Source organism: Toxotes jaculatrix, chromosome 13 (genome assembly GCF_017976425.1).
Source record: "Toxotes jaculatrix isolate fToxJac2 chromosome 13, fToxJac2.pri, whole genome shotgun sequence".
In the NCBI taxonomy this organism is placed as follows: Eukaryota; Metazoa; Chordata; class Actinopteri; family Toxotidae; genus Toxotes; species Toxotes jaculatrix.
The window spans coordinates 3,741,237-4,018,961 of NC_054406.1; the positions used below are offsets into that span (position 1 = coordinate 3,741,237).

Consider the following 277,725-nt stretch of genomic DNA (forward strand, 5'->3'; position numbering starts at 1 on the left):
CAAATCATTGTTCTGCAGGTATCTCTAGAATCCAAAGACTCATCTGACTGTCTGCATGAAAAAAAAAGTTGATGAATGAAAAACAAAATACATGTGACTTTACTACAAAGAGACACAAACAAAGTCAGTTCATTGTCTGCCAGTTTTCTCTGGGATGTGAAACAAAGCTTGTCAGAGGATGGACATCCAGGGACAGAGAAGACAACCGATGGCGGCATAATGAAGCCTCAAAACAGTTCAGCCTACTGAACTGAAGTCTGGTAACTGGAATTATTGCAAACCATATATTTAATACAGACAGTATGGATCCATTATTTTTATTTCAATTAAAACTTTAACACACTTGTGTCTTTGTGAGGTGGTCATGCAGAACAACTATGAATGTTTACTCAGAAAGTGCTTTGTAAAGGCAGATTTATTACGCAGCTATTCTTGCCAGACCTATATAGCACAATGTTAAAGTTATAATTCAACAGAAACAGAATAGTGATGAAAATGTTTGTATATTAATGTAAATAATTCATGAAAATGCATTTATTTTCTACCAAATACATCTGAGAGAGTGAAATCTAACATAAATCCCCTTATTTTCAGGTTGGGAACTCTGAAAAAAGTTTTCTATTCACATATATACAGCTGTGGAGACATTCAATGATGAGAACATTGGTGAGGTCTGATACTGAAGTGGACTATGAGGCCCAGGTCCATGTCAGCTGCTAGCTGCTACCATAGGTATTGGATGGGCTTGATGTCAGGGACGGGGAAATTTTGGACCTTTCTTTGGACCTTGTTTGTGTTCAGATCATTGTCATGCTGAAACAGGACAGGATCTTCCACGAAGACAGAAGCACGTTATTTTCTCAAACATAATTTTTCTGCAGCATTGAGATTTCCCTTCATTTGAACAAAGGAATCCCAAATCATAAAAAGCCCCAGACCCAAAATACATGGACAGGGTTGTCCATATACTTTTGGCCATATAATGCAACAACGGGTGATCCGTTTTGCCTGTCAGTGGTATGTAACTGTCTTTGGCGCACCCTGCTGGAGCTTCAGAGAGGTTATCTTACTGTCCAGCTCATCCATGAAGCCTTCATCCACAGACTCACTGTCCACCTCTTCTCCCTCTGCCTCTGTGGGTAGAAACACATGAAGCTGAGTGCGAGCTGGACCGGCAGCAGCAGCTGGAGCAGGGCGTGGACTGCAGCTCAGAAGACACGGTTTCCCAATGACAGACAGAGGCTCTCCCGGACAGGAGGAGTTACGATACTGAAACCCTGAAGGTCGGAGGTCACCGATGTGTACGCTCAGGGCCGGGTTGTGTGAATGACGCCTCACTGGTCTTGGCCTGGAGCTGGGCTGGATGGCATGGGAGAAATGAATGTAGGCCGGTCTGCTGCAGCTTGGGACCTGCTGCTGATGAGTCTGGCTGCTGCCAGGTGGATGACAGGTGTTGCAAGGGAGCAGGGCTGATGACTTGGAAACTGGAGGAGGAGGTGGGAGCCGCTTTTGTAAAACACTGGGCCGCCGGTTGCTTGAGAATCCCGCAAACTGGGTGTTCTCATTTGTGGTGAGAAGAGATGGTTCACTGAGGCTGTGGACAAAGAGACGAAGATAGACTTAGTATTTAAAACATTTTAAGCAGCTCTGTGAGGCTGTACTTATGCACAGCAGTAAAAGAAATTCATCCTCTGGGGACCATGAATGCTTATATCCATCCAACAATTGCATATTGTGGTCTGGACCAAAGAGGTTGACATAGCATATCTAAAAACAAGACTACAACTATGTAAGCAGCTGTACTGAAGAACAGCAGTTAAAATTCATCAATTCATTGCAAATATTTGTACCAAGTTTCATTAAGCTCTTTTCCAGCCACAGGACCATAACGATCTGTAACCTGGAACATGCCGTCATTTTTATAAAAAGTTTAACAAGTCCTTGTTGATCTATACACAGAAGTGCAGTGGTGGTTACTGTTATACTGCTGTGGTCTGGACCAAAGAGGCTGACATAGCAGAGGTTGCTAGTCCGATCACAGCCCCACCCCCCTCATCCAGTACCTGAAACTGGATAACTGGTAAGTTCAGTTACAGATGGGTAAGTTCCCACAGTGGAAAAGAGCCAGCCAATAGTAACACATCAAATCGTTGTCAATACATGTAATTTAAATCCAAAGATGTCAACATGCTGGTTTCACCAGAGGAAACGTCAGGGAAGCGTCCGTCTGTCTGTGCAAAATCTCATGACTCCCACTTTATTTGATGGTTATTCAAAACCTGCTCCGCTTGGGTGGGAGGAGGTCATCAAATACTCTGCTGGACAGTGGAGGTGTGTTTGTGTGTGTGTGCGCCTCGCTCAGGTTTCTCCCTCCCGGAGTGTCACCGGTGGGTGCTGCATCAGGCGTCGGATCAGCTTCCACACCTGAGATTTATGACACACTGGTCCCTGGCCTTCTGTACTCAAAGGAGGGCCATGCTACGCTATCCCAATGGGGACAGACCACAGAGGAAACAATTACAGTGTAATTCCAGTCAAGTGTTCAACCTTCACTTTGACAGACACTTTTGCTGAAATGAATAGCAGAGACAGAGGAGATGGGACAGTACAGATGACATACAGCCGATTAATCACATTCAGAGCCGCAGCGACACAGCTGCATGATGGGTACTGTAGGACTCTTGTTTTGATGTTTTGAAATGTGTCAGTTCTAACTTATTTTTCAGTCTGTTAATGCACATTTATTATGACAAAAAGTGATTGTTCTCTTTTTAAGACACACACCAGCTGGGGGTCTCTCCCCATATTTCATGTCTACACTGTTGAACTATCCAATGAAGGCAATGATGCTAAAAAGAAAATGTTTAAAAAAAGGAATATGAAATTAAGCCCATTTAGTTTTATTCATTTAACCCAAAATCACGAAAACCTTCAAGAAAACAAACAAAAAGCCAAAGCCCAACAACAAAGAACCTCAGTGTGAATGAGAACAGGGAACAGAAAATACTTGAGATTTTATAAACTCCCAGTTAGAGCAACCGTGCAGTGACTTTGGCTTCATTTTCATTAGGAAACTTTATTTCAAAACCACGAGAAATGGATCCCAGAGACTCAAAAACCCAACTTAATATTAATCTTAATCTACTCAAGTTGCTTCTCTCTTTCCTTATCCAAACAAAGATTGAACACCGATGTGATATGTGTCCATGCTGAATTTGTACACATATAAAATAAAAAGTATAAAAAATTATTTGAAATAACATTTAACGTTTATATTTTTCTTGTGTCAGACAAAATGAATGAAATGATCTAAATGATCCGTCCCTCTGGCAACCTGAACAGAAAATTCTACACGATGCATTTTTGTGTACACGTAAGAGTGCTACACAGGCTTTAACATGAGTTGTAGACAGGCAACTAAAGTTTGACGTGTAGCTCACCTGAGACGAGCCATGCTGCTTCTCCTGCGAGGCCCTTTGGCCGTAGCCACGAGAGAAGGCAGCCTCAGGGGAGCTTTGGTGCCCCTGCTCCCTCCTCCTGCTGCGGGTGGAGGGTGTACAGAGCTGGTGAGCAGGTAGGTCTGGACCAGTGCCCTGCTCTTCTGGACGGCTCTCTGGTGCCAGGGTCCACCGATGTCCAAACCCAAGCCGAGTGTGGCTGTCGGGGGAGCAGCTCCAGCGGTGCCACTCATGGATGTCAGAGTATCTCTGTCACACCTGGAGAAGAATTTACCTGAGAAAGTCCTGTGATAGTTAAGGCAGAGTTAACCTACCATACATGCACAGCCCTGAGAGCGACAGCATAATAACATGAAGACCCGGATCTGTCGTCTGCCTATCGACAGGCCCTGGGGGGTGAATGGAGAGGGGAATGTACCGCTCCACCTGTGGGCAGCGGACGCCATCAATGATGCATGTCCATTAATGATGCATGGCCAATGCTGGTCAGGTGGACACCACCTACTTTACCTCCTCTCCCTCTCTCCCTTTCCCTCTTCCCCATGTCGGTTTACAGAAGGCGGGAACAGGTGGTGAACGGACAGGGCGAAGTGAGGGTTGGTTGAAAGTCCAGGAAACGTGGATGTGATGGAGCGAGCTTCAAATAGAGGACAGCATCACTCAGTGGTTTTATTGCTGGACTTCACTTCAGTTTTTTGTTTAAAGTAATTCTACTAGCAATATGTTCTGAAACTGCTTTTTATTCTGAGAAGAATTAAAGGAAACACCAACATAAAGAGTTACAATCAGGTTTTGTTCCATTACAACCAGCATTATTCCAGTTTTGATGATGGTTTAAAATGATGAATTCATGACTCACACTGAACATTTCTGCATAATGTTGTTTATCCCCTGCTTTTTCCTTTGACTTCTCACCCGTTGTGTATTTGGCCGCTAACAGCCTGTTTACAGCATCAGAGTGTTGTCGTGCCAGGGAGCAGCTCGGGTCAGACAACACAAACCTGACCCACATCCCTCGCTTGGCTTGTGGCCCCAGGCTCCTCCGGATCATCTTGCTCCCCGCGGGCTGGACCTTCTCCAGGGTTGACAGCCAACCCTCAGGATACAAGTGTGATCCAGCAGCGGAAACACTGCACCTTCACCCTTAATTGTAACTGGCCTCAGGCAGCTTCAGAGCAGAGGCACTGAGGCAAGTCAAAGGCAGGAAGGCTGTGGTGGTAGTTAAACATCTACTCTGAGAGAAGCTGGAGCATTTCTCATGGTTTTGATAAACTACTTGCTCTTTGTGGGTCTCTACACAATGAAATGTTAATTTTAGTAAATATATGAAAACTATAAATTCTTATAAAACCTTCTTTTCAAGTCTTTTCAATGTAACAGGTTTAAATTGCCTCTGAACTCATAAATACATGAATGGGTGATCATCAGCTTCATAAGAAATACAAAGAAAAGTCAAGTTTATTAAACTTCCTTTATTTATTATTAAAACTTCAAAGCAAGAGTAAACAGTGCATCCGTCCTCTGGCCTGCAGACTGTTTGTCCTCTGCTGGATACGTCCTGGTACTGCATCACCATCTGCAGCTCCGCAAGGGACAAGCAGGACAATTATTTCTATGGTCAAATCTCCCTGTGCAGTCTTACAACTCACATCACAGCTCAGGGAATTTTTGACTTCTAACACAATAACGATAAAATGCAGGGAAACTCACATGGAAGTCATCCTGACGTCACCACAGTGCAGTTGCTGAGTCTTCTGCAGCTCTGGTATTTTATCAGTCTTCATTTTACCTACAAAACAAGAACAAAGTTATTCAAATGTCACACAGACCCAACAAAAAAAGACCGGGCACTGGATACACCACAGGGATTTTTCAAAATAAAAAGCATTTACAAATAATATTATTAAAGTAATTTATTTTGAATCTTTGGAAATAGATACATTGCACATACTGCATTATGCTAACTGCTGTGGATCTTACCGTGGTTAACTGATGAGGATTCTCAGCCTCCTTCGACTGCTCGAGGCTCCTGTGGCGAGAAACAAACAATGAGAGCCTGGCAGTGAACTCATCAGCAAGTTTCAACCATTACTTTTTCTGGTTTGCTTTAAATAGAATTACTGTTTTGAGGCTTCCACCTTTAAAAGATGAAATGACAGCCTGGGCATCTATGTATGCGTGTGTGTGCATGTGTTTGTGTAGGCAGTGACTGGAGATTCATAAGGAAACCAAACACACTGTTTAAACTGTAAATACAGGTTATGATGTTAAAATGTGATCATGCATTACGAGTAAATGTGTATGTCAGCGTGAGGAGAGGTACAAATGTGTAGTATGACAAAGTTCATACACAGGTAGGGTTATAAAGAGGCATCTCAGCACACTGAAGTAGACTCATTTGTTCTGAAACTGCAGAGGGGGACGAGACAAATTCAGGACGACGACATTCAAATCTGTTGCAATCCTCAGGGAAGGTAATTCTGTTACCAAGCCACGTGAAGCTGGACTTCATACTGAAACACATGAGGTTTGTTACTGCAAAACCCCAAACAGAGCTGGGAGCTGCACATAACAGATGAGTAACCTTGTACTGAAGTTGGCTGTTTTCAGTGCAGACTCTGGGCAGTGCCCTCTGAGACGAGGCCGATAGAGGCCGAGTGGGGTCATTCTGGCATCACACTCTGAGACGGGACATAGGAAAGACTTCTGGCCAATCGGGACTGAGGACTTAAGTAAGAAAATGGATCACAGTGCAGAGACACATCGAGAGCCTCCAGGGCAGGATTCAGGGCACTGACTGAACACACTGAAGTTTCCTCTTGATCAAAGCTCATCATAGCTCGTGAGAACCATAAAGTTCAGGTTGCACCACGGTCCTTAGCAGCTACAACACAACTCCTACGTACAAGCAACAAAAGGAAACGGCCACAGTCGTCGTGTACGGTACCTTTTCAACATGGCTGGCTGGTCACTGGCATGACAGAACATTCGTGTAGCAGACAGAGTGATAAAATATGAGTAGTACTGTACTGAGAGGAGAGAAGGAAAGGAAGGAACAGAATCCAGCACTTCTGCAAAATTTTAATCTAAGAGGAAAAACTCACTTTTACTCTGACAAACCTTTGATTGTCAGTAGAATGAGAAATAATCAGTAAATCAAAGTTAATACGTTTTCTGTGCCTGGTATGTCGGTCTTACACTGTGTGTGAGATGTTAGTGTGTTCAGATTTGACTGAGCAATGATTCAGTTTTGGATGAGTGTATTTCCAAAACAAACTGTGAAGAGTTTTAAAGCATTTTAACATTTGACAAATGGGCCCAAAACAGCAGAACAGGCTACAGTAACTAACTCCAAGCTGTTTTCCAATCACTGGATGCCCCTTAACCCTTCACCTCTGATTTAGATGTTTGTTCTGTCTGGTCTGCTGATAAACAGTGAGAGGCAGAGGAGTTTCAGATGCAGTCAGTCACTCTGTGCCTGTTGGTGGACCAATGAATAAAATCCTGCATCTAACTAAACTCTTGTCTACTGTGAATAATGCAGTGAGGTAGCGGTCAGGCCAAACATTAAAAAAACTGGCAGGATAGTTTCCCATTATCTCCCATTATTATTCAATTATTAAACAGATGTGCAAAAAGAACTGAAAGTGAAGAAAAACATGAACTGAGTCATTATCAGTTTGAATTAAAATATTTCCATCCTTCAACAGAAAAAAATAAAATCCACACCAAACTCCATCTATACAAACGCACAAAGTCACAGAGGTTGTGGTGTGAGGGGTCAAAGTACAGCAAACTGCATCGAGCAGTGGATTAAAACATGGCTGACAGGGATTTTCATTTTCTACCATCCCACCCAGAATAACACAAGCAGCATGTGACACGTCTCACTTCAAAACTGCAGAGAGAGCCCAACCCAGTACCACAAATATTAATGACTGAATGTTTATATATGGACATTTTACAGGCAGAGACAGAGGGAGTCAGGAGTAGTGATAACAGTGTTGGTGAGGTACACAACTCAGAGATGATTGGAAAGTGCAGACTAACACACATTTTGAACAGTTTGTGTGATTCTGTTTTAATTTTGATGATGATTATACGGTGACCCACACTGGCACTGCTGCACACTTTATTTTGTTTATGAGAAACTAAGACTGGCTGCAGGCACATAAGCTGTTGTTTCTGAAGGGCAATAAGCCAAATGTAGTTACTGAAGGCACCAAACCAGAAACAGAAATACATTTCTGTACAGTGTTTTGATCTGACATAGAAATACTGGACTGTTTAAGATGTAAAACAGGTGCAGCACAAAGAGAGGAATCACCCACAGGGCTTTCTTATAGAATTACTGCTGGAAACGCCATCGCACATGTCGGCCTTTGTTCGCTGTTGCACACAACTGGTCAATTTCCAGCAAGTTCACTGGTCAGTTGGTTCTAATATCTGTAATGCCAAAAAATAAAAACAGGACTTCCAGAGTTTGCAAAATATGACAAGTGTGTCAGGTTTCAGCACCGTATTCCACACACGTGCGTTCTGAAACTGTGGTGTTGAACCAGTGACTCAGCCGTCCAGTCAGTTGTTTTCATGCATACATACAGAGAAGCCAAAGTACTGCAACCACACACACACACACACTGCACGGGCTATTATGCTTCGCCGCACCCACACACAAAAAGGTTGAAGAACAGAGATCTGCACTGTGATGCCATTCTTTTTAAGTGTGATGCCAGAAGCCCTGTAATGGTCACTCTGAGCAGTGACATGGGAAGAAAGAGTTAAGTTATAGGAGAACTATGCATCTTGTATTATAAACATGGATGGGACACTTACCTTACTTGTTCAGCTGATCTGTGTAAGCATACCTCTGGCTGCAGTGCAAACAAGTCCAGGCTTTACTGTCCACTGACTTCTGCAGAACTACTCATCGTCATTGTAACCCAACTGCAGAGAAGAGCCTCTACTGTGGACTGGGGCAGCCTGTCTCTGACAAGCTGGCTGACAGCAGCTAACGCACCTCACATTTACCCAAAGACATGAAACAAACACACACACTCACCCACACAGGCACAACACACCATACTCTCTTCAGCCATAAGGTGCATGGGGCTTCCTACCCCAGGTTGGTTGGTGAATAAAGGCGGTTGGTCAGGTGTACAACTGTAGTTTTTGCCAACAGCTTTAAGGTCGGGGCATTTTTCAGAAACGAGGAATAATATGGTTGGGTGGGGGTTAAAAGTGTCAGTGTCAAAGCTTTGGCTTTAATTTTTACTCCAAAGTCAACATGTAACAAGGGACATGCTTGTTACTGAGGAATCTGTTTAAACAGACCTTGACCTTGAGTTATGTTTAACAATGTGTGTGGTTTCAATTGTTTGCTACAGTGACACAAAGTCAAAATGTGTTGGCAACGGGACATCCCCATTCTCAAACTCTCTGACACACTTACTGAGCAGTCTGTTAGGTGTGTGTGATGCTGCCTTTAGAACTTAAATGTCAGCGCCAAAGTTCAGATTTATATTTTCACTTCAATAATGCCGTCAGAGTTTGTTGGAAATAGAGGACACCCCTTTACAGACCTCTGTATTAGTTACTGTATTGTCTGTTAAGTGGGCTTGATGATGCCTCTAAAAAAAACTTGACTAAGAACTTCTAAAAATGGCAGTTAGGGTTTTCCATATTTACTTCAATACCAAAGCTAAAATGTGTTTGCAACAGACATCCCTGTTCCAAACCTCTGTAATACATTATTGTGTAGTCTGTTAAATGTGCTTGGTGCCACCTTCAAACAAATCTTGACTATGAGCCTCTTATAAAAACTGTCCAAGCTTTCAGTATCACCCTTTTCAGACACTGAATAACTTTGTCTCATTCAGACATGGGTGACTTCCATGTTAATTTTCTTAACTACTTCATTTAGACGGGTCAGTTACAGAAAGAGTCACGGTTAGTGCGTGAAATCTGGCATCTACCACGTGAGACGAGACAATACAGGAAGCAGGGTATAACAGCAGCTTCCCTTAAAGTTCTGTCAAAGATCATGGTTATCTCGTGCTTGGTGCAAAGGAGAATAGATCTCTGATCTTGTGAATGGGGAAAAAAATCCAGGTAATTTTTGCTGAAATATTTTTGCTTGTTATCCAAAAAAAATAAAAAACAATTCTTCGTTTAAGTCAAATATACCACTTCAAAATGATGTCTGGGATTATGCTGCGACTGACTGGTATTCATAATGTACATGCTTATCCATCACTGTGACGGCATTCACTCAGATCTGGTCTGTGGTGAAAAGAATAAAGAAATGTTACTGGCTCCGACCTGGTAAGATTGCCATTGTTACTTTTACAGAACAGAGACCACAGTGCTCATTCAGACATGAGGCTGTCACGTTAAACTGCCGTCAGATTAACAGAATACGGCGCATGTAGAAAGGGGCTTATTTGTACTCCAGTAATGCAAAGTCACAATGTGATGGGATGTCTCTGTTGTGAACCTCTGTAATGGACCTCAGTTACATTTTCTTTTCTTGTGCAAGAGGAAAGGCCAAATGTTAAAATCCTCCAACTTTCCAAGCTGCAGACTAAGTCAAAGAGCGGCCGACTGTCGCAATCAGTAGTAAATGTAAATTTTTCAAGATAATTTTTCAAGCACAGGTGCTATCTGGTTCTCGAGAGTGACGGTTTGTCATGAACTTAACTGCTCTCTGGCTTCAGCTGAATGTATAAACTGCTAAATCTGTGGTTACCACTGACTTTGATTTTCTTGGTTTGGAAAGTTCCTTCTCATAGTCCAACACCTTTAAAGACGGTCAAACCTGTTAAAGAAAAACAAATGGTACACAACACCAACACACATACATAACATTCCAAGTTTTAAAATTTACACTTCAGTCCAATTATTTTACCAAATCCACCTGAGTATTTGTAGTCCTGTTTGTGGGAAGTTCAGATGCTGTGTGGAGGAGGAAACCTCTGATGAGATTATTCTTTAAACTGGCAAAAACCTAAACTGACCTGCTTTCATTTAGAAATATGGTATCTGGTGTAAAGTGCTTATTTGACACGAGCTTACTATAAACTGCATTACACAGTGTCTGTATACAGCATATTTTACACTTATGGTGCTAAATAAACATGTAGTTACCTTACCAACTTCAAAGTATCAAATATCATTTCCATCTTTTCCCTCTAAGTTTCCATTTGCTATGTGATCAAGAAAATTTATTTCAGGGGATGCATTTTAAGTAAATAGTCCACATACAAATGCTGTCGATAAAGTTAGCCACTGGACAGTCTCAAGTCCATGCAGTGGTGGGGCTAAAAATTTCATTGTCCATCCTAATAACATAAGAAATGACTCCTTAAGGAAATAAGCATCAAACACTAAATGTATTTATCATGTCATTTTATGATTTACATTATTTTCTGGACAAAAATCAGTGTCCTAGTAAATAAACATGTTTCTAGAAGATGCCTACAGAGGTTCGTGTCTGGAGCAACCCTCAAAGCCGATCTTGGCCAAGGTAAATAAAAATCCCCTGTAAGTGGTTATAGTTTTGCATGAATAGTTAGTTTTAGGTGGAGATCTGAAAAATAACAAAAACACCAGCTCTGGTCCACAAACATCTCAGCTGTAAAAAGGTGGCAGAAGAAATTTCACACCTGAAACTACAGAGACTGAGAGTCTATACCCATATGTTTTGTGAAAGTTATGACTCAAGTATGCAATCCCTAAAATCTAAAAACAACAGAATTACAAAGTGTTAGAATTTACTTATTCACATCATCTGATCATCGATGTAAATACTCACGTTTCAGCCACTAGAGCAAATAAAATTCAAAAAATTCTATGAACCAAATATATGTGATGACCTATCAAAATTTGAGAATATGATTTTACCAAAATCCTTTAAATTGTAATTTTAAGTCAACTGAAGATCAAATTGAAGGTTTACTTATGTAACTGTTCTATATACAGTTGTTACAGGAATTTGATATGCAATATGAATCCACATGAATAAATCTGCAATGTAACCTAACTTTCAGTCTGTATTACACAGACTCAAGGCTCAAAATGTGTGGAAGACAAATGGCTTCCTTGCTCCAAAGCTCTGTGCACAGTTCCAGCTGAACCTTGCTAACTCGGGTAATTTGCACAAGTCGAGCATTTAGGTTATTTTGTTCAGGTACTCATGATTCCATTCTACACAGCCACAAATTCCTCCACAGTCCACAATCTTTAAAGCTGGTCAAACCTGTTAAAGAAAAAATGTACATAACACAAACACACGTAATAGTTCAGGTGTACACTCCATGATATCCAGTAGTATTACCAAAACCATCCAAGGATCTGTAGTCCTCTGTTTTGCACTCTGCAGGGTTCTCATATGCTACATGAATTCAGATTTACTTTTTATAAGCAAGTAAAAAGGTTCTTGATGTCTCGGCAGTCTTTAGTTATTTGACAAACTACCATAGGATGCACTGGAGTCATTCCGTCACAGGTGTTGTCAGCCTCTAGACAGACACTTGCAAGTGACTCCATTGTTAGAGCAGAAAGCCACTTATTGTTCATCTTGAAAATGAGAAACAGAATGTCATGAGGAAAAATGTGACCAGGGTTCAAGCACTGAAGACAAGTGTAGCTAAAAACAGGAGCTATTATAAAGTAAAGTAACTGTCCACAAAATGGTAGAGCCACGTTCTGTGACTGGCCCTGCTAATCTCTCAGCACGTTTTCATCACAGAAAATTCACTTAAATGTAACAGATATTCTTGTCAAGGTTTAAGGAAGATAAATCAAAAGTTCTTGGTCTCAAAAGTTTACTTACGCTCACTGTTTCAGTCCAACCCCGCCTATTGTTTAACTATGAAAAATGCTTGCCGAGGCAACTCAGTGAATGGAGGCGCATGTCCATTTGATGCCAAAGCGATGTGGTAATACTTCGAAACAGGTACAGACATCACTGAATTTCAAATGCAAGGTGACATTAACACGGAGGGTTCAAACTTTTTTTCAGCCGTATATGTGCAGACACCAGAAAACTGTTTTCACACTCGTCAGCTGACCGGGGAAAATTTCTGAGTTTCTCTTAAATCTGGGGTAGGATTTTGTGACATCACAACGGGTTTGGAAACCAATAGTGGTCCAAAATACCACTTACACAGGAGTGATGTAGAAACTTCAAGTGTCCAGAGCACGTGACAATAGACAGACTTTTCAGAGAAGTAGGAGACACCTTGTGTCTAGTAATTAAACCTTTTGATTCTCATATTCTGGAGGCAACTGAAATTACCAGACAAACGTTTTTATGCAAAAGCAGAGAATTTTTAAATATGATAAAACATGCCTGAAGCAGATCTTTAACAGTATGACTGATAGGGCTTATTATGGAAAGCATTCTCTAGAGAAAGGTTAAAACAGTAAACATGTTAAACCGTGCGACTGTTACTTCCAAAGCTGATGCCTTGATGTCTGGTTAGAAGGCAGTCACTGCAGGTAAGTAATTGTGGGGTTACCCAGACTCTGAACGCCATTTGATATTTTTCCTTTGATTCAGTTTGTGAGCTCTCATGCAGAAAAAGTCTAGTCAATGAGAGACAAGGACATTTGTTGTCCAAAGCTGGCCCAACAGAGAAACTAGAGAAAAAAAAAAAACTAAATGAAAGTGCTGTATTCCTCAGATGTGCACAAGTAACATTCAAGGAGTTATCTATTACCAACAGTAAATACAAAGGTTGCTGAGAGAACTCTTTACTCATGCCGGGTTTATGCCACAGGCCATAAGAATATCTCAAAGGATCACAACATACATGAAACTGGAATTCACAGTGTTAAAGCTTATTTGATTATTTAAACCATGAAACTGATCAAACTTTTTTCCGTGGAGTGAGGATGTAAAAGGAGATTCACAAGCTGTACGTATATGAAACATCAGCATGTCTTGACAGAAACAAATGGAAAAGGTGCAGCAGAGACAGGCTGTAAGCTGAACGAGCAGAACGAGCCTTATCCATGCAGTTTACCCGGCTTATGATTCTGAAAGCTACTGTACAGGACTGAGACTAAAGGTCCAGCACAGTGGATATTCTGTCAGTGAAGTACTGCTTGAGCAAGTTTAGGATTTCTATTCATTTTCTGTGTCTGCTGACTTTCAGATATTAAATAAGTGTCTATAAAAGTGGAGCTAAAAAATAATTTGTCACTTTGACCACTGAAGGGATTAACCCTTTCGTACAAGTGAGGACAGACAGAACAATTGTAAAACGTTTTTGTTTTAATTTCTGGTGCTTATCACACTCTCAAAACTGACCGTTAAACACGATTAAGTCCAACTGATCTCCTTCCCAGTCGTGCAAAGGCAAACGGCGAAACTAAGGTACAAACTTTAGATCCAGATACGACTTTATGCCAGCTCCTTCAGAAAAGGCTTCCGTGTGTGTTCCTTTTACACACTAACTCTGTAGACCTCTGTTGTACCCAGAGGTCCACAGCTGAGGATGACTATGTTTACATGCAGGTTTGTAAAGGATAATCAGGCCAAACTCACTGGACATTAACTGTTCTCCAACTAACTTCCACACAGCTTTTAACATGTTCACATTACAGCCACTTAGAGGAACAAGATAATGGTCATTTTATTTACTTAACACAGCTCCCATTATGCTTTTTAATACTCGGCCAGCACATACAAACTGCAGCTCTTTAGTCTTTTACACCAAAAGTGAGTTTCAACGCTTCAGTGTGGCCAATAACACGATTAAGAAAGGTACAAACACTCACAGGGTCACAAAAAGCCTGATAGTCTCTCAGTAACTACCTGGTTGTCAACAGTCAATAAATAAGATCTTGTGACAATTTAAAAACATAACCCACCTTGTAAGAAGGTGGCAACAATAAGTGCAGTTTGAAGACTGTAGATTGCTGTGATCCTGCCATATATTGGACTGCATGTAAACATAGTCACCAACCCCAGGCTCAGAGAATGCACACGAGACACACACTAATGTGGACTGTGTGTCAGAGAAAGACTGATAATGTGATATGAGGAAACTGCGTTCGTAAGGAGACCAACGTCTGTCCACTTGGTAACCCACAACCACACACTACCACAGGTGTTTTTAAAGGTTCTATGTGTAGTATTTCTGCTTTCCTGAAGCACGACTGTAAAAGCAGAGTTACTGAATGGAACGTGGTAAAGAACTTAGTGCACACGCTTAAATATGAAAAACATTTTTTAAGTTTTCTGAGTTTCCACTGAGCATAGTGTTTGTGAAATGGAACTGTAAAGTTACACAATAAACTAACTGCTGAACACCTCAGTAATAATCCTATTGTTCCAGTTAACTCCAACATTGTTTATTGTGAATGCTGATTGTAATGGGTGTCAGCTAGGAAGAAAATAAAGAAGAAAGGGTGGGGTGGAGCATTTGCTTCACGCAGGGAAGGCTTGAGTTATACGCGTCACAGAACAAAAGAGGTCAGGATTGTGGCAGAGATAACACATAGACCCTTTAAGACCCAATGTGGCAGATGCATCCACATTATTTCACCTGTGCAAACAACCAGGTGGTTTGCTTTTGGAACGTACTGTACGTTTCAACTTTTAGGAATAAATGTTAAAGGTTTGTCCGGATAGAACCAATTTGTCTTTATTATAATACATGCTTTGACTCCAAATGTATGGCACAAAACACAGCCATAGAAAGTTGAGAAAAGTGTTACAATTATCACTTCACGACGACTCACAGAGCATAATACAGCTAGAAAAGAAAATTGTACATGGGTCAGAAAGAACTAACGGATCACACGAGGGTGACCTACCTTTCCATACTACTGACAATACAAAATAAAAAAATGAAAATATTGACTTTGTCATAAAATGAGCAAATTGTCAGGCTAAAATATAGCAACAATTTAAACTTAAATACAAGAAATGCGACTCAACATTGTTTGGAGAATCTATACAAATGTTGCTGCTGGGATCAAAGAGCAGCATTTAAAAACGGGCTTTCTTAGCAGGACCATCAAACTCCTCACGGACCCTGCCATACCCAGGGTTACCAGGACCCATTCCCCTAGGACCGCCCTGGGCAAAGCGCTCATTGCGCTGTGGGGGTCAATTTGCCGAGGGGAGGCAGATAAGGGAGGGGGGATAAGGCATGGGATAGGGTCAGTGCGCAAGCACACAGTTCATGTCCATGTGGAGGTGTATAAAAAGGTATGGCAATAGAGGTGGTTTGTTTTAAATTGTGAGCAGATTTACAACACAACCAGCAGGAGACACATCCGAAGAAACCGTTCGTTCCAATATGAAGGTCCACAGGTGCCACAGGTTACATACGGAAAAGGAAGAGAGGGTAATGCTTTCGTTAGTCAGTGCCTACCTAGTACGGCCTCTCCAGTGCATGCCAAGACTTGCCTATAGCCGTTACTGGTTATCAGGTCTAGCATTTTGAAAACACTGACCATTTCTACCCCTTCATCTTCATGATCATTAAATATGGCAACAGATGCTTGTCTAAACATCTTGAAAGAGATATTTACAACGTATGTATATGTAAAATATATAAATTATAGATGAATTATAAAACATTTTATATCCTTTTTTGCAGAGTGTTTCCTTAGAAATTTGGAAAAATAGATATGAAATTAAGTGCCACTGGGGCAAATTCTGAGGCAAGTCAGTTACAAAGAGAAATCAATGTGTTTTAATCTTCTGTCCAGAAAACACAGCACCTCTTATGGCACTGCATTGATAAAATACTTGACTAATGGCCAAACTAATTGACAAATGTGACCTGAATCTGAGGTACAGGGTCTGTACCAGAAACGCATGTGCAGAATATTGGGACTTGGGCACAGTAAAATGCCAACACTGGACAAGACATTCAGCTCAACCATTTTTCCAACAAGAAAGCAAATAAAAGAGAGAGAGGAGAAATGCTTCGATTTACCACAAGAGGCTACAATGGATCAATTAAAGTAAGAACAGAAGATGAAATGTAATGTAGTAAGACTGTAGAATATGAATGTGTTCAACTAGATCTACTCAACATTAATCTGCTGAGCTGAGCTTCACTTTCAGTTGCCACTATAAAATTACAGCGTGTCGAGATGCACACATCATGCGACTTAATGGTTTGTGACACTGTTGCACTGCCAATGTCAACATTGCTAACAAGCTGGAACCTAAAACCAATTCCTAAAATCACTTTAAAGGGAAATTGTGCGTTAAATCCAAAGCAAGACTAAAGAATTGGGTCAAACAAATATTACCTTGAGTAAACAAAGTCTGATGTGTCAAAAGCTACAAATGTGTAGCACATTATTTTTCAAATGCAAGCTTTCATATAGAAGAACAAAGCTTGTTAAAAAGTTAAGTATTCTGGAAACGCTATTCATTCTGTTTACACGCATTTAATCACTGTTCCAGTCAACTGTAATCCAGAAACAAACCTAACAATGGTACTGCAATCCTGCCAGAGGCATAGATCTCGGGCATGGTCCATTATTCACCAATATCATCCTAAACACAATGTCACAAGGCTGAGCCTGCCCCCATCAATCAATCCTGCTTTAATATACAATTTTGACTATTCTGCTCATGATGTAACGCCTTATACTGTCAGCCTGCACTAAAAGCTTTATTAATGCTCAGTTACCAAAAAAAATTAGAGGTTGGTGAGAAGGTAAAGATTGCTGTTGCAGAAGATGAACTACACCCCTACTGTAGGTCTCAAAAAGGCTTATAGCACAAAAGGAGCTTTACACAGGATTTCACAATGCCACCCAAAAAATACAAGTAGCCAGTTCTATACAACTTAATTACTTCTCATGACAGATAATACACAAAACTGCTGGCACAGTATGAAAAAGGTGATTTAAAACTGGATAAGCACAACATTCTACCTCCGGTCAAGAAAAAGTGCCTGTCCAGCTCACATGAGACAGGGCTTGCAATGTCAGTCCACTTCGCAAACAGTGTGAAGAGAGGGAGAGGAGCCACTGAAGTCTATCTACAGCTAACAGAGAGCACACTGGAGAGTAATTTCTTTTGATTTAGTGCAGGCTGACGGTTTCATGGCTGGAACGCAGTAAAGACTCAGGCGAAGATAACTGAGGGGGCTTGGCTTGCCACTGAAAGGAACACTTTTAGGCAGGCAGCATATCTGTCACATTCAACAACCAGCGAGCCACCCGAAAACAGCTGCGACACAAATCATTCATATTCTCCCATCCTGCTCCGCCAGCTGGCTTCCATATCTAGAACCAGTTGGGAGTCTTTCCAAACAAAAAGGAAAGCCGAGCACAAACTACATTAACTACTGATCTTCCCAAAAGTGGGATACGTTACCATGTCGTTGCCCATCAAGCCTCCTGAGGATGGTCCCATTCCTTGCTGTCCCTCAAAGCCCATTCCACCCATGGGGAACTTCTGGTTGGATGCACCAAATGGCATATCTAACACAAACATGACAACAAGTCAAGCACACATACTACATCTGAAATAAACAAATCAAACAAACTCCTAATGCAGCCTGTAGATGGCAAGGTTGATTTAATATAATTAGACAAAATATATTACATTTACATCGAGTGTCATTTCAAAGGGAAGAGAAAGATTTTAATTCAACTTAATAACCACGCTGCAAGCTGACCTTAGTGGTGCTGTTGAACTGCATTGTCTTATACCAAGAAGCGTGTATAAAATTTAGTTACTGATCATAGAGAATTATAGATATACATGGGATGGAGCCTGCTCTCAGTGCCTGTCTATCATGTGCTTGTCTGTCTTAATAATCTCAAGGAAATAATAGAGAAAATAGATAACTTACCACCCATGCCCAAAGATCCACTGGGATTCATTCTCATTTCCCTGTCCCTCTGTAATAAAAAGACAAAGACAGGAAATCAAAACATTAAACCAGGCAAAGACTAAGGAAGTATGTCACTTCATTACTCATATGTATATTTTTATGTACTCTAATGTTAAGCTTAACTCACATCCATGAAGTTGCCCATCCTGTAGTTCTCCTCACGCTGACGGCGCATCTGTTCTTCCATCTCTCTCTTACGAAGAATCTCTTCCTCCCGCCTGCGTCGCTCTTCCTCTTGTCTGGTGAGAAACAGAAAATGTTCAATCATGTGATCCACATTGAGAATCGGTGTTAACAGATCTGCTCTAATTTTGGACTCTTACTACAAGGGAGGATGCCTGGGTGACAACAATCAATCTCAGTTGATAACCAACCAATTCTAATCAACACAAGTACCTGAGCTGCATCTCCTTCCTCTTTTGCATCTCCTGACTGTGCAGTTCCTCCATACGCCGCAGCTCCTCCTGCCGCCTCAGCAGATCTGCAAGGATGCATAAAACAAACTGATTTAATTGTTGTGCTTTTCTGGTGGCTAGCGGCAAATAAATATAATCAAACAACTGGTCTTTCTTCGGGTTCTTGGTACTTTTTTCCCAGCCTGACCACATAACCACCACACTTACCTTGTCGGAGAAGATTGGCCTGGTGCTCGTGGTATGCTTCCTCCATTTCACTCTCAAGCTTCTCACGGGCCTCACGCATGTTCTTCTCCACCTGCTGCCTCTGCTGTTTCTCCATTTCATCAAGTGACTTCCAGCGCTTAGAGTACTCAAATTCAAAAGTGCCTGGACGAGCAAAGCGGGGAGGCTCTTCACGCTCTCTGCGGATACAAGACACAAAATATAAAGTTCTACTCTCTGCAGTGCTGTACTACAATAAAAATAAGATTTTATTTCCATGAGCATTAAAAGGCACAGAATGAGTGGATTTCAGAGCAGGAGATCGTTCCTTATAAATACTGCAACACTGGTCAACATTTTGATATCAGACCTTCACTAGTAGCCTGCTTCATACCATATAGGTATCACTGCTCATTGTCAGACATGATCATAACCCCTCCTGCTCTTGATTCATGAATATTAACATCTGCCACTCCACCCAGTAGATTGATTTTTAACAGATGCAACCCCTGACCCACCCTCCCCTCCCCCTATATCCACATCACACCATCTGCTGCTCACAAAACAATTACTTGGAAACGCACTGAACAGAGTGAAGTACATCTTAGTCTATTTAAAATCAAAGCAATTGTATTTATTCGTACAATACGTTGTGTGAACATGACGATTCGTGACATGCTTACGCTTGATATCTGGGGTTCTTCTGAGCCAATTTCTCTGGAAGACCATCTTCATCATCAAATTGCTCCAGAGGCTCAACAATAACAGGCCGGGGTGACCTGAATGGGGTGGAAAACAAAAAAAAAAAGAAAAATAAGCAAGAGGTTCGAGCATCTTTCATGGACATACACTGGATCATAATGCACAATGCCAACATGTGCCTTTTAACTTCACTTACGTGGTGAGAAGGAAGACGCCCTCATTGCACCGGTCCAGGGCCTTTCTGGCAGCCGGTTTGGACGCAAACTCAACAATGCCCCTGCCTATGGAGCGCCCGCGATCATCTACAATGACAACGGCCCTCTCAACCATTCCAAACTGTGAGAAAGCTTCTTCCAGAAGCTCGTTGGAAACAAACGGTGACAGATTCTTCACAGACAGGGCTGCAGAGTGTGTGGCAAATCGGACACGCAAAGGTCTGCCTTTCATCGGCGTGTCATCTAACTCTACCTTTGCTATCTCTGCAAGCGCACGGGACTCCTGCAAGAAAATGCAACAAATATTAGCAGATCTGTCCCAACCAATTCAACAATTTGTCACTATCTTTTGACAACTATTGTTGGCTGCAGGCCTTCGCTTTATTATTAATAATAATCTTTATTCCACACAAACACAACTCCTTTTTCGTATTAATCACTACAGTGAATACATTTTAGAGTTTAAGAGTGCTCACTTACCAGTCGAATGAAACCAAAGCCTTTGCTTTTGTTGATGAAGACCTCGCTGGGCTCTCCATATTTCGCAAACAACTTCTTGAATTGTTCCTCTGTGATGTCGCTGGGTAGGTTACCGATGAACAGACGACAGCGTTGTGTGTATGTCTTCTCACCGGGTTTCAGTAGCATGGACAGCGGTGCCTTGAAGCCCTGCTGATTGGCAACGGAAAAAACAAAAAAAAAAAAAACAAATAATACCGTTATACTCAGACAACTCACAGAAAGTATGAGTAAAAACAGGGCGATATAAATTCACTTAAAACTGATATGTCTAACTGTACCAAATACAATATTTATGTATTAACGTTAATGTCTTTTTTCCACCAAAGTCCAACCGCCCATCCCCCATACAGTGTGTGCTCAAAGAAGAAACAAACCTGACCTATTTTCTCGAGTTAATTATGAGTAGGCTAGCGTTCACGAGATGAGCGAAGTAATCGGGGGAAATACAGCGTAAATCAAACAGTGATTGAACATCAAGTCCTTTGTGTTTCCAGAGTAAATGCCGCTTTTTGGTGAATGCATAGGTTTCAGACAAGATGGCGGATAGCTACAGCGACTAAATTGTAGTGCGCGCGATTTAAATCACCGCTCCTACCGCCATTGAATGTACCAGGCGACTACGCTGAAACCAAATGGCTGTAGAAAATAAGCACGTTAACTCCGCCCGCCAAGGCGGGACAGTGTCACAAATCGAACGCACGGCTTAGCCGTACTAACTAAGCTAGCACTTGCTACCAACAATGGCCGTCGACGCCATCAACGGTAAACAAAAAAAAGAAACCGACCTGTGTCAGGTTCCGGCCTGACTCCGCTGCATCCGTGCTTGTGGACTTTTTCTCCGGCTCCACTCGGTCTTGCTTTGTCTCCAGTGGCCCTGTCCTTAGGCCTTGTTGCGGGCCTGTCCTCTGGCCTTGTTGCGGGCCTGTCTTCTGGCTCTGTTGCGGGCCTGTCTTCTGGCCCTGTTGCGGACCTGTTTTCTGGCCCTGTTGCGGGCCTGTCTTCTGGCCCTGCTGTGGCCCGGTCTTCGGGCTCGGGTGCGGAGGCTGCTTCTGCTGCTGTCCGTTAGCGTTTCCTATTGGTGACTTCAGCTGCTGGTTCTGGTTCTTGTTGGCCTGGTTAGCTTGAGGGGAGGTCAGGTTAGGTTTCGGCGGTGGGGACTGAATCTTCGGCTGAGGCGCAGGTGTTGCCGGTTTCCGTTGCTCCTGCTGTTGCTGTGCCGGTTTCTGCTGCTGCATCGGGCCTTTCATCGTAAGAGCCGGACCGGGACTCGGAGGAGGGATGATAGGCAATGACTGGTTCTGTTGTGGCTTCTGGGGAGTCATCTGTGGTCCCTGATTAGGCGGTCTGTTGAAGTTATTATTTGGTCCTCTTCGATTTTGGTTCTGATTTTGAAAGGGATGGTTCCTAAAATTTGGGTTTCCCATTAGTCCACCCCGCATCGGTCCGCCGGGCCCACCGCCTCTGCGTGGCTGGAAATGATTCATCCCTCCGCGATTATTGTTAAATCGAGACATTGATTCTAATGTCCGCGAAAACTATTATTAAAATATCAAAACGTTTTAGACCTACTGCGTAACAACCACCTCCTACCGGTCTTTGCAGGTCGAAATTCTTAAAATGGCGACTAACCGTTGTTCACAGGGGGGTCACTCTCTCTTCGCAACAGTGAGAGCCGCCCATCCGCGTTGATTGGTCCTCTGCTCGGAAGGAGGAGTCACCAGAGCCGGGAGCCAGTCTGATTTAGCTCGCTTTGGACTGTAGTTCTCACCAGCCCCTCAGGTTGTTTCATTATTTCCCCCGGCACCCAGAAACCAACCAGAACTCCAGAGCTGCAATGAGACGTTGATTAATCAATTTGCCATTTAAGAGAAAATTCATTAGTTTTGACAACTGGTTAACTGTTTAACTAGTTTCCCAGTTTCCTGTGATAGAAAATTCAACAATTAGTTTTGTTTTTTACAAAACAAGCAATCTCAATACAACTGACTAATCAATTATTTAAAAAAAAAACTTTGATAATTAAAGTAGTAAATAGTTAGTTGCAGCCTTTCAGTTCTCCTATGTTCAAATTATACTACACTCCCCAAGGTTTTCAGTGTGTTAATTACTTGACACAGGAAAAACTGTAAGACTGTGACAATGAATGACTAGTGACTCCAGTACCAGGATTTAAGACTTTTAAAAAAATGTATAAAATAATTACTTGTTCCCATCTTTCTCGTAAGACTTGACAATATTGGTTAAAGCCAGCTACAGAAAATGAAAGAGGCTCAACTCAGATGGACTTTTTTTGGTCATTTATTCCGCATACAGGTGTTTTGGAAACAAAATAATTGGAGAGACCATCAGTCTCACCTCAACATGTTTTCTTAATGCTCATCATTCAACAGACAAAAAAAAAAGGATGAGATGACAACAGTGACAAAACACAACAAACATAAGTCCATTAAACAAAAAACACATATGTAAAAAGTTTGACCAATGACAAAATACAACCCAAGAGAAAACACACACGAGACAGTGCGACATCGTCACACAAGGGGGAATTTTGGAACAATAAAAAACAGTGAAGGTGTCAAAAAGGATAAAAAATAAACTAAATAATGAGAAGCGAACAGAACGCGGGGCTGCATCAGAGACTTAGAGTGACAGGAAAATATAAAAGGACTCGAGGAGATAAAAGAGACATTCATTGATTTGTGAACAACAATCAAAACAGACGTCTTGTCCTTTTCCAATGTTTTTTTTGTTTTAAAAATCAGGTTTGAGAACAGCAATATAGAACAGGTAATCATGAGGAGAGTAAAATTAACATTCACAAAGGAAAATGCAGAACACCTGATATATATTTTTACGCACACACGACTCCTCAGAGTTACACTCCTATGTCCAAGGATCACAAGTTATTCAAGATTAACTTTTTTTTTTAATTTGTAAAATCACTCTTCAGTTATGTTGGAACAGCTTCTTGCCAAAGCCCTCCCAGTGTATAGCCATTTTTTTTAAAGAGGTGAACTATAATAGTTTTGGATTTACCTTTAAATCTGACCTTCAGTGTTTTATTAGTGGGTTACAGTAAGTTGCCAGAGGAGGGAGCTGGTAAGGGAATATTTCCTACATTTTCTTTTGAATAAATGGTCTGTGCTAGTTCTAAACTCCGGGCTGCTTTGGTGTTATGGAAGAAGATATGAAGGAAGCAGGTTTCCCAGAGTTTAAAACAACCAAACATCACTGAAAATCAGTTGGGACTAATGGATAGGAGGGTGTTCATGCGGTGGATGCTGCTGAAACGATAAAACCTCAATGGAGGAAATCTTTAAAGATGAAGTGTCGGTGGGAGGAACAGTGAAACGACTCGTGGTGTGCAGTCTGTGCGGGTCTGCAACCATCTGGAGTGATGCATTATTTCATGCAGCTCGTACTGATCACTCATTCACCTTTACGCCTACAATCATTAAAAAAAGGAAATCAACTGAGGTAATGAGGAAAGAATCACAGCCAAAGCAGAAAGACACTACAACCATGCAGATGTGGAAGTTTTGGGAAAAAAAACAAACAAAAAAAACAAAACACAGGGTGGCAAATGTATCGATTGATTAGTTTTCTTTTATTTCAATTGGATTCTCTTCATATAATTCAAGATGTTTTATCACAATCATTAAAAAAAAAAGTAATGTGAGGTCCCCATGGATGTTGGTACTTCAATAAAAGAGGCGTTCGTAGCTAAGTGATCAAGATTCAAGACCCGGACAGGATGCACTGTCTTGGGGTGGTAGGCAGTGGAATGGGTGGGTTGGTGGTAAGCCTGCTGCTCCAGCTTTAAAACCAGCACTTGCCACACCTGAGTCAGACTCTGGTGGACTCCAGCACTGGAGTGAAGCTGCCGTCAGACCGAATTTAGCCTGGTGAAACTTACTCGCTTAATGTAGCAAAAACCAGAAAGGGACAGGAAATAGTATGGGAAGGGTTGTAAACATAAACTGCGGGAGCTAGCATGGTTAGTAGGTTAACAACAGCAGTTGATAAAGTTGTGAATTACACAGCATTTTATTAAACATTTTACCGTCATTAACCCCCGTCACTGTCCTTGCACTCACTGCGGCCAACCAGCAGCCCTTCTTCTATAAAGAAACGATTTTCCTGAACAAAAGGTCAATCCCACCTTTTCTCTCAAACTGGTTGCACAATGAAAAGCCTCAAGATTTTGTGTCAAAGTTACATCAATTTGAACTTTGCGTAAAGCAAAGCATGTTTTGCCCCCTTTTCTACACAGAAACGCACTGGAAGCCAAAACTGGTCTGACTGTACCTTAGTATGGTCACGGACAGTATCAGAGAGGTGTTAACCTGCCTATCAGGCTCAGTCTTATTTTTGTTTTTTCCACTAAATGTCTAAACTGACACAACAATGCAAGAGGGAAAGGCGTGGCAGTGGAAGCAATGGAGAATGTGGCGGCTGAAAAATGGGTTAAGATGAAGCAAAATGAGGTAAAAGCAGAGAAAAACTGAGGTTGAGCTGGTGGCAAAAGACAGGTTGTTTAAATAAAACCAAAGGGAATGTATAGTGTGAGTCAGTGTTTCTCCCTCCGAAGGCTAAGACTTGTGAGTGAGAGCACTTGGTTATGTTACTGTCAAATCAGTGTGTTTGACAAATCTGTTTTCAGTATGAGTGTTATTGGATTGGACTGCATGAGAAGCACAGGTTTTGTTTACCAGTGTGGATCAAATCGTTAATATTACACGTGTGTATATGTGTGTGTGCGTGTTCATGCGTGTTGTCTTGTGGGTGTGCGTGGAAAGGGGGAGGGGTGCTCATGGCTGTTTCCTGTGGGAGAATGGCAGATCAGGGGTGAGAGGTCAGTGTCTCAGGGGGTCACAGTGGGGATGAGGTGAGGTCAGATTCGGGGCAAATGCATCTCGATAAATTCCTTTACAGCCGCCATCTCCTGCAAGGGAGAAAAACAGATGTTGGTACAGTGAACAAATCCAACTTATACAAAAATACTGAGCCTGCATTAGACACGAGGAATAAAAAAAACGGTATGTCTACAAAAGTATGGGGAAAAAAGTTTTCAAGACGGGCTTAATTTAGGCAAGCCTAGAAAATATTGAGTGGCAAAGTTGAAAGAATTATTTTAGCCATCCAGGTTTCTGGAAGTCCAGTTAATTTTCTGCAAAGGCCATATTAGGTCAGTGTAGAACAAATCAAAGTTAATGTGGATGTGAAACTCTCCTGCTGAATTCAGTGTAAAAAGGTGAGCAACTACATTAAAAAAAACAACTTTTGTTTTGTTTTTGGATAAAGTCAAAGATAAGTTGTGTGAATATAAAAAAATTAAAAGAAGTGATCTAAGACTCCCAGGGTGCATTTCAGTGAGAAAGCTCTACTCAGAAGCTTAAAATTCTATTGCATATACTCATAAGAGTGAAGAAAAGAAACTGTTTAAAGGCAAAATCTTCACAAACTGATTTAGCTTCACACAAGCAGGATAAATCCACACTTACATACACGTACCTGAGGAGAGGAGCTGTGAGAGAGCCCTGGGTAGGTTTTAAAGGTGATCATCTGAGGGTTAACTATGGATTTGAGTTTTTCTGCGGTCATGGCACCAAACTGCACAGGGATCATGGGGTCCACCTCACCGTGGCACTGCAGGATCGGGAGGCTCTTGTTGCCGCTTGACGCCTGCGGGTCAGACACAACAGAGGCCGACCACGTCCACACTGAAAATGCATGTTTTGCCTTTTGTTTCGGCCTTTGATTCATACATCATTAAACACCTGTGTGTTTATTCAAAGGTATCTACTGTGCATGGAAATATTCAATACCCAAAATGAAATCATTTTTTTAAAGTTTAAACTGAGGAGGCAGAGGAACCATAAAACTGTGACTGTACCGATGGGAAACTCCTGTGAAGCGGCAGCCAGCAACTGAGGGCTACAACACCAGCCAGCTGATGCTGGCAGGTCAGGGCGGTATACAAGGACAAGGCCCCACCCTGGGGAGGAATGGAGGAAGCAAACAGAGAGAGAGAGAGAAAGAAGAACAAACACAGTTTATTACATGCATTAACTAGCATTTCCAAACACTGCTTCCACAAATATGGTCTTACTGGAAATAAACCAAGATGTAAAATCCTACCTGAGAGAAGCCACCAAGCATTATACGGTTTGGGGGGATCCCATTTTTGGCCTCATGTTCGATTATGGCCTTGACTGGAGGAAAGAAAGAAAGATCGTGGGTTAATCAATGGAGAGACAACACATAATTCATATATGTTAAGGGGCAGGTAGCTTGGTACTAACTTAGCTCACTGTGCCGTCGATGCATGGTGCGGAAAATTTAGTACGATGAGCGCATACAAACAAAAAGTAGATCAGACATTAAACTGTTATATCGGTTCTTCATTTCTCTCCCTCTCACTTTTAGGAGGGATTTTAAATCTCACTCTCTGACCACTGGGTGGAGCCTCAGTATTTTAAATTGAACATTGTTTACATAAATGTTTACTAGCTTGCAGTTGTCTTCTTCCCTGCCTTTTATCGAAGCATTGCAGCATATCTCGGCTTGTTACTGCCACCTGCTGATGAGTGGAATAGTGTGCAGAGACCCTACAACTGAACAAACACAACAGAAACAGGGAACCTTTCAGTAAGACTATAACTGCACACGTCCGCACAAGGGCCAATTACTGCCCGACGTGGGAGTGAATGTCAGATTATTGGTTTTGGCAAGTTACTAATCTCATCCCGATGTCTAAAAGTATATGAGGAGGACATTTCCAACTGTGTTCACTGACACGCTCTGGATGTGAACCGTACAGACGCCTTAAGGTGCATATGTATATTTAAAAAGCATCTTCAAACCTGAGATTTTCCTGATTATATACAGTTCATTTGTATGGCTTAAATACTTTACTCTGCTCTTATATGTTGTCTTCTCAGTCTCATATCTCCATATTTCTCTGTTCATTTTCCTGTAGCGTCCTTTCTGTTGTCAAAATAACATTTGCTTGCATATTTATGTAGATCACACGTTCACAAGACCAATACATCAACATGTTTTGCCCGATCCCGCCGCAGCGGGGTCGGTCTGAATGCCCTCTTACTTTACTTGAAGCGAATTAAGTCAAAACTGATTGTATACAGTGGTGTTTCTCTGGTTAGCACTGTTAGCAGTACTGGTGAGATGAATGTCACCTCTGTGGTTTTTGAAAACATGAAACTCACTGTTTTCTGCTGCCTTCTTGATTCCAGATTCGTCCTCTGGGGAATCGGGGCTGAGACCCATGAGGTCAAACCTGCACACATACAGAGGCGAGCGTTTAAGGAAATCAACAGATACAATCACAGTATTGTCAAAGGAAATATGGGGGCCTATTGTGGTTTCCAGGGAAACAATGGCATCCAGTGTTGAGCTAAAAGGCTGTTTCTTTCATCACGCCAACTCACCATGCGGGCATCATCATCTTCATGTTGAGAGTGACGGGGATTTGGGGCCTGCAGGGGGGAAATGGAGGGAGGGAAATGAAAACATGACAACTGGAGATCACCAGCAGCTGAAAGTTGCTTAAAGCCGCTTTTGCATTTTGACGGATAAATTTGTTTTTTAAAAAAATCTATAAACCACAGATTTGTTTACAAGTTAGTTTTGTAATTCACTCCACACACAACCAAACAAAGAAAGAAAGAGATGTTGCGTTTTCCTCCGTGCTGACAAGTGACAGTCTTGGAGGCATAAAATGCAACAGAAGGATTAGAAATGAAAAGACTCACGCGTGGGGGCAGATGAACTTGACGTGAGGCAGCTGGATCCCCGTCAAAGTGTCAGCCCACCCATGCCTGACAGAAAACAGGGAGAAAGCAGCTCTTTGTTTCTAATCCAGTTGCAGCAAAATCACAAATGTACAGTGCATGCGACCCACAAATACAGAATTACAACTTAATACGGTGCATAATACAATGTGTGGTACACAATGTTGCTTATAAACACTGAAGTAATGCAATTTAAAAATGTTTCCTCTTGGGGTATAATTATGCCTTTAAGAGAACAATGTATGATCTCCACTATAGATTTTTTTCATTCATGGTGTTTTCAGTGGCGTATCATGAAATTAAACTGCATGAATGTGGGCATGAACTACTGTATTTACACTTTGCGACTTCATGTGTCTGTGGAGGACTGAAAAGCTATTTGATCTCAAAAAAGCCAAGTGTAACTGCAACCAGGGCTGTACCCAGGATTTAAAAAAATATTAAACAATTTTCATACTCATGCAGCTTGTCATGAAATGGGCAGGACACCTTTTTAAAAAGCTGGCGCTGATACGAGTTTCAGTTTTGACACCGGGCCTTCTTATTTCATTTGACATTTATCTGGTATTTTTTGGTATTTATTTCTTTGTAAAACACTTGTCTTTTTTTTTTTTTTTAAATCTGCCACAAAAATAAATAAAATTTTCTTCTTATCATTATTGTTGTTATTTGCTGCCAGATTTATGTACTTGACAGTTTTCCATACTCGGTGCTACACACACTTTGATCAGTCCCAAAACAAAAAGTTCCACGACCAGCCCGAGCCAGGAAAGGCCTTCTTTTGTAATATCTGAGGTGTGAAATTCTTTTTGCCAACACAGAGTACAAGTATAAAGTCATCCAAATTACATGGAAACCATTGGTGCACTTCTACACTGATATTGCTCACATGTACATAATGACAATAAATTGAACAGAAAACAGAAAAATCAGACTTATAAGTAAATAATCCCTCACCCTGAGTCTCCCAATCCATGAAGGAAGATCACCTGTAACAGATAAAACCAGTGGTTAGGTCTTTGTCTTTCCAGATTTTAAATCCCACCACACCCACATTACCTGACCATATTTTTTAACCAGATACAGAGACATGTAGACATTTCTGATAGAGATCTACCACACTGGAAACTAGTTGCCGAAAGGAAGAAACCTCTGACCTCGCCTTAGAACAGTACAGTATGTTAAATCCCAAGAAATAACAAAATCCCTCTTTGAACTTTGAGCCAGTTTATCACATTGCATCGGCCTTTGTGTACACAGTGTGCTACTGGTAAGTGTGTGTACTTGTTCCAAAACAGAGAAAAAACAGGTGCCAATCTCCCATTCTTGCCAAGATAAGCTCTCACCGCCAGTTTCCACACGCTACACCCCGCAGAGACACCATGAAAGGGAATAACAACAATTTTAAAAGCTGGCAATTCGTGCTTGTTGGCTGGGAATCAGAGATTCAGCTGTCTCTGCAGAGATCAAAACACTTTTCTTCCATGTAGGGATGGAGATGAGGTTCAGAGCTGGAACCAGTGACGGACAGCTTTGATCCTGGCGTTTAGCACATCCCTGCACTCTACCTGAACAAAGCTCGATGAAAGACGTGTTTAATTTTTACGCTCAGATCCAGCTGATCCCTGCTTCTACACAATGTGCCTGATTATCGCACCGTACTTGTTACACCTACTGCTACAGGTGCAGCTACAGGTGAGGCTTTTCCATAGGAAGGAACAGTGTTTATTAGGACTTGTGACATGGTAGAAATCATGATCACAACCATCATAAGGATTCCCTCTATACTGATCAAGTCTGAATGAAGGTCTGGAGAGGACGTCAAACTCAACCAACCAGACAATAGCGTGTCACCGGACATGTCCCTGAATTTAGACTTTGACACCCCTTCTCCACCCGTCCTCAACATGCTCTGGATAGGAGCATCAGTTTCGTTAAAGATAATGAAGCATGTCATGTTTTGTGCTTTCACTCACCGCCGCGGTCTCCTTCTCCATCCCGGACACCGTCACGGCTTCGGCGAGCAGCGGCACAGACATGTTGTTGCCACACATACACTGTAAGAGGTGCTGTAGTCAGAGGAGAGGACAGAGGTCAGCTGACTGCGAATCCCACAGAGAGAAACTGCATAAAATAAAATAAAATAAAATAAAATAAAATAAAATATGCTGTCATGTGCATCGAGGCCTGATAGAGAGTTTTATTTAACTATCGTACATTTTCTGACATTTTCTAGCATTTTGCAAAATGTTCCTTTTTGTTTTACACATGATTTTGAGAGTTTCCAAGCCTGACTATGAACCATGAGACCAATCACATGACAGATTTAACACAAAATATTTAAAAGCCACTTAAAGTTTCTATCTTTTATTCCTGTGGTTGTAGAGAAACTAGTGGAAACCCTCATGTTCTGGAGCATTTTGTGGATGACAAATACTACAAATACATACCAGTTTACAGAAATAATCAGTATACTTGCTGCTGATGTATCAGCCCTGGGCTCTGGAGTCACTGCATTACATCATATTAAATTAGGGAAGACTTATTTTCTCTGGTCTCTAGCTCTGCAGGATAAGTGAACTGTACAAGCTCAATAAAACAGACAAGGGCACAATGTCCACAGGGGGTGGTGGGGGACAAGTCACTCTCACTTTTTAAAATCAGATTTTCACTCCCTACTTTTACAGTTTCAGTTTGATTTACTCACTAAAATCTCCCTGAACAATGTCGTCAGACTGTCGAGTGGGATTTTTAGGCCCTTGGTTTTACCCCTCAGGCTGACCTGACTGGTCACAAACGTCAAAAGCTGTTCAAATCACCACGGCGTATTCAAATTCTAAAACCAGTAGAGCTTATTCAAAACACAGGACTTACAAACACGTCATGCAGTGTCGTATATAGTGGCACCATGTAGTTCAGCAGGACTACATGTTTTCAGCGATGACAATGAGCAGCTCCGTCTGACAGTTACAGCTCCGGCTGGTTGTCAGCGCAGCCATTCAACCCGCAAACAGGAGCAACAAAGCTCAACATAACACACACAAACACATAACGAAGCTGCTACTGAACCTAGAGCAGCAGTCATGAGGTATGTGTTTGTGTGTCCGTCAGGTTTCTGTAGTCAGCAGGTGACGGGACTCATTAACTAAATGAAACACACTCCCGCCCTCTCTCTACTGTACTCTGTAAATCAGCTGCAGGCATAAAACGCTGCTGCTGTACCGAGAGCCAGCCATCGATAACAAGAACGAGATCAGGTTGTTGTTTTACAGTAAAGTCGACCAGTAAAAGCCTTTGCTCATTAATGGCCTTTAACTTTCTGATGATGTGGGACAGGACGAGACAAGACAGGATGGGCGGGTCAGGCGGCGTGCCGTCTGATTGGTTAACAGGCGATGAGGAGATGGGGAAATGTCTGAAACACGGAGGTTAATGTGTAAACCTTGAAAGGGCATTAAAATTCCACTGCTGTTATTATTGCTGCTTTTTGGCACATGAGAAACTCCCATCTGAAGGTCACGTTCACACCCAAAATACATGGAAGTGGACGCTACCTGTGTGACTCAAGAGTCCAAAGAGTGGACAAAAGACAGTGTTTTTGCTCTGTCTGCATCCTGACCCTTGATAAATGAGTAATAGCTGAATAATAACTGGACAAGTCGAGTCAAGTACCAGGAAAAAGCCTCTTTCAATGCAGTGCTAATTTTTGGAAATTTGCTAAACTTTCACATGTATCGTCTTTTCACCGGTGAAATAGAATAAAGTACACTCACTTACTTTTTGTTTTCAAGTACAATTTTAAGTGCACGTATCATACATTTTATTTCAGAGAGAAATACTGCGGCTTTTAATCTGCTATGTTTATCTGACAGTTTGAGTAAATAATTACGTGTCAGATTAAGATTTTATTACAAAATATATGATAAACCTGTAAAATACAATGCATTGTTAATTATTAAACCAGCCAGCCCCAACCTTCCTGGCTTGTGAAAAAATCTGTCTAGTTGGTCCTCTTATTGCATTTCCGACTACAAGCTCTTATCCGTTCTCCTCTAAACGCACACAGTTTAATTTAAATAACTGACAATAAAAAAAATGAGGGTTGAAATGATTAGTTAAGTTAAAATAAGTGTGAGATGAAGATCTACATCAAATGGGTCAAATTGTCTATTATTCACAGAAAAGCAAAGATCAGATTTCTCTTATAACCCTTTGGAAGGGCCCAAAACCCGGGTCGGGAACCACCCCAATAAACTACCTAAGTGTATATAAAGTATTTAAACCATTATTAACAGTGTAATAGTGTCATATTTATTTTAACTTAAGTAAAGGATGTGAACACTTTCTCCACCACTGAATGTTTTCCACCCCACGTTTTAAGCTGAGAACGACCCCTCAGTATGAATCTATTTAAGCAAATGACATGAACAAAATGTGACCTGATTAAAATGTGCATCACAAGATGTGCGCTTGTTGTCAACAAATTCTAATTCAGTGCCAAAACCTTTTTTTAACAGATACAATTTAGCTGCTCTGAGGCATCTTAAAGGGAACAGACAGTACCTGACAGATACGGTGAGTGAAAGCAGTCAGCACGACGGAAGAAGTGAAACAAAAAAACATATAACAAGAAAAGATAAGCGGAGTCAGAGATGGAGGAGCACGGGAGCACAGAACAATCTGTTTGAACAAGTAGGACAAGCTCTCTAAAAGTGGTAGCATATGCAAAGGGGCAATTTATCACTTTTATACTCTGTTTTTGTTCAGTACATTCACAATGACCCAAGACCCCGAGTACCAGCAAAAAACACAGTGTGGGTTTTTCAACGCACGCTCTAAGAAACAATGGCTCACTCTCCACGCTTCTGGAGGCCGGTGGTTAAAAATAGTGTCATGCTGCGTATAAGCATCTAGTCCAATTCAGGTTGGGTCAAAAAAAAACCAACAACTGAAAACAGGGCTTGTTCCAGCATACCAACTGAATTCAATTTATTACTTGATGCAGTTTCTATTTGCATACATCTTCTGTCAGTGTCCTCCTTAAAACACTGAATGGATGCAGCTGCAGCCTGAATTCACATTTCTTTGGTTTTAAATGGTCATTTCCAGTAGCAGCAAACTCAGGAATCACTTCATAACTTAGGGGTAAATCTAACAGAGAAAATCAGCAAATCCTCACATCTGAGAAGCCAGACTACGGGTAAAAGTTTAGCATTTTTGTTTGAGAGACAACACAGTACAGTGGGAGCATATATTCCATCAATTTGAATACATCAAATGATTAATTAATGAATGAATATAGTCATTGGTTGCTTCCCTAACACTGACTACATGTTACAAAAATAACCTTTGGTTTTAAACTGCTAACAATGAAACACATCGTTGCTGGTTTGAGTCCATCTGGGGAGCTTTGTTGCAGTTGCCAAGCCTGCAAATATGTTGGCAGTCGATTAATCGTCTCGGTCAATTTTTAAAAAGCAAAAATTCCAAATGTTTGCTGGTTCCAGTTTCTCAGATGTGGTGATTTGTTGTTTTTCTTTGTCATATCTGACAGTCAACCAAACATCTATAGATCTGGGGTGACAGTCAAATAAATAAAGTAATATGAATACATCATCTTGGCCTGTGGGAAACTCTACCTCACATTTTCCACTATTTTCTGACATTTTATACAAATACAGATCGATCAATCAATAATAAAAGGTATTGTTAGTTGCATTTTGGTTATTGTAATGTCTTGATCTAGAGTATATGTTTTGCTTATGCGAAAGGCTGTGTTGCAGCTAAATAGACAGAGCAGTATTAAAGTACCAACAGGGATACCCCAAACATTATCATATTATTGACTAAAATCTATGTGTGTAGCAATTGCTCAGTGTTGCTTTTAAATGACACAAACCAAGAAAAGGGAAAAGGAAAAAAAATGCCTGTGTTGCGGCCAACTTAAAGCACATCACGAGTCTCCATCCTGCATGACTCCAATTACATTTAAGTCAAAAACAGAGGCGTGCTGCTGCCCCTGTGTGTGGACTTCAAACAGCTGAAAAGACACACAAACAGCAGGCTGCTGCACTCCGACAGCTCTCTGCTCAGTGGCTACGGATGGCTGGCAAACAACAGGATAATATGCGGCACTGAGTGACAGGCAACCCCCCACCCCCTCCTCCTCCTCCACCACCACCACCACCACCAAACCCTGCTCTGCGCCTGCTGATGCTCGGCCAGTTAGCTTATGTAGGAACACACTGCGGTCAAAAACCGGTGTTGATACCATATAAAATGAGTTAATGTCGGTAGCTGAAGCAGGGTGAGCGGGTGGTGGGGGTGGAAGAGGAAGGAAGGAGACCATGCAATGAATGGTTAGCTCTGTTATGCGACCCATCATCATCCTCATCCTCGGTAGTGATGGCATTCAGCGGTGCAAAGCCTCTGCTGCCCCCAAAAATCACAGACTGACTGACTGACTCCCAACCTTCGTAGCCGGGTTTAATCCCGGTTTAGCAACACACACACACACAATAACCGCGGCTAGTAGTGGTGGTACAGCTGCTGCTGCTACTAGCTAACGTCGCTCATACACACACATACACACACTAATCGCATTGTCTGCCGGTGTCTCCCTTCGCCTGCCTCAAGCTAAGGTTACAATTCAAATTCAGACCTCAAACACGGGCAGTTTTTTACAAGACCCCTTAACCACCAAAAGGCCCCGACACGGTTCAGTTCGGGTCGTGATAAAATGGTTAAAAATTAGACCCGCGGCCCGCTAGCCCGTACGAATTCATACACTCACCGCTTGCTGTCCCAGTTCACGACGGAACGGAACTTCCGCTACTGGCCGGACACCAGCAGGGGGCGGGGACAGAACGTGCAGACGTCATGGTACAGCAACCCGGTAGCGACGCCCCGCTGATGCGCCTGTCGTTTTTTTTTTCCACAAGAAAAAAGCAGATAAAATCAATATATAATCAATATACAGTGGTTAAAAGTGACCATAAGTGCATTTATTCAAGGACTCCGCTTTACTTTGCATATGTGCGCAGCTATGGAGAAGAAACCTGGATGTATTACGAGAACAGATTATAAATTAAAAACAAACCTAAGCTGTTCATGTAAATCACAGGCAGGTCTTCCCTGTGTTTAGGCCATGGGTACTCCCCCCTCACTACTACTCCCCTACTCTCCATCAATCATCGTGATCCAGTATGATCATATGACTGAAATGCAATCTGCATGATAAGAACTTTCACTTTTGATATCTTAGGAACATTTAGTTGATAGTACTACTTTAAATGTGAATGCAGGGACTTTACCTGGAATGGAGTAGTTGTTGCTTTTATATTTTGATCAGCAGAACAATTCAGGACAATTCTCCAGAACAGATGGAACTAAGGAAAGACAAATGGAGCATTTTTGTGCAATGAAAACCCATACCAGTTACTGCTCAGACAAGAGGACAGCACAGAATCCACTAGGTGGCAGCAAACACGGAACGTTTCTTCTTCCGGTCAGAAGACTAAGCATCAAAAGGCACTAGTACCGTTCAGTCTGGCACAGCACAGAATCCAATAGGTGGCAGAAAAACTCAGTAGTAACGCAGTAGTGATTAGTGGACAATGTGACGGCTTTACTCAAAGCAAATAATGTTGTTTTATAGGTGTTGAATTAATTTTTTGGCATTTAAAATGGTGCTCATGTATTCAGAGTGGTTCAAAATGTGTATTTGCTGAGTCTGTATAAGCAGTGTCTCCTTTTTCCTGCAGATATCTGTGGGAAACTTAAGTTTAAAAATTATTACAATTATGACCAAAGTCATTTAAAGAATCAAAAACTACCAATGTTTGGTTTCATTTCCAGCCTTCACTGTTTTATTTGAGAGTAGCTGTCACTTTATTGAAGTGATGAATATCTTGACATGAATCAGTGAATACAGATTAAACAGACTTTATCTGGGTGTCAAATGTTTCATGCATTTATTATTAAGCTTTTTGCCCACATTAAGCCTTCACTCGTTATTGCCATAGAAAACAGAGCGACAACTTGGCACTTCCAGACACATCTGAAGCCTCTGGTCTTCAGAATTCAGTGCTCAGTCCCGGTCGAGCTCGACCAACCTGCCAGTACGCAGCGTTGAACTCATCTTTGACTTTTTGACTTGTGTCAATGACAGTCAGCAGACGCCACTGAAACCTCTCCTCATCCTCCTCCTCTTCCACCTCACGGCTCTCCGAAGCTTTCAAGAAATGAAGTTGGTTTGAGGGATGATGCTCTCCACTTTATGATCTGCAGGGTTTGCTGCTGCCTCGTAGTTACAGATCGTCACTTCATGTCTGTGAGCCTTGAGAGTGCAAAGAGAAAGACAGGCCGAATTCAAGCAAGGACAAGCATTCATTCGGACATAGTGTGTCAACAGGATCTTACTCAAGCTGACCCAGCTGTATGGCTGCATGCCTGCAACATGCACCATCCTTGAAATTCTGAGCTGCGGGGCAAAGTGGCACGACGCACAAGTAACAATATCCAGTGCTGATTTAATCACACAAGAAGAAGCAGCAGAATTGATTTTTAAAGTAATGGAAGAAACGTCAGCATCGTAGTAACTGACAGACACAGAGACTCTAGTCAGAGAGGAAACTGAGCAACAGGGATAAAAGATGAGGTAAAATAACAGCTCCTTTCAGTATGTTTCTGATCTGAAGAATGCAACCAAACCAACCACAACACAGAAAACACGAAAAATAACAATGTTTATCTAAATAAATCCCTGGGGACTCATCTGAGGTCCTTGGGACAAAATTCTTGAACATGAGAAACATAAACAACGCATCACAAACATATATCTTTCAGCATCTGACTGAAAGATATACACTCACAACCAGTTTATTAGGTACACCTAGCAAACACTAACAGAATAAATCCTACTTTCTTGAAGGTTATAATGTTCAGTTTTTATTGAAACTGTTTTAGTGAGGTGTTGATTCAGTCGTGTCCATGGATACTGGTAATGTTTCAGACTGACCTCTGAATATTCGCCCCTCAGACCGATGTAGTAGACCCTGGTACTCTCTGCTCCAAAGTTCTTTGAGACGTGGATGGAGAGGTGCTGAACATTGGAAAACCGAGCGATCCTGGAAATGACGACACAACAAGAGGCGCTTTGATTTGAGACAGAGGCTTGGGGAATGTGTGAGGGTGAGAAATATAAAGTTTATTACTGAAAGCCAGAATGGAGCAGTGATACGTAAGAAGAGTTTGTGAAGGCTGACAGGGGGATGTGAACATGTTCATAATGAGCCACGGTTAAATGAGTGCATATAAGCACAAACAGGGATGGCATGTCAAGACCAGCAGAAAGAGAAACAGAGGACTGGCTTCACTTTTCTTTTAAACGCTTCTTTGACCAGGATTTCACAGCTTCATGTCACCGAGTGTCCGGAGCTGCTCCGAAAATGATCACAATGCTACATTACATCAACAATCCTCCATATGTGACTATAGAGTTTTCCAGTAAAGTCAGAAAAAATATTTTGGAGCAGGAACATCTGTTACATCAAGCTGAACTGTGCAACATCTGTCTGATTAAAAATGATGATTAAGACAGTGTATTAAATATTAGTAGTCGAGCTAGCTTTACTTCAACTGGGAGAGATTTTACCCCACTAAAATGACATTTTCAAAAATTATCTCACTTTGTCGGGTACTCCAGCTCAGCAGCAGGGTCTCTGTTGAGCCTGAAGGCTTGTTCAGGTTCTCTGCCGGTGGCATCAAAGGACATCTGAGGGATATTTTTGTACCTAGGAGAAAAATCATCACGTAATACGAGCGATATACTATTAGAAACATATTAAGTTGTTACATTTACATTTTTTTTGAAGGTTCAAATCAGTAAAAGACTCTTTACTATAATGCACACAATTAATTTACCAAACCATAAGTTTGGGGTGTCCTGGGGCCAAGGAGTTTATCCTGTGATACAGTAACTCCCTGACCCCTGATTAGAGAAGAAGAGACAGACACTCACAGTCGTATCTCAGCTGGATGAGAGTCGTCGTCTTCTCCGGAAATTATGATGCTTTTCAGCTTTACACTGCCTGTAAAACTGAAAGAGATTCAACATAAAAAAAATAATCACAGAGAGCAGATGCCATCAGAGCCAAAACAGGATACTGTGATGGTGAAAGACGAGACAAAGGCAGAAGCTGTCACGAGAAATAAACGGTGAACTGTTAAAGCAACAAATGGAATCAATCACTTTGGACTGAAATTACAAAATGCAAAAGGGGCTCATCTCGGTATTACTGCTGCAGAGCTTTATTAACATCATTAACATCAGATTATGATAATAATAAAATGTTGTTATTGCAAATGAGCTCTGTGTGTCCATCTATAAAATATACTTTAAATCTGTGTGTATGGGAAACAAAGCATAAAATATTCAGTGTTCATGGAGGAGAAAAGGTAAAAGCTCAGACTGATGATGATGATGATGACATGTCATTTCAGGACTTACGGGATGTTGAACAGCAGCTCCTCGTCTGCATCGCTCTCGACATACTAACAGAAGAAAAGTGAAACCTTTCTGAGTAATTACAGAGTGACAGCAACACATTTATTTTAATTATCAGTCTGTGTGACTGAGTTATGACTTCATTTTTAACACAAACTGCTGCAGATAATTACCAACATTCATTACCTTCATAAGCTGCAGGCCACTGCCTCTGCCGAGCCACAAGAGAAGCCCGGGAATATAGCCTGACTTTAAACAGCCCTAATGGTGCAAAACCAGCCCAATTCAGTTTTTACAAGCCCATTTAACCGCCCATTATGTCAGAACTGCAAACTGAAGGAGGCTGGTGTGTTTATAACTTTATCCAAAGCAGATTCAAATTACAACCTCTTGTGATTTATCAGAGTCACTGGTATAAATAAACTTTTGCTTGTTTTATTAAACTGCGCAGACCCACAGGGAGGCTCCCAGTGCAGCCAGCGGCTCCTCCCAGACAGAAGCCCCCCCGCAAACCTGCGCTCTCACCGGGAACACATGCAAGCAGCGCCGCGGCAGTTCGGCCGGTCTGTGCGTTTGTCCTCCGCGGACACAGGACGCAGGATAACTGACCGGGGGAAGAGGCTCGGTGAGACAGTTACCTTGTCCCGCTCGTTCCGCTGATCCCACGGTTTGAACACCAGCTTTCCGTCCCCGTCCCTGCTCTCGTTCAGACACTGCAGCTTGTCCAGGTCTATCCGCCGGTACAGTCCATACTCCAGGCCCCTCTCCGCGGGCTCGTGTTCACCCTCGCACCCGCAGCCGTGCCCGTGACCATGACCGTGACCGTGCCCGGACATCGTGGAGCTGAAAACGCTGCTCTCCGTCACAGACGGCTGGGAGAAGTGAAGCTGGGAACCACCGCTTCTCCGGCTGTTTTTATAAAGTGAAATGAGATCAGCAACTTTCACTTCGCAGCGTCAAGCGAACTGGCGCCTGCGTTAAGCGAAGAGAAGTTACACAGCTTTTTCCGGTTGAGGTTTTCAAAACAAAACATATTCCTTGGGCTCACGGGAAAAAAAAGTGCAAAGCAGAAACATTTTATTTTGAAGGAGATGCAAGACTCACCGGAGCCTTCCTCTGACGCATTTGTGGTAACTTTACCCACGTGACGAGCAAAACACCAAACACGCGATGCGCCCTCTGATTGGCTCGTATCTCTTAACACCAAATGTCAAAACTGTCGCAAAACGATCACAAGTAAAGTGATTGTTGTGATTAGACTCTGCTGTCGAAATTTTAACTTAGTTGTTTTCGAGGCCTACAGTTAAACATCCATTCACTGTACAACCTCCTCTGCAGATGCGTTTGTTTGTTTCATAATTAGAAGAGGAAATGAAGATATACTGGGTGATAGTCCTTTCACCTGGTGCTGCTTGTGTTCAAAGGAAGAGACAGCGACAGTTCCAAGGGCAGAAAGTCAATTTTAATAAAAATGACCATATCACATTTATTAAAATCTAATAAAATTACAGTTTTTAATCTACTTCCTTTCGGGCCCATGTTGTGGGGTGCCAGGTCCCAGTGTTGAAAATAAATACATCTCATGATCATAGTTATAGACTGAAGCTGCAGACGTCCTACCAACTTCTTTCCTTATTGTTGATTTTCCTCCTCACTCAAGTTATTTGTCACAGTGAAGCAGATATAAAGAGGGACACACACATTCGACAGCAGGAAAACATGGTTTGAAGCCACGGGAGGGTTAAAATAAGTCCACAATGTGTGTTGGTTCATAGATATCATTTTAGCCCTACACATTGAAAAATGCACCAGGCAAAACATGTTTAAATATGCATGTGTTTGTTTTTAAAAAGCGGAGTCGTTCACCAGCCAGTCGATGTCTCAGGTGGAATCTTAATGTTGCAGCTGACGTGCACCGTGCATGCGATTAAAAGACAAAACAAGAGTGTGTAAAGGTCTTCCTATTGTAGTGTATCATTTGGTCATAAAGAAAGGTAACAAATGACTTCAATCAATCTTTAAATTAAAAGAACTAATGTTTTTCTTTCCCGTGAAAGCAAAAGTTTGACATACTCCTATCTGCTTTCTTGTCGAGCGTTAGATGAGAAGATCAATGTCCGTCTGCGCTCTCATATGAAGCTACAAGCAGGAGCTGGTTAGCTTGTTGTTGAATAGATGTTACTTTATACTAGTGGCTGATGCCTCTTTAAAACGAGTGAAAGAAAAATAAAATACCTGACGATATTTAGATGCTACATACTTTTGCTCAATTTTCAGGCACAGAGGGGTAAAATAAAAAATCATTTCTTAAATAATCCTTTAAAGACTGAATAACACCAAAAGAAAATCTGTCAGGGTTCAACAGCAGTGCAGAAAAATGAAGATTTCTGACACAGTTCATCAGAAACTGTGACCCTGCTGTGTTTGGAAATTGGAAAAAAGGCAGCATCTAAATATTGTTAGAACTGAATTACGTTAATATCCTCGATCACTTAATTCATAACGTGTTAACTTCTGAGCCAGGCTGACTGTTTACCAGTTTCCAGTCTTTATGCTATGCTAAGCTAACTGGTTGCTGCTTGTCGTTTCATATTTATCGTACACACAAGAGACTGGTATCAGTCTTCGCATCTAAATCTCAGCAAGTGAATAAGGGTATTTCCCCAAATGCCAAACTATTTCTTTAAAAAACAAAAAAAAAGTAACAGACTTTGTGTTTGTGTCCTTTTACATCCTGTAAAAAGTTGGCGACTTAATTTTCTTAACACAGACGTCACACCCTTTCACCGTCATTTATGATTTAAATACTTATCTGAAGAGCCCCAAAACAGATGCCACCACTTAAATAAAAAAAAAAAAAAAAAATACATTTTTCCACCAATACTGTAAAGATCATATGATATGTGTGTGGGTGAAGATGACGGTGTGTGTGTGTATATATGTGTGTGTGCAGAGATGAAGGGGCCTCCAGTAAAATTTTGCTAAACTTAAATTAAAAACAGTTGGAATTCATAAAATACATTCAGTCTCTTTCACACTATCGGCGGGAGAATCTGTTCTTGAACGCTTTGATAGTTTTGGCCATCATGGGGGCGATTTCTGAGGGGAGGAAAGAACAGTAGATGATCCATTAGATTTAAAAGGAGCTGACATTCCAAAAATCTTTTTACGATCCTGAACATTAACACACACACTTACTTTTGACCTGTGGCTTGTCCCGGGCAGCGTGTCCTCCTCCTCCTCCTCCTCCTCCTCCTCCACTCGGTGCTGAGGAGCGGGACGAGCTGGCAAGAGGGTTGTGCTGGGAGGAAGAGGAGCGACTGGATTCCCCAGAGTAGTCCATGGAAGCTGGCCTTATTCTGAAAGACACAGGAAGGGGAATCAAACCAATGTGCCCAAATCAAAAACTACAGAAAGTAAGTGGTGGACTGGATGTAAATACTGACTTAATGGGAGCTGCAGCTGCACTGGAGGCGGCTGTGGACGAACCACTGGTGGTACCGAACTTCTCCTGTCGGCGGCGAACGTCACGTGGCGGCTTGGCGACAGAGTTTACATACGCCATCTTAACCTGCCGCCCTGCCAGGAGAAAGACAAACATTCAAAGACCTTTATTAATAAACATTCAGCCTTTTAAAATACAAGGTTTCATCCAACGTGCTACTACAGGTCTTATATCTCTGTTCTATGCAGCATAGAAATCCATTTTGTTCTCATGCACAGCGTTCATTACCTTTGGGTTTGTTGGCGTGTGCAGAGGTGATGTTCTGGGTGAGCATCCTCAGCCGCTCCTCGCGCTCGTCGTGCAGCCTCAGGTACATTTCCCTCCACGACTCGTACTCCTGAGGAGACTCACGCTTGAAGTCCCGGTTACAGTGACGCATCCACAGCTCATCAGAATCCTCCGTAAAACACTGAAAGAAGAGGAAAGCGGAGACATTTTTCACAAGTCAGGGGTTATTATGTAAAGGAAATAGAGAGCAGTCGACCCGATGAAGGTTCCACTGTGACTGATTAACTGGTCAGAGCATGCAAAGAGACAAAATCAGGGTTTACAGGCTGCCCGCACGCTTCCCCCATCTTAAATGGTGACACCTTGTGAGGACATTTTGGCCGATGTCAGTGATTGCATGTGCGTGTTACCTGGTTGCTCTGCTCGATACGGTACAGCTGCTCTGGCGTACATCGCTCCAGAACCGGTTCCAGGATGTCAAATGGCACTCCTCCCACCTCAGCGATGGCTGAAAGAGCACAGAGACAACAAACTGTCATACCTTGTGCAGCAGCTTTCATTTGTTTTTACCACTCTGGGATACCGCGTGGGTGAAGTGTTGGGTCGGGGAATGACCACAGAGAAGTACATATTGACTCTCAAACATTTGTCCAGTGTCCTTGTAGATTTTCTGTTTATCTTTTATCCGTTGCGGTGAGCCCTTCCCATCCACAGACCACACTGTGGACAGTTTCCCAACAGAAAGTTGTCCCAATGAGAAATGTCTGACATCGTGGTCTGCAGATGTGGATGGTCCAGAGTGAGACGGCTCTGGAAAAGACTCCATTCACCTCTGCTGCACTGATGAAATTTCAGGGACAAATCTCAAACTGAATCTAACTATATAAATGACTAGATATCACTAGAGAGAAGCAGGAAGATTATTTAATTCATTATAGTGTTTACATTATGGTATACAACCATGTGAGGACACTGAGGGTGTGTGTGAGCGCTCCACTGCCACCTGCTGGGAGATGTGTGACTGTTGTAGCTTTGTTGCTCATAGTCTGAACACAGCAAAATGCAGCAGCTCCACTCACAGTCAATGTTGTTCTGCAGCACACGGATGCACTGCTCGTACAGAGTCATCATCTTGGGCAAGTAAGAGGTCTTCGATCCTGAGTAGACCACCATCTTGGAGTTGAACCGCTTCCCTGTGAACCCGGCGTCCTCCTCATCGTTGTAGACGGGAACTGAAAGTAAAGACGGAAGGGAGTGAAAGTCAGACAGATTGACACAGAGCAGGGAGGAACAGTTACAGATATGCTGACAGTGACGAGGACATGATCCAGAACAACTTCATGAGGATTTGCATGAACGCAAAAATTCACTTGGTTGTACATGTAAAACCTAAATTTTGAACCCAAATTATATAAAGATAATCCGAGCATCTGTGCAGTGAGAAGATTACAAAAACAAATCACTGAAATGAGCAAAGACATTGGTGAACTTGTAGGAAAATTTACAGGAAAATTCAGGCGGTAGCGACTCATGTGCTCACCTCGCAGAATTTTCTGAAAGCAGAGAACTGAACTTAATATGCCCATTTAGTGCACACACACAGGGACTTAATGGCACAAAGAACACAATAAAACTTGGACTGGAAGTTACACTGGATTGCAGCTGGTTTAAAGAACAGTGTCTGCAGAGAGCCTTGTGACCTTTAGAGGAGATTCAACATGAATTTTCAGATTAAGGTGAGGGCATTACCTTTACGTCTCTGCGGGGACAGAGGCGTGACGTCGATGGAGGGCAGAGGTCTGTAATTGGGTTGAATTGCTGGCAGAGGGATTTCAGGAAGAGTTGGAACGGCCTCAACCACCTGCACACAACAATGCACTTACATCAACAAGCAGGATCTGCAGCTTTTCAAACTAAGGGTTATGAAGATAAGAAATGACATAACTGGGGGGGGGGGGGCACGAGGTGAAACCGGGCTAGCTGTTTGCCCTGTTTCTTTTCCCCTCGTCTTTATACTAAGCTAGGCTAAGCCATCTCCTGGCACCAGCTTCATGTTTAAAGGGACAGACACGAGGGTGGCACGTTATCAACCTCCTCATTAAACTCTCGGCAAGAAAGCAAATAATTTTATTTCCCAAAATGTCGAACCTTTAAAGTCAATGACAACTAATTTTGGACATGTTGTGATAGAAGTGGAAGAGAAATCACAAAAAGAGACTTGAGCCTCTAAGGTTGATGTGGCCTTTAAAATCTACAAGGTTACGGCTCATCTCTGAAGTACCTGCACCATGAGGTGAGCTGCTGTTGCTAGGAGACATGATTCTACAAAATAAAAGCACAGCTTCGGTTCCTGCAGAGAGACTGACAGGCTCAAGGCTAAATGATCTCATCAGATTTTCACTTTTTAAACAGACCGGGCTCAACTTTAGAGCTGCAACAACTAGTCAATTAATCAAGTCACTGATCAACAGAAAATGAATCGTCAACAACTTTAATAATCAGACATCAGACAATCCAAACTCTGCGTGTGTTCTTACCCTTTTGCGTTTTTCCGGCGCAGCAGCTGATGAACTGGAGCTTGAATGTGGCCTCTTGGTACTCTGAGTGCCGTTCGCCTTGCTCACTTTGGAGGAAGAGGAGGAGGAGGAGGAGGGGGTCGCAGGCAGCGGAGGGGTGCGTGTATGATGGGAAGACGACGTGGAGGAGGAGGAGTGAGACGGCCGACTGTGTGACGACGACGATGGCTTCTTCTTCTTCTTCACAGACGTTGGGGCATCGTATGTGAGGAAGGACTCGAAGGACATGGTGGGAGTCTCAAAGTCCTCTTCATCCTCCTTGGATGGAGAGTCCTTTGGTGCTCGTGATCGCCCTGGAAATAAAGAAGACGCAGTGCATCATGGGAGGTCAGGATCCCAGACTGGAACAACAGAAAACCTTCAAATTTAAGAAAGTTCAGGAAGCTTTTGAAGGAACATTTTTGCTTAAAATATTATTTTAAAATATTTAAAAATCAGCTACTGTAGCTAATGTTTCACATTTATGTCAAAGAATGTACACATACACAGAAGCAAACAGATGAAGCAAAACATTTCATGCTAATGTGACCAATATTCTCTGTTTTACGTCACGGTTTTATCATTTCCTGTCAACACAGTTACTCAACACTGAACCTACAGAGTCTCCGTTAACTAATACAGGATGTTTTTCTCTGCTGTGGCCACATTTGTGATCCAGGCTGATAAAACACATTGTTTCTGGTGCACGGAGCTGCACAACTAATTGTATCACAACCACATAATCAGTATTTTGGCTTCTGCAATTAATTAAAATTGATCAAATGCAATGATAAAGCTCTGGAGAATCAAGACAAGTGCAAAGTATTCACAGGGTTTTGAAATCTCTGCTATCTAAGCACAAACACTGTAGTTTTAAATCCTTTATATTTTGTTGTAGGCTGTGCTATAACAATCAATTATCTTTTGTTGAGCAAAAGCTCAGGCTGTTAAAATCATCTTACTCTACGTTTTATTTACTCTGAGTGAAATATTCAAATACAAAAGCTGCCGCTTTTGTGGCTTCACCATTCAACCATCAAAAGGAAATATTCTAAATTACACTGGGCTAAATATATTTGGTATCTTTGGAAACTCTGGGATCTCCACTAGAATGTCAACCAAAGTTCTGTGAGCTTGAAAAGTTTTTGGCTCCAAAGTGTGAGTTTGAAATTCAAATGGAAAATCTGCTGCTAATGAAGGAGCTAATAAAAGGTAACATGTCATTGAAATGAGAGTGAAGGACGTCTGCCTGTAATCAGGATGGCAGCTAAGGGAAAAAAATCGTCTCGCATCCGGCAAGTAGATTAAAAGATTCTGGCACTGATAAAACAAAACAGAAACTTGTTGTAGACAGAAACGAAACAAGTGACGAAGACAGGCAACACATACTCACAACCAAAAACTGGGCCCAGTAAGACCATGATACTGGTTTAATCGAGAAACACAGATGTTCAGACAGACACTCACCATCATCTCCTCCTTTCTTCTTCTCTTCCCTCTTGCTCTCATGTGTGGTGGACTTCCTGCTGTGTTTGGCAGGTTTCAGTACTGGACTCTGCTGCCTCTCTCTGTCTGCACCACGCTTCTTTCCTTCATTGCCTTCTCTTCCTCCTCCTCCTCCTCCTCCCCCTCCTCGATCACTACTCGTCTGTGCGTGGCGTTGCCGTCGTTCCTCGTCCCGGTCCCTGTGTCGGTCACTGTGGTGGTTCTTGCTGGGCTCTCTGCTTGGTTTGGCGTGGCGGACTTCTTTGCGAGGGGGAGGAGGAGGAGGACTGGGCTCAGGTTCAGGCTCAGGGCTCTCATACTCGTCTATCCGGTAGCCTCCTCCCTGTGGGGGGCTGTACTGCTCGTGTTGTGGAGGCGAAGGCGAGTAGTTGGTGTGGTAGCCTCTCTCCTCTTCCTCCTCTTCCTCTTCCATGCAGGAGGGCTCTTCCTCAGGGGAGGGCTCCCGGGCGTGTCTGTGGCCTCCTCCACCTCCTGCCTCTGGGCCGCGAGAGTGTGTGTGCGACCGAGAGGCCTCTTTGGCGTGGCTGTTGGGCCTGAAGGAGAAAGATGAAGAAGAAGACTGAAAATGAGCCGTCTGCAAGTTACAATATTCACTCAACTACTGACCTTATACTTTGTCACTACCACAGTTACAAATGACTTTGCAGAATGAAACTTTACACACAAAACGTGATGAATCCGTAGGAGCGGAGCATAAACCTGTTTTGTGAGTAGTTCAAAAACAACAATATTAAAACAGCAACTTAACACCAGACTGAAAAGCAGTGTTTTTGTTGTTGCACCCGGCACCTCTGATGGGTGTGGTCGGTTGGAGTTGGAGGTGTGCTTTCGCTGCACCCGTAACCACAACCAACAGTGATATCACAGCATCCTGGAGTACACCTGTTCATTAACACAGCACAACGAGGAATTAAACCACTGGAGATAAGACTTTCGGAGGGTGTTGAGTTAGTAAACACTTCTCACAGATTCACATATCGATAATTAATAAGCAGACGGATAAGGGCACCAGATCAGGACTGTTCCTGTTAATAATACCACAGATAGAAAACTCTGCTATACAACTGTACTTTAAGTAGCTAACTACACAGTTTAATCTCTTCTAACTTAAAACGTATTCAAACACACAGACACCATATCCTTGACCTGGATGACAGACAGTTTCAGAAGAGGTGGACAGTTCAATATTCCTATGTAACTGATTTCTGTCTCACATACAAGGTGAAAGCTGCTGTTCTCCACGAGCATCGTGTCCACAGTATTACTCTACCAAACACGCAGAGCAGAATGACTCAGCTTCAAAGTGAGTAGCAAGGAAATGTGTAGTGTTTATTAAAACACATTTTTTTCCTCCTCTTAGCAAAGAACAACCTGGCTGACTGGCCCGTGTGCAGTCGGTGATTAAGAGTCATAAATGAACAGAGCTTAAGGGGCCACAAGCCAAAAAGCCGTTCAATCTCCAGAGTATAAGGTCAGTGCATGAACAGAGACATACAGTTTACAGACGCATGAGAGCGAAAACACGCACTGCTCCATTCCTTATTACTGTTTGCATGTTGAGGCACAGGTATTCAGAGCGTTACCTGTCCGCAGATTGAGGAACCAGTTTCTTCCATTTGGCTACGAGGCTTTTCGCCACCTCTCCAGCCATTTCATGTTTCCTGAAAGAGTTCACAGTCTTCCCCACTCCAGTTTCCTACGAGAGAACAGGAAAAAGTCAGTGCACGGACACTGACTGCTCGTATTTACCGCTCGTCTTACTGTAGGTGGATATCACATGAGAGGTGTCTGACATTTAGTCTGCATGTGTTCATTTTACTTTTACAGCTGTTATCATATCTTGGGCAGCTTCGGCCGAGTGATCTAATTGGTCAGAGACATGTTCAGGCTCTGCAGATAACTGCCATAAAATCTCACAAGCTGAGTGAGCAGGGCATTTTTGTTCCCAGCAAACCTCCACTTCACTCTCAGGCCGTATGAAGCAGTCATGGATTAAACGCCACGCTCGAGAGCATCAGCAGGTCACCTGAGCCTCTGCAGTTTAAACTGTTTCACTACTGTGGCGTCACTTTCACTTTCTTGTTTTTCGTTTCCATCGGCAGAAATTCTAGTTTGGAAATCGAGAGGATTTCAACCATGAATCAACAAATACTTACCACCAGTATGTCCACAGTCATGGGAAGTTCTCCGAGTCTTTTCAAGGTCTTTAGTAGCTGCAAATTGAAAAAAAAAAACACAAAGCAAATTATTTAAAGAGGCGACTCTGGCACTAAGGTGGATGAATAATCCTGATTTTCAGTGTTAATTCTATCACGGAGGATTGCACAGTTTGACTTTTTATGAGTAGCAACCACTGCTTTGGCATTTCTATTATTTTATTTGTATCGATAGACTAAAGATAAAAAATCATCATCCTTTTGATGATTATTATGGGCTGGCAGACATGATGAACCAGTCAGTGACTGATTTCAGTTCATGTCAAAAACAGAGGCTCCTTACTAGATTATCTTTATGGAAAAAAAACAGCACAGGGCACAGGCACAGAGAATAAAAATAAAAGTGACAGAAGATTCCTTTAAAAAAAATGGTGAATAAAAGATACTTGACTATTTAAGCTGTATCTGACACACTGTATGTCATCACAGAAAACACATCTTAATGATGACTACAGTTAATTCATTTTAAGCACATTCTCATATCTGTACGCACGTATGGAGGGTTTGTAGGCAGGTTTCAATATCAGGATGATTTACATGAAAATATTCTCAGATGTGCAGCACCTTTGTACTCGTTTCATTTTCTTGTAAAACTCTCTGATCAAAAGCATGTGCACCTGGGTGCTTTAGGTTACAGCGGGAGTTGAGTAGCTCTGTCTGCTCTTTATATCAGATATTATTCTCTCAGTCACATTAAACATGCAGCGGAGACTGAATAATGTCGTGGCCTAACGGAACAGGTCTGTAGTAAAAATCAGTGACCTGCGATTTCACTTTTTATTCATTTATTTGTTTAAATAAATGGAGGTGGAAACCGGATCGTAGCTCACGGTGACCAAACCTGTCACGCAGATTATGACTGCTTTGTTTTGGGAAGCACTGACACATCTCAGCGGAGAAAGTAAACAAAGGGATGGTCGGACGTCGTAAATTATTATTATTATCATTATTATTATCCGCTTTCTGAATTTCAGTATTTTAACATCAGACCCCAGAGAACGGGTCAACACGAACACCTGTGCTGAACCTTTAGTTAAATGAAATCAGTTCAGCATGAGAGGCCTGGAGTCGGTCTAACTGTCAGTACTTTCCGCTTTACGATGGTTAGCTGGACGGCTAACGGCTACTCTGGCCCGGAGTTTCATTGTAAGATGAAATATGCTGTGGTTCCTGTTACTGTTTCAGTATCAGGCAGAATATCTGTGGACAGGTGCTGCACCTGACAGGTGTTCCTCTTAGCTAAAAGCCGGTGTTAAACAACTACGTTATAACAAGTTAAAACCCCTTGATTATCGTGACGTCCGCGTGATGCTTTCAGGGGCTGTCGGAAGTGTTGGATTTCTGAGATGAAACTTTTTCATCAAAGTGTCCAAAGTATTAAGGTGAACAATTTTATTTTTACTGCATCATATGAGACCAAAAATTAGACATACATATCTGTCCACCCAAGGGATGATTTTTATAGTGACGCAAGTTTTTGAGTGTTTGTGCTACTCAGACATATCCCATCCCTTACAATGGCAATACGTATTCTAGACTCACATTTTGGCCTCTAGAAACTTGTGATAGACATTTGTGCTTACTTCCAACATTTTATGGACTGTGCTTATATGATTAATTATTGTGATAGACAGCATGATGAAATACATTATTTAACTATTAATCTGTATTAGAGCTGAAATGCAAAAGTCGATTAATCAATTATTCAATCGACGGAAAACAATTTTAGTAATTTTTACGCAAAATTATCAAACATACACCAGTTCTTAGGCTGTCATGCTTTGTTTGTTATACCTGACAGTATACTTCAGTTTTGGACTTAAGGTCGAATAAACTGAGTGATCAGCTTCAGCTGTGGGACTTCATACCAGGCATTTTTCACTATTGTCTGAAAGTTTGTATCTGAGAAAACAATTGCACATTAACTGATAATAAAATAAATTGCTAGTAGTCGTGAAGCAAAACAACTACTGCAGAAAATTATTACTGCTGTTTAAAGATTACTATGATTAGTATTCGCGAATCAAAAAAAAAAAAAAAAAAAAAACTCAAAGGTTTTCAGAAGTCGGAGCCCGACAGCGGACAGCAAACGCCACATTTAAAAAACCGTGTCGACTCTCGGGGAACTGTCGCGGCCGCGGCTTCGTTTCGACCTACAGAAGCGAACCGCCGCGATTCGGGGGACGGTCGGTGCTAAAGACCAAACCTGTCCGTCCCCACCTGTAGAGCCGTTACCTTTCGAGGCTCCGGGTTCTCCAGGAGCCGGGCCTGAAGTCTGTCCACTGTTTCCAGCAGTTCCTCCGCCATGTTTACTGCTGGTACCCTGTCGCCCGGAAACTACTTCATCCTGACTGAACACAGGCAAAAAGAAGAGGTTCCGCTAGATGAGGGTCCGCTATGAGCAGCCGGACACGGGCGTTTTCACAGCACGTTTAAAAATAAAATTAAATAACTCAGCTTCGACATGTACATCTACTGATAACTTATTTTTTAAATCTGGGACAAAGCTGAAGTTTGTTAATTAAAATAAATAATTATGAAAGACGGACCACGTCACCACGTAGCTCACGTCCACGCATGAACACCTGTTCGCTTGACGTCAGTAAAAACGCTGAGTTAGCTGTCTTATAATTTAGTCCAGTATTATAAAAACACATTTTTCCTTCTTCTTCAGAATAATATAATAATTATAAACATATAGCAGAGACTGGTGGCGACTTTTAGGTTTCAGAAAACTCTCAGTGGATTGATTAATAAATTAGTCAGCAGAAACCTAATGGCCAACACCAAGCACAAGTACCAAACATTTGTTGAATTTAAACTCCACAAATTTTAGGGTTTGCTACTTTTCTATTTTATATTATTGTGAATTTAATATCTATTGGTTCTGAACTGTTGAGAGGACAAAATAGTTCGTTAAAATAATATATATTCTGACACTTCAGAGGATAAATCATTAACCACCTCACTGGAAAAACAATTGATTTACATGTTTTAAATCTATCTGTACAGACCCCTGGAGAGAGGCGGGGCTCAGGATATTTTTGGAGGGGAGGGCGACGAGGGGTGCCTGTATTTGGAAATGGAGGTGGATGCTGAAGGTGGGAGGTGGAAAATGAAAGAAGAGGGTGTGATGTGAGCTCATGGAGGCATTGCTGGAGGTTGGAGGGTTTGCCTGAGGGGGTGGGGGGGTGAATCATACGTCACAGCTCTGGTTGGGACCCTGATTTCCCTCTGTTACTGACACATACACACACACACACAGCACTCTGACAGAGGACAGAGGGACAAAGCAAAGAGGAACCTGTGAGAGAACAACAACAAAGAAAAAGAAAGAACGTAGAACAGAAACCAAAGAGAGAAGCTGAGAAAGCAAAGGAAGGGAAGAAGAGCGGGAATCAGGCAGGAGAAAGAGGTAAAATACATTTAATTTTATTACTGCTTGTTGAGGTAAGAGGAGTTTCTAACTTAAAGGACCAAAGCACTTCTGTATCTTAAAATCTCCACTTGCACTTTTATTTCCATTTTAAATTCCTTAAATCTCCCAGTTGTTTTACACGGACAGTCACACCTATGCATTGGAGAAGATAGAACCCACATATCTCATGCTATTGTCATATAAAGTAGACATTTATAGTAAAATTTATTTCACTACTGAATGGAAACAGTGCGGAGCTGTTGCCAGTTGCTGTAGGGATATTACTACTCTGATATACTTTCCAGTCCATAGCTGTAAAACACACACACACACACACACACACACACACACACACACACACACACACACACACACACACATACATGTTGTGTGGCTCAGCACCTATAAATAACCTCATAAGACAAGCAAAGGAATTCAGCTACAGCCACAAAGAGATAGATGTGGTGGGGAGAGATGCAGAGTGGTGTTTTGTATGTGGTGGACAAAATAACAGAAACACTGTGCACATGGCAACACTGCGTGCTGCAGCTGGAAATGGTGAAAAACTCTTAAAACCTACTGTACACCACCTGCTTGGCAACAAACAGGACTCATCCACTGCACTCTCAGCTGGTTACATTTTGTAATAAACATCAAATCAGAACAATAAAGACGCTCAGTGGATGAGAAACAGAAGAATGTGGTTCTGCTGGGCAGTTCTCCAGTGTGAAGGCCACTGGTTATATCATTTTGTTTGGAAAAACAGGTGTTGTGCATTCTGCAAATACAGCTCGAACAAAAGCTTCACTCTCCTTAGTGTTAGTTGTCACACAAATTTGTGCTTGTCTGCAAAGCCTAAAGCAATCAAAGCAGATTCATTCACAAGAACTCTGAGGTCAATGTCTAAAAATAAAATGTAGGGGCCTCTGGTGCTTAGATTACCACCCCTCTTCTTTTCTCACTCACTAGAACATTTTATATTCCAGTAGTTTGAATAAAGATGCACACAAATCACCACCTGGCAGCATTACGCTCTGCTGATTCTCTGTTTGCACCTAATGCACTGTTAAAACCACTGAGGAACAAGATTTTCTCTCCAGAAGACACAGAATGTCCATTAGATTTCTGAGGACACATTGTCAGATTCATTACTGTGACTTGACTTAATATAACTGAATGATAATAATGTTAAAAACAAAAGACGAGGTGACTGGGTTGCAGCCAGAGCGGCTTAAGGATGTAAATAAATCCAAACCGGTGCACAGAGATTTAGGTGTGAGGTTATGATCAACCATCTGGGTTAAAACGCTGGCAGTGATTCAAACTGAAGTTTATTTCTGTCCAGCTGGTTGTTTACATTAATAGCTTTCAGAGAAATCTATCACACATGTGGGCTAAATTTTTTTTTTTTTTTTTTTCAGAATAATCTGGGAACTCAGGTTGTCATTTTGTCACCAACAGTCATCACTTAAACTCCTCACAAACTTTATTCTTGTTCAGGTATCTGTTGGGTATCTGGGTCAGCAGACAAGCATCTGACATCTGAGACCTTTTGGAGTTTGGTTACATTTTCAAAAACCTCATGGCTCCAGTTTCTCATATAGGAAAAATCAGAATCTTCTTTATTGGCCAAGAATGTTTGTGCTTACTAGGACTTTTACTCCTGTTTCCATTGGCTCTCAGTGTACAAAGTGTGCTGAAATAAATATGAAGTGGGTCATGTAATAAGTTTCTTTATGTATTGTAGGTGGCTATGAGCAGTATGTGGTTGGTTGTCCCTTGTAGTCTGTACTCGTGTTGTTTTGTGGCTGAGCCAAACCAGACAGTGATGAAGTTGCAGAGAACAGACTTGATGATTGGACGGTAGAACTGGATCAGCAGATCCTGAGGCAGGTTGAACTTCCTGAGGGGTCCTGCAGGACCAGTCTGTTGAAGGACTTTGTGACCAGAAATGCGACGACAACAGAACTGTAGTTAATGAGTCCTGAGTAATTACTGTAGTTAATAATTGTAGTTACCGAGTAATTAGTGCCAAATTATTCCATTCTTTCAGGAACCTTTTAAGACAATTCAATTTACAAACCTGGTAAAATAAGGCTTTTCAAGAGCATTTATCCATTGTTCTAACAACAACAACAGGAACGCAGTAAAACAAGCTACAAATACATTAACTCCATGTCTTTAATCTGTTTTTCTCAGGTTACCAATGTTGTTTTGAAAGGAGATGCTGTTGTTGGATACAGTATATTTGTCGGTGATGATGATGATGATGATGATAATGATGGTGGTGGTGAAGGTGGTCATGGGGGTGGGGGTGAGATCTGGTTCCCATTTTGGTGGATGACCAAGCAGCTGCTCCCTGCATTAACCTTGGTCCCAGATATTTCTGACGGCTGATCCATGCAGAGCTAAGATTTATTTTCATGCCAATAAATACACTTTGAAATATATCTACTTTATCTGAGTATTTCCATTTTATGATACTTGTATTCCAACACATTTCAGAGGGAAATATTGTAGTTTTTTTACTGCATTAAATTTAGCTGAGAGCTATAGTTACTATTTAATTTTCAGATTAAGATTTTATCTCCTCATGACCTCTCCTAAGGGCGGGATCCACCCCTAGGTTTGGAACCACAGGACTAAACTACTGAGATCCAGGGAGTTTAGTTCTGTGGACATTGATCTTTTGAATGTGTACTTTTGCTTTTGATACTTTATTAGTACCTTCACTGATTATCTGGATTAATACATCTCTTATATTTTTGAGAAAAAGTAGAAAATAAGAAGTTTTTTATGAAACAAAGTCCATGGAGCCTGTGGTTATTAGGATCATTGCACTGCCTTCTAGTAAAAACAAAGACATTAGATATTTTTTTTATCTTCCCTGTTGTTTTTGGGTCAGTCAAATATGTTTTTTATCACCATCCTCCCCCTCTCTGTCACCATATGGCACTAACGCTGAATTTATCACCTTCCCACATGTTTTTAACGGCTCTGTGCTGCTGTGATCATCAGACAGAAAGGGTCACATTCACAGAAACCTTGGCACAAACCTACTAATCCAAACGTTTGAGGAGTGTGTTCATGCTGCATGACTTTAGATTACGAAGAGTCTCTGATATAACGAGGTTATCCAGTGTCCGGTATGATGGACGTTGCAGTTTCAACTGTTTTAAAGGGGATTGCAACATCCCAAGTAGCCTATACCGTCTGTAAGAGTGAGCCCCTCCTCTTCATATGACACCGACAGCAGCTGCTGCTGCTCTGTCCTGTACGATCCTGTCTCCTGTCCATGTGTGGAGCCTGTTGGCAGGCGAGCCAATGGGTGCTATTTAAAAAGAGCCAAGTTCAGACACAGAGCGAATGAGGAGGGGTGGAAAGAGAAACATTTGTGGTCACCGATGGCTCAGTTGTTGGCTTTGGACAACTTTTGCCATGAGGACAGAAGTTTACAACTAAAGTTACAACCAAACGGGAATTCTGATTCGCTGACGTTCGGGTTTGTGAGATTCAGGTTTCAGAAGCAGTGACACTGGTAGTGCCATTATTAATGATGCCAGTGTTATTTCAAATGACTTTATTAAGAGGAAGATCAGCCACCTTTTGGAGAAAAACACTGAGAAACAAGAGTTTTCCAACAACATTTAAACGTTTCCACCTCTGGAGCCAAGCTGCTAGCATGGCTGGAAACGTGTTTACAGATTTATACCTGAGTGGTATTTTGTCAAAATGTTCAGCTGGAGCTTCATTTTTGTGCTGTTCATCCTCTGCTGCTTATTGGAGAGCTGCTACTTTTTTGTGGGACATGAAAATATTTTCTCAGCAGAGTTTCAGTTTGGACCTGATGTTCAGGGTTTTTATTCTTTTTTTTTTTTTTATTGTTTTTCAAGTCAAATGACAAAAAAGACACAAGCACAAGAACAGAATTGTCCAGTTCCTCCCATGTACTGTATGTCTCCTTCACATCCAGCACAACAGATACACAACCAAACCCAAAAGACACAAAAAGTACAGAAAACAGTACTGCAGAAATTAAATGTTATATCCATTATAAACTCCATGCACGCCGCTTCTCCTGTTTGTTTATTCCAGCCCTCCTCCACTCTCTGCATGTCAGCACTCTGACGCGATCCCCACACACTCTGTTGCCGTCCCTCCTCTGCTCAGCTCGGCCCTGGTTTGCAGACCTCGGCTCATTGCGAGCGTGAATAAGATTCCCCAGTTGCTCTGTGGGTGAAATACACACAGCGTGTGAAGTGCAGCAATAAATGCAAACCACAAGCCCGACCCTGAGCTGAGTTTCATTTCTGGGCAGACTCGCAAAGGACACTCGCACCTGTCGTTCACACTGCTACCAGCCCACAGAGACACAGGGTTTGTCTGTGATCCTCAGATGGATTTAGAAAAGGTGTTGATGCCCAGTGTGTTCTGTTGTTTGTTGGTCAGAGATTAACAGAGAAATGTGCATCTGTCAATGGCCATTGGTCACCGTGACACAATACAGCGATTTGGTTGTTTATCAAGAGTGCAACGTTTGTTTGGAACAACTTTCTCTGTAGTAGAAAGTTTTTTCTGTTTTTTCTGATTAGTGTTTTCTTTGGCTCAACAGCTTGTTAAAGAAGAAAAGAAAAGAACAAGAAAACCAATTTTTAATTCTTATAGTGGGTTTGTGCATGAAAGTTTGAACAGTTTTGATTATTTTAAATGAGAGATTTCTGTTTGAGCTGTTATTATCTGAGCTTATCTCACTGGGGGACCAGTTAGAAGCCTTTTAATCAAAGTCTGATGACAGTTTTGGGCTTGTTTGTGTTCATGTTGTCAACACTGTTAGTCAAATCTGATCAAATTACACAGAGTCACCAGGCCATAGATTTTCATAGGGTACTGACATTAACGGAAAGTTTAAAAAGACATTCAAATGTCCAGAAACTCTGATATGATGATGCCTTAAGGTCTTGACCTTGTGTCTTTGCTTTGCAAATCTTTTCCCTCTTTTTTTCAGGTGCTGTGTGCTGTGTTAAAGTGAAACCACCGACAAAATCCCAAACCATCTAAACCTACCAGTCCGTCCAATCAGCTCAGGCAAAAATACAACTACAACATCCATCAGAAGGATTCTGCTGTTTTTCTAAGGAAGTCAACTCTTATCTCAGTGTCAGGAAACATTCTCATTTCTTGTTGTTGACCAGTTGGGTTTTTAGAAAGTGAATCAGTGTTTGTGTCTGTCAAGAAGTCAGCTGCGTAAACTTAAGACTAAAACCAAGAAAAGTCAACCCTCCAATCAACACTCACACGATGGCGCCCAAGAAGAAGGCCTCCCGCCAGAAGAAGCCTGCCGCGGAAACCATCTCTCAGGTCGCCGTGGAAACCACCCCGACCCCTCTGAAGGTGGAGAGCCGCGGTGATGGTGTGGTGGTGGTGGAGAGCGGGGTGAAGAAGATCGAGCAGATGGCGGCGCTGGACATCGCTCAGCTGAACAGCCTCAACCTGCCGCTGCCGCCGCCCGTCATCAAGCCCGGAGAGAGAGGCCTCGGCCTGGGCAGCGAGCTGACACGACCCCTGCACGGCAACGCCCTGCTGGAGGAGCTCAGCAAGATGCGCCAGGAGAAGTAAGATACTGATATATATATCATATTGGAAGACCCTATTTATATAGTTGTATAGTAATAATAATATTTTAATAATAGTATAATAATATGTAATGAAATCTGTTGAATTTCGTCTCACATCCGATCAAACCTTCCTGCCTCCCCCAGGTTCCTGACTGACCTGGAGTTGGCCTGTAAGACAAAGGCCTTTGACGTCCACAAGCTGGTCATCTCCTCGGTCAGTCAGTACTTCAGAGAGATTCTGGCCAAAGATCCTGGCATGAAGCGCCTGGAGCTGCCCTCCCTCTCACCTCTGGGTAGGCCAACCTGGATCAGCCAGTTCAGTTTACACTCGGTCGACTCCAATTAGCTCTCACATCAAGCAGTAAATTCACCCATAAAGCAGAATGAAAGGGGCCCATCCATTCCACCTTACATTCCTACATCCATAGAAGAGTTGAAGGTTTCAGTATAAATGTGTCCATCATTATAAATGCATGTTTATTTTAAATTTAAAGATGTCAGATATTTTACACTTAACTAAATGAGTGTACTTGATTAGCTGTCAGAAAATTAATTATAATAATAGTTCAGTAGTTTAAGTCATTTTTCATGTTTGATGTTCCTTCTGTCTGCAGGCCTGGCCAACGTTATCACCTTTGCTTATCTGGGACGCGTCCACATGTCCCTCTACACCATCGGCTGCACGGTCTCTGCTGCTGCCACCCTGCAGATCCCCCAGCTCCTCAAGATGTGCATGGACTTCCTGCTGGCCGAGCTCAATGTCCAGACCTGCGTCTACATCTGGAACATTGCCGCCGCCTACGGCCTGCTGCCTGTGTGCGACGCCGCCCGCCGCTTCGTCCTGGAGAACTTCGTGCAGTTTGCGGAGACACCACTGTTCACCCAGCTCACCCTGGAGCAGATCTCTGCCTTCCTGCAGGACGACCTCCTGGTGTTGCCTTCGGAGGTCATGGCCTTCCAGGTCAGAGTTCAAAGCTTGAAATCTGTAACTGAAAAATGAGGTTGAAATAGGATACACCATCAGCGTTCTGCATTTCCTTCTGAATTACTTCTTTCACTTCCAGCAGAATAAAATCACAGAAAGTTAGTTTTAATCCAAATTCAACTCAAAGGCTTCTTCACATGAATTAGTGGGAACATAGTCTTAACTTCTCCTATCCAAACTGAGGAGAAACGCCGGGTCTTCTTCGTCGACCCTCTGGGGCTTCCTGCTATTTTCATCCGGACCTAAAAACAGACCCGAGACCAGCTGTTCAGAGCCCAACACAGAGCTATGAATCGAAGCCAGTCAGTCACCTGCAGGTCGACTGCGAGCAGAAAGCACCAAGTATAACCTGCACTGACTGTACGCAAGAGGAGAGCATGTTTATTAATGTACAGCTCCATGACGGACCTAAATAGACAAACAGCTGAGGGGAAGAGAAGAAGTGATAGTTGTATTTATAGACTGGACCAAATGTGAGTCTGTCAGAGTCTGATTGAATATAACTGTTTTTGAATGAACCCAGCAGCTCCGTGTTTGAATGAGAATTTCGGACCCGTCATTGTATGGGTGTTAGATCTATAGGAGGGCTGCGCTCAGAGCAATCAGCCTCTGATCCAGATATTTTTATTATTATTAACTAACGTTTAAATTTATAGTTTTCCCAGTTTGTTTTGTTTTGGTTTGGGTTTTTTTTTGTCTCTTTGCACACATTTAATGATTTAACTACTTCCTATTTTTCACAAGCAGCATTTCCTGTCTTGCTTATTTAACTAAGAATATTATTTATTGATGTATTTGGTTATATTTTTAACCTGATTTATTCCCTTTAGACAGTTTCACAGCTACATATGAAGTCCCTCTTTGTAACTTGTGTTTTACATCATAACACATAACACTCTGTACACTCTTACAATCTGCAGCTGGCCATGAAGTGGCTCGACTTCGACGCCTCTCGTCAGGCTCACGCCGCAGAGCTCCTGTCTCACATTCGTTTCGAGACGATCCCGGCCAGCGAGCTGGTGAGTCAGATCCAGCCGGTGCCCCGCATGATGCTGGACCCTCAGTGCCACCGCCTGCTGGTGGACGCCATGAACTACCACCTGCTGCCCTACCAGCAGAACACCCTGCAGTCCCGACGCACGCAGGTCCGCGCGGGTCAGCAGACTCTGCTCACCATCGGAGGCCGTCCATCTCTCACCGAGAGGGCTCTCAGCCGTGAGGTCGGTGCCTGCGAGGGTGGAGATTTGGGTTCAGAGGTGACTCTTATCTCTACTCACTGACCTTTGACCCCTGTGTCCAGGTGCTGTGGAGGGACCCTCGTGAGGGAGGAGCCGCCTGGCGCCACCTCACCCAGCTGCCGGCGAAGAGCTTCAACCAGTGTGTGGCTGTGATGGACGGCTTCCTGTACGTGGCTGGAGGAGAGGACCAGAATGACGCCCGCAACCAGGCCAAACACGCCGTCAGCACCCTCAGCAGGTTCGGCTGAATGACCAACACACCTGTGTTGTTCCCAGGTCGTGGTTGGTGTTGGTTGGTGTTGATTCTCCTCCACCTCACCTTTTTATAAAGCTCGGCTATTAACATCTAAGACTACAGTTACAAACTTGGTGGCGTATAGTCTCAGCAGGCCTCAAACTGCTTGTCAGATTCATTATATCAGTGATGCATGTTCCCATATTCCCAAAACAAAGTTACACTCCGCTCCTTACATTTCCCTCTAAACAGAGTCTAACCCTTTACCTCCATCAGATACGACCCTCGCTTCAACACCTGGCTCCACCTGGCCAGCATGCGTCAGCGCCGCACCCACTTCTCCCTGGCTGCCAGCGGCGGCCGGCTGTTTGCCATCGGCGGCCGCAATGTGGAAGGCCTGCTGGCCACCATCGAGAGCTACCTGCCCTCCTCCAACACCTGGCAGATGCGTGCGCCCATGGAGGTGCCCCGCTGCTGCCACTCCAGCGCCACCCTGCCCTCCGGAGACATCCTTGTGACCGGCGGCTACATCAACTGCGCCTACTCCCGCTCGGTGGCGTGCTACAGCGTGGAGACCGACACCTGGACCGAGAAGGCCTCCATGGAGACTCCCCGTGGCTGGCACTGCTCCGCCACCCTCGGAGGGAAGGTGTACGTGGTGGGAGGAAGCCAGCTGGGCCCCGGAGGAGAGAGGGTGGATGTGCTCTCTGTGGAGGTGTTCTCTCCGGAGAGTGGAGTGTGGAGCCGGGCCGCCCCTCTCCTGCTCGGTGTGAGCACCGCCGGCCTGTCCCCGCTGGCCGACAAGCTGTACCTGCTGGGAGGCTGGAACGAGGCTGAGAAGCGCTACAAGGCTGGCGTCCAGAAGTACGACCCGGCCACCGACAGCTGGTCCATGGCAGAGGATCTGCCCGAGCCCACAGTGGGAGTGTCCTGCTGCACCCTGACCCTGCCGCCCCGCCACGCCCCGCGCCGGCAGCAGCACCGCAACACCCCGGCCCACGAAGAGCAGCAGCAGGCCGTGAAGAACCGGAGCAGAGAGAACAGCGTTGCCCCATCGCAAACCATCACAGCATAGAGAGAGACATGAAGCAAGGGTTAGACCGGAGGAGAGCAGGAAGGGTTTGACCTCAGGAGAACATCTGGATTAGAGCTGCAACTAATGATTATTTTTATTAGCGATTGATCTGTGATTGATCATTTTTTAATTAGTCGTTAAATCGTTTGGTCTATAAAATGTCAAAAAAAAAGATGATATCCTCATATGTCAAAAACCCAAAGATATTCAGTTTGTAGTGATGGATAACAGAGAAAAGCAACAAATGCTCCCATCTGAAAAATGACTGAAATGCTTTATCAGTCACTTACTGATTATTTTTTATGATAATCAATTAATCAAGTAATTGTTTCCACTCTAATCTAGATCATGCCCGCTCTTTTTTCTGCTCGTGTATATGTGGAAAATGTTATTTAGTATTTTAACACCAAAAAGTGAAAGACAGAAAAGACAGAAAAGAAAGCTTGCATGATCCAAAGTGGTCTCAGGAGGTTTTACAGTGTTTTGGAAAACGAAGGAGAAACAGGTGGATAAGGGATGAAATGGAGAGTGAGGCAGGTGGAGGCAGAGAGGTGATGGATGGAGGGCGATGAAGGACGGAAGGATGGGAACAGTGTCTGTGTTTGAGCGGGTCTGGGTTGAACAAACATCGAGATGACTGTGAATCCACTGGCAGTTTGTGTACAAAGATGTATCTAGGCAGAGAGAGAGTGTGTGTGTGTGTGTGTGTGTGAGACGTGAACACAAGTGTGAATGTGTGTGACAGTGAACAGAGTGAGTGACAGGAGTGTGTGGGCGCTAAAAGAAATGAGCCGTTTCTGATAAACACTGCAACAATAAAAGATTTTTCATCAGCAAACTTGAAAGATTCCTCACGAGAAAAGCAGCAGGCCAGCAATAAACAACCCTGTGTTTATTGTTTTATTTATTTCATGGGTATCTGTTAGAAGTAGTGTAGCTCGAACGAGACAAAAATATTTTAAAAAAATATAGCTGTAGTATTTAAAAAAGTTTTTTTAAGTGCAATGGAGTGGAAGGGCTAAGAGGAGGATGCAATGAGGAGGGCAGAGTGAAATCAACACAGGTGAGATTTAAAAGCAAATAAATGTAAATTAATGTGGAAGCATCCACCAGTTTGCTTCTGAGAAACCTTCAAGACTGAGAAAAATATCCTTCTAAAAAACAAACATAAAAATCTGAAAAAAACGTATTAAAAAATCTGACAAAAATACAAGCTTAAAAAAAAATACCATACAAATGCATAACTCTCACCTGTGTTTGAGTTTTAAAACGTTTGCCATCCTCATGTGTCTCATTTTTACTGAAACTAAAACTACCAACTGAAGAACCAGTGAGACTCCAGCAGGTGAAAAGACAAACTGCTAAGAGCTGTGGACGACACTGAGAGTTAATGATAAATATCATTGTTCATCACGAGACACAATGAGGCTAATCTGGAGCATCTGATCGGCTGAATCCCTCTGTATCGATCTCCTTCTTGGCACTGGATGAGCTCTGTGCTGGTGGTTTCTGTGGGGTTTCACTGAATAAAGCCAATCTAATCAAAACGTGCCGAGACTCTGCCTTTTTATTCTTTTTAATCCAGACTGTGCTGCTGGGAAATGTAGTCTGGCCACAGGAAGAAAAGAAAAGCATGAACCTGCTCTGCTGTTGTATTAAACCACGTCTGAGTCTTGGATCAGGTCCCCGATGGTTAAAAGGCGAGACGATTCAGTCACCAAGCAAGATTTGAAAATGACTCATATGCCTGACACATATCACTGGCTCAATACTGCCAACATGTGGTTAAAACTCATCCTGCAAGCAGCCAAAAAAAAAGTATGCATATCTATTTAACCTTACCCAAACGGTGAGGTGATCACACAACTAAATCTAGGAAAATAACTCTGATGATAAAGAAATTTTGGTGTGGAGACTTTGAATTTACACAAACTGCGATGTGAAGGATTCAGTGTTCTTCTTAGGACCAAAACGTCACAGTACTTCAGCCTGTGCCGATGTGATTTTGACCTCTCGCTTTATCTCTCCAAAGTCCCCAAAGTTTAGGGAAGTGACTCTAAACTATAGGCATGAAGACACAATCTCATCCACCACAGAAAAAAAAAATTGGAGTAACAACATAAGACAGAAAAATCTTTTTTTTCCCATTTTATTTGTTATAAACAAGATCAAAAGGTGGTCCTTTACTTGCCGGGGAGGATGATACCGTCATACTGGGGGAAAAAAAGCAGAGGAAACAAGAACAGGGGAAAAAGTTGAGGTTACACGTTACGGTTGTATTGAGTGGGATTAAAATCTAACATGACAGTTTCCTGCAGCTCAAATACGATTCTGAAACTAACATTTCAGCTGCAGGTGGACAGAAAGCAAACTGACGGTGCCACAGATGCAATTATCAACCACCAATAACGAAGGGAATTTCTACAACCCTTACATGACCTCTGTCTCCGTGGATGCAACATTTCTAACGGTGGTTACAAACGAGACCAGAAACCAGCCCTGACGGACGTTACAGCAGAGAACTCTCTTCTAAGCATGTACTCACTTTCTGCTGGAACCAGCGCATGGCCTCCTCTTTGCGGATGCGGTGCCTGAAACCGATGCGGCCTCTTTTCCGCTTCTTGTCGGCGATGCTGAAGCCGGGTCTGCCCAGAACCTGAGCACAAAGAGGAGACAGGGCTGCTCAGAAAAAAAAACTTCAACTGAACAATAAAAAAAAACTTCAGAAGTGTCAATCAGTATCTGTTACGTCTGCTGAGGCTGAAGCTCTGAACTCTTTTAAGATGAACTCAATAACCAAATAAACAGTACAAGAAATACCACTGATGAGATGATCAAAAGGAAATGTATCTGCACTGAGTTCAATATCAATAATTCTAGGAAATTTGGTTAGTTTAGTCAAATTTATAAACACTAAACTATGCGTGGCGTATTTTTGAAGTTGTCCCTCATATAACCCAGGTATCAGAGGTTCTTGATGTGATCCAGCTGTCATGTCAGCTAAACATACAGATGATATGTTTAGCTGACAAAATACTGAAACACTGATGAATCGAACTGCTCTCAGCGAAAACTGAGATTATAATCTGATCTTTTTCACTGCTGATTCAGGATCAAGTGACACCACATATTCTATGTTCTATGACACCAACACAACAAAAGTAAGCTCCAAATTTAAGCAGTTGCAATAGTCCTTAAATAAATGTAATATTTTCCAGATTCATGGAAAAGAATCAGTTAAGAACAATTCAGGACAGTAACAGATATTTTCTCCCTAAACTGAAATATACTCAATATATTACAACCACAAAACACAGTTATCAATTATTTTAAGCCAAATCAATCTGTAGTGCATGTTCTGTTCCTTTAAATTCAACAATTATCTGTTTGCACATCTTAAAGTGAAGAGTCCTTCATATAAACAGTTGCCAAATTCAGTTCAGGGTTGTGAACTAAAAACAGGAAATCCCAAACTCCACCACAGCACCTCCAACCAGCATTCAGGATATCTTTGGGTCACGTACCACGTAGAAGTCCAGTCCGTAGATGCCGATGCTGGGGTCGTACTTGATGCCCAGATCGATGTGCTCCTGGATGCCGAAGCCGAAGTTTCCGGTGTCGGAGAAGTTGTTCTTTCTCAACTCGTACTCACGCACCTGCAGGCGGGAGCCAAAATGCAAACTATGTTTAATATTGGCAGTTAATTTCAATTCCAGTTTATTATTTTCAGAACTGTTAATTTAGTAAGTCAACACTCAGAAATTCGGCTAGAAATTTAGAAACAGGGAAGTCAGGACACCCGAAGGGATGAAGATGAATGAGTGACAAGATAATTAACACAAGATAAGAAAAATATGATGCCACACAAAGCGTCTTAAATTTTTCCGTGTTTTTCCCCCTTTTAAAATACTGCGTAGGTCTTCCTCTTTGGTCCTCTAAAATTATTAAAATTAAGCCATTTTTGAGAAGGGAAAAGACATGACTTTCTCACCTTGAGTCCCTTCTCCAGGATCTCCTCTGCTTTGGCTCCACGGACGGTGCAGTGGACAGCAATCTTTTCATTTCTGCGGATACCGAAGGATCTCACAGTGTAGCGGGCTGAGGGTGGAGGACAGAACAAAGCAAATTACAAAATACTAAGACATAATATCTGCAAACGCACTTCCTCCTGCTATCCACATACTCACTCAGTACCCACTTTACAAAACTATCGGGTGCTGGTTCATCTTTGAGCTTACACGTATTAAAGTACCCACAACTTGCATCAAGATCACCACCTACCCTTGGAGAAGACGGGGGTCTGCCCTGTGAGCTGCTCCAGCACTTTGGCAGCTCGGGTCAGCCTGTCTCCGCTCTCGCCGACGCAGATGTTCAGACAGAGCTTGCGGATGCGGAGCTCTCGCATGGGGTTCTCCTTCTTCTCACCCTGGTCCTGGAGAACATGAAACAGATGCGAGACTTTTACAACCTGGAAACTGACACGCACCTGGAGAGCAACACAATGACAGAATCGCTCGACTACCAAGAAGTTCTGACAACTTGTCACCTTCTGCGGTGTCGCGTTTCCCCCCGCTACTCAACATCAAATCTCGGCTTCAGTTTAAGAAGAACCGTTTCTTATTCCCTCTGAGTTCCCTGGCCCTTAACACGAACCTTCTTCAACAGCATGTCGCGTGCCGGCCGGACATGTCCGTACATAACCCTGCTGCCTCGGCTGTTAGCATTGCTCACAGACATGTTCGGAATATAACAAAACACAACCCAAAAACAACCACATGTCTCATATAAACGACACAGACATATTTGCTGGGTGGCTCAAGTGTCACCACATTGATGTAATCTCGCCTTTGACAGCAGGAGTTAACTACAAGTACACAGAAGTGCAGTATTTTCCAGCGGCTAGCCTATTAGCATCACTCGGTTTACAATTTTAATAGCATTCTATAACATTTATTGAAGAAATAAGCCTTTAATTCAATCGCCCAGCACAGACTTTAATCATCTGAACACAAAACAGTCGTTAGAATGGCCCCGCAGCGCCGATGATAGTGGATTTCAAGCGTAACTTCATATGTGATCGCCATCGTACGATGTGGGACAGTACTCACCGCCATGTTGGATCACTAGAAGAGGACGTTACGTTTCCGGCGGCAGGCATTTATAGTGGTGTGTTCTCCGCAAATACGGTCGGCGGAAGACCGCGGACAAACACGACGGTTCCGTTTTATGTAGTAAAAGCAAAGTACCGCAGTAAGAAACAACAAAGTCTTTTACCGTCACCAGAGACCACTCAGACCGAATAAATAATGATGTGTTTATTTCATACGGTGTTTGTTAGTTTATTAGCAGAACTGTAATGAAGAAAAACGAGGAAACGAGGAAGTCTGTCAAGTCTCAAATCATATCCCTGGTTCTTGGCAAAAGTAAACTGTATAGACCAGGGGTGTCAAACCTGTCCACAAAGGGCCGGTGTGGCTGCAGGTTTTTGTTCCAACCAAGCAGCAGCACACCAGACTTGACTCATTTAATTAACTGATCTCAGTCTTCAGACAGTTGATTGGTCAAACTGTGTGCTCTTCATTGGTTGGAACAAAAACCTGCAGCCACACCGGCCCTTTGTGGACAGGTTTGACACCCCTGGTATAGACTATTATAAGTACATGATTTACATGATTTTTCTAAGTGTATTAAATAAATGCTAAATAAACAACAATGAATACTGCGCTATCAGTAAGGAGCTGTAATTTGTAACTTCAAATAGCTAAGAGCCATAAACAGATTATGGCACAATGGGCCCCTGGACTCAGACATGTAAAAGCCCCGACCACCTCATAGGGGTGAGACACCCAGACTAAAAGAGACACTGTCCTCTTTGTGGTCCTTTGATAGATTTTGCAACAAGTAATGTTAACAGTCTCTCCATACAGAGGCACTGATACTAACAGCCCAACTACCTTATCAACTTTTGACTCAGAAAGGCCAATCAGCTACTCATGACCACCTATCTGGCCCCACCTCTGTTTGATCAATTAGCAGAAAATTAAGCAGCAATACTTCTGATAATCAAACTCACTTCAAACATGTTTCAAACAAAAAAATATATATATTACATTTTCCAGTGTAAATGTAAAGTGTCTTTAATTCTCTTTATTCCCTTTTACACCAAAAATACAAGGTACTGAGCTTTGTGTAAGATCTTTAATTAACTAGGGAAAACTATTAATACACTCCATTATTTTATAAAAGCTTTTAGTACAGAGATTTGCAGCAAGGTAATGCACTACTAAATCACATTTCAATAAATAAATAAACGTAATAGAACCAAATACACACAATACAACATTGATAAAAAATGCATACAATATGGATGCGATGATGTCAGATTGCTGCTGATCTGAAAGAGGGAATGAAAAAATAACAAAACATTGGAATTGGAATTTGGAATTAGAATAAAATAAATAAAATAGTCATCATCACTTTTTATCCAAACCCTTATGGACATTTATAAAACTGTGCTGCACAGGTCACATCTCAGCTGGCTCAAAGCATACAAGCTCATCTGCTTCATGAGGGAAATAAATGAATAATGCACTTCATTTCCTGTTCCACCTAATTTATTGATTCTGGAAAGAGTGAGTGAGTATCCTCATTTCCCATTGCTCACATAAGAAACAGGACACAAACCAGAGCTACAGCAAACACCAGGACTAGTTTACTCTTGAACGTAGCATCCACAGGCTGAACTGCAGTCAGCAGAGACGACGGTTCGGAGTAAGGGGTCATTGGTTTCAGTGGTGAGACAGGAGCTGGAGGCTTCAGCAGGGGCAGGCCTTCTCTTTTCTGCTCCTCCAGGGCACTAACGAGGAAAGCCAGAGCCTTGCGGGGGAAGATGGCCGGGGAGAAGAGGTTGCACTTTGGGACGAAGAAGTGAGGGAGGGAGCCTCTTTGTGCATGGTCCTGCAGAGCCCCGAGGAGGTGCAGGAAGCAGGCAGGGAGCTGTTGACAAGCCCACATGGAGTCGTTGAACCTGACAGACAAGAGGCAGGGCGAAGAAGAATGTGTAGTACACTGAAAGATTTCTTTGACATCTTTTACAACCAGAACCACTAATATCAATCCAAACACTGCCACCAGCACTGTTTCCACTGCTACAACAAAAATATCAATGACAGATAAATAGGGCTGCATGATTTTGTTGTCATAAAAATATTGATTACATCCGTTTTAAATTGCTTGTTTTGTCCAACCATCAGTCAAGAAGAATATTCAACTGACAACTATAGTACTATAACTACAAGCACTACTACACTAGCATACTATCAGCACTACTGCTATAACAGCTACTTACTGCACAAAACCTCTACAAGATGTGGCAGAGTACCTGATGGACAGTGTGTGGAGGAAGACGGTCTTCCCGTGGTATGAGCAGAGGTCATTGAGCTCTTTGGGAAAACGTTGTTTCAGACCCTCGATCAGAGATTTGAGGAGCATTAAGCACTGCTTACTATAAGAGAGGAGAAGAAATTAATCACTGCAAAAAGGTCTCAAGAAAAGCTATTTAAGCTAAATTTATACGGTCCTCATTTTTTAAAAATCAATTTAATCATCTCTAACGCAGCTCTCCACAGCTTGCACAGCTTCAGCCTCACCTCATGTGTGACGAGGTACAAACATCCCAGAGTGAGAATTAAACAGCTCAGAGTCTCACCGGCAGCATTTGGTGGCGTTACTCTCACAGCAGGTTTTCGTGTTGCCGTGACACGTGATGATCTTCTTCTCAATGAGAGAGAAAGAAATCCTCCAGCTCTCTGATAAAGACACACAAAATAACCTGATGGGACAATGTCACCATGAACATACAGTTCATACGCAGCAAAAATAATCGAAATGAATTTGTACAGTTTGCAGAAAACAACAGAGAGAAGTTGAAGCTCTCACCTTTGGCTTCCTCACTGAGGTTTCGTCCTTTGAGCCTCTTTGGTACAAAGAAACAGGGCAGTTGTTTGATCTCTTGACGAACCTTCTTCCCCAGCCAGTTGTCCACATCTGGGCCGTTACGGACTGCGAGCGGCCAGCCCTGAGAGGGGTGGACCTCCAAACAGAAACAAAAAACAAATACTAAGTCAGATTCGGCCGATAAGTGTATAAGTACAATACTGCTGTCATATAAAAATTCACATAAAAGGACATCCATTAATGTGGATGGGTGATTTTAATTTGCAGAGATGTTCATCACTAAACAGATAAAACATTCACCTCCAGAGCGGGAACCACGTCCACAGAGATAAGCTCGTCACTGTTCTCGGTTCTGCACAGAGACAAAGTCACAGCTGGCGAGTTCAGACGCTTCCTGTTCATCTCCCAGCGACACTGTTCATCGTTCCCTGGAAACGAGGAATATGAACACAGACAGGTCTCACCAGTAGATTCATTATGTGGTTCTCAAAGGGCAACAGAGCTCCCTCGACAAAAAAGACCAGAGTGCTATATCAAAACAGAGAGTGTTTTTATTGCTGAGGTTGAGGTCGAAGTCATTTTGAATGAATTTGTTATTTTCAGTTGACACATTAATCAGCTGATTGCTTCTTTGACCAATCCATCAACTTTGGTTTGTAAAACATCAGAAACTACTGAGAAATGTCCATCACATATTCACAAAGACAAAAATTATTCTGTTTACTGCAATTTAAGACAAAAAACAAAAAAGCAACAAATCATCATATTTGAGAAGGTGAAACCATGAAACAGTTGGAATTTCTGCAAAGAGATAACATCAACAATTAATCTGACACAACAAAAAGATCAAAAAACCTTTGTAGGTCTTGAGGAACTTGCGGACCAGGCGATGCATCTCACTCAGGACCTTGCTTGATGAGAGGGTGTGCTCATTCTCCAAGAGAAAGGCTTGTATGGGGCTCCGAGTGGGCCGGTTAAGTTCTATCTGGTAGAAAAGGCCATCGTCGAGCTGCTTCATATTGAAGCGTGAAGGAGCCTTAAGCTTCAGCATCATGTCGAACTCATCGGGGCTGTGAATCTGACAAAGGACTTCAGAGGTCAAATTAAATTTGGGGGTATTTCCTTTAGAAACTGAGAGTGGTTACCACGACCTCACCTTAACTTTCTCAAAGTAGCTGCCTGTGTTGAGGAAGTCAGCTGACTGGAAAAAAGGCTGATCACTGCTGCTCCTCAGGAATTTCAGCAGGTTTTCTCGGAAATCCTTGACCACCTCGGCAGCCCAGCAGCGGTCTGCCTGCCGGATTTTGAGGTCTTTAGCACTGAGCTTGATCCAGCTGGCCAGCTCTGGGGAGATGGAGGCCGACTCCTCATCCACCACGGATCCCTCCTCTGCAAAATGACACAGACAAGGATGAGATTTAGTGAACTTAACCACTGTTTTGTGTGAACTTTAACAACTATTCCAAATCTATTCCAAAAGGGAAAAGTTTTCTGTAGCATCACCTGTTGTTGATGATTGTTGTTGCAGCTGAACTTTCTGCCTCTGTCTGGCTGGTGTGAGACATGGAGGGCTCGGATCTCCTCTGATGACCACTTTACGTTGCCTCGCCTCAGCCGGACTGCCCCCTCTGTGCTTCAAGTCTCTGTCCATAACTCACTCGTCTCAGCCTTTAACAAACCTACGGAGATCATTTGAGGCTGAACATCAGATCAGTCACAGCATGTGCGCTACACTGGCATTAAAAAGTTAGCAGGTATTAACTTAACATGAAGTAGTAGTACCCCGAATTTGTACTGGGGTACAGCATTTGAGTAAATGTACTTAGTTACTTAACAGCACAGAGTAAAAAGAACAAAAAATAGGAGATTAAATTGTGATAAAATCATAAAAAATATCTGATAGATAGATATTACAACCATTTGTTTGGTTCAGAAAACTACTAAAAATCACGATGAGTGCACAGTGTGTCGATATTGGCTTTACATTTTTTTAGCAACTCAAAAATCAAAACTTGCTGACTCGGGGAACTCCACTGGTTTTACACTGAAAAGCCTGTCTACAGGTCTCTACAGGTCTTCGGGAGACTTGTTCTACATTTATGAAAAAAAATTAGCTGAATGGGAAACAGGTGTCTAAGTCAGGACTGGGTGATTAGGAAATGAGACAGTTGAGCAGGAGGGTGTGGGGAGTCAGGTGATGAAGACAGGGAGGAGAGTGGGAGGTGGGCAGATGGAGAGTGGCCAATACTTTGGTTTAGGGCGGTACATTCTCACACAGCAGCTAACGTGGCTGTAGACTGTTAGTCCTGTTTTAAAGCATTGTGAATATGTTTGACTGCAAAAGCTTTGCTATGAAAAACTATAACAACATCAAGTTTGTTTTGATGTTTTCAGCTGCTGACAAAAAGGGAAGGGCCTTTGCTTTTCACATATCTGGAATGAGTAGAAAACATTAAACTACAACCTGTGGAAGAAGTCACTGCAAACTGTAGAGACCATTATGGAATATAAATGAAACCACTGGAAACCAGTACAGTCAATCAGAGAGAGAGAGAATCACTGACATACAGACAGACTCTCTCACCAAATCAAATCTTTCTCTATGTTCAGTGTCTAATGGCTTCTTTTGTCATCATACATATAAGTTTTGATTTCTTGTAGAAGCCACTGACGTTTTTATGATGGTTCAAATGATTTCTGATATTAACAGAATCTCTTCATGTGTCAAATCAAAACTTATTCTTCTTTATTGTTATTATATTACTCCTCTAATGTTTATTTGTATAGGGCAAAGTTTATAGGATGAACCAGTGCTATATACCACAGCATTTATAGCCTTAGCTAATTTGCAATGCCTTTGCATATTTGTATTACACGAAACTCGACAATAAACACAGTACATTAAAGCACAAAACACAAAAATGCACACAAAACAGCACAAGACACGATCAGTTCTCAAACAATGGTGCAACAGAAGTACCGCAAAACTGATCCCTCTTTAAAACCTGTTTCTGTTACAGCAGTTTGACTCACCTCGTTTAGGAGCATCTGTCGTGAGCGGAGCTGGTGGCTAGTGTGCTGACTGCAGTCTGTCCTTCCCTCCACCTCTATATATATTAACTTTCACTTTCAATTTCCATGAGGAGGATAATGACTTCTCCCTCCTCCCCCTCTTGTTAAGTGAATGTCTGTCTCTGCGGTTCATTTTATAAACATTAAAAAGGTTCAAAGACCTCTTGCACCTGCATAATTCCACTCACAAATACTGACTGGCTGATAGCGAACTGGTTCCACCCGTTTATTTTCTGTAGTAATGTAGCACCGTGTATTTCTGTGCCATAGTACAACAGGACACACCTTGTGAACTCTTCCAAATCAGGTCACGAAAGTTTTCATTTCCGGAACTGACTAAGCTGCCTTTTATGATAACATCTTGGAAGTGAACTCAATTCATTGTTAGATGACTCAGAGTCACTGTTTTCTGGAAACTCTCTCTGTCTTTCATACAACAATTATTTTTAGTTTTGAGATGATGTACCTGCATAAGCTGGAGGATCGTGAAAGGAGGGGCAAGGTTGAATATTTCTCGAGAATACTGCTGTCCGCTTGTAAGAATCACAAAAAATCTGAGCAATCTGAGTAAATGAAAACACAGGTATGTTTACACCTAATTGTCAGTGATGACAGTGTGTAGATTCAAAGCAGCTTGCAGTTAATTAACTCTTGTATAATGAAACACAAAAGAAACATCTTAATTTGGCAATGTTTAAGATTTTTATTGTTTTGGTTTCAACTTAATCATGATAACAATTTCCCCTAAAAGGCACATGCCTTCCTTTCCTGCGGAAACTTTTGCGATGGGTTTTAATCAGCATAAGCCAGTCCTTGAGTAGAGAGCTCTGCCTCAGAGAAGACGGCGCTGGGTGGCAGGGAAGAAGAAGGGATGGGGCGGCCCGCTGCTGCTGAGACATGACATTTTGTTGGGCGTCCTGCATGAGAATTCATTTCTTCTTCTCGGCCTTCTGTGCAGACTTGGTGACCTTTCCACCGGAGGCGACCTTCTTCTCAACGGACTTGATCACACCGACGGCCACGGTCTGCCTCATGTCACGCACGGCAAAGCGACCTGAGAGGAAGAGACGAACAAGAAATGAGACAAACAGAGGAGTCGATCAATAAGAGGCTCAAAACTATCTGTTTCAGTTCAAGTTCAGTTCCATAAAATCAAGAACATCCAAGCATCCCACGTCAACAAATACACATAAACAGGGGAAAAGGAAAAAAAACAATGCTTATTACAAACCTGAAACACTCAAGGGCTCAAATTTGTAACTTTGTACTTTATTTAATTTATAGATTAATTGATTATTATTAATTGTCAGTGAATTATTAATCATTAAAACCTTTTGAAACACAAACATCATGTTTCATTTTTCTGCAAGCTTCAATAAGATGATTATTGGGCAAGTGATGTGGGATATTTTACAACCAGTCCAAATAAATTTGGTATTTGTATCATAAATTAAAGAAACATTGGCATTATTTGATTCATATGTTAAATAAAAACAAACAATCCTGCTCCTGAACTCCCTGTCTTTAGTGAAACGTCATTAAAACGACTAAAAATAATAATAATTCAGCACAACTTTCAGAAACTTAAAGCTACACAACTGATTTTTACAATTTAGACTAATTCTTTCATAAAAAAACAAACAAAACAAAGCATATTACTCACCCAGAGGGGGATACTGAGAGAAGCTCTCAACACACATGGGTTTTCCAGGCACCATGGTGATGATGGCAGCGTCTCCGGACTTGAGAGCCTTGGGGTTATCCTCAAGCTTCTTGCCGGAACGACGGTCAATCTTCTCCTTGAGCTCGCTGAACTTGCAGGCAATGTGAGCGGTGTGGCAGTCCAGCACAGGGGCGTAGCCCTGGGAGATCTGGCCAGGGTGGTTCAGGATGATGACCTGCAGAGGGAAACACAAGGAGAGACATGGAGGGAGGGTTAGAGGAGCAACATCTAAGATCTGTATGTGGACTGATTGGTGCTGGATTCCTCTGAGTTATTCTCCAAGAAAGCAAAAGACAAAGGCAAAATACCACAAAAATAATATTTAGATATCAGCTGTCACAATGAAATTACATTGAGTGAACATTTCCCTTCCATAATTTAAAGAAATAAGCCGGCAATTTAGTATTACACATCCATAAATGTACGGGACTTACAAGAAACAGATTTTGAAAAGAACTGTCAAAATCAAAGCCTCAGAGGCTGAGACAGCTTTATCTGTGGTCCTCTGCGGGTCGAGCTTCAAAAACATTGGACCTGATCCCGTAATGCTACTCGATAGCAGCCTTCATTACACTTCAGAAGGCCCACTTCTTTGAAACCCTGTCAGTTTATATCACAGGTTAAAATCTCTCATGCTGTTATTACAGACTGAGTACAGCCCCTGGTGATGAGTAAACTGAGCTTTTAGTCCCCTCTTTTGATTTTCATTTTCTTCCTCTCTCTTTTCCTGAGACTCACCTGAGCGGTGAAGTTCTCAGCAGCCAGGGGTGGGTCGTTCTTGCTGTCACCAGCCACGTTTCCACGACGGATCTCCTTGACGGACACGTTCTTGACGTTGAAGCCGACGTTGTCACCGGGGAGAGCCTCGGGCAGAGACTCGTGGTGCATCTCCACAGACTTCACCTCAGTGGTCAGGTTGGGGGGAGCAAAGGTGACGACCATACCGGGCTTCAGGATACCGGTCTCAACGCGGCCGACGGGGACAGTTCCAATACCTGAGAGCGAGCAGGACGCATACTCTTCAGTTTACCACAAAATAACTTGCAACTTGCTTTTGATTTCACTGTGTGTGATATGTTGAAGACAGTCCTGCCCCAATTAAGAGTCACATGATAGTATTAATACATGTCAGATGTGCAGGTACAGGTGTAGTTTAAGTGCCCAGTATATCCAGTTCCACCCCTGTGATTTCACCTTTAGCAGATATCAGAGGCTGAGTCTATGATATGTATGTCAAGCCTGTCTATAAAAAACATTTGATTAAATTCAGACTTCATTTCAGTTCATGTTGAAAGAGATGAGGTGACATGAATTATGGTGTTGAGTTTACGGGACATCGTGTGACACTACTTACCGCCGATCTTGTAGACGTCCTGCAGGGGCAGACGCAGGGGCTTGTCAGTGGGGCGGGTGGGGGGCATGATGGAGTCCAGAGCCTCCAGCAGGGTAATACCAGTGGCACCACCCTCTTTACGCTCAATCTTCCATCCCTTGAACCAGCCCATCTGAAATGGAGAATTCAGACACAGACACAAAAAGGGAAGAAAGGAAAAGAGGGAAAAGGTGATGAAGTGATGAATATAGACCAAAAAAATCCAAGAAATATTGTCTTTCATCTGGGGGAATATAAATCACACGCCATCTGAACTACTGTATGCCCTCACCTTGTCACTGGCCTCCAGCATGTTGTCTCCGTGCCATCCAGAGATGGGGACAAAGGCAACAGTGGCAGGGTTGTAGCCGATCTTCTTAATGTAGGCGCTCACTTCCTTGGTGATCTCCTCAAAACGCTTCTGGCTGTAAGGGGGCTCGGTGGAGTCCATCTTGTTGACACCAACGATGAGCTGCTTGACACCCAGGGTGTAGGCCAGCAGGGCGTGCTCACGGGTCTGGCCGTTCTTGGAGATACCAGCCTCGAACTCACCAACACCAGCAGCGACGATCAGCACGGCACAGTCAGCCTATAAAGGCAGAATTTAGTGAAACGTGTGTACAGGATAAAGTGATGAGTCATTTCAGAAAAGATTAAAATGCATTCATTTACCTGAGATGTACCAGTGATCATGTTCTTGATGAAGTCCCTGTGTCCAGGGGCATCAATGATGGTCACGTAGTACTTGCTGGTCTCAAACTTCCACAGAGCAATGTCAATGGTGATACCACGCTCACGCTCGGCCTTCAGTTTGTCCAGCACCCAGGCGTACTTGAAGGAGCCCTTGCCCATCTATTGTGGTTAGGTTAGCACAAATAAAGCAGGAAGTAAAGGGGAAATGTATAAATTAGCCACAAATATTAACCAAAGACATTTTTAAAACAAATTCATGCCAGCTGAATTAAGGACACTGTAATGGGACTGTAATGGGAAAGTTTCTAATTCTAAATATATTAGTTTGGTGGCTCATAAACATGTTAAAGCACCCACTTCAGATTTAAACTGAGGGCTTTATCAAAATAAAATATAATCTAAAGTTTCTTAATTTGGAAATAATATGAATAAGAAAGTCATTCAATGAGTTTTCATTTATACCCAGACTTAGTTTTCATACAGATCTCCCTTTTAGAAACATACTTTTTTCTCTTTCTGCTGCACCATCTATTTCAATATTTACTGTTTTTTTTTCTTTTTTTACAATACTCATTTAACCCACAGGAAGGCCTGCGATTTGTAACTGAGATATTTAATATGTAGGCTGATGTGTGAAATAATTTAAAGTCTCTAATTTGCCTTCATTCAGTGTATCATTACTGATTAATCTTAACTGACTAATGCCTCAAGCTCTAATGTAGTCATTCATTCTATTTACTAAATTCTGTCTGGGGGAATACTGGTTGTAGCTACATGGAATATAGATGTATTTGAGGCTTATTTTCCACTTTTGTACCAGTTATATAAACCTATAGCACATTAAGTTTAAACTTTTATGTATGATGAGAAAACATGTTGGGCAACTCAGAGTTCCAGTGATGAGGACAGTTCAGATCTTTCAACAGTAGGTGGCAGTTTAAAACCAGCTAATATCAGTGAGCAGTTAACCACCACACCCGTTTCCTCACACTTCTGAGGCATTTACACGGTGTCTGGTCCCGTTTACGTGTCCCATATATAATGTGATTATCTGTCACAGACTTAAATGTTGGCCCCCGCTGTCGCTAACACAAACCTCGGCGGCTTCCTTCTCGAACTTCTCGATGGTTCTCTTGTCGATTCCTCCGCACTTGTAGATCAGGTGGCCGGTGGTGGTGGACTTGCCGGAGTCGACATGGCCAATGACCACGATGTTGATGTGGGTCTTTTCCTTACCCATTTCGATTTACTGGTTATAAAAGACATGGGGAGCCGTTACGTTGAGTTTAAAAATAAATGCATCGGGTTTAAATTAGTCTCCTCCAGCGAGCTAGGTGGGTACCACCATTAACTTCAGTTAAAATCTGCTGGCGTTCAGGAACTGCTGGCCGTCAAGTAAATAAAATAATAATAATAGTAGTAATAATAATAATAATAATAATAATAATAATAATAATAATAATGACTCAATGATGGGTTAGGATAGTTAGGATGACTTTAAATTAAATATTTCATATATACTCTAAACAGGAAGGACTAATTTAATCGAAAATCAGGTGACACAATAGGGAATGATGTGCCTGCGGTTTATCTCAGCCGTTAGCTAACCGGTACAATGCTGCATTCACGTGATATCGTTTACACTGTAAAAACGATAACCCAGTTTACCCAGTATAAGCAGAATGGCTGCTAATGCGCCACCCTCAGCAACTGCAAGTATAACTCGACACTGATAGACATTCAATCGATTGAGAAAAGAACAAATGCGTAACAACAAGGGCATCTAACTTAGGCCGTTTCACCATTTGACTGCGGTTAACACCAGCGCTAAGCACCTAAGGAAAATGCGTAAACACGTCCAAATTAAGGGTGTTTTCCCGTTCTCCCCATTCTGCTGACACTGCGTGAACGCAGCATTAAGTGTTGCTGTAAATGCGTAGTGTGCGGTAATATTAATCTTTGTAGTTTTACTGGCTTCAAATGTCAGGAAACTACACTGACATGTAAACTCTCCCTTGTGTAAAACTGTCCTGCTCGGTGCTCGTTCACGCCGACAGAAAGCGACACTGGTGAGTCATACACCATGTGCTCGATACCGGCTCCTCGGCCTCCATGTTGCGCCGGGAGCGCAGAGCCGCCATGTTGTCAACTGATGCAAGCGCGCACCCCGGCCACCTTAAAGCCAGCACTGGGGTGGAAGGGTGCGCGTTCACGAGGGGTATGAAGGACTACCATGACTGGCAGAAAGCGAAAAATCTGGGAAGTCATTTTTAAGTTCACAATAACTGTTACTTATAAGCGATTTTTTAAAAAATCCAGCAGTATTAAGGCTCATTAGGACAAAGCCGAAAAGATCGCCACATTCCATACCAGTTTGGATCAGAAATGCAAAAGGTGAGCTTGCATGTTTTAACCTTTTTTTAGTGTTATCAAGCTAAAATATTAAAAATAGCTAAGCAGGATATGGTCCTTGGATTCAGTGATTTTCTGGCTCAGGTTAAAATAAGACTAAATGCCCTGTCCTAAATACTACCTCAGTTCCTATGTGACCATGCATTTTTCAGCTTTGAGGGTTGATTAAAAAGACCACCAACCTGTGCCCAGCAAATAAGACGTCCCCTGATTTGGAGCGGAGGGAAAAAAGGACAGAACGTGATCTGTCCACAGTTTTTATACTGAACCAGAAAGAGAGGGAGGGCTGTGCATGCTCTTGTTGCTGTCATGCTAAAAAATAAGGGGTGCTATTGGCTGGGGCTGCATAACTCCTATCGCAGTGATTGGATGACAAGTGCATCACCGGACACGGATAGCATGGTCAAAAACAGCTGCAACACAGAATACAGAGGCTTGCTTGTGACAGCCAAAAAGTACTCCCAACTGCAACACTAAAGGACGAAGACAAGCCAATGTCAATTTTTTCAAAGACATTTATTTTATTAGTTACCAGCAGCTTTCTTTCCAATTAAATTTGTGGCATTAACATCAAGATACAGTTCTAAACCATTTCCAACTTAAACTTAACTGAGAAGAGGCACTGTCATGTGATTCAGGTAAGTGACAATGCCACATTGTTCTTTTTTCCTGCGAAAACTTTTGCGATGGGTTTTAATCAGCATAAGCCAGTCCTTGAGTAGAGAACTCTGCCTCAGAGAAGATGATCCAGGGTGGGGGGAAGATATGGGAGGAGTGGCCCGCTGCTGCCGGCACACATCTTGTTGCTGGATGTCCTGCACGACCATTCATTTCTTCTTCTGGGCCTTCTCTGCAGCCTTGGTTGTCTTTCCGGAAACTTCCTTGGTCTCAACAGCCTTGATGACACCAACAGCCACCGTCTGCCTCATGTCACGCACGGCAAAACGACCTGGAAATAGGAGAGAATGTATTAAACATTTTATTGTAGCGTAGAATAAGTACCAAGCATTACTAAGGATTTCTTTGAGTTTACAGCGAGCCTCTGGGAATAAGACTTACCAAGGGGAGCATAGCTGGAGAAGGGCTCCACAACCATGGGCTTCTGTGGAATGAGTTTGACAATGGCAGCATCTCCAGACTTGACAAACTTGGGGTGGTCCTCAAGCTTCTTGCCAGAACGACGGTCGATCTTCTCGATGAGCTCCTTGAACTTGCAGGCAATGTGAGCGGTGTGGCAATCCAGCACAGGGGCGTAACCCTCGCTGATCTGGCCGGGGTGGTTCAGGATGATGACCTGTGGACACATTTAAGAATTATGACCCTGCCAAATGCAACTTGACCAAAAGCTGGGAGATGTTTTTTTCCAAGTTCACAAAACCAACCTGGGCGTTGAAGCTGTCAGCAGCCTTGGGTGGGTCGTTCTTGCTGTCACCAGCCACGTATCCACGACGGATCTCCTTGACGGACACGTTCTTGATGTTGAAACCGACGTTGTCACCAGGGACGGCCTCGGGCAGAGACTCGTGGTGCATCTCCACAGACTTCACCTCAGTGGTCAGGTTGGGGGGAGCAAAGGTGACGACCATACCGGGCTTCAGGACACCAGTCTCCACACGACCGACGGGGACAGTTCCAATACCTGACAAAAGTAAATTGGTTTATTTTAGATATTTGATGTAGAAAAGCCCCATTCATACCACCACCTTTTAGTAATAAAAGGTTCTTGCTCGATCCACTTGATTCTTACCGCCGATTTTGTAGACATCCTGCAGGGGCAGGCGGAGGGCCTTCTCGGTGGGGCGGGAGGGGGGCAGGATGGCATCCAGAGCCTCCAGCAGTGTGGTTCCACTGGCATTACCCTCCTTGCGCTCAATCTTCCATCCCTTGAACCAGCCCATCTACAGAACAAATTCAAAGTGAAAAATTAGTCCTTGCTCACAATCAAGTAAACATGTTGAGCACGACAAGGTATGTAACATATATATAATTTCCTTACCTTGTCACTGGTCTCCAGCATGTTGTCTCCGTGCCATCCAGAGATGGGGACAAAGGCAACACTGGCGGGGTTGTAGCCGATCTTCTTGATGTAGGTGCTCACTTCCTTGGTGATCTCCTCAAAACGGGCCTGGCTGTAAGGGGGCTCGGTGGAGTCCATCTTGTTGACACCAACGATGAGCTGCTTGACACCGAGGGTGAAGGCAAGCAGGGCGTGCTCACGGGTCTGGCCGTTCTTGGAGATACCAGCCTCGAACTCACCAACACCAGCAGCGACGATCAGCACGGCGCAGTCAGCCTAAAATCAAAATCAGTCATGTGATTTAGGTCTTATACAAAGCAGCTTTGAACTTTGATCTTACTCTGCTTTAAGGTAATAATTACCTGAGAGGTACCAGTGATCATGTTCTTGATGAAGTCCCTGTGTCCAGGGGCATCAATGATGGTCACGTAGTACTTGCTGGTCTCAAACTTCCACAGAGCAATGTCGATGGTGATACCACGCTCACGCTCGGCCTTCAGTTTGTCCAGCACCCAGGCATACTTGAAGGAGCCCTTGCCCATCTGGAAGAGCAAAAATTCAGATCAGTTTCTTGTTATCAGAAACAGATTTGATACAACTTGTGACACTGTAGTGACTTTCATAGAGAACTACGGAAAACCCTGTGTTTTCTAGGTATTCAGCATATTTTATCTATGGGAATGCATGTAATGGGAATAGTTGCAAAAATTAGCTGAGAGAAAAGTAAGCCACCTATTTTGATGTGCAGCTGGTTGAACAAAACAAGACATTAAATATTTTTATATTTGTTCTGGGGCACTGCTATTTTGTAGCCCCCCAAAAAATCCTAAGAATAAATCAGCACTGAAAGAAATCTAAAGCAATTATGTTCCAGCATGTTAACTGAATTGGGATTACAAGTGTGTATGTACACATTTGTGAAATATTTCACTTGTCGTATACAGTGTATATTAGGCATTTCGTCCTCAAATCAACGGCCTGGGGCCTGGGCTGAATAAAGTGCACCGTCACCGTTGCTCGCGTTAGGCCCCACCCAGCGTGCGCGCACACGACTGCTACACCCTCGCGCCGGGCAGAACGGCTCAGCTAGGAGAAGGCACGCTGACGCCGCCATCTTGGACTCAATCGTAACGATTGTAAAAATAAGAAAAAATATAAATATAGCATTACTCACCTCGGCAGCTTCCTTCTCGAACTTCTCGATGGTTCTCTTGTCGATTCCACCGCACTTGTAGATCAGGTGGCCGGTGGAGGTGGACTTGCCGGAGTCGACATGGCCAATGACCACGATGTTGATGTGGGTCTTTTCCTTTCCCATTGTTGTAGTTTCTGTCACGAAAAGAGACCCATCCGTTAGATCTCATTTTTAATACGCACCGCAGTTTAACAGCCCGTAACGTTTGACGGTTAACCGGGGGGGGGGGGGGGGGGGGGGGGCGGTAATGTGACATTTACGTATCCATGACATCTTAGGCCCGGCTTAATTCGACCACTACTCTAGCAGTACTCCATTTAAAAATCAGCCAAGTTTAGCTCACACTCAGAATAAACTCAAAACCAGTTAAAAACGATCATCGTTATTCAACATCAGCGGTACAGGGTTCGAGCCGCTGACAGGCAGCGGCTGCTGGTAGGCCTCACTCGGCCACAGGCCAGCCTAGACACGTGTTCCTCCATGGGCCACGTCGTATAAAGTTACAAAGATTGCCAAATATTCAGAAGCTATCTTGTCCAGACTCCCAACACCTGTCGCTGGAGAATACGTGCAGTTGTTTCATGGAGGGGAGAGAAGGAAGAAATGCCATTCCAGCATCCTCGGGTCTCCGCTTTCAGCAGCCCCCTCTTTGTTCCTTTTCCCCCACATTCTCTCCTCCCTCACATACCTCCTCTTTTATCTTAAAGTGTCAAATATAACCTCTCTAAAAATCAAACACACAGAAGGTACTGACATAAATCAAATTAGCAATAGACAAGTGATAACTACTTCAACTTTTATGGCTAATTACTTCAAAAAATCCACAGGTTAGAGTTAAGTTACATAACCGAAAAAGCAAAGTTTTCTATTTCAAAAAGAAAACCGCTCGAGGAGAAAAAACTCAAACCAGTTCTTTAAAAAACGATCAAAATCAGTTACAGGCCTGAGCCTGGCTCTCTATCTAATCTTATGAATCAAAGCTGAACTTACCGGTGTTTCTGGGTTTTCACCAAAGCTGCTGCCCCTAGCCAGGTAACAGAAAGAGGAAGACTGGGGCTGGACTGGGAGGTTTTATACTGAATGGGAGGCGGCCTGATTTCCCGTCGCCCTCCCCGGTGCAAACCCCGCAAATCACACACATTCCTGCAAAAAACGTCAGCACGCCACCGGATGAACCGCCTGAAACATGTATGATGTCTCACCAGGGATTGTGAATTTAGCTACAGCACTGACACAAACGCAAAACCCAACACAGAAGCTACTCTGACGCCGATAATGATGATCCAGACACATACCGGTCGTTCAGATCAACAGTTTTACGGTTATTTGTCTGATTTTTTACGCCAAATTCGGCTGTCCCGAGTTTTATTGACGGACAGCTGACAGGAACACACTGGTGTCTCTGGAAGTTGTTTTTGACCTCCTAGCAGGAAGCAATTTTTTCAGCCATTCACATTTTTTTTTCATGCCAGGAAAAAGATAATATAAATATAATGTAATATAAATATAAATATAATATTAATATCATACCATAAAGTGGGGTACAAAGTCAGACACAACAGAGTTAAAATATGATACAAATACAGAGATTTTCCCATCATAACCAAATACAATAAAACCCAATTATTATCTGTTTTGCAAATGTTATGACAAGGTGTATTTCAATCGACTCACACAATGGGACAAAATTCTTCTTCATGACATTAAAAAGAGTAACCCTTCTTTTATTTATTCATAATTCACTGATTTTGTGTTTTGCAGGGGCATCATAGCATAAACATCCTGCACCGCTGATTTTCTGCACGCAGGTAACTGGATTTTGATTATTAATTTATTTTAAAGCAGTAAAACAATTGATAGCTCAACTGCTGTTTTGATTTTTTTAAGCAGTTTTGTACTGTAGGTGCATTTCAGACTCAATTGTATAATTTACCTTTACTCATGGCCATTATTTCAGCACAAAACTCGCCCTCAGGCCCCCCTGGATCCCCACCCGCTGGTAACACTGGAACGACTCATCAGCCCTGACAAGATTATCTAAATCCGAATGAGATTTGCATTCAAACAGATGCCAGACCCTGAAAAGATGAACTCATGCTGTTTTCAAGACACCTTATCTGGCAGGCATTTACATTCCCAACAGAAGCATATACAAGATTTTAACTGAATTAAAAGTGTTTTTTTTTTAACTGAATTAAAATTATTCAGGGTGGAGTGTATCATCACAGACAGGGTTCACCACTTTGCAACCGAAAATCATCTTATTCTCCTCTGGCTGTCTTTAAAGTAGCTTAAGTTTACAATTAACCAGAACTATTCACACCCACAGTGGCTGGTGGACACCAGTTTGGGAATTTTTTTCCCTCAAATTTTCTGCATAAAACCTGTTTTAAATTCACACTCTCCTACCAACATCAACATATTAAAGCAGTCTGATACATGCTATTGATAAGAGTTAATAATTAGACTGATTAAAAAGCTAAATTTGGTTTAAAATAGGTGGAATAAACCTAATTAATAGGCCTGTTTGTTATTTGGATGCTGCTTGGAGGTCAGGAGGTCAGATTCTGCCTCTTCCTACATCACGGTGGCCATATCATCATTTCTATGCATATTTTCCAACTCCAAGCTGTATAAACTTGAATGCTTATTGGATTTAAGCATATCATGTGATATGTATTTGTGTAGTGAGGGAGGGTGTGGCATAAGGTGTTACTAGGCATCTTCTTTTCCTCGGGTAAAATGGGCCAAAAAAGAGATTTAACTGACCCTGAAAAGTCAAAAATTGTAACAAGTCTTTCAGAGGGATGCAGCACTCTTGAAATTGCTAAGCTATTGGGCCGTGATCACAGAAGCATCAAACGTTTTGTTGCAAATAGTCAACAGGGCCGCAAGAAACGTGTTGAGAAAAAAAGGCGCAAATTGACTGCCAAAGATTTGAGAAGAATTAAACATGAAGCTACCAGCAATCGATTATCCTCCAGTGCTGTCATATTCCAGAACTGCAACCTACCTGGAGTGCCCAGAACTACAAGGTGTTCAGTGCTCAGAGACATGGCTAGGGTAAGGAAGGCTGAAACCCGACCATCACTGAACAAGACACATAGGTTGAAATGTCAAGACTGGGCCAAGAAATATCTGAAGACAGATTTTTCAAAGGTTTTATGGATTGATGAGATGAGAGTGACTCTTGACGGACCAGATGGATGGGCCCATGGCTGGATCAGTAACGGGCACAGAGCCCCACTTCGACTCAGAGGTGGAGGTGGGGTACTGGTATGGGCTGGTATTATTAAAGATGAGCTAGTTGGACCTTTTCGGGTTGAAGATGGACTCAAAATCAACTCCCAAACCTACTGCCAGTTTTTAGAAGACACTTTCTTCAAGCAGCAGTACAGGAAAAAGTCTGCATATTTCAAGAAGACCATGATTTTTATTCAGGACAATGCTCCATCGCATGCATCGCAGTACTCCACTGCGTGGCTAGCCAGTAAAGGCCTTAAAGATGAAAGAATAATGACATGGCCCCCTTCCTCACCTGACCTAAACCCTATTGAGGACTTGTGGGTCCTTCTTAAACGGGAGATTTACAGTGAAGGAAAACAGTACAGCTCTCTGAACAGAGTCTGGGAGGCTGTGGTTGCTGCTGCAAAAAAAGTTGATCGTCAACAGATCAAGAAACTGATAGACTCCATGAATGGAAGGCTTAAGACTCTTATTGAAAAGAAGGGCGGCTATATTGGTGTATGTAATGTATAAATATAATGTATGTTTTTTTGTAGATTTACAAATACATAAATGTATTTGTAAATTTTGAGTTGTTTATTATTCTATGCACTGTAGTTGTTCAATAATAAAATGAATCCTCAAAAATACAACTTGCCTAATAATTGTGCACACAGTGTAGAGGCAGATGTCATCCCTTGATACACACACACTAACCACTCGCTCGGATTTTCCTCCAGTTCAGGTAACAGCCGCTTCGACTTGGCAGCTGCTGCTTTCACTCAGCAGAGCTCAGAGCGACGGCGGAGGGGGTGGCGGGCACAGCAAAGGGCCTGAGAGGTGGGGAGGGAGGGAGGATGAGTGGCAGGCTGAGGGAGATATGGTGGAGGTGGAGGCAAAAGATAAGAGCAGACTGTGGCAACTAGCTAAAAACTCACAAACTAAGTTCCTGTTGGATCACAAACAGGTTCTGCTGTTTTAATTCATTACATTACACTAAAACCTGTCTGACAAAGCAAGGACTATATGAAGAACCACACCTGTGATTTATCTACATCGTAAAGAAGAATGTAATTTTAAGTCTTCTCTAACACCACAGGCCATTCACAACTAAAGACCTAAAAATGTGGTCTGAGCCAGTTCAAATCAGCCTGAAGGTGACACGGTAGGTGCACAGCAGCACCAGAGAGACTATTTATTCAGCGTACTGTTTTTCATTTACATCTGAAAAAAACTTTTTCTGATGTAGAGAACAGAAATTTTAACCATCATTAAACCTTTAAGGCGTGAATTACATTCTGAAGAAATATAAAATGTACAATTAAAAAATCAATAGACAACACAGGTTTTTTTATACAGTACATATCTGTGGAAGATCACTGCACCGAAACAGGCTGAACTGTGAGCCCCTGTTTGTATACAGGTGTGCAAAGAAATAAAATGGAATCAAAATGACTAAATGTTACCAAAGCAACACTATCACTCAAATATATACTTACGAATGTGACGTTTTCAGGTTTGAGTTCAAAGCAACACACACACACACACACACACACACACACACACAGAAACCCAAAATGCAGCCTACCTCACTTTGTATTGTAAGCCATTAATGTATCCCACTGCCTGTTGTGGCATTCATAGGAGGGGACTAATTGTGTGTATAGTAAAATAAAACATTTTATTTAGATCGTCTATATTATTTTAAAGATGTGGACAAGCCTGGACACAGACTGAAATGGTTGGGGAAAAAAACTGTTTAGAGAAAATAACTGTTACCAAAACGTACCTGTAGGGTAGGTAAATACGGACTATTTGACCTCTGTGATTGCTTTTTGACATGAAAAGGTTGTTTAGGCTGACAGAGATGAAGCTGTAAAGTGACACAAAAGGAGGTGAAGAGACTGGGACGAGTGACAGAGAAGAAGTGAAGTGAGAAGTTTTCCAGCTCTCTAAAAGTTGGAGCAGAGAAACTTGGCAGAGACCCAGAGGTGGACTCAGTCTTCAGCGTGACACAAAGGCACAGAAATACTTGCCCTGTTTTACCAGTGGGTAAAGAAAAGAGGCTCAAGCTCTGTCTTCAGCTGCCAAACGCCAGGCTCCGGTGTATACGTTCATGGCCACCACTTAACCCAACATGTTGACATCTTCTACTGGATGATGTAGAGCTTTTAACAACACAAAGTCACTGAAGCACTGATTGATGGGTTAGGGTTAGGGCTAACCCTATGATTGTGGCTCTAGAGGAAAGGTCAGGGGGTCACCAAAGTCTGGGCTTCATCATATGGGGCAATGTTGTGTCGTGTCAATACCTTAAGCACACATCAAGATATTTTACAGGATCAGTGAAAACTTGGACCGGTAATCGTGTATCAGCTACAACTCAGCTCACGAAGACACAGCCTCTGATCTGATGACTGAACAGAGCGAAGTGCAACAGCTGTGCTCTTATTTCAGGCACTAACTAGAACAGGGCAGGAGAGAGGGGGGAAGTATGAGTGTGTGTTTCAGTGTGTGTGTGTGTCAGTGTGTGAAAGGGAGACCGTGATTCAACAGGCAGACTGGCAGCCAGTCCCTGGCAGCACGTCAGAGATGAGTCATTGGGTAGGAGTGGTGGTTATAGCAACAAGAGAGATCTGAACGTTTAGGTACTGAGTTTGTTAGTACAGACAGACAGATACAGCACATCAGTCTCCTGTACAGCCTCCAGCTTTTAGGAGACTAGTTTTTCTCTCAGAAACAGTATTATTATCACTAAAATTTTCTTGGGAGGTAGATAGATGGGCAGAAGGACTTTTTACAACCATATACCTTAATGTATTTATAAAAATATGTCCAAAAACATTGTGTCTTAAGGTCCCCTTTGAGTGTAAGAATTTACAGTAACACATATTCTTTTTCAAACCCTTTTTTTAAATTTTACATTAGGTTGTTCCTGCTTGTAAGGTTCGCATTTTTAACTATGAATTTACACCATGACAATGACGTTTTATTGTGTTTCTCTTTACTGTTTGTCATGTGTTTTTTGTATGTAAACAATCCACTGGCTGGTAAAATGTAATGATTTGTCAGCATCATCCTAAAAACAATGAACTTGTGAGGTTGGTCACCGCTGACCTGAGAGGTCAAAAAATGATCAGCAGGATGGGAAAAGATACAAACGTATGTCAGCAACACAAAGTAATGAACATTTCCTGCCTCTGCACTAATATTTTCTTATGAAATACTTGATAATTTTAACACTAAAGTGTACCCAAAAACACTTACTGGCAAACACAAGCACATGCAACTGGTTTCAGTGGTTGCATATACACATCACTTTGTTTTAGGGTGTTATAAACCAAAAATAAAGGGAACTACTGCTGTAAAGTATATAAATACAACTAAGGCCCGAGACCAGAAGCACACACATCCGCATACTTTTGGCAATATAATGTTGTGGAGATAGATCAAAATTAGACGTCTCATACAGAAAATAGACACACGTATACTATCCACATATTTATCTAAACACATTATGGATTCCAGTTTAAAACCTTGTGTTGTAGTGGTTTGTGGTGGGCAGCAGAATTAACTGGTCCAGCTTCAGTCGTCTTTGCCAGTTTTAAGAAACACGACGTGGTGTCTGTGTGGGTGCAGAGAAAAAAGGCTCTTGGCTGACTCTAATCAGTGCCAGCGTTCCCAAAATCCCACGGCTCTCTGGCATTCATGTGCATACAGGCAGTGCAGGGTCACTCAATCTAAATTGCAATGTCAGCACAACTGTATGCAAATACAATCCGAGCCAGGGGGGAACAGTTAATGCAAATGAAGCACATTTGCAACACACAGCTAGCTCCACATCTCCTGTCTGCCTCTGCTACACACCCCCACTCCTCTACACCTCCCTGCTGTTCCACACTTGCAAACAAGCCGGTTCACACTTGCAAACAAAGTATTCCCTTTTGGTGTCCAGGCTATCGTCTGCATTTGTTTCACACTCTGAATGTCAAGAAGGAGATGCATATCACAGCCTCCAGGGTGTGTAGCTCCTTGATTAAGCCTTTGGCTTCTGCTTTGGGGGCAGCAGGAAATTTAATTTGCTCACCTCTGGCTCTGATTCCACCCTCAGGTCAGCCTGGAGGTGGAAATCTCTCTTTGGATTGTGTCTTTGAAGGTTTCTTTACCATGTGCTTGGGCTGGATCTGTAAAATCTCTTGAAATACTGAATGTTATATTGGACTATACAAATAAACTTTTCTTTTGTCAGTGAGTGAAGTGTTTTCTTGCTGAAGAAAAATTTACATCTATATATATTTTACAAGGTCAATTATCATTTAAAAAAAAGCTTAAAAATGGTTTTGTTTGAGTTCTTTTTCACTGACAGGTGCAGGAATGTGGTCAAGGAAAATACAAGAGAAAATGTAAAGGACAAAATAATGCAATAAAATTTATCTGAGAGAGAAGCAATGAAAGAGTTGAAGAAACAGTTACAATACCAGAGAAAATTAAAGATATTCTTGAAAGCACATAATAAATAGTCTCACAGGACCCTAAATCATCAATAACTTCCATTAATGCATCAATAATCATAAATCAATAATATAGTCTGTTTAATTCTAAAGTGGGCCAGTCTACTTCTTACTGAAGTCAAAGATCTGAGTATTTCTACTACCTCTTCAAAAATTCTTTAAAATTAAATACGGTTTGGTAGAAGTTTAAACGACATGAAAACTAAACTTAAGCTTTTTTTTTTTTTCAATTGTCGTGAAATATTCACATCATAACCTCCTGAAACAGTAAATTACAGAGCAGCTTTCCGTGCAGTAAGGTGATGTCGATCCTTTCTTTTGCTAATAAAATGTAATCATTCGGATTAAACTGCCAGTGAAGAGGTGATAATAACCAGAGTGTGTAAATAAACCGGGGGAGGGAACGTGCAGTTGACACGAGGGCGACAAATCCTCCTGCACCACCGGGCTTCACTCTGACAACATCCGGTTCATTCATCGAAAACAGCTGATGCAAACTCCGGCAGCGTCCGGGTAACAGGAGTCCGACCCTCTGAGTGAACTGTCAGGCCTTTTATCAGACCTGCTACTCCGTGAAAATACATCATGACAAAGATTAAACAAAGAGAAAAAATGTCTGCTTGTAAATGACGAAAATCACATGGAAGAAAAAGTAATGAAATAAAAATAAAGCTATAAAAAAAGAAAAACAAATGTTGAAGGCTTCACATGTATACACTACACATAAGACAAGCTCTGAAAACTGGTTATGACCTAAGTACATATACATAAAAATATATGGAATATTAACTCATATGATCATAGCCAGTTGGTTGCGTCGCTCTTTCCATTTCATTCCACTGCTAACATTTATTTTCTTGCGCCACCTAGTGGATGTAGGGAGGAATCGTTTGCAATCAGGCAGCAATTTTTCATTCAGTAACAGAGGAACATCTCGTATCCTGGAAACATTTTAATGGAGGCTTTTGCCTTTTGCTCATTTTTTTTTTTCCTTAAACAAATTTGATTCTTTTCACAATAAAATGAACTAAAACATTAACATATGTGTATAACATCCCATATTTTCAAATCACAGAGGAAGTACATAAATTATTGCATCTGTTACAGACTTAACACCTTTAAAATCACAGTGCATTTTCATATTCTGCAAGAATTTACAAAAATGGTGAGCTTTTTAAAACGTCCTATGTTGGATAAAAAATAGAATTATTGTAGTACTGTAGTTGAAGAAATGAATATGTGCTTTGGTCTTCTGAATGAGACTAAAGCACCGTAGCTTTCTAAAGATTGGATAAAACCTTCTACTATAATATTAATTTAGCAAAATATTGGCACTTTTATCAAAAATAAGGCTTTTGGTGTCTTTTCATATGCATAAAGTGCTTCTTTTGGTCCTACTGCACAGTCTTGAAGTGGTCAGAAAACAGACACAACTGTAAACAAAGCAGTTAATGACATGTGGTTTGATCATAAAACATTTGATCCCATTTGATTCACTGTCCAAGAAAAGCTTGAAAATATATGAAAACCATTTGATTTGTTCTCACCTGAGGTGCTGTGTAGTCCAAGAATTATTCAGTGGTTAAAACGTAAAAACTGGTGTAAGGCAAAGAGTGGTACCTTAAAACTTTTCAACAATTGTAAACAGGAAAGAAGTAAAATAAAAAAGGATGTCTCCACTGGTAATGGCAGTGAATGTCCAGCAGGTGTTGAATCATAGCAGTGTACATCTGTCCACTTGTCTGTGACCCTTAAAATGTGGCTAAAATGTGATTTTAATGTATAAAACATCTCTATAACTTTGATCTCTTTACTCAAACTACTGTACAAATTAGTTTAAAAGCTCACCAACTGTCAAAGACCAGAATCAAAGCTACATATTATAGATAACAATTCTGCACACACTGTAGAGACCAATACTACTTGACCATGATATCTTATGTTTGATAATATGAATGTTTTGCTATGTTTAGCTTATAATATTGTTCTCAGGCTACATGTTTTTGTTTTTTTTAAACCTCTCACACTCTTTATTTTGTCAAGTGTGAATATTGCATACGTTCCTTTAATGTCAGAAAACAAACAGATAGTGCTCTAAGTCTCTTCCTCTGTATTCAGTATACTGGGTTTAAACATCCTGTGACTGCCTGTCTTTTAAAGCTGCACCTGTTTATTTCTGCGCACTGGTGATGTTGGATGTATTTGTGTTTATGTTGAGATGAACCTGCTCCTCTTTGTCTCTGTCTCTGCCCTCTCCTCCTCTGTGATGGCCCACGGTTGAATCTTCCCACTGCCAAATATTGTGAAGAAGAGAGCGCCGCCGACGTTGATCCCAGCTGCGACCCAGAACACTGTCCTCCAGCCCGCCAGGGTGTGCTGACAACCAGAGAAGAAGAGCCATCAAAGGTGTGTTACTGGAATCACTGTATATACGGTAAACATTTTTCTCAGTGTGGGATTCAGGATGAGTTTTAGGGACATCCTATCAGCAAACGGATCACTTCATTTTCAGGGACTTACATCTTTAGTAAAGTATCCTGTCGCTATCGGTGCCACAACACCAGGAATGGTCCCGAATGTGTTGGTGATTCCCAGAAGAAATCCTGCGTACCTGCAGAAGAGACAAAACAAGGTCTTCAGCATTTTCAAATAAATGACGAACTTTCTAAGCAGGCAAGGTTGGTAACACCCACCGAGGAGCGATGTCGATCTGGTTGATGAAGACTCCGGAGGAGCTGGTCCCTCCTGTGGTTGTGGAGAGCGTGAGGAAGGTGACGCTGAGGATGTGGCTGCAGCCGGAGTAACCCACAGCCACAAAGAAAGCAGCAGGAAGCAACAGGCCTGCAGAACACAGAGGCAAATACAACAGCACACTTTCAGAAAACATCCAATGTTTTATTGGTTCATTTTGCATTTTCTGATATTTAGCCCTAACACAGAGTAAAACCTAAAACACTCACACTGACACGACACTGAGTGTATTGTGACTGTGGATTGTGACTGTCATCATTTCAATTCAACAGACTGAATCTAAACCACATGGGGGCAGCATCACTCCATTCAAAGCACTGAGCCACTTATTTACGTCCTTGAATATTGTACCTAACTGCTGTTTATGTTTAGGTCTGTACCATGTTTGTTTATCAAAAAGTTATTTTTAATTATTTTGATACTGCTGGGCCTGGTGGACACACTGGGTCCCTGTCAGCTCAAATAGTGGGCGTCATACTCTGACCTCTTAATGGAGGACAAGCAGAAACATAATCTCCTTGGTCAATGCAATAAAGTGTCACATTACTTGGGATTAATTAGGGTTGGAAAATTTGCTAGTATCATTTACTTACTGTAAATGTTGCATTAAAACAAAGGAAAATATTTCCACAGAAAACAGAGAGTAGATTTAAAGGTCCCCAAATAAAATGCATTTAAGTATCAAAAGTAAAAATACTTAATGTGAAGAATGTGTGTGATAAGTGTAGGAATCCTGATCCTTTATATTGTGGGAATGTTACTACAAGGCCCATCAGGTGCACCAAAAACAATGGTCAAAAGTAGAAAACTGTCCAACATAAATAATTTCTCTGAATCACCTTAACTTTCTCAAAACCTGTCAGCCCGGCACAGAAATAACCACACAAAGAGGATGTGACAGGACTTAGTTTACTTGCCTGTGAGTGTAAAGAGCTTGCGCACGGTGGTGATGCTGAACACCCTCCTCTCGATGAGGCTGTCTGCTACGACACCCGACCCCGTGGACAACAACAAGCTGCCAAAGTACGGCAGAGCGGACAGGAAACCATTCTGAGGAGGGAGAGACAAAACTGATTCCCTCCTAAGATTTGTTGGAATTTGATGAACAAAGGTTGCTTGTCCTTGTCCAGTTTTAAGAGATTGGTAAGTAGGTATATTATAGTATCATTTTGTTCTAATTTAGCAGCTCGGACACTGACATCAGGAAAATGTGAGGCTGTTGTTATTAATAATGTTATTATATTCACACGATGAAAGGTAAAGTGTAGTATTGGATCAAATAATCCTCTGGGGACACAGGAATGACTCTGGTGTCTCTGTTCTCGTCTCTAAAACCCTAACCCTATTATGACTAAGAAATCTGTTTTCCAAAACAAAACAGGGGAACAAATAAATCAAAACCTCACCGATTTGAGGTCAAAGTGCAGGATGTTGTCCATGTAGGTGGGCAGAGAGGTGAGCAGGGTGTAGTAGGACCAGTTTGAACACATCTGGGTGATGATGATGGCCCACAGAGGGACAGAGAGCACCATGGGCAGCAGCGGCACGGACCAACCATGACCTGTACCCTGTCGTTACAGTTTAGATTAGATCACGAAATCTTCAGTTGTAAGGGAAAGGGAGAATGTAAGGTCACCTAATACACACATTCGTAGACAAGAAAGCTTTCATTTTAAGTGCAGCAAAAAAAAAAGGACAGAGGAGGGGAAGAGAAAGTAAGAAAAATAGATACCAGAAAGGGAAATGGAAGCAGGAAGTGTGACATGGGACTGAAGAATAACACAATGCAAGCAGAAAAAAAAAGGACTCTCAAAAAGGTGAGGAACAGGTTGGTATTAAAGAGCAACAACAGAAGAACAGAGTGGAGCTGTAGTAATAATTTCTTGTTTCATGTATCCATATCCAAGACTTAAAGCTGTATGAAGCCTGAGTTTTATGTCTCATCAACAATCTTATCTCAGCGTCTCATTCACACAAATAAAGAAGACAGCTGTGACGATGTTATATTCCTCAGGTTTTCATTTCTAATCACTGCAACTTACTTTCCATCCAGAACATGCAGGGAAGATTGAGAAATGTGAGATGCAAGCAGAAAATAAAACGCCTGTTAATGTTTCATGTGCACCTGAGGTCCAATAGAGTTTATGATGTAATCTCTCTCCTCTTTGCTGATTCGACGATGGGTGCGAGGGTCATCTGACACAAAAATAAACCAAAAGATGGACCAGAGGCAACCAGCACCCCCTGAAAGACAGACAGAGAGAGAGAGAGCGAGAGAGTGGGTCAAACTTTAACTGAACAATGTGGTGAATAATTAAAGGAACTGCGCAAATGTCCAGGCAAAATGTCATGACATAATCAAACTGCTCCAAGTGTATCATGTAAAATGAAGCGCTATAAAAGTCAGCAAAGTCAGATCAATATAATAAACACAGTAAGTAAATAGCTTAATGCTGTGGTAAAATTTCAGTACAGCTTTAATATTCTGCAAATTACTGTAAACCGATTTCTATTTGTCAGATACAGCAAACAAATATTCGGGTTCGGGCTTGTGCTCAGTTCCCTCCCTCACCGCACAGGTAGAACACAGCGGGCCAGCCCAGTGTTTGGCAGATGAAGCCCGTGAGCGGCAGAGCCACAAAGGCTCCAAAGCTGGCCCCGGATCCCGACAGGGTCATCAGGCGAGAGCGCTCCAGGGGAGGAGCCCACCGAGCCCACATCGCCATCATGGCCGGGAACGTGACACCCTGTCGAAACATGGAGGCAGAGTGAGACAGACAGGTAAGTGATGTACTGATCTTTTGCTGCTGTCAAATGAACTCTGTTAACTAGCAGCACAAAGACAAAAAACTAAATGTAAAAACAATATTGCACATTGCATTTCCCAGCATCCTCTTACCTCCCCGAAGCCCTCCAGCGCTCGTAGTGCAAACAGCCAGTACGACCCCTGCTGAGCAGCCAGAGGGGTGAGGAGGGTGAGGACAGCTGTGCCCAGCACACCCAAACCCAGGAAGATACTCCCCCCGTAGTGACCAGCCAGGTAACCTCCTGGGATCTGTGTTAAGAGGTAGCCAAAGAAGAAGGCCCCCAGCAGCCAGCCCTGGGTCTCCGAGTCCCACGGGTACTGAGGGATCTGCGATAAGATGGAGAGAGAGATTTATAGTTACAGTCAGTCATGAAACAGGAAGACAAGGTGAACAGGTCACCTACATTTTTATCTGTTGAAAATACACGGATGATTTTCAGGGTAATTTACTACAAGTTACTGATTGTTTGTTCTTCGCGTTTTTGTAAGTACTTCCCAGCTGAATATAACAATAATTAACTAATTAATGTGGCAGAAAAGAGACACTGACTACTGAAGGCAAGAAAAATATTTAAGACCTTTGTAAATGAGATTTAAGACTTTCTAATAAGGCTTTTTAAGACTTTTCGAGACCTGGACCTTCCCTAGAATATTTACAAAATTTACAAAAACAAACAGAAAAACGTTACCCCCTCAGGTTGTAGAAAAGTGTCACTGGTGTTTTCCGTCCCTGGCGACAGTGGACATGCGTGGACATTGGAGCTGTTTTGGGCTGGCCTGGGGTCAGTGGTGTTCACCATGGCCACCATGGCGACACTGAGGTTGACACGGAGACCGTAGACCACGGAGAACCCGAGGAACATGAGGAAGGCGAGGCTGAGGCGACTCGAGCAGCACAGAGAAGGAACTGCTGATATTTACATGCAGATGGACTTTCAGTCATTTCAGTCAGTAATTAAAGTTTTGGCACGGAGCAAATCCAAAGTTTTCACTGAAAAAAAAATGCCCTACAACAAACACAAACACACCTGCATCGCTCTGGATGAGGGATTCACTGTCCTCGCCATCGTCCGGAGGGGATGAATTGATGGAGTAGCCCTTTGGTCGTGGCATGGCAGTTGGCTGATCCAGTAATATCAAGTCTGTGAAATGATGTCAGTGAGCCATGGCGTCCAGGAAATCTGCTGGACAGACAAAGGCAGAAATCGGAAGTCACTGACACACACGAAGTGGATATGAGACAAACACATGACAGAATAAATATAAGGCCACAAGTCAAGTGACACAACACATCAGCAGATATGGATAATCATTAAAACCCTGACAGCCAGCAGGTTTTCACGAAAATAACACTGATAAACACACACATACAGTGACACTTCCACATTTCATGAGTTGTTGAAAAACTTTCACCAAACCAGCACTTACTAAAGTGTTATATGCTCAGAATTGAGGAAGGCGACGCCGCAGAGCCAGAAACTGGAACCTGCCATCAGAGTCACAGAGTTATTGTTGTTTGGGAAAACCTCCTCAAAACGTAAACTTTTCAGGAACTAAGAAAACCACCAGTGTCCTTATCTTTCCACACATCTCTTTTCGAGCTTACCAAAGTGGCTTTGAAAAGGTTTCACGTGGCCAAACATTAGCGTAAAACAACTGAAGGCAACGTTGGGAGTAATGAATGACATCCAGTGGATTTGTCTGTAAAAGTAAGAGTTTATTTGGTCCAGGATTTAAACTCTGAGTCATTGTTTCCCTACTCACACTTGCTGCTGTTTAACACTGATGAACAGAAAAAAGACAACTTCTGATGATGCTAGCAAGAAAAAAAAAATCCAGAAATTGTGATTCAGGAACTGACAATACCTGTTTTTAGCTTGCCAGTAAATTTTAGGGGGTTTGGACTGGGAAGTTTCTCATGTGATAGACAGTGTTATCATAATACATAAATAACAACACACGAACGGTACAAATATTATCTGCAGCCACTGATCTGAGGTTATCACAGCAATAAACTGTGTCTGTGTCAGTGAACGATCCTTAAATGATCACTGCAGTCTGACAGATATGGTTAAAGCATTCATGTGTTCATCTGTCTGCTCAATCTAATCGTGTTTTCAAGTGTCAAGTGTTTTCAAGAATCACTTTTACAGATTTTGAGATTTTACTCCACCACCATGTTCAAAGCACCTCCACCCACCTTCCAAGAGCAAGTGAATTCCTGACTGTCCCAGAGACGATAATTTATCTCCTTCTGGATTAATCAATCAGTGGTTTGGTCAATAAAGAGAGTTCAAGGTGACGTCTTCAGATCTTGCTATGTCTGATAAACAAAAAATGAAGGTATTGAAATTCACAAATATTTTTTTTGAAAAACATGACCCAAGATTAATTGTTTATCAAAACAGCTGCAGATTATTTTTCTTGTGGTCAGCTAATCGATTTAATTGATGCAGCTCAACTATGTTTTCCAATTCCTTTTACACAGTTCGATCATTGAAAGCTTCCCTGTAAAGCGTGTAACTCTGTCAAAGCATCGGTGTGACTTATCGTGTAATTCTGCATCACTAACATGACCCACACATTGTGCATCCCAGGTATATAATGGGTATATAAGGCTATGTGGGCATTCAACCACTTGTTTACCTGGCACACCATGACAAAACATATAGTATTTAACATTACCATGTGACCCTGTCTGCCATGAGTATCTGTGCAACTACGTATGAGTGAGACTATCATGAGATCCTCAGAGAAACAGTCCAATTGTTTTCGGAACAATTAATGCATTATGTAGTATTAAATTCTCCATTTTTGCTTCCTAGTTTTTTCAAACTAGGAACTAGTAACCTGAGTCATTTCGAGGTTTGAAATGCTGAGGCGATAGTTTGAGCTCTGGGTAATTGTGATGGGCACTAGTCACTACTTCCTAACCTTTTACAAACAAAACTCACTCGGATTTATCGAGAAAATAAACAGCAGATTAATCCATAAAGAAAATGATTGAAAAAAAGGAACAGATCTGGACTCGAAAAACTGTACATGACACATGCAGTACATCATGGTAAAAAACTTTAATCAGGTCTAATAACTGTAGTTGCTGCATGTGTATTATATAGTTTGTGCTGGTGTTTGATCCCAATTTGCTTCTCTTAAGGGAACATATAATGGTTCAAATAATGCAAAATTGACATAGATCCGAAATGAGATATTCTTATTCTGCAACGTCTGCAACAAAAACCGAGTTTCATGATCATTTGTGTAGCGTTTCAGCACACAGGTGTGAACTGTGAATGGTCTTTTGCAACATACTGTATTTCTCCTTGGCTGTCGCTTGACTTCCTCTAAAGCAGCAGCCTTTCACGCATCCAGGAGTAAAATTCTGCTCAAGCATACAATACTTGAGTAATAATAATCTAATGATACAGTATATAGAATATCATTTTATAGTGTGGTATTAGTACTTATACTTCAGCAAATGATCTAAATACGTCCTCCATCACTGAGTGTATGTTAACAAGACCAATCATCAGAACTAGTTAACGTCTATACGATTCACTAGGCAGTTAGATAGTCACAACTAATGTATCACTGTTTAACGACAAACCGTGTGTACATTTCGTTAAGTACAGCTTACCTTATCGAGGATTTTACACCAGGGACACTTGGTGAAGACAGTTTGGTCTGAATGTAAAACAACATGTAGCATAAAACTGGTTAAACTGTCATCACACGGCCGGCGAAACAACAAGCTGGCTGTGTTTCTGTTTTTCGGTATAAGAGAAAAACAGTCATATGAGTGCTGCGTTGTACAGCCACCTGATCTTAAGCACACTGGAGCGGCTACGCCTGGTGTCAGACCGTCCACTGACGCCAGCGCGCATGTTATATAAATCTGCACTGGAGATGTGACGGTCCAGCACATGACCAACTGCTGGCACGTCCTCCCTCATTGGCTGGCTGTGAGCTGTGTTGCCAGATCGGGAACATTTCCGCTGCTTCTTTGAAAAGTGTGATAAACCACCTGCTGAGAAGAACCTAAGTCTAATTCAGAGCTAAGGACAGCACTTAATTACAGCGATTGCCTGAGAAAGGTGTGCTAAAAAAAATAAAAATAAAAAATTTGTTGCATATTTAAAATAATACGTCAAAAAAGAAAAGCAACGTACCTGTTTTATTAGATATGGAACAGAGGATAGTGGATGCCTTGTTACTTCAGAGAAAACTGTCTTTATGTACATTATGAATATACTTTTTTCCGTCAAACCTGGCAACAGCTGTACGAGCTCGCCGGTTGCTGTGAGTTCCTGCAGTTAGATTGTAAACATAACAGCACCTACAGGTGAAAAATTAAGATAATTAAAAAAGCTAAAGCTTTTCTGTGCCTTTCGCTGGCTCCTTCCTCTCCAAACTGTACATCTAACAGGTTAAAGGAAGTCGGACGTAAACGCGTTTTTTTGACACGTGTTGTTATGGCAACGAATCTGCCTCCGGTGTGTTGAAGCAAACAACAGACAGCTGCCGGTGGTTGAAACTGATTAACCTGTCTCGATTTTTCACTGAACCGAACATCATACAGCCATCGTTGCATTCATGGCCCATTACAGAGTAAGTATCATACACTCTGTAGCTGTTTATTATTTATTTATTTATAAGGTAAAATATAGTTGGTCCAACGAAGCTTGTGCTAACTGGGTAGCCTCGTAGCAACGTGAAGCTAGACCGTGAACGCACCATCGCTTAATTGGTCTGTATTTCGTTCGCTGTCAGGTTGTTTTGTACATTATAAAACCCCTGGAATTCATCTTCTACATAAATATTTTGCCCGCAGACAAAACCCACTCAACGTGCGGCGCTAATTTCTCATTGTTTCAGGCCTCCGAATCGAAGCGAGAACAATTTAGAAGATATCTGGAAAAATCTGGGGTCCTGGACACTTTAACGAGCGGTAGGTGTACAAGCAGTTCAAAGACATTATTTAGCATGTAAATTTACATCCAAAGCTTGGCGTTAACACCGCCTGATCACTTGTTTTTCGCCGTTTCGTTTCTTTTTTTTTTTGCAGTTTTAGTGGCACTTTACGAGGAGACTGACAAACCTAACAATGCGTTGGAGTATCCTTTTCTTGTATTTGCAGCTTTATGAAACTTTTAGTGGCAAAGAAACTGGTGCTGGTGATCTGAGACCCCCCCCCCCCCCCCATAACCGTAAGACAGCCCTCTCTGGTGTTACACTCACTGTGTGGCTGAGAATCACGAGAGGGGATATCTGCCAGTGGATATAAAACACAGTATGTCCTTTTTGAAAATATTTCTGGCATGTCTGAAATGTCAGCAGTTCAGCCTCAGGCCTTTTGGGTGCAAAATATTTTTAGTGTCATTTAATAAGCCCATGTAAGTCCTTATCTATTGTGACTGTGTTGTGGAAACATTCAAACCTTTTGACATCCTACTATGACAGCACTTAAGAACTGGGCACAGTACAGTTTCATCATTTTCACACGAATGGCTCCTGAAGGAATCAAGTCATTGCTGTTCACCAACCTTGACTCATCTGCTGTTGTTGAAATCGAGAGAAATTGAGAGCACACGTTGACCTTAACCGCCTGCACAGTTTCATAAAGCTTCACCTCGGTGCAGCTGGTCCAGAGCCAGCAGATGCTGAGGCTCTTCGCATGGAGCTGGCTGATCTTCAGCAGAAGTGCAACCTGCTCATGGAGGAGAACAAAGAGCTGAGAAACAGGGTGAGATACAGGAAAAATGTCTATGTGGATTTACAGATGAGCAGTGGTGGCTGTGTTTGAGTGTGTTTGTCTTGCTGTTGTTTTTGCAGCTGATGCAGTATGAACCGTCGCCTGAGGAAGGAGCAGCACAGTAGAGAGGAGGAGTTTTGTCACAAAAATAAAGAAAAATGTTAAACAATAGCATTTTTGTAGAGTATGTAAATGTTTATTACATAGTAATGGATGTACAGTGAAAGCAAAATCACTGTTAAATTTTGTTACACAACAAGAAGCAGCTTTCTCAAAATAAAAATGTTTTTTCAGCATTTGTTATCAGTCGTTCTCCAGGTGTCCTGTTTCCGAAAGAAAACACAAGATTTTGCTTTCATTCTCAGCCACTCATCTGAAATACGTACACTAAAAAAAAAGTATACACTGGACATCAATATCTTCAGACAATTGATATCAACAGCATGACTGAATTTCAAGTAAAAAAATAATTTCATACAAAAGCAATAATTGAGAGGCCGTTGCTCACTTGCCTGATGGGAATTTATGGTCTGATAGATGACAACACATTAAAGATGCTAACTTTATTCATGTTATAAAATCACTGCAAAGATATTCTCTACTGTGACAGCTCTGGAACTGGGTATGTTTAGGTCTAATGTTTTTGCTGAAGTACTGACAAACATGTTGAAACAGGAGCTGGATTTATTCAGTGTTACTGGTTTAAAAGTATCTGGTTGCATAACAGCATGTTGCAGCCTTAAACTACATTATAGATTTGTGGTTCAGTTTTCCATTCCCCTCTAATCATTCACACAGAGCTGTTCCATACAGCCGAATCATTAAAAAGTCCATCTGAGTGCCTGTAACCAACCTGGAAATGGGAAAAACAAAACTAAACAGAGCGTTGTGGTCTGACCACCTTTTAAAAGTAAGAACAGATGTTAGATTACAGATTGTCTTTGTGCGCAAAAGTTCTTTTAAAATATGATTTGGTTTCAAGAGCATAATCTCCACAGCAACTGGTAACCAAGGCTTTTTGTGCTTGTTTTGATGTCTTTTAAAGGGCTGCAGTAATGTAGTGTTCTTGTAGTTTGCACCCAAACTGCTCAAGCATCGGGAGTTTCTGTTGCCACGTAGAAAGGTGCACAGTCTGTTGTTTATATCTGCAGATCAGTCGGAGCTCGTCTGCTGCTGGCACTGCTCGCCGCTGACACTCTGCGGTTTGGGGAGGAGGCGGTGGGGCTGTTACTCTCACGGCTGTGTCGAGATACAGAACTCAGCTCCCCTGCAGAGTCTGGGCTCTGGGATCTGCTTGGTCTCTTAATGTCTGATTTAGACAGCACCCTCGTTCTGGGGCCGACGCAGCTGCTGCGTATCTTCATGCTGCTGTTGTTCCCGTGGTAGGAGTCTCCACTGTCTGAGCCGTTCCCCTCCACCACTGTGGAGCAGTTCCACGGCGGGCTGACCCTCCGTGACTTCCTGGCGATCCCTGACAGGGCAGTGCAGGAGGAGGTGTCTGCTACAGGGAGGGTGGGATACTCAGAGCTCGCACGTTCCAGGTCCTCGTGATGGGGTGAAGACTGCATCTCTGGTTCATCCTGTTTGTCTGCAGGAGGTGAACGGGTCTCACTGCTTGTGTTGTTGGAGTTGCTGTTTTGCTCTGTGGGGCTCGGCACTCCCTCCTTGCCGTCCTTGCGGCTGTCTGGTTTTGCCCCAGGATCCCCTTGGATTGGCATGAAGGCGGAGGAGGCATTGAGGATAGGGTAGTTTGGTCCGTTGCCCTGCTTCTCCAGCAGTAATGTGTAACCACTTGGTGCTGTGGGGATGGTGGTCTTGCGTCCCACAGAGGTGCCAGTGCAAACCTGATGCACAACTGAGTTCTTTTTTGACTTGTTGGCGTAATAATCATCAAGGTCGTCCTTCAGATGTGGGTAGTAGTCCAGGATGCCCTTCTTAACCTTCTTGTAGCCCAGGTGCATGATCTCAAGAAGGCTGAGAAAGAGGGAGATGGAGGCAATCGCTTGCATGAACATCATGAAAACTGTTTTCTCTGTGGGCCTGGAGACGAAGCAGTCCACCACATTAGGGCACGGCTCCCTTTCACACTTGTAAAGAGGACTCAGGTGGTGTCCGTAGAGGATGTACTGGCCCATCATGAAGCTGACCTCCACCACTGAGCGAGTAACAATGTGGGCCACATAAGTACACAACAGAGAACCTCTCAGTGGTGCCTTATTGAGCTTCCCCTGCTCCAGCTGCCTCATCTCCTTCTCAATCCTCCTCCTCACCTCCGCCAGCTCCACGTCCACCGCCTCCAGCTCCCGACGGAGAGCCACCTTCTTGCAGTGGCGCTCCTTCTCCAGGGCTCGCAGCTGGTAGATGGCGTGACCCATGTACACCAGGGAGGGCGAGGACACAAATATCACCTGCAGCACCCAGTACCTGATGAGGGAGATGGGGAAGGCCTGGTCGTAGCAGACGTTTCGGCAGCCGGGCTGCTCGGTGTTGCAGATGAAGTCTGACTGCTCGTCGTTCCACACGTCCTCTGCAGCGACACCCAGCACCAACATCCGGAATATGAAGAGGATGGTCAGCCAGATCTTGCCGACCATGGTGGAGTGGATATGCACCTCCTCCAAGATCCCTCCAAGGAAGTTCCAGTCTCCCATTTTTTATATAAGTGGTGCTGTAATGAGCAAAGAACAAGGTCTGATTGTTAGTTTTACTTCTTTACTGCTTTAGTTGCAGCTACCAGCTACTTTTCAGATTTACACAAGTTTTACCACTAGTTTTGAAAATGATAAATTAGTAAAACAAGTAGAAATTAGCTCTGCCCTGACCACTAATACTATAAACACTCATTACGCATTAGTACATAAGGTATAATTAACAACGTTTTCCATTATACAGCCAGTTTAAACAGTTACAACTGAACCCCGATCAGAAACCTATTACAATGCTGAAGTACTAATCTGACTGTATCCCACTGTTGAATCAGCTATTTCAGCCACCACATCAAACTGTCCATTATAAATCAATAATTGAAATCTGTGATGCTTTTTACAAGAAAGTTGAGTTTTCCTGCATCGAATGAGGAAAAACATGACACTAAACAGTGGAGAGCTGATGTGCGTCTCACTGTAGTGTACTTTAAAAAAATTCTGATTCCCTCCCCCCCAAAAAAAATATTAATTTTAAAATGATTGAACTTACCTTTCATCTTAGATATGAAATGTAACAGTAAAGGCCTTTTTGCAGGAATGCTGCTGCTGATGCTCCTGAATTCAGTCCTACTAGAACATCTTTTATCTTCTTTATCCTCTTGTAAAAAAAATTTTTTTTTTCACACTGGGAGAGATTTCAGTCTCCACCGCCAGTGAAACTGGACAAAAACAAATAACCTGGACCAGCTCTAGTCATTCACAACTTATAGCCTGTGAAAAACAAAAGCGATCGATACTGTTGCGATGCTCTGTTGCCATTTACCTTGCAGCAGTATGAACAGAGTGACTGCCAGGTCTTGCGAGTCATTAGGGATGAAATGGGTTACGAAATATTCAATTGTTTGTCGCCTATTTCTGGTTGAACCCAAAGGACCCTGAACTTGTTTGATCCTTTGAACTGACACAGGACACAACTGGTGCAAGGAGACGTCATCAAATGACCTGTCCTGTCTGAGAAACAGTGCAAATATATTCTGTTTTTATAACGTTAGACACAGAAAAGCAGCACATTCTCCTATTTGAGAAGTTGGCTCCATCAAATATTGGGAAATTTTGCTTGAGAAAGTACTTAGTAAGACTAATCAGTTAGATTGAGCAACTTCTTTCATGGAAATTCATCTGGAAGTCAAACGTAAACTGAACACTGAACCAGATAAATGAACAATCTCAGAACTTCGTCTCCACTTTTCCTGTAATTAGAACCAAACTTCATGTTTCTGTCCAGGAAACGTTCATGACCTATGGAATTACTGGACATGTAAAATAAAGTGGTGCCGATAAAACTATCTGAAACACGTGTATTTGTAACAAACTGTCATTTGACTCAAACCTGCTGTTTTTGATAAAGTGACACTCACATCTATGCTACCATTGTACTTGTTTGATCAATGTTCAATACACTGATCAATGGGGCATGTCCGATTTCATACATGGTTGCATCTTCGCCGTGAATCTAATTTCAGTTATTCCTCCCAGCTACTGTTCCATTAAAAGGAAATCAATGGACAGGGCTGGACTGACAGACGGCGCTGGTCTGTTTTCCACTCACAATACTGAAGAAACTATTGGACATCTGGACGATGTTTCCTCCATTTTGTCTCCTTAATTTTCTTCGCTGAGTTAAGCGTTTTTCCTCGTCTTCATATTGAGCTTATCTTGGTTTGTAAATACCTTCGAGCCCCTGTGTTCGATACTGGGCTCCACAAACCCGAGCTGACCAAGTTGTACAGTATCAACAAGCAAAGTTTACAAACTGAAGCCACACACTGTGTCCTTATACTGAACGTTATCCATTTATTACTCAAAATAACAGTTTCTTCCTACTAATAATAGAAGATTAGGAGGATAAAACATGCAGTGACAAGATTCATTCAGAAAAACTATCAACACAGTCGTGTAAACACCCACAAGAAACTTGTTCCTCTGTTCAGAACCTAGTTTTGGAGAAATGTTCAAATACGAAATACCTTTTGAAAAAAGGTCTGCTCTAAAAGAAAACACCACAAAATTAAAACAAACGAATGCACATTTCAGACAGCCTGTGGTTAAAGTTACTGGTCGACAAACTTTTAACACTTTTAAAAGGACCACAGCAGCATTTCTGTGTATTTAAGCCTCTATACTCATTTACTTAACTGCCAACACACGATATTACGACTTTACTTTTTTTAAATGTTTTCTTCCTTCCAGGCAGCCGGGGGTTTTCATTTTATAATATAAAAACCATCAACTTGAAGTGTCATGAAGCTTAATTCACCACAGAGAACGTTATGTCACGTCAGTCCCGTTACTGCTGCAGGATAACCCAGCATGCTTTGTATTTCAGTCTGCACTTACAGCTGAATTACCGAGCAGAGATCCTGTAACTGACTGTAAAAGTTGATGATTATCTCAAGAATGTTCAACATGATCTCTTTTTCTAGCAAGTTTTAAGGTGATTCTTACTGAGAAGTAAATGGACGCCTGTGGCTGCTGTGAAAGAGTTGAAAAACATGAAAATTCTATACTTCTGTTGGGGAAAATTCTCGGCAGTGACGTAAAAAGCATGTCTTTTTTTTAAATAACGCGATAAAACACAGAAATGCTGGTCTGACTCGTCAACAGACTGGATTTCTTTTAAAATACTGAATGTTGAAAAATGGGTGCATAGGGTTTAGAAAACAAAACTGTCAGTAATCGTATATAAAAAAGACAACAGATTACACCTGGTCGACTACCACTGAACATAGAAACCGCCAACTATGTCATGTTCCTATCAGGAAATATTACCAAAACAACTTTATAAAAACAAGCAAAGGACCGGCATCATTCTTAAAATGGAGCCGCAAAAACAAGCTTTCTACAAATGGTTCGGTGGACGATACATTCATGTCAAAACAAACAAATCTTTTATTGACAAATGACCAACTCTGGTCGATTTGACTGAATTAGGGTTAGAGAAGCAGCTGATACTCTCTAGCGTCCGCCAGACTTGCGTCCAGCCCAGGATCGGGACCGAGAACGTGAAGGAGAGCGTGATCTTGATACAGACCGGGATCTGGAGTGGGATGGTGAGTGTGTCCGTCGCACTTCTTCCTCGGTGTAATGAGAAGTCGAAGCTGGATTGACGTTTTCTCGTGGAGACGCAGATCTGGAGTGCGATCGAGATCTGCCTCTGGACTCTCTGCGAGGCCTCTGCCTGTATCTGAGGACACACACACACACAGACAAAGGGTTGTGAAGGAGAAAACCAGCAGAGGATCACGCTGCACGACGCTGACTGACTAAATATTGTCATCAGATTTTGTTTTTGTTATTCATTTTTAATTAAAAATTTTTTTGCACTGAGGTCATAGTTACTGGTGGTGTTGTAGGAGTTGTTTGAGTTTCTAGTATTCAGCCCGGGATTGAGTCTGGATTGCATTAGTTTGTACGGGTGTACCTAATAAAGTGGCCACTGACTGCATATCTAAAGTTGTACCTGTCATCCTCACGGCTCCTGCTCCTTCCTCTTCCATACATCCGCCCACGAGAGCTGAGGAAAGAAATTAAAAGGGTAATTTAATTTTCCCTTTCAAAGACGAATCTAAGATGACGACAGTGACGAGCGCGTTTCTGTTGCTGAGATGAAAACTCACTCTCGAGGACTCTCAGACCGTCTGCGACGTCGATCGTAAGAAGGGCTGCGCGATCTGTATCTGTCGTAGCTTCGGCTGCGCGAACGTCTGCGCCTGCCGTCTCGATCGTAGTCGTCGTATCGAGAGGATCTGCCTGGAGAACGTCTTTCCTTCGATTTCATCTGATTTGGTGCTGTTGCAAAGAAACAGTGATGAGAAAAGCTTTAGCCAAGCCCAGACTTGAAAACTGAAACCACAAAACATTCCCACAAGTAAAAGCCAAACAGGGTGATAAATAATAAATAAATAAAAGTCAGTCACTCACTCTTTCTGTCACCCTGGGCAAACTGGATTTCAATCTGCCGGCCACAAACCCACTTCCTGTCCAGGCTGTGAAGGGCATCTTCTGCATCACGCACGTCCTCAAATATGCTGAGTGGTTAAGGGTTTTATTTGCTCTGATTGTTGATAAGGCCACACAAATGTTTTCCTCTCATACAAGTGCAGCGAGCAAAGGAAAAGCAATTTCCCCTCAAAGAAAAAGATTTAGAAATTCCACTGCATTTTCATGAATTTCACCCTTTACATCACTCACATCATGAAAGCATCTAACACCTAATTCATATCTAGTTCATAGCCTCTTAATTAGCACTGTGTATTTTACATTCATGGTAAGAGGAATAGAGGGAATTCATTAAACATTTTTTTTCCCCATTTGTGTGGCCTGACTTAAAAGGAAAAACACTTTAAAATGATGGGGAATTATATATATTACTTCACACTGCAAGATGAGTGAGACAATAACAACAACATACAAATACACAGTTGATTTTTGTAGAGATAAAAGATGAAGCAAGCTTTTCAAAACACATCAAATCACCGTCTGAGGGATCATACAATAGATATATAAACAAATCAAACACATTAATAGTTGCTTGAATGGTTTTGATCAAAATTAAAAAGTCATCGATATCACAGGGACAGCTGATTTTGGTGTCATGTCAAATTCTTGGATTTGTCTTGGGAGGATACAAAATAATTCAGACTTGTTACCTTTGCCCATGCTTGACTTTGAACTTCATCTTGATCTTTACACTCTTTAATCGACTCCCAGAGAGACTCGGGTTTCCTGCTTGCCTTTTAAACCTCTTTTCTTTTCCCCATTCTTTGCTGCCATATCCAAGCTTTGTCTCCGTTCCCTTTTCCTCTTCATGCTTTACTTTCTCTTTTCAACCTTTTCCCTCCCTCTGATCCTGAAGGTCTCTGTGTGACTTGTCTTTACAGCTACTCTATACAGGTCTTTGTTACTCTTTGTGGCCGGTTCCACAACTGGATGCTTTTACATTTTCTGAAGCAATAACAGAGAAATATGTGTGTTAGATATTCAATCAAATTATGTGCAATAAAAACACATCACAAAAGCATATTTTCTCCGCTGGAAAAAAAAAAACTTGCATTATTTGTTAGCAAGAGCACAAAACACAGTTCAAACTCATTGGGAAAGGATATTGAATGTATGCAAATCCTCTTGGCTGACGTGTATAGAAGTCAAGTGGGATGTAGACATCTACTATCGGCCCATAGCGGCCAAACTCACGCCGCAAATCCTCAGGCCTGAACACCGTAAATACAAGTATGACTCAACTGATCATCACGGGCATCTCTAACTACATCATCAAGCAGTAACAACAGCTGAGAGAGCAGCTGATGAGTGAGCTAAAGGGACAGTTCACCCAAAAACACAATATATTTTTTTCTTTTATGTCTTACCTGAAGAGCGATCCACCTGTCCACATAGTTTCTGTGTTATTTGGTACAGTTTAGAGCTATTAACTGTTGCCAGCTAAAATATAAAATTGATTTTCCAGAGAATAGAATTTTTTATTTGAAAGATCTAGTTTCACTTCTCAAAATCCCAAGATCAATCTTTTGGAAATCAAAAACATGGAGCTGTGTGGTATTTGTTTTTTTTTTAAAATATGTATAATGATGATGAAATTTTAATTCCAAGAACAAAACCTGAGAAGCTCTTTACGCATCATTGGTAATTATCTAATGCAGCTGAATTATCAAGAATTGAGAATCTGGATTTTGTAAAATCAAATCAAACTCAGAGATCAGAGCTGATTTCCAGCCGTACTGCTAACCCGGCACAGATAACCTCAGAAGCAGCGTCGTTCCGCAACACTTCTACTGTGCTTTTGGTGAACTGTCCCTTTAAGAAATGCACACTTTTTCTTAACATGCAATTAAATGTACAATCAGGTTACATTAATATCAAATGTAAAAGTACAACCTTCCAGCAAATAAAAACTAATTAGGTCTGAAACACACAGGTCAGTGTGTTACCATGATGAGAAGAAAACTTACAGATTAAGATGAGCACTAATATGATTTCTTATGAGCAGTCATATTACTCTGTGTTAATTATTTTAAAGGAATTGTTGTTAACGTGAATTTAGATTAAGAAAAAGTAACTGGTCAAATTCAGGGTTAAAACAGTGTGTACCACACTATGAATGAGGAAAACCAAATAAAAAAGGGAGTACCACAGCGTATTTCTACACTGTGGTACTCCCACAGTACTTTTACTTAAGTCAAATATCGAAATAATTCCACCACTGCCAATCTCACATGAACATTTAACGTTTTCTCTCCTGTTAACTAGCGCTAGGTGTAAATTCCACACTAGTTAACTGCGGTACACGTTTGTAACAGTTAACCAACTGAATAAAAACAAGTCTTATAAAATTAACATTAGCAGCGGTAAACCGAAATAACCGTATGTAACCTAACGTTGGCTGGGTTAGCTTAAAATCAAATCCCATGGAACAAAACCAGCTTTTCCCCGTTTTACACGTGTTTTACCAGGAAATCGTTTAAATATTCACTGAAATTTCGTCTCCGCTCGCGATGTTAGCTCATTTGTAGCCGTGAATACGTGCAACAGAGTCTCAACGCAAACAAAGAAAGATTGCTAAGAGAAATTTAGTCCTAACAACTAGATGTTATGTTTACTATTATTGTTTTAGTTTCAATGGACATGAAAGAAATGTGAGATAAATATTTTGCACGGCGGTTTAACTTAACGCTAACAGCAGCTGCTAGGCTAACTCAGCTAGCCGCCGTTAACAGGAGTTAGTTAGCTTTAGTTAGTGCATGGACTGTGGCTCTAACCGCGTCTGGACGCGGACTCACCTGGACTCATCGGCGATGTTTCTGACAAACAAAGACGTGTTTGGAGGCCTCATGTATCTGGCCATAAAATTAAACCCACTCAGCAGAAGAAAACGTTGCCAGTGGAAAAACCAGCAGCGAGAAAAATGTGGAGGGCATGCGCAGTTACGAGGCGCCTTCTACTTCTTCCTCTCACAACAATAATCGGGCAATGACAACCCACTGCGCCCTCTAGCGCCGTGGCCCACCACCTGCACCGGGCAGAGACAGGGGACCGCGGTGGGATTACAGGGGTTACCAGGCACAGGTCCTGGGGCCTGAGGGGTTCGGGGGCCACAGGACTACAGAGGTACCACGAAGATACTATACAAATTAAAAACAAATGCAAAACAACAACATTCTACTCCCAATAACAACAAAGAGCAACAAAACAACCACAAAAGATGCCAGACAACTCAAGCATCAACAAAGAAGCACAAAAGAGAGGTAAACTGCATTGTTTGAACTTGTTTTGTGTCTCTTTCAGTCTTTGGGTCTTGCTCCTATGCAGCAGGGCTAGAGGGCCTTTTGCAGGTGTGTGTCCAGGGGCATTTTGTCTCATGTTTTGCATTCTGTCTCATGTTTTGCAGTGGACTGAATAAAAACAAAAATGCAGGGTTATTTAATCTTTCAAATTTATTCATAAATGCATTTAGCTTTATTTCCAGATGGCCCGTTGCTTGAAGCTGAGAAGGTCTGAGATCAATCTGTGAGCTGCCAGGTGTTGATTAGACTCGTTTACTTCTGCTGATGAAAGTGACTGAGCCAGCAGTGACAGTCTGGAACAGTGAGGAAGCAGAGACAGAAATAAACATGATTCACAGTCAACGACTCACAGTCTGTGTTTCCTTCTCACACAGAATCCCTCGTCTTTATAGCAGTTTTTAAAAGAACTAAAGCCGCTGACCTCAACCATGTCGTCGCCCTGGATCTCTCGGACAGAGGTGAACTTTTGAGTCTCAGTGATCAGCTTCCCATTCTCCTCTCTGACAGTGCACTGGTCAAGACCAAAAACATTGCATGATGGAAAGAGGGTCTTGTTCTTGTTCATGCTAAAATAATGTTTGTTACACATTTACCCTGAAGATTTTCCAGCAAATGTGAGGAAACAAAAACTATTTAATTTCTGTCTGTTCCAAGCCAAACATGTCATTGCTTTAAAAGGGCAGGATATTTAGAGACCTCATTCTAGTTAATGGATCAAGGAAATGCCTTACAGCTAAACTGACTTACACAGTAAGAGGTATTTATATGTATTTATATTTGATATTATGCTTGTGGTTTCTTTTTTGATAAGGAAAAAAACTGCAGTTACTTTACCACATGCTCCTCACTTTACAAACCACTGAACCCCGCACAGAAACTGAATGTCTTCACTTCTAGAGTCTGAGTCTTGAATTACCTTAAACTTCCTGCCATCCACAGCAGTGACCTCTGACTCTTTTCCGATTGTGAATGAGTGGACTTTGGTGCAGACGGGAGTCTTTATCGTGTAGGTGAAGTCTTTGCCATTCTGCTCGATCACAATCACAGGTTTGACTTCCTTGCGCATTTTGACAACCATCTGAGGCGCACCTTGAATGCATATTAAATAAAAAATTGTTTGCACACAGCACATAGGTGAATAAACCCATTAAATAAAACAATAGTCTTACCGACTACTTTCAGAAACTCCTCAAGGTTTTCCTCAGAATAAACTTTCCAGGTGCCGTTGAAGTCCATACCTTCTGGTTGTGGTGCTTGCCTGAGGCGGTTTGTTGTTCTTGTTGTCATAATCCCATCACATACTGCTGGTTGGCACGTTGGGGACTTTAAACTCCCTGTTATTTCGACTAGAATTTCCAATGAGACGCAAGATAGGTTGAATTTTTCCTCACTCACAGACTGTAGCATCTTTAAAGACCAGTTCAACAGATAAATAGATTGTGTATTGTTATTTTGAGATGTACAGGTACAGGTGATCTATATCCCTTATTTCCATTTTTCAAAATCCAACAAAATCCATGCATATTATAACTGAATGTTGACAATTACAACTTTATTTCAGACAGGATTTAAAGCATTTCTTCATTTGACAAATATTTATGACACATTTTTGTTTTCAAAATATATAAAAAAAAACTTCAACTGGCAAACACGAAAAGCAAAACATTTTAAGGCAAAATGTGCAGGTAGCAAAAGCTCAGGCAGTCGAGTGCTGTGCAGTGCAGATATGAAAAGTTGATCTGATCTCTTTGACCTTTCAATAAAAGTCTCGAGGCATGCATGATATGTGGAGCTTCATTTGACAAACTCAATGAGTTAGAACACTTCAGCTTAAAAACAGTCACATTACAAACAGATCACTGTGGAGCACACTTTGGACACACTTATTTTTTTTCTGCAGAGGGCATATGTTAATACTGCACCACGTTGCAGTCCCTGAGAAAACACTGATCAGTCATGCAGCAACGTTTGTAAAGATAAACACAGCGCTACGCTTGTTCACAGACATCCGTAAAACAATATTTGTATTTTGTTCTTAACCGAGGTTATTTAACGTTCTAGGATAAGCAGATTGGTGTTTTCTGTTTAACTAAACAGAGACGAGTTCACAAGAAGTTATATCCTCAAAGTATTTTAGACTTCATTGTAAAGCCCGACCTGTATGGATGAGGCACACACCAATGTTGATATTTGAGTTTTAAAAATTAAATATTGATATACTGGTTGATTGTTTTTAAATATAAATACATAAACAATCATTGTTTTTTTTAGAATTTCTTAAAGCTGTTTTTGACCCAGGTATGTACAGAGCAGCAGACTTTACTTTTACAGAGACTGTAGCTATGTTAGCGGCTCTATGCAGGTACAGCTGTGCTTTGAGCTAAATGCTAAATGCTGAGCAGGTATAATGTTTACCATCCTAATCTTAGTTTTGGCAGTTGGAATGGTAACAAGGCTGAGGCTGACAGGAATGTGATCAGTTTCAGGCAGTTGGTCACAAACCAGAAGGACAAACTGAAATTTTGACCAGACATTTCACTTAAAATCACAAATGTGAACCTCATGGTGGCGCCAGAGGAAACGTCAGAAGATCAACAGAGTCAGCAGGATTCCTGCTCCGGGGACCATGACTGTTCGTACAAAATTTCTGTTCTCAACTGTTAAGATATTTTAGAAGTTCTGAGATTCTCTTTCCGAATGACCTCAAACACATCTTAAGTGCTGCTGTTATGGAAATTTGTGTTACTTCATATGCCAACACTGATTCATCTGATGCATCTACACTAATATCTCTCTATGTATTTAAGGCGTTCCTTATCCTGTGCTCTGAGGGGGTAAACTCCACGCATCTGGTGATCCAAGTCTGTCTTTTTTTGTTCTATCTGATGTCTCTGTCTACACATTGAGACACAAATCGTGGACCTGTGGCTCACTTCAGTCATATCATCCTGAAACAGCGAAAGGTCAGTGGTGAACACTTTGGTAATAAGTATGATAAAATCATAACTTGTGAAAAAGATACATTCAAAATAATGAAAAAACAACTGGCATCATTCCATATCACAGACACGTAACATAAAAAAATAATACTAAATTATAAATATCAAGCTTTGCTACGACCCCCATGCATTCAGGGATCTTCACTCATTGAATGCAACAGGTAACAAGAAAGTGAGGAGTAGAATACATCCTCTGCCTTCAAGTACTGTAAATATGTGCTTTATCATGAGAGGAAGGAGCCGTCTTCCTCCCCGTCCTGCTTTGGACCAGGGTCGCTAAGGCAGCGTGATAGTTTCAGTTGGTCCTGCTCCTCCTGCTCGTCCAGCGCCTTCGCCCTCAGCTCAGCGCTGCCTTTGGCTCGCAGGGCGCTGCCCTGACTGGGCCTCTGGGATGATTCCTTCAACACGCTGATGGCATCAGGACGGCTGAGATGAGGCTGAGACGCCCGGCCTCTGGGGCTCTCCATGTCATTGTAAGTGTAAACCTGGTGTTCTGCAAAATAGATAAAGTGCAATTAAGTAAAATTACCATTACCACAAAATTATACTAAGTTCCGTACTAGAGTAGTTAGAAACATTCCACTACTGTTGTTGGATAAGTAGCAACACTGACGTTTGCGCTGCCTTCTACCCTCAGACTTTATAAATCTTAGGATAATCTTGGTTTAGTTGTTGCCTCATCAAGCAAATCAGTTTTAAAATAATAATATGGCTGTTATGTTCAGACCCTAAAAACATCCTGTTCTCACTCATGGAATATTCTTAGAATATTGTGTCACTGTGGCTCTAAAGAATTGTGCAGAGGCTGTTTCCTCAGAAACCTTTTATCGCACGATGAGATCAGTTCCTGATCTTGTCTTTAACAGACCTGAGTCAAAACAGACTTTTTTCACTGGCGGGGTTTCTTGGCGGTTTGCAGGAACTGTGAGGTAGTGACTCATCTGTGAAAGAGACGTAACAGTGTGTGAGGAAGCACTTAAATCTCCCTCAAATCTCATAATCTTGAACTTTAAGATACACGCCTGCACAGTCCGTATTAAAACTCACCCTCCTCTCCATCTCCACCCTCTGCTTCCTGAAGCGAACCTCACTCACGTCCTCAAACGGGTCAATCAGCAGGTCATGTCTGCTGTAGGAGCGAAGCTGAGGAGCAAAAACATTGATGCGAACATCAGAAAATACATGTTTTTATGCCTAAAGTCTTGTCTTGACACAGGCACATCTACTTGTCAGTGCTTTTCCACAAACAAATCTGGAATCTGGAGTTTTACAGCGTTTGTAAAACTCTGCATGTGAGCTATATTCATCTTGTTCACAGGCACTGACACACATCAGTAAACGACTTATGAACGCCTCACTGTGGCCTCCTCCTACCCTCTGTCTGGTCTTCTGCAGGTTGGATCGCAGGATCTTCCTGATCTCCTCCTCACGACTCTTCGAGATGCTCGGTATCGCCCGCCGTTTGACCGGCCCTTTTGGCTGGATGTTCCTGTGGAGGGGACACATAATAAATCACTTCTATTAAAGATTATTATTTCTAATAAAAACAACAGATTATCTTAGAAACCACTTTTATTAAGGGCCTTTCTTTAAGCTTTTAGCTTTCAGCGACTCTGGATTGTGAAATATGAGTGATACTTACTGCATGGAGACGGACGACACGATCGTGGGCAGCTTGGCGGCGCTCCCGCTCTCCACCAGCATCATGGCCTGTTTCATCTCCATCTTGTTGTAGAAGGAGATGAGCTGAGGCTCGGTGGAGCGCTCGCCTGCGATCAGCCACCTCTTCACGTAGGCCTTATTGAAGCGGTTCAGCCTGAGTACAGAAGAACAGTTAATCATTAAATTATTTTTTATTTTTATTTAATGAACATCACAGAGTTTGGAACTCTGTGGTGTTCCAAACAGAAGACAGTAAAAGGGAGGAGATGGAGGACATCTTACTTGTCTTTCCAGTGATGGTGTCCATAATGACCACAGATGTCTTCAATTCCTGTGAGGAGATGATCCAGGAACTGAAGACAAAATAGTTTTTTATAGCCAAGTCAGTTTTACTTATGTAGCCCTAAATTACAAATTTGCCTCAGTTGGCTGGACGATCTGTGTATGACAAAAAGTGTGTTTATTATATAAAGTGATATGTTACTGTGACACGTTCCCTGCAAAAATAATAATCTGGCATCTGGTAATAATTTTGTAAAACCTTAAAAAAACATGAGAACATTTCTACATTGAACTTTCATGGTCGTGCTGTTATTGGTTTTGGTTTTGAAATTAAAATCTCACCTGTGTGTGAATCTCCTCGTTAATTGACCGTTTGCTCTCCTTCTTCTTCTTCACTTCCAGAAGCTCCACCAGAGGCTTGATCGTCATTCCCTGAAGGCCGAAAACACACACGAGAAAACTCCATTTGATAGAATACACTGTGGTCAGAGTCACAAATAACAGCCTCTAACTTAGTACTGTTGAGTGCAGGTTGTTGTGACTCATCTCATCACCACTAGAGGTTGCTAAAGACCATAGATTATCCTATGGAAGACCAAATTTGACTAATTGACTATTTTGTAGCTTATTTCCATATAAATTTTAATTCAAATGTTTGTCCTATGAAACACTCGCTCTCACCTGCACGAAGACAGTGAAGAAGATGACTGTGATGATGGCGGTGAGGAACAGGTGCTTGATGTTCTCGTTGGTCAGCAGGAACCCCAGTGAGAAGGCTATGGCACCTCGCAGGCCACCGTAGGCCACGATGAACTGGTCCTTTTTGGACAGCTTCACAATACGGAACTTATTGATAATGTACGTGAGACCAACAACTCCTGAGACACAGAAAACAGCATGATAAAAATTTAATAATCTGTATTTTTTCTCTCTTTGCACATATTCACCACAGGATATCAGCGGCATCTATTTAAAAAATACGGTGCCGTTATCAGGCTAAGAAACCCAATCAAACTTCACTGTTCGTGCTTCTTTGTACACACCCAGCACTCTCGACACCGAACAGAGGACGACAGTGGAAATGACGAAGATCCAGTTCCAAGCGTGAGGGCCGACCACCGTGGAAACGCCAAGAAAGATGAAGATGAGAGTCTCGCTCACGCTGCTCCACATCTTCAGGAAGTATTTGATGGTGGTGTAGGACTTGTGGGAGATGTTGGCCTCCACGTACGGCCGTATGATCACACCACACGCTATCAGCCTGTTTGGGATGGAAAAGAAAGAATGAAAGAGAAAAACTGGAGAGAGGTCTGGTGGGGCAGACAGTTTCTGCCATCGGTTTCTGCAGGTTTAAAGCTGCATGAGCCAATATCTGTATGTAAAATTAAAACTGTTTGTGTGGCTGCAAAACAGAACAGAGCCCAATCTGCGATTGCAACTAACAGCTATTTTTAATATCAAATATTAATAGTGTCTCTAGATATGAAAAGGATTTGGAACAACTGGTTCAAACTCTTTGCCTTGTCCTGGGTAAATAAAGACTAAAAATCGAGACAAGCAGGTCTGTTTTTCGTTGCAGATCGGTCCCACATACCGGGACTCATCAGAGATGTGGGTCAGATTTTTATCGTACGTACTGAGATCAAGAGGCCTGAACACCGACTTCTACTTACGACATGATCCCTGACAGGTGGAAGACCTCTGCAGACAGATAAGCCATGTAGCTGTAGAGGAAAACAAACAGGGGCTCGATGACACGAGTGTGAGAGGTGAAGCGGGAAGTGAAAGCGCCCAGGATGCCGTACATGGCTCCCACCATCACGCCTCCCAGAGAGACCACGAAGAAAGAGACCACACCGAGGAGGGCGTGGCTTACGGTCACAGTCCCTACGTGGGAAAACTCCTCGAACAGGTGATACAGAACCTGCACGGAGAGAAACAGACGCAGAGGGAGCGACAGTTTAGATTTCCTGCTACCATTTCTATTCGCCTCACCATCATTCCCAGTCTCACGGTTGGGCCCGCTGAAAGGGTCACAAGATTAATCTGAGGGGTCGTGAGATGATTCATGGGAGAGGAAAGAAAAAAATGCTCTGCCACACAAATCTGAATTGGACTTTTTTTTTTAATATTGGATAATTTAAATCCTCTAATAGTTATTAAAATGGCTTAATCCTTAACAATGTGTTGTAGTTTTTTATAAGCATATGTGTTTAAGTAAAAGCTTTAAATTCTAAAATGTGAATATTTCAATCTGAAATGTGACAGAGTAAAATGAAAATGCTCAAGTAAAATACAAGTAAGACAGAATTATACTTAAATACAGCACTTGTATGAGTGTTACTTTCCACCACTGCCTGAAACCCCCAGCATTCATTTCACTCACCACAGTGACGGCGTCGTTGAGGAGCGACTCCCCGAACACGAGGATGTGCAGCAGCTCGTTGATGTGGATCTCCTCGAACATGGCCAGGACGGCCACGGGGTCCACGGCCGAGATGATGGAGCCGAAGAGTAGGCAGGACAGCAAGTCCACGCTGGCCAGCTGACTCCCTACAATCCGACACACACCGTACATCATCCCGCCGACGAAGAAGGCGTTCCAGAGCGTGCCCACCACAGCAAACACCAGGATGGTGCCCATGTTCTCTGTGAAGGCCCGGATGGGCAGGAAGTAGCCGGCATCGAGGATGATGGGAGGCAGCAGGTAGAGGAAGAAGAGCTTGGAGCTGAGGACGGGGGGTTCCTGTCCGATGGCTTTGATGATGCCGCCAATCAGCAGACCGACGACAATCAACAGACAGCTCTCTGGGACGACGTTTGATACCCGGGGAATAATGTGGAAACCTGCAGAGAGAGAATATGCAAAGATTTATGAGAATGTAGACGTAAGAGATTAAACTAACGAATTAGGCAGCAACTAACCATCATTTTCAGCAGGATGACTGTTTTCTCAGTCATTTGGTCTTAAAAATGTAAAGAAAAATGCCTGTTATAATGTCCCACATCCCAAGATGAAATCATAAAATGTCTTCTTCTGTGCAGTCCAATATATTCAGTATTCGAGACACGTTTTGACAGTACAATATATCACTGATCACGAAATAATCTGTTTTCTGAAGCGTTATATAATTTTGTTTTGCAGAACCGTGATTTTTTTTTTTAACCTGCTATTTGAAGCTGCTGCTCCTTCACTCAAGAAAACAGCTCAATCATCTGTGCTTCACTGCAACACCTTCATGAAATATGAAACAGCAGCTGCAGGGGAACAAACAGGATATCAGTGTCTGAAAACATCTGAGTGGTTTTTAATTGGGGACTCTTCACTATTTGGCTTTATTGGATGTTACTGAAAAGAATGAAAACACACAATCAAATGCTGCAGATAATAATAATAATCAGGAAATAATCAGCAATCTGCTGATTAATCTGTAATGATAACAATCATGACTTGCAGTTCTAAACAGTTAAAAATCAGCTACATCTTTTCAAACTTATTTCACAGGGTTCGGTTTAACAATCAGAGTCTTGGATTACAAGAAACAAATCTGCTGTTTAGCCCTAATGAGCGGCAGAGAGCTTTCATGTTCTCTGTTTCAGCCACTTGGAAAAGTTTACAGAGGGAAACTGAATTAAAGAAGTTAAAGAATCCCCAGCTGAGAGCTCCTGTAATGATTCCTTTCGTGATTGTCACAGTTTTCAGCTCATTTTAGTTTGAGTAAAGGATCTGAATGCTTCCTCCACCCATGGGCTTTAGTATCGTGTTTAGCCTGATTAGCCCTGTTAATGTCATGTCTCTCTTAGCTTAACAAAGCCTTGACATTCCGCCTCTCCGTCATGTGACTGGGGTCCAGGCTGCCTTAACAAACGTTTTCCACTGTGTTTTATGCAGTCAGTGGTCTTGTGCGCAGCCGTCCTCGCCCCCTCCTCTGAACTCTGACTCTGCACACTGAGATCTTTGTTATCGAGCAGTGCATTTGGACAGGAAGTCGGACCGGCCCTCGGGGGGACAACAGCAGGACGGACAGATAAGATGCCAGAGAGCCTCAGCCGTCAAACCACATCAGAGATTCCTACAGCTAGTCCGTCTGGTGTTTAGACATTCAACGTGGTGGTACGGTGGATAATACAACAAAATGCCATGAATCATCATTATGTGCTTTAACTGCTCTGTAGTGAGGTGTGGCTAGCAGCGAGGACACTGAGGTCACGTCTTCTCTTATAATTCCGGGAATCTCACATTCAGATTTGTTTACAAAACTTTCTGAAAGTTTATCTGTTTGACAACAGCTCATCCAGACGTTGTTCAACGTGTTTTACAGGCACAAAACAACCAAAAAGATGGAGAAGGGAATAAATGATTAATGAGAATGCAAATATTTAGAGATATCCCACTTGGACCAACTTGACTTTGTGTTTCTTATTTTTGTCTTTTTTTCCAAATTTAAAATCTATATGTCTATGTGAGGCTTATTTTAGTGATTTTAGTGTAAGATAACATGGGGCCCGGGTTTAGGCCCAGTCCTAAAACTAATCTCCCAGTTATTTTCACAGAACCACAAAATGTTTGGCATTTTTGTTTAAAAAAGACATGATTTTCTAAAACGCTTTAAATATTGTATAGAGTTTGGTTGGTGGCTAGTCATACATTTCTTGAATGGCTGGGATCACTTTAGCAGCAGCGAGGAGTGAGGAACTGTTGCATCTCTCTCTCTCTCTCTCTCTCTCTCTGCCTCCTTTAACTATAGAATAAAATCCAACTTTATTGTCCACCCCCAAAATGTAAGAAAACCCACTTTAAGAAAAATAAAAAACACTGACTTTCTAAGAATACCTGAGACCACCAGCTGCCTGTGGGACAAATGACACTGAAGATGCAGCTATTCTTTGGCATTAGTCTCAGTGTAACTGCGTCAGTGCTGAAGGTCACTGGCAAGAGATGAGTTATTATAAATCTCCAGAGAGATGTATCTTATCCCTTTAATTAGCCTGGACAACTGCTCTCAGTGTCAAGGCTGAATTTAAACTCAGCCTCAGCTGCAAGCAGACAGACGTTAACACCATCAGGTCGCCGCTAAAATAAGTTTGTGTGGCGGTGGAACATCCTGTGGAAAGTCCATCAGCTCTCTGTTGCAGCCTGCACAGGGAATGTCTCCTGAATGAGGCCAGAAAACACGGATCCAAAGCAGAGCAGCTGACCCCGACTCCCGTTACTTCTCCTTAAAGGGCAGCTCCTCCCATTTTACTCATCATCAAGCCTGAATCCCCTCGAATCATTCATCGGATCTCACTGAGTTTAGCTTTCATCATTTACAGGTAAGTAAAGTACTGAATAAGTACAACTGAACAAACGAAACAAATCCGGGCATTTTGCCAACATGGAACCAGATCTTAAATGGAACAGGACGTTATAACCCAACCCAACCCAAGTTCATTTTTAAATGAACTATTTTAGAAACTTTCGACCAAAGTTGCCTGAACAGGTCCACAAAGTACAGATTATTCCGGCCTCCTTCTAATCATAATCAATATCGTTTTGTTTTTGATAACACGGCTTCCTCACTCAGGCCAAATGAGGGGGTAAGGATAAATCTGGATGCAGGAAACCCCTCAGCAGTACGAGTGATGTGCCACTCACCAAGTTTCATCAGCAGGGCCAGGAGGATCCACAGGGAGATCTCAAAGGGCTTCTTGACGTATTCGTAGTTGACGGAGAGGACGGGGAAAGCCTTTTTATGCCGAGTGGAGTTATTTAGGTGATGCGAGTCCTCCTGCGCCCTCTCGGTTGTTTCGTTGTTTCCCGGAGCGACATCACGACTTGCGGAGGCAACGGAGACGAAAACGAGCAATAAAACGCACATTAACCCCGTCAGAGGCGAACTGCAGCGGCTCCGGGCGGGACGGAGCACAGCCATTTTTATTTTTACCGATGGTTTGACGGCTGTTCTCCTCCTGCTCAGCTCTAGATCCGATGTAGATGAAGACAAGGACACAGCGGGAAGTGCGCACTTTTACGCACAAACGCTCCAGGCACTTTAAAATTACACATAGTTGGAGAAGATCGAACGGTGGCTTTTCGCTGCAGCTCCTTTCATCAGTGGGTGGTGATTTTTAAATAGCACCACGCCTCTTACTCGCCTGCTGAGGTGGTTTAAACCCTGGTGGGCTGCCGTCCGGTTTATCCACACTCGTTGTTTTCGCCTCACGCGTGACTCCGAGAACTTACATCAAGTCACAACATCCATCAGACAGAAACCTCCCTCACTGCTCTCCTGGTCTCTCTACTCTAACAGGCGGTCCACCCGAAGCTCAGCCGGAGTCAGTGACATCTGCTGGACTGGAGGACCACACGGATCATCAGGCAGCGTCCGCAACAAGTGCGCACTGTAACAGAAAAATGCAATTTAAGGTGAAAAGTGAAGTGAAAATGTTGATTCCACAGAAATAAGAGCTCTGATTACTCCAGCTGCACAAGAACTAGGCTGTTAATACTGATGCATGCATTGGGAATACTCATGTAAAGTACAAGTACTTCAAAATTGAGTGAATGTACGTTCCACCAATGCTTCTGCGTTACTATATTTCAAAAGGAAACATTGAAGATTTCAGATTTTACTTGACATGACTCCCAGACTTTTCCTGAGATGAGAATAAAAGACTCCATTTAACCTTGTAACTTCCTCTTCAGTGCCTCATTCACATGGAAGGAAAACTTATTTGAAATAACTTCCAGTGCTAGATTTCAGAATACACAAAGCGTTCACAGATCACACATCCCCTTTGTCTCTGTCAGACCCCAGCAGAGAAGAATTAGTAAAACCAACAACCGAGGCTGTTTCTCACAGTGTTAAATCGCCTCCTCTGGCTGGTGGTTGGCCAAGAGAGGCTGATGGAAACATAAATCTACAGGTTTTGAAAGGCTGTAAAAACAGAAAAACATAAATGCCACCTAATATTCAATACATAAATGTTGTGTCAAATGTAACATATATTGGGATTATTGCTTTTTCAAAAGAATGACAGAGCTACCCAACAGGTAAACTCATTGACATATTATATGAGCAAATTTTTTAGCAAACAGTTTATTTACACATCCAACATTACGGATCAAAATTATTATTCATCTTGAGGGATGTTTGTTCTCACCTTATCAGTCTAATTCCAATGTTCACCCTCTTTTAGTTGGCTCCACCAACTCCTGAGGGAAATATCTGTCTTCGTTCACCAGATAATCTCTAACCGTGTCTGTCTGCTGTTTGCTGCTGAACATGTAGTGTACAGAGGGTTTATAGAGGTCTTCCAATGAAGCCAGGCACCTGCTACTGCTGGAAACGGTGATACGAGCATCATGAGACCGAATCAAAACAGTAAAGCTGCAGATTGTAAAACCAAAACAATGAGCTGAAAGACACCAAAAAGCTCTGTGGACCTGAGAGGAACTGTGGAGTTGGCAGATAATTCTTATTTTTCTTGTTGTTAACATAAAAATATGAACTTCTCTGAGTTTTACTAGTTCATGTTAATCTTTGAATATCTTTAATGCTCATAACAAATTATTTTTATATTTATATTTCCCAGTGGAAAATCACTTGATAAACACAGGCCTGAACGTGTAGACACATTAAATCAAAAGAGAAGAATTCAGTCCTCAGTTAGGGAACATGTTGACTTTTATCTTTGCATCTCATTCATGTCACAGAAGCTCACAGTAAAATCACTTCCCCTTTGTGAGTTTGATTCACATGAATCGCTCCGTACAGTTTGTGCAGTCACCCGACAGTGTCTGTTTCCCACAGACCTTTTCCCACGTGGATGAAGCCTGAGAACCTCTGAGTGTTTTAAAGATACAAAAACCACTCTGAAACATCACTATGTAGAAACCTGTACACACATATTGAAAACATGATTTTGAACCTGATTTATTCAAGAATTACATCAAATTACCAGTTTTTTTTATTGTAAAGAGTAAAACATTTTGAACGTTTTTCAGTGGCATTTTACATTTACAGATATTTTCTTTGATAACATTAAATAAAAGTTATAATTCAGTAAGGTGAAGATGCCCTGATGAAAAGAGCACTTCCTGTGGCTGTTTATAGGATGTCTAGCACACAATAAATACTCAAAGTGGTGATCCTACTTCAGCATTTACAATCTAAATTCAAGACATTAAGGTGCTACCATACAACAATCCTAAAGACTGACCTGAAATATTTAGAGGGACAAGTGTGTTTGGGACTAACACCAATAAGCAGCTGTGAGAATATCCTATTTCATTATGTTTTTTCTGATTTTCTGTGGTTTATCAAGCATAAAAACATATTTATCAAGCAAGTTTTTTGTGCTCTTTGTCACACTATAAAAATGTAGGAGATATCAACGGCTACAGGTCAAACTATAATGTTGAAATGCCTGTTGACAAGCAATATGCTCATTTATTGCATTAAAATACAGTTGCTGCTGAAATGTGCTTGTAAATTGTTTTGACGAATGGCAAATCCTCCTGCTGGCACTCAACAATGATTCACACTTTCCTCTCGGGACACTTAGATTTTCCTTTCAGCAACACCACAAACACATTAACCCTTTCACCCTCATCCATCACAAACCTTCTCCGACTTTCACTAACAGTCTGTCGCACAAACAACCGGTCAAACCGCCCACAGACCTGCTCTGACCGGTGATAATTTGTTACTGATCTCAGGCGTTTGGGTGTTTCAGGTGGACCCGCTCTGCCATCTGTCTGGCACTGTACAGAGACACTCCAGTTCCCACTGTGGCCATCATCATGGCGATGGGATCGATGAGGCTGCACTGCGGCTGCAACTGGACCTCACCTGACACCTGCCGCTGAAGAGAAGACGGACACACAGAAGAAGACAGAAAGACAAGGCAAAGGCAAATTTTTGTATTTTCGCTCTGCACTGCATGTTGGATTGTCAGACATGACATGAAGTGAAGAAATCAGGTCTTTTTCTGCTGCTGATAAATAAGAGACTCGAGTTAAAAGTGGCCTCAAACTTCACATCTTTGAATTAAGATATGATAACTGACCATATTCACCACATTTCTGCTCCACGCAGGCTTTTACTGCACATTCAACACGAGCTGTGAGGTGGAGTCTGTTATATAACGTAACCTTCTGAGACGAGCTCCTTCAGCTCTCTGTAAAATATTAATTCACGTTGTCCATAGCTGTTCTCCATCAACGTATTTATTTTAAAACGCATGAAAAACAAACGAAGTAACACAGAGTACTGATCTAAATCTGAATATTTACTGTATTTGTGTCTGCTCTCAAGATAAATAACTATACATCCTTTTAAGTTACTGAGAAACCGTGGTGTTGGTGATGTATTTCACAGACACTAACCTGGAGGAGACGGAAGTATCCTGGCGTCAGTCTTCCCAGTCTGATGATCATCTCTGCTGCTAGAGTTTCTCAGGTGAGACAACAACCGTCCTGCAGGAGAGGAAAACTATTATCACTTCTACTGCAGGACAAGACTTTAATTCTGAAATTAGTAATAAACCAGCTGATACACACGGTTAAGTTTTATTCTTTGTTTTTCAGTCTTTGTTTTTTTTTCAACCAAAGACTACCCTTAGGAAGAGCTTGACCCCCAGGTTGGGAACCACTGGTGTTAAAAACCGAGCTTATTTGTCAGAAGATGTAATGATATAAATTATACTTCTGACTTTTGACTGTTTATTTGGCAATGAACAGGAAGGTATTAGAGAGCGCTACACCTTTGAGTAATACTAAATCTTTGATGTCAGTGATGGTATTTCTAACAGTTCTGTGACATAAAGTTGTTTAAGAGTTGATGTTTAGATATTATTGCATTTTGCTGACATGAAATATTTAAATGTATTTAAAAGGTGGAAATCAAACCAAGTAAAGTAGTAATGACTTCATTTTCACATTTTGTGTTTATAAGCACTTTATAAACATTTTATTGATGATTTATGACACATTGTCAACAGATATAAGTTTTTGTTAATGAATTTGTCAACATTTAAAATGTCTCATGTGAACACCTGTGATTGCTTATTTAAATTATGATTTTAACAAATACTTTACATTAATAAACACTTAAAACATCCTTAAATCTTCTTATAAGTACATTAATGTGTTATAAATGAAGTTTAACTTCTTAGTATTAATTAGTATTGACTAAAGCTAAAAAGGGGGGATATAAAGTGTTGCCCAGACAACCAGAGAGTCTCTACAGCATCACCAGTCTTTAGGTAAAACATAGTCTGTCTCACAGTTTGAAGTTAACAGGTCCTCGGGGAGTTGATCAGCACCCAGCAGGGATCCAAAAGCAGCACCCGCGCTCACCCTCAGCTTCATCGATGGCTGCAGCAGCTCAGCAGACTGACACCGTGTGAAGCCCCTCAGCAGCCTGAACAAACAGCGGCAGCCTGTCGTACTGAAGAGGCTCCTGTGTGTCCGAACTCTTTTGTGAAGTCCCAGTCTGACGGGCTCAACACACACTCCCTGTCTCTCTCTCACACACAGACACACACACTCACAAAGCTGCATGAAAAGCCCTGGCCTGTCAGAGATGATTTGGTCATCCAGCCAGTAAAATGGGTGAGAGCAGAGAGAGAGGAGAGGTGGCTCTGTGCAGCATGATGCACGCTTGAAGGAACATGTGTGTTAATGCGTTGCAGTGACTTATGTAACCCAAAAAACACTAAAGAGAAAATACTTTTTAACAACTGTATGAAATGAACCTTCTGGGAGACATGGCTGCCAAATACAATGATCTGTAGCCTTTGGTGAGAGCGTTAACCTCTACTCGACATAATTAAACTGCAAATTGTTTTGACATTTAAAGTAATTTAGTGTAGATGTTATTTCGATGTTACATAAGGCCCCTGTTTCCATGATGCCACATTGATTGTTCAGGGTCTCACAGTTCACGTTACTCCGCTGGTTACAGACATGCAGCATGCTGGAGAACAAGCGCATGGGAACATATCTAAGCATTGCAATTATAGATTTAATGATCAGAAGACTGTGGGGAGAAAAGGTGAAAATGTAGACGACAACAGTGCCTTACAAATCAAATTCTTTCACTACTTTTGATGTTAATAAAATTCCCCATCTTAAAATGCCACCATGTCGGGTTCATTCTATTTTATTCTTTTGATATAAATGAATTTTAACAGTTGTACTGTGAATCAAACATGATGAAATAAAACACAGAGGCTTACTGTTTAATGCAACTGTGTGTGTGTGTGTCTATATAATGGGCTGAGAGATGGACTAGACTACAAGGTGCTGATTGTGCACATCGAGTGACCTCATGTCTGAATTTGCCAATTCACTTCACTATCTACAGACATGGAAAATATATAGTGTATAATAGTATATATACGTGAAATATAAACATTAATTCATTATAAATGTGTTAATAAACTTTTAATTTTAAATAAAAAACAAACACACTATGAAATAAAAGTGTAATGATAACATAAAGGGGCCTGTATTAAACCAGCATCAGTCTTTGACAGACACAGCGGTGCTGAAGTACTCCGGGTCTTGTGTTGTTGGTTCCTCTTTGTCCTGACCTGCAGCCTTGATTGGAGCTCTGGCCAGAGTCAGCTTCACTCCTGCAGGACCCTGAGTGTCTGTGCTCTCTACTGCTATGACCTGCCCGATGAAATGCTGAAACACAGTGAAACACGTGTGCGATCATCAGTGAGGGCAGTACGTCCCCCTGGTTATTCCGCACAGCTTTTTGTCGTGTGTAAGTTATTATTTATTGTCAGAAAAACTTTGCTCCACAAGTTGCAGGTTTTATCCCCTGATGTATACTGGTACAAGTGGTACTTCATGAAAATCATAAAATTCACTGAATGTTGTGTAAGTACTGTGTGTTAGTGAGAGACCTCTGGAGGATGAACTGCGGCATCCTCATGCTTTGGTTTGGGTCTGGATGATTCCACACATTTATTCCTCTGTGCTTTTACTTCCTGTACACAAGAAAGCAAGAACATGTCACAGTTGTTACTGACAACAAGAAAAACACAGTGGTTGAAATTATGTTTTTTGTAATAGCACGGCTCATTTGAGGTTATATCAACAAATGTAAAATATAAAACCTTCAGGATTTCATAGTTTGAAGTTTTGGAAACATAACTGTCCCATGACTTTGCTGTGAGCTCCTGTTGCTTCCAGTGAGACTTTATCTGTGATAAAAAGACAAAAAAAAACAAACTAGTCAGAGATCATTTTGTTAAAGGAAGATGTTTGCTGTGCCCACATCTGCCTCAAAAAGCTCTACTGGCAGCGAGATACCTGTGGCAGATTTTGTTTTCCTTCCTGAATACCTGAATCTGCACTAATCACTGTGTATCACTCATGGCAAAAACAAACTAAAAACATGTTTTGCTTGTAGCTAATCAATGAAAATATCTTCAGCTGACTTTCACAGACTTTATTGAGGATATCTGATCTCTGTGACTTTGTTGCAGGTGCCTACTTGTAGTGAGCGTTGAATTAAACTCTCATCACCTCTGTGTACATGAGCTCCTCTTCGCTGATGTTCTCTTTCTCCTCCTGCTCCAGGATGTTGTTTTGTTCTGCTGTGACCTTCCTCGCAGTGTCCTCTGAAATCTTACAGATGGTGCTCAGAGTCTCCTCGTCAGGGCTGATCGGCCTCACACCTTCCAAACTCAGTTCCCTGCTGATCTCGTTCCACACCTCGCTGACCTACAGAACCATAAGAGTGTTAGCAATGGTAACTTTAGTTAGTAATTTTATGTTAAGTACTGACATTCTGTTTCCTGCAGCACATTTTAACCTTAAAGTCCAGATATCTCCTGACGATGCTCAAAGTCACATAATCTTTTGCTGCCAGTCCAGGAAGGTCCTGAAAACCTGAAGATGCAAAAGCAACAGATAATTATATTTCATAGTTAAATTCTTGTGGGACAAGCCTGGCTGAAACAGTTTGTTTTAAATAACATCTGAAATGTATCTGATTCTTCATTTACTAGTTTACCAAGTTTGCAGAAGATGGAGTAAATCTTTGACCGCAGGTTCTCTGATATCTCCATCACTGCTGCACTCGGCATGTTAGCAGGAAATGACAGCTGGGTTTCCTCCTGATGGTCATGGCTGAGGATGGGCCTCCGGGGATCTTAAAGTCAAAAACGGAGGAACAAACAAATTACAAAGAGAAATAGTTTGCTGTGCAAAAGAAGAGAGGCAGTGTAGTTTTAGAGCTTTTAAAGCTGTAACAGAAATTATCAGTGGTTCTGAATAGAATCCTCTTTGGTCTATACTGTTTTAACTTCTTGTATGATTAAATGTGTTGTTTCTGTAACCCACAATAATTAGCATTTAACACTTTCTTGCGCTTTCCACAATAAGACTGACAAGTTTGACCGGTTCCTGTGTAATCTAATTTAAAGAACAAATTAAAATGTATAAAATGATATTCACTTGCTTATACACCTGTGGCGTTTGTGTTCAGCTAATCAATGTGATGATTTCACTGTCTATGTTTATTTGATCTCTGATTATGTAAGATGCTCCGGATAACTGTGACCCTGTGACCTGTAATCCCTCCGTGTGGGTTTCGGCCCACGCCCAGGTCCTCCTCCTCCTGCCTCCACAGCTGCAGCAGGAGTCTGGGAGCTGTCTGACCAACATCATCCCTCCAGCTCAGGATGTGAGACAAAGTATTGGGGTTGTCACATAATTCCACCAGTGTGGCGAGAACAGTGCCGTGCACACATCTGGGGCTCGACTGAGTGAGAGAGACAACCAAAACAATTCAATGTCAGGAGTTAACATTTTCTGTAGATGCATTTGGACACTTCCTGACAGCAAAAGCACAACAACTTCAACTTCAGTTAAAGCTCTGTACATCTGCTGGAAATCAGCTACTTACAATGAGCAAGCTGAGCAGAAGAAACACCCCTTCTTTAGCCAAAAAGTAATCTTCTGTAGTGTAGCAGCCAACAACACAGGACCTGACAGGATACAAAACACACCGACTCAAACTTTCTCAGCTTTGTAGATGCTTTTCTGTCTGTTAGTCTGCAAAATCCATCAAGACCAACAAGTTAATTTCACTGAAAGTTAATGTTACTGCATGTTCCTTGAGCTGAGCTGCTCAGTCTACAGCTGAAAAAGAGAATGTAGAAAGAACCAGGGACAAAACAGGGCTGATTCAAATCTGATTTCTGAAAGCCCACAGAGAACACAAGAGCTTTGTCCCAGTTAGGGGTGGATCCTGAAAAGGAATGATGCCTATAAAGTTTAAATGTTTGTATGTTTTAATAATAATCTACAAAAATAAACTCAATGAGCCTGCCAGTGAATCTATCAAAGTGGTTTAGCTGAACTGACCAGACACAGTCGACTGTGGAGAGGACGAGCTTGTTGTGTCCCAGACCACTGTAGAACTTGTCAGAGCCTTTCTTCAAGAAATGAACTACCATCTCAACTCCCTCCGACCCAAACAGTTCCTGTGGCAGAACATCACAGGACTGTCAACAACCCAACACAGACATACGGTAACATATGGACATATGATAAGAGACTGTAACTGAAATTTTCAGGTTCTGATCTGAGCCTGAGATGATATCTAGCCGACTAATATGAGGCAAAAGAAATTAAAAGGCCAATCATATTAATATTTATGCTTTAAGTATGGATTAATTATAAAAAAACAATACTGGTTTCACACCTGTGGTACCAACACAAAAATGTTAGATACGAAGTGTGTGTGTCAGTTTTACCTTTCTGTGCATGTCGGTCTCACACAGCGCTGACAGTATGAGCTGAATGTCTGACTTTATCTCCAGTGTGACTACATCCTCCTCATCAGGACTCACTTCCATCTGCATCAAAATCCCTGAGAAAAGAAAACCTCACTGACCACATTTATTAACAACGCAAAATGTTGAGTTTCTGTTGAAATGACGCACTTTGTGGAGTTCTAATTTAATTTACCCAGAAGCTGGTTGATGGTTCCTTGGTCACAAAGGTCCTGGTTGACGGACTCTTCACCCGAAGATGTCACAGATCTGAGTACTCTGATGCAGTGCCGCATTTGAGCCTTCTTACTGCCTCTGCCTCCAGTGCCGTGGAAACTGTGACCCTGACCAAAGTAAGCATCTGAAACAGAAGAGGTGAGATAATAAGCACACTTACTGACTCTGAACTGATTGGTTGGTCTTTCTTGATTTTTTTATAATACTTTGAACTACCACTCAAAGTATCAGAGATGAAAGCAGTTAAACTGTCAGTTGAAGTGTAAGAGGTGAAAGCAGCTAAAATGTCAGCATGACAGAAAATGAAAGCGACTTGTTTGAGAAACTGTCTTGTAACATCTTACGGTAAGTGAGAAGCGACTGCATTCTGATAAGATACACAAATGTTACTGTATGACCTTTGACCTCCCAGATACTGGGCCCTGTGTTTTTGCACTTCTTCACCTTTCCCGATGCACCAGTCCAGCAGGAGCAGCAGGCACGCGTTTCCCTGACATGACATGTATTCGTCCAACATAAGCGGAGCAATGGCAGCGAGGGTGGCCAGTGCCTGCAGCTGGAGCTCCTCCTGCTGGACGGAGGACCAGTGACGCACACCTGACCGACGCTCAGACAAGGCAGCAGGCGGCTTCATGAGAGTCAGCAGAGCCAACATAACTTGTTCTTCTTTGTAAAGCTAAGAGAGGAAAGCAAGGAGAGAACATGCAGGGTGTCAGACTCAGACTTATCACCCAAGTGATTCAGATATTTGCAGAAGCACTGACTGAGTCTGTGACCGACCTGCAGGGCAGCAAAATCCTTTGACATTAAAACCAGCAGATTCAGCAATAACTTCTTCATTTTCAGATCTTCATTGTTGTAGCTTAGCTTGAAGTTTCGGACCAGAGGGTTGTGAGATTTCACTATAATGTAAATGAAGACAAGTTGGTACCATGAAAGATGCTACTGTAGCTCTCATAAATAATTCAACTGAAAAAAAAAAACATATATATTTATATATATAAGAAAAGAGTTGCCTCACGCTCTGGAAATGTGACGAAAACCATCAGCTGTTTGGCAAATAAACTCTCCTGAAAATTAGAAACATCATGTCGGATTTACACACCCCACAACTGACCACTCTGGCTAAACTAAAATGTGTTTGCATAGTACATTTCTCTATCTCACTGCTTCACTACTTATTGAACTACCTGTCCTGCACTCACAATGAGCAGAGAGTTGGGATTTTCAGCAATTAGAGTTGTGATCACAAGCAGATCATTTCTGAGTTGCAGGTCTTCGTATCGGAAGCCGTTCGTCAGCTGGTGAAAAAATGCTTCTTTCAGAGATCTAAGATACAAACGATAAGAAATTAAGAGATAATTTATCTATTTGTACAAAATGAGAGAACAGAAGTATTCAAACTTGAAACATTTTGGATGATGGTGAGTGACGTATTCTTGATTCAGGTAACTTATTTTAGATGTCAGTTTAGAAAGTCATACAGAAAATGATCCACTGAAGTTAATAAATTGTAATTCGGATTCATCCACATTGAAAAACACCATAAAACCACAGGAAACACCTACACAACACACTCCATGCTGCTGAGCTGAGCAGTGACCTCGTCCTTGCTGCCTCTCTCCAGCAGGTTCCAGAGGATTTCAGAGGAGAGGAACAGGACCTGACCGGACGGGTCTGGTTCATTCATGTGAAGACAGATCGTCTCTGCTCCCCGTGCGGTCAGCATTAAAGCACAGTTCATATCTGTGGTAATAAAATGAAATGGGATTAAAGAGATGTGATTAACAATAAAAACAACCCATTGACCTGCTGACATTGACACAAGGACACTTAAAATCACTGTTTTGATTGTTTATCTGATTGTTATTCTATAATGAGATGATTTATGCTCTTGAGGGCCGGCTACCTTATCTAATGAAGGAGGCCATCTGTTGAACTGACATGTCTGACAGAGCCCCTCCTGCACTACCTCACAGGATCCACAATAAAATCAGCTACTGACCAGAGGAGCCGGAAAGGATCTGAAGGGTCTGTAGGAGCTGCAGCTTGATTTCTGGCTGGTTCTCCAGAGTGGCCATGGAGAGGAGCAGCGTCTGAGCCAGGTCACTGAGCTCCAGCAACTGCAGCCTGTAGCCTGGAGAGGTCGGCTGGAGCCCTGCAGAAACAGAGTAGAAAGACTAAATACCAAGATAAATTCATGAATGTGACAGATGAACAGCGAGAAAGAGACAAAGAGAAGGTGACAGAAAAAAAGGAAACAGAAAGCAAAACATGAAGAAAAAATATATATTCAGTATTTTAAAGAAATTGAATTCATTATAACTTGCAGGTAACTGTTGATGGGATTTTAGAGGAACAAGAATAAGAACACCAAGAACACCAATGACTAAAAGTGAGACAACATTAATAAAGTAAGACGTAAGAAAAAGCTGTAAAGTAAAAAAAAGAAACAAAAGCACAAGCATGCCACCACAGAAGCCATGAGAGAGCCTCACTTAGTGAAAGTCTACTAAATCTGTTAGAGTGGAAAGTCCGAGGCTCTGGCTTGGCGGCACGGTCCGTACCGTCGAGCAGCTGCTTAGGAGCCACATGGCTGTAGAATGATTTCACAGATTCAACTATCTGCTGTCTCACTTCAGCATCTGACACCCTCATCAGACACCCTGCCAACAGAAACACATCTGCCAGTCACTCCACATCATCACTTCTACCTGAAGAACACAACTTCTTCTTCAAAGGACAAGGGACAAAATCAGTCTTGAACAGTAATAAAGTGCAATAATTCCATCATTTTCCCTAAAGATTCAACTCCTATAATTCATTTTTATAACATAAAGAATAGAAATGTGGCTTTTTTAAAGTGGCTTTTAGAAGGTAAAAACCTATGGTATGCTTTTGAAAATTGACAGCTGCAATTTTATGTAAATGTGACCAGTAATAAAAATGTTGTGACATGCAAAACTATGACACTGATCTTTTAATAACTGAGCTGTGTACCCATGTGGGAGAGGAACTGTATGACGTCCTGAGCGTAGTTCAGCTCATCAGATGCTTTCTCCTTCAGGAAGGGAAGCCTGAGATGAAGCAGAGCAACACAGTGATGTTTCGATGATTCACGAGGAAAAAAAAAAGTTGTTTCCTCATAGACTTGAAATATTTGAGTTTATTCGAGTTTCTTACCCACAAATTTTAAGTGCCTCACACAAAATGGGCACATACTCAGGGTGATCCTTCACTTTCTCAGCACAGATGTTGAGTATTTTGGCTATGCCGGTCAGTTCCTTCAACAGCTGGAAACAGCTTAAGAAGTTTTAACATTTTAGCAAAAAGTTTGCTCATACACAGAGATAAATTCCTGCGAGGGAGAGGAAGTGATGGGGCAAAGAGTCATCATGATAGCGGAGGCTATTCTGAACAGGGAAAATGCTGACAGATACAGCGATGCAGTGGTAAATTAGAGTCTTGGGAACAGTGTTTGGCTCTGTGTTCAGGTTGCATGAGAGCAAATCTATTTCCATCACTGCACCAGGGAATATAAATGAGGAAAATCTGACAATCTGCTACTGTGTGAGACATCCCGAGAGACATTATTCTGCAGGCTTCTTGTAAAGAGAAGTCTGTATTATCAGACTATGTCAGAACATAAAGTAAAAATTATATATATAAGAAAGGATACAAAGCCAATTTGGCTTCTCTTCAGTAGTTTCTTCAGGACAAAAAGGTGCCTCTCCTTCAAGTTTGCCTTCAGCAAAAACAGAATGTACAGTATGATTAGATATAACATCACGTAAACAGAAAAAAGACTGAATGACTATATTCAAGTTTAACTTACTGTCAAAGGATCTTCAAGAAGACGAATCACCTTACTGAGTTCAATACTTTTGGCACTGACCTGTTGAGAAAATACAGTTTAGGTCTAAGTTTACACTGTTCACCAAAGTATTACTGTGATCATAATATAACAATTAAATTTGCCTAATGGTGCATTTTCCCCAAACAGATTTGCTGTAAACCAAATTATTACAAATTATTTAGTTGTTGTCTAGAATTAGTTTGTGTACCCACGGACCTGTAAATCAGTGTATAGGTTATTCCAGTCATTTACTATTTATTATGAAATAAAGAGGTAGGTGTTTAGGAAAGACAAGTTTATACAGCACCTTGCTGTATATACTTGGAAAGGTAAAGTTCTTTACATAAAACAAATAAGGCATTAAGAAAAGAAACACAAGACAAAATAAAAAGACAATAAACAGGGTTTAAAAGATTAAAATAAAAGAGAATATAAAGATGAAACAGAATAAAAAAGTAGAGTAAAATTTACTGTGCAGCTACAGCGCAGTATAAGAATAAATAGTGCTGTGTTTAACTTAATTGAATGCGTTGAACAGAGACATTTCAGCAGTATGGTGAGTACATGTTTACCTCCTGAATATGTTGGCTCCTGTCTGCTGCTCTCGGTCTTATTAAGGGAATCTCCGGTTTTCTTCTGTGCACAACTTTGCCTGAATCCATTTGTCAAAGCCGGGGAACTTTTTTTTTTTTTTGCTTCACCGTCTCACTTTAGCAATACGCAAACACTGTAGGTTCATTTTTTTTTTTTTAATTTCCTCACGCAATGTTTTGTTTCCTGCTGGTTTGGTTTGCTAGCGAGTTAACAGAACGAGAAGTCACTTACACAGCAGTTTTAAACAGTTAGTTTACTTCTATCGGCAGCTGATGACAACGAGCTAACCCTAACGCAACCTTAAACGCGAACACGGGTTGTTTTTTTCAAAAAAAAAAAAAAAAAAAAACAACGTTAATCGTCCAGCATCTCCCTCTTAGCCCCGAGTCTGGCCGCGTACTCCCGTTGCTATGGTTACCGTGTAGTACGGGGAGCAGCGCAGTTCAAGACTGATCCTGAACGAAACGCCCATTTCCTCTTTGAAACGGGAAGTGGTGTTCTGGTAACAACAGCGAATAGATCCCCCCCCCCCCCCTCCTCCTCCTCCTCCTCCCCTCTTCCCATAACAATAAAACAGAGACGGATTCAGCGATTTAAAAAAACCGCAGTGAGAAACTCACACAAACGTCAATAAGACCCCGGGGGGTTTAAAGTAACGCCGCAGGCAGCCATGCTGTCGGACGCAGGTCAGTGTTTATAACGCGCTGCCGCTGCTTGCTACATGCTAAACGTGACAGGCTGACACTGTGCTTGGTTTAAAAGGCTTGATATTGTGCACATTTGTCACCACCTAGTCTGTGTTTACGCACAGGTTCATCTCGTTGTTCGCTCTGGTCCCGCCTGTAATAATTAATTCTGTCTGCGCAAACGGAATTGTTCTCTGTGAAAGGCCTCATTTGAACCGAGCTGCAGGGGATTCTGTTCAAAGTGACACGGATGTATTGTTGTCGTTAATGTTCAGACTACTCTGGGAATGCCTCTGGTGCTCGGCGAGCCAAGAAGAGGAGCTCCGGGGAGTCACCGGGGGACGGCCAGACCCTGCGCTCCTCAGGAAGGCAAATCAACGTCCGGGTGAAGCGCACCAACAACCCTCCACCTGGACAGGTAGATGTCAGCCTCTGTTTTCCCGCGGTGCACTATTATGTCTCATACATGTTTACTCATCTTCATTCCCATCACTCATGATTCTGTACTTGATCCCATTTAGTGTTAGAGCCTCACAGAGTTAAGCCTGAGCCTGACTGATAAGTTATTATTATTATTTTTAAATATTAATTTCTGAAGCATCATTATTTGAAAAGCAGACAGGTTTACATGGTAAGCATTTTGCCTTGGCATGATGCTCTGATATTTCTTTTTTTGAACTTAAACAGCTATGGGTCTGGTGTTTTTTAATCTTTATTTAGTTAGGGATTAATAAAGTACTCTATCTGTTAGTCCACAAACAAATGTTTTTGATAAATTTGAGTTTTAAGAGTTGTGATCCAGACCCACATTGAGTAGGGCATTTTATAGTTGAAAACTGCAAACTTATTTAGCATGAGAAACTGTAATTTCTCCTATTTCACTGGACAACACATACACTGATACAGACCTGAATTTTTATAATGACATAAGAAAAGAAACTGTATTCACTGTGGATCAGTCAGGTAATGGCTGATACCTGATCCGCTTAATCGGGTCAGTTGTGCTGTGGATACTGATCCAGTGTATTGAATGAATCAACCTTAATTTAAATTACTGTATAAATAAAGATGAGCTGAGTTTAGTTAGGTAAGAATGCTCTCAACACTATTTTCCAGAGCAAAAGAAAAGCCACAGATACAGAGGAAGAAGATGATCAGTCCGAGAAAAAGTACAGAAAGTGTGAGAAGGCTGGATGCTCTGCCACATACCCCGTTTGTTTTGCAAGCGCATCTGAAAGGTAGTATGTTTCTTGGTATAACAGAAATAAGGGCTTAATTGACTTACATCCTTTTAGAAGCTGACTGATAGATGGTAATTCTTCTGTCTCTTCTCAGGTGTGCTAAAAATGGATACACATCCCGTTGGTATCATCTGTCATGTGGCGAACATTTTTGCAATGAATGTTTCGATCACTATTACAGAAGGTAATGCTGACAGAGCAACTGAACACATAACACACAAACACAGCACTGGACCACATCTTTGGAAATCATTTTGCCATAATAATATTTATTAAAGTGCTGCTGCCTCAAGAGTATCAGGTGGATATTTTAGTGTTTAGCATCTCATAATGCTACTCACTCGTGCTATACATGCTTGTGATTTCTTTTTACCCATGTCAGTCACAAAGATGGCTATGAGACGTTTGCATCGTGGAAGAAGGTGTGGACTAGTAATGGGAAAAGTGAGCCCAGCCTGAAAGCTTTCATGGCAGATCAGCAGCTGCCATTTTGGGTACGTGCAGACAGGTTTCCTGGTTCCTGTTAAACAGCTGAATGTGGTTGTTCTAAGTTCTAAGTACATGTTCCTTTCAGGTTCAATGCACCAAACCGGACTGTAGGAAGTGGCGTCAGCTGACCAAGGAGATCCAACTCACTGCTTCCCTAGCCGCAACATATCGCTGTGGAATGAAGTTCAACAACATCAAGGTAAACAGGAAATCTAAAAATGAGCCATTCACTTAGTGATTATTTTTTGTGATAATAATCTTGTTTGTTTGCCTACAGACTGAGGGACCGGACCAGTGCTCCCAACCAGAGGACTTGGTAAGCTGTTGATGTGTGTTATGATCTGTTCTGGGATCCCAGCAGTCATCACAAAATTAAACGGATTAGTCAGGCTTGCTTAAGGGACAATCTGCAACCGACACAATCACAATCTGTTATTGCTAAAATGACTATGACTAAATGATGATTATGCGTTCAGTATGTGTGTCATGGAAAGATACTTCAATAATTTGCATGTTCTTTAACCCCAAACTGTTTTACTTTCACAGAGAGTGGCTGAGGTGACTGACAGCTGGTGGCATTCAATGCTGATTTTGCCGCCACTGTTTAAAGAAAGTCCAGCCAGCCCTTTCCTCGCTGCCTACTACCCTGACTGTGTGGGAATGAGTCCATCAGGTTCTTCCAGCAATGTGTCTCTGTCTGAGCTGAGGGCAGATCACTGCAGAGCTGTGCAACCACAAAGTAAGTCTGTGAGTCCAGGAGAAATGGCAGAATTCAGCAGCCATTGTTGCTGTACTGTGATATACAGATATTTACTTTATGTGCAGAGAAATAAGTGGGACTGATGAACCAGGGAGATGTTTTGTCAGCCTCCCATTTAGAGATGTCAGTCCTACCCGGAATAATCTGGCTTAGTAATCATAATTGTATCCCTCAGTTCCAGGTCTGTGCCCGTACTTCCAGCCCTTCTACCAACCTAATGAGTGTGGCAAGGCTCTGTGTGTGCGGCCGGATATGATGGAGCTGGACGAGCTTTACGAGTTTCCAGAATTTTCCCGTGATCCCACCATGTATTTGGCCTTGCGTAACCTTATTCTTGCCTCCTGGCACAAGAACTGCAAGGTACACTACAGCCAGTCAGCCAGTAGTGACCTCCAAACATGGCATGTTTTTCATTGCCTTTTAGTTTTTGAGCCCGGATCAAAAAATGTGAAAAATGATTATAAGACTCCATAAAACAGCTAATGAATAAAAACAATATATTTTTTAAAGGAGATGCTGACTTCTCAGAAATGTGCACTGCACATCATTGTGCGGGGGTTGGTGCGCGTACGCTGCGTGCAGGAGATGGACCGGGTGCTCAACTTCATGACCAGGAAGGGTCTGATCAACACGGGTGTGCTGGCAGTCAAACAGCCTCTGCTCCCTGAAAGATATTTCTCCGTGAGTGTCCTCATCTTCACTTAACACAACCGCACACATCTGTATCTTTATGTTATTTTATGTTATGTATTTGGTGAAGGCTTACAGTGCTTTAACATTTGATCATTTTTGCAGAAGAACGTTATCGTCATTGGTGCTGGGCCGTCAGGGCTGGCTGCTGCACGGCAGCTGCAGAACTTTGGCACTCAGGTTAAAATCCTTAACTTAAGTCTTATTCTCTGTCTCTCCTGGTTTAATATTTCATCTTATTTTCTGGTCACAGACCTGTCGCATTACCATCTTCATTTCCTGTGATTAACAGGTGATGGTGCTTGAGGCAAGGGAGAGAATTGGAGGTCGAGTGTGGGATGATACTTCTCTGGGTGTCACTGTAGGTAGAGGAGCTCAGATTGTCAATGGCTGTGTGAACAACCCCATTGCCCTGATGTGTGAACAGGTAAGAATTAATGTGCTCAAATAATTTATAATGTCAAAATACTTATACCTTGAACATGACCGTCGGTCTTGTTATTATTTATATTTATTATTTATCTTCACTGTTCTGCTGCAGATGGGCATCAAGATGCACAAGCTGGGAGAGCGGTGTGACCTCTTTCAGGAGGGGGGACAGGTAACTGACCCGACCATCGACAAGCGCATGGACTTCCACTTCAACGCCATCCTGGACGTGGTGTCAGAATGGAGGAAGGACAAGTCACAGAACCAGGACACACCACTGGGAGGTGCTGAACTGTTATCACCAAACACTAACAATACTATCAAAGTGTGAGGTTCACTGAGGTTCAGTAAAGTCTCTTTACATATGGATCCAACCTACCAATGTGTAGCCAAGATAATGAGCTCTATATTTCAGATGCCATTGCTATGACAATACATGCAAAAGAGCACACTGCAGTACTGGGTAGTACTGGTATTTGTAAACTGAATTTGATGATGATTACTTTGCATTTTATTTCTACAGAAAAAGTCCAGGAAGTGAAGAAGAACTTTCTGCAGGAGTCTGGGATCCAGTTTAGTGATTTGGAGGAGAAGGTGTTGCAGTTTCATCTCAGTAACCTGGAGTATGCCTGTGGAAGCACATTGGACCAGGTCTGAAAAACTCAAAACTTAAAAGGCCTCTAAGATTTTTCTTCTGTGTCTGATTTGAGTAATTCCACTTTGAGGGTTGGTATAAATAGAAAGTCTATTGCCACCAGATTTATGTGTTTTGATAGAAAGTTCAGGCTGCTTCATTGTTTAGAAAACCACCTTTGTAGCTCCCCATGTTGGATCAGGAAAGTGTTCAACAATATTATATTTATATACGTGTTTGTGTCTGCCTTCTGCTTATTTTGGGACATTTTATTTGCATTAGTTTTGATGTATTTATGTATTTATGATGTATGGTTTGTTTATAGGTATCAGCGAGATCCTGGGACCACAATGAGTTTTTTGCCCAATTCTCAGGAGACCACACTTTACTCACCAAGGGCTACTCTGTTTTACTCCACAAACTGGCCGAGGGCCTCGACATCCGCACAAAGTGTCCGGTTTGTCTTTCAGTTGTTTTTTTTCCAGGCTTTACCTCACCTATCCCTGTATTACATAGAGAAATCTCATTGTGTAAAACTAAATATACATTTTTTTTTTAAATTTTAGGTTCAGGCCATTGACTACTCAGGCGACGTTGTCAAAGTTACCTCCTCCGATGGGACCCAGTGGACAGCACAGAAGGTAAAAACATGTTAATGAATGCTAAATAACTGAATAGTGTTATGAAATTGACTCTTCGCTCTTCTCTTTTTCCTGACTCTTTTTATTGTTAATTACTTTGTTATGGCTTTTTACTTTAGCATCCTTTTTTTCTTTCAGGTTCTTGTCACAATCCCATTGACTTTACTTCAGCAGAACTTGATCCAGTTCAACCCTCCGCTACCTGAAAGGAAACTGAAAGCGATACACAGTCTGGGAACTGGTGTCATAGAAAAGGTAATAACTGTTGTTGATGTGTCAGTAAATGGATGCTTCATGACTCATACTTTTGTAGGTACATGATAAAAATATCTGTATCTCTATCTGCAGATCGCTCTTCAGTTCCCCTACAGATTCTGGGACAACAAAATCCAAGGGGCAGACTACTTTGGTCACATCCCACCAGGTCCTGAGAAGAGAGGCATGTTCAGTGTCTTCTATGACATGGATCCACAGGTTTGTTTCTCTCCTTTTACCCACAAGACGGCATCTTACTGCTCAATCTTACTGCTCAACTAATGAAATTTAAGTCTCCTGACTGAAATGACATGGAAAAGATTTTGGAACCATTTGTGTTAGACTACAAAGCAGACAAAGAATCTTATTTATCTGTGATGACCATATAAAGTGGGGATAGGGATGCAATTGGCATCTTAGCAAGACACAGGAAATAAAAAATGTACGAGCACAGTGAAAAATGACATGTTCTTAATGCTGTCTCTGTGTGCATGTATTGTAGGGAAAGCAGGCTGTCCTCATGTCAGTTATCACTGGTGACGCTGTGCCTGCTGTTCGCGACATGGAGGACAAGGAGGTGGTAGATGAGTGCATGAAGGTTCTTCGTGAACTTTTCAAGGAACAGGTAACTTTGTCACACCAGAGCAATCACACGTTCACTGACATTTTTTATAGGCTGACTCGTGATTTGTGTGTGTTTCTTATGACTCTTGTTATTTTTCTTCTTGTCATCTTTCATAGGAGGTCCCAGAGCCGCTGAATTTCTTTGTCACCCATTGGAGCAAAGACGTGTGGTCCCAGATGTCCTACAGTTTTGTGAAGACAGGGGGCAGCGGAGAGGCCTATGACATCCTTGCTGAAGACATACAGGGAAAGGTGTTCTTTGCTGGCGAGGTAAAACTACTTTTCAAATTTTTACCAAATGTGGTTTGAACATTCTGTTTGTATAAACTGGTATTGTGAAATTTAATGTGGTGATTTGCGTTTGACAACATTGTTAATGATAAGCTTCATCTTTTTGTTTCCCCACAGATCAGTCAAATATGAGAACTACTGTTAAAGTTTTAAATTGTTAAATTCGCAATTTCTGCTGTGAAAAAGGTCAGCATGGACACACTGTCACACTGCAATTAAACTGATTTTCACCGTTTGTTGTCACTGTTCTTTGTTACCAGGCCACCAACAGACACTTCCCTCAGACTGTGACAGGAGCCTACCTCAGCGGGGTCCGAGAGGCCAGCAAGATGGCTGCTATGTAAACTGTCAGTCCCAGAGCACTCAAAACCACCAGCATGGACACACGGTTGCACTGAGCAACAGACCATTTATCAACTTGGGCTGGGTAACCTTAATTGCTCAACTAGAAATGAGGTTTCACCATATTGTGATGTGTCCAATCAGCAAGATGCCTTTAGTCACTTTCCAATAGCCAGTTAAAGTAGGGCTCTCCAGGGTCTGGCTCTACAATATTTAACATAAGAGAGGTTGGAGTGCTCTTTATTTATATCAAATATCCATCTGATAAAATGGTTTATTGTTGACGACGAGATGCAAAAACTTAATAGCAATGCAGGAAGAATGGATTATTGCTGTGCAGCTCTGCCCTGTTCCGCTGTGCTGGAAAGCAGGATGATGTTATCTTTGAATTTAATGATTGGTGTACTTAGCACTTCTGTGATGAAATGGTCAGAAATTTTCATTTTTGGAGAGATTAGGCTGCATGAAACATTAGTAGACTCTCATTCATCTAATCATGAAATCAAAAAGAATAAGATTTAATCTCCAGGGATCAAGTTTTAAGAGATGATATCATAGTAATATTTAAAAATTTCTTCTTTGAGAGTTACCTACCAATGTTTTATACAGCTTTAATGAATTTGCATTGTATTTCATGTGATTATATGTTTGGTACAAATGTAGTGGAATGGATGAAAGGTTAGATATAGACCTTCTGCGATAGCACTTTTGATTTAAAACAATTACATTTAAAATAGTAAAAAAATAAATAAATGAATAGTTCATGTGTATGACAAGTTGAATTCCCCCTTGTGGTTGAGAATGATCAGAAGACGCCTGATTGTCCCCCCCTTACTTTCTCAGGGATTTGCTCAGGATTACACCACCTAGCAGAAAATGATAGAAGAAAATAATGTGATTTGACAATATTGAAGATCTTTGTCAAAAACAGTAATGGAACCAACCAAAGAAGGAAAAAAATGCTCCATGTTGCTCTTGAATTAGTTCCTGAACAATTAAGTTCCTGAGGTTTGGGGTTGGGGAACAGCACAACAATGTCCTCACTTTCTTTGATTAATGTTGACTAATGAAGCTTCACATGTGGAGTCATATCTTTGTGTGAATCAGTGCATCTAGATGATTAGGTCCTGTTTGTCTGACATTACAGTGCTTGAGTATTTATCTTGTATGTGTGTAATAAACTGAGCTATCAACTGCCACTATCCCCTGATGAGTTTCACATGTGGAAATTGAATTTTTGTGTGTTCACTTTAAGGTTGTCTTGTCCACATTCACTTAGAAACTGAGTTTCAAAGTTCCTTTTTCATTATAATGTTAATTTAGTGTTAAAGGTAGTTAGAAAAGTAGTTAGATTATTTTACCTTGAATTTAACTAAACTGAGTTTTGTTTGAGTGGATTTAAGATCAGTGGGTTTAAGTGGTAGACAGTTATTTATTTATTTTATTTTTTGTTTTGCTGCTAGGCGACTTCGGAAGTCAATCAACCAATGACGTCGTGAGGCGTCATCAAAAGTCGCCCTAGCGCCTTTCTCCAAAAACGAGGCGGAAGAAAAATAGCCAAACGTAAACTGGGACCACATTAGGTCCATGACTGGAGAAACTGGTTTTTAATCTTGTGTAATGAAACTCTGCGGCACAGTGACTGTAACTGGAGGTTAACGGACTCGCACACCTTGCAGTGACAGCAACAACTAGTTAAAAACAAAGTGCGAACTTAGCTAAAATTTACTCAAAAAGAAGAAGAAGCTAACAGCAGGAGAACAACTTGGCGCGTTTGGATGAAGAGCATAATTAACTAGCACTGATCAACAAAATGGATTTCAGCACAGCTGACCTGCCTGCCACTGTGGTACATGACTCTCCAGGTAGTTAGATTATCAATGTTGGGTTTAATTTTAGCTGAGGAGGCAGACATTTTAGTGGACTGCGTCGTAGCTAAAAGCTAAGTTGATAAAGCATCGATTTCACTGCTGCTAGCTTCTGTATAAAACGGTGAAGATGGGGGCGTTTACGCTGATCGAATTCAGTAACATGTAGGGTGGATATGAGTTTTGGCCGAGCTTGTTAGCACTGCAGCGAAGGGAGTTTTAAATATCAACCGTAGTTATGGTAGTATTAGTAATAAAAAGTGGTAGAAAATAGCTTAACTAATGTACTTAGGTACTGTACACATATTCCATTTTCTGTTACTTCATATTTCTGCTCTGCTACATTTGAAGAGGAAATATTGTACTTTTCATCTCAAAGAGTTGTAATACTGCAGTTCATTGCAGAAGTTGGGAGTTAATAAAGCTTCCCCATTTCATGGATTTTTTTTTGACAAATTAGTAGTTCAAGTTAGAATTGTACTTTTCTATGTTGTTTAGAGTAGGCACTTTTTTTCATGGTCTTTAATCAGAAAATCAGCTATTAATTAATAGGCTTGACTGACATCACAATAGTATTCATGAATATGGATGCCTTGATAGGTCACTGGCCTAAGATGTTTACTGTGACATAGCTGGTTTGGCTCTGACAGGGAACATTTCTAGCTAGTCATCCTAATTTCTCTTTACCCCTTTTTTCCAGTATTTTTTCTATACTGTCAAATAAAGGCAAATGGCCACAAAAATAATAACCTTCTAAACAACAATCTTTAACATTCATAAATATGCTTTGGCCTTTAAAGGTAATCACAATGACTGCATTCATATGTAGAGGAACAATAACACTGGGGAAACAGTAGCACTTTTTAAAAAATTAAATAAACTTTGATTAGTCAAACAAAATCTATGACTGTGAATTTATTTTGTTTGCGGACATGCCTACATTTCTGAGTCAACTGTTGAGTTGGCTTCAAGTACTGGAAAATACTTGAAGGACAGCTTCAGCTCTTACGACTTTGTACCTCTCTTGAAGGTCCTGATGAGGCCACACTGTAGTGAAGAGAAAAAGTCAAACCAATTTTGTGTAAAATATTGTCATCTTAACACACAGACAGGTGGCAAATTAAAGGAAAAACCTGCATATATGAGTGGAAAAACATAACAAATGCTGTTGCTTCTGCACAGGTACACCACATGGTACAATTAAGCAATTAACATTCAATCATACTCTGTGGCGTGGTCTCTTCCAGGATGACAATGTCTCCATCCATAAAGAACAAGTGATCACTCACTGGATTGATATTAGTATGAAAATGATGTGAGTCATATGCTATGGCCTTTGCAGTCAACAAATCTCAAGCCAGTCAAACCACCTATGGGAGATTTTGGGCAGACGTGTTAGACAGCGCTCTCCACCACCATCATCAAAACAACAAGCGAGGTAGTATCTTTTGGAAGAGTGGTGTCCATCCCTCTAGTAGAGTCCAAAGAGTTGTAGAATCAATGCCAATGATGAAGCTGTTCTGACAACACGTGGTGGCCCAACATCTTGCAAATACACTTTATGGGAGTTTTCCTTTAACTGGTCACCTGTGTGTATTGTCGCCTTTAAAAGCAAAAGGAGCTAAATTTGTATTTTTATGTCTTCCCCTGTTGTAGCTTCTGATGACTCCTCAGATGATGAGCCGCTGATAAAGATGAAAACACAGTTTGCAACTGCCAAGAAACCAGAGAAAAAAGAAAACACATCATCCAGATCTAATGGCACAAATAAGAATACAGGTGATTGCATTGTCATATGCAATTAACTATATTGCAGAAGTTATCTATTGATCTGTGTCTGGTTTGCATAGCTTAAATTTTTGCTCTATTCACCTTTTTTTCAGATTTGAACACAGATGATAGCTCTGACAATGAGCCTCTGATTAAGATTGCCTCCAAAGTGCCTCAAAAAAGATCTGTTGATACAAAGGAAAAAGGTAAGATAATTATCTCACCATAAATCTGCAGCATCACCAGAACGCTCAAGTTCTCTGTAGCAGATACTTACATTTGGTTTCACGTTATTACACAGAATCACCGGATGGCGATGATAGTTTGGATGATGAGCCTCTGAGTGAAATTGCCAAAAAACTTAAATCCAAACATCAGCCATCCAAGTCATCTGTTGTGCCATCTGGAAAAACATCCCCAGATATGAAATCCAAAAGGAACACAGCAAGGAAAAAGGGTTGGTGTGAAATGTAAAAACAAAAACCCCAAACATGTAAAACACTTCTCTTCTGTCACCTAGCACCAGTACCAAAAATACTTTTTGTTTGTTCTAGTTAAATATGCAGAGTCTTCCAGTGGCAGCTCAGATGATGAACCACTGGCAACATTAAAGAGAAAGAGGACAAAGGCTGCTAAGGAGCAGAAGACTTCAGCAAACAAGAAAACAAAAACAAAACTTACAGAGAAAACACGAAAAGGTAAGGAGCACTTTTATTAGACTTACCATAAGGAATTAATTTTATTTTGTTTCAAGTAGAAGTAAACTCTTAGATTTTAATAGACTCTTCATCCTCAGACAGCAGCTCTGATGATGAGCCTTTGGTGAACCTCATTGCCAAAAAGAAGAAACCAGTGCAGAAAAACACAAAGAATACAACAGTACAGCAAGGTACTCTAGCAGTAATCATTACATGAACAAAACATTATATGATTTTGCCACCACTACTTTGGAAGAAAACGTTTTTAAATCCTAACCGCTTTTTTTTGGCAGGACTGTCTGATGGAAGCTCAGATGATGAACCCTTGATTAACCTTGTGAAAAAGATCCACACAGGCAAACAAACAAAAACCAAAACAGAGGCTTCAGCTCCAAAAAAGAGGAACACAATTTCGAAAAAGCAAATAAGGATGGTTGTATCAGGTAAAGACTCCTGACGTGAGAGTCAAATTGACATGCAGGTCATGACAACAGCGGTGGAAGGCTACTGTATAGCTGTAGAGGAAAAGTTAATTTTGTGCTATGAAGACTTATGTAATACATTTGGTTTATATTTGCTTTATTAATATATTTTAAGGGTCGTCGAGCAACAGTTCAGATGATGAACCCTTAATCAAAGCAGCTAAACACCCACAAGTGACCAAAATCCTGAGAATAATACTGGAGAGGTGTGATGGTGAAGACACTGGGCCAACAGGAAACCTGATTAAAACCCAAACAGGTATTGATTACATACAACAAAGTGATTACTGATTCTGTTTGAAACTCTTAAGACTAAAAGTAATATTATTCTTATTCTCCAAAGCAGAAACACCGATTGCTGAAGAGCCAACAAAGGAAGAATCAGAAGGTTCAGAGGAATCATCAGAAGAAGAATAAGCAGAAGAATCATAAAGCTGTAACAGTGTGAAGAAATGGCTCTTTATTGTCACCTTTCAGCTTCGGGACAGTGAAGTTCAAACCGCTCAGTGGCTCCAAGTTTGAGGAACTTGCCAAACTGTTCTAAATCTCACAGACATCTCTTAAAAATCACAGTTAGTGTTAATGTAAAGTTATGGTGTGTTTTATATATATACATGTTAATTTAAGGTGACAGTATTTTTACTCCAGTTTTTAGCTTTGGAACCAAGTTTTGCTGGTTCCAGGAAGATTTTATGCATAATTTGTTATTTTATTATTTGTGTCTATTATTTGCATCAGTTGTTTCCTCTGGTTTTTTTTAGGAGGATAATTTAACACTCATTATTTGAAATTACATTTGTGGTTTCATATGTGTACACTCAGCATGCAGCAGTGAAAACCTGTTGTGTTGCATTAAACTGCTTTCACTTGATGAATTCATATCAGGTGAGTCAGTCTCTCTTTCAGCTCACATGCCACACACCCACAACCTTTGTTCTTCATCTATCGTTTTCTTTCCACTAGGATTATACATAAGGCAAATCACTTGTATTTACACCCATCATGACACAGAGGGTTTAATAATATGTATGACAGCAGTCTACTTCAGCCATTAATTTTTTCCCAAATACAGTGAAAAGAGGCCACAACTTCCCGAGAGAGAAATACCAAATCGGTGAAGCCGAACGGCTGCAACTAACGTTTATTTATTTATTTTTATTATTTATTAATCTAATTATATAATAAAATGTTAAAAACTGTCGATTACTTTTCTGTCGACTGAGCACTAAAACATATTCCATAAATAAAACAATGCAGGACAAGATAATGATAGAAAATCACACCTTACAAAATATACAGACATTAATATTATAGTGGCGTAAAACTAAAGAGGCGACCGAATATTTGACAGTTTTGGGGTTGTTTTTTAGTTTTCTTAAATCACATGAATTTGCAGTGAAGATTGGTCTTCATTCTTCTTCGCTGCTTTCTGTAGCCACTGGCAACTTCCGCCGTGTCCCGGTCACAGCCCAGCGGCAGTGCCAGGTTCAGTCCTCCAGCGCAGCCAGCATCACACTAAACACAGCAACTGCGCTCATGTTAGTTTGCAGCTTAGTGCAAGAAAAGTCCATCTAGACGAGTGAAGCTTGTAGCCAAACCTGTCACCTGCCAGGCGCACCGCAGAACGAAGAACTGACCGGGACCCGGGGTTAGCTAACTGCTTGTTGGCTAGCATGCTGCTGTCTCGACACGCCAGACAACTCCTCTCGGATTAATTTGATCTCGTCATGACTGAGTTAAGATGCCGCAAAACGGAGACTATGGAAGGAGACAAAGAAGGAGAGCAGCGCCAAATAAAGCCGGAGTTGCAAACTGAAAGTAAGTTGGACTAACTTAGCAGTTTGCTAACTGAACACCGGTTAGCTTCGTGTGCAGAAACACCCAGTAAGTTGAGATAACTTTCCCAGAGAAACGGCAGCTCTGATCTACAGTAGATGTCTGTATCGATACTGTCACATGCAGATTGTCTGTTGTAACACCTGAGCAGATATGAATGAGCCGGTGAACGCAGAGGATGAGGTGAGAGTGTCCAGCGGTGGAGCAGGTGATAACTTGCTGCAGAAAGATGAAGAGGAAGTTAAAGGAGAAGATGGTCACCATAAAGAAGACGAATCAAACAGATCTGGAGCATCTGTCAACAGATCCACGAGTTCTTCTACTTGTAAGTTTATTTCCTGTGTACTTATATGGTGTACTTTTATCACTTCCAAATGTTAATTTTATAAAGTTCTTTGTTACTCCTACTTTTAGTGCTTGAGAGAAGGTAACAACAGGTCAATAGGACTTATTTTTTGCAGTGTAGGGTCAGCTACATATCTGTTTTCCATACTGTTTATCAAAATACACAATTAAGTTGTCTAAATTACTAACTGTGGTGAACAGTTGTGACTGTTTGGGACACAGTTTTACCATTGACAGTTATTTCTGCTCCTCAGCGGGTTTTCTGCAGCGTCTGGTGAGGGTGTTCTTCGGATGTCTGGCAGCAGTTGCTTGCGGCATGCTTTATGCTGTGTATCTCTCTACGTACCATGACAGGAAGTTCTGGTTTTCAGCTAGACAGGTGGGCGATTTTGTTTTAATGAGTGTGCTTCCATTACATCTCTGCTTCACTACCATATCACATCAGGTCAAAAATTCTTTCTAATGTGTCTCAGGAGCTTGAGCGTGAAATCACCTTCCAAGCAGGCAGTGGCCTCTATTATTACTACTATAAACGCATGCTGGCGGCTCCGTCCTTTGAAAGAGGTAGATGTATCCTTTCTGCTTTGCATTAAAGAGAGAAACATTCAGCTAATAAAATACAACATCAAAACAAGCTCTAACTAGGAGTAAGGAGCTACGCCCGTCTCTCTCTTCCACTCTAATCAACTCTGTTCTTATGTTTTTTTGTGTTCTTCAGGATTTTATGAGCTGATGGCAGATAACAGGACTGTTTCAGGTCGAACCATCAATGTAGTGGAGCGTCTGTCTCTTTATCCAGAGCTCATCACAAGCTTCATATACAGAATCACAGGGAGCCAGGTCAGTGATTTTGCTCTTCAATCAACTTCTGAATTAAGTTTAATAGATAATGAGGACATTGTCCGTTTTGACCATATTTTTATCAGATGGTTTTATGTAATGGGAGATTTTGTGTGTATTTTCCAAAGAACAATCAAGTACAATGCACTGCCCTAAACACAAACAGACACTTGGCAAACAGATCATATCATTCCTGCCATACGCCTGGGGCCTTTTCAGAAAGAGCTTCCATCAGAAGGGAGCTTTTGTAAACAATGCAAAACAGCACATTTAGAAAGTTTAGACTAGCTGAAGCAACAAACATTATGCTGAGTTTCCGGTGTTTTTGCTGATAAAACACAGCCCTCAGCTGTGGTAAAACTGACGTGTCTGTCCCCGTGCCTTCAGGATTTCGTGGAGCCGATCTACTTTTATGTTGGAGCGGTTTTCGGCCTCCAGGCGGTCTACGTCACTGCCCTGTTTGTGTGTAGCTGGGTGATGAGCGGCACCTGGGTGGCTGGCATGTTGGCTGTGGCCTGGTATGTGATCAACAGGTGAGATGATTTTTGTCAGACTTTCATGTGAGGTTTCTCTGAGTGCCTCATCGTGGTCCGTCATTGCTTGTCAAGGTGAATTGACAAGGTCGAGTTACAGGGTTGAAAAAAAGGAACACGTAGTCAAAATAAAAGTCTCAGTGGTGAAGCATGATAACACCCTCCTGTCTCAAATCTCAAGTTTACTCACTTTCTTTCTGCTTTAATGCGACTTTTATGACTCTGCTTCATTTCTCCCACAGATCAGACACAACCAAAGTGGACCATGCTATTCCTCTGCGGGACAACTGGGCTCTGCCTTACTTCTCTTGTCAGGTGGCAGCTTTGACTGGATTCCTGAGTAACAATATCAGCTCTGCTACCGAGGTGAGCCTCTGGTGATACTGACTTTTGAATTTATACACGACAGAATCAAAGTTGGATGGAACTCTGCATCTACACGCACTGATAAACTGCGTTTCTCTGTAGATGTTTTGCTATCTTACCATGAGTGCCACCACCTTAATCTTCCTCCTGGTCTGGGAGCACAGCCACTACGTGCTCTTCATCCAAGGCCTCTGTCTTTTCCTGCTCGACTCTTTTGACCTGGTGCCAACACGAAAGGTAAGTCAGTCCTGACAATAAATGCCAGCTTGCTTTTTTCAATATAGCGATTTACTGTTAAAACGTTTAACCATAACTCACTGGAATCTGTGAAAGTTGCCCTTCCATTTAACTACTACAGCAGCTCAAATTTGTTTCCCCATGTTTCCTGTCTTTGTGCTAAGCTAACCATCTCTTCGCTGTAGCTTCATATTTAAGACATGACATGAGAGAGGTATCAATCTTTTTATCTGACACTCAGCAAGAGAGCAAAGAAGTGCTTTTCCCTAAATGTTGAGTTATCTCTCTTTTTCTCCATCATCCCTTCGTTTTTGATATGTACAGATTGCTGACATCCACAAAGTGTACCTCAGCTCCTTGTTCCTGGCCTACCTGTTCCAGTTTCAGAACCCAGTCCTGCTCAGCTCACCGCTGCTCAGCCTCCTGATTGGCTCAGTGCTCGCGAGGTACTTCCAGGTAGAGTTAGCTGCTCCCTCACGACAGAGCCCAGTCAAATAACATATCACAGGCATTTGTTGTGACTCTGTCTTTGGTTATAGCCTTTACAATGTGAGGATTTTCTGGTTTTCTCTGGATCTAATTTAAAAATGTCTGTTTTCTGTATTTTTATCCCAGCAAAAGATGAAGATGGGTCCTCTTGTGGCCCGAGTAATGAAGCTCTTCCTACATTTCCACCTGGTCTTTACAACAGGGATCACCTTCAGTTATTTGGTCAAGGTAAAGCTGGAAGGACAGGCTTTTAGAAGAAGTTAAAATCATTCAGTGCTATAATAGCTATTAAGTTATTGGATAATAACCAGTGTTTTCTGTTTACAGAAACTTACATCTGTAAGTGAAGGTGACTTATTATTGAAGTTCCTTGAAGTAAAATTTGGGCTCAACACAACAACGTGAGTTATAGCACCCTCAATCAAAGTCTCCTGTTGCAGTACAGGGTTGACTGTGGGTCCAACAAACAGTGGCATGGTGTATTATCCTTTGTGGTTTTGAACAGTATCCATATTACACAATATCAAATTTTTAGTCTGTATTATTTAATATTATTCAAATGTTTCCCTTTTTTCTATTTCAGTGACTTTGTCACCAACTTCCTCCTGTGCCAAGAAAGTTTCCAGAGAGCTGGACAGGACTTATTTCTGCGACTGACACAGGCCTCAGTCCTTCCCTTTTACGTCCTGGTGCTGTCTGTCTGCCTGCTGTCCACCCTGCAGGCCATTTACAGAAGACTCAGGTTAGAGGCTTGTGCCACACACAGTGCAGTTATCTTACAGTACTATTTGGCATATTTCCAAAACAATATCTGATAGATGACATTCATCATGATTTTGCCTTTGGTTGTAGGTTTGATCTCATGATGCTGAAATCCTTTTCACTTCTTTTCAGTGGTCAGCCAATGAGAACCAACCTCCGACTTGAAGATGCACAAATAGGAGAGCAGCCTGAGGTCATCTATCATGTTTTTCACACATTGCTTTTTGGAGGACTGACTCTGGTGTTTGATGGGTAAGTGTATCAGCGTAGAGGTGTATTTTAAAATTTATGTTTCTGACATGTTTCCATAGTAAATGAAGCATTGTTAATTTCCTTTTTGGTTATGGTGCATCTGGACATTGACAGTGTTCTCTCTCTACGCAGGATGAAGTATTTATGGACGCCATACGTCTGCATGTTTACAGCATTTGGTGTGTGCTCTCCAGACCTCTGGATGACTGTGTTTAAGTGGCTCAAACTGAAGTCTATTCACCCTGTAGTGCTGGTGAGTGGTCTCTGACAATCAGTTTTGAAAGCCGACATTGTGCTCTTGCAGCCTTTCTCCCAATTCACTTGAAAAGGGGCATTTTAAATTGGATTAATACTTTACTTGCTGAATTGTGTTGTTACCTACGGTGGATCATTATTACTATAGTACCACAGAGTTGAATCTATTCCCCTGCACAAATGCTGAACCATCTAATTTCCTTTTTTTTAATCTGCAGTCTCTGATCCTGAGCACAGCAGTTCCAACCATCATTGGTTTCAGTTTATGGAGAGAGGTGAGATTTTCAGCTCTTTGTCTTTCAATGCTCAGACTCTGATTAAGTCAAATTATATCTCATGTGTTGTTATGGGTTTGTCTTGCAGTACTGCCCTCGTGTCTTGGCGGAGTTGTCTGATCTGCAGGAGTTTTACGAGCCAGATGCAGTGGAGCTGATCAGCTGGATCAGGTGAGGCATCAGCCAATGAAGAGCACACAGTTTGACCAATCAGCTGTCTGAAGACTGAGCTCAGTTGATTAAATGAGTCAAGTCTGGTGTGCTGGTGCTTGTTTGGACCAAAAACCTGCAGCCACACGGCCCTTTGCTTTAATATCTTCTCTTCTTTCAGGTCACAGGCTCCAGTGGCAGCTGTGTTTGCAGGAAGCCCTCAGCTACTAGGGACAGTGAAGCTGTGTTCAGGTTCAGCTGTGACCAGTTTACCACTTTACTCAGACATCAGCCTGCTGAGGAGGAGTGAAGATGTGAGTGACTGACACAGCTGAGAAACTCAGAATGAGATTCATTTCAAAAAGACAACTCCACTCCATCGTTTGGAAGGAAAACAACAAGCAGGACAACAGGAGCAGGAGTCCTTGAGTTAGAAGTTTATTTAGGAACACATTGCATTAATTAATGACGTTAGCTGTTTGATGATGTTCCTCCAGATTAGAGTAGGTATTACAGGAACAGAGAGTTATTCATGTAGTGTTGGTTTTTTCCTTTTTGTGGGTAGTTTATGAGCAAATATATGAGATTTAACATCCATTTCTTATTTCTACCCTTGTAGACTTATCAGGTGTACGCAATGAGATCTGCAGAGGACATCTATAAGATTCTGACGTCTCAGAAGGCAAACTATGTGATCATCGAAGAGGCAATTTGTAATGAGCTTAGTCTTAATAAGGGCTGTAGGATCAAAGACCTCCTGGACATCTCCAATGGACATGTAAGTCTATTTATTCTTGTACCACAACTTGCCTTCCTGAAGGTGATGCCAGACCAATAAATATTGTTGATGTGAGGCCTCTCTCTTTGAAGATGCTGATTAAGAGCTGAGTTTATAAAATGATTATAGAATAAAAAACTTTTCCTGCACCTTTTTGTCCCATTCAGGTTGTTTATGATAAAGGAGAGATGTACTCCTTCTCCAAGCATGGAAGATTCTGCCACGAAATAAAGATGAACTACTCGCCCTACACAAACTACTTCACTAGAGTTTTCTGGAATCGCTCGTACCACGTCTATAAAGTGAACTCTGTCATTTCTTTTCAGTACTGACAGCAGTTCCTCCCTCCCTGCTGAGACTTTACTGAGCCTGGCTCTGCCCTTCTCCAGTGTTTCACATCATGTCCACAGTGTAACACGCAGGACTGCGATTGTGTTTGTGCAGTGCGTGTGGTCGTAAAAATGTCTAATCCCTGTTCACATTTGGGTGTGGATGGTGAAGCTGCACATTTGAATCTACAGGGATCAACTGAGCACACTGTTGCGCTACACCTTGTTTAAAATCAACATAAATGGACCTTGTTGAAGTTGGATTATGCCATATTAATCACTGTACTGTAGTTTTATAAGCCATGCGTTACTGTTACTGCGATTGATTTAATGAAGGAGGAGCTTAATATGTGAGATCTGTGAGTTCATTTTGCACAGAAGCTGAAAGCAGCTTTGGTTACTTGGACATTTTTAGCGTCTTTATCTTATCATCACAACTTCTGTTGCTATGCAGAGACCACAAGCTTTGCCTATATGTATATTTTTAAAACTGTCAGCCTGTGATAATGGTTGGATTTTACCATTGTTTTGAAATTGTTTCTTTTTTTTAAAATCTTGTTTTAAATTTCTCATGACCTTCGGATGACTGTGGTCTGCCCATCTTGGTTTGCTCATGAAGTTATCAAATCACGATACACGTTTTATATCAAGAACATGTGATGATGTTCAGTCACAAAGCTAACATGATGACTAAGAGCTAATTAAGACCTAAACTAAATTGCCGGCAATCAGCTGCTTTCCGTCACTTTCTGCCTTTGTTTCCTCACGAAACGTACTCATGCAGTGCATGTGTATATGCTGTGTCCTTAGAAGACTGCTGCTTCTCATATGCTTGGCTTTGATAGGAACAGTGTTTGTTTGTTTGTATGCTGCTTATGGTGTGATGTGTTCTGCAAAAGGGAAGTGGAAGCAGATCTCTGCTGTCAAAGAGGTCACCCACCTGTGTTCAGAGGTCATTATTATACCTGAGGTCTACTGTCAAACACTGAATACAGTTGAATTTGCTTGTGGTATTAGAAGATACAGAACATGCTTGTGATCTCAGCTCCATGCTTTAAACATAGCATCACATGGTGCCTGGCATGAAGGGAGAATTTTTTTGTTTTCTAATATTAAACAACCCTGGGACAATAGAAAAAGAAATATCTGAATTTTTAAACTGAGGCTGCTTATGTTTGTTTTGTCAATCTCTTTATCTGGATGCCTTATGTTCAGAGGTGGGAACTGGTATGGTTCGGTCGTATGACTTTTCCCATCTTTTTCCTGATCACACCTTCAGCTTTGTCTGAGACTGATCATTTCCCACCTGCAGTATTTGGTGATAAGTTCCTCCTGGTGCTATCATGTAAGTCTCACCTGTAACTCCCCAAAAGGCCATATAGTAAATGTTAGGTTTTATTGAATTACTGATGGAAATCAAAGGTGTACATGAGTTGATTATAAATAAAAAATGATCTCAGTAATTTGTCTAAATCATTTTTTAACAAACTATTTCCTGCTTTGATAAACTTCACAATGTCCATGTGTCATTAATATCAATATTAATTTTATTTTTATTTTTCAACATATATGTCCATAAAAACAGTTATTTTACCGTGACTTATTTTAATTTTCAGTTTTCTCTTTTAGTTTTATCAAAAAATTATCTTAATAAAATTCGTTCTGAATTCGTTATTCAATCTCAAATTTGTATCGTGGTATTCGGTGTCTTTACCTTTTCTCTCTTTGACCGCAGAGTATAAATATGCGCAAATGTGGCGCACTGTGTGTGTCCCTGGCGACGCGGAGGAACCGGAATTACGGCGGAGAGATGGCGAAGCGCAGAATGAATTATGTGAGAACCAAACAGTCCGTGTAGCTGTTTCAGCACTTTGTTTTGAGGTTCTTGTTTAGATTTTGCACTTGTATCCTCTGCTTGTTCATTCTGGCCTCTTAAGGTAAGATAATCCGTCCTTATGTGTTCGAGCCGGTCTGTAGAGTTTAGCTAGTGAACGAGAACATTAGCCCAAACTATGCTAGCTCCTGACACAACAGAGATTGGGTGGAATGGTGCGCTTGATTTATACACAAGCGCAGCCCGCAACACCTCTATTCAGTAATAGTCCCACAGTTCCGGCGGGCAAAGCTGAAATCCCCGCCCAGTCGGGACTGCACATGAATAAAATTAAAGCGCCCCATGTCACGACAGAAAATTAAACATTAATATTTAGCTAACAATTGTTTTTATTATCGATGAATCGTTTTGTCTAAAAAAATATCAGAAAATAGCGAAAAATGCTGGTTATACATTCTCATAGACCAATGTGATCTATTTGTTTAATTCCACCAACAGTCCAAAACCCAAGAAGTGTTCAGTTTACTGTTACATATGACAAAGAGCCTCAGATCCTCGCACCTAAGAGGCTAGAACCAACAAATATCTTGTATTTTCGCTTGAAAAAATCACTGAAAAAATCAGAAACTGAATATGAGCCATTCATTTTGAGTTAAGTTAGTTATTATGACTCAAAAATTATTTATATTAAATGTACAGTTAAAAAACATAACAGCACGTGCAGTTTCAAAAAACCAATGCTAAAGCGAGAGAGCAAATCCAATAAAAGCTCGTAAGAGATAACCACACCTTTTTATTTCTTCAAAAGAGATTTTTAAATAAATCTAAAAAATGCCAGACCTTAGAAACCTACTATGGCGTATTCAGCTTTGATTCACTGTTTTGTTTCAGGACACTGTTAAATTTCTGTTAACACAGAGCTTTAACTTAGTCTGAATCCAACTTGAATCACAATTCCTTACTGCCAATAGATCATGGTGATGTCTTGCAAAAAAAAAAAAAGAAGTGATTTTCATATCTGTCCCACTGTTCACCAGGGGAGGATGAGTGCTGAAGCAGCGGACCGGGTGGCTGCTGTGGCCAGCAGCCGGCCCAGCACACCTCTTCAGACTTCATGGTTTGAGTTCCTCCTGGATGGCAGCCTGCTGGAGAAACACCTGCAGAAGTCAAACCCAGGTCAGCTCAGACTTACTCATGATACATGTTCTATCATACGATCCCTTTTGTCATTTTGTAGTGGTCTGCTAATTACCAAGTTAACAAAATAAAAGGATAGATGTGTAACAGGATTTTGATGCCATTTTCCTAAACTAAAAGTACATTGCCACACAACTGGCTAGAAATTCCTGGAATATCATAGATTTGAGGAGATTCTAAGTTTGGATATTGAATGAGAAAAAAGGGCTGTGTACCTGCTGGTGCATAACTAAATCTCTTTTCACAGACCCATCTCCAGTGCAGCTGATCATCCAGTTCCTGGAGCAGGCGTCAAAGCCCTCAGTGAATGAGCAGAATCAAGTGCAGCCTCCAGCAGACAACCGCAGGAACCGCACCTTAAAGCTGCTGGCACTGAAAGTTGCAGCCCACATGAAGTGGGATCTGGAAGTACTTGAGAAAGGGTAAGTGTGTGTGTAGCAGTTTTTTATACAACATCAACAATATGTCTTAATTCCACACATCTTTGTTCCTGAAGAATAATGACTTTCTGTTATGTAATATATGTTATATAACCTTAAAATGTTGTAATTTTCTGACATATCTGAAGTGTAAATATTGAATCTTCTTTTCCAGAAAGTTACAGATGTACAGTTGTTAGGAAAGCAAAGTTGAAAATGCGATACTGATCTCTGCCTCTGTCCTGCCAGCTTGACCATTCCAGTGTTAAATATGTTACTGAATGAGCTCCTATGTGTGAGCAAAGTGCCACCAGGGGTGAAACATGTGGACCTGGACCTCTCCACTCTGCCTCCAACCACTGCCATGGCGGTCATCATTTATAACCGCTGGTGAGTGAGAACAGACACATATAACAAACTGAATAATCCACTGTGACCTGAAATTCAAATTCTCTATTTACAGTCATGTCAGAGTGAAATGCTACAACTTTCTTTGAAATTATAATATTATATAATAATAATAATAATATTATTATAATATTTTTCCAGAGTTTGAACAATATAAAAGTCAGTAGTGATATACACTGCTCAAAAAAATTAAAGGAACACTTCAAAAACAGATCAGATCTCAATGGGAAAAAAAATCATGCGAAATATCTATACTGATATGGACTGGGTGATGTGTTAGGAACAAAAGGATACCACATCATTGATGGAAATGAAAATTATCAACCTACAGAGGGCTGAATTCAAAAACACCCCGAAAATCAAAGTGAAAAAAAAATTGTGGCAGAACAGTCAGAAAAGATGAGAAGGGAAACTCATTCCTGCTTTGGGGGTTGTCTCGTTGTTGCTCCTCTAGTGCACCTGTTTTTAATTTCATTAACACCAAAGCAGCTGAAGCTGATTAACAACTCCCTCTGCTACTTAACTGACCAGATCAGTATCAGTTTATCATTTTAGTTGATTTGATGCTATACTCTGATTAAAAAGTGTTCCTTTAATTTTTTTGAGCTGTGAATTTGGTGAATTTTGTGCAAATATTCAAAATCTTCAAATCTGACACATGGAAGAATTTGACTGTTGGCAGTGTAGAAACTTCTAAAATTCAGCCACAGTCCTTGTTGTTAAATAGCTGCAGTTGTTTTTTTTGTTTTGTGTTTTTTTTTTATTATCTTAATTAAATAACACCAATTCACATTTTCTATACATTTCTCCACATTTTATTTAGGATTTTATCCCATGGCAGCACCTGAGTTTGTGTGCTTGTCTACCACTACATCAAATAACTCTGGTGCAAAACAAAGAATTTTGACTCCTATGTCCCATTTTTCTTGTGCCTTTCAAAGGGCCATCAGAACCATTGTGTTGAGCAGCTTTCCAGAGAAACAGACCAAACCAGGACCTCACCAGATGAACATGTAAGTTCTGCTCCTTCCTTCCTGTTACACCTTCTAATTCTGAACAAGTTGAAGTTGTTTCCAGAAAAAAGTAAGCTTAAATGGGACGACTGAGTTTTAAAGGTAGCTTAAGAGATTGGTGACTACTTCTTCTGGTTTGTCCTAGGTTAAGTATTGTGCAGCAGGAGAAAGAAATGACTGAAAACATCCTTACTGTGGTGAGTAAACACATTTTTTATGTATACACAAAAAAATCCTCAAAAAGGCTGTCACGAAATATTCTTTCTCAGACGATCGCTGACATTAATGAACATGTTATCCATGTTTCACATACATTTTGATAGCTCTGATTTTGTAAAGGCTTGGATTAACATACATATCATCCTATCACCTTTTCACATTAATCCCTGTGTCCCAGTCGGTTAAATTAAGTATACCCTCTTATTACCATTATGCCTTCAGCTGAAAGAACAGGCGGCTGACTCCATCAGTGTCCTAGAAGGAGCTCTGCGGCTGAAGAAAGACTTCTACGTCCACACCCTGAGGACTCTGGACCTGCTGGCGGCTGATGCTGCTGCCAACGGCGAGACAGAGTCCTCGACCGCAGGGCTTCGCATCAGTGCTGATGAGCTGCATTGTCAGGTTGGAAGATCACAGGTTTCTTTCCGGAATAAATGTTAGATTTAGATCACTCTTGTATGAAGGGGCCTGTGTCAGACTCTTAGAATACATTCTAGGATTCATAAACTTGAAGTTTTCACTTTCAGAAAACTGAAAGTGAGTCGTGCTCCAGTGTGGTGTAATTTTTCATTTTGTTTTCCAGGTGCATTATGATGTGGGAGGGATTTTCTTCCAGCAGGGCTACACAGACTCACCAGCTTTTGAGAAAGCCAGGGATCACTTCAGACAGACGAAGGAACTGTTGAAGAAGGTAGATATTGTTTATTGAGACATTTATAATGGTTAGGAATTGAACTTATCCAGATTTGTTTTGATGCACTGAATAAATTTAAGCCATTATTTTGAAATGTGTCTGGGGAAAATATAAAACCTATAAAACCTGAAACTACTCACAATGCTGTCCTGTTACCCTTTACGACAACAGTTTGTGGATCTCAGTAATTCCTGTATATTTTTATTTTTCAGCTGGACTCGACTGTTCATGTTCACCTGGATGAGAAGCGTTTGGCTGGCTACTGGAACGCCTGCAAAGCTTTGACTGGAGACTGTGACCCCTCTGACTCTCAAACCACCCCCTACGACCAGATCAACAACCTGATCAGGGCACACAACTACCAGGTCAGAGCAGGAGCAGCACCAACATTCAAGCTGTTTAAGTACATAACGGGATATGTTGTAAAACTTTTGATAGACAACATTAAGATATCTAACTGAACTGAGGTGTTCAGCACTCTATATCATGGAGTGCTTTGCGTTATCTAGAACTTGTGACTCAACTCCTTTTCCACTATTAAAGGCTGTGATTGAAGCCTTCATCAAAGACAACGTCACCCGCAGTTTGCCAAACAACTTCAGGCGGTCTGTCCTCAGGGAGTTCCAGTACAAGGTCCAACAAGGGTGAGACCACAATTTAATCCACCCTAAGACATTTCAAGACATTTCCGTATTAGAATCTGAAAACAAACTACCTCTACAACTGTGCAGGGAAACGGGCCTGGATGAGGTTTGCCACAAGCTGTGTGTTTGCAACGCTGTCCGAGATGCTCTGGAAGGAGAAGTCCTCAGCGTGCGCTTCCAGCAGCTGCTCCTCACGCCTAGTAAACGAATGGTGGACTTTATTTTAGAGGTAATCAATCTCAAAAATCCTTGAATAATATAAAGAAGTCTGTGCTATCCCTTGTCCCAGCTGGTGGCAATAAAATGTAGCATTATGAAACAAGGTCTGTCTGAACATTTGCACCCAAGATATAAGCATTCATTATCACAATAATACTAATCTTTCAACAGACACGACCTGTAGAAAATCATTTTCAGGTGGTATGAGCTGCGCTGAGGTTTGAGGGGTTAAATGTGTGTTTGGAACTGACCTGAAATTTTCTCATGGTGGTAAAACTGAAAGTTACCAGACATTTGAACCCAATTTTTTTTTTTGTCCTGCAGGTGTGCACACGTTCGTTGGAAAAGGACCGTCCGTCTGAGACATCCAGAAGAAACATGGCCAATTTCATGAAGTGAGTGATGCACAGGAGACTCGTCATTTTACTTTCACAGACACACTGACAATGCTCCTCTATTTATCTTAAAGGAAAAAGACTAAATTTTAAAATGTAAAAATGTTTTCATATAAAAATTTATACATACAAATTCACTTTTTAAAGTCCGTTAATGTTTAATGATGCCCTTGGCTTGTCTGACTCCTTGTTTGCACAGGACTCTGTGTGAAAGCTTGGAGGAGCTGTCTCTGGTGTTCGTGGTGTCATCTCATAAGCTCTTCATGGAGCTGCTGAGGGAGGAGGAGAGGAAGGTCCTGGTGGAGCAGATGAGGAAGAGGTCGGCCACGATCAACCTCAGTGCCAAGCCTCTGCCTTCCTTCTATGACATTCCAGGTACAGGGTTGAATTTTTCTTTTACACATTATTCAGTGACATTCAGTATGCCCCCTTTGTTTCCAGAGATGCCTTTGAGCTTGTGACTTGTTATATTTTGGTTTGTCCCACAGCTTCAGCTAGTGTGAACATCGGGCAGCTGGAGCAGCAGCTCATCCTCTCTCTGGAGCCGCGCAGGATCAGACAAATTCTTATTGAACTGCACGGCATGGCTGAACGGCCCTTCTGGAGGGTCAACAGCAAGGTCAGAGGTCAAATGTAGAGTGTATATACAAACACTCTTAAGGGGAATGTAAGGATTCCTCAAAATTTCTTAATTGCAAAAAAATGTGGGCTGCTGTAATTTAGTGTATCGGCTGTAATGATCATCAAATGTTATGAAAAATACTCTACTACATACTCTTATAATTAAAATACTACTTCTTGTATGTGTGTATAGTGGGAGGTTCCTCCAGACTACATCAACGTGATCCTCGGTATTAAAGACAACCTGACCAAGGACCTTGTGTACATCCTAATGGCCAAAGGACTCCACTGCATATCAATAAAGGTAAGATAATTTATGGTTAAAGGAATTTTTCAGACTGAAAATTATGCCCTGAACTCTAATAGTATATCTTAAAAGTAGAAATGTTGAATACTTGAACCGTGTTTTCCTCTTGTCTCAGGACTTCGTCCACGCACGGCAGCTTTTCTCGGCCTGCCTGGAGCTGGTTACCGAGTTCTCCCCGAAGCTGAGGCAGGTGATGCTGAACGAGATGCTGCTGCTGGAGGTTCGAGCGCATGAAACGATGGCGGCTGAAGGCAGCAAGGAGCGACCGCCCCCTGACCTGGTCAGCAGGGTCAGAGGTTACCTGGAGATGAGAATTCACGGTGAGCGGATGTTGACTTGTTACCTGCTCTGTAACTATGTTTAATTTGTTTAAAATTTTCAGATTTTTGTGCTGCGTTGTAAACACTTTCCCCTGGTGCTGCAAGCTTAGCAGCTGCAAGCTCTGATGCTACAAAAAAAAAAAAAAAACCTGTGTAATATTTTACTTTTCAGTCACCATCCTAAAGTGTAATCTTCAGATGCCCTAAATTACTTGATATCATCTTTGTCTCCAGATCTACCTTTGCGTCAGGTGGTGGGAGAGGAGTGTGTGGCCTTCATGTTGAACTGGAGGGAGAACGACTACCTGACTCTGCAGGTGCCACCGTCTCTGGTCATGAACAACCCATACATCAAGGTAAAAGTGCCTTTGGTCACTACTGTGGCTAGTTCAATAAAAGCAATCATTGTCGCTGACACTTGACTCCACCAAGTGTAAATTATTAAACTATTCTTAAAACTTTGTGTACTCTGCTGTTATGAGTTCATACTTACATCTGTTGCCTCTGTTTCTTTGTGATAGCTCGGTCAGCTCCTGGCGTCCACATGCAAAGAGCTCCCAGGTCCTAAAGAGAGTCGACGCACAGCCAAGGAGCTGTGGGACGTGGTGGTTCAGATCTGCAGCGTGTCCATCCAGCACAAGAGGAACAACGACGGCCGAGTGGGCCTCATTAAACAGAGGGAGTCGTCTATGGGAATCCTGCACAGGTACAGACATGCTAACCAAGACCCGTTTACCAGAAGTTTCAGGGTTTTTACATGTGCCTGATTCTGATATGTTTTTATTGTTTAACCCATTTAGGAGCAAATTCATCACTTTTATCAAGAAACTTCGAGTAAGTATAAAATAAGAAAAACTTTAATTGCAAGAAGGGGTAATGATGCAAAAGTAACAAGTTTCATCTTATTTCTTACAGGAGCCGTTGGTGCTGACGACACTCATTTCACTGTTTGTGAGGCTCCACAGCATAGTGCGGGTATGTCTCAGATGTGAGCTGTGAAAATATTCACTTGCATTAATACTGACAGCAAACTGCACAGTATCAAATGTTAAACACAAGTAATGTGCTTAACTGATCTTACAGTAAATATAAAAAGCCTGCTACTGTTTGCTGTACAAATGTTTCTTTCTTCCTCTTTAGGATGATATTGTAAATGAAGTGACAGCAGAGCACCTGTCCATCTGGCCATCTTCTCTTCCAAAGTAAGAACTTATTTTAATAAAATTAATTGCATTTTCTACAAATTAATTCTGGCTGACCAACTCCACTAATCATGATACGATGATATGTGCTGAACAGCATCCAGGCGGTGGATGTGGAAGCTGTGGCTGTGACGGTCAAAGAGCTGGTGTCGTACGCTCTCACCCTGAACCCCAATAACCAGTCGTGGCTCATCACACAGGCCGACATCTACTTTGGTAAGAAAACACAGCTGTGCTGCTAAGTCAGAAAAGAGACACCAGGGGCCAGATATATATATAAGCAATACATACCCACAACAATCCTGCACATGCATACTTCACACACACAAACTCAAGCAGATTAAATATGAGAGACACTGTTTGGTTAGGTTTGCTAATTTCACTGATGTAATTTCTGGAACATACAAAATGTTTAACTTAATTTAAAATTATTTATCTGTAAACTTTTTATTGTCATTTACTTTAACATCACTTTTCTCAGGGCATCAGGACATGGATTTTATGAGGCTCAGGATAAATATAAATATAGATAGTTTTTTTTAAATCTTTACTACAGTTGCTCAGAAATCTCCCTGACAAAAAGGAAACTGGCTGCAATGGTTCAGGAAACGTGAAAATGCAACAGTTATCCAGATGTTTCAGTTCGATTAATGTTTTCCATCCTCTCTCTCTGTAGTGACCAATCAATACTCTGCTGCGCTGAACCTCTACCTCCAGGCTGGAGCTGTGTGCTCCGACTTCTTCACCAAAGCTGTGCCCCCTGATGTCTATACTGACCAGGTGAATCACTCAGGCCGCTCACACTTTATGTACCCGATAAAACACCACACCTGCTTTCAGAGTGACCTGTTGTCACCAGTTGTTAGCTCTTTCACTGAGAAGTTGCATGTGGCTAAACAATGGTTTTTTGGTAAACTGTAAATTTCACCATAGCATGAGATTCAACCACAAATGCAGCTCCTTAGGGTTGAATCTCTCACACTATGGTGATAAAGAGTCTTGTCATCTCTCCTTTCTGTAGTGTGTGCAGAACAGGAGGATTGATTACTTTTGAATATGAGTATTGTTTGAAGACAGATTTGAGAAATTGCGAACGTATCCTTTGAAACGAACCTCTTCCCTAGTAACACACCGACTGTTCTTACCAGGTTCTGAAGAGGATGATCAAGTGCTGTTCGATGTTGAACTGCCACACACAGGTATGAGGTCAAACCAGACATTTCAGTTGTCTTCACTGTGTCTGCTCATCACAGGCTTGTGTTGATGTCCAGTTTTTCAGGTTTGATTGAGAAAATACCTCAGCTTTTAACAGGCCTTTAAATTTGTCTTGTCAGCACAGCCTTCTCCAGAGTGGTTCAGTAAGTTTCTTTGTTTTAGTGCCTGATTTTCAGTCTTAACAAACATTCTCTCTCACTCTCAGGTCGCTGTGCTCTGCCAGTTTCTGAGAGAAGTCGACTACATGACGGCATTCAAAGCTCTTCAAGAACAGAACAGGTATGGTGCAGAACATTACAGTGTTAACAGATGTTGACATAACTGTTCTTAACATCTGTAATGTTCTTGTATCTCCACAGTCATGACGCTATGGATTCCTTCTACGACTACATCTGGGACGTCACCATCCTGGAGTATCTCACACGTATCCTTTCTGTAATTTATGTATTGATATATGAGGGACAATACAAAACCGCATCAATCATCTCCACACTAAGAAATGTTAACTTTGTCTTTCACCTGGTCTTTTGAGAAGTCTTACGTTAATTCTTTAGGGTACATATTATCTCCAGGTTACCCTTAATGTCTGATCAGATATTCACCACAAACGAGGCGAGACTGAGAAAAGACAAATAGCAGTAAGTTGGTCGAACCCACATCAAGTTTATTTGTCGGCTTGTTTCTGCACCATTTGAAAATGCATTTTCAAGTGATTTATGTAATGCTCACAGCTCTTTAAAAACAAAACATTCATTTCTTTGCTGTCCCTGAAAAATTTCAGTTAATCATTTTCAGGACAGTGACATGAGAGAAGTCCCAGTAAATATCAGTCTGGTTTTTTTTTTTAATATAAACAGCAGTTTAACAGAAAATAGCTGCATCAGGTGGTACATCCCAGTTCACTTATAATAAATTGCATCTACAAAAAAAAAAAAACAAAAAACCACAACCTGTATAATTAAACGATTAATTTACAAACCATGTTTTGATGAATTCATGAATAACATACATTTGAAAATACATGTTGCAATTATAATGTTTCATATTCAGTGTCTGAGCAGTGAAGTCAGCTGATCTGTACCAAATATAAACGTTTAGGAAATTTGCTGTTTCCACACACAAACATTTTTTTTTTTTCTTTTAAAGTGTGAACATGGATGCGATTGAGAGAACTGGGATGTGCTCAAGGTTTCCTACCCCTTTGTTTTCTCCTCAGATAAAAGCGATCGGACAGACGGAGCTGAACACCAGTAACCCAGAGGAAGTGCTGCAGCTGGCTGCACAAAAGAGGAAGAAGAGATTCCTGCAGGCGATGGCCAAACTGTATTTCTAACAGACGTGTGAACCACTGTCAGACTTTAAGGGGAGAGTGGGAATGTATATTTTTTATTTTGTGGTAGAAAATAAACTTCTAAATAAATATAGTTCATTTGTACACTTGTAATCATTTGAAATGAATTATTTAAAAAAAAAAAAAAAAAAAAAGGTACTGATTATCTAATGCCCTGAGTTATACAAACAATGCCATGGTAAAAACAACTGAGAAACACAAAAGAACTGAAGAGTATGCACTTTATTCAGCTAATGCTTTTGGGCATGTGGCTTTCACCAGGGTTTAAAATAAAGTGCATACTCATACATCAGTGTCTTTTGCATTTAATTTAGAGACTTGCACCTACCTGACAGGTAAAGTATGTGGCAGCGCTACACTCAACAGCTGTAACAGTTTCCTGTTTAGGAATTTAACATTTAAACTGACCCTGATGTTGTGCTTAGGTTTTACCTTTGGGCTACAAACATATTTAATATGCTACAAAAAGTAAACAATTGCACATTCAGTATTAAAACGTCATTTTCTAGAAATGACAACTTACAGCAAACAACTCTTTTCACTTTTTTTTTTTTTTTTTTTTAACCATTTTTCTTTTACAAATCAAAGCACCAATTTTGTTGCTAAAAAGACGGCTAAAACTTTAACACACAAAAAAAAGCTTTGGCCAAGATTCTTTCAAATGCAGACACGTGATCCTGGATAAAGCAGTGAGTGACAGATTTCAGCAGCAGGCATGAAATAAACCCCCATTACACTCTGTACTCCTGTGAACAAGACTCAGCCTTTGTTTGTGGGACATTAACCCTGTGTCCTCTTTGTTCACACTCACTTCAGTGTCTTCCTCTAGTGGTTCAGTGTGTGCAGGTTTTCTCTGTGCTGCTGGGAGGAGTGGGAAACTGGCAGTTCACCTCGTTTTTACTGGCGTCCTCCTAAAATAAGTCAAAAACAAGTGGCATCAATAAATACTGGCATTATTATGTGGGACTGACAGTTTAGTTTCTTTGATAAATTATTGTTACATCCACATTACCTTTGACTTTCAACTTGAAATTTCAGAACAAGAAAATGCTCACCAGCATGGTCATGTAGTCTGTGTGCGTCTGGATGTTGTGTCTGTCTTCTTTTATTCTGGCAAAATCCCTCAGCGTCGCTCGGCCAGACCGGCTCACTGATTCAACAAAGGGAGCCATCCAGGTGACACAAGGCTGGATGGCGTCTTTCGACAGACCTGAGCACAAAAAAATATAAGTAAATAAATATATAATTTTTTTTAAAAATTAGGAAATAAACAGCCAGAAATATGATAATGTGGTTTTATTGCTGCATTTTCACCATCAATACCTGGAACATTAAGTGAAATATGAAAACAAAAATATTCACTGTGATGCAATTCTGATTTTTCTACACCTGGAAGTTCAAGAATATTTAAGTACCATTTTTTCAACTGCGTCTGCTCTATTTTTAACCCAGTTTCAGACAAATCCAGCTTTCATGTTCCCATGAATGTAATAAATCCCAAATCTCACCTGAAACCTTTTCAACTTCTTCCTGGTGAAGGAAATAGCACAGGACTGATGCGGCCAACACTCGATACTGGAAGTCCAGTGAGTTTATGCTGAGGACACATAGATCTAAAAGCTGGCAGAGACAAAAGAGGAAAAGTATTTGACATGAGTAATGAGCCCGAGCTGAAGCAGTGAAATACAACCATACAAACATCAGTTTTTCATTAGCTCCTGCAGCTGGGTAAGATCAACAAGTGACTGTTACACCAAACGGGGAAGGAGGAGGATCATTCGTCTAAACTGGTACGAGCGTGGATGGAGGCAGACAGGAGAAAACACCGATGTATCCTGATGTCAGTAACAGTCAAGAGTACTGTTAGAAAAAAACCTTATGAAGCTTTAAACACTCAGTTTTTGTTGCAACTCTGAGTCCGTGCTGAGGCTGAGGTTTGCGTCAGCATTCTCGGTTCAAAAAAAAAAAGTGAATCCCATCTGAACACGTGTCATTTGTATGTAAGCCTCCTGTGGAAACTGTGGCTCCAGCAGGTCAGACTTGGCGTTCATCGATGCCATCTGGAAGTAAAGATTCAGCCAAGACACGGCTGTTTCAGGACACAGGTTCCAACGCAACGCCTGTAAAATGTGTGAAACAGAATGACCCAAAAATTAAAGCTCTCTTATTGATTATCAATAAAGAACAATGAATCAAAAACGGTGCCGTGCTTGTAATAGTACTACCTTCAAAATGGTTAACTCCATTTGAAGAATCTCATCCTCATAGTAAGTCCCTGCAGTCACGTACGCCATCTGCGAGAGCTTTGGAGGACAGGCTTCCTACAAGGAAATAAAATACTTAGCACCACAACTGTAAACACCACCTCTTCACTAAACACAATCACTGATTCACAAGCAATTTTTAAATTTGATGGTGTCCCAAGATCCTTCTACAGAAAAACAGCCCTGATCCCTCCCTATTCTCCTGTACCTCCATCTTTGCTGCTATGAAAAGACAGGTGATCCCGATGAGCTGCAGGACGCCCTTTCCAACGTTGTTCTGTGTCAACATGAACCGGTCAAAGTAGTCCTGTGCCAGGTAGAACGTCTGCCGGTGAAGGGTGTATGCGTCACTCACCTGGTAAAACCAGGGAAAGCATTGTTGGTACACACTTTTGATTTGGTGAGTGGATCTGAGTCAAAACCTTCGCACAAGTGACAATGTAAAGAATTTCAAAAATCATATCCTACAACCTTATATACACACTAGATGCAATACACTAACTGTCTTGTACTTCCAAGTGGCCTGGAAGCGTTAAATATGAAGTGATTTGTTTTCTCTTTCAGCTCTGAAGGAGGCATCTCATGCAGCATTTGATTTTTGAGTACACATGCTCTTTGGAAACAAAAATACTCCAGCTGAAGCTGAAAGATGTAGATGAAAGCTTGCCTCAATTAACCAGTCGAGGAGGATCGATCTCATTCTGGGCTGTATACTGGGATGCTTCAGGATAAAGATCTTGCTGTGTCTGTAACTCTGCTCCTTGCCAACCATCTTCATCCACACATCCTCAGGAGAGCCCCATCTGTAACATGAAGAAAAAACGTGTTAAACTGTCTGTTGTGAGAAATCAGCAAACCACGGCCAAATAATGTGTGACGATTACCCAAGGTGAGGCAGAGGAGACGTCCGAACCAAAGAGACTCTGGCCGTGAGGACTTCACAGTCAGGCTCATCACAGTCGATCCTTATTTCCTTCTCAGGAGTCTCCATGACAATACAAGGCTCAGTGACACCTTCAAGTACCAGCTGGTTCTGGTAGAGAGAAGAAAATTCACCGATACTTTTATATTATGCTTACCAACAAACAGTTATTGAAAGCAGAAAACTTTGTGCCTTGAACTGACTTGGCTATGCCTGTGCAAAACAAATAAAAAGAATATTGTAAAATAGAAGAAGGCAAAATACCATCTCACACTGCAGCTTTGACAGGGGCTGAACCTTTTTCCTGTTGCTTTGCTGCAAAGAAAAGTTGCTATATGTCAGACCACCATGGAGAATGCTTGTTTGTATAATCACCAGTTAAAGCCATATGATATCCTTTATGGTTAATATGGGCTCTCACCTTATTAACTTTGCCTTTCTGCCCTGGAGCATTTTCAGATCTTTTCTGCTGGCGACCACTGCAGAGACATTAAGCTGAATTCAACATAGAGCTGGAGATTTGACAAAAGCACAACAACCAGTCGAGTTACACTAATAATTTATACAGTAACACGGGAGGTGATTACCTTCTTCTAGTCATGTTTGTGGCTGTTTCTGTCTGTAAAAGGGAAACAATTTAGAAGAAAAGTTAGTGTTTGTTAACAACAAAACCAGGAAGTTGGCCCCCGGATGAAAATGGCAGACGTTAACCACCGGCTGCAGCTGTCTTGAATCGCACAATACGCTGAGTGTAAGCCGAAGCTGATGAAAACCACAAATAAGCCTACATCTCCTCTGGAATATTTATCATTCATCTACCGCAGACCTCATCATACGCGCCAACATCATCAAAAAGCGCGTAAACTGACCACGCTCTGCAGCCTTCACCGGCAAAAGCACAACACTGCTGCAAAAACTTCAGTGTGAGACTCTTTATATCACCTGTGGGGATATTTCTGGCCGCAGGATTCTGCGGTTGCATGAGACAAAATGAGCGAGAACAGCACAAAGAGGCAGAGGAAGCCTCCAGAAGTGCAGCAGCAACACAAAGGCCCAGGGAGGACATTTTGTCCTGAAGTAACACTGATAAAGTGATTTGAATAAAACACTAACCGACGCCCTCATGATTACCAGCCATTAAACCATGCACCATGCATTTTTTTTTTTATCATTTCTACGCCACGACCAGTTAATTTAAGCATTAATCAGATGTACAAACATCTCACTTTACCAAACCAGGATCAGACACGCGAAGCACAACAACGCTTTAATTTACTGATGTGAGCTCGGGGGATGCAAACGTCGCTTTTCCTGCTTCCTATTGAGAAACGCGACTTTAAACATAACTGAACGCTGTCAATCAAAAACAACTTTAAACTGGTTAATGCTAGCTAATCTAACGCAAACAGTCGGACCGCACATTAGTTCCAAAAGGTTCAGAAGCGTTAGAAATAAAGTGCCGAAGGAAAGAGACTAATAAATCTAACATTAGCAGCTCACCTTCCTCTGTTCAATCTGTCCAAATCAAACTTTTCTCCAGTTGCCGCTGGCGCCAATAAGCTGGCGTCTGCGGCTCACTGCGCATGTGTATGAAGACACTAATCCTTCAAATGTTTTCATCAAAAAACACATTCAAGTTAAGGAAAACTGGCTGGGATTGTGTTTCTGTAATCGTTTAATATTAAATTAATTCCGTTTATTTTAATTTCAGCCGCTTTATTGACGCTATGAACTAACTAAAGTGGCAACTAAACAGCGAAACCGACATTTTGTGGGGGTTGATGCGGCATATGTTTCGTTCAAGTATTGATAAGTCATTGTCTTTATAAGTAAACGTATGTAAATAACATAAGTCTTACATTAACTTTATCTTTATTTTTAGCTTTTATTTTGTTGGATTTCCCGGGCAGCCGGAGTTGGGCGGGGCTACAGAAAAGTACAACCAATAGGAGAGAGAGTTGAGTTGAGCGCGTGCTGCTGCAGCTGGATGTAAACAAAGCAGGGAGCTGTCAACATGTTTGTACGTTAAACGTACTGTTAATATCTTCATGAGAAAAACCATGTTAACATAGACAGAGTACTTTATGAAGCCCAAAAGGAAATTCCCTATCACCAAAAAAAAAAAAACCCCAACAAAAAACCCTGTAGCGTTTCTTGTCACGGCAGAGCTGATGACATCTGCCACTGTTTGACCAGCAGGGGACGCCAGAGGTTCTCCATGATGTTCACCAGTCTGAGAGGCATCTTCCTGCGCTCCAGCGAAGTTCACAAATTTGCTAATGTGTTAAAGTGAAGAAGTATTTCACACCAGCATTTTAACACCAACCTGTTCAAGTGCACAGTTTGCTGGACGAAGGGCAAGTATTGTTTCATTTGCTGATTGGAAATCACGTACTATGATTTTTAAAAACAATTAAAAGCAGGGCTTTAGCTAGCAATACTGAGGTTACTGATCCAACTCATCCCACTAACACACCTCTCAAACCTCTCTGAGACCTCTGCGCATACACCTCCTGGATTACTATTTGGATTTTGCATATTTCATTTATACACACTGCTATAAATAGCATTATAGATGATGAGTCCTTGCTTTCTTGATTTCTTATCAGCCATTTTGAATTGTATCTGTAGATGTCTACACACGTTTAAGCAAGTGAGACTGACCCAAGTCTTTAACTTCAGTCAGTCTTATTTCTTCATTTAACCGTGTGTGGTTTTCTAAATGCAGGATTCACGATCCGTTTCAGGGGCAAAACAAACTTGTTCACAGCATGATCAGTTTTCCTTTTACCAGTTTGTTTAGAAGAGGCTCCACATTAGACATGGGGCATGGGCTAATGTTGCCCTCAACTGGTTTAAGGTAGAATTAGGTCACCTGGCTGATGTACTGTAACACAAGACTTAATATCTTAGACATAGTATGACCACAAGACTGTTAACATGGTATCATGTATTATCTCAATAACTGTATTTTCACAGAAGAAACCCAACGTTTTAGCACCATTAGATTCAGTTCATTTCATGTAGTAGGATTCCTTAAAAAAAATTAAGTTCACTGTGAGTAGTTTGGTAATTTTAAGACAAATACAAGCAGCAACTTAAAAACATTGTAACATTTCACAGTATAATTTACGTCACCATATGAGTGAATATTTTTAGATATTCAGTCTACATACTGATAATTTACTGGAATTCAAATGGCTTTGGTGTCAAAGTTTCCAAGGTGACAGCATGACGTATCTATTATTTTTAAGGTATGTGAATCATGAACAGGGTATTATTTAAGGACAGGTATTCGTTTATCAGTGACAATGTCATGTGTTTTACTTCCTGTAATGAAACACTGTGGGTAAATAGGAAGATCTATGAACTGTATGTAAGAGGAACAAAGGAGGAAGCTGCACTCGACAAGCTCAGTCTGAGTTTCATCTGTGAGCAGAGACAGTAGAAGCTGTTTCAGTCTTTCTGTGAACAACATGAAGCTGGTGAAATACATTTTAATTGTTCTACTGAGCTGTGTTTGTCAAGGTAATGTTATCACTTTCATTCATTTATAAACTTTTGATTTAAATTTTTTTTATATATTTTGTGATTACATGAAAGTACTGATATTTAATACTATTTTTCAGGTGTATTAACACAATCAATGACTGTCACTCACAATCAATTCAGTTTGACCATGTTATTAAATTTTGAATTGAAAAATAATGTGAAATTGCAAATACTGGTATTGACTCTCAGTTTTGTTGTAGTTTTTTTTTTACATTATTTATGATAAGAAAATTTTAACATGGATAAAGTAACACACTGCTACCTGAAGAGCAGAATTATTTTCTATGTACAATATAACCCTGGCAAACAGCTTCATATGGTCCAGTTACACAAGCTGTTATTTTTCTTTTTGTAGGTTTTATGTTTACAAGTGCATCATTTTAATTTGGAAAACATTTTCTCCTTGAAGAGTTTAAATGTACTTAAATGGTTGAAAAGATTGAGTTCAGGATGAAAGGTGGATTAGGCACATTTGTAGATGTTACATTTTTTAAATTTTATTCGTTGTGTGATATTTACAGTTTTTAATCTCAAACTTTTATCCTTTGTATTTATTTTTTTTTATAATAGTCTTTTAGCTCAACCTTAGGATCGTCACATTGCAATTCACTACAGTGACAAGACTGAATCCATGTGATTGCTTTAAACTTTGCTGTGGGTGCTTAAGATTTAATCACAGACAAACTTAATCACAGAGAGGGGAAAACATAAAGCTGGTTTTGAAGGTAGACAGAGGAAAATCATAGTGTACATCTTCACGAAGAAAATAACAAGAATAAATTACAAAAAATTGCACCTGGCAGGCGATGCAATCTCTCATGTTTCACCCACACTGCACTCCTGATGTGAGTTGAGGTGTGTTGGTGAGTGGTCTGTATACAGGTCAAACAGCATACACTGGCTTGATGCTAACACGCTAACTGCCAATTAACTCACCAAGTCTTTTCCCGTCTTTATTTCAGCTTTTCAAAACTTGTCCACTCAAACAATCCCAACTGATGTCCAGGTGAAAACAGAGGGAGGCAATACTACAGAAATTACACAAGAGGAATTCAACAGTAAGTAATTTTTCTTCTGTGCAGAGGTGTACACCTACACATTTATCACAAGTACACTGTTGTATTATTTTTGCCAAGAATCAGGAAAACACTTCATACAGAAGTTGTATGAACAGTCTTGCTCTTATTGTCACAGGATGTGGGCTGACCTGCACATGACACACATCATTGTGAATTTTGCAGGTGCAAATCAAACTGAAATTGCAAAGCAAACTCTCCCACGCAGATTCTTCTTCAAGCAATCTTTGCTGCTGTTTGCTTCTGCTGTTTGCCCTTAACTGCATCCTCTAGAATATAGTTTCGCCCCAGAAACATCTCAGTCCAGTGAATTTTCATTTGCCAAAGTAATAGTGATTATAGATAATAAAATAAGCTCCATTCCAACTGGAATTCACATAGTGAATCAGAGCTGAGAAATTTAAAGAGTACCATAAATATTAAGGTATGTATTACTGTAAAACGGTAACACATACCACGTATAGAAACAACCAGGAAATGTGCAGGGAGAGAGAGAAGAGTATGACATGCAAAAAACCAGAGCAAGGATTTTGTGGCAAATGTATTAACCACTATGCCCTTTTAAAGTATTGTAAAAATGTATTTTTTACAGAAATTGCTGAACAATGTGATTGACATTGTCAGATTCGGTCTGCTACTAGAGTACATCAGCACATAAACAAAGTTATTACATTAAAAAAATTGAAAGTAGTTATTAAATTGTAAAAGTAAATTATAAACTACCTGTGGAAGATGTGAATTATTGCTGTCAGTGAAATGAGCTTGTACTGTTTCCTATTTTACCGTTTAATGCAGCTATTTATTTAAGTAATGAAAACCATAAATTTTACATGGATAAATGTGTTTCAAAGTTTAGCTGAAACTAAAGTGGCTTTTGGTGCTGTATGGTGGCCATTATTTATTTCGTCTTTGGTTTACAGGTCTGTCACATTCATGTGCAAAATGCTTTTCTCCTTAACAAGAAAAGCACACCCTAAAGATGTGGTCTCTTTTTATGTATCACCCACACCACACTGAACATCTGGTCAAGTGGTTTTACTCTTCAAAGGAATAGAACGCGATCGCAACATGCTGCTTGGTGTGTTTGATGCACTGTGCTGAGTAACACACTATAATAAAGTTGAGGCTTTGGTTTGAATCAGTTCCATAAGGCTTTGGTCTTTTCATTGGATTTAATGGCAGTAAGAAAAATGTAGAATATAATCAAACTTGCAATATCAGTTACTGAAAATATCCGACACACAAAACCAGAATAACTTTTGGTTGCAAATGCTGCACAAGAAATTTATAACACATACTTATCATCAGCTGTGTAAACTCAAATTCAAAACAGAGTACAAATAGTACAAATACTAAACAATCGTTACATTGATTTATGTTTGAAGGGACCAGAATTAGAGAACCTGTAGAATCTGTACATGTTTCTGCGTCTGTCTGTCCTCAGGTGACCCCTACGTTCACCACCGTGCTGCTAAATGCAACTTTACTCTCAGGCTGCCTGGAAACAGGAGCAGCGATGTGGTGGCGTTCTTATCAGACTACACAGATGTGTTGGCTGAACAAATCTGTCAGGATCTTCACTGTGGCAGTGTCTATAATGTAACTAAAACCAGCTCACCTCCCAACACCACCTGCTTTCACAACTGTTCGTACAAAGATGGCCGTTTGCAGAACTGCTCACAAAGTGTGGGAAGTAGCTGCACTGTGATTACTGAAGTGGTTTGCGGTAAGGTTGTCTTCAATATCTATCATAATTACATAAAATGTGCTATGTTTTTGAAGAAAAGTTCAGCTGAACCTGTGAAGTTTGCACAAAATGGCAATGAGAAGAGATTGTGAAACGTTTTGTCTTGACTACGGTAAAGCATAAACTCTAAACTATTTCTGCTTTGTTATAGGCTTTGACTTTTGATTTGGCAAATACATAACAACAGAACATCATATTAGAAATTCTCATTATTTGACCAGGGTGGTCTATGAGCTCTAAGTTACAGCTGGATTGCAGCTGTTGTGTCTGATCCTTTAAAAGAAATCAGGGCAGCTCTAGAAGACTAAAATAGAATATAGATAATTGATATTCATTCTTTTAATTCATCTTTTTTATTGTCAAATTAAATATCACCTAATAAGTTGATATCTGTAACAATGCTCTTTATAAACAAGCTGACAGCATGATAATGTTGTCCGCAGGCCACCATGTTTTGCAGTTGGCCGGAGGGCCAGACCGATGTGCTGGAAGGGTGGAGGTGTGGAGAAACGGCAGATGGGGCACAGTGTGTGATGACCAGTGGGACCTGAGGGATGCAAACGTGGTGTGCGCCCAGCTCAGCTGTGGTTACGCCCTCAATGTGACGGGACAGGGTGGCTCCTTTCCCCCGGGCAGAGGACCCATCCACCTGGACGAGCTGAACTGCACGGGCAAAGAGGAGAACCTGTGGACCTGTCCGGCTGCACAGGAGGAGCCCGACTGTGGACACAAAGAGGATGCTGGTGTCATATGCTCAGGTCACAGTCTGATTAAAAAACACATTCATACATACAGAAAAAAAAAATAAAACAAAACAGAAAATCACTGAACTGAAACATGAACAGAGAGAGTAAAATTCTGAGCATGTTGTTCAGTTCAATTAAATACTTAATTCTATATTTGTATGTTTATTTGTTTTGGTTGGCCTAAACATGGTAAAAAAAAATACTGTAATTTTTGTATAAAATACAAGTCTTGTTTGGTTATAATTCAAAGAATAAAACTATCGTGACTTTAGCGTCCTCACTGGTGATATCATAAATAAGGGGTTAAATCCAAAAGCTCCTTGTGTATTAAAGGGGAATAATTAACTTGACATTAATTTATTGCAGAAAAATCTTGATCTTCTTCTGTTTTCCTCATATAGTTTCACAGTTTGTAATTTCTGCGTGTCTCTGTGCAGAGATGAAAGCAATCAGACTGACTGGAGGTCTGGACCGCTGCTCTGGTAAACTGGAGGTCCACCGTAACGGCAGCTGGGGTACGGTGTGTGATAACTGCTGGAATGCACACTTAGCATACATGGTGTGCTCCATGCTGAAGTGCGGCACCAGGCCGACAAAATTCACCCAGTTTGTTCCTCATCTCACACACAACAACGGGACAATGTGGTTCTATTCGTGTGTAAAAGAACACCAGAACCTGTGGCAGTGCAGCGAGTACAGCTTACCACACCTGTGCATGGACTCAAAAGCATCTGGCGTCATCTGTAATGGTGAGTGGCAGAGTTTTTGTGTTTGTGCTTGTCAGTAAAGTGTCTCGTCCAGCAGCGGCGGGTAAGGGTTGAACTGCAACAAAATGTGATGGTTTTGTTCAGACACGGTAAAACAGGGGGAACAGCCTGCTTCCTGTTCAGTGTTTCATATCAAAGTTTTGCTCTAGGACAAACATGTTGAGCTCATTCTGCTTATAACTGTGAAACTGTGATTTAAAAAAGAAAAAATCTTTTCTTTATTTGTCAGCACCCATCTCAACCACCTCAAGCAACAAAAAACAAAACACAAAAACAAACAAACAAAACAATATCATTATCCTGCAGGTTCACTCGGGTTACCTACCCCCACACCCAGCACAGAGAACTCAACTGCAATGACCAGTTGGACGATTGGTAAATATTTAATAAGGTTTTATATTTTTGAAAAAAAAAAGACATCAAATATGTTTAGAACTGTTAATTGAAATATTCCTTGGCTCATTTAAGAGCAGTATGTTTTGTTATTCTCAGTATGTTGAGCAGGAAAGTGTTCAAACAAGCACCAACTTCCCTGTGAGTCTTGAATGAAAAATATGGTATTAAGGTGTGTTTTGTCTGAACCGTCCATCCCAGAAACAACCACAGTCGCTGCTGCTGAAGCTCCTTTCTTCTTGACGTCTCCAGAGATTCTCATCATGATCACTCTGTCTCTTCTGCTCCTCGTGTTTCTGATCACAAACACAGTGCTGTGCTGCCATTACAGGAAAAGACACGGTTGGTTCTCCTCACTGCAGCCTGCGCTGCAGCCTGATCACTTTCACTCCTTAGTGATCTGGAAAGTAAACCAGATCACTAAGGTCACACAATTCGTTCAATTCAGTTTCTTATGTTTTAAAATCCTTTTCTTTTATGTTTTTGAAAGTTTTAATTTTTTGCTTTTAAAAGTGCATTTTACTTTGTGTGGTTGTATTTAATATGCAGATTAAGACACAGCTCGAGTTAAACATTTCATACAGCTTGCATTAATTATTTATATCTTGCTTTATGCGTCCACAGCTTTCTTACTCCATCAGATGCGCACGAACCCACGACCTTCCTCTGGACATAATCACAACAACTACGAAGGCCCCGTCGACCTCGTTAAAGTCACTACCAACCAGCTGCACACCGATGGTCAGTGGTTGAATGTTTTCAAGAATATAATAAATCAAAAATTTAATTTTAATGTCTATGTAAATTTTTTTATCTTATATCGTATATTAATGTTTTCTACCTTGTCTTTCTTTATGCGGTACAGTTCATGCGTTTATGTACATGTACAGTGATGAGAAAGTTGCTTGAAAGCTTGTTGTCATCTTATCGAGTCATTCCATTTTTTTTCTGTTTGTCTCAAAAAGTCCCCCCCAATCCCAGGCAGCTCTGGACCCAGCTCAGTAGTGTTGACAGCACGTCAGTAGATACAGACTATGAGCAGTATGACCCAAGCAGTGACCAGTCTGTCCCATTATCAACCTTTAAGAGTGAGCCACATTCTTTCATTTCCTTTCCGTTTGCATTTATTATTTGATGCTTCGTAACGTTTCGCACTTCAGATGTTCTCTCGCTGTGTTTCTGCATTTTGCGGTTGAAGCTGCTGTGCCACGTGTGTGCAGTCCCTGCTGATGCTGTTTGCACTGAAGGTTTGCAGGATGGTTTGTGATTAAAATATTGCATCGTGTGCATCATTTTCAATCCAGATTCTCAGAGATACAGAACTGATGCAAACCCTTTGATGAGGCCTTCAGGTCTTGACAGTCTCTTTGAGGAAGGTGAGTCACTTGCAAAGATAAAGTTCCCTGTAATCATCAGAGCGGGGTAGATGAAATCACAAATATTTAAATTTTAACATTATATATATATATATATATATATATATATATGTATATGTGTGTGTGTGTGTGTGTGTGTGTATATATATAAGCAGTTATTTATGTTGCATTGTTTTTTGTCTTTAATATTATATTTCATTGTTGTTTTTCAGTTCCTCAACATACAAATGAAGCGACTGGACCTTTTCCAATCATCAACGGTGGCCCCCAAGATGCTCAGTACGCCAGAATTTCAAAGATCTCAGTGGACTCATTCGAAACCTCAAGTACCTCGTCTGGGGAGTGCTACGAAAACATAAACAACGGCTATGCTGCAGTCAGTCCTGGTCAGTTGAGTTCTGTCGCTCACCACTCATGTCTGTCTGTTAAATATGAAGCAACATCCAGCAGATGTATTGTGTTGATTTTGGACAGAGGTAGACTAGCTGGACACATTCTGTATGTGTGTTTTACTTGTTCAGTCTGGAGGAAGTGAAAGATGAAAGCCGATGTGAAACTGTCTCAAAAAGATGTAGATAACGTCACAAAAAGTAAAAGAATTACCTGTGGTCTCATAAATCACAGATCCGGATCCAGGCCAGTCATCTGCTGCCAGTGGTGCTTTTGATCCTTCAAGGCTTGTTGATGGCAATAATCAGTTTTATTCTGGACAAACAACAAACCTGAGTTCAAGTAAATATCACTAAACAGATGTTGCAAACACGTGTTAACACTTGTGGAAAAAAAAGAGTCAGGACACGTTTGCTGATCTTTGTTGTTGTCTGATCATTAGGTGATGAAGACGAAAGCCCTCTCTACTCCCCAGTGAGCCCTGACTGAAACCCATCTGAGGAGGACTGTGATGACCTGATAGAAGACACTGGTGGACACTCAAGGTCACACACACCCAGACTGAGATTTGTCCAGCTGTAAAACTGCACTGAAAGAAGACACTGTACATTTACTCGTATCGTTAGATCAAAGAAATATTTAGACGACACTTATACCTTTACGTTATACTTGGGAAGAATTTGGTTGAAAAGTGAAAGTTCTTTAAATGTCTAAGTTACATACTGTATAAACTCTGTTTCCCTGTGATTTCAATTACCATGTTTCAGCACATGTTGAAGTACGTGATTGAAATATTGTTCAAATAACGGTTACACGTGACTGAGACATCTTTGAAATGTTCGCTTCTTAACGACATTTAGCCTCGACTTGTAAATCACCTGGAAATCACCACATTAACGCTTACTGAGAACAGCAATAACATAGCTTTATTGTACAGGTTCAGAGACTTGAAACTTGATTGAGATACTGCTGGTGATCCATTCCCTCGGACATCCTGTTTCCCTTTTTCAGTGGTGAGAAGGGACTTTTCTCTGAAAGTTTCCTCAGTACTGACCATGACCATGTGCATGAGTGTTGTGGATTTTAGTCATTTCTGCTGAGTTGCAGCCCATCCAGAAATGCTCAGAAAGGAAGCAAAAGCACTTTGTGCGTGCAACTGCGTTGACATGAAAACGTAACTTTACCTTGGCACAAAAAAAAAGGATGGATTATCTAAAGCAAGTTGACTTTTGAAGAACACTGAGACAAAAGGAACTAAAATGTGCCCAGAAGGCAGGAAATCAAACTTAGAAGTTAAGAAATGTTTAGGTGTTCTGTGAATGTAGTTGTGATTATGTATATGTTTAATTTTTATTTTTATAGTGTTTGTATAGCAGTTTTGTGTATGTAGTGTATGTATTCAAATAACGTGCTAATGTTTGTCATGTATATTCCCGTGGATTTAAGTACAATGAAACTATTGGGTTCCAACATGATCTATACTTGTGAAGTGAACTACAGGGCCAGCGTCTTCAAACTGCCACAAAATCCTGTGGGCATTTGTAAAGTTGTAATTAAACTATTAAGTTCTACCACAAGGTGGCACTACAAGCTTGGAAGTAACTAAAGGTCCAAGTACCTGACTGGAAGTGAAGCCTTTTCATGTAAAGTCCAGAAAAAAAATCCCCAAACTGTAAAACCATAAAATGTTTGCCACAGAAATGTTTTCTGGGCTGCAACAGTAACAAATACCTGTTTGTGCTGAGTGAGGAAGAAGTCAAACCAATGCACTGTGAAAATGTTTGAGAGGGGAATTCTGGATCCTGATCAGGGGCCAACATAAACCATCAGTGAGGGCTGAAACCAGACCTGGCACGGCTCTTCTTGGTCCATTACATCTACAGCAGCTGCAGAGCATCAACGCTTCCTCCTGATCCAAAGTGATGCCTTGAATCAAAGCGATGTCTTGTTTTGTACAAGTAAATATGACAAACTGCTTCAAAGCACCTATAAAACTTTTAATAGGGCGTAGCAGTGCTGAATACAGGCATAAACATGGATTAGCTTCAGCTCAGTTAGCATGGGAGGTGGGAGTGATGATGGACTAGATTGATAACCAGCAGAATAGGGTGTTTTTTTTTTTTTTTTGAATGGAAAGTATTTGGCAAGGAACGGGGTGAGCGTCTCTGTCAGGGCAAGGGGAGGTGGGAGGAGAGGGGGTGAGGCTGCGGAGAAAAAGAGGAGGCGGACGGAGAAGTCGGCGAAGATAAAACGTGTCTGAGAGAATCATATATTACACTCAAATTTAGTCCAGAGCTCTGCGTCGAGATAAACAGGCGAATTAACGACCAGATCTCCTTATGAAACTCAATCTCTTTCACATGCCAGAGAATTCAGCACATACACACTCACACACCAACCCACACACCACTTAACAGAGATTCCATCTAAAAGTATGCAGCATGATATATCACAGATCCTCCTCGAACAGTTTGCTTTTGTTTTATTCTGCTCTGAAAGATTGATAAGTCACAATCTTAAAATCTGTGGATTTACAGTCTTGATTAACATCAAGGGAATGAAATGTAGTACAACAGTATTTCAAGTAGCTTGTAGTATTTGAAGGATTAGAAGATCAACCCTCTGTTTTTACTTTGTTCATTAAATCAGTTACACACAAAGGATTACAGCTCCTTAAGTCCATAAGTTGCTTAAAGTGTCCCGACAACAGATCCTGCCTGAGTTTAAACTTTTGAACTCTGTTTGGTGCAGGAGGCCCAGAGACCACTGTACCTGCCTGCAAACGATGCAGAGAACATACCAGAACCTGAAATTACAGCTGCTGGAGCCTGTGTTTACGACTGCTTTGAGATTTTTTTTTTTTTGTCATCCAATAAAATTTACTGTAAAGAATATAACAGTAAGAAGAGTGTGGGCAACTTTTGGCCTTTTATGGGAAATGTGCTGACAATAGACAATACATTCAAAGCTGTTCCTATCAATGCTTTATTCTGTAATTAATTATTCTTAAGCCAATGTTCATTAACTAGCTTTTTCCCAAGCTTTTGACCAAAAATCATGTCCTTCTTCAGTGAATGCATCTTGTTCAGCTGTCAGTTTGTGACTTCATCACGGACTGTGGGTCACGTGATAACAGGTGATTCTGAGTGGGCAGCGACAGGTTTAGAATATTTTATCAAAGATATCTGATCCCAGTTTTCAAGAATCAACCTCCCATGCACAAACAGTGAATTGATTGACTCTCCACAAAGTGAAAAGGGAGACTCACAGTGATGAACCCACAGAGAGCTCTGCAGCGGCAGCTTTTTAGCTTCTTTGAGCTCATATTCTCGGTTTTATGACACATGTAATGTTTGGTCAGATCTCACCATTCTCATTTTCACCCTCAACCTCGTTTCCTACCACAGCAGGGAGCAGCTCACGTGAACCCTCGGGTATGCCACAAGCTGGTTAACATATTGTGAAGCGTTTAGCAGCTGAAGAGTCAGGTGTTTTTCCCCGGAACAGGTGGAGAGCAAAAAAGAGTTTAAATAGTATGGATATTGGACTTAAATTCATCAGATGGCCCAAAACATGACTCCAAAGAAATGCTAATGTATCTCCATGTCTGTTGCATGTTTAAATAGGCAGGAGCTTGCTGGTGATGTCTTCTGTATTACCTTAAAACGTGATGTGAAGTCAGTGTTGTGTTTACAGTTGTTGTTGTATTTGCTGCCCCCGAGTGGCTAAAAAGTCAAATGATACAGATTCAAAGTTTCACAGCTAAACTGTGAATCAAACGTAACGTGGAAGGACAAACTCGCAGTGACACTGCAGCTCCAAAACGTTTTACCCTCTTTTAGCTCATTGTAAGGAAAATGATGCATTTACTGCGTAGCTGAGTTGCACTGCAAACACTGATAAACCCACCGCGTGTGACACCTTTTGACACCCTTTTGGCTTTAGGGTTACAACACATTTCATAAAGTGAATGTGTTTTGTTTATTTGTGGGAATAAAAAGCGGGTCACACTGCTGAATAACTTTTTACCAAAGTGCTGTTTTCAGTGTCACAACCTTTTCCATGTAGGATTATTACAAATACTTCAAACCGGGTTTCATGTTCCATTACAACAATAAGACGTTAAGAGAAACACACACACACACACACACACACTGTCTAATTAATGTCTTACTTCACTGCGACCTTGAAGGGTCGCAGTGACTCTTGACTCGGCCTTTGTGTTGGCACTGCTCTTTGATTGCCAGGGACATGTTGCACGATGGACTGCAGCCAGTGAAATGCAGTGAGGTCATCAGTTTAGGTAAAGCCCCAGATGGCTACAGACCCGGGCGAAAAATCCGCTTCAGCTCATTAATCAAAGCCTTTTTTCTTTGGTCGTGCAATAGCAAAGAGTTGTACTAAAGCCGTTAAATTCGTCAGTATTCCCCTCTACTGATTAGTTGCTCTTGCAGTGAATCAGCCTGTAGTTTGGCAGTAAACGACATTACAGCCTGCTGGGCTGAAGCTTGGATGCGTTGCTGAGGCCTGGTAATAGTGTTGATTACTCGTCACTCATTAGGTTGCTTTCACTGCCGCCGCTAAGCCCTCATCAGGAGGTTTTTGGCTGAGCAGCCGGGCAGGGGCCCTGATCCAATTCACCTTTAAAGTTCAGTGGACCTGTCTGGGTTGCCACGGGTCAGTGCATCGCTCTCCATGCTGTGCACTCCCAGAGAGGCCCTCATTACCTCATTTCCTGTTACTACTGTACCAGACAAGCATTTGAATGTCATGGTTTGGCTGTGTAAAGTTTGCAGTGTTTGTCAGAGATGGCATATTAAAACTTTTGAATAAGACACTTGTTTAATTTATCTTTGGAGAAACACAGATGTAGGAATCAATCACAATTAGCAGTTTCTGTGGAGGCCCTGAGGTGGAAAACACAACATTTCACAGACCACAACAAGGTAGAAAAAAGAATGGACAGAAAACAATATTTTAGAAAACACATTAACAAGTCATAAAATGCCACAACATTCAAAAAACACATTAACAACACTGAAAGCACAACATTTTATTTTACAAAGTGAAAAATGGCAAAAAGAGAAAATACCTCATGACATCAACATGAAAATGCAGCTTATATTTGCAGCTTATATATAACACATGAGTAATAATTCACTCATGTACTATATTTAATACAGAACCCCTGTATTAAATTTAGTCTTAATAATTAGCACCCAAAGTCTTGTAGTTTGAAAAAATCTCGTTTTTGGGCTGTTGGTGACTGGTGGTAATTTCACACTCTGAAAGGGCCATTTCTGCATTATCAACACTTAACCTTTTATACTTTGAGTACATTTTGCTGATAATGGTCATGTACTTTTACTTAGGGAGAATTTTAATGCATGGTAGTACTGCTACTTTTACCTACAAACCAGAATTCTTCCATTTTGTATCATTGTCCAAACCTTAACAAAAGTTTGTTGTGTTTTCTGAAACATTGTCATGTTCTCTGCTTTGTCAGTGTGTTTTGTTCATATTGTTGTGTTTTGCACCTCCGGGCCACAGCATGTTTCTCATAAGACACATTTATTAGTCTGTATAAAGAAATGAATCCCAACTTGAAAGCTGGCCTGGCAGTGCAGCGTTTAGCTTATTAACCTTTTTTCTTCTTAGCACCTCGCTGCAGTTAACAGTCTGTGGCCTCTTCCCCACCAAGACACATTCATGTAGCTGCCAATCAGGTCAACGCTGCAATTAAGCTGCTTTAAACTTGTTCAGTGGTGCTTGGAGGCCGTAAAAATACTTCCGTTTGAGTGTCAATGGGAGCCTGTGGTGGTTAACGCTGCATTCATGGGAGAATACATTGTGTCTAGTTAATGTAAGTAGTCTGGTCAGCGGGTCAAAAGGGCAACATCACTGAAGGATACGAGGAGGTGCAGCAGAGTTTCCAGCTATTTGAGTTAAACACCGCCTGTGTGATCATCCAGACTGAGAGTAAGACATTGTTTTTTTCCTTCTTCCCTTGTCCAACATTCAGATTTCTCAAGCAACTAAGAATTTATGGACACATTTCCTTGTTTGTCTCCGACCAGATGGACTGAGGTTTATGAGTGTGTGGTGCATGTTGGGCAGCGGCATTTCTCTCTGAGCACCAGTCAGTCAGGACAGGCGTCATCAATCTTGGTCTTTGGTGAATGGCAGATTGGCTGCCATAAACCGGGCCTGATTGCAGTGTGCTGTTCCCAGCGGAAGAGTTTTCAGTCCAAGGGAGGCATGGAAACAAAACCCTGCACATACAAACAATGTGTGTGGGACAAAGCTGTGCCACATTGTAAGATGTTACACACGTTTGCACCAGAATTACACAGAAATGATTCATTTATTTATAGCTCTTGTCATTCAAAGTCGACCTGTGACCATTTGTGATTCATTTTACAATAAAGGTTTAAGACAGATGGAGAAAATGAGAGAATAATCAAAGAAAAAAAAAAAAAACAGAAACACCATGTACACTTGAAGTATGCTCTAAACCAGGATCACAAATTAGGGCACTGAGGTCATGTCCTCTGTGTTTTATCTAGGGTTGTAAAAACCTCAAGGGAGTTTTCATTCTACAATTAATTAAAAGCTAACACTTATTTTATTATATATTTTTAGACTCAGTTCTCTGGCAGTTATTATTCATGTAAATGTGGAGAATGTTTTAAAACTAAATAACTGCATTAAAAAATAGAAAATGTTATAGAAAGTATAGGCCTATCTGTATATTTAACAGATTAAACAGAAAATTGAGATTTCATAGAAGTGTCTAAAATTTACAGATTTTACTTTAGTTTTTTTGGAAGGGACTGTGTGATCTCAGCATTTTGAAAATCCTGGCTTTACTTTATTGGATTTGTCTAAATCTTTAGGTACAACACATCCCACACAAAAACATGCAGCACAAGCAGAGGGGATTGTTTTGAAGGGTTTAGACACAGTTAAAATAAATTACATAAACTCTGGACACAGCAATCCAAAAGCAAAGTTAAAAAAGACAGAACTCTCATTGATGGTTTGCAGGTTGTACACCGCACCACTTGTTGCCTAATCAACAAAATCAAACTTTTTAAAAAGCCATTTGATCCATTTCTCAGTAACAGTGAGCTGTTCAAAAATCCCTCCAGCGTGTAAACTGAACCAGAACACTGTCAACTGAGAGACAGAGAGTTGGTTTGGGCCCTTTTGTGTCAGCAGGCAGCAGAAGATTTTCACTTTAAAAACACTGAGCACTGCCACAATCCGCAGTAAACTGTGCTGTATGTTTATTTTTTAAATATATAAAGCTGTGTGTTACTGTTCTGGTAAAGCAGAACACGAAGAGCTAAGCTGAGCAGGTAAGATAAAAAAAAGGAGTTTTGTTTGTTTGATTCTCAGAACAAAAGTAAGCAACAGGCAGAACAGAAGAAAGACCCATGATTAAGGGGGATGAGGGGCAGGTGTGCTGAGTGGGGATGATGAGGTGACTGGGGAACAGCTGAGGACAAATGACCGAATGACAGCTACAGGTTCATGGATAATGGGCATAAAATTCCAAAAGTTTGTTTTAGATCGCAGATTTTGATTTGCATATGGTTTTCTTACTACTTTCCACGACTGTTGTACGTTGTAGTGATTAAATCTTTTTCTTTTTGATGGAACTGTTAGCTAAAACAATTAATATTTAAAAAAAAATTTTTTTATATGTTTGCTGCTGATCAATGGGCACAGCCCCCTCTAATAATTATAATCACATGTAAAAATAATATCCAATAAACCCCCAGCTGTAATTCCTCAGCAGTATGTTCCCATGTGAGCAAATCACAACTTTATGAACACTTGACTCTGTGTCAGTGTGAGTTTCTGGCACTGTAGCATTAACGAACATGGAAGAAAAAAAAACATCTGGCACAGACAGCACATCGAGCCAGGTGAGGACTGGCTGTGGGCATGAGTCACCTCTGTTGTCAAGGTTACGCAGCATCGTCATTTGTTTGTGTGCCTCAGGCGAGGTCATTAGTTACGGAGTCAGTTTGGGACAGCCTTAACAAATCATGGAGGTAAACGTGACTGGTAGACGTTTGTGCCAACACAGCTCTCATTCGCTGGGCTGGAGGGTCCACGTGCAGGGCACGAATATTTCACATCAACAAATCGGAAAATTGAATACACTGAATTTCACTGAAATAATTTGCTTTGGAAGCCATCTATCTGAGCTCGTGTTGTTTGAAACCTCATGGAAACAATTTCGGGTTGTGCTTGAATTTGTGATTTTAACTTTTTTCTTTACTTTGTTTCACAAATTCAAATTTGTTCAAAGCAAGAATAAAGAGTCTAGAGCCTTAGGCACTGCGGTGCGTTGAGCTAAATGCTAACGTTAGCTAACATGCTCACGGTGAGCATTTAGCTGGCTAGCATCATAACATTAGCTAACCAGCTAAAAGCTGCACTTGGGTCCTACCCTCGTGTCTTGGCTACAGCCATCATAATAGTGTGCTGTCTTTCAGAGTGAATGAGGTAACTGCAAGATTGATTACATGGCATAGGAGGTGAGCTTCAAGTTGAGGAACTCAGTTTGTGTGTGTGTGTGTATGTCCCTGGTCAGCCGCTCCATGCCACCAGCTTAACCCCTGGATTCCCCACATTCCAGGCCAAAGTCAGGCACAAGTCTCGCCGCTGGTCTGTTTAAGGTGATTGACGTTATTTGCTACCATTAGGCACTACTATGTAATTGACCTTTGACCCTCACAAGCGACCTGTTGAAACAGCTTTAAACCAGATCGTCTAATCTCCATGGGAAAAGCCCTCAATCTAGACTTAAGGCTCTAAAAGCAATCAACACCTAAAGGTGAAAGAGGGGAGCCAGGATCACTGCCACCAGATCGCTCTGATCCAGTCAGGGGGCGATGGTGATCATTTTCCTCGCAAGTCGCACAAACACATTTTATCAGAAAAACAACTCGTGGCTTCACTTCCATAATAATCCATGTCCTTTTGTTTGGTTCAAGTTGCACACTTTCTGTGTAATCTGTCTTGTTTTTTTAAAACAAAAACGTCAGTCCACCATAAAAAATTGTGTTACACGGCCTTCTATTTGAAATTCATACACATAGACAACCACAAAACAACGGCTAAATCTAAGTTATTTACATTTTCTGATGCTGTTAAATGTTTTACAGATTAAGCTGAATCACAGAACTAAGAATCTGGTTTTCCAAAAGATGAATAACTGGCAGTCTACAAAGTACTTAAAACACTGTCAAACAACACTTTGCCACTGTTGTGAATGTATTTCCAGCATCTGCAGAGACTCTTCTCTCCATCTGGATGAAAAAATATTCTGTTTGCAGCAGCATAAAGATATTTTTAACATGTTTCCCAAATTGTGACTGTACTTGCTAAACCAGGAAGCTAGAGTGGACATGTATGTATGTCTCCTTGCTTGTTTTGTATGACACAAGAATAATATAAAAACAGGAATTTCATGATGTTTTATTTAATAATAACAAAAAAAGATCACAGATTGTTTGTAGAAAGACAAACCTTCATTCTTCATGGTGGCACAGTTACATGAATATTTCAAAATACCTCGACACGTTGCATTTTTGGCTGCAGAGCCTCAGCGTGTGACTCTGGGCCATGTCCAAAATCCACTCTGGTCAAGTTTTTCTCTGCAGATGTGATATAAACTGACAGTTTGGAGGGATTAACCGAGGTTTGACAACAAGACATTGTTTCAAATGATACTGATCAAAGTTCACTTTAATCCTGTTAATTAAAGCAAAGAATAACACTGAGCAAATCCATGACTTAAAAGAGAGGCTGGATAAAAGACTTTAAAAAGATTTGGATCTTGAAGTTCTGTGTTACTGCTTTACGTTCTTATTACCTGATCTGCCCTTAGAAATGCTGCTGCTGCTTCCAGGCAGACGCCCAGAAATGTGCAGCTGATTGACAACCTTATCAAGGCCCGAAGAGTGAAGGACCTCGAGTAAACCTGCTTTATTAGATGAATGCACGCATGGTGGGAGGTCTGTCTGACTTGGTGTTAATTCCCATAAACGCTGACCTCTCCCATGCCATGTGCCTCCCACATCCACATATGAACAGTGGCTTACATATCAAAATATGCTTTCATCACAGTGCTCACACAGATAAAGAGAGAGAGAGAGGATGAAAAATAATTTAACTACCATCTGTTCGGTAAAATCACAACCAGCAATGTGTAACTCATGTACAGTAGCTGGAAAACAGACCCTTATTCACTTTGATGATCTTTTTTTTTAACAGAGAGAGCAGATCTTTATTCATTGCGCATAGTAAGAAAAGGTTATGAGAATGAATACAGAATGTCCACCAAATAAAAAACATTGTATTCAGATGGAAATAGGCGTACATTTCTCCATACATAGGTATGTACGTCTTCTCTCAGCGTCTGTATCTACACATCATTACAGTGCAAAAATAAAACACTGCAGGTTTTGAAAACTAACAGTAAAAATAGTCCACAGTTTTACAAAACTCAGGGTTGCAAGGACAGGGCCCGGACTTCTGTTTTAACTTAAGATTCAAAAATTAAGATAAGTAAAAAAAGGAAATACAGGACGATCAGATCCTGGGCTTTGATTTTACTGTGTATTTATAGAAACACTTTTCGTCCTTATTCAACCAGAATAGTACAAACGTTTGATATTGTTTCATTTGAACAGTTTAATTAAAACACATTTCTTTATCCTGCTACAGTACTATGAAATAAATTTCCACATTTACACAGTTATTGTGTATTTTTGATCATCAAATAATTGAAATAAATCAGTCTCACAATAATGTTACATATTGGTATTTGATTTTATATCTTTATTGAAACCATGACCTTTGACCTGTGCTCACCTCAGTGCTGCTTTTGATACCTTTTAAGTCTTTCATTAGCCAAATACGATAAATCAGGAAAAAAATGCCCAAAACAAAAACTTTCAAGGCAAAAACTCTCATTTGCACGTATTTGTGCTTGTTTTGTTCAGCCTTGTCTTGTTTTCCCATCAACACTCCCTCCACATTTACGACTTCTTTGTTTTCACTGCTGTATTTTTCTGTGTGCAGATAAAACCCAGATCCAGCAGTTTATACAAAGTACAATGCTCCTCTATTACATCCATGACATGTAAAATATTTCCTCTTGAAGTTACCACACATTTCCTCAAACTGCTTAAAAGCCATAATTGGAAACAGACAGTTTTTGTACGTCTGAGTCACAGTAGCCTGAAATATGTTTAAATCTTTATTATTTTCTTTCAGTCCAGGGGAATGATGGTCATTTTAGACTTTAATCAAACTGCTCTGGGAAAAGCTGTTTGGTAAAAGTTGATTGGAGGGATCTGTCAATCTTCAATCAGACTTCAAGCCTCAGTTTAAACCAAATGTTTGTGTATATATTTCTTAAAGTATGCATGGGAAAGTGCCCCCGCTGCTGCCGAGAGAATGTTCCCTGTGAATAAATGGATGAATTTATGAGTGTGTGTGTGTGTGTGTGTGTGTGGCATAGCAGCGGGGCTTTTCCGTCTTGTCAATGGAAAACATTAGTGTCATGCCCCCACAAACCCACCCACCACCCCCTCAGCCCCTTTCCCCCCTTGTTTAATTCAGTCCATCAACACTTCCTCCTTCGGCCTGTTAGTGTCACACTGCATTTCCTCTCTGGCCTCAACCAGACCAGCTCGCCACAATCGGCCCGGTTTTGGGTTTCCCTCAAACGGCAAAGGGCTTCAAAGTCAATAACTGCTTTTTTGATTTTTATTGACCCAAAGACTCGACTCCCCCTCCTCTCTACCCAAATGCCCCTCACCCCCGCATTTCTTTTAAGGGGAATAAATTACAGTAAGGAGGGTGATTGTGCAGAGGTTTGAAAGTGGTGTTGTCTTGCTGATTGCACCTGCAACTCATTTAACAAGGTGTTCAAAAATGTCCAGCCTTCAGCACCTCAGAGGACCCTGAATGTCTGATTTTCACAGGAGAAGAAGACGACTAGGAGGATGAATTCTCACACACCAGTCTAAAAGACTGCATGTTTCAAAGTGTGTTGAGAAATTAAAATTGGATAAATGATTTGATGATTTAATTAACAGACCTAGTTACAGAGAAGAGTAACCGAATACATTTACTTTAATGAAACTTCAGGAATCATCTTCTACACCACAACTTCATGGTTTATTCTTGACTTTGGAAACAAAAGTTTGACACAAACAAACAAAACAAACAAAAATCTCACCACAACATCCACTTATCTGGTTTTTCTGGAGCTTTTAGCCACAACTTCATCAAGGGATAGAGTTTGCTCAGTTGTCATGGAGATGGTTTAGTTTTCATCATGAGACCTCACTTTGAAATTCTATGAAATATTCTACTTTTTGTCCCACTACATTTGTCTGACGGCTGCAGTTACTTCGCAAGATTAAGATTTTACATTCACATAAGAAGAGCTCATAAAATGGTGGTTGCCTCTTGTAAAAAAAAATCTTTTATCTCAAAAAGGGTCAACATTTCAGGAACTCTGTAAAACAGCCATGTTTCAGTTTGAAACATGGCTTTCTTTCATTCTTTCCTCCATTCTCTCCTTTCTTTTGTTCCTTGGCTTATCTGAAAGGATGAAAGTTTTCACCTCACAAGGAAGCTTCACTTTTCTTCACTAAGAACTTTTACTTCTCATCTTACTTCTCATATGTGTGTCTTACAGCTACATTTGTTTAACTGTTGGATTTTTAAGCATCTTAGTAATTTTTTGTGACTAAATATACCTACTGAGGATTGTGTATAAGTACATTTGGCGGAAAGAGAATCCTAGAATAGGCTTTAAAAAAAAAACCTCAATTTAAATGTGCTTCTATCCTGTAATTGCGGCTTGTGGTCACAACATATGCTGTTCAGTAAAGGTTAGAAGTCTCACTTTAATTGACTGAAATAAAAGTGAAATATGGGCAGAATGTGAGATCTGGTGATGCACCAGATCAAATAGCTGTGGCATTAAATCCTTCACCTCTGTGAAATTTTATCACAAGGGGGAGAATTTTCGAAATAAGTGTGTTTCAGTACATCTCTCCCCGTGGGTGGAAAGGTGGAGCGAGAACAGACAATCTGTAGGTAATCAAGCGCCCAATGACTGCCTGTGATCTTTTTTGGGAAGTCGACTCACTAATGGCTCGCCCTGTGTCCTGTGTCATTTCCTTTTGATGTGATCGGGCAGTGATGATCAGTGATCTGGCTGCGTGTAGTAAAGAGCTCTCAGCAGGCACTTTTAATTACCGGGGTGACTGATTTTGGCTGCGGAGCCCGCCCCGTCTGGTTTTTATTTCCAACTGCAGACTGACTGTAAAACAACACTACCAGCGCTGTCACCCAAAACCAAAGCCGCTCATGTACAAAAGCGGCGCGGGCCCTGATTATCATTCTGTGTCAGGCATGTGAGCGACAGTTGCTCTGTTTTTACTTACAGTCCCCTCCCCCCTCCTCCTCATCCTCCTCTTCCTCTCTCTTTCCTTTAAGTATCTTTCTGCACACATAAAAACTGATGTCAAGTGCACACGCTACATGCTCTATCCCAGACAAATCAGAGCCAGGTGTGTCCGGACGAGAGAGTTCATATTAGAGAGATATTGCAAACATCTGTGTGTTCTGCGTGTCCTCATCATTTAGATCCCTGTATGACAGTAAAAGGCTGCGGAGAAGAGAAGAGGGGAACACCCGCTAAAAAGTTACTCTGCCGGTTTGTTCTGCTGCCAAAAGGCCTGACGGATGGGGCGCTGCAGCAGGAACAGGGAGCTGACACAGACATACGGTCCTACCTTCCCAACAGTGGATTGTCCTGGTACAGCGACTGAGTGCCGACCGCTGTTTCTAGTCAATCTGAAAATACAAATAAAATGCAAAATTTTAACTTCTGGTCTTCTTTTATGATACAAGTGTTACACTGCTTTTGTAATTTTCTTTTTAAAATGTCTAGAGGGGACTTAAACCCTGGCAGGATTTTAACCAGACACTGCACCACCAGCACCTGGTGGTCCTCACTTTGGGTCTCTTAGCAGTCCTCTAAAACAATAAACTGTTTGATCAGAGACGCTTGAGGTCCTTTCTTAGTGTCCTTAAGTCAAATTCAGAGACCAAACCTGCATCCTCAAAACTTCCAAGTGCTCCTCCAACACCCTGAAGTAGTTTCTAAAAAGACACTTGACCAACATTTGTTAGAGCCTTTGAGTGTTTACTTCAGGCATTGGTCCTTCAAGGGAAGGAGGCAGGAAGTCAATCAGTAACATCACTAATGTGCAATGCATGGATCCACACCAAACACAAAGGAAGAGAAGGATTTACTCCACCAGTTGATGAAGCTGAGGAGCAGCCAGCACAGGTGTCAGTCATCCTGCTGATGGAAGAAGAGGTGGGCGTTGTAGGTTTGACTGACGGAGGTGGGTAAATGTCACCAAGTCCAAACTGCACATTATAAACTAACTGTGTGTCATGAGATCACTCACTCACATGTCAGCATGCAGGCCAAAAATCGCTGCATTTTTAATGTTGCTGTTGATGGACACGATTGTCCCAGAAATGTAACAGAAACAGGGAAACTCCTCACAGCTGATGCAGATTACAACAAATTGTGGACGGAGGTGCAACCAGCTGCAGGGACGTTTTCTTGGAAAACATTTTTTGCTTGCTATTTGTCAAGTTGTAAAATTTGAAAAATGAAGGGGTTTTCCAGCAAATCATTTTAATTGATGTCCACTTTGTACAACATAACTGAACCATGGTTTCTTGAAAGCCAAACAAACAAAGCTGTGCTCTGTCAGCATTAGTTTGCAGTGCACGTATACATTTATCCGAGAAACACACCAAAGTCTTGTGTATTCATAATACTCATTGTCATAAATCATAAATTCAAACTTTAAGAGGTTGGTTTTCCAACTGACATTCAATAAGACACTGTTTACCAGCAGCACTGACCCACTGAGGACACACCTGTCTGCAAAGAAGACATGAGCTACTCATGGTCCACCTCCTCCGTCACTTTGCTGTCTCACTCAACTGTGTAATCCTTCTCTTCCAAGTCTGTATCAGTAAGCACATGGGCACAAAAAACAGTGAAACTGCTCAAATAAAGAGAACACTGCTCATACAGGAAGTAAAGTCAAGAGGATCTTACCGAAAAATACAGGAATACAAGTAAAAAAAAAAAAGAATACAAGTATTCACCTAAACACTCATTTCTGTGGTAGCTGCATTTTCTTACATTTGGATAGAGCGAGGCTACAGCTCTTCCTCAGTTTCCAGTCTTTACGCCTCTCATCAAACTCTCACTGAGAAACTGAATCAGCACATTTCCCAAAATGTTGAACTATTTCTTTCACACTTACTTTTTTTTGTTCCAATATATTGTCCACTGAATTCAGCCACTGACTTGTAAATATGTTAGCAGACCATTGTCAGCAAAAGATTCAAGGTCACCATGAACACCAGATGTCAATAATGCTACACAGTTTAATAGCACTACAAAGTACAACCTCCAAAATGATCATAAAGTGAGTGTATTATTTACTTTTATTGTCCTGAGTACAGATCTTAAATGGATTCCCACGAAGACAATAGGTTAGTTAATATGTTCCATGTTTAATGCTTCACTAAGTGCTGATTTTATGATTTGGGACTAAATGTTTTCAAACCATAAAGCTGTTGTGTCAGTAGCATTTTATTGACTATATTTCAACATGCAGCCCAGGCCTGCATTATATTGAAATACAGTCTTTTAGATACTGTTGAAATAACAATTAGACATAATAATAGAGACTTGAAAAGAGCAAGATCCTGCAGCAAACACCACAAACCGAGAGAAAATTCTCTAGAAAGTTTACTTAACTAATAGGAGGAGTAACTTCCCTCATGTGTTGGGGCTTTGAGTCGGCTGCCATCTGACTCCACAGAGAGGATTTCCACTCTAAAGCCTCTGAGGCTGTGTTTACCAGAGCAAACACAGAGGTCAAGATGACAGAGCATCACTTTTACCCTTGACTAAAAGCAAACAGGGGAGACATATGTTTGAATTATATCGTGTAAATACATCGGGGGGTGGTGGTGGTGGTGGGGGGGTTCTTTTGTTGCCCTGATTGTCGGAGATTTCTTGGACACACGTGTTTTCTGTACTTAAGAAATCTTGTTCTCGATCTCAGTCTCTGTAGTCGCTCCTTTTCCCTTCTTGGTTTTCTTTTCCCCTTGACTGCACTCCGGACATGTGTGAAATATTTAACATCACAGAAAAACTCCGCGAGAAAACCAAAAAAAAAGAAAAAGGAAAAAAAAACACAAGCTTCCAGTCAGCCCCCCCCCCCCCCCCCAACCCCCACCCACCACAATCTGATAACAACAGCTGAATACTGCTCTCAATTTACACCCCTCTTTGTTTCCCCGGCAAATATTTTTTCCTCATCTCACAGCAAATCTGCCACAGTGAGAGACAGTGCAGAAACGCCTCCGTACACCACTATAGAGACGGTACATTCCAGCCCTTTGTCCTCCGCTGGCTGTTCAGTGCAGCTGCTTCGAACCAGCCACCCCTTTTTTATATCTCACCTTGTTGTTTGGGGAGTGACAGCGAGGCCCTGCGAGAGCATCACACACATTCCTTCCCCTCGGCCCCCTCCCTCCCCTCTTGATTGCCTGCCCTTTTCTGAAAGGACGTGCACGTTGTTTAATGTCCACAGCCCCTGGAGACAATGGCCCACTTGACCTTTGGCCCCAGTGAGGAAAAGGCAGGCTTAATCTGATGTTGAAATCCTCCACTGCCATTGTCTGAGAGGCAGGGGACCCAGTGTGGCTCTAGACTGAAGGGACGGGGAGGTGGGGGGGTCAATCACTACATCTGTCCACCAATTTGTTTGTCATATATTGCAAGTGCTGCCCCCCCAACCTCGAACACACACAGAAACATAGCCCACCCAGGGAAGATGGCGCTCTTTCCACTTGTCTGCTGACCCTGTTTTCACCCTTGCACACGGTCACTCACCTCACCCAGCCCTTTAACACCACAGAGGCAAACTAATGATCCTGTAAGCTCCTGACCACTTGTTTACATTGATCAATAGTAAGTACAATTCTGCCTCCCAGTCTGTGCCGGGACAGTTCAGTTGCACTGTACCTTCAACTAATCTCTATTTTAAAAAAAAATAGAGCTATGGGCTATGGGTTACTGGCCATTTGCTTGGGCCACTCTCCAACACTTTTATTAGAAGATTCTGTCCAAAGTCAAACGTAATTTCTTCTGATACTTACTACCCCTAGAGTGGCTAAAGTATAATGAATATTTTTGCAATACTGCATCAAGTGACTGTGTAAAAACAATGACAGTGTGAAAGGAGTCGCTCATGCTGATGAACCTACATCAAATTATCACCCAAATCTACAGCTGTGCTCGACTTTAACAAATTTAAAGGAGCTAAGAAAGAAGAAAGAAATAGGAATAACAAAGAAATTTGCTATCATTACATAGCAAATGTTAGCAGCTGTTTACTCACCAGTCCAGAGGAAACGCTGTGAGTTCCGCATCAAACTTCGCTGGGGGCTGGTTCCAGAAGTGAGCGATTCTCCATTGACCCCCATGTTAAAATAGCCAACTTTACAGCCTAAAAAAACATATTTACAGCCTGGTACATTTTTTGTTTTTGGTCTCTATTGATAGTTTCCACCTATCAATTGGGGGGGGGTTGTACCACAACCGTGTTATTAAAGTGTTATTTAGGCTTAAAATTCTTATATAAAATAGGGCGTGTTTACGCTGAGCGACAGCTCCATAGACAGGAACTGGCTGTTAGCTCTTTGCTAAAGCATCGGCTGGGCTAGGCGGCTACATCAAGAGGCCTTCGGCTACCTTCAGCGGTTGACAGGGGCTGGTGTGTCCATGTTTGTTTGCCAATGTTCGGATATGTTTTTGTGACAATATGGCTTGTTGTAGTGTAGACTGTACTAACCGACCATCGGAGGAGTCTGTGTTGCAGTTTTTTCGGTAAGTAAAGTTTTCACTATTTTACCTGGATGTTTGCCCTAATTAGCATGTGTTAGCATATTTTGCCGCTGGCTTATGACATAATTGCCGACTTATGGTCGCTGTTGATACAGATGGGGGACCGGAGCAGCTAATGTAAGGACCGCTGTTGCGGTGTGTTCCGTGCTCTCAGAGTCCGTTTATTGCGGGGATACTAGGCTACAATTTTATTTGGTCTCATTTTTCTGTTTAAAAAGTCCGACATTGCATGGGTCAGTAAGCGGCTGTTGTTGTTTGTATTTTGCTGTAACTGTAAGTGGATGGAGGCAGCGGTGAAAGCCGGTAAATATTAAATATTGCCCCGAGCTAAGTGGACGGGTTCTCGGCCGGCTGACCCGTACAGTAACCGCCTCACTGCCAGATAAGCAAGTACACTCCCACTGAAATCCAAGATGGCGCAGCTCCAATGTTTTGTTTGGTCACAAAACCGACTCCGCGAAACCAGTGGGTGACGTCACGGGTGCTACGTCCATGTCTTGTACAGTCTGTGTAAACTCCTGTTTTGCTTATTTCTGTCATTTGTTGAGGTACAAAGTGGTATTATGAGACAGGACAGGCCGGGGCTAGCTGGTTAGCATGAAGACTTCAGTAGATATAGATAACTTGTTTTTGCTGCCACCAAGTGAACAAACAAACAAACACAAAAAATCAGTTATTGTAGTTTATAGGTGAGACTATGCAACTACTGAGTGTAGAAATAACACAATCTTTCTTCCTTCCCTCTTACAAATGAACAGTGGGACTGTTACAGCATCACTTGATCTGGTGTTTATTTTCTGTTTATGCTGTTGTTGTTTGTGTTTTGTTGGGTTTTACAAATGGATAAGTCTGAGGGATGTGTCTTTCTTGCCGTTCTCCAAGCCAAATTCCCAACATGAACTGAACTGAATAATGATTTAAGGTTGAGATCACATGTAGATCCTTTAAATTGCCTTTAGAGAAACTGCTAGTGTTTGACTGATAAATGTAGGTAGGACCATGACAAAAAGAATTGAAGTTAAAATTATGACACAATGTACATTACAAAATACCAGCAAAAAGGATAAATTTAAGAGCAAATGAATAGAAAGCAACTGTAGTATCAGAAAATTTGACACTGCAACCAGAAAATACAGCTTGAGAAATTTTTAATTTTCTATATATATTGCAATTCGTACAGTTTATAAGAATAGATTAATTTGGTTAAACAATTAAAATGACTATTTTACTCCGTAAAAAATGTTACTAATTCACTTTTCTGCGGTAATAATGTGTCACATTGTTTAACGCTGGAAAGCAAAGACAGGGTCAAATAAAATCTAAACATACTGTGGCATGACACTGAATTATTCATCTTTCTGTATCAATCATTATAATATATTATTTTCAGATTCCAGTAAATAATGCAAAACATAAACCAAAAAAAAAGGGGATAAAATGTGCTACTAATTTTTAAACAACAGCATAGCCTAAAAAAAAGGGTTCACCAAAGGCAATGTTTTTTTTCTTTGGTGATTAATTATTACCTATTTATATGTACATCAAAAACATGGATAATACTCTAATATTTCACAGTCTGTGAGCAGAACATAGCTGTCACGTTTCGTTACCAAAACATTACCCATATGTGTTTATTTGAACCTGAACATCCAGATGTGTGACTCATGCCATCTGGAAGTTGTAACGGAACAAAGCAGACAATAAAAATGCAATAACTTATTCATAGAACATAAATTATTATTTCCATATCAAATATTTACACATGGTACCTTTGAACATCAGTGCATTACAGACAAAATCATGTATCTCCTCAATAAAAAATGATAAGTAAACTGGTGAGAAACCCTGCTGTGGTTTTGGTGGAAATGTTCTGATGGTGGCTTTATCAGAAACTGGACTTCACATTCGCTGCAGGACGTTCCCTGAGACACAGGCCACGTCAGGTGCTGAAAATCCACTTTTCAATCCTGGCAGAAATATCACTCAAGACGTCCATTATGGGGGGAAAAAAAACTGTTTATCTGAAGTCTATCATATAGTTTACACAAGAAATACGCTGCTTAAACTGTTATCAGTCAGTTTGGCTTAGTCACTGAATGTTATACATTAAAACAAACAGACTAATTTTTGATGGTTAGATCCTTATTTATCACACTCAAACTGCCAGTCTGCTTTGTAGATGGGAAACGCTGTATATTTAAGGTCTTAGTTACATTGATTTAGTGTATTAGTGTATTCTGCCATAAATTGTGCCTGGATATATTTTTCCTATTGGGCATTCCTTTAAAAATAACCACAACAACTAGTACGGCTGCAGTCTAATTCATCAATCCTCTTATTCGTGTATTTTTTTCATAACACTAACAGAAGTTTAACACAGTAATAGTGTCCCATGAGCAGAACAGTGGATAGAAAGGATTTTAAAAAAGAGGCACATATTGTTTTAACTTTTGCACTGACAGTAATTCCTTAAGAGCAGATTACTTTTCCTCAAATAAGGGATACTACACGTGTCTTACTATAGAAATATCTAAACACTTTGGGAAAGTCCCACTCACTCTGGGCAAGAAAGCGAATATGTGTGAACTATTCCTTGTACATTTTTAAGATGTTTATCTTACATCATACAAACTGTGTATTGATGAATTTGCGGGCACTGCATAGTTTAAGGCGACCAGATGTTCTTCCTCAAGACAGGAACATACAAAAAAGCAAGAGAACAAATGTTTGAGGTATTAAGCATGACTGTGTTGGGCGCATGGTTTTCAAATGCAACACGTTTTTTTTTTTTTAAGTCTCCATCTCGCTAAAAAACCAACTAAGTTCTGCTTATTTCAGGTGCAGCGTTGCCACCACCATGAGGAGCCTGACGAACAAGAGGGAGGTCAAGGTAAAGCTCCACACCTGTCAGCTCTACTACCTACAGCCACAAGACTCCACCACCATGTCCTCGTACTGTTTATAGACCACATTGTTTCCTGAGTCGATGTAGAGGATGCTGATGGGGCTGAGTTTGGAGGGGGCACAGCAGCTGGGCGGCATGTTGCTGGGGTTCATTGAATTCATCAGAGTTTGGATGATGGCGTGGTTGGTGGGCTCCAGGTGGGAACGCAGGGGGAAATCACACACACCCTCGCAGTGGTACGCCTCATAGTCCAGTGGGGCGATGATCCAGTCGTCCCAGCCCAGGTCTCTGAAGTTGACATGCAGCGGCTTCTTGCTGCACCTGGATTTGGACTTTTTGCCGTGTCTTTTCCCATGGCGGGTTTTGGACGCAGCCGTCCTCCTTCTCCTGATGGCTTTGATGCCGGGTTGCCTCTCTTTGGCCTTCCTCTCAAGGCCAAGCAATGCCCTCCCTTCTCTCCTCTCACTGAAGAGAGTCTGCCTCTTCTTGGACCTGGTGAAGACCACTAAGATGGCCTTCTTCTGTTGAGGTCTGCCATGTCTGTGCAGACCCAGGAGGTGCAGGTCCAGCTCCCTCTCGGGGTTGTCCAGCATGGCCCTGAGCTCTAGGCAGAAGGGCTTCCCCTGGTTCAGGTGCTGCCGCTCTTTGAAAATTTCCCACACGTCCAACACCTCCCACTTCGGCCTGTGGGAATCCTGCAGGTCCAGAGTTTTGGAGTCGAGCAGCTGCTGGTCGTAGCAGGAGAGGAGCTGGATGTCGACGGGCTCTGTCTCAGATATCCTGAAATTCCCAGACACTTTGGTGTATATCCTGAGCTCGGCTCCCAGCACCTCTGCTTTTTCGGAGAGGGTTGAGACGTCGAACAGATACTGCTGTCTCCTCAGAGGGGAGAGTGGGAGGTCATCTGTGGAAAGCATTAAAAGCGCACGGTCAGATGCATTCTCACGGAGATGATGTGCATACCACAGAGATGTGGAATCTGACAGGAAAAATCCCACTATTGTCTGCACTGAATTAATCTGGGAGACAAACTATGAGTCATGGGTGCAGCACACACACACACTCACATATACACAAAGACACACATACATTATACAGTAGAGCTCTACATACCTTGTCCGCTGTCCACAAAACTTGCAATAGTGTTTGCAGCTTTTGAGGAGCGAAAAAAACTGGCATTGAGTCCCAGTTTCTCCGCCGTGGAGAAGGTCTTGTATATGGACAGCATGTAGTCATGAGGCTCAATGAAGTCTTTAGGCGATGCTTTATTGTTCCTGTCGCTGGATGGTGGCGCGTAAAACTCCTTGAAGTATTTTGACGCTTCTTGTCCGTCAAAAATCTTCGCCACCTTGCTGCTCTTCGGAGCAGCTGGAGGGAAGATAGCGAGAGCCTGACAACAGGGGATTTCCCAAACGCACACAAGAGCCCCGCAGAGTAAAGCGAAGTGATAGAAATCCATCCTCTGGTCTGTGTCCTGGATCAGAGCCGGAGCCTGAGCTGTGGCCTGGGGACCACGGGCAAAGCCGGAGCTGAACTCTGCATCCACTCCGCAGCAAGACGCTGCTCCGCAAAGTGCGCACAGCTCAGGAGGACAGGCGGTGCAAAGTTAAAAAGGGGGCGAGAACACGCCCACATTGTGCCGTTATCGTTCGGGCTAAATGGAGGGCACAAATTAAGGCTATAAAACTAATTGTTCCTCTGTCGGCCGTCACCTCCCTCCTGGGAAGACAGATGCGCGCTGAAAAGATGCGCGTCGACTTCTGATGCGTTTGCGGAAACTGGTTTCTAACTCAAAACCTGCTCGTACGGAACCAGAACGGCTGCTAATGTTGTGTTTTTAGGCTCAGTTTGACAAGTTTCTCTCTGTTCGAGCTGGAGTTAATACATCACTGCAACTGTGCTTCTTCGCACCGTGAGTTCACGGTGTAACGCGGTGTCTCTCGCCCTCTAGTGAAACACAAGCACAGTGCAAAAGAGGAAACACAGGCAGTCAGCTTCCTTCAGCACCATGGACAGAGTCACCGCTCAGCATTAAATAATTAACTTCATCAAGAAAAACGCCGACACAGAAAAGATGTGTTTAACAATGAAAAATAGAATTTACTGAAAAGAGAACATAGTTTAAAATAATCACAAATAAAATGCAAGCTTCATGTCGTCCTTCAGCTTGATGTATTCTTCAGATTCAAGTGAAATACTATTGCATCTGTTTTAAAATAGAAAGTCCTGATGTATAATCACATTAAACAGGCATTTACACATGATAAAATTAAAGGTACCAAACGAAACAGTAGAAAAACAGTAATGGAGGGAGGGATGTAAGATCCAGCATACAGTGTACAGCAGATGTTTTCATCTTTCTTCTATATTTATAGTTTTACTTCATATAAAGTTTGACCTGTGAGATGTCACTCACTGGTTTTCTGTGTGGTGCAATAAAAGTGTAACCGCATCCCAATAATTTTGTTTATATATGAATAAAAAAAGTGTTACAAAAAAGAAAAAAGAAAAATTTCAGTGAGCATGAATGTTTGTTTGACTTGTTCATGTTAAAGTGAATGTATGTTGAGGTATCCTTCATAAAACCCTGACAGCTTTCAGTAGCTTTCACAGATCTATCTAACACACAGGGATGCCTTCTGAGCAGCAGGCCACGGCATAGATGACGCTGACCAGACACAGGCTGCCTGCAGACACAGCGGAGCTGGAGCTGAAGATGCTCTCGTCGGTGGTGGACTGTTCGGTTGTGGTCGAGGTGGACGTCGGCTCAGTGACGTTGCTGCTGGTCGTCGGGGTCTGGGTGGTCGGAGTGTTTTTGACCGTGAAGGAACGTGACTCGGCGCCCCACTCCTTCAGAGTGAAGACCATTGTCAGGTTCTCACCTACAGGGAGAAGAACAGTAATTATCATGGTGTTTGATTTTTTTTTAAAAAGTGTTAAATGGTCATTAGGTAAGATTTCCACTAGACCAACAGAGAAAGACATTGAATAAAAATATACAATATATGAATAAATAAATAAAACATTAGCCATATGTAAGAAATTAAGTCAGTAATTATTTTCTTATTGACTAATCTGGTTTTGTCAACAACTGTCCAAAATCCAAAGATACTGAATTTAAAATTATTAAAAAAACTGAGGAAAGCAGCAAAGCTTGATTCAGATTATATTTTAAATTTTTCCTTGAAACAAGTTATTGATGATCAAACATTGCTGCCAGTTATTTCTGTGTCACTGCAGACGTACCACTGTTGAGAATGGACAGGTCGGTGAAGTTGGCCCAGCAGGTGCTGAACAGGATGGTTGTGTTTCCTTCAAGTCCGTCCACGCCGTTTCCACTTGCGTCCTTCAGGCTGGCTGTAACAGTGAGAGTCGTCACTCCCACGGAGACACAGTTACCCTGCAGACAACAGCACAAGTCAGATTTAACAGCAACCAATCAGAAAGAACAATCGGTCCAGAGATGTATCAGTGCCTCACCTGCTCATCCACGGCCATCAGACTGGGCTGCTGGTACAGAGGACCCACAAACTCCCTGGCTATCGGCTCCTTTATCAGCAGCAGGTTGGCCACACTGGACACATAACTCACTTTAGGCTCCTCCCTTGTCACTTCTTCCGTGGCCACCTGAGATTTAAAGCAGAAAACCACCAATGAGCACCCGTGAGTCCACGTAAAACTGACTGAGATTAGTTTCATTGTGAATGGATGTTGCGATTGAGATGATGCTGCCAGATGACAGATGATGTTATGATTCAGCTTTGAGCTTCACCTCATTCCAGCTGGGGTCAGATGATGGAGGAGGAGGCGGGATGACGCCCATCGAGGACACGTTGAAGCCGATGGACTGACTGAGGTTTCCGGAAACGGCTGCCTGACCGAGATTATCAGCAATGTTCTTCAACAGTGCAAAGTCCCCCTCATCTGGGAAGAGACAAGGCCCGGAGAGATGATACAAAATATCCTGCTGTGATTTTCATTTTTATTCTAGGTTCTGAAATTACAGCCACATTTTACATGTTGAAGGTACAGAAGTACAGAAACTGTTCTGCAATTTCCCTCTAACCGTTAGTGCTGTTGCTGGTTTCCTGGACCGGAGGTTTCTTGATCTCCATCTCCACCTTCAGGCCCGTCGATCTCTTCCTGCGCCGCGAGCCTCCGCCCTCCCGGATGATGTTGGTGATCCGGATCATATTTGGAGGAACTTTGAGGAATGTAGCGAGGTTCTGGATCAGGTTATCTCCAAAGAACTCCTCCTCGGTCATGGCGGGCAGCTCGAAGGCGATGAAGAGAACCGGGGCGGTTCGGATCTCCACTGGTTTGGACCCTCTCAGCACGACCTTCAGCATCTTGTAGTCCTGGTCGAAGTAGTTGGCGCCCACAGTGGCGTTCAGCTGAGGTACGTATTGACCTTAACGGAGCAAATAAAGAAAAACAGAAAGTACGACTGAAGAATTCCTGATAAAATGTGAGAAAAAAAATATGTTCTTCTTAGAAGAAGAAAAGAGGTATGTCCTTTCCTGCTGATTCTATTTCCTTTAATGATTTATACTCACATTATCTGTGTGAGTGTGAAGTTTAAGTACCTGGAAGGATGGGCTTCTTCAGGGTGTAGTCAGTCTTGTCAGCATTCCAATCAGCATTAGTCGGAGGCACTAGCTTGTTGTCGATGTACACATCCAACCGCTGGGGCTTGGAGTAGAAGACTGACACCATGACGCTCTGCACAAATTAAAGAACGAAAGGTGAAAAATGTAAGAGAAACTAATAACTGCACTCTGAAAATAAATGTATTAATGTTGTTAAAGGTCATATTCAGAGCAGGGCAGAGCTCAAAGCTGTGCGCTGACCTCAGATGGATCAGCGTAGAGCATCATGAGGCGAAGTTTCTGAGGACTGACGCTGCTGAAGTAGACGTCGAAGGAGCGACCAGTGGCTATGATGCTGTGGAAGAGAGACACTCTCTTCTGGCAGGTGTAGCCAGAACACCAACCGTGATCCTGAGGGCCTGGAAACGAAGACACACACCTGCATTAAAGACACATTCTTCTTTCACAGGGTTTTAATCACAGCTGTAGAACTCCTCCTACCGTTGATCAGATCCACAAAGCCGTCTCCGAGGACGGCAACGGGGGACAGGCGTCTGGTCTCTGTGTCAGAGTCAAGACTCTCGATCACCAGCATCCTGTAGTTCAGCCCAAAACACTTGTAGCTCTGCCAGAAACTCATGTACATGCAATTTTTCCTGATCACACCTGAGGACAAAGGAAGCAACAGAGCATTTGTATAGCATCTGATCAGAGTGCCCACTCTGGTCCTACTGTTTTGGCTCATCAGTTGTAAAGTGATTTATTCTCCTCCTTTAAGTTTTGATTTGCATTAGTTTTGATCTTTTTTAAAAAACAGTCCTGCCGTTGGTCACGTTACCTTTGTGCGGAGCGATCTGGTCCACAGGGATGCGGCTGCCGTTGAGGAAAGTGAGCATGACTTTGGGGATGCGGTAGTCACCCAGGCCCCTTCTCGGATCGCCTCCCCATTCATACTCCGACTGAGGCACCACAGCTCCCACTGCGCCCAGGAACGACCCGTCCAAGTCCGTCAGCAAGCTCTTCTTCTTGGCGTCGCAGTCCATGTCCACACAGTCAGCGGGGTTCGCTTTGCTGAGGTACAGAAACACTTTAATTAATTAATTAATTAATAATTTTGATTCTCTGTCATAAATGTTTTGTCAGTTTAAATCATAAACTGATGTAGCAACAGTAAACTAGATGAAATTGAGCAGACCGGTTTACCAGCAGTTAGTTATGCTAACTAGTAGCTGCTAAGCGCAGCCTTAACCCAGTATCATTTTTCATTTTGTCTGCATGTTTTTTTTTTTTTTTTTTTTTCCCAGAGACACATTTTTTTTCATTCTTTTCTCACTGTCTGAGGTGCACTGAAATTTCATCACTGTTTTTCCAAGCCTGGCATCTGCTCGCTCACTTACCCGACATCAGGCCTGTGAACAAAGACTTGAGCGTTCTCTGTGCTGTCAATCATCTGTATGCCTGAGACCTGCACAGGGTGCTGCAGGTCCTCGTTCAGCGGGTTGGTGATGAACATCACGTTCGTCTCACTGGAGCAGACGTTGCGGAAGCTGACAAACGTTGTGTCTGTAAAGAGAGAAAATAAATTACAGAGATCATCTGAATGTTCAAAAACCTCTTTGGTTGCAAAATGTAGAACCTGAGCTCACCCTGCACTGTCATCAGTCCTTTGATGGCATTGTAGTTCATGTTGATATGATGGACCTTTTCTGGAGCCTTGTTGTGTGCAGATTGAAAGTTTGGCCAGCAGATTCCAGATCTCCCACCTGCACAGAGTGAAAACGGAGTCAGAGAGGAAAGGCAGAACTATATCTTTTCAGTCTAAAGAACCTGCATTTATGTCTGACTTTTAAGTAAAGTTCATGGTCTTGGTTGGTTAAATTAAATTCTACAAACAACTTCTGCTTCAGCAAAAGTATCTTTCATAGAATTATACAACATTTCAGGCCTTTCAAAGCCTGTAGCAGCTCTGTGTATTTGTTTTTTCCAGGCTAAAACTGGCATATCCCCAAGATAAGACATGGCAATCACCAAATCAATCTGCTTTACAGAGTAGCTGTGAGATGTTGTTTGTGTTTAAGCAGCATCAGGGAGTCATACTGCACCTTTGAGAGGTCTAGGGGCTCGATGGTCACCAGTGATGGCTATGTTAAAGTCATTGGTGGGCAAAGTGTCTGAACAGTTGAAGTTGGGGCTGCTGCCGACGATCAAAGCATTCTGGGAAAAAGAGGAACACGAGGAGAAGAATTCATTCTTGTTACAAAACGTAAAATGATGCACAGGAAAGAATGAATCAATCAAAATAAACTCTCTCACCTGGATTTGTACAGTTTTATCAGCGTACGCGTGGGAAAGAGAAGGAGGAGCGAAGATAAGCGGCATGATGCCCATCCCGTTGTCCACCAGGGTCACGTTGGAAATAATGACACTCATGATGGTCTGTGGTTTGATATAAAAGTGGTACATTGAGATGTAAAATTGTGGATGGTGTGAGCACATAAATCAAGAATAAGTGTCAGGAACAGTTTTTCAAACCTGGAAGTAGATGCCATAGTCAAAGCTCCTCCAGATGAAGAAGCCCTGGATGAAGCTGCAGCCAGGCAAACCGTCCTTGTTCAGATAAACCCCGTACAGACCGCCGTGAGCCTCGTTGTGAATCCACTTCTCATTTTCGGTGAAATAACCTGCACAGGCAGAAGAGAAAATGTAAATGTCTTTGGAGACTTTTCTGCATGGACAACTTGGTCCACTGTCATTTTAGTAAAAACAAAATCTGTGTGGTGTTACCCGGGCACGGTTCACCATCGATACGATATGCCACTCGCTCATAACCAGCCACGATGTTATGCTGCAGCACGACATTTGTGCCCTCATTGACCTGATATTGCAGAGAAAATAGGACAGGTCAGAAATGCGGGAATACATGTTCAAGTGTAAGTGTTGTATTTTGAGAAGACGGACCTCGATGGCAGCGTTCCAGTCATAGTTAAAGGGCTCCTCTCTGTCCTGGTACGATCCGGGCCACAGCGTCATCGTCACCAGGTTCCTCCTCACTGTTATCTTGTCACCCCAAACTCTGATACCTGCAAACACATTGTATAATGTGTTGAAAAGCTCCTGCTGGGTGCTGAGGAAAGTTAGAACATTATCCTACAAAAAAGGAGATAACTTTTCAGTCATGTACTATATGAAAGTGTTTCCTCTGAGAGGTGGTGCGGTGTTCACCTTCTCCGACAGTGTGGTGGATGACATTATCATCGACGTTCAGCCCTTCCGTCCCAAAGACTCCGATGGCTGGAGAGAAGCCGTCATGGAAAGCGCAGCCCTGAATGTACGAGTCTTCTCCTGAAACCTTTAAACACAGAAAAAAACAATAATCATTTTTTATATTCTAACATATTTTCTTTATTTGAACTATATTAAAAGCAAATTATAAAAGCAAATTATAAATAGCAAATTATAAATAGACTCATAAATCTTTATCTTTTTAAAAAAATATGCTGGATACTCAGGAAGTCTGTTCATCCAATTATCAGCTTGGGTGAATATTAATTTAACTGAATGTAATATCAAATTATATGTGTATTTTTAAACGTTTTAATGTGTGTGTGTGTGTGTGTCTGTACCTCTCCCAGGTTAAGGAAGGCCACAGAGTAGCGAGGGTCGGTGTAGTCGGTCCAGCCTTCCTGACCAGAGCGGAAGAACTCCACATTCCTGATCTGAGCTTTGCCTTTAGGAACGATGCATGATACTCTCAGTGACGGTGAATACACAGCCATACAGTTCATACAGAAAGTTTTGAAACCATCAAACAATAAAAACATTAGCATTATAAAAACAGCTGATTCAGGGAAAGAATAAGCAGTAAGAGAATAACCAGTATTTAATGGCACACAATACTGTAAGAATAGAAACAGTTGGTAAAAAGAAATTCTACCTACCTTTATAGTCGATTCCAGCCCAGGAGTAAGAGCCAACCACCAGCCTGGCTCCAAACGACTCCCTCATCATATCCGGGTACTCCTCACCGATGATCCTGATGTTACGGGTCAGGAGGCCGACATCAGCAGCCAGAGTGTAGGAGACAGATGTTCCTGACACAGAGTGAGTCTCACCTGGGCACAGACAGAGAAACAAAGGTCAGTGTTCTAGTATTTTTGATAGATCTAAAATAGATAGATTTGATAAAGTCTAGTAGAGACACGGAGGCCGCAAAAGACAGTTATGAGCTTTTATTGTTAATTTATATAGTAGTTGTGAAGACATGATGAGAGAGGTGTTGAGCTGACCGATGTGCGTGTGGGTAAAAGGCTGGTCCAGGGTCAGGATACGGCCGTCCGCTGACACCGCGGTGATCTGACGTTTCTCTGTCTCCCACGCGCTGTAGCTGGTGGTGGAGATGACGACCTCGTCTCCCACCTGCCCACGTGATAAACACAGTAAATCATCTGTGATCACATCTGATTTTAAGATCTCCACGTTTCACTGGGTTAAAAGTGAAAATAAAACCACACAGACCTGCCAGTCGACGGACTGCGCCAGGGTCAGTGTGTTGGACCCGGCGTCAGCAGTAGCAGCGAGCTTGGTGTGGTAAACATTGTGAGGTTGTCCATACAGATCCAGAGAACCAAACACACCTGTTGGATGACAAAGAAACACAGTCGGTTCTGAAACATGTGACACCATACAGCCCTCTGGGCTCGGATTATTCATTTTACGGCATCATTTAACAATGTCACTTTGCAGTAGCAGTTATCGTATAAATTAGTTCAGGTGAGCGCACGAAGCTGATCCTGAAGCAGTTTTCTCACCCAGGACTTTGGATCCCTGGTTGGGTCCGTCTGGCAGAGGCCAGTCAGGAGTGCGGTGGTTCCCTCTCAGTCTGATGTGCAGCTCACCTCTGAACGGCTCGTCATCCCAGCCTGCAATCAGCCTTCCACCCTGAAACGGCAGAAGACTTCACCTCACTGAACACACTGTGACTCACGCAGTGTGGGAAGTACTGTGACCAGCAAGTGTTTCGATCAGAAATTTTTCTACTGATTGACTCGTTTATCACCTGATCATTGCAGCTTTAACACCATTGCTGCAATGTTATATCAGAAATGTTCACAATGACTGATGTCAAATGAAATTTATTTTAAAGCGATAAAGTGGAATAATCCTGAAAACTGGACAGATTCCTGATTACACTGACCTGGATGGAGATGTAGACGGCGTCTATCACCACAGTATTATACTCTGGTACAGACCGAGACGTTCTGGTGGACGAGCTGTTCATGGTGTCGGGGATCTCGAGAACTCCGATGACCGTCAGCTTGTTGAGGGGAGGAGTGTTGCTGTCCAAAACCACCCACTTCCCTGTGGTTTGACAAGTGTTATAGTCAGAGTACACAACTCAAGTGTCTTTTCCCTTAAGTTTTGTTTAGGTTGTCCTCTGGCTCTCACCTGATGGGATGACCACATCAGTGCCCTCTGCTGGTACGGTGAAGTTGTTTTCAGCTGAACTTCTCCAGAAAGAGGCATTAGACCACAGACTAGAGAGAGAGTGAGAGAAACACACACAGAGGGGACGTTTTAACGCTAGGAAGATTAAACCAGTCAACTAGAAAACATTTTAAACCCTTTAAATCTGAAGGTTGTACACAATATTCCTTTGAGGTCACATTAAATCCTTAACACTTCTGCCTGGTGCTGAGGATGACATTTGATTGAGTTTTCATTGATGTGTCTAAGAGGCTGGGTGAGCAGATGGGGTAACATTGCTTTGGGGGTTAAGCGTACATGAAGTTGTCAGGCCGGCGGCTGGGTAAGGGGGCGAGTGTGGCTGGAGGTGGTGGAGTTGGTGGGATGCAGTTGAAGTAGAAGCAGCGATAGACTGCGAAGTTTATCGCGACGTCAGCCGTGGAGCGGTCGACGCTGTTGCGGCGCCTGCGCTGGTTTATCTTCCCGGACACTGAGGGAACAGAACAGTGTCAAGTGAAAGTAGATGCACTAATGACTGAATCACTGCATGTTTTACTGAAAGATGCTGAATAATGAACAATCACCAAAGCACAAGAAAATCCTAATGTTTGCTGAATATACCAAGAGATAAAACTGTTTCGGCTCTTTAACAACAAACTCCCAGCTTTTTTGTTATAGGAGATGATATTTATGCTGTAATATCAAATACGATAACAAAACAGCAGAGGGTGACACCACGTTTTGTCTGACCAACAGTCCAAAAGACATAATTTACAGTGAAATAAAATATCAGAGGAACAGCAAATCCTCGCATGTGACCAGTGAATGTCTGATTAATCAAATCTCACATCAAAAACAGATCATGAAAATTAGTCCAACAATCAGTAGATCCATATTCAAGTGTTTTACCCATGTAGTAGAGGTTGTTTGTGCTTTCGTTGAAGTACCAGTCTCCGTTCTTGTTATTGCTGAAGCTCAGTGCTGTTGATGAGCCGTTCCTCTCATCGACTACACGGAACCTGTCTGGACTCTGGGTGAAGTTGTGGTTGATGATCACATATTGATCTGACTGTATGTGAGGAAACACATGAGAAGAATCATCAGTGTAAACAGGCAGAAAGATGGTATTTTCATATTATTTGCTTACATTACTGTCACGAGAAGGATGTTTCATTACCTTGAAGCCGTAGAACTTTGCGCTGTAGGTGATGTTGGTGATATGGTCCACATCGTTAAAGTACCAGTTGTACGTTTGCCCAGAGGGCAGCAGGGCCATCCAGCCAAACTTGTGAGTCATCCTCTTCTTCAAATAGGGGACGACACTGGTGCCTGGAAAAGTGAGATTTAAAACAACATTTAAAACAACAACAAAAAAAGCAGTTGATCAGCATTTCATGACAGAAATCCCCTGCAATTTCCACTAATCACCAGCAGAGGTCAACAAAGGTAACAGGTTCTGTAAGTCCCTGCTTCTTCAATAACAAACTGTGCCTCTGTGTTTCAGTACCATGTGAGTTTGTTAAGATGACATCCTTGGCCTGCAGAGAGGTCGGCGAGGGATTGTTGAAAGCCAAACGATGGAAGTTGACGGTGTGGTCGCACACGGCCCCGGGGAAACCCACGCTCCATTCGGCACTCTGGGAACAGTGAGCAGGGTCCAGCAAGGCGCTCATAGGCACGACTTTGTGGTTGATGTTTCCTGAAAACCACCAAACATGGGTTCAGTCAGATGCACGAAGATGATGATGAAATTATTGATCCTTTTTTGAAAAATAAAACCATATATGTTTGGAAAAGATGTAATTTGAGAAGATTAACTGTAAAACGACAGACACAATATCAATTTGATAATTATGCGCCATGGCTTCACAAAGTGAGCAGTAAGAGACTGAGTACCTGTGAGGGAGCCGTCAGTGTCCACCAGCTGCACCTCATGCTCCCACCTGAAGCCGGCCTTGTTGGGTGAGTTGATGTACTGGATGCCACTGAACCTGACAGCCCAGCCACCGCACCGATCCACACACGTCCCGTCGATTGAGGTTACCCCGATGGCTGTGCAAGAGCTGCGGTCGAAGTTGAGGAACTTGGTGTTAAGGACACTCATGCCATCGTCGAACGGCGTGATGACACCTCGGTGAGTGCAGTAGTTGCTTCCCAGCGCGAGCTCGTCCACGTGGCCCACGATCGTGCTGTTGGACACCGTCGCCCCTCCGTCCTCTCCAAAGTCGGACACAGCCCACTGCATGATGCGCTTGGCTTCAATGCCAGCTTTCTCATTGTTGACCATGACAAACCCGTTGAACTGCACGGCGCCCACGTTGACCCACTCAGCACCCTTCTCGCAGTTCCAGGTGGTGAGGGAGCGGAAGACAGCGGGTTCGGGGGTTCTGGAGCGGCAGCCTCCATTCTTCATGGGGAAAAAGTCTGCAAAGATCCAGAGGCCGAACCAGCCCTGAGAGTGCACGGTGTTGTTGTAAAACTCGCCAAGGGGAACCCTCTTCTGACAGATGTTTGGGTCGAAGGACGGGCCGTCAGGGTTGTCGTGCATGCGGTACCAGAAACCAAAGTGAGTGCCCCCAGCAGCGGCATTGTGGCGGATGATGTTGTTGGGATTGGTGACCCAGTAGGCGGCGGGGGGTGACGTCATCGTTCAGCAGGCTGGTGCTTTGTTTGACAAACACAGCCAGGTTATACTGCAGGATGTTCTCGGTCTCAATGCCATCTTCGATGAAGAAAGCCCCACCCATGATGTCGTAGATGACGTTGCGCTCCACCAGCAGCCGGTGGGTGTTGTGGATGGTTACCGCCCTGTTGAAGGTCTGATGGATTGCACAGCCCCTCACGTACGACTTGTAGTTGATGTCTCCCATCAGATGCCAGTGGATGGGATAACGTCCCAACCTAAAGGCCTGTCCCGCATGGAAGACCTGAGGAACAAGCATAAAGGCTTTATGGTGAGACCGAGCTTTAGAAAAACAGAAATATACTGATCAATATAATTAGCTGTAAAGTTAGAAGCCTGTCAGTACAAGCATTTCACCTCAACATATTCCAGTCTGCCGATTGCAAGATTTTCATTTGGCCTGGGTGCGTGGAACATGATGCAGCCTCCAAACTGATCGCTGCCAGCCTCCTCTCCAAATCTTCCTTGGAAACAGGTTTGGGTGGCAAATTCACCTATAGCACAGAGAGAGAAAGATGTCAGTGCTGCATACTGCAGTATGATAATACAGAGTACACGATGTTAGTATCTCAAAGTCTCAGCACAGTACCTGTGTTGAAGCCATCGGGGCACGCTTCAATCCTGTCGTTCCATTCTTGGTTCTGGGAACCTCGGACCACAATGTTCCTGGTGAGGAGACCCACCTCAGCTCGGCCCTCAAACACTGTACCGTCCGGCAGCGTGACCGTCACCCCGAGATGAGTGTACTTGAGTGGTTCTGTCAGGGTGAGAGACTTTCCATCAGCGGACACGGCAGCAATCCTCCTCACCTCGTTCTCTCTCTGACTGTGCCTGGAAAAGAAACAAACAGGATTAAATAATGCTGGGAATTTTCTGGTACATTTCATTTTCAGGAATGATTTTAGTCTTTTGCTGTTGAGATTTATTTAAACTTTGCAGGATTTGGCTACTTTATAGGATTTGGTTAATGTCAGTTGTAATCCTGGCATCTTCTGTTCTTGGACAGAATTGAAACAAGTCTCTTTGAACCCAAACTTACATATATTTAAGATGTAAAATTATGATTCTATGATGTTTTTTTACATTAAAATATTTGATTTAAAGGAAACATGGGCAGAGGCAATAGCTATATTTTTAAAAAACATGAACTCGAGACTCAGCTCTACCTGTGGCCGGTCGAGGCGATGACGATCTCGTCTCCGGCTTTCCAGGTCACCGCCTTCATCAGGGTCAGTGTGACGGAGCCGTTGGTCGCCGTCTGGGCCAAGTGGGTCCAGGGGACAGGAACAGGAATACCTGGAGAAACAGGTTGTCAACAATGACTTGCACCTGAGAAGTGCAGGTGAGTTGTCACATATAATAACATCCCTGCAGGACACAGAACTCAAATTACTCTGCCAGCTTAACATGATGTGACATAATGACACTTAACCTGGGATTCTGGAATATTTGGGTCACGACTGTTTCAGTATTCTGATGCTTAAATGACTTATATTTGTTGATCCCTTACTAAAGTTAAAGTAGTTTTAGTAAGATTATTTATTTCTGTATTAATGTGTGAGCAGCATTTTTGTTGTAGCTGGTGAGGTAGAGCCGGTAACTACTTTATAAAGTTCTGGGCAGTTTAATATACAAAGTCTTGTAAAGATATTTTTTACATATCATGGAAATTTCACAATCACTGGAAAAATAAGTAAAATAAGTAAATTTTTATAAAATGTTTTTTTACAAATGAACCTTCCGCATACATAAAACATGAGTTTGTTCATACCATGGAGGTCCAGCACTCCCTCTCTGACAGCCAGTGTCTTGGTTCCGTAAACAGGAAGCTCAGGTGAGCGCAGGTGTCCGTGGAGTGTGATGATGGCTTTGTGCTGGAAGGGCGCCCCCTCTTGGCCGATTTGGAGCCGCCCGCCGTCCGTGATCAGGATGTTTTCTGCCTGCAGCTCGATGTCTGCTTCATCAAACACCAAGGTCCCTCCTGAGCACAAAGAAACAGCAAGTTAAACACAATATTATATTTATTTATTACGATATAATTTATATATCCAAGGTAAATAAAATGTGCATGATAAAGTCATTTCTGTACCTTGGATAAGGAGCATTTTCAGCACAGGGGTGCTGGTGTCCAGGAGGATGGTCTGGCCTTTAGTGATGACGGCAAAGGAGCCTGTCTCAGGTGGAGACAGACCGCCCCACGTGAACCTGGACGACCACACGTCAATGTAGAAGAAATCAGCGTTGTCCTGAAGAAAAAGACAAATGAAATGAATGAAAAAATGCCATATGTCCTCAAAAGATATGAAACCACCCTGATTAGGTTGCAGACGATGAAACAGACGTGAGACTGTTTTGTCTGTCAGGTCTGCGGATCTGATTGTCCTCTCTTACCATCTTGGCGATGCCTCGGTCTCCGATGCTGACTCTGACTTTGGTTTCCTGTGACTGTCTCTGAGCGTTTGTCACACAGACGATGTGTGTGTTGTTGCTGGACTGGACGTCACACACAGACCCTGCGATGGTCACGTTGACTTCATTCATGTTGGTGCTGCAGGATGGGAAAGTGAGTGAATGTGATGAGAGGGAAGAGTGATCACAGTATATCAACAAATGTAATAGTGATAATAATATTTAAAAGATACTATGAAATTCTGTACATATATAATATATAATATAATATACGCACACAACAGTGCAGTAATGTGTCCACTGTTGTTTGCTGTTCTTTGTAATGTGTTAATGGACAGGATGGTAGTTGTGTCATTTCAGGCGTATATACAAAACTGTACATTGAATTTTTATATATTATTATTTGAACAATACACCAAACAAAAACAAGTAATTATATGTCCTCACATCAAACCCAATGAAAGAAAGCCATCACATGAGACAAGAGGATTAGTGTTACGTAAGTTGAGCACTTAATTCTCAACCAGTGGTCCATAGTCTGGGTGTGTCTCTCCATTGTGTCATCAGTACACTGCAGAGACTTTTCCTTTACTGCACCTGAAACCGGAGCCGGCGATTGTGAGCCGGGTGCCTCCAGCAGTGCCGCCTCTGCGAGGAGAAACCTCGGTGATCACCGGAGTCAGCTGAGATTTGTAGGTGAAGCCATTTGATATGTTGACAGCATCCAGTTGGTTAATGACAGCAACCACGCAGCTCAACTCCGACCGAGTGTCTGAGAGGAGACGAGACGCCCACACACAGACGGACAGACAGACACATGCCACAACAAAAGGATGGGAAGAATTAAGATGCGTGTGCACAGATAACAGGCAGGCTAAGCTGTCTCATCATCTATGACAACTTATTGTCTTGTCTGACGTGCCTTGGCATTTGCTGCCGTGCCGAAAGGCTGACAACATTCCTACAAGACAAAGTATGACTCCATTAGAGCTTTTAAATATCAGCTTAATGAGTTAGGAACCAAAAATATCATAAACCAGTAGGAACACATTCTTTCTGAAGAAAAACCTGAAAGGCCCCCTAGCCCTCAACTTTCAACCCTAAACTTTGACTGTGACCTTTACCAAAGAGACGGGAAAGCTTTTCATTAGATGAGCGGCCCCTTCTTTTCTTGAAAGGCTGTCAAAAATATTTCAACTGACAATTTAAGCTTTGAACGCTCCAGTTTCTTTAGACAGAGGATGAAAAAAGTTTCCTGCCATGAATTAAGACACCTATCACCTATAATATGAAGTGTGGACATGCATTGGTGAATTTGATCAGCAGTCTTTAATTATTATTTCATGGTTTGCTTACATTATGCTTCCAGGACTCCCTGGAACGCTGGATTGACACTGAGAGGATTATCCAAGTGAAATAAAGTAAACTTACCGTTGTTGTACGGGGACTGGCAGTACAGACGGGTTGACGTGGACATGTCTCTGTGAACTTCACACTCCTCCCCACAGATCATCACAGTGGAGTTGTGCGGGTCAAACCCAGAACCTTGGATGGCGAGCATAGCTCCACCACCAAAACTGCCTGGATAACAGATTAAATAACGATTTCAAACTACCTCAAAACTTCAACAAAGAAATAAAAAAGAATTAAAAAAAGGAGCCATATTGGATTATTTTGGCTCTGACTGTATCTCTGCTTACCCTCGCTGGGATGCACGCCGGTGAGAGTCAGCTCATACGTGAACGTGACATCTGATTGGGCGTAACCTTTGACCTGGTGATGCAGCATGACTGTGTAGGCACCCCCTGGGTTGTCTCCTGCAGTGCACTGAACCTGCGTGTCGGAGACTGAGGACACATTACAGGGCACGTGGTTTATGGTGACGGAGACGAGCTGAGAGTCGGTGCCGAACCCTGAACCTGTCAGTGTGATGACTGAACCGCTCGGCCCTGTGGGAAATAAACAGGAAGAAAAGGTAATGAGAGAAAGGTTACGCTGGGCTGCATGGATGTGTATATGAGGGTAACATGGTGAATCAGAGATACTGTTAAGGTAAACAGATGCTTTTGTCTGCCATATCCTTGAAAGCTGTTTTTCCCTGCTGTGAACAAGTGCTGCTGTGCATACATAATGTGGAGGATCATAATTACCAGTGGTGGGGCTGACGGAGCTGATGACAGGAGTGTGGGCTGCTGAGTAAGTGAAGTTGAGAGGAGGATACTCCACCGAGAAGACCCAGATGTTGGCAGTCACCAGCCCCTCGCTGTGAGGAGGTGTCAGGCAGCGAAGAAGACCCGGTGTCACCTCCTGAATCTTGCAGTTTTTGCCACCAACCATGACGCTGGTGTTCCCTGGAGCGAAGCCGTTTCCTGTGAAGACAAGCGGGGTTCCTCCTGCCAGGCTGCCCGCAGGGGGGCTCAGGGCGGCTTGGGCACGGCTGGTCAGGGTGACATGGCCGGATGCAAGGCCTTTGCTTCTCACAATCACTTTGACTGGGTGGTCGCCTGCAGGCAGAGCGTCAGCTGTCGCAGAAATGTTGCCGTCGGTCACTGTGGTGACTTGCAGCTCGATGTTGCTGGCGAAAACTGCCACGTCATCCATGCGGATGCCAAACCCTGAGCCAGAGATGGTTACAGTAGAGATATCACTGATGCTGTCGGGGGAAATGCTGTTGACCATGGGGGTGACGGAGGAAGAATAGATGAAGGAGCAGTTTGAGTGACAGGAGCTCTGGATCCTGCCCATGCTAAAGACAACATCTCCGGTGTGTGGCTGAGAAGGAGAGGTGTCGCAGACAATGCAAGTGTAGTTGACTGACACAAGGGCACAGGGCTCGCTGGCGACTGTCACTTGTCCCTTGGAGAAGCCGGAGCCGTGGATGAGGAGTCTCGTGTGGCCGGTGGGGCTGCCGACGGGAGGCCAGACTGAGTCGACCACAGGCAGAACAACAAACCGGCGGCCAAGCTCGTCTGGCACAGCAATGATGGCACTGCCCAGGTTGTTGACTCTGACGGCTACGGGGAGAGCGACGCCGATGGGAAGTTCGCTGCCGGCGCTGAGCTGGCAGTTGATCTCAGAGTGAGAGCTGTTGATCACATGACAGGGCTGATCTCCCACTGTCACCTACAGGACGCCAAGAAGAGCAGTGTGAGCCGCAACACGCTCTGCACGAGCATTCACTTCATTAACAGGTGACTGAGCTACAGAGGCTCTCCTGCTGATGTGAAAACTTGAGAGATGTTAAAGACTTAATAAAATATTTTTGTTGCACAGATCAACAATGTTTTCTTGTATTTCACTAAAAAGTAAAATGCTGTATATCTTAGTTTCTATTGTGTATATACAATCTGTTTTTACATGTTTTAAAGAAACTATTGTACTTCCTTGTGGCTGCTGCTACTGACCAGAACAATTCAGCATTTCAAAGCATTTTAAACTAAAATCTACATAAAAAACACAGCTAACCTCATTAGCGCAGGCAGTGTCGCTGAAGCCTTTGCCCTGGATGTGGATGACCTGGTGGTATGATCCCTGGTTGGGAGAGATGGAGTGGACTGTTGGGGTGGAGCAGCTGGAGCTGCTGAAGGAAAGACCGTCTGAAGTCTCATTGGTCTGTTCGCACTGTGGGGTGGCAACACACTGTGGGGCTGCTCTGGCAGTGCGACGCGAACCTGAAGGGGAGACGTTTGACTGCTTGCAAACTTGGAATTATCTTTTATTTTCCGAAACTCTTAAAGTATTACTTTTACATTTTCAGGTTTAGTAGAGGATAAAACTTCTGAGTGAAAGCATTTTATCCACATCTATACATTTACCTCCTATCAGGTGTCGGGCTTCCATTCCTCCCACTCTGACAGAAAGCTTGCTGCTCTTCTCCTCCCGGGGCTCGACTTTCACGACTCCCTGCAACACTCTGACGTTGGCATCGTCTATGTAGCCACTGCTGTAGTAATACACACCGGGAGCAGTGAAACGGTAGCCAAAAAACCCTGAGGGGAGCGAGAGAGAGGGAGAAACTGTAAGTATGTCACATCAAATCAATCAGTGTGCTTTCTGGTACTAAATTAGGGCCAGTGACTCAGTATTCTACCTTTGTCAGTTTTGGTCTCCCCGCTGGTGAACGGTCCCCCTTCGTAAGTGGTGCCACTTGGGCTGGAAACACTGAAGACCCGGTATCCAACTCTCTGGAAGGGTGGTGCCTCCCAACGCCACATGACTGTGTCTCCAACAAACACTGTGAGTGAGGCGGGACTCCATGCATATCCCTGTCCATAAGCTGAAACACAACAAATGTAGGGTTAAGACTGAAACACACACAGGAGAGATTTCATTGTTTGACGTTCCGCAGCGTGCATTTGAAATATTAAAAATATTAAATAAAAAATATTTTAAATGTGGCTAATTATGGAAGAACACAGGTCAAACGGGTTTTTGAAATCTTTTGAAAAGGTTTCAGGTGCAGTCACATTTAAGCCACAGGTGACAACTTCCATGCTCGCAGCGTGTTCTGTAAATGAATCCCCATTGTGTTGTACTCGGTTTTGGTCTACTCAGATTCAGTTTGACACCTGCACAAAGGATCGACATGTGAACGTACTGTGGTGAGATCCCTGATTGGTGACGATGTGGGTCTTCTGCTCCGACTGCACGACACACTGCAGTTCATTCTCTGTGGCGGCCTTCACTTCGCACACAGTTTCTCCTGTCACACAACAAACCCACACAAAATACATGTGAGGTCATGTGTAAGACTTGATGCTGTTACACTATAGCAATGCTTTTTCGTATTTTCATATCGCTGTAGATAACCAGCAGCTAAGAGCCGTACAATCTGATGTTCAACTTCACTGATAAAATCTTAATTGTTGGTATAGATAATTGCTGTGGTAATTGTATTTTAAATTGCTGGGCCCAGTGTTGCCTACCAACAGAAACGCTGTTGTCAGAGGTGTCGTTGCTGAAACCAGAGCCAGAAATAGTCAACCTGGTTCCTCCTAATAAAGAGCCAAACAATGGGGAGACGCTGTAGATTTCCAGGACGTATTCAATGGTCGCGTTCACACCGTTGCTGTGAAACAAACAACAGAAAGAGTCCAGTAAAGTTCCAAGGAACTATATATATACAAGGATTTATATATATATACATATATATATATACATACGCTACGTAAAATATAGGATAAATTGTTTATTATATCTGGAAGAAATCCTAAAGAGTCAGCAGCACATTTTTTTAATTAACCCATCTCTTATTGGATTATTATCATTGGCCATGATGAGGTACCTTGAATTGAGGAAAGCAATTAATTCTTTCAGGAAGAAATCTCTAAGTGTGGAGATGTGTTTTACAGCAGCTGTACCTTATCTGGGAGAAGCCATTATTTCCAACCTGTACGTCCACCTTGTACAGGCCAGGCGGCAGCACAGGGAGGAGACAGGTGATGTTTGTTGCAGTCCAGTGCACAGTGACACACTCCTCTGTGCCTACCAACACGACGCTGTCGTTGTCTTGGGCTCCCAGGTTCGAACCCTGGATGGTGAGAACACGGTGTCCTACCAGAGGAGACGAAAACCTCAGCACATTTTCTACACGAAGAAGATTCTGTCATTCAAGTGACAAGATGTGTTTTTAAAGAAGTACCACTGATTGTCCTGCTGATTAACAGCTATTCTTGTAGCATAGATGCTCCTGTATAATTTACTGTAATTACATAGGATAACACGCCAAGTACCTTCAGCTCAGATTCTCAAGGTTTAGCAAGAGCAAGGATGAAAACAGACACAACCTGCAAGTCAACATTACACGACACATGAACAAAACTAATGATGTGTGAGTGACAACAAAAGGTTTTCACACACTGCTTTAAGCTCCTGGTGACAGTAGATTCACATGCCAAACGGAGCAGACGTGAACACCATGCTGTGCCTCCTCCATTCAGACACGTATAATTAGATTGCTATATGATGCTCGTAAACAATCAGAGAGGCCTTTCAGATCTGGTCTAATCTGAAGTTCACATGCCCTTCACCTCAGTTACTCTTTTATTTGTGTTATCTTGTAGGAAGAAAAAAAAAAACCCTTGAGTTGACTTCTACAAACCAGTTCTTTATTTGGTTTTGTAACATTAGAAATGATGGGCTAATGCTGTTGACAAAGAATACAAAAGCACTTTAACAATAGTGTTTTCATAGAACGAATTCATTTATGACAGATGTATGTGCATATGAATATCTGAGTGGTTTGTTTTACTAGAGAAATATAGGATGGGAAAAGTAACCCCGTTCTTTTCAAAAACAAAGGAAAAGTAGGCTATATATTGTATCTGTGTCATTCAGGCAGATCAGATTTCTATTGACCTTTAAGGACAAAACCCATCCTCCCTATTAAACTTTTGATGAATGGATCAAAGACCATAATGCCAGGTCTCTTCCGAGTTTACCCATCCCAGGAACCCTTTGTCATGATCCTCTCTTAGTGAGAGGTCATAAAATGTATGAGCGGTATAAAAAAAATTACTCTCAACTCACCGAGCACCGTGGTAGTGCGGGGACTCAGGCCTGAGATCTGAGGAGTCAGGTTATTATCGTAGGTGAAGGAGCTGTTGGCTGTCTCGTTCATGTTTCCCACCATCACTGTCACCGCCTGTGATCCTGGAGTACCCTGAAACAAGTAAAATAAACAGTTATTAATCATAATGTACATAAAAGAAGTCTTATAAGTGACTGCAGTAGCTTATTTTGAGCTAGAGCTCTTTGCAGGGCTGGAAAATGAAGGTGAGCAGGAAAACGCCATGCATAAAAAACAGTGGTTTGCAGTCTGTACACTCACAGCGGGTGTTCTGCATTTCAGCTCACTGTCACTGGCTTGAACCACGGTGCACTCCCCACTGCCCACAGCGACTGTGGTGTTCTGGCTGAAGCCGAAGCCTCTCACTGTCAGCAGTGTGCCTCCTAAGAAAAAAAAAAAAAAAAGGTTATATGTTCTAATGAAATTAGTGATTTGTTTCCCGTTGCAACAAATCACTGGACAGTTTAGTTCAGTGCAGCTGTTAAACAGATGTTATTTCATCTGTTTAACAGTAGTAATGGCCTACCTGCCACACTTCCAGACAGCGGGGAGAAAGATGAAACAATGAGCTGGTAGGTGAAGTAGGGGATGTTGCCACCTTCGTAGCGTGAATTACCCAGAGAGGGGAAGCGGACGGACACAGGGTAGGTTCCAGCACTCGCGCTGCCCAGCCTGCACACCTGAGTGGTGGCTAAAATACAATTCACAAAAGCTCATTTAATTCTCTGCCTCCTTTAAACAACAAGCTACAGTGTTCGCTTCCCAGAACGTCTTTCACTTACCTGTGATCTGTTCAACATGGCACCTGGCCTGTCCCACCATGATGGAGGCATTTTCATTGCTGAAGCCAGTCCCAGTAACAGTCAAAAGAGTCCCCAGGCCATTAGATCCTGAAAAGGGAGGGAATTCCAAATTTACTCATTTGTAATTTACAAATACACCAGTATCTTTTTTTGTGCAATTAAATTTTAATTCTCTCTCCAGACTTACACAAGCTTTTGCTTGTCTTAAAAGAGAGGAAAATTGAATGAACAGCTAATATTTCACAGGGTCACCTTGAGATGGGCTGATTCCAGACACAACTGGAGTCTTCTCCTCCGACCATTCAAATCCACAGTCACCAGAGCACTTTGAGGGAATGCCATTGATGTAAACCTCGACCTGCGAAGAGCAGCCCAATACTCCACATCAAAAATAACCAGTAGCATGTGACGTTAATGCTGCTAGAGTCATATTATTAGAATAATAGAAGACTGTGGCTGTCAGTCCCTTCAATATAAAGCAGTTATTTAGTAGCATGCAGACATAGGAATTAACTCCTGCCTGGAGGCACGAAATATACAAATACAAGAGCATTATGCAAACAGACAAAAATAGGACTTGCTCTACAGGATTTATGGTAAGCAAACACATTAAGTGATCTGCAGTGGCCCAACTGCACAGTTGACAGGTGAGTAATGCTGAAACCCAAAACCAGATATGCCGGAGGCTTTTTGAATCACTGTTGTACCTGTGGTTTGGTTTCCCAGACACGGAGGAAATCTCCTGTCAGACTTCGTATCAACAGTCCTCCCTTTTTCATCTCACGGGCCGACACAACTGCATTTTTGCCAACAACTGACGAGCTGTCGACCTGTAATGAGAATAAATCCCAATCGGGACTTTGTAACAAGCTATAAATAGATACTGTGAATACACTACAGATACTGTGGTTTCAGCATTACTACTTAAAGTGGAGTCTGACCTGGATCAGGGGCTGGTCTCCAGGATTTGTCAGCCACTCAACCCTCCACTTGGGGCGTCTGCAGTTCCCCTGCTTTGAGACACTGACTTGTCCCATCCCTGCGATGCCCTCCAGAGCATACTTCAGGTCCTCCTCACTGATGTCCACTGACAGACCTGAGAACAAGCACTGGCTGTGTTAAAACATCTCCCTGCAGAAGCAACCGTGACATGTAGTGTACTGCAGGAAGGTACGTAGAAGTGAGTGCTGCATTCAGATATAAGGAGCGTCATGTGTTAAAATATTTACTGTAGTAAAGATTTCATACACTGTAATCCATCAGTGCCTCAGTATGGACTGTGAAACTAGGGAGCAAAGAATCATGCGACATTCAAAACAACTTGTTGACCTATATGTTAGAAAGACAGAGCTGAAGTGCAGGAGTTATCAGTTACACCTTCTTTAATCCCTTTGTGTTTGCACAGTGTTTCATTTCTCAAGGCAAACATTAATTCTACATTTCTGTGAGTTAATTCTGGCAAAGAGTCAAAGCCTAACAGTGAACGCACTTGGTTCAACTCGCATCCTTTTGTCATCTGTGAACTTAAGAAACCCAATCAGGGATTACTTCGCAGAGCCAACCCTGTCTGAGTCATTGCTCCAGCTGTCTATCTTTGTTTTGTGTACATTAAGTTTTCACAGTGGCTGATAATGATAGCGTGCAAATCAAGAAGGCTTGGAAACTGGCCAAACAGCTCATGCAGATCATTTACTTTAGGCTAATATTGGCTTCTCACTACCACAGAAGCAGCGCTAAAATACAGGTAGTTTAAAAGTCAGTGGTCAGACAGTGGGTTTAACCTTCTGGACGATCTGTTCAACGATCTGTGGAAAATGGCGCATGCAGCCAGGACAGTTAAAGCCCCATCTGAACTACCTTCAGCTCGGCCTCCATAAATCTCCACATCAAAGGTGCCGTTCAGGGGAGGGGTGGCGCTGTGAGTGCGAGTGATGGTGATGGTGGCTGCTCCTTCCCTGAACTCAGCCATGTCCTCAGTGCCGTTGGACATCTTTGACATTAAAGTGGAGAAAGAACAAGAGTTAAAACGTTAGGATCTCTTTCTTCACTTCAGCTTCACCCCTGTGAATTTGGGTTTGCTGGTTCTGAATAACAAGATGAACCTAAACTAGACACGACATCTGTGTTTCCCTGCAGTCGACTGTCATGGCCCAAAGCAGGAATTTGTAGGTGATGTATCTACCTGCAGGAAGCCAACTTCTAGCAGCGGGAACCCAAAGGCACATTCCACTGGTGTGGCTTTAACCTGGTAGCTGATCTGCGAATCAGCCCACGTGTCTTTGGTAACAGAAATCACCTCGAAGGAACGACCAGAGCTCTCAAAAGGTGGGGGCCTCCTCTTGTGGGGAACAGCTGAGCGAAAAAGCACATCAATAAAATAATGGCTCAGTGCCATTTTTTACACTCTGATATCAAATTTAATACATAGAAATGTGTTTCCAGAAAAAAATAACAGAATTGTGATATGAAAACACTGCAACCGAACTATCGAGCTGTGTACCATTTTCATCACTGGTGGTGGGTCTCTTTCCAATGTGAACGGCATCCACATAGAAATCTGCACCAGAGACGTCTTTGTACAGGTAAAGCTCCAGCAGACTGTACCTGCTTCCGATATATTCTGTCTGCAGAGAACTCTGCAGGTCCATGCATTTATAACTCCATCTGTGAAGAAATAATAATCACATTCAGTTTTGGTGAGAAAAAAGCTATTTGTAATCAGTGTTTGTACAACCTGTATCTGACTTTTTACTGACTTGTGGCCCTTTGTGAAGAGAGTGTTGATCTTTGCGGTCTCCGTCTTGGTTTGGCCTTGGCTGTCACGGTAAGTAAACATCATTCCAACTTCATCCTTCAACATTCCCTTGTATGCAAAGCAAAGCTGGAGGGAAAGGTATGGAACATGTTTCAGCATGTTTTATAATGAAAAATTCGCTTTTCATTCACAATTTAAATTCTGTGTCAACTGAACCAGATGTACAAAACCAGCAATGATGAATAAAGCAGTTGTGCATTTTACCATGGGGTGTTGGTCCAGTGAAACTGGTCCATAAGTGCCGCCGGACTCTTTGGTGTAGGTTTCCTTGAAGAGAACCCCAGCGTTCTTCAGTGACCACTGGCCACAGAAACCAGAGTTTTTCACAGGAGTCCCTTCATCAGCACTGTCAAACTGGTGAGAAAACAAAGAGAATCCAAAATCAGATGCTCTGCAAAGATTTACAGTAAGGTCTGGTGAGTTCATTCAGAAAATTTGTGTTTAGAGTAAAAAAGTAAAATTAAGTAAATCATATGTGAAGAGAACAGTTACTGAGAAACACTGACAGTGGAAAAACTTTTTTTAGTTTTTTTTTGTTAGTCCTCACTGACCTGAGAGTTGTCATCTTCAAAATCTTTGAAGTATTTCACATCGGTGCCTTCAGTGGTCAGGATCTCACCAGGACACTCGGCTTTCATCATGTCCTCCAGAGCTGACTGCACCTGTTCACAGTCACATGAGGTCGATGTAAGAATTACAGATATGTGAGCACACAGAGGGACAGTTATGGGTTTGTTTTTTTTTTTACATTACAGACCTCAGCCTCAGTCGCGTTGAAGGAAATGGGTTTTGTAGGGATTCCCTCCCAGAGCAAAGTGAAAGTCTCCATGTTGCTTCTCCCCTTGGTGACCTCCACAACAGTGATGTTGGTGTCGGAGCCAAAAACCTCATACTGAAAAGGTCTGAAATCACCTGCCATCAAAAAAAAAAAAAAAAAAAGTTTCACATTTGCTGTTTAAAGCAAGTAAAACAGTGATGTAGTTTAATAGTCTGTTATTCCAATTAAAAAACAAATCTTTGTACAAAATTCTTGTGTTTCTGTTGAACCTCGTTTAAATCTATAGGAATTTGAGGATGAAGCCAAGTTGACGCTGAAATCTGTTTGCGTCACTCAAGTGAAACTTTGATCCTCTTCCAAAACTCACTGGATTGTTTTCTTCTATCTCTTCTTACCTCTGTCAGAACTGAATGTGACTGTATAGTGAGATCCTTGGCTGTCTTCCTGTTTGGTGACCTGAACTGTGTCGGGTTTGATGGACCAAAGGCTGTTCAAGGCTGCTTCCACCACCTCTGCTGAGGCGCTGACTGCGATTGGTCCTAAAGAAGACAAAGACAAAGCTCACTGTAGTTTTACAAGATGAGAGCCTCTAGTCTAAGGATTTTCCTTTTGGCTACCAATGCTAAAATATACACTGTCAGTGTTGATGATTTAATCTTAGACTACATAATAACTGTATATAATCAGTGAATTCTTTGTTCTTGATATTCAGTTCATTCATCGTATTTCACATTACCAGTCTTTGCGTCTCCGTAGCCCAGGCTGAAGAAGGTGCTCCCACAGAGATGGCTGGCACAGCTGCTGCTGACGCTCACCATTTGGACCTCTTTGACTCCAGCAACGTTGGCGGGCCACGAGTCAAAGGTAACCACCTGAGTGACAGCGATAATGAGTTTAGGTGAGACAGGTGTGTGCTGAGACAAAAAAAATGTTATGCTTCATTTACAGAATAAAACAACAGCTTAGCATCAGGCTGGCCACCACATACCTGTTCCTCATCATACACGTCGTATTCAGCCACGATATTCTGGACCTCATTGACAGCATCGTCTGTCTGGTCTTCAGTAAAAGCACTCTCCTCTTGGAACAAACCAAGGTCGACCCTTGCTCCACCTCCATATTCTTGATGTAGTATTTCCATGTAGTAGCTACAGAAAAATAAAGGTTTTGGTTATTTTCATTGGAATGTTCACAGCTACTGTAAATATGGCGCAGTACGAATTTGTGGTAAATACAGCCACACTCCCACACTTACGGTTTTCCTTTCTCTAGAACCATCACTTCAGACTTTTGTGAATCCATTTGCTTGTAGTCTGTGACGTAATATGGCTGGTATGCAACTTTAACCTGAAGTGAAGAAGATATTTTACTTGCATGAGTTCTTCTGATGACAGTATGTGTCATTTATTTTGAAATAAACTCTCTTTTCATACCTTGTTTTCCGGGTTGCTGGAGTTGCTGAGGTAGAGCTCACATCGGTCGTCACAGTGGAGGTATATCGTGAAGTTACCACTTGCTGGGGGGACAAAGAAGCCTCTGGACCGTGTGGCGATAAAATTTAGTTCGTGAGGGAAGATGTGTGGCATGGAGTCGATCCACTGCCACCAGTAACCTGTTGTGTTGTCATTGTAGTTCCAGATGTCAGTCAGGTAACGGGGTCTTGTGTTGTTCCACACCTCCATCTTCAGGCCTCTGCCACCTGAACGTACATGTGACAGAATTGAAAATTGAAAGTTGATGATATAAATTGTAAAATTGTAAAAATTACAGCTGAAGCGAATAGTTGATTGATATGTCAACCAACAGAAAATTAAATGGCAACTATTTGAGGCAAACTGGCAACCTGTAAAGCACTCTTACACAGAACTAATGAACACACAAGGAATGAATGGTACATGTGTGATCCTTTTTTTTAGTCTTTGGCTTTAAAACATACTCAAAACAAATTCAAATTTTATTTTAATAATTTTCTCCTAAACCCAGGTTTTAACAATGAAATTCAGTGTTAGCATCCGTTTGTTTTAGAACCCTTTTCCATGCTCCATACTTGCTGTTTTGTTTCAAGCAGCCAAGATGAGACAGAAATCCTGATGCGAAACGTAGAAATTACAAACTGTATCTGCCGCTGACGTCAGCTCTGTGAGAACTTCTTCGCACAATGCGTGATTAAAAACATGTGCTTTTGCCATAGTCTGATAAAAGATTATCTAGTTACAGTACAAAGCACATCAAAGTGTGCTAAGACCTGATGAACTGTGACAAGTGATGGGATGAGATCACAATCTTCAAGACAATGGTTATGTTGACAAGTTGGACAGATGCTTCAAATTCCTCCAGTGATGCAGTTGACAACTGATGTTCACGCATTGTTCAGATAATGACACAGCACGAAATAAAGCAGCAGGATGAATTGAGACAAATGTTGGTTACTTCAAAATTCAAAGATAAAAAAGAGAGAGGAGGAGGCGGCGGGTGCTCACCTGGGTAGCTTCTCATGCTGTTGTTCATCTGGTGCTGTTGTTTGTCAGTCCTGCACGTAATTCTGTCATCAGACACACTCTGGATTTCACAAGGCAGGCCTGAGGAAAAATGTGTCAAAGCTCACAAGAACTTTCCACTTGCACACAATAAAACAGCACATGCTTCACTTAAGGGACTAGTGAACCGCAAAGTGAAATCAGCTGAAGCGTTACTAAAAGTACTGGAAGTGCTGTGCACTTCAGAGAAGTTTCAGCTGGGCATTTATTTACTATAAATAAAAGTGCATTTCTTGTCTTCAGATGCACAGTTAAGAGTTGCAACAACACACTTTGTGTCTGGATTCTGTATCTAGTAGATGCTCATGAGGAATATAGTGTTCTGTTTTTTTTCAAGGTTATTGTCTGTACATTTTTTTTCTCCTCCTTTTGCTGTTGTCACACTTCAGTTTCCCTGCATATGATTGATAAATATCATATCTGTTTGTTGAGAGATTTATAAATATTTTCATATTTCACATTTTCAAAAAAAAGATTAAAAAATAATCGGTGTACAGATTGTCACAATTCTGAATGGTTGTTTTTAACTTTAAAGCATGGAAGGCAATATGGAGTGTCAGAACAGTCTTTACAGTACTTTTTTCTGGTTGGCTGCACTTACACACGCCATCAGTAATATGCAAATTTTGCTGTAGACATGAAGGTTCAAGGCTGAAAAGGGAAAATTTGACTAGTTAAATTATTTGAGGTATTCTCAGTTTTTGGACTTTGTGTACCGTCATTTGAAAATGTATGCTTTGCATTCTGTATCTGGTTTATGTTACTCTCTGATGTCTCTGATGTCACATCATCTTTACAATTTACAAAGAGCGCTGACTGAAGAAAAACTGTCTTCCCTTACTGTCAAATATGATCTGTTACAAGTCAACAGAATGTTCAGTGACTCATGAAACCTTATGAAAAGACGCACCGGATCGTTTGTCATGGTCTGCTGTGTCTCTAAGGTTTCTGAGGATTCTTTCTTCTCACTGTGCAACAAACTCAGTTTCTTTTGTTACGAAGTATGTGCACATTCTGTCGTGCTGAAAAGGATTATCACCATCGCGTGACTTTAGGCCCCAACAATGTGTTCGGTTTTGTTTTGTGGAGACGGACCGCATTCATTAATTCATGCTGAACACTTTGTACTGTGTGAAAATTATATCAGCAAAGTTATCACAGTATCACAAGTTGAGTTGAGTTTTATGGTACATTTCCACTCTGATGGTGACGATTACCTCCAACCAGAACACGTGCCGGCTGATCGGTTTGGTCGAAGAAGCGGCCGTGGATGGTCAGCAGGGTTCCACCCATGACACTACCCTTGGATGGAGAGACTCCTGTGACCTCTGATCAAGTAAAGCAAGAAATATTTTACTAAAACAAGAGTACACAGACCAACTACTTATGAAAACTGCCAAGTTAATTATGAATAAATGTCTTGCTGTCCTGAAGTACCTGCATACGTCTGGAACATGGAAAGCTTGCCCAAAGCTGAAACCCTGTACAGATTCTTGGACGGTAAACTCCTGTTGAAAGAGTAATGAAAAACATTATTACTGTTGTTCTTACAATAACATTGAGTATGAAAACTGTCAAAACGTGAAGTTAACATGATGTTTAAACAATATTTTACCTCCCAAATTCATTGTCAAGTATGTAACTCAAGTTGTGATGCCCTGTCGGAAACAAACAATAATTATTAAAGGACAGTTTCTAAACTTGTTTTCTTTAAATATACATTAATGCAGCTGTAACTGTGAACCAAACCAGCTCACCAACATATGTTCCTGTCAGTTTGCAGCTCATGTATCCCCAGTGAGAGTTTTCTGAATCCAGTCGTAGTTCATACCTTTAGAAACATTTGAAAGACTTTTAATACTGTGTAGAACAGCAAGTCATTTGTAATATCACCAAATTCATTTAACATAGAGTCATCACTCAAAAGATTTCCTTGCAGCTGAAGTTGCTTTGAGACGTATGTGAACTTCATACTTTTTTTGACTGTAGTGTAACGGATTTTGCTGTTTTTACTGTGATTTCATTTCTAGATGCAGTACACATCTAAACAAACGACTTACAGCTCATCTGACTCCGGTTTAAGCAGCTCGCACGGCATCCCTCCCATGTAGGCTCTGCAACAAACAAGATTATGTTGTCTAATTGCAAAAGCATATAAATAAAGCTTAAGAGTCTGCAGTTAAAAGGTCTAAACATTAACATTATTTGTTAAAGAGCAAGCAAATTAACCTCTTCTTTAGTCTAAGTTTGAATCCTAAACTTTTAATTTTGATTTTATTAAAAAAAGTGAATAAATGCAAATCATGCAAAACATCTTTAAATTAGTAGGTCAGCATATCATCATACATCAGTCAGAAATGTCCCTAATTTTTAAAAACTACATTATAATATTTTGGTGAAAGAAAACACTTCACTGTAATTTGAACATCTTCAAACTGAGTTTTATTCTATTTTCTTACCTCAGAAATCTGACATTGAGGCCGTTTGAGCTCACGTCCGTGTTGCTTCCGTACACATCTGTGTAGATCCGTCCTCTCATCGACACCAGCGTGCCTGCAGTGTTTTTGAAGTGGGTTTACTTTTAAGTTCACACTGGACTCAGTAAATTCACCACGTGCTACAGGAGTAAAGACTGTACCTGGGGGACCACTGACTGGACTCAGAGAGTAGATAGTGGGGGTGCGATACCAGACGGCCTAAGGAGAGTTAAAGACTGTTAGAGACCAGTGAGACAAATCCAAACTTGACTGCAGATCAATTAACTTGTAATTTAAAATGTCTGTGTTGTATTAATTATAGACTTACATAGAAGCTGCAGTGGTATGGTTTGTATGAGCCGTAGCATATATTACTGTCAGGAATGGGAACTCCGTCCACACTGACATGGACCACATACTGATCAGGTGGCATGGGTCTGTGATGGACAAAAATGAACCATTTTAGTTACACGTGTTCATGAGTAAATGCTTTTTTTTAAAAAAAATGTGTATATTCAATAAAGTGTTCCCTCGGCCTGCAGGCTACCTGGTGTAACACAGGATCTGGTTTCCGTGTGTTGAGTCTCTCTCCACATCGCAGGGGACTGACAGGGTATCTGACACCAGGGTCACACGGTTGCCAAACATGTCGTCTGTTGGGTTCAGCTGGAACTGTCGCTCCTGAGCAAAACCTGAAAAAACACACCAGAATAATCACTTTTAAAATAAATTAATGCTAAATGTTTTTTTTGTTTCTGGTTTGTGGAGTCAAGGAGCAAAGTGGATGAGTCTTACTGAAGGAAATCATTCGGCTTCATGAAAACAGGTGAAAGACCCTGAAGTTTTGGATTAGGAGTTGACTTTTGTCATTTGCAGCTATTTCAAGTACTTTAATCTGACGTCTTCAGTTGTACTTTGGCTGAACAGAATTATAATGTGGTAACTGCAGGCACCTCTCTCTGTACTTTTTGATGATTTTTACTCAATATTTAATTGATTTATGTGCCATAGTTTAAAGTCATAACTGAATAAAAAATAATAATAATAATTTCTTAAAGACAACGTTACAAGTAAAAGAATCATTTTTGGATCAATGGTTACCATCAACAAAACTATGAAAAGTGTCTGAGGATTCAGTCTCTTACCTTCTCCTGAGATGGTGAGTCGTGTTGCTCCGTTGGTGCTTCCAGGATGTGGAGATACGTAGTTAATGCGCTGAGCGCCTGAAATATATGTAAAACAGTTTAAGAGATGTTTTTCCCTCTGAGCAGTGGGCTAGCGGGTGATTTTCAGGTATTTGGGGCCTGTGTTTTTGCACATTACTACACCTAAGGAACGCAATTTAAAATCAACACAGGTTTTGTAAACTATCACAAACTGTATTTTCCATGTTACTCACTGCAGCAGCACCAAAGTGCGAGGAGAAGGGCCGCCGGTTTCAACGCGGGCTCCATCCTGGAGATATCCCTGTTTCCCTGCTGCCTCACCTGCGGTCTGCGGTTCAGGTGCAGCTGCGGGGAGATGGTGGAGCGTTTAACACCAAAAAGTGCTAATTTACAGTGATGCTTCTGAAGGTTTGGAAGAGAATCCACGCAAAACAAAGCAGCTGGTCACATCTCAGGTAAAAAGAAAAAACTGAAACATAAAAATAAAAGTAAAATATAGGAATATTAGAATAGTTTGAAGAATCCCAAAATCCCTACATGAGCATAGGATTACAGTCGTGTGATTAAATGCACAAACATCTATAGCAGTCACTTACAAAAATGTCGTTTACCTGTTAAATGATTCAGGTGTTCAAAAAGATAAAGGAGGGAGAGAGAGAGAGCGCCTGTGCTCAGGAAAGGGCACTAACTCTTTATAGCGCTGCTCAGTGTTCCGCCTCTCACCTGAGACTGGGAGGCGACTGTAGACATCAAATCATCCCCGCAGCTAACCACCGCCACGGCCCGAATCTGTGGCAGGAGTTTGATTTCAACCACACTGTGAAAAAAAAAAGAGTCAAAGTGGGTCAGAGGGGCGATGAGTAACAGCATCATGGGCGGACATCTAAATCAGAAGAGGAAGTTTTATTGTAAAACGCCCAAAGTGAATTAGTCAAGAGTCTGTTTTCATGTTTTGCAGCTCAGAACATGCTGGACAGCAAATATGTGCTGGGCCGATATGAACATTTTGTTTGGCACAACACAATGAAATCCAGCTCATTAGAACTTGAATAAATATTATCTTTGGGAAGCAAGTTTACGATTTATTTATTTTTTCAAGCTGTCGTGTGTATTACATTCCATTGTAGCGCCAGCTGTGACTAATATTTAATTCAGCACAGTGAACACCTGTACAGCGTGTACTCTGGTTTCATTCTAGGGCTGTTGTAGTGGATTGTATTAAACTTGGTTTGTTTTCTTTTATTATTTATGTATTTACATACTTACTTATCTATTACATAAATGTGGCCAAAAGTTTGATGCAACTTTGTCAGAGTTTTCAAGTTCAAGTTAATTTTGTCATTGCAGGTGTTAAAAAAAAAAAAAAAAAAAAAGGTATAGCAGATGATAGAACTAACAGAACATCAGATAAAACATTCTTCCCACAGATACTCTGATATGTACTACTACACATATAGGTGCTAAACTATGCAGTGCCTTAGAAACAAGTGGACTCTTGTGTCTATAAACTGAGTTTCAACACTCTGCAGCGTAGGAATGTTTACAGCCGTATAATTTCAACACAAAAATGTTGCACCAACCAACGAGCACACCAAATCAAACACGGGACATGTTTGACTCTCTGTACCATACAAGGCTTCAGCATATTATTAGGTTACAATGATGACATGCTGAGCAGACAAAATCAGACTATTACTGGAACCTCAGTGTTAATCATCACGGTCTCTGTCATGTCTGTGCTCTTTTCACCTATATGCCAACACTCCCACGGAGCACTAGGAAGAATTACATCATTTCCTAACAACAAAAATTTCAACATATTTTCTCCAGAGATTTCAGTTATTTTAGCTGCTGGTAAAGCCAGCGGTGCCACCATGACCCTAAACTCCAAAAGGGTAATAAGAGAAAAAGTTTAGAAGTCTACAGCCTCTCTTGCAGATTTATGAGATTTATGCTCATTACACATCAGGAAAGCAAAGTCATCTCTCTGTTTTTATCCACCCAACAAATTTATTTCCTGGTGTATAACGAGCATTACAGGCTCTCAGAGGACGGGATGAGGCTACGGACCCTTGCTCTTTTGAGTAACAGCTGCAGAGAGCTGTGAGGTTTTACATGGTTTTACATCCATTAAAATATAACAGCCTCCGCTCTTTGATGTGTAGTCAGGCAGGACTATTGCTCATTAAACACAGATACATCAGGAAGAAAACAAGGAGAGACAAAAATCTAATTAGCTGATGAGTGAGAGAAATACAATGGGAGGACAACTTTGCAGCTTTAGCAGCCTCATGTGGTAGTAAGATATAACTGTTGCCTGGATAAATTATTTCCACCTGTGCTTTTCATAATGTGACAGGTTTCATATTAAAACAGGTAAATTGGTTTAAGTTTAATAAGTCAGGCCTGTAGATCTGCTGTGTTAATGTTTACAACCCATCAAAGATGTTACATGAGACCTTTGTTGACTACAATTTTATTTATTTACAAAGTCTTACATACGAAGAGCTGGTGTACAGTAGTAGTTTGACTTTTTATTATTGCAAGAGTTAGATTACATATTCATGGCCTGATCATGTTGAGACCCAAACTGTGGAGGAATTATAAAGACTGAACACAAATTGTGCTCCAAAGTACAAAAATCTCATCTCATGACTTAAGTGGTAAAACATTTACAGTATGTGAGCAAATCACTTGTTTATTTAGAGTTTACTTTGAGATGTTTCAGTGTACGAAAAGAAAAACAAGCAACAAGTGATTTCCCCTTAAAAGTATTTCATTACATGTGTAAAAGGCTTTTGTGAGGTGTTTCGAACCTTGCAAAAAACCCGTGACACAAACAAAGCTTTTCCAAATTATATTATATTCATTATAGAATATTATGTTTTGTTTATCAGGCAGCCTTTTAGTAAGTAAAGTGTCAAAAAAAATAGACAAACATGTCACATTTTACCATAACCAAAAAACAAAACTAATTATTAGCAATTAGCAGTAAATATTATAATTATTACAGCTGTAGTAACCTCACCCAACCCACCCACACACACAAGCTCTCACATTGCCCATGAAACAAATGGAAAAAATATAAATACACCTGTCACTGTCTATATCATTTGAGGACAGCAAGATCAGTTGACAAGATCTTTCCATTAAGTCTGAGGTCATGAAAAATACAGAACAAGAATAGATATGTTGCCCAGCAGGTTCAGTGATGTAAGATGTGTGAGCATGACTGCATTAGGCTCAACTTCCTCTCAACTGTACTTGAGAAAACATGATTCCTTGAAGGGAAAATAGAGTAACCGCTGCATTGTGAGAGTTTGCCTGATAAGTGTCTGACCACAGGACTGGATTTTAATTTTCTCCAGTAAATAACTTTTCATTTAACAAAGTAAAAGTATGCACTGGATGATTTTTGAGGGTGAAACCCTTCAAGAAGTTGTTGATTGTCTGGATTAGAATCGCCACCACCTCTGTGCTCATGCAGTATAGAAATACATTTTAAACATAATTTTCACAAATGCACAATGTTTCAGTAAGGAGAGTAAATAATACAAATATCAGCACAATGGAAATATTGGTCCCAGATCATCTTTTTCTTCTTACGTAACATCCTAAAGAATGAAAGAGCCAAACAACTATGTACATGAAGACTGACATTTCTGTCATACCATCTACAATCTTATTTTTGGAACAAAACATTCATCATGCTCATGCATGAGACAAAAGGCGGCAAAAAAGAAGAAAGCAGGTCTGTCAGTACTGTTTTGGTTTGTACACAGAAATCAAACAGGTCAAACAGGTCTTCAGTAGCAATTAAAAGATAAAAGGCAGGACCCCGCAGTGACCAAAATAGGAATGGCTTTATTTTTTTTTTTCCAAAAAACGCTGCATAACAAACTAAAATCAATATGAAAACAGACAATACAAAATAAAAATAACACTTCGGCAATGCTCACAATGAGAATAAACATCAGTCTGGATTTAAACTGTGGATTTACAGTGAGTAAAAAAATTATCTAGACATGAATCATCTCATTCACAAGGTTGCGTGTTGAGCTAGAAAAGCTCTGATTCTCTGCAGGAGCTCTTTCTTCACACTGTCTGGTACCAGCGCTGCAGAGAGGAGAGAACAAATAATAATAATTAAAAAAAAAAACAAACAAAACAAAGACGTCAGTATGTGTGTATTTGTATCTTTGTGATACAATCAAAAACAACAGTGCTGTAATAAATAATGTTATTTTATTCACTTGCCACCAAAATTCTCACATTTGGTATTTTCACAAACTTTGGGATCTTAAAATAAAAATAGTGAGGGTGCAGCGGGGAGTTTGTACCGGCAGACTCTGTGAGTAATGTTTTTTTGTTCTTGAGCAGACTGAAAGTTACTCAGTAATTATTCCTCTGCTTCTTCCACCCCCTGCTGTTGTGGTTTGCACATGAACACCTGAACAATACCTCTGCCTTTTGGTGTGACTTCTGTGACCAGGTCCTCTACCGTTACGTGCTCCAGGCCCTTTTCTCTGATCACATCTGGACACAGGAGTTAAATCAGTTTAGAGATCCAGTTTCACAGGACCACTACACACGCACACACACATATATGCGCGCGCCCGCCCACGCACGCACACACAGAATTAAATACAATACCTTTGCAGTGTGCTTTCAGCTGATCCTTCCATCCACACTCCACCAGCTTTGCCCTGAGCAACTCTTTCAACCTGCGGCCACGCATTTAGTTCACATTATGTAAACACATTAAAAAGCCACTGCACAGTCTCTAAACCATTCACAACCAAATAACTGCAGAGAAAGGCTCGCTTACCGCTCCCGCTCCCCCATTTCTATCAGCTTCTGGTTTATTGCAGCCCTCATTTGGGACTCTTTGCTCATGATCTGTCTGGGAACCAAATAAAAACAGTAGATTTGTGAGTCTGGATGCAACGATATGAAGACAATATTGTTTAATTTAGCTAGCAGCCAGGGAGACATTACCTTTTGTCGGGATGGATCAGCTGGGGAGCACACTGTCCCTCCACGCAACCGTACCGTCTGAAACGCTCACAGCTTGGGCGCTTTACCGTTCCGCTTTGGCGGCGGTTAATTCACCTCAAACCGGCCACACGTCACAACGCTGTGGGGAAAAAAAGCTGGTTTGATAACACAGTTCATCTTCAAGGGACTGCGAAGTTAAAACAAGAACAATTGTTTCGGGGCTTAAAGCACTTTAAGAGAAAATACGAAGAGAACTCAACTTCCCATGAGCGCCCGCGCGGGTCGTGTCCGCTGTAAAATGGCTCCGCGTTCGGTAAAACAGGAAACGTGTGTCATGCTGACTTCTTCATCATCCTCATCTTGTTGCACAGGCTGTCTTCAACTTGTGAACTAGCTGGTCACATACAAGAAGACATGGCCGCGTCTAACTATTCGCTGAAGGTCAACAGAGACCTGCTGGACCCCAGCTTCGAAAGTTACAGATTATCTCTGGACGCCATACCGACCTACAACGTAGAGCTGGACGCTGGTGAGGGAAACTTGGGAGGGCAGTTAGCAAGTGTGCTAGTCCAGCACTGATACCAGAAATCACTTCTGTCATGTAATATACTCATGTTTACAGTTTGGTAGTGAGTGAAAACGGCCTGCGGTTATGCTAAGTCACACTGGAGCTGCTTTAGCTGTAACCCAGTGGTTCAAAGTGAGCTTTAATTGTAGGTGTAATTCCTGCTGACTGTAAACTGCTGACTGAAAAATGTTAATATGGCCTGATACGTCTTATCAAACCTTTTGCTTTTTCATCTATCTGTACCACAGCTGTGGAGGAAGTCAAGCTGAAGGATACTCAGTATACCCTGGAACATATGCGTGCTTTTGGCATGTACAATTACCTGCACTTGGACCCTTGGTATGAAGATAGTGTTTTGTTTGTGGACTGCAAAGGGCGGGTTCTCAGCCTCAGCATCACTCTGGTAAGCTTTTAAAATCCTCCTGGCCTTTCTTGGAAGTCCTTGTGCCCGGTAGCTATTTACATGTTTGCTTTGCATTAAAAATAAATATTTATTGTTAGTAAGTTGTCAACATGTCCTTCCACCAATATCTATGAGGCAAATTTCTGTGTATTTATTGGTCATGTCAGAGAAACTGGTTATGATTCTGGTGTGGAATTATTGGTGGACTTTGATGCATCTGACGCACCAGTAGGTGGTGATCAAATACTTGAGCGATATCAGCATCAGTCCTCAATGCATCACTGGGAGGTGATGCCAGGAGAAAAGGATCTTTGCAGAAATTCCGTAATATTAATGATTTAAAAGTTGCAGTATTAATGTGGCTTATTAGAATTTCCCTTACTTTTTATTCTCTAGCTTAAGATGTTTGATTAGAGGCGGTCAGAAGGGGTGACAGGCTCAGTTTTAGGGGGTAAAACACAACTTTTTTTTGTTATCTTTTGTTCCTCAGCACACACTTTAAAGTTTTGGATGAGCACGTTTGTCTGTGGTTAATCACAGGTGTGATTACATAATTGATTCAAGGTACTGATCCAGGTTTGAAACCAAGATGCTGAGATGAGGAGCACAATCAGCCCCATGACCTTTTCAGCTGAGACTTCTTTTATGTCTAAGATATCATTGACCATGATTAGAGATAATTAGTGCCGAGTCTGTGTGTTTTATGTCTAAACTGGCCTGAATGATGATCATCAGACTGTAATCGTGTCAGGCGGTATATGAGGCTTTCAGTGGCATCATTAAATGACTCTTTATGGAAATGTGTTGCTCAAATTCTAATTACAATCATCACATAATTATCGTCCCTGGCAGGGCCTTTTGTGTACATTTGCAGGGAAGTGTCGCTCGGCTCATTGCACATAGGTGGTTCACACTCTGTTTGGGACATTAACAGAGCGGATGGCGGAGAAAATGATCTCAAAGGTGCATCGTACATTAGGTAGTGATATAATACACAGTGTCACTCTCCATGGCAACAACAGGGCAGCGGCTGCATCGTCCTTTTGAAACACCGTTACTTCATACAATGAGTAATTGACGCTCATGTGGTGGCATATCTATCTATTACTAATAAGGCTCTGAGAGTCGTGAATCACAGCCAAGTCACATGGGTGGCCACATGACAGTTGGTAACTTTGCCTCACCGTGATGAGTACATGTTGTTTCCTCTTATTCAGGTCCTATGTTGATGGTATCTCCCTGTAGCCTTTTAACAACAGGAACATTATGGAAATTTTGTTTACTGTGTGTTTTTTGTTTCAGATGTTAATCACAGAATATTCTCATGGGATCAGAGTGCCCCATTGGAAATGAAAGCAGTGACCTTTCGCTTCTTCTGTAGTTCAAAGCCATCTCTTATTAAGTGTCTCTGTTCGAGCCTTTGTGAGTCATGACTGGTCTGGTTGAAGAAAGTAATTTGATTGGTTGGTAGCAGTAACAGACACATGTACATCACCCATTTTACATCATTCTGCACTTTTCTTCCTCAGTTTTATTGTAACTCGCGATTAAATTGAGGCAAAATCCATTTTGTACCACACTCCTATGCTTTTCCTCACCGCTGCTGCTGAAACAATAGAACACTTGTCTGTACCTGTGCTGATAATCAATCGGTTGATTGACTTACTGAAGGCAAACACTCTCTGGTTTCAGCTTCTCAAATGTGAAGATTTGCTTGTTCTTTTTTTTGTTGTATATGACAGCAAATTGAAAATCTTTGGATTTTCAACTGCTGGTTGGACAAAACAAGCTATTTGAAGATGTCACCTTAGTTTTTAGAGGTTGTAATGGACATTTTATGACATTTCATTGACCAGATGAATAATTTTATTTGATTTACCAAGAAAAAAAATGTTATTTTTATCCCTGTTTACCAACAAATTCAAATGTATTCCCTGCTGATATCTCTGCGTCAAACACACCGTAGCTTAGAATCACGTAGGAACAGCTGCAGTTATTCTTTCTGTGTTTTTCTGGACGCAGTACTGACTGATGCGTCTGTTGTGTTGGGAATCCAGGACACCGCCCTGGGGAAGCCAAGAGAGGTCTACCGTATAACCGCTGACTCCAGCCAGTGTGAGGATCGTCTCTGCGCCTCCCTCAGCCTCACCTCTGCGACCTGGGCTGCCCTCTCTGACGGCACCGGCCGACTCTACCTCCTCCGCACTGGCAAGAGAGGAGACAGCTCCCATATGAAGTGGGAGGTAAGTATAACAACAGACACATTTTTAATGCAAAGCACATCAGTTGCAATATAATCAAGCAGTGACTGTGAAGGTTAAAGGGTAGTATCTAACCTGTGACCTTTTATGGACCTCTGTTGGTGACTAATGGGAAGTGCAACAACACTGACTGAACTTCCTACTTACTTAAAATTAACACAAACAATTTCACATAAGAGATAGGTAGCTAAGCAGTGATCCTGCACACAGTACTTTGAAGAGGAAACACCTTTTGGTAACTGGCTTGCAGTAGTGAGGGATGGAGTCTTTTATAAAGATGGGTCTTTGTGCACTTTATTCCGGTAACAGGCATGCAGTCGGGATTGGCTGTAAATGAACCTTCACTCTGTGAACAAGCAGACTTGATGCAGTTCTGAATTCAAAGTTCAAGAGTGGAATTTGTAATGAAGATTTAAGCCCCACGAGTCGGTAACTTCCAGTGTTGTAATTTTAAGTTTCAGCAGTCAGGGATCCCATTGCATCTTTCACTTAGTTTTTTTTTTTTGTTCGTGTGTGTGTGTGTGTGTGTGCGCGTGCGCGTGCGCGTGTGCGTGCTGTAAAGATACCAGTAATAAACAGACTCATAAGCCAGATACATTCATGCGGTCACATTAAAGTCAGGCCTCTCAGCATCACATCACCTTCTTCACCCAGACAACTGTAGACACTGATATAGAAATAATAGTCCGAATTAGCATTTTATTGATTAAAATAAAGACAAATATGCTCTTTACAGAGCACAGTACAGACCATTTAAAGCTATTGATGCTAACATTTAATGCTGTGGCTTTCATTAAAAAGTCTTTCACAGCTACATTAGCATGCTTATAACTCCTTAATCTTCACGACCATCAGTCTTTTATCATTTCTTACCATTACAAGGATAATGCAGCACCTTCCATAAACTCCTCAAGTTTTAGATTTTACAACTTCACTTTAAAGTCGATGCTTCTGTCAAGAAACATTTACAAGAATTGCCACAATAGAATTAACTTGAAATTAAGGTGACAGATCTAAACTGTGTCTAAAGTCCTGTCAGTTGATGGTGTAAAGCAGAGGTGGTAGAGATCACATGAATATTGAGTAGTTATATTTCGATGTGATTTCTCATCTCAGATTCTGTCACATCTTAACTCTTGATCAAATTAGCGAGCAGACAGTTGCGAAGGTGACCTCCAAGACTATCACCACAGTTATTAAACATATAACTGTAATTTGCTGTGTGGAAAAACAGCTCACATTTTTTCCCAATATCAGTTGTATCCTGTTAAAATGTCTGTATTTGTTGCTTCTGTGCCTGTAGCCACTGTTCAGCGAAGACATGGGGGAGCCTTTCACCATCCTCCACAGCATCTCACATGTCCAGGCTGGAGTCCACACCATGGAGGTTCTGCTGCTCCGCATCCAGAAAGACCCGCAGGAAACCAAGGGAAGTGGATACTCCGTATCTCTTGAGTGGATCACAGTCGCCAACACTGCAGGACACGGTGGGTGGCGATTTGACCTGTCATAATTCTGGTAATTGAGCATGAAGTAATGTAAGACAAGTGTTCCATACATAATTAGGTCTGAATCAAACCTATTATTTCAATCATTTCTACAGTATTCATATTCTGTAGACAGCAGAAATCTTTATTAATTAAACCATAAGAGGAAGTTAGTCATAGTTTGCCTTTAATGGAGTTTAATTATTATGCCCCAGATGAGATTACTCAGTGTACTCTGAAGCATTGGAGAAGAAGGATTTTCACTGAAGTGCCTGGCACGTGCTGAGAAAGAAAGAAACCCTGACTAATGATTTTGAGATTGGATAGGCAAGAAAAGCAGAAGCAGCCTTTTGAGAGTCCCTTCCTCATTTAGTTGGATTTAAAGATGCAGGACTTTGATGTAGCACGAGCAGCATCTTAATCCTTTGTTGTTTGTTTAGTGTCTCAGCGTTTGATTAAATCTATATTTTGTTAATGCTAATCAGCAACAGCTGGTCTTCACTTTTAATCTGCTTCGAATCTAATAATCAGAACGACTAATTTGAAGGCATGTTTGGATGAGATGAACTCCAAATAACTGAGACGTTCATCAATTAGAAAAATAGTTATTAGTTACTGCCCAAATCTGATGCGACACATGACAGTGTGTTTGGTTTACACCCAGTTGTCAAATAAATAATAAATGAGAAAAATACAGAAAGCAAAACAAAAAATGGACATTACACACAAAAAAAATCTAAACAAAGCAACATCAACGAAAAAGAAAGCAGGAGACAGTCCCACTCATTTTCACAACAGGTTGTATGCCAGTAAAATTTTCTTCACAGAGCTGATAACCAATACAAGAAAAGAAGACTGGAAATTGACTGAATGGCAGATAAAACCTTCACCCTGATGGAAGTGACTCACTGTGTAAGGAGTGATGAGAGCCCAGTAAAATAACCTGAGCTCTCTACGTAGCTCTGACACGAGACATGTTGATGTTGTTGTTGTAATTCCTCTTGGTCTCTGTCAGAGTTTAATAGAAGACAAGATTACTTCATCACTGTATCCTTTGGTTTCCACACGCAGGTCAGGAGAAGAAGTATGAGGTGAAGAAGAGGAGAGTCCTCAGGGGGAAGTCGGTGCCTCACTACGCAGCAGTGGAGCCGCAGGGGAAAGGACTGATGGTGGCCTCGGAGAAACCGTTTGTCTTCACACATGTGGACGGTCGTCCTGTGGAGCCGCTTCAGCCAGAGCCCATGGAAGTGGAGAAGACAGGTGGGTCAGAGGTGCTGCTGGGAAAGCACACTGCTTTTGAGTTATTACTGTATACCTGTTATTTTCTGTGTAAGAAACCAAAGTGGACGGTAAACAGTCACCATCTGTGACCAGCTGATAAAAGTGCTCCCTAAACACTCAGAGAACGTTCAGTAATCATGTATATGGATTTTTTCTTTTGAGGATTGTTTGGAGAAGTGATTTCTTAGAATAACTTAGATAAATCGTTTTAAAGCTGCAGTAATACTCTGGCATTTTGTCAGATAGGTTGAGAGGAGCACCATCTATAGGTCTATACGTACAGGAGACATGAGAAAATTATTAAAAAATTTTTTCTTGCCTCTGGATAAATATAAGTCTAATATTCACTCTTCATTAATGTCTGAGAAAGTGACCTGGCTCTATAGCTGCCAAATGCTGCACTTCCTTCACCAGCTGGTCGCTAACTTTGTGTGTGCTGGGTTAGTTGCATGTATTGGGTTTGTCAGAGCTTTTTCACTGAAAACAGCCTCCGGCTGCTGCTGTTCACAAGGTTAATGAAAGCATAAACCAGAGCATGAGCTAAAAGAGGTGAAAAGCTCTGTAGAAACCAGGTCTCTGTGGGTTTGTCCCACGAGCGACAGCTTTTATATTATTATTATTATAGAAATACTGATTACAGTATAAAAAATACTCCATAAAAAACAACCCTGTCTCTCCATGTCTAAAGAGTGTGTGCAGACCTAATTTAGAAAAACTCTTGATGTCACATCAGAAGATTTGACAGCCTTATGCTTCAGACTTTGAGAAAACACTAAGAAGTTTTGTTTGGTTTGGCACTGATCATATTTGTAGCTTGTAGCGGGAGAGTGCCATTGTTATTTATTCTTTTTCTTGTTAAGTTCACGGTCTGAAACTGGCCAGAGAGTGAACAAGTCTGTCTGTTCAACTGTCGAGACCAAGTGAAATGCAAACAGCATCTGGGCTCTGTGCTACAGTGCTTCCTCGCTCCATGAGAGATGTGATAACGCCACACCGCTCGTTTCTTGACATCTCTGTGATGAGACAATTCCCAGTTAAGATTCATCGTGCGGTTGCATCTGCTTGTTTTCTGTCAAGCAACATTTGCTTCTTTTGCTCATCACCTGGAAGAGCTTGGGGTTGAAGGCACAAACTGCCTAGTTGGGTTATAGTCATAGAAACGCCTGAGTGGGCAGCAGAATATTCAACAATCAGACTGGGATCCCTGTCAGATCTGTTTATCTGTCTGTTTACATAGATACGTTTACAGGCCATTTATTCCTGCACGTACTGACGTCGTGATAAACAGTGTCTGCTTCTTCCCTTACCGGCAGTGGAGGATTAACGTGTCTGTTTAGTTAGTAGAAGAATGAGAATTTCAGTGGACTTCAGAGGTGCTGATTGGTGGGTGTTACTGTTGGATAGGCTTGGTGTTTCTTTATGCTGAACCAATCTAACCGTCTTGTCGCTGTAGCTTCATATTTAACGGCAGATACGAGAGTGGTATCAACCCTCTCGTCTAATTCTCAACAAGAAAGCAAAGAAGTGGATTTCCCCAAATTTGGAATTATTCCTTTAATTGACTGATTCTTTTAATAGCAAATATGGTTTGTTTCACAGTTATATTTTTGACTTTTCTTTCGTATTTCACACTAATGCTATAACCATATCACTGGCGTGGTTGTCACACCACCAGAGCTTTACTTTTCTTCCCAAAACATTCAGTGAGTGTCTGAACTAAACCGAACGTTCACATCCTGCCGGTTTTTATCTCTTTTGCGGTTCTTACACTCAGTTATACCCACAACCTCTAAACAAGCAGACAAACAGCTTCTCTGTTTTTCAAAAGATATTAGAAAAAAAAGAAAAGTCTCAGGTGACCCAGACAGGGCGAGGTGTGTGTGTGTGTGTGTGTTGCTGGTGCAGAAGCAGAATAATGGCAGCTTTTTAGCCGATCCTTTTATCAGCGCTCTGCCTTTCTCCTTTTGGAGAGGAAGGAGTGGATTAGATGTCAAGAGAGGAGGCATCTTCAAAGAGGCTTGTAAGTGATGAGAGAGGAAATGCAAAGGAGGCAGGAGAGATGGAGGTGACTTAGTGCTGTGCTGATGGAGACGAAGTGCAGATATGTATATAGTGTATATCCTGTACAGATAGAGAATGTGACCAAATGAATAGTTGGAAAAACAGTTTGGATTATCACAGGAAACCAAAAACCACTCCAAAAAAGAAATAAATGCCAAAAGTGATAAACTGTCACTATGGATCATTTATTTAAGTGGATAATTTTGAAACCATTTCCCGAGCATACAAAGTTGACAGCGTATGTGTCGGTTCAGCAGTTTGCCGAACCGAGGAGTTCAAATAGAGAGGAGCGAGAGAAATGAACACTGGCGAGGGAAGAAGAATATTGGCAAGTGAAATGAAAGATTTGGCGGCTCACCTCTCTCCTCCTCATTAGCTTCTTTTGTTGATTCAGTCGACAACAAAAAGTGATAACGAACACGTCTCAGTTCTTCACGTCCCTGCCAGATATAGAGCGGGTCGTGTTGGTTTGGAGCATCATAATTGGACCAATTTCAGTGCTCAGGCTTCGCGAGCAATCGCAGCGTGTTGCATATGACGGTTCTGGCACAGAGGTCTCTCTATAGGAGTGTTGTATATGAGAAAGTTGGCACAGAGTTGTATGTATGAATCAGATTATTCAGCTCAGACTGCTCTCTCCCTTCTGTCTTTTCTTAATATACTTTCTAATTTAGTTTTACTTATAGCTGGCTGTATATTAACTCTGTTTAGAACAGAGGAACATGCTTTGAGTGTCAATACAGTTATTTAAATGAAATAATTTTAGCAGTTAAGTGGGGAAATCAGTCTGAGGTGGAACTGTCAACAGCTGATACATAATCTGCTTCTTTCATATCTCCTCTGGCAGTTTAGGGATGTGAATCTTCAAATTAAAATCACACAGGTCTTCTTTTTAGCTGGTGTGAACCACATGCTGTTTACAAAATACCAAGCAGTACTTCTGAATTAAATAGGTTTGAATCCTCATTCCGTCCCCCAGCTGGTGAAATGAGGTTGGCTGTTCCTTGATGGGGTCACTGTATTTTAAATGCTTGGCAGCTACATTACAGGAAGGAGGAAACCATTCACCCGAGGCAAGAACTCCCAAACAAGGGAATAAAAAAAAAAAAACTAAATCTGTAGCTGTGTGAAACTTGGTAATGGGTGGAAGGACTTGAAAACAAGATTCAAAGGAACTTCATTTTAGAAATATTTATCAGTGAACAATGTCTGACTCGTTCTTGAAAATGTGATTCAGGCATGAGGTTGTTCCATTTATGACTACGTACTTGGCAGCTGAAGCCATTTTATCAAGCATCTGTGGACTGTTCGAAGTAAAAGAAGGACATGACGCCTGCCGTTTATCCATTTTACAAAAAGGCTTTTAACAAACGCCCCCCCCCCCCCCCACTTCCGCTTCATTCAGGGAATACATCTGTTCCCTCCACCGCCAGCAAGACTTGGAGGCCAACGCTCTCTGTGACGAATTATTTTGCGTTTCATCATGGCACACCACGCAGTACAGGTGTCGTCACAGACTACAGAGAAATTATTTGATGGAGGATCACGAAATGCTGTCAGGCCAGCTGTGGTGCTGAGTCAGAGGCAACACAAAGTTGGCTTCTTAACAATGTGGGCAACGGTGAGAACGGATTTGTTTCCTGTTAAAAAAGGAGCAGAAATGCAGCCACCATGTTTGTGAAAAAGGTGAACCAAGGAAGTACTTGACTGCCAGTGCCTGAACTAATTGAGTGAACACATAGCTGTGACTTATTACGCTGTAGTTATGTTCTAGCTATTACTTATACAGAAAGGGCTTGGAGAGAGCATAGCTTCTCCAATACTAAAGAAGCTTTTAAAGCTTTGGTGTTGCAGTGATAGAAAATTCAGTTTTAAATCTCAGTCTAAATTGAAACTCACATCTCGCAGTATTTCAATTATTGATTAAACTTCAGATTATTTTCTCAATTAGATGTTTAGTTTATAGTCTAGGAAAATGTGAGAAGTGGTGACAAAATTTCCTGAATCCCAAAGTGATGTTTTCAGTTAACTTCCTTAATCCAACCAACATTCCGCACTATGAAAATACACAATTTGAAATCACAAAAGACAAAAAAAACAAAAAACCCAGCAATTCTTCACATTTGAGAAGCTGGAGAAAGTCCCCATGGCCTCCAGTTGTGGTATGGTAATTCATATATTTTAACATACTCCCATCTGTGGTGTCATTGAATATTCAACACTAACTGCCTTCAATTCCTACACTCTATTAGATGTTTTATGCATGACTCAGTAACAGCTGGCACAGGACTATCATTAACTTCAGTACTGTGCATTTTTCTCCTATTTGAATTCAGATCCCATTTACTTCTGGCAGCAGACAGCAGAGGACATCACAGTGTGTGTGCGAATGCCAGAGGGTGTCACCAAGGAGGAGGTGATCTTCAGGCTGACAGCCGACAACATCAGCGTTGGAGTTCAGGGCTTCCCTCCTTTACTAGAAGGCCAGCTGTATGCACCTGTAGACCCCGAGGCCAGCGCCTGGATCATCAAAAACGATAAAAGGTTTTCAGCCTGAAATCTGCATAGCTGCTGTTTATGAACTGTACTTTGATTTTCTGGATTTTCAGGAGCACAGACACAGCAGTGACATAGGGAACCTCGCAGTACATTACAGCGGTATTTCATTTTTTTTTCAAATACCACTTCTGAATGAGGTGAAAACCACTGACTTCAACATTGATCACACTGTTGTCCTGGTTAGTGGCTCCTTATAGAAAGCAAATCGCTCCCAGGTAATGAGCCAGACCCAGAGTGGTTGAAGAATCTTCAGCACCATGGGGAAAGAGGCGACCTCGCAAAGAATAGGGAGACTGGGACAAACTCCTGGAGCCAGACATGGGAAGGGGGATTGGGAACAAGTGTCAGACAACCCGGGAAGGGAAGGAAGAGTCTTACTCAGGCCGTTTCCAGCAAGGAGAAGAACTGCTGACGTTGACCGGGGTTATAGTTGATCAGTAAAGGGAGATTTGCCCTGAAATGGTGAGACTGTTGGAGTGTGTTGGCTGACCGTGACAAAAACTCACCGGTAGGGTGAACTCCAGTTTTCGCAGTACACTGAATAACTGGACGTCACGGCTACTGTTGATCACCAGATTCAGGTGGAGGTGGTGTTCTGGTTGTGAAACAGTGGACCAGCTCTTTATTTACTTTTTAAATTCAATCCACAGTGATTCAGTGTTGCAAAACAATAAAACATAGAGAAGGATAGAGGGGGCTGAATAGTTTTCATAAGCTCTGAATCTAATAAGCCAGTCATCAATATGAGTTGAGTCATATCCTGCACTTTAAGACCTTTCATCTGTGTCTCTATCAGCTCTGGATCTCAGCTTCCTGTTCCTTCAGTTCGAGTCCTCCAATGCTCCATTTGCTGTAAAAACATGTTACATAGCCTGTTTGTTAGTTTTCTGATCATCCTTGATAGGCTCTTGTGTATTTCACAAGAGGGAGAGGGAGTCTACCTGCGTCTGTCTGCCTTGTTTTGTGTTCAGAAAGAAAAATCTAAAAATAATGTGGTTTAGACGTGGAACTGTGAAGTTGACACGAGTGTTTATCCTGTAAGTTGTGTTTATTTTTCATTTTGTATTCTTTAAGCTTCTTTAAAGAAAAAATGTTGCCATCATTCGGCGCTTGGTGGGTGATACTTCCAGGCTCCGACCCTTTCTCTTTGTCTGCCTGTCTGCTGTTCGGGGGATAGGCGTACATCTAGATGCCCTTTTAAGCTGTGTATATCTCAAAGAAATCACACCTTCATTCTGGGTATTGGCTGTTTTTTTCCCATAGATACACAAAGGACATTATGGCAGCCAGGCAAAATGAAAACAAGGCAGTTTGAGTTGTTTCCATTACGAGTAAATGTGTAGTTGATGGAAATCTAGCTGCAGAGTGTGTGTTTGTCTGGGCTTGTTTTATTATATTCATGGGATCTGAAAACCGGGAGCCTGCTGCAGCTTTGTGGGGACCAAAATTCTGGATCTCACAAGTTTAAATGGCTGTTTGAGGATTAAGACTTGGGTTTAGGGTTCAGGTTGGAATTGAGTCTAGGTTAGGGTTAGAGTGAGGGTTGGTTTTAGGCTTTCAGTTGTGATGGTTAAGCTTAGAGTATGGGGGAAAGGGACTGTATTATGTCAATGACAGGTCCCCACAAATGAAGTAAAACAAGTGTGTGTGTGTGTGTTTGCGTGGAGTCTGCATCTGGATGGCCTTTCACAATGTAAATACCTAGAAAAAAAACCCCACTCCCATTCTTGTATTGAGCATGTTTTTCAATGCCAATGGGTAATGCTCTTTATGGACAGACAGCTGAGCACCATCCTGCTTTCCTTTGTCCGGAGCTGAATTAAGAAGCTGCCCTTTGTGTCTCTTTCATATCTTCTCATGGTTGCCCGAATATAGAACTGTTTTATAACGTCCCTCAGTACAATGGGATATGAATGATTCTGGCTTCCCAGGTTCCATGTTCACATTCTTAGAATGAAGCTGCAATGTGTGCGCGACATGTTGAAGCAGTCGGCTGATTATACTCATACCTGGAAAAAATATCATAATCAGAAGGAATTTATGTTTTTCCCCACATTGCTCTTTCATTCATTCAACCTTCATCTAAGTCTCGAAGATTCATTCCCTCATTTTCAACGATGTGTTCACTTAAAACGGAGTAAATACACACAGAAATAAACAAAAACATTTTTTTTGTTTTAAATCTGTTTCCTGTTTCTAAGGCTCACCATGAAGTTTCTGGACCAGACAGGCACAGACAGGCATGAGAGACAGACATGCAGAACTAGAGGGACAGTTTCTCCTAAATTTAGACTGAAGCTGTGAAAGCCGCCTTCGTTTAAACATGTATTTATGTACTGTGGACTGCAGAGAGCTTCACATGACTCTCCTTGATTAATGGAAAACTGCAAATGGTACGCTGTGACTTTACATTCTCAGCACTGACGTCCAGAGGACAATGTGAGATTACATTGCTTCTGGCAAAATACACATATGCAAACATACGTTTAACAAGGAAGATAATGTCATTCTAATTCTATTCTAATTTATTCTTAGTTTCCCTTGAATCCATAAAGACTGATCTTCATTACCATTATTTAGTGAAACACTGAGAATTAATGAACAGGCTCTCATGTCCTTGTATTGAATTCATGGCACACCCTCCACTGCAGCATGATCGAGTGTATAGATTTCACATGTAGAAAGGCAGAACCACAGGGCAGACTCCACAGCTGCAAATGGTCTGAAACGTTTGTGCAGATAATTATTGTCTGTAACCAAAGTAAGCCATGTAGAAACAATGATTGATTCTTGCATTTATTTAGTTTTTATAAAGCATAAAGCTAACTAGTCTTCTTGTTGTCTATTGATAAATTAGATTGAATTTAATTTTTCATTGTGTCAATTATTTCCTATTTCCTATCAGTTAATTGTTTGGTGTATAAAAAAAAAACAGTCCAAAGTATTCAGTTTCCTGTGATTTAAGACTATTAACATGCTGTATATTCTCACATTTGAGAATCAGAGTTTTTGCATTTTTACTCAAACAACAACAATATCAGCACAGCTGAAAAGCTGCTGATTCATTTTATGGCGATGAGTTAATTGACTAATAATTACACCTCTCTCATCAAAAACCTCTAATCAAAACACATCTTGCTACAAAACGAATGAGTGAAAATCCATTAGGTGTGCATCCCTCTGTAAAAACCCAAACTTATCTCATGCATGGCATGAGATAATGATGTTTGCCGTAATTTAATTTTAGTCTAAATTTCTGTTGTACAGAGGCCGGAGATATGGCTCAGTACTTAGTAACATTTTAAGGCATGTAGCACACTGCTGCTTTGTGGGATTTTATTGGGAGAATATAGCTGGTAATATTGCCATTTTTTAAAATATTTTTTGTCCTCTCTTTCTTGATTTATTCTGCGGTTCAACTTAAAACACCTCTCGTTTGCTAGTGAGGAAGATCATTTGTGTCAGAGTGGGTCAGCCACTGTTCTGTCAGCCTGAATAACTCTTCAAGTTCTCCCCTGCTCTTTCTCATCAACACTGCATTTTAGCCCACTACACTTCTTCTGATTGGATGTGTACTGGTTGATTGCATCATTCTCATTCCAAGTACATCGTTTGCTCTGTAGTTCATAAAAATCAGGCTCTCAGGCAATTTCTGAAATTGTGCAACCGTGGCTTTTGGCTTTTGCCTGCTTGACATTTAGGAAACCAGTACGTGAGCTCTCTGATGCAGCCTGTCTGTGTGCTATGTACTCAAACTATACATATATATGAAGCATTAATCATTAGCACTCTGAATAAAAAGGAACATGCTTGTGTGTGTTTGTGTCTTCAGCCTGGAGCTGACCCTGCAGAAACGCAGTGAGGGACCCATGTGGCCGGAACTGGTGATGGGTGACAGGAGAGGGGAGTATGTGATGAGTGACGAGCAGGCCGCCCTCATCCATGAGAGACTGACCCACCTCACCTCTGAAGACCTGGTGAGGCTGAGCCTTTACATAACACTGATAACACCAGCGCTGAATGTAATGGACCAATTGTTTTATTTGTACCATCGTACCTTAGTCCAGATATCCTGATACAACTGTCTCCCACACGTGAAAATGAATAGTGTTTCTGATGGTGGTACTATAGCAGCAGTTCAAAGCTTTTTTTTTTTCTTTAGTTTATTTCATTCATTACACCATTGCCTACAGTGGCCTGATAGGGTTGGCCTGATATCTTGGTATGAACGATATCGCAAAATCAGTTATTTTTCAAATTATAAATAGAAATATTGTCCAACTCTGTTGGCAAATGTCTAGTTGAATCATTACCGCGTTAAATCAGTCAGCAATATGACTCATCCGTGGAAGTTCTGTGAAGTGCAGCTTTGTCTTGACGTGTTTCCTCTGGAGGTTTTGTCATGGCTTTCCGTACATTTTTTTATTCAGACTACCCTTCTAGCTTTTGGTATCCCTCCTTCCTCTGGGCCCTCTCATCTCTGTGACTTTCCTCTTCAGCTGCTCTGAGCCCTCTTCTTCCTGACGTCTTGTCCACATCATCACACTCTGGACTCCAGAGTCGCTCCCAGTCTCATGTTCGACAGCGTTTTTAGCCACTTCCTCTCTCACCCTCACCCTTCATTAGTGTCATCTGGGCCCACTTGAGGCGCGCAGTGCAAATCGAGCCTTTTACATGTTAATAAATGCAAAACAAGTGTAACTGTAGCCTCTGTCCTTTTTTTTTGTCGTGTTCCTCCTTTTTGTACAGAACGGAAACCCAGACAGGGACAAGCCCCCTTGTAACTCTCAGGAGCTGGAGGACTGTGATGGGTTCCCAGAGGATAGCTCCAGCCTCACACACTTTGACGGAGAATCGCTTAAGCCCACTCAGGTGGTGAGTAACACCTCTCTCCTTCACTGGTAAACACTCTGATTCTCCAATCCTTAAAGCCTGAGCCCTGCGATTTCATATTTTCAGCCATTTCTGTCGCCTCTTTCTGTCTTTCATTTCCCTTAAGTATTCTGTTGGCCTGATGCTCACTGCTTTTATAAGAGCACGTTCTTATTCAGCCCAGCCCCCAGTGAGTGAGCCAGTGCCCTTTAACAAACCACTTGACCTGAGAGCTCCACCAAGGCCCAGTAAAGAAGGAACAGGCACACCTCCTTCATTTCCATCATCTGTCCTTGTGACTCGAATAATAAGAACCTGTAGCTGACAACTATTTTTATCTATCCTCATACAGAGAATATATTTATCACTCTGCAGAGTTGGTAAGTGGTTAGAGAGGCGGTCCTGTAACTGAAAAGCCACAGGTTAGATCACTCCGGCATCCAAAGTTTCTAACCCCAGGATCACAGCACTAGCGTGGCTCAACAGCACATTATATCTGAAGACAAACACAGGACAGTTTTGACTGTTGTCTAGTTTGAGCTAAGAATGTTTTTTGTGAGGTTTTCAGAATAAAAGACAGGGACATACCCTCATGGTAGTAAATAAGGGACTTTCCAAAGTAACATTCCTCCTTCTGTAATCCTTTGTTCCTTAAATCTGTTGTTTTACAGGCTGAGTTGAGTAAGACTCTTGAGTTTTTACAGCAGTAACCTTCAAGACAAGCTGTGTTATGAAGGAGGTTTGCAAACATCTAATCTAGATGCTACCCACTGCACAGAGGAAGGTGGAGGCCTGTTTGGTTTCTCCATCCAGGATATGTGAAGAAAAAGCTGCCACAAGTGTCCTTCTCTTACCATTATTTGGCCCAAGGTGAAAAACAAACGTCACTTGTTGCAGACTTTCTTGAAGACAACATGATCTATTTTAGGAAAAAACAGGCTCACAATCGATAAGAAAAATGTGGATTTATTAACCTTAGACATCTAAAGATCCTGTGTTCCTTAGACGGTGGTGAGGAAGTTACATATATGCTTTCAAAATTAGCAGCAGCAAAAAACTAATGAAAATACTCTGCTTCGTGACGCAGGTATTTCTACAAGCAATTGTAACAACCTTACCTCTGTGTTTTGGAAATACTGAATAATGAGCATAAGTGGATGTTGTATCCAAAGCAGATACATTACAGTTTGCAAAAACGCTATTCATTTGTGGACATTAGTCCACGTCCATCACTGATGCCTCTTTCAATTTCTCTGTTTCATTTGCTTGAAATAATTTCTGTTTATGGTTAAGAATTTCCCATCATAAAAACTCTCAGAACAGTCAAAAATGAACCCTTTCATTATGTGATGCACAGCTAATAATGAGTATTGAATATAAGGTACAGTGTTTCTGCTCAGGCTGTGATGAAGGGCCTGGTGTGAATAAAAAGCCCTTTATGTTTCTCCTCCATTTACTCTGCAAATAGTACAGCCAGGGAAGCTGCTGCCCTTAAATAAGGCGGATTGTAATCCTACCTGTGCCATCAGCCATTTGAAGGACAGTTGGGTCTGTTTGTTCCACATGTGTGTGAACATGTGAGTGTACACAGGTGTGCGTGTGTGTGTGTATGTGTGTGTGTGTGTGGATGTTTTCCTGTGTTTATCTGTATCTCCTCCAGGAAGCCGTGCCTTTCTTTTCTTTTCTTTTCTTTTCTTCACTTCCCTCCCTCATTGTATCCACCTTAATGCTTCAGTCACTCGCCTGCCCACCAGGATATATCCTGACTTTAAAAAGAAAAAAAACTCTCAGCTTTAAATTGTGGCACCTCCTATTAATTTGGCACCTTTGTCGATGAGCTTCTCTTTGGTTCTCATCCCAGCTGAAAAGACTGAAAATGGTTTTCATGTGTGTTTCCCAGAGGGAAGCTGTGAGTCATATCCACTGACCATATCTGTTATACCTTTTACAATGGAGTGTATCTGATAACTGTAGTTATTGCAGACTGTGCAGGCTTTGAAGTCCATGGGGGTTGTTATTTGTAAAGATTTCCAAATCTTTGAAAAAGTAATATTGAAATATCGTCCAATGTTATGTATACCACTGATGTAATTTCTTAATAACTAAGGACTAAATTAGTCAGTTATTGATTTTTTTTCTGGCTGGTGTGAACCCTGGGAAGACTAAAACAACATTATTTTATCTATATACGTAGATCACAAGTACAGGCCTGGAGTTTTATTTATAGGAAATAATTGCAATTTGAATATCAACTCCAAAAATAGTAATAAAATTTGTTTTTTTCTCTAATTATTCAGCCCTACTTGATAGTGATGTATATCAGCTCCCTGTGCTGGAGATGTATGTATATGTTCAATATGAAGATATTCAGATAAAATCCATATCTCTGTTTTTGCGTATTCCTCTGAGCAGTAATTAACCCAGTGTTTAAAATCTTTTTTTTGTGGCCCACCATTTTGAATTCTTTGAATCAGCCTGAGTGATGGTGCATCACTGCCATTCTTACACTGTTGGTTTCAGTGTGTGAAGATACAAACATGGTGTGAAACTCGTCCCTTCTCTGGTGTTGGCACCGCCAGCCGGGACAGGTGTGACTCCACAAGCCAATCAACATCTTACAACAGCAGAGCACAGAGAGCATCTCTGACCACTGTGTTTCTGTGAGAAACGTTTAAAGACATTAGTTTTAAAATAATCTGGTTTCTTCCTCTTTGATTCAAGCTGCGACTGATTTCCACAGACTGACACTCCGAGAAAAACTGATCTTATTGTCACATTTATGATCACGTACCAAACGAAATGAGAGTTATTTGATGCTGTTGGATTCTTCACAGTCAAACAAAACACTTAGGAGGTTTTAAAAGGCCAAGTTCAGCGTCTCGCTCTCTCTCTCTCTCGAGTCTAAATAAACAGCGATTTGTCCTTTCCCTGTAAAGACGAGTGAGCAGCAGCCTTGCAGGAACATGACGGCAGCAGTGATGATGATGATGACAGAGATTTGGCATTTCAGCTGTTATTACAGACATCTGGCCTCTGTCTACAGGTGCATTTGCTTTTGATTTTGTAATGCCAGCTTCTCACTTCCTGTTCGCTATCGACAAAGCCCGTAAACCCTTTGATAAAAACAAAAGAGTATTCATGAAAAAGCTTTTTCAGACTGAGAACAGGTACCAGTTATTTATCCTCAGTGCTTTCCTCTGCTGAGTCTCATTGTCTTACTTCATATTGTGCACATCAATCATGCAACTCCCAGCAACAAGACAGCATTTAGTATGTTACATGGGCAACTATGAACTATTCATTCATAGCTGCTGCTTAAAGCTTAGTGTTTATACATGTATATATAAATACACTGCATTTAGTGCAGCTGCTATGCACAACATATGTTTTTAAAAAGATGCAGTGTTTTGCTTTGATAAATGGAACACTGTCTGGTGTTTTCACCCAAATTAAAATACCCCTAATTATACTATTATTATTATTATTAGTACTGTTACTATTTCTGAATGGCCCCTTTGGCCTGTTTCTCTGGTTGAAAAAACAACTGAACTGAACTCAGACAGAAAAATGGCCACAAAAATGGTGACAAGCAGGGATGAGATTGATACAGCTGTTTTAAGCAGCTGAAAACAGCCCCTCATTAAAACATTGCAGGGGGCTGTGGGCATGATGTTTACATTGAGGCATGATCACAGCAGTAACTTTTATTATTTTGTCACGACAAATGCCAGTTTAAACAGCAGAAAAACTGTGTTACAACAAGTTAAAACATCAATCATTTAGGAATGTGCATTTACATGAACATAAACTTGAAGCACATATTATACAGCACAACATGTTACTGGCTTTAATACTTTTCTTAATTTGTTCTTTATCAACAAAATCACAACCACCAGTCACAGTTTATACTCCCAGCATGTTCCCAAGGCGTTAAAAGATATAAAATATGATTCCTTTTTATGAAGTGCAAATCGTGTCATTATACAGAAAGACAGCACAATCCACGAACAGACTTTGATATCTTTGATACTTTTCATCATTCTTTATTTTGAAGGTGATATCTTGGTTTTCACAGGAATCGGCAGGAATTTATATTCTGAATTCAAAAGGTTAATCTGTGGCTCTGTTCTGTTGCTGGCAGTTAAATCCTCTTTATTCAATAATGGTTTTGTACAGAAACTCGAGTACAGCAGTACAATAGAGATTTCTCTTATGTTATTATCTTGTTAGTTTAGCTTTGTTTCCTTTTTTTTTGTAGAAGTTTTGATTGCCCTGGCTTATAAGGTGAGACATGAACCCCCTGCAGTACATATCTGAGAAAATAAGAAGGGCAGAGACTGTTGGAAAAGGTGTGCTGTAAAATAACAAGATAAAAGCTTCGTGATTTTTTTAAAGAATGTGACCATTAACAAGCCACAGGATATCAGAGGAAATGGTTTCATTTTTCAAGACCCAGGCCAGGCATAGGTAGCAACACATATTAATAACAATGCTTAGGTCACTGACTTTGAAAGTATTGTGAATGATGAAGTAACACACACACAAAAAAAAAAATCTCATGCAGTATCCTCAAGGTGTTTGAGACTCTACTTTTATTTTTCTGGGTAATGTAATTCTTAATAAAGGTGGCACAGAGTTGAGTTCACTGCCACAAATTAGTTTCCAGTTTCTGTATAACTTTATCAAACAATAACTGTAATATCAGAGTCCACGTTCCCGCCCCCACCCAGCATGAGCATCTATGAGTAAAGGCAAAGACTATTATTATGTGTCAGGTGTGAGATGCTGAAAGAGCTAAGTTGATTTCCTGAAAGTATAAAAAAAAATCTATCCATAAGATTGTATTTTTTCCTTTACAAGGTGGACTGTGTATGCCAAGTTATGAAGACACATTTTTTATATTGGTCCCCTCTTCGTTCAGTGCATCTGCAGCAACTTCCTCAAAAACAATAACAAAAACATTGTCACTGTTTAATATGTCACTGGAGTCTCAGAGATAAACGAACAGCAGTTTCTGTTGCAAACTGACTTTTTAAAACCAATTTTTGTAGCGTATTTACCTTATTACAGCATCTTTAAATTATTCTGATAAGTTTTATGATAAGTAGTTTCATATGTGAGGAGCCAAAATGAAAATCCTTTCACCTCATTTTATTTTGCTGGTCCGTTATTTCCCAATACTTTCTTATCCTGGAGTATCCTGGAGGGAACTGTGTGTTAACTGATTCCATTGATTGGTTAGGATCCCTCAGTGCAGAGAGGAGGAACTAAGCCTTGAAATCACTTGCTTTAGGCTTTGACTTTGATGAAACCTGCATACTCTTGGCCCTTCATGGCATAAACTCCTGGTTTAAGTCAATTTAATTACATGTTGTTATTCTGTTTTTGTCATGTGCTGTTGTTGTTTTGCTTTCATTGTTCATCACAAATCATGACCCAGGCAGAAACCGGCGTCGTTGTCAGTCAACAGGCTCCACTGAAGTATGAGCGAACGTCTGCCACATGCTCCATGTCAAACTCAAGTGGCAAGAAAATGAGTTTTAGAGTGGAGGAGTGATGGCTTGCTAAATGGCTTGTCATTGTGCACAACCATCAACCAACATATGGGCTGGTTTATGCTGAATTTTCAATGCCTGTCAAGTGTGTACCGAGATGGGGAGGACAGCGCTGCCTCACAGCCTCTGTGACATGTTGGCAGTGAGATTCACAGGATGTGGGTTGACTCTGAGTGAGGGATCGGTGTGAACCGTCAGATGTCGAGGAGAGATTATGTCACTGCACCGGTCATTTTCCTTCCAAAACAAATGGAGTCAGACTTGAATAGCAGCAAACCGCATACACGGGCAATTACGTCAAGCACATTCATCAGTGTGTGCAGACTGTGGGGCAAATACATGGGCTTTTATGGCCGTTATCACACACTATTCAAGGAACCTTCTAAACCATTATGGCCATGCTGAATGTCAAGATGGAGATCTGCCACAGACAGGAGTCTTAATCTGTCCATTTAATAATAATACTAATATGGACAGAAACATGTAGAGAAACCTGTAGGCATTTTTAGCTAGGTCTTTTTTTTATCAATCAATGAAAATTCATGATGGAATGATCTGATTGTTCTGTTAATTGTCTATTGATTTTGAGGTTTATTTTTTGGTGTTTTAAATATATAATTACAAATCAATCAACCTGATAAACTGTGGGTAAGATATGAGAATGATGGGAATAGTAATAGAATAGTAAACTTTGCTTTGTACTGGTGCATAAGAAATTAACTTCAGTATAATTAGAAAGTCACAGGTTTTGTCCTCAAGGTAGTTCATGTGTCCATCTCTGTCTAGCTCCTTGTCACTGATCCCCAACCTGCCCCAGAGCTATCACACTTAAAGCCCCTGCCTCCACTCACAGATGTATGTGTCACACAGAGGGTAATGCTCGGAGAATTAACGTTAATTATACAGTAAAACAGGACGACTGACAGAGTCCAGAAATGAACTAACTTTAATTCACACCTACACCTGTCCCTCCCATCTGTCTCTCTCCAGGTGAATCTAGGCAGCCATCAGTACCTGTTCACAGTTGACGTGAACCCCTCTGAAATGCCGTGCCTCTGTCTCCGACATGACGTGGATGCTCTGGTGTGGCAGCCGCATCCTGACCAGCCCAGTAACATGTGGGAGCACATCGCCACGTTCAACGCCTTGGGTAAGAGCTTCAAAAAAAAAAAAAAAAAGCAGATTGAAACGAGATTCAGCTTTGACTTGTGGAGAATAATTTGTGTTAGTTTCAGTTTTAAATTAATTTAAGTACGAAAACTCAGCTTTGTGTAACTTGCTCTATTTACATTCAGCCACTGCCACTGCTGCTCTCCCACTGTCTGAGGTGCTTGTTGTGTACCCCTGGCTACTTCATCCAGTTCAAAAGATGCCTCTTCTGCTCTGGTAGAAAATCTGCTTTGTCGACCAAGGAAGAGCCTCAGTGTTCGTTGTTCTCGCTCTCTTCTGCTGCTCCATGTGCTCTTTCACTCGGCACCATCGCCATTAGTCCCAGTATGTGGGAGTGATTTGAAGTCAGTTTGAACAGTCTTAATTTCCAGTTCATGATGAATCACGACAACTTAAGCTGAATTATTCATTCATGGAGCTATTAACTTTGTTTACATCTGCTGTCACGCTGCTACTGTGCCTCTAGTGCTGCAGCGGGTAGATGACAGAAGATCTTAAATGGCTGCGATAAAACTGGAGTTAATGACGAGAGGGAGTGCACTGACACCGCTGGTAGCCTATGTAGACCCAAAGAGAAATATATGGAAGTTGTTTGAAAGCCAGATTATTAACAGATCTCTCTTCTACACTGAAAATAAACCATTCAGATTGGTCTGGATAATAAACCCTGGGGTTATAACTGGATTATATTGTGCCTCTTAGCTTAGCCTTGAGAGTGTTGAGTTAATTTAACTCCAAACCTCAAATCAAACACTCAGGCCATCATCCAGTGCGCCCATGTCTAGAGCTGCATCCCTTTCAGTCTGCCTTTATTTGATTTATCAGCTCATCTCTCTTTTCTCAACGACGGCATCGGCAACGCATTTTATTTCAATTTTCCACTTTGACAGGTATGACATCTTCATTTGCTCTCCGTTTGGAATACATCATCCAATTTGAGAGTGCAGATGGATTCCCTGTGATATTTTCAGAAATTACCTCAACGAGTCCAAATGAGGCTCGGAGGAAATCGGACTACGTGCATGTTTGAACAAAATCAGGCTCATTTAGGTGCAATGGAGTTTGTAAATACTCCCATATAGAAAATAGCTGTAATACTTAAAGATAATGAATTTCAAAGTGAACAATGTTTTTGAGAGAGCAGAAATGATATAACACAGTAATGGGTTAATTGGTATTGATTGTCCTGGCCTGAGGCTGTAGTGGGCCACATTATTTTGTAAAACTAACCTTGTTAGCCTTAATGACAAAGTTGAGCTGCAGTAGAGAAAAATGTTCCAGCTTCTGTTATTGAAATGCCCCAGTGTCAGATGGGAAATCTCAGCACGCAGGAAGTGGCTAATCAGATTTTAAGAGTGACAGATAAACTGTTTTTCAGAAATGATGGAGCCCTCTGACCAGAAGTTCAAAACACAACACAACACAACACAACACAAAGCTCATAATGTTCAGTTTGTGAGACTGTCAGAAATGTGTAAATTAAATTATATGTTTATCACTGAGGACGTAGTTAAAGGTGATTTTGCTCTGGACTACATCCTATTAAAAAGTGTTTGTGTTACATTTGAGAAGGTGGAACCAGCAGATGTTTGGCATTTTTGTTTAATAAACAACCTTCACCGCTAATCCAATATCAACATTGACTAATTTTCTTTCCATAAACTCATTAAATCATCAACAAATTATTTTAGTGCTAATGTGCTTTATTGACACATCAGATTAGAAGAGGCCTTTTCAGTACATGTAAATATTAAGCATGTGTGTCTCTGCCACCTCTTTCTAACTAAGTGAATTCTCTGGCTCATTAGTTGCAGCTGTGCCTTCTGTATTTAAATCCCCTGAAACCATGAATCTGTAAACACTGTGAAAGACTAAGGGATGGAAACATTTGCTGCAGGTTTTAACTTTATTTTTTTTACTTCTGAACTTATTCCCCATGCAATAAAGCTTTAAGAGTTTTTTTTTTTTTTTTTTTTTTAAATCTCATTTACTCGACTGATTTTTGAAGACACCTTCTTCTCCCTGTGCACCAAAGACAAGAGACATTATTCTGTTATCACTACTCCAATTTAAAGCTGCCAGTTTCCTAGTGCAGCGAAACTATGCACCGGGAAACCAAGCACATTGTGCACTTGTCTCAGCTGATCCTCTCTAAAACTTTTAGATGGGGAAGTGTTGACCTAAAGGTTAGAGAGGCTGGCTTGTTACTGATAAGTTTAATCCATTAACAAGCCGACTGCAATCCCCCGACCAGAAGGTTAAATCCTGGGGTTGACAGAGCAGAGCAAGCTCTTGCCTCATTACCCTGAAATGCCCTGATACTTCAGCGAGTGTTGGGTGTGAGAAATCTTTTATTCCCCACTCAGGCTTTTTTTCTTTATGTAAAAAAGTGGTGCCACTCGTCCAGGGCACTAAAAAAAACATATTTGCCTGAATATAAGGCAACATTTTTTTCCTGGGAAGTAAATGAATAAAGTTAAAGATCCTTTCTGTGTGTCTCTGATTTGACTTTTTCTTTTTTCTGTTTTCATAGGCTACGTGCAGGCATCCAAACGGGATAAGAAGTTTGCGACCTGCGCTCCAAACTTTTCCTACGCTTCACTGTGCGAGTGTCTCCGCCGTGCTTTCATCTACCGACAGCCGTCGCCGGTGGAGACCGTCCTCTTCAACAGGAAGCAGGGTCGTCAGGTAGGACAGGTTGCCAAGCAACAAGTGGCCAGTCTGGACTCAGACAAACCAATCCTGGGCTTCAGGGCAACCAATGAGAGACTGTACATCCTGACCTCCAGTAACCTCTTTGTTCTAAAGGTCAATAATAATTAGATTTGGGACTCAGACTGGGACTTAGTTTTAGATTTTCATCTTACTACCTCCTAAAAGTTCGATCATTCCAAAATAAAGATGAGTTATCTGCCACAACTGAAACAAAAAACTTCACCTGCCTGTGATGAATTCTTTCATTTCTCCTCATGCTTCACTTTTCAAGCCTTCTGTGTTGGAAAACACCTAAAAGATCAACAAGTAAGGAAACGTTCTAAAGGAGAAATGATAACGATAATAAACATTCATGAGCTGAAGGTTTTTAAATTTGTTTAGAAAATTAAATAATAACTTATAACTCAACACACTGTTTTCTCGTGAACCCCATTTAATGATACTGGATATTTCATAAATATACATTTCGTACATGTAGTGCCTTATAGATGCTCACTGCATTTTTGCATACATTTGTAATTCCATGAATTCCAATGCAGAAATGTAATTGCATACATTTCTCTTAATGGGTGATGGATTTACTGCAGGCTGGCTGCGTTTCACTGAAGGTTGGCTGTAGTATTGTGTCAGATGGTCAGTGGGGAGGAGGACGCTGAGGAAATCCCTCTCCTTGCCTTATTTTACAATCATCACAGTGGAAGAATGAAAGAAGTGAAGACACATTTCCATAAATTTACATAAATATGTTTCACACATCACACTGGCTCCTGCTGCATTAGACGCCATCTTGGATGAATCAGTTGGACCTGAAGCCTAAAATCCCAAGAGGCCTAAAAATTCAATCATATCTTTTCCAATTGTTGTTTTTCTTTTTTCTTTTTTTTTTTCTGGTGGTGGTGAAGGTTTAAATGGAAGCGCTACACTTACAAGCTACGAGTATTTTTATAAATAGTGCAGATGTCATCTGATGCATTTTTCCTCTCAGCTATTAAACTAGAGTGCATGTGCTACTTAGAAACCTGTGATAGATAATGGAGAAGAGTTCACGTTTTAAGCTTTTGTACATTTCCTCCAGCATCGAGCATGGAAACAGCTGCAGCATGTATTAGCCGTGAACCCCCATTTTCTTTTTGCATCTTTCTGCCGAAGACGAAATCCTGCCAGTAAACAAACATTTCTGCCTCGCTTGTTCAGCAGTGACATTTTCTTGTTCCATTTTTACGAAACCCTGTAGAGGACCACTCATCCAATCGACCAACCAGATACGCAAAGATTCAAGAGACACGCTAATGGACTTTTTCTGTAAAAAGAATAAAGATGGACCACTTCCTCTTCTTTAGATTTTCTTTTATTGTAACACACACAAAAAAAAACATAGAAAGACACAAGCAGCAGAGACACGGGGATGAAGGTTTCTGCAGGATTAGATCAAAAAAGGCAACAGGCTTAAACACAACATCACCTCTGACTCCTGAAAGAAACAGATTCATATCAGTGCCTTTTCATGTTCAGCTGAGGGTAACAATAAACAGAAGCCAGCCTGTGGCTTTGTTTGCTGTTTGTTAAAACTCACAGATATTTAGAAATTATAGGAAAACTGCTCAAACCAATTTATTGATCAAGCTTCAAACTGCCAGTGATGTACGAACAAGAGCAACCATGGAACAGTGCATATTGTCTTTTAACTATATTGAGTCTCAGTCAAAGGCAGTTTGCCTTTCAATAGTAGTAGTTTCAATAGACTTCCATCAGGAAGGGTAATTCTGTGAATACTCTGCAATTTGTGTCCTCAGCTCCCCTGAGTCCTGACGGTTTCTCAAGCAATTTGCTTTCCTCTTCTAAGCCTCAGCACAGGCTGTGGGTAATCGCTCTTATGTCTTTACTCTGTCATTGTTTTGTTCAGGAAAACCCTGTTTTACTCTCGTTTTTTATTTAATTATTGGTGTGCAATTTAATTAGACCGCACTGCTTGTTTTTATTTGCAGCACCAGCATCCCTAGATTACTTGAAGGCAGCCTGTCCAAGCCACTAATGTCTCAGAGGATGAGCTCTGTGTTTACTCAGACTCAAAGAAAAAAAAAAAAAAGACACGTTGTCAAACCATCTGACCACAGAGAACTGGATAATTGAAGGTAGTTACTGCTCACCGCCTGCATTTCCCAAACCTCCATATTGCTGCTTTTATGTAAACACCATAAGTCTTTAAAAGTCAGCTTTTTGAACAGTTTATTAAAAGGACATTTTCAAGATTGATTACCACCTTTTTCAGAATTTAATCTATTCATCTGAATGAGTTTCATTGGCTGCAGGGTCAGTAAAATCAAGTTTCAACAACGACAGACAACTTTCTCATATTTCTCTACCAGTGTTTGTATTTTAATCCACTGTGTAATACGGGTTTACATTCAGGTATTCAGTACAGGATATGAAGGTTCTTTTACTAATGTATGACTCATCATTAAATTAGCAAGGGACTGAGTCATAGGACATTTAACATGCAGCCTTTATGAAGTTAATTAAATTTTAATTAAATTAATTTCCTTGTATAAATTTGTTAATTATAGTTTAAGTTAAAGCCCGACTGTGCCAGAGTACTGCAGCGTACAGAGTGACAAAACAATACACAACGCCGCATCGCAAGGCAAGATGAGTCTGCTTGTGTAGCACGTTTCAACAGCAGCACAGTTCACACTGCTTTACATAAATAAAAAGATAAGATAGAAAACAAATGATAATGTAAAAAAATCACCTAAATATGATTTTAGATTGTTATAAAATAGAAGATAAAATTGGATAAAATAGGCTAAAGCAGAGTAAAACAGCACTCTTGGTGTGATGCAGTGGTCAGAATCCCAGTCATGTTCAAGTTTTGTGTGTGTGTGTTCTCCTGGTTGTGAGGGAATTTTTCCCTCTTGGTGTTTTTCCTTTATTACCAGGTCTCGGAGTCTCTGTGTATTAGCGCTGATAATGACCATGTTTCTCCACAGGTCACACACAGGTCTCTTACTGTAAGCAGTGTTTCATTGTTTTATTTTATTTATTTTTTCTCTTGCACAGCTGATAGTATCCAGGTGGTCCAGTCCCCATTGGCAGTTACCATAGCAACCAAGTTTGAGCACAGAGTGAAAGCAGCACCTGGCCAAGAGGTAGTTGGGCACGTACCCCCCAGAAAAATCCCAACGTTTCATTTATACTCTTAATTTTTTGTTCTGAAAGAACCATCTGTGGACCTCAGTACACAGATGGTAAATTTTATGCTGGTTCTGGTATCAGATTTCTTCCTCAGCTGGTGAATTGGTGCATCCCTGATATATCCCTAATATTGAGTAGTTTAACAGTAAACAATAAATTTGATGATAAGCAGTTTGATAACCATCTACATGCTGACATGAAAGCCTGATAGTAGTAATAGCAGTGCAAACTAAAAACATGGTCAGTTTGTAACTCCGTCAAAACAGAAACCTGGACAGTTTGAAATCATGTGTACAGACGGACGAGTAACCAGGTTTCTCTGTGTTTCATTTAAACATAATAAGTGTCCTGAATAAGATCAAAGCTGGGATATCAGTGCACACACTCAAGGTGGAGTGAATGCATGAGATAATAACTATTCCAATATGTTCATAAGGAATCATTCTTTTATCTCAGTGTTATTCTCAGATTACATCGGTTTTTGCTTTAATTCATCCTGAATCATGCCTCAGTTTAAGTATCAGCATATCCTAATCAAGTGCGGCACCACTACAGTGTTACTGTGTCATCCTAACAGGGAGGAGAACTGAGTGGCCTTGAAAAAACAATTGGTTTGTGATTAAAGCTCAGCTCCTCATGATTGAGACTGCTCTTCTCTGCATGTGTAATTGGCACCTTTTAAATGATTAAACGATTAAAGTAAACAAACCCACATAATTCTCCAGTAGGAGAATCACATAGGCAAATCGTTGTCGAGCTTGATTGCACATTCTTCAGTAATGAATAGCGCTCCTCCCCGATGGGATCAGTAAATGGAAGGGAAGTAATTCAGTGTTATGGATGTCATACCTGCACGGCCGTCTGTACACAGACAGCGGGTGTTACAACATCGTAGAAAGAGGTAACATCTTGAAACACAGCAGATTACTCTGGAAAAAAAAATGTTTGCGACAAATTCCTGTTGTCACTCTTTCAATGTTTTCAAATTATAGATAGTTTACAGAAAACGTAATGTGTAAATAGGGCACTGTGAAGTTTCATTAAGGGCATAGTTTTACATTTTGGGAAATACACTTAATCACTTTCTTGCAGAGGGTTAGATGAGATTGGTGACACTGTCACGTCTGTTGAAGGTACATTTTTGCCAAATTAAGGCCAGACCGTCTGTTGCAGGACTCCTTGTTCTTCTTGTCTCTGAGGATGGTTCTTTCTGACTCTGGCTGTATGGTTTGGGGTCGTTTTCATGCTGCAGGATGAATTTGGGACCAGTCAGGCGCCTGGCCATGTTCTTTGTAATTTAGTTCAACAACAAATTGTATGGTTCCTACAGTACTTAGTCATAAGATCAGTTCATTATTGATTTTGGTTTTTTTTCCATTTGATTTGTTGACAATAAAAAAAGTATAACAAGGCCAATGCTTGAAATATATGGCCACATAAATTCAGACTGAGGTCTTTACAGCATTTGGTTTCATTAATTTACCTGCAAGATATGAAAAGTATAGTTTTTCATCAAAGTCTTTGAGAAAAAAATGACTTCTCTTTGAACAGCTTCTTAATACAATGCGTTTCCTCCATGTGTAATTATTCATAAAAGCTGTGGCTGCTCCCTTGTCGCAGGAGAGCTGTAATTACATCGCCCCTTGTCTTTGTTGCTGTCTCTGTCCGGGGTGTCACAACGAACATTACAGTCCCATTATCACTGAACAGCCTCTTTTTATTGTGCTGAAACACATTCATTTCAGAGCTAATGAGCCAGAAAGTTTCTTATCTCTGCATCCACCTGACTAATGTTCCTGTCTCTGCTCGTCCTCCCTCATTGTACCGCGCCCTCTCGTACTGTATTTCACTCTCTCTCAACTTTTCTCTCACTTCATCAGTTCCTCCGTTGCACCTTGTCTGTTTTGACGCTTGATTAAGCTAAATTCAGACCAGTTAATATTATAGCGTGGATGCACCGTTATTTAACCTGCAGAGAGGCACTAATGTGATTCATCCAATTCAAGGCCTGCATCCTGCAGACATTCACCTAATTATATCCTGTCATACAAGAACATAATTTTAAGTGGTAATCTGCTGGGGTTTTTTTTGTTTTTTGATTTCGTTACTTGCTGCTAATGGATAATTGCTGTGATGTTTCTTCTCTGCAATTCCCAGAAATCACCTGTCAATCAGACAGCATCGGTAGCAGAGTAATGTCCTTTTTTCTGGATTTTTGTGTTGATGAAATCTTTCCAGTTCTCATATATAACACAGTCTGAGTTATGACTTATTAATGTTATAAAGGTTACGTTTACAGACACAAAAGTCCCATTTAAAGCTTGTAGCTGCTCTGGTGATTGATGATTAATCGACTACCAACGTTTTTTTTTTTCTTGTCAACATTTTGTGTGTCAGATACATTGTCATATGTCTTTTCTTCCAACCCCTGCAGGATGCAGACTAGTGCCACAGTCCCACAAAACATGTCAAATGATTGCATTTGGCTTGGAGAACACACAGGCACTGATAGATGCTTGCAGACAAGCAACAGCTGAGCCGTGAGGGCTTTTAGTTTGAGCTGAGTAACGGGACAAACAGAAAACATTTTTCCTGTGGGTCAGTCCAAACACCCATCTTTCTGGATCTCAGGGCAGCTGAAGTTTACATTGTTGTGCTGTTTCCTTAAAGGGTCAGTTCACCTTCATTACATTTTCCACCTGCTGCTTCTGTTATCTACACTGTAGCCTTGAACTTCATATGAGACTTGTTGAAAGCATCTGTGTAGCCAGCATGACCAGTAACCATGGTAACAGAACTTTTTCTTGAAAAAACGCTGCTGTTCGTTTTTTTGCCATGCCGATGACGTGACTCCAGACTGAAATATTTCAGGAACCTGAATGGATTGTCATGACATACTATTAGGGAGTGGAGATACGCTCAGGGCAAGCTAACAGAAACCTCCATTGTACCTTCATGGTTGTAAGACAGGTCTACTCCAGGGTACTGGCTAAAGGTTAATGTCTCTCTGTGGACTGTCTCTTCTTTCTGAGGTGTGTTATGACCATTCTCACCTCTGAGTCTGGAGCCGGCAGCAAACCAACATCAGCGTAAGAGTGGCCGGGGTGGGGGTTTAACGTCAAAACATTATTTACACTCCAGAGAAATTGTATGGAGCCGTTTGAAATTCCTGTCACGCAGTTTTAGTCCTGGCAATGGCTGTAAATTAGCACTTAACTGAAACCGCTCTCAGGCAATTTATATTAGGTGACGCTTGATAGATATGATAACAGAATTTACATTTAGTGGCGAGAAATGCAGTATTTATGTTCTCGTATATTCTCTTGAGGTAAATCCTGTGTAGGCGTGGTGTCTGTTTGAATGCAAATGAGTGTTATTGTTGTTTGTTATGTACCGTGATGGATGGGCTGGGAGCTGTGCTCTGACACATTTACATACTGGACATCTGAAAATGTCCACGCTTTCAAAGTCAGCTGACAAAGCAGCTGCCTGTGTTTATCCACAAAACACTACATGAATGTGATTTCTAAAAAGATCATATAAATATATAAATCATATACTGTATTCACAATCACCAGTATTAACCTTGGGATGCAGACACATAATAAAATAACAACAATGCAACAATCTGTCAGCACAATACACATGACTTACTATCACTTTATTGTTATGGCTAATGTTTTAGAAAACAGTAGTTTATTTACTCGTCGTGCTTCTGAACACCTGGAGAATTTAAGCCCAATATTCACTCTGCTCTCTTTCATCCCCACAAACTCCTGAGGGGAGTATCTGGCTTTTTACCCACTAAATGCTCCACTGTGTTCACCAGCTGGTCTCTAACTGTGTATCTGACGTTTGGTGCTAAGCAGGTAGCTGAAAACAAAGATGCTAAAAGTGCAGCAAAGATGAGGATTTTTTTCCCTGTCGCTTTTCTCTCTTCTCCTTATCTTTAGAGATAAAAGACCTTGTTTTCAGTTGGTTCAAAGTTCTAGTTTGGTATTAGGAGCAGGATGACCCTTCTTGACTGACAAGGCTTGTGTTTGATCCACCCAATGTCCAAGACAGAAATTTGATTTCAGGAACTTTGAATTTGTCCTTTTTAATCTTCTCCCTTATTTGACTAAAGCCCAGTCCAACTCAGCGTGAGTGGTCAGGTCAAATTAAAGTGAAGACGGGAAGAGCCAAGATTTCAAACCAAAAACAAAGGTGTTTTTCTCTGGTAGGAAAAAAAAAAGTCAAGAAAACAGAAATCAAAATAGAAAAAAATCCAATTCCAGAGACAACTTTATTTGGAACGTAAAGATAAAATGTACAAATGAACAATTTCTAGATAACCATCAACACGCTCACAGGATCACATTAATCTAAAAAGCAAGACTAAAGCAGAAGCTTCCAAATAGTACGTCACAAAATAATATCTATAAGGTTTAATGGACAATAATGAAAGTTAGAATGGCTTAAAAATATATAGATAACCTATTTTTTCCATTTGACAAACAGAAGAGTTACCATAAATAACACTCACTTTAAACACACAGGGAACATACACAAGTGCATGAATCTACTGATACCCAGAGCATGTACAGTATTGGTACAATCGTTAAACTAAAACTAAAGCTGTTATTTTATATTATCCACATATAGTAGCGAATGGAACTTCGCTTCCGAGCGAGAGCTTTGTCTTCCTCTGCTGTGTCGGCTGACGCTGCCCAATTCTATTCCCCTGTGTGGTAGTTTGTGCTCAGAAATTCATAAGCAGTCACTGATCTGGCAGAAAACGCCACACAACATCAGCATATCTAAACATCACAGCCATGTTCACCGGCTCGCGGACGGCTTTCACGACTAAAGAGCGAGACGAGCAAAGCGATGGTTTCTTAAATCCACAGTTCACATGAAGCAAAACACGGACCCTGAACACTAAATTCACTTTGCCTCAGCTTGAAATCACAAACACTGATGCTTAGATGGAATTTATAGTGCTGCAGCTAAATTATGCCAACATGTTCCGCGTGTTACACTATATCTCTGTAACACTATATACAGTTTCACATTGTAAAACAGTGAGGTTCACAGCTCCTGCTGCTGCTCAAACAGAGAGGACTGTAGAATAATGTCTTCAGATATTAGGAGATATCACCGTCTAATTTTCTAAAGGGTTTATAAGTTGTAACCAGTGCTGTATATTAGAGTAACAGTTTATCAACATTAATAAGATTTGATGGTTTATTAGAAAATGTAGAAAGCCATCACCAAAGGGTCCTAACTTTCTTTCTCTTAGTGATGTAGACATGTACTCCTGGGCGTGTCAGTACGCACTGACATCACTAATGTGGTCACATGTCCAACACACTTTTAAACTTTCAGCAAGACGGGCCAGGTATTAAGTTTTTTTTAAAGGTTTGCTATAAATCTGAAGAAGTAAATCTTAATAAGCTGTTAAAACATAGACAGGTCCAGATTCTCTGCAGCCCAATTCAAAACGTGAAAAGGATCATTTTCTGTCAAGAACCTAGCTGTGGCGTTCTCATCCACACCTTCAGTGTCTTTGTTTTTAATAGATCCTTGTACTGCTTTAGGAAAATTACTTCCCTATTTTCAATCTGACCGATAAAGGTCAGTTTTGTTTTGTTTTTCCAGACTAATATACAGTAAATGAGATAAAATTACTACCAATGAAAACTACTAAATGCTGACCATAAAAATATGGTGATTTCATAAAACTCTATGAGAATATCCCTTTAAATAGCTACATCAGAATCACTACAAGAACCCAAATGTTGTTCTCACAAATTTCTTATTACTAATCTATGAAGCATTATAAAATGACTTTTTATCTAGACATTAAGTGAATGGTGACAACTTATAACCCCATAATAAAGTACGCCACAGAAAGAGGATGAGACTGTGGCAGTTATAGCAGCAAATATTCAACTTAATTGTTTATGGCACATTTTAATTTAAGTAACAAAGTGCTGTAAATGCTCTCCTTCCCTGTCTGTCAGTGAACACTTGTCATTCACAGTGGAAATGCTCAACTTACCACCAAGAGACAGAATTATAAACTTAAGCCCGGCCTCCAGAACACTCTCAGCACAGTCTGTCTTGGTTTTCATAATGTGCTCAAGGCTGTACACATGTCCTCTGCAATAAAAATAGGACCTGTTTTGTCAGTGAAGGTTCAGGTCTGATTCACCCTTTAATGGACCCCCTGCCCTCAGAACACTTGGGGAGGGGCCGGATGGTAAAGCAGTTAACTAAAGCTGCACAGGTTGAAGATTTATTCTGCTGTGAAAATGCACCTTTTTTTCTCAGCCTAAATCAGGCAGATGTGCTTGAAACGGAGAAAAATGGCATGAGTATGTACAGTCTGGTCAATTCACTCACTGAAAATGGTGAATTACAACATAAAGACTGAGTTCCACACTTCCCAGCCAGATTTTTTTTGAGGGTGGTCTGTCGTGTCTTTGGTATCCTCTGGTATTAAAGCATTGCTGACCGGCTGTGTAGTACACATGCATGTGTCGAGGGCAGTTTCCTGACGTCACATCACAAGATTTCTTGGTGTTGAAGTTCACATTATGTCAGACATTTACCCCTTGCTGCTATTTGGAGCTGCCAGTGTGCCATGCTGCCATGTGACACTGCCTTGTGCGGCTTTAGAAATCAGAAATGAGTCTGTGCTGGTCTGGATTGTGACATGGCACCGTATATTTGAAGGGAGAATTTTGTTTTTGTTCTCAATCATGTTTTGTTGACTCATGTACAGTATATTACGAGGGAAAGTGCGAGATAAGATAACAGCTGTGCGATAAGAGAGCACTTATCTGTCGATGTCTGTGGCTTTACAATGTCCGGGATCATTCTCGATGAAGAGCATGTTTGGCTTTGTGCCTCAAAGACTGTGATTACGCATCAGTGGCTGTAATCTGTGTTTACATCTCTGGCTACAGCAGCCTGCCTTCGAAAAGGTCAGCAGGCACTCAGGAAACAATATTCCCACTTAACAGCCTCCATTAAGCAACATTTTTCAAGTTTTTAATCCTCGATTGATCCTCAGAATCGTCTCTCTGGCCTCAAACTATGACAGGCCTCAAACGAAGCTCAGGCGTCACTGAAGTTCACCTTCCCGTACACGCAGGGGTCTGGAAACATCATTTTCTGATCAGACAGCAGTTCGTCTGTGACAGTGAGCTCCTCCAGCTCTGTTGTGAAGTGGTCAGTGCTCTCCACCATCGACGTATCCTTGACGGCGCTGTAGGTGAGGGCCACGCTGTAGGTGGCAGGTTTGTCTGAGCCCTTCCTCCTGCAGCGGCAGATCTTGCGGAAGGCGGCGCGAAACTTCTGAGACATGGCGTTGTAGATGACTGGGTTGATGGCGCTGTTGAGGTAGATGCAGATCCGGCAGAAAAGCAGGAACCAGTTGTCCAGGTAGGCCCGGTCCAGGAAGGAGTTGACCACCACCAGAGTGCGGTACGGCATCCAGAGCATAGCGAACAGGATCACCACCACAGCCAGCATCTTGGTCACCTGTGATGGGCAACAAGGAGAAATTTACAACTGCAATGAAGCTCTCAGGAGATCCTGCAGAGGCCAAATCAATACTGTCGAGTTATGAACACGTAGTAAATTTATGGATTTCTTTGCTCATAAACATCCAGGGAAGATATTTATTGTTTTTAGTTGAGGCTGAGGAAGGCCTTTGTAATCCCAACTGTTAAAGGGATAGTTCACCAAAATTGAAAAAAACATAATTTTATAGCTGATTTCTGGTGGTATCCAGCCAAACAGATAGTTTATGTTTGAATTTGCCCGTGTTTTGTTCAAAAAACCAAAACTAACTGGATGGCTAGATGCCGTTTTTTTTTAAAATTTAATTTATTTGTTTTAGTGGTGAAACAATTATTTGACAGAAAATGAATCAGCAACCAATTTGATAAATCGTCTGTCATTTTTACAAGCAAAAATACACAGGCAGCTGCTGGTTGCAGCTTCCTAAATGTGAACATTTACTGTTTCGTTTATAGCGTTCAGTGATAGTAAATTGAATATCTTTGGATTTTTTGCATGTTGGTCAAACAAAACATTCTCATAGAAGAAAACGATTAACTGAGGAAATAATAGCCAGATTGATTGTTTATTGCAGCCTGAATTCACTCATTCATTTTTTGCACTTTGGCCTATTTAACATATTCTTTCAGAAATTAAAACCAGAATTTGTTTATTCCTGGAAGATGACTATAAAGAGGAACTTTTCTGTAATACAACAAATGTTAATCTCAAGCCATTCAGTGCAGCTTTGACTGTAACAGGCTTATGTTTAGATGATGGCAAGTTATGGCAATTTTTTTCCAAGTATTTATTCAGTTTAGAGGCAGTTTTGAGAGGCTGATGAACGCTGTTAACAGAGGTAGTGGTGAAAAGAATTATTATATTTCCCTCTGATATGTTGTGGAGTAAAGTATAAAGTGGCATAAAATGAAAATGCTCGTGAATAGAACATCGACTGCAGTGTCTGCATTTCTTTGCTTGAAAATAAGTTTTATGACACAACGTGACTTCTTCTTTATTTGCAGCGTCTTTATTCAGAGTAAATGGTAGCAGACTGGCTGCCATCCTCTCCAGGCTCACACATCACCCACCTGTCTGCGGGAGGTCGCGGTGGAGCTGGAGTGACGGGAGTTCTTGCAGCTGGTGCTCTTATTGGTGGTGTGGTTGTTGTGCCCGTTCTTTTTCTTGTCTTTGGGGTCGGAAGGCAGCGGGTTGAGGAAGAGGATCCGGGCAATGAGTCCGTAGAGAACCGCAGAGAGCAGCAGCGGCAACACGAAAAAGATGCCGAAATCGAAAAAGTAAATGGGCAGATAAAACTTCCTGGGGACTCTGTAGCCGCAGGTGATGATGGTGACGTTGTCGTACACCAGCTTCTGGATGTCTGACAGGTAAAACCACATCACACAGTAAAGAGAGGTAAAAGCCCAAACGAACAAAATGATCTTCTTTGCTCTGGACAAAGTGCAGAGAAACTGGGCTTTAATGGGGTGACAGATGGCGATGTATCTCTCGATCGTGAACGCTGTTATGGAGCAAGAGGAGGCGTTGATCCCCAGGTACTGGAAGTAGGTTATGCAGAGGCAGCCATAGTGGCCAAACACCCAAGATCCAAAAATACTGTCGGTGATAGTCGGCAAACCAGCCGCTGTGAGCACCATCAGATCAGCCACAGCCAAACTCACCAGGTAGCAGTTAGTGGGAGTCCTCATGTGTTTGGTGGTGAGAACCACCAGGATGACCATAACGTTGCCAACGATCCCCATAACACAAATGACGAAAAGCAATAAACTACTTATCACTTTGTACTGGATGCTGTAGTCCGTCCAGATTCCTAAAGTGTGGTTCATCTCTGGAGATGCGGTAAAGTTTTCCATCTTGCTTTGTTCAAATATCCGAGACAAAAACAGATTTCGCAGTGAGTCTGTTGCTTCCCGGAGCACAGAGCTGCTTTTACGCGCGACAGAAGCAAGAGATCTACCAACTTTGGAGGTCTGGAAAAGTGGACTTCAAACAGAATGAGATTGAATGCAAACGTGTTCCGCACATCAAACCATCATAAACGGACAGAGAGCTGCTCGGACTCTGGTGTAATTTCGCGTTCGTGCCGTGCGTAAAGAGCGACGCGCCTCCGTGTTCTCGTCAGAACAAACTGTGTCTGTGGGACAGATGGCGGTTTGGTTTTGAGCCTTGCTTTTGGCACAAGCTCGCTTTACGCATGCGAGAGGATTAGCTCATTATTACATTTTCGAAACAAGACCGCCCCTAATCATCAAAACCAGCTGGTCAAACACCAAAAATGGGGCAACATGTTTTTGTCTTTCTGTTGCTCTGACATTATTTCATTACTTACAAATAGGCTGCAGAGATAAGTTTTAAGTGCTGCCTCAGGAGATGACAGGTGCCTCTAATTCAATGACAGGCTGCCACTTTAAAAAAGTAGGATTCATTAATTGAATGAACCGCAGTGTCTGGAGCTGATCAATATTTCCATGCTGAGGCATTGTACACTTTCTCTTTTGGAATCTTTGAAATGTGATTAAAATTGGATTAAAGTTTAAAGTTGAGCTGTTTTGCAGAGATGCCAAAATAGAGTTGCCATTACTTTATCATAAATCATTTTGTGATATGCAGATTTTAATTGGTCTATTACATATTTATTAGTAGCTGCTGGTGGATGATATATTGGCATCAAGCTAATATCAATGAAGTGCCGACTAGTCTCCAAGCAAAAGCATACTGGGGTCATCTGAGTTCACCCCAACAATCCCCTAACCCCCCTGAAAATTTTGACATGACACCAAAATATAGGTCCTTACATTAAATGACTCAGTTACACATTTATTGTTTCCTTAAAATTGAATTCCTTATATGAAGAAAATACTACGCTCTGCAGGAGAAATACTGTGTCCTTTACTCATTTGGCTAAAATAAAAATACTGGAAACAGCCTATAAAATATCAGCATGTTCATGTACAGATGCTTAACTGTAGATTGTAAAGTCCCCTCACTTTGCTAATATCACCCGAATTTCCCCCAAAATGACTGTGGACATGATCTCAGTGTTTCCGATGGCCTGACTTAGATGAGAATGAGGGGGCAGACTGAAGGAAGAGAATTTCAAGAACAGTGGCGATTTATGTGAAATATTAATTTGTTTTACGTTTTTATTTTTTCCACACTGTCTCTTTTATTTACTGTAACACCTTCTGTCCATTATTCTCTGTCGGATCTGGAATGTCTTTGTAATATCTTACTGAGCAGTGGCTTTATTTTAGTGTATTCGCCAAATTTGATACAAGACACTGTAATCAACTTCTTTCATGCTGTGTTTCACTGAATGGGAAGCTGATGCAGTACATTTTATTATGTAATGTGCTGAAGGTGGGGGGAGGGGGGGGGGGGGGGGGGGGGGGGGATGAGCTCTCTATTGTAAAGCCAACACGAAAAGCACAAATAGAAAGATCTGCAGTGACCTGTTTTAGATGCCATGCTGTCCAACATGGGAATCTGCAGTTGCCTGTTCTCAGCACAACACTGTGGAGGTGGGAAACTCTCCTCCACACCAACTGTGCTCGTTCTCCAGGAACTGAGCTGAGAATGGTGACGATCACGCCAACTCTTAACTTTTAATCGTGCAGTTATTGTGCTGCGAGCTCTGAAGTTGCCAGCCGTCCATCCCGAGCAACAGGTGGACCAGGACAACGGGGAATTACATAATAATGATGCCACACTCCCCCCTCCCTGTTTTCTCTCATGATTTCCATCATCTCCCAGCGATGAAAGACCACGTGAAGAGTCAGTTTTAGCTCAATTTCTTAGATTTATTTTTGTTCACCTGCTTTTTAATCTGGGTGAAGTTAGTAGATACAAATCTGCCATGTTTATTGGGCTGAATCTTTTATCACAGCAGGTCAATTCAGTGTTTTTTATGAATTTTCTTTCACTCAGAATTTCTTATTGTTAAG

The 277,725-nt window shown here is 41.5% G+C and overlaps 27 protein-coding genes and 2 long non-coding RNA genes across 39 annotated transcripts; 10 read left to right on the forward strand and 19 right to left on the reverse strand.

Moving 5' to 3' along the window:
• Nucleotides 1–4,910: 4,910 nt before the first annotated feature.
• On the reverse strand, nt 4,911–22,029 carry sfpq (splicing factor proline/glutamine-rich). 3 transcript variants are annotated; one of them, XR_005895141.1, is made up of 12 exons: nt 21,185–22,029; nt 20,358–20,549; nt 19,859–20,160; nt 19,644–19,739; nt 18,964–19,160; nt 18,737–18,821; nt 18,468–18,579; nt 18,299–18,347; nt 17,818–17,924; nt 5,439–5,487; nt 5,169–5,247; nt 4,911–5,042 (listed from the first exon to the last, which is right to left on the reverse strand). XR_005895141.1 is itself a non-coding variant. In XM_041053283.1 (10 exons), exons 1-10 carry the CDS (start codon nt 21,911–21,913, stop codon nt 15,460–15,462), a joined length of 1,980 nt encoding a protein of 659 aa, XP_040909217.1. In that variant the 5' UTR covers nt 21,914–22,029; the 3' UTR covers nt 15,097–15,459. The 3 variants fall into 3 exon arrangements, 2 of the variants coding, with proteins under 2 accessions (XP_040909217.1, XP_040909218.1); XM_041053283.1 differs by lacking the exons at nt 4,911–5,042; nt 5,169–5,247; nt 5,439–5,487 and adding an exon at nt 15,097–15,570; XM_041053284.1 differs by lacking the exons at nt 4,911–5,042; nt 5,169–5,247; nt 5,439–5,487 and adding an exon at nt 15,097–15,570 and having other exon boundaries at nt 20,358–20,546; nt 21,185–22,028.
• A 652-nt stretch (nt 22,030–22,681) lies between these two features.
• On the reverse strand, nt 22,682–35,648 carry lypla2 (lysophospholipase 2). Its single transcript, XM_041053380.1, has 11 exons — nt 35,527–35,648; nt 35,007–35,131; nt 30,190–30,282; nt 29,171–29,202; nt 28,175–28,240; nt 27,851–27,898; nt 27,629–27,699; nt 26,541–26,614; nt 26,296–26,397; nt 25,914–26,084; nt 22,682–25,344 (listed from the first exon to the last, which is right to left on the reverse strand). Exons 3-11 carry the CDS (start codon nt 30,265–30,267, stop codon nt 25,294–25,296), a joined length of 693 nt encoding a protein of 230 aa, XP_040909314.1. The 5' UTR covers nt 30,268–30,282; nt 35,007–35,131; nt 35,527–35,648; the 3' UTR covers nt 22,682–25,293.
• Nucleotides 35,649–36,157: 509 nt separating this feature from the next.
• Nucleotides 36,158–39,691, reverse strand: pithd1 (PITH (C-terminal proteasome-interacting domain of thioredoxin-like) domain containing 1). Its single transcript, XM_041052532.1, has 6 exons — nt 39,359–39,691; nt 38,724–38,767; nt 38,235–38,312; nt 37,903–38,007; nt 37,233–37,341; nt 36,158–36,551 (listed from the first exon to the last, which is right to left on the reverse strand). Exons 1-6 carry the CDS (start codon nt 39,554–39,556, stop codon nt 36,450–36,452), a joined length of 636 nt encoding a protein of 211 aa, XP_040908466.1. The 5' UTR covers nt 39,557–39,691; the 3' UTR covers nt 36,158–36,449.
• Nucleotides 39,692–41,660: 1,969 nt separating this feature from the next.
• On the reverse strand, nt 41,661–51,060 carry eloa (elongin A). The gene is made up of 12 exons (XM_041053879.1): nt 50,966–51,060; nt 48,671–48,727; nt 48,098–48,210; nt 46,476–47,047; nt 44,991–45,322; nt 44,203–44,314; nt 43,533–43,685; nt 42,864–42,961; nt 42,454–42,634; nt 42,167–42,299; nt 41,919–42,079; nt 41,661–41,819 (listed from the first exon to the last, which is right to left on the reverse strand). Exons 1-12 carry the CDS (start codon nt 51,035–51,037, stop codon nt 41,758–41,760), a joined length of 2,046 nt encoding a protein of 681 aa, XP_040909813.1. The 5' UTR covers nt 51,038–51,060; the 3' UTR covers nt 41,661–41,757.
• A 920-nt stretch (nt 51,061–51,980) lies between these two features.
• klhl43 (kelch-like family member 43) lies at nt 51,981–62,486 on the forward strand. Its single transcript, XM_041053155.1, has 7 exons — nt 51,981–52,145; nt 57,154–57,760; nt 57,908–58,056; nt 58,378–58,724; nt 59,669–59,968; nt 60,049–60,224; nt 60,498–62,486. The coding sequence occupies exons 2-7, from the start codon at nt 57,447–57,449 to the stop codon at nt 61,294–61,296; spliced, it is 2,085 nt and encodes a 694-aa protein (XP_040909089.1). The 5' UTR covers nt 51,981–52,145; nt 57,154–57,446; the 3' UTR covers nt 61,297–62,486.
• Nucleotides 62,487–63,452: 966 nt separating this feature from the next.
• rpl11 (ribosomal protein L11) lies at nt 63,453–65,749 on the reverse strand. The gene is made up of 5 exons (XM_041054206.1): nt 65,578–65,749; nt 65,288–65,394; nt 64,821–64,952; nt 63,842–63,952; nt 63,453–63,509 (listed from the first exon to the last, which is right to left on the reverse strand). Exons 1-5 carry the CDS (start codon nt 65,699–65,701, stop codon nt 63,480–63,482), a joined length of 504 nt encoding a protein of 167 aa, XP_040910140.1. The 5' UTR covers nt 65,702–65,749; the 3' UTR covers nt 63,453–63,479.
• Nucleotides 65,750–67,133: 1,384 nt separating this feature from the next.
• On the reverse strand, nt 67,134–72,491 carry LOC121191459 (cyclic GMP-AMP synthase). The gene is made up of 9 exons (XM_041052603.1): nt 72,286–72,491; nt 70,756–70,931; nt 70,409–70,641; nt 70,108–70,330; nt 69,553–69,680; nt 69,235–69,388; nt 69,005–69,104; nt 68,678–68,800; nt 67,134–68,323 (listed from the first exon to the last, which is right to left on the reverse strand). Exons 2-9 carry the CDS (start codon nt 70,901–70,903, stop codon nt 67,957–67,959), a joined length of 1,476 nt encoding a protein of 491 aa, XP_040908537.1. The 5' UTR covers nt 70,904–70,931; nt 72,286–72,491; the 3' UTR covers nt 67,134–67,956.
• Nucleotides 72,492–73,003: 512 nt separating this feature from the next.
• On the reverse strand, nt 73,004–78,827 carry LOC121191442 (elongation factor 1-alpha). Its single transcript, XM_041052581.1, has 8 exons — nt 78,707–78,827; nt 77,209–77,361; nt 76,092–76,271; nt 75,712–76,008; nt 75,402–75,552; nt 74,786–75,042; nt 73,988–74,222; nt 73,004–73,378 (listed from the first exon to the last, which is right to left on the reverse strand). The coding sequence occupies exons 2-8, from the start codon at nt 77,350–77,352 to the stop codon at nt 73,254–73,256; spliced, it is 1,389 nt and encodes a 462-aa protein (XP_040908515.1). The 5' UTR covers nt 77,353–77,361; nt 78,707–78,827; the 3' UTR covers nt 73,004–73,253.
• On the forward strand, nt 78,131–84,105 carry LOC121191444. The gene is made up of 3 exons (XR_005895107.1): nt 78,131–78,506; nt 83,498–83,544; nt 83,694–84,105. It is a non-coding gene; the product is annotated as an uncharacterized LOC121191444 (long non-coding RNA).
• LOC121191443 (elongation factor 1-alpha) lies at nt 79,022–82,838 on the reverse strand. The gene is made up of 8 exons (XM_041052582.1): nt 82,727–82,838; nt 81,716–81,870; nt 80,904–81,083; nt 80,521–80,817; nt 80,272–80,422; nt 79,907–80,163; nt 79,584–79,818; nt 79,022–79,473 (listed from the first exon to the last, which is right to left on the reverse strand). Exons 2-8 carry the CDS (start codon nt 81,857–81,859, stop codon nt 79,352–79,354), a joined length of 1,386 nt encoding a protein of 461 aa, XP_040908516.1. The 5' UTR covers nt 81,860–81,870; nt 82,727–82,838; the 3' UTR covers nt 79,022–79,351.
• A 5,529-nt stretch (nt 84,106–89,634) lies between the features above and the next one.
• Nucleotides 89,635–98,817, reverse strand: si:ch1073-513e17.1 (sialin). Of its 5 annotated transcripts, none has more exons than XM_041053583.1 (13): nt 98,667–98,817; nt 97,230–97,352; nt 96,458–96,515; nt 96,058–96,210; nt 95,719–95,939; nt 95,123–95,356; nt 94,796–94,970; nt 94,349–94,467; nt 93,630–93,791; nt 93,141–93,273; nt 92,166–92,313; nt 91,993–92,083; nt 89,635–91,848 (listed from the first exon to the last, which is right to left on the reverse strand). In XM_041053583.1, the coding sequence occupies exons 4-13, from the start codon at nt 96,140–96,142 to the stop codon at nt 91,681–91,683; spliced, it is 1,536 nt and encodes a 511-aa protein (XP_040909517.1). In that variant the 5' UTR covers nt 96,143–96,210; nt 96,458–96,515; nt 97,230–97,352; nt 98,667–98,817; the 3' UTR covers nt 89,635–91,680. The 5 variants fall into 5 exon arrangements, with proteins under 5 accessions (XP_040909517.1, XP_040909521.1, XP_040909516.1 ...); XM_041053587.1 differs by having other exon boundaries at nt 95,719–95,936; nt 96,058–96,213; XM_041053582.1 differs by having other exon boundaries at nt 96,058–96,213.
• A 494-nt stretch (nt 98,818–99,311) lies between these two features.
• LOC121192088 (MYC binding protein) lies at nt 99,312–101,070 on the forward strand. Its single transcript, XM_041053638.1, has 5 exons — nt 99,312–99,637; nt 99,905–99,977; nt 100,095–100,143; nt 100,643–100,772; nt 100,862–101,070. The coding sequence occupies exons 1-5, from the start codon at nt 99,623–99,625 to the stop codon at nt 100,904–100,906; spliced, it is 312 nt and encodes a 103-aa protein (XP_040909572.1). The 5' UTR covers nt 99,312–99,622; the 3' UTR covers nt 100,907–101,070.
• An 850-nt stretch (nt 101,071–101,920) lies between these two features.
• On the reverse strand, nt 101,921–103,432 carry LOC121191788 (gap junction alpha-9 protein-like). The gene has a single exon (XM_041053204.1). The coding sequence runs from the start codon at nt 103,430–103,432 to the stop codon at nt 101,921–101,923; it is 1,512 nt and encodes a 503-aa protein (XP_040909138.1).
• A 1,825-nt stretch (nt 103,433–105,257) lies between these two features.
• Nucleotides 105,258–110,418, reverse strand: LOC121192197 (serine/arginine-rich splicing factor 10-like). 2 transcript variants are annotated; one of them, XM_041053776.1, is made up of 6 exons: nt 110,281–110,418; nt 108,136–108,430; nt 107,408–107,514; nt 107,104–107,275; nt 106,947–107,000; nt 105,258–106,670 (listed from the first exon to the last, which is right to left on the reverse strand). In XM_041053776.1, the coding sequence occupies exons 2-6, from the start codon at nt 108,162–108,164 to the stop codon at nt 106,442–106,444; spliced, it is 591 nt and encodes a 196-aa protein (XP_040909710.1). In that variant the 5' UTR covers nt 108,165–108,430; nt 110,281–110,418; the 3' UTR covers nt 105,258–106,441. The 2 variants fall into 2 exon arrangements, with proteins under 2 accessions (XP_040909710.1, XP_040909709.1); XM_041053775.1 differs by lacking the exon at nt 108,136–108,430 and adding an exon at nt 108,592–108,696 and having other exon boundaries at nt 107,408–107,511; nt 110,281–110,415.
• Nucleotides 110,419–111,026: 608 nt separating this feature from the next.
• Nucleotides 111,027–112,020, reverse strand: LOC121192111 (fatty acid-binding protein, liver-like). The gene is made up of 4 exons (XM_041053674.1): nt 111,954–112,020; nt 111,701–111,873; nt 111,206–111,295; nt 111,027–111,077 (listed from the first exon to the last, which is right to left on the reverse strand). The coding sequence occupies exons 1-4, from the start codon at nt 112,018–112,020 to the stop codon at nt 111,027–111,029; spliced, it is 381 nt and encodes a 126-aa protein (XP_040909608.1).
• Nucleotides 112,021–112,319: 299 nt separating this feature from the next.
• LOC121192040 (Na(+)/H(+) exchanger beta-like) lies at nt 112,320–122,002 on the reverse strand. Its single transcript, XM_041053589.1, has 12 exons — nt 121,366–122,002; nt 118,114–118,574; nt 117,401–117,651; nt 116,771–116,988; nt 116,409–116,605; nt 116,070–116,159; nt 115,728–115,798; nt 115,426–115,599; nt 115,158–115,272; nt 114,831–114,926; nt 114,652–114,724; nt 112,320–114,276 (listed from the first exon to the last, which is right to left on the reverse strand). Exons 1-12 carry the CDS (start codon nt 121,640–121,642, stop codon nt 114,008–114,010), a joined length of 2,292 nt encoding a protein of 763 aa, XP_040909523.1. The 5' UTR covers nt 121,643–122,002; the 3' UTR covers nt 112,320–114,007.
• Nucleotides 122,003–127,156: 5,154 nt separating this feature from the next.
• Nucleotides 127,157–135,456, reverse strand: LOC121192077 (cilia- and flagella-associated protein 69-like). The gene is made up of 23 exons (XM_041053622.1): nt 135,177–135,456; nt 134,584–134,643; nt 134,428–134,493; nt 133,932–134,041; nt 133,749–133,825; nt 133,316–133,414; nt 132,754–132,906; nt 132,317–132,494; nt 131,954–132,077; nt 131,770–131,818; nt 131,529–131,650; nt 131,193–131,424; nt 130,708–130,872; nt 130,494–130,609; nt 130,102–130,220; nt 129,641–129,722; nt 129,304–129,496; nt 128,747–128,884; nt 128,546–128,622; nt 128,257–128,454; nt 127,845–127,931; nt 127,632–127,715; nt 127,157–127,407 (listed from the first exon to the last, which is right to left on the reverse strand). Exons 1-23 carry the CDS (start codon nt 135,264–135,266, stop codon nt 127,240–127,242), a joined length of 2,787 nt encoding a protein of 928 aa, XP_040909556.1. The 5' UTR covers nt 135,267–135,456; the 3' UTR covers nt 127,157–127,239.
• Nucleotides 135,457–135,717: 261 nt separating this feature from the next.
• On the forward strand, nt 135,718–143,479 carry LOC121192407 (lysine-specific histone demethylase 1B). The gene is made up of 21 exons (XM_041054094.1): nt 135,718–135,884; nt 136,160–136,302; nt 137,001–137,122; nt 137,220–137,309; nt 137,508–137,619; nt 137,700–137,813; nt 137,892–137,930; nt 138,161–138,353; nt 138,550–138,734; nt 138,885–139,055; nt 139,170–139,244; nt 139,357–139,491; nt 139,606–139,777; nt 140,017–140,144; nt 140,453–140,584; nt 140,694–140,768; nt 140,907–141,023; nt 141,117–141,242; nt 141,526–141,648; nt 141,765–141,917; nt 142,199–143,479. The coding sequence occupies exons 1-21, from the start codon at nt 135,869–135,871 to the stop codon at nt 142,280–142,282; spliced, it is 2,505 nt and encodes an 834-aa protein (XP_040910028.1). The 5' UTR covers nt 135,718–135,868; the 3' UTR covers nt 142,283–143,479.
• A 335-nt stretch (nt 143,480–143,814) lies between these two features.
• LOC121192076 (nucleolar protein dao-5-like) lies at nt 143,815–147,977 on the forward strand. 3 transcript variants are annotated; one of them, XM_041053619.1, is made up of 9 exons: nt 143,815–144,145; nt 145,805–145,927; nt 146,032–146,124; nt 146,220–146,375; nt 146,473–146,616; nt 146,715–146,807; nt 146,910–147,059; nt 147,214–147,357; nt 147,442–147,977. In XM_041053619.1, the coding sequence occupies exons 1-9, from the start codon at nt 144,094–144,096 to the stop codon at nt 147,513–147,515; spliced, it is 1,029 nt and encodes a 342-aa protein (XP_040909553.1). In that variant the 5' UTR covers nt 143,815–144,093; the 3' UTR covers nt 147,516–147,977. The 3 variants fall into 3 exon arrangements, with proteins under 3 accessions (XP_040909553.1, XP_040909554.1, XP_040909555.1); XM_041053620.1 differs by having other exon boundaries at nt 147,445–147,977; XM_041053621.1 differs by having other exon boundaries at nt 143,815–144,129.
• A 584-nt stretch (nt 147,978–148,561) lies between these two features.
• Nucleotides 148,562–156,008, forward strand: LOC121192426 (probable C-mannosyltransferase DPY19L4). The gene is made up of 19 exons (XM_041054115.1): nt 148,562–148,916; nt 149,086–149,259; nt 149,534–149,658; nt 149,753–149,843; nt 149,998–150,119; nt 150,507–150,652; nt 150,895–151,018; nt 151,121–151,255; nt 151,580–151,711; nt 151,871–151,972; nt 152,072–152,145; nt 152,328–152,486; nt 152,639–152,758; nt 152,891–153,011; nt 153,232–153,288; nt 153,377–153,459; nt 153,620–153,752; nt 154,058–154,216; nt 154,384–156,008. The coding sequence occupies exons 1-19, from the start codon at nt 148,826–148,828 to the stop codon at nt 154,546–154,548; spliced, it is 2,313 nt and encodes a 770-aa protein (XP_040910049.1). The 5' UTR covers nt 148,562–148,825; the 3' UTR covers nt 154,549–156,008.
• Nucleotides 156,009–156,345: 337 nt separating this feature from the next.
• ints8 (integrator complex subunit 8) lies at nt 156,346–166,687 on the forward strand. The gene is made up of 28 exons (XM_041053824.1): nt 156,346–156,482; nt 157,417–157,555; nt 157,824–157,998; nt 158,245–158,385; nt 159,345–159,416; nt 159,562–159,613; nt 159,858–160,037; nt 160,219–160,326; nt 160,542–160,694; nt 160,873–160,973; nt 161,061–161,202; nt 161,517–161,587; nt 161,787–161,962; nt 162,076–162,206; nt 162,402–162,512; nt 162,631–162,835; nt 163,070–163,191; nt 163,357–163,541; nt 163,636–163,669; nt 163,751–163,810; nt 163,976–164,037; nt 164,135–164,253; nt 164,714–164,817; nt 165,186–165,236; nt 165,458–165,531; nt 165,612–165,676; nt 165,847–165,890; nt 166,469–166,687. The coding sequence occupies exons 2-28, from the start codon at nt 157,423–157,425 to the stop codon at nt 166,583–166,585; spliced, it is 2,988 nt and encodes a 995-aa protein (XP_040909758.1). The 5' UTR covers nt 156,346–156,482; nt 157,417–157,422; the 3' UTR covers nt 166,586–166,687.
• A 337-nt stretch (nt 166,688–167,024) lies between these two features.
• Nucleotides 167,025–171,355, reverse strand: LOC121192238 (G1/S-specific cyclin-E2-like). The gene is made up of 12 exons (XM_041053825.1): nt 171,290–171,355; nt 170,377–170,408; nt 170,211–170,268; nt 170,054–170,104; nt 169,752–169,900; nt 169,535–169,670; nt 169,076–169,222; nt 168,829–168,924; nt 168,589–168,723; nt 168,112–168,223; nt 167,659–167,813; nt 167,025–167,514 (listed from the first exon to the last, which is right to left on the reverse strand). Exons 2-12 carry the CDS (start codon nt 170,388–170,390, stop codon nt 167,437–167,439), a joined length of 1,131 nt encoding a protein of 376 aa, XP_040909759.1. The 5' UTR covers nt 170,391–170,408; nt 171,290–171,355; the 3' UTR covers nt 167,025–167,436.
• Nucleotides 171,356–173,179: 1,824 nt separating this feature from the next.
• On the forward strand, nt 173,180–181,306 carry LOC121192331 (T-cell differentiation antigen CD6-like). Of its 2 annotated transcripts, XM_041053970.1 has the most exons (13): nt 173,180–173,317; nt 174,304–174,399; nt 175,862–176,143; nt 176,608–176,922; nt 177,348–177,659; nt 177,984–178,052; nt 178,272–178,412; nt 178,695–178,811; nt 179,036–179,158; nt 179,375–179,446; nt 179,659–179,832; nt 180,071–180,178; nt 180,279–181,306. In XM_041053970.1, the coding sequence occupies exons 1-13, from the start codon at nt 173,266–173,268 to the stop codon at nt 180,323–180,325; spliced, it is 1,908 nt and encodes a 635-aa protein (XP_040909904.1). In that variant the 5' UTR covers nt 173,180–173,265; the 3' UTR covers nt 180,326–181,306. The 2 variants fall into 2 exon arrangements, with proteins under 2 accessions (XP_040909904.1, XP_040909905.1); XM_041053971.1 differs by lacking the exon at nt 180,071–180,178.
• Nucleotides 181,307–197,426: 16,120 nt separating this feature from the next.
• LOC121192031 lies at nt 197,427–199,735 on the forward strand. Its single transcript, XR_005895167.1, has 3 exons — nt 197,427–197,531; nt 198,568–198,572; nt 199,723–199,735. It is a non-coding gene; the product is annotated as an uncharacterized LOC121192031 (long non-coding RNA).
• gdf6b (growth differentiation factor 6b) lies at nt 199,297–202,334 on the reverse strand. Its single transcript, XM_041053571.1, has 2 exons — nt 201,913–202,334; nt 199,297–201,703 (listed from the first exon to the last, which is right to left on the reverse strand). The coding sequence occupies exons 1-2, from the start codon at nt 202,256–202,258 to the stop codon at nt 200,811–200,813; spliced, it is 1,239 nt and encodes a 412-aa protein (XP_040909505.1). The 5' UTR covers nt 202,259–202,334; the 3' UTR covers nt 199,297–200,810.
• A 540-nt stretch (nt 202,335–202,874) lies between these two features.
• On the reverse strand, nt 202,875–233,755 carry pkhd1l1.1 (PKHD1 like 1, tandem duplicate 1). The gene is given in 78 exon segments (XM_041052849.1): nt 202,875–203,681; nt 204,046–204,199; nt 204,280–204,426; nt 204,572–204,723; nt 204,866–205,210; nt 205,386–205,521; nt 205,650–205,807; nt 205,890–206,054; nt 206,227–206,459; nt 206,786–206,951; nt 207,035–207,151; nt 207,491–207,602; nt 207,702–207,824; nt 207,921–208,069; nt 208,173–208,263; nt 208,347–208,468; nt 208,611–208,737; nt 209,012–209,115; nt 209,327–209,500; nt 209,675–209,804; nt 209,904–210,022; nt 210,197–210,326; nt 210,583–210,746; nt 210,834–210,922; nt 211,170–211,341; nt 211,761–211,920; nt 212,029–212,180; nt 212,359–212,550; nt 212,748–213,486; nt 213,488–213,778; nt 213,892–214,028; nt 214,124–214,365; nt 214,701–214,830; nt 215,306–215,515; nt 215,624–215,780; nt 215,926–216,082; nt 216,541–216,715; nt 217,375–217,524; nt 217,644–217,892; nt 218,094–219,066; nt 219,409–219,614; nt 219,759–219,932; nt 220,034–220,219; nt 220,541–220,645; nt 220,869–221,011; nt 221,304–221,496; nt 222,472–222,604; nt 222,773–222,894; nt 223,038–223,202; nt 223,294–223,401; nt 223,567–223,672; nt 224,022–224,144; nt 224,256–224,410; nt 225,172–225,304; nt 225,497–225,666; nt 225,815–225,978; nt 226,071–226,195; nt 226,334–226,483; nt 226,681–226,791; nt 226,887–227,041; nt 227,303–227,446; nt 227,644–227,779; nt 227,896–228,055; nt 228,163–228,254; nt 228,341–228,606; nt 229,388–229,486; nt 230,662–230,772; nt 230,882–230,952; nt 231,060–231,102; nt 231,202–231,275; nt 231,505–231,558; nt 231,904–231,997; nt 232,083–232,140; nt 232,250–232,358; nt 232,469–232,613; nt 233,067–233,144; nt 233,321–233,432; nt 233,699–233,755. Coding segments are annotated over 77 exon segments (12,672 nt in total). The 5' UTR covers nt 233,376–233,432; nt 233,699–233,755; the 3' UTR covers nt 202,875–203,418.
• Nucleotides 233,756–236,931: 3,176 nt separating this feature from the next.
• On the reverse strand, nt 236,932–238,204 carry LOC121191968 (transcription and mRNA export factor ENY2-2-like). The gene is made up of 5 exons (XM_041053477.1): nt 238,086–238,204; nt 237,916–237,990; nt 237,741–237,811; nt 237,549–237,623; nt 236,932–237,203 (listed from the first exon to the last, which is right to left on the reverse strand). Exons 2-5 carry the CDS (start codon nt 237,981–237,983, stop codon nt 237,127–237,129), a joined length of 291 nt encoding a protein of 96 aa, XP_040909411.1. The 5' UTR covers nt 237,984–237,990; nt 238,086–238,204; the 3' UTR covers nt 236,932–237,126.
• Nucleotides 238,205–238,424: 220 nt separating this feature from the next.
• nudcd1 (NudC domain containing 1) lies at nt 238,425–264,312 on the forward strand. Its single transcript, XM_041054217.1, has 10 exons — nt 238,425–238,614; nt 238,902–239,056; nt 241,114–241,299; nt 242,621–242,804; nt 243,876–244,064; nt 248,483–248,690; nt 252,538–252,682; nt 253,455–253,580; nt 260,123–260,282; nt 262,836–264,312. The coding sequence occupies exons 1-10, from the start codon at nt 238,500–238,502 to the stop codon at nt 263,123–263,125; spliced, it is 1,758 nt and encodes a 585-aa protein (XP_040910151.1). The 5' UTR covers nt 238,425–238,499; the 3' UTR covers nt 263,126–264,312.
• Nucleotides 264,313–270,498: 6,186 nt separating this feature from the next.
• Nucleotides 270,499–275,634, reverse strand: trhrb (thyrotropin-releasing hormone receptor b). Its single transcript, XM_041052565.1, has 2 exons — nt 274,852–275,634; nt 270,499–273,739 (listed from the first exon to the last, which is right to left on the reverse strand). The coding sequence occupies exons 1-2, from the start codon at nt 275,632–275,634 to the stop codon at nt 273,314–273,316; spliced, it is 1,209 nt and encodes a 402-aa protein (XP_040908499.1). The 3' UTR covers nt 270,499–273,313.
• Between the last annotated feature and the right edge of the window lie 2,091 nt (nt 275,635–277,725).

Bases quoted from the DNA above. Each gene is read 5' to 3' on its own strand.
- LOC121191788 (XM_041053204.1), bottom strand. From the start codon at position 103,432: ATGGGAGACTGGAACTTCCTTGGAGGGATCTTGGAGGAGGTGCATATC.
- lypla2 (XM_041053380.1), bottom strand. From the start codon at position 30,267: ATGTGTGGCAACAACATGTCTGTGCCGCTGCTCGCCGAAGCCGTGACG. The intron at 29,203-30,189 runs GTGAGTGAAAGC...TATCTGTTACAG, and splicing joins TGGAGAAGGAGACCGCGGCG to GTGATCTTCCTTCATGGATT. The intron at 26,615-27,628 runs GTGAGTTTCATG...TCTTTCCTCCAG, and splicing joins CAAGAAGGCAGCAGAAAACA to TCAAGGCCATAATCGAACAT.
- LOC121192331 (XM_041053970.1), top strand. From the start codon at position 173,266: ATGAAGCTGGTGAAATACATTTTAATTGTTCTACTGAGCTGTGTTTGT. The intron at 173,318-174,303 runs GTAATGTTATCA...TCTTTATTTCAG, and splicing joins ACTGAGCTGTGTTTGTCAAG to CTTTTCAAAACTTGTCCACT. The intron at 178,413-178,694 runs GTTGGTTCTCCT...ATGCGTCCACAG, and splicing joins CCATTACAGGAAAAGACACG to CTTTCTTACTCCATCAGATG.
- rpl11 (XM_041054206.1), bottom strand. From the start codon at position 65,701: ATGCGAGAGCTCCGCATCCGCAAGCTCTGTCTGAACATCTGCGTCGGC. The intron at 64,953-65,287 runs GTGAGAAAGTCA...TCCCGCCTGCAG, and splicing joins TCCTGGAGAAGGGACTCAAG to GTGCGTGAGTACGAGTTGAG. The intron at 63,510-63,841 runs GTGAGTACATGC...TTTTTCCCCCAG, and splicing joins TGCGCTGGTTCCAGCAGAAA to TATGACGGTATCATCCTCCC.
- LOC121192040 (XM_041053589.1), bottom strand. From the start codon at position 121,642: ATGGCTGTGCTCCGTCCCGCCCGGAGCCGCTGCAGTTCGCCTCTGACG. The intron at 116,989-117,400 runs GTAAGTAGAAGT...CATCCCAAACAG, and splicing joins CACCTGTCAGGGATCATGTC to GCTGATAGCGTGTGGTGTGA. The intron at 114,927-115,157 runs GTAGGAGGAGGC...TTTGCTCCTCAG, and splicing joins TGCAGAAGACCAGACAGAGG to CTTCGCTCCTACAGCAGACA.
- trhrb (XM_041052565.1), bottom strand. From the start codon at position 275,634: ATGGAAAACTTTACCGCATCTCCAGAGATGAACCACACTTTAGGAATC. The intron at 273,740-274,851 runs GTGGGTGATGTG...TGCCCATCACAG, and splicing joins CCGCGACCTCCCGCAGACAG to GTGACCAAGATGCTGGCTGT.
- LOC121192407 (XM_041054094.1), top strand. The intron at 136,303-137,000 runs GTAGATGTCAGC...ACTATTTTCCAG, and splicing joins ACAACCCTCCACCTGGACAG to AGCAAAAGAAAAGCCACAGA. The intron at 141,918-142,198 runs GTAAAACTACTT...CTTTGTTACCAG, and splicing joins AGGTGTTCTTTGCTGGCGAG to GCCACCAACAGACACTTCCC.
- LOC121191459 (XM_041052603.1), bottom strand. From the start codon at position 70,903: ATGGACAGAGACTTGAAGCACAGAGGGGGCAGTCCGGCTGAGGCGAGG. The intron at 70,642-70,755 runs GTGATGCTACAG...GTCATTTTGCAG, and splicing joins ACAACAATCATCAACAACAG to AGGAGGGATCCGTGGTGGAT. The intron at 69,389-69,552 runs GTGAATGTTTTA...TTCTGTTTGGAG, and splicing joins ACGTGGTTCCCGCTCTGGAG to GTCCACCCCTCTCAGGGCTG.
- eloa (XM_041053879.1), bottom strand. From the start codon at position 51,037: ATGGCGGAGGAACTGCTGGAAACAGTGGACAGACTTCAGGCCCGGCTC. The intron at 42,300-42,453 runs GTAATGAACGCT...TTCTCCTGGCAG, and splicing joins ACACGCCAACAAACCCAAAG to GGCGGCAGGTTAAGATGGCG. The intron at 41,820-41,918 runs GTAAGTGTGTGT...TCCTCCCCTCAG, and splicing joins GGACAAGCCACAGGTCAAAA to AAATCGCCCCCATGATGGCC.
- LOC121191442 (XM_041052581.1), bottom strand. From the start codon at position 77,352: ATGGGTAAGGAAAAGACCCACATCAACATCGTGGTCATTGGCCATGTC. The intron at 76,272-77,208 runs GTTTGTGTTAGC...TAACCACAATAG, and splicing joins TCGAGAAGGAAGCCGCCGAG to ATGGGCAAGGGCTCCTTCAA. The intron at 76,009-76,091 runs GTAAATGAATGC...CTGCCTTTATAG, and splicing joins TGATCACTGGTACATCTCAG to GCTGACTGTGCCGTGCTGAT.
- LOC121192077 (XM_041053622.1), bottom strand. From the start codon at position 135,266: ATGGATTCAGGCAAAGTTGTGCACAGAAGAAAACCGGAGATTCCCTTA. The intron at 133,826-133,931 runs GTAAGAAACTCG...GCTTCATCTCAG, and splicing joins GAGGCACTTAAAATTTGTGG to GCTTCCCTTCCTGAAGGAGA. The intron at 132,078-132,316 runs GTAGGTGTTTCC...TTTGTATCTTAG, and splicing joins AGCAGCATGGAGTGTGTTGT to ATCTCTGAAAGAAGCATTTT.
- LOC121192088 (XM_041053638.1), top strand. The intron at 99,978-100,094 runs GTAGGTGTACAA...TTTTTTTTGCAG, and splicing joins CCTGGACACTTTAACGAGCG to TTTTAGTGGCACTTTACGAG. The intron at 100,773-100,861 runs GTGAGATACAGG...TTGTTTTTGCAG, and splicing joins ACAAAGAGCTGAGAAACAGG to CTGATGCAGTATGAACCGTC.
- LOC121191968 (XM_041053477.1), bottom strand. From the start codon at position 237,983: ATGAGCAAAGAGTCCCAAATGAGGGCTGCAATAAACCAGAAGCTGATA. The intron at 237,624-237,740 runs GTATTGTATTTA...TCCTGTGTCCAG, and splicing joins GCTGAAAGCACACTGCAAAG to ATGTGATCAGAGAAAAGGGC. The intron at 237,204-237,548 runs GTATTGTTCAGG...TCCTCTCTGCAG, and splicing joins AGTCACACCAAAAGGCAGAG to CGCTGGTACCAGACAGTGTG.
- si:ch1073-513e17.1 (XM_041053583.1), bottom strand. From the start codon at position 96,142: ATGCCACGACCAAAGGGCTACTCCATCAATTCATCCCCTCCGGACGAT. The intron at 92,314-93,140 runs GCAAGTAAACTA...TGTGTTCTGCAG, and splicing joins CAAGCTCTTTACACTCACAG to GCCTGTTGCTTCCTGCTGCT. The intron at 91,849-91,992 runs GTAAGTCCCTGA...TCTGGTTGTCAG, and splicing joins CAGGATACTTTACTAAAGAT to CACACCCTGGCGGGCTGGAG.
- sfpq (XM_041053283.1), bottom strand. From the start codon at position 21,913: ATGTCTCGATTTAACAATAATCGCGGAGGGATGAATCATTTCCAGCCA. The intron at 20,550-21,184 runs GTCGGTTTCTTT...GTTGCCAATCAG, and splicing joins CAGGCCGGAACCTGACACAG to CAGGGCTTCAAGGCACCGCT. The intron at 19,161-19,643 runs GTAAGCATGTCA...TTGTATCCGCAG, and splicing joins AAGAACCCCAGATATCAAGC to AGAGCGTGAAGAGCCTCCCC.
- LOC121192426 (XM_041054115.1), top strand. From the start codon at position 148,826: ATGACTGAGTTAAGATGCCGCAAAACGGAGACTATGGAAGGAGACAAA. The intron at 151,019-151,120 runs GTGAGCCTCTGG...GTTTCTCTGTAG, and splicing joins ATATCAGCTCTGCTACCGAG to ATGTTTTGCTATCTTACCAT. The intron at 151,256-151,579 runs GTAAGTCAGTCC...TGATATGTACAG, and splicing joins ACCTGGTGCCAACACGAAAG to ATTGCTGACATCCACAAAGT.
- LOC121192197 (XM_041053775.1), bottom strand. From the start codon at position 110,345: ATGGCCAGATACATGAGGCCTCCAAACACGTCTTTGTTTGTCAGAAAC. The intron at 107,276-107,407 runs GTGAGTGACTGA...TCTTTGCAACAG, and splicing joins TGCCCAGGGTGACAGAAAGA to CACCAAATCAGATGAAATCG. The intron at 106,671-106,946 runs GTACAACTTTAG...GTGTGTCCTCAG, and splicing joins AGGAGCCGTGAGGATGACAG to ATACAGGCAGAGGCCTCGCA.
- LOC121192238 (XM_041053825.1), bottom strand. The intron at 169,671-169,751 runs GTAATCGTCACA...TTCATGTTACAG, and splicing joins TCTCCTCTGCCTCACCTTGG to ATGGGGCTCTCCTGAGGATG. The intron at 169,223-169,534 runs GCAAGCTTTCAT...TGGTTTTACCAG, and splicing joins TCCTCGACTGGTTAATTGAG to GTGAGTGACGCATACACCCT.
- pithd1 (XM_041052532.1), bottom strand. From the start codon at position 39,556: ATGTCCGGGCACGGTCACGGTCATGGTCACGGGCACGGCTGCGGGTGC. The intron at 38,313-38,723 runs GTAAGTCCTGAA...AATCTCTTTCAG, and splicing joins GAGCTGCTGTTCAACATCCC to TTTTACAGGCAGTGTAAAGC. The intron at 37,342-37,902 runs GTGAGATAATTT...CGTCATTTCCAG, and splicing joins GAGCTGGAGTACCCGACAAA to GATCGCTCGGTTTTCCAATG.
- LOC121192076 (XM_041053619.1), top strand. From the start codon at position 144,094: ATGGATTTCAGCACAGCTGACCTGCCTGCCACTGTGGTACATGACTCT. The intron at 146,376-146,472 runs GTTGGTGTGAAA...TGTTTGTTCTAG, and splicing joins GAACACAGCAAGGAAAAAGG to TTAAATATGCAGAGTCTTCC. The intron at 147,060-147,213 runs GTAAAGACTCCT...ATATATTTTAAG, and splicing joins AATAAGGATGGTTGTATCAG to GGTCGTCGAGCAACAGTTCA.
- ints8 (XM_041053824.1), top strand. From the start codon at position 157,423: ATGAGTGCTGAAGCAGCGGACCGGGTGGCTGCTGTGGCCAGCAGCCGG. The intron at 163,192-163,356 runs GTAAAAGTGCCT...TCTTTGTGATAG, and splicing joins TGAACAACCCATACATCAAG to CTCGGTCAGCTCCTGGCGTC. The intron at 165,891-166,468 runs GTAAGTTGGTCG...TTTTCTCCTCAG, and splicing joins CTGAGAAAAGACAAATAGCA to ATAAAAGCGATCGGACAGAC.
- LOC121191443 (XM_041052582.1), bottom strand. From the start codon at position 81,859: ATGGGAAAGGAAAAGACCCACATCAACATCGTGGTCATTGGCCATGTC. The intron at 80,164-80,271 runs GTAAGAATCAAG...TACTTTTGTCAG, and splicing joins GGATGTCTACAAAATCGGCG to GTATTGGAACTGTCCCCGTC. The intron at 79,819-79,906 runs GTTGGTTTTGTG...ATGTGTCCACAG, and splicing joins CTGACAGCTTCAACGCCCAG to GTCATCATCCTGAACCACCC.
- klhl43 (XM_041053155.1), top strand. From the start codon at position 57,447: ATGGCGCCCAAGAAGAAGGCCTCCCGCCAGAAGAAGCCTGCCGCGGAA. The intron at 57,761-57,907 runs GTAAGATACTGA...TGCCTCCCCCAG, and splicing joins AGCAAGATGCGCCAGGAGAA to GTTCCTGACTGACCTGGAGT. The intron at 60,225-60,497 runs GTTCGGCTGAAT...TACCTCCATCAG, and splicing joins GCCGTCAGCACCCTCAGCAG to ATACGACCCTCGCTTCAACA.
- nudcd1 (XM_041054217.1), top strand. From the start codon at position 238,500: ATGGCCGCGTCTAACTATTCGCTGAAGGTCAACAGAGACCTGCTGGAC. The intron at 238,615-238,901 runs GTGAGGGAAACT...TCTGTACCACAG, and splicing joins CAACGTAGAGCTGGACGCTG to CTGTGGAGGAAGTCAAGCTG. The intron at 241,300-242,620 runs GTAAGTATAACA...CTGTGCCTGTAG, and splicing joins GCTCCCATATGAAGTGGGAG to CCACTGTTCAGCGAAGACAT.
- LOC121192111 (XM_041053674.1), bottom strand. From the start codon at position 112,020: ATGGACTTCAACGGCACCTGGAAAGTTTATTCTGAGGAAAACCTTGAG. The intron at 111,874-111,953 runs GTAAGACTATTG...TATGCATTCAAG, and splicing joins GGAGTTTCTGAAAGTAGTCG to GTGCGCCTCAGATGGTTGTC. The intron at 111,296-111,700 runs GTAATTCAAGAC...GGTCTTGACCAG, and splicing joins TGGATGGCAGGAAGTTTAAG to TGCACTGTCAGAGAGGAGAA.
- gdf6b (XM_041053571.1), bottom strand. From the start codon at position 202,258: ATGGATTTCTATCACTTCGCTTTACTCTGCGGGGCTCTTGTGTGCGTT. The intron at 201,704-201,912 runs GTATGTAGAGCT...TGCTTTCCACAG, and splicing joins TTTTGTGGACAGCGGACAAG to ATGACCTCCCACTCTCCCCT.